General features: G+C 34.1%; 9 protein-coding genes and 2 long non-coding RNA genes across 11 annotated transcripts; 7 read left to right on the forward strand and 4 right to left on the reverse strand.

The window, feature by feature from the left end:
- Positions 1 to 14162: 14162 nt before the first annotated feature.
- On the reverse strand, positions 14163 to 20170 carry LOC133190035 (uncharacterized). Its single transcript, XM_061325506.1, has 3 exons — positions 19895 to 20170; positions 17361 to 17486; positions 14163 to 14341 (listed from the first exon to the last, which is right to left on the reverse strand). Exons 1-3 carry the CDS (start codon positions 19959 to 19961, stop codon positions 14190 to 14192), a joined length of 345 nt encoding a protein of 114 aa, XP_061181490.1. The 5' UTR covers positions 19962 to 20170; the 3' UTR covers positions 14163 to 14189.
- A 25471-nt stretch (positions 20171 to 45641) lies between these two features.
- LOC133189902 (uncharacterized) lies at positions 45642 to 48086 on the reverse strand. Its single transcript, XR_009721533.1, has 2 exons — positions 48034 to 48086; positions 45642 to 45867 (listed from the first exon to the last, which is right to left on the reverse strand). It is a non-coding gene; the product is annotated as an uncharacterized LOC133189902 (long non-coding RNA).
- A 17428-nt stretch (positions 48087 to 65514) lies between these two features.
- LOC133189817 (uncharacterized) lies at positions 65515 to 90561 on the reverse strand. The gene is made up of 4 exons (XM_061325209.1): positions 90132 to 90561; positions 89487 to 89807; positions 84282 to 84460; positions 65515 to 65742 (listed from the first exon to the last, which is right to left on the reverse strand). Exons 1-4 carry the CDS (start codon positions 90559 to 90561, stop codon positions 65515 to 65517), a joined length of 1158 nt encoding a protein of 385 aa, XP_061181193.1.
- A 30787-nt stretch (positions 90562 to 121348) lies between these two features.
- Positions 121349 to 123013, reverse strand: LOC133190036 (complement C1q-like protein 3). Its single transcript, XM_061325508.1, has 2 exons — positions 122872 to 123013; positions 121349 to 121792 (listed from the first exon to the last, which is right to left on the reverse strand). Exons 1-2 carry the CDS (start codon positions 123011 to 123013, stop codon positions 121377 to 121379), a joined length of 558 nt encoding a protein of 185 aa, XP_061181492.1. The 3' UTR covers positions 121349 to 121376.
- Positions 123014 to 126000: 2987 nt separating this feature from the next.
- Positions 126001 to 127498, forward strand: LOC133190037 (uncharacterized). Its single transcript, XR_009721556.1, has 3 exons — positions 126001 to 126064; positions 127180 to 127233; positions 127426 to 127498. It is a non-coding gene; the product is annotated as an uncharacterized LOC133190037 (long non-coding RNA).
- Positions 127499 to 130162: 2664 nt separating this feature from the next.
- Positions 130163 to 131421, forward strand: LOC133189818 (uncharacterized). Its single transcript, XM_061325210.1, has 2 exons — positions 130163 to 130485; positions 130647 to 131421. Exons 1-2 carry the CDS (start codon positions 130163 to 130165, stop codon positions 131419 to 131421), a joined length of 1098 nt encoding a protein of 365 aa, XP_061181194.1.
- A 5743-nt stretch (positions 131422 to 137164) lies between these two features.
- Positions 137165 to 147007, forward strand: LOC133189878 (peroxisomal acyl-coenzyme A oxidase 1-like). Its single transcript, XM_061325280.1, has 14 exons — positions 137165 to 137363; positions 138180 to 138342; positions 138595 to 138755; positions 139040 to 139147; positions 139346 to 139465; positions 139545 to 139660; positions 140515 to 140684; positions 141801 to 141963; positions 142775 to 142965; positions 143270 to 143422; positions 143816 to 143921; positions 144047 to 144193; positions 145925 to 146131; positions 146749 to 147007. Exons 1-14 carry the CDS (start codon positions 137240 to 137242, stop codon positions 146824 to 146826), a joined length of 2007 nt encoding a protein of 668 aa, XP_061181264.1. The 5' UTR covers positions 137165 to 137239; the 3' UTR covers positions 146827 to 147007.
- A 3195-nt stretch (positions 147008 to 150202) lies between these two features.
- Positions 150203 to 157984, forward strand: LOC133189819 (peroxisomal acyl-coenzyme A oxidase 1-like). Its single transcript, XM_061325211.1, has 14 exons — positions 150203 to 150330; positions 150578 to 150740; positions 150933 to 151093; positions 153037 to 153144; positions 153238 to 153357; positions 153525 to 153640; positions 153954 to 154123; positions 154317 to 154479; positions 155225 to 155415; positions 155722 to 155874; positions 156234 to 156339; positions 156652 to 156798; positions 157238 to 157444; positions 157913 to 157984. The coding sequence occupies exons 1-14, from the start codon at positions 150207 to 150209 to the stop codon at positions 157982 to 157984; spliced, it is 2001 nt and encodes a 666-aa protein (XP_061181195.1). The 5' UTR covers positions 150203 to 150206.
- Positions 157985 to 167443: 9459 nt separating this feature from the next.
- LOC133189879 (uncharacterized) lies at positions 167444 to 207000 on the forward strand. The gene is made up of 13 exons (XM_061325281.1): positions 167444 to 167888; positions 168460 to 168644; positions 171100 to 172064; positions 172460 to 172713; positions 174758 to 175550; positions 178671 to 179017; positions 186455 to 186695; positions 196713 to 196717; positions 199146 to 199294; positions 201542 to 201780; positions 203385 to 203442; positions 203551 to 203733; positions 204554 to 207000. Exons 2-13 carry the CDS (start codon positions 168519 to 168521, stop codon positions 204683 to 204685), a joined length of 3492 nt encoding a protein of 1163 aa, XP_061181265.1. The 5' UTR covers positions 167444 to 167888; positions 168460 to 168518; the 3' UTR covers positions 204686 to 207000.
- A 6055-nt stretch (positions 207001 to 213055) lies between these two features.
- LOC133189896 (glutathione S-transferase omega-1-like) lies at positions 213056 to 219198 on the forward strand. Its single transcript, XM_061325310.1, has 6 exons — positions 213056 to 213072; positions 216380 to 216417; positions 216716 to 216821; positions 217188 to 217407; positions 218472 to 218598; positions 218844 to 219198. Exons 2-6 carry the CDS (start codon positions 216390 to 216392, stop codon positions 219086 to 219088), a joined length of 726 nt encoding a protein of 241 aa, XP_061181294.1. The 5' UTR covers positions 213056 to 213072; positions 216380 to 216389; the 3' UTR covers positions 219089 to 219198.
- Positions 219199 to 227187: 7989 nt separating this feature from the next.
- LOC133189897 (pyrimidodiazepine synthase-like) lies at positions 227188 to 232343 on the forward strand. The gene is made up of 5 exons (XM_061325311.1): positions 227188 to 227272; positions 228801 to 228906; positions 229907 to 230126; positions 230933 to 231059; positions 231938 to 232343. The coding sequence occupies exons 1-5, from the start codon at positions 227245 to 227247 to the stop codon at positions 232180 to 232182; spliced, it is 726 nt and encodes a 241-aa protein (XP_061181295.1). The 5' UTR covers positions 227188 to 227244; the 3' UTR covers positions 232183 to 232343.
- The last annotated feature ends 56015 nt before the right edge of the window (positions 232344 to 288358 follow it).

Genomic DNA, 288358 nt, shown 5'->3' on the forward strand with positions numbered 1-288358 from the left:
AGTTTGCGGGCAAGTATGCAGCAAGCTTGCAGCAAACATTTTACCATGCAAATGAAGTTTGCTGCAAGTCAGCAGTAAACACTGGGTTTTCCAAATATGGAAACCTTGCTGCAAGCTTGCTGCAAACATTGCTGCAAGCTTGCGGCAAACATTGCTGCAAGCTTGCGGCAAACATTGCTGCAAACTTGCGGCAAACATTGCTACAAGCTTGCGGCAAACATTGCTGCAAGCTTGCGGCAAACATTGCTGCTAACTAGCGGCAAGCAATATAATTAATGTTTTGGCACATTCCTGCATACAAGCAGCAAGTTCGCAAAAAGCCTTTGTCCTGACCTTAATCTGTTAATTATAGAGAAAATCCACCACATGCGTCTGAAATGATGCAAGCTAGTTTCTGAAGTGTTGATAGTCTCTCTTTATGTTCCTAGACAATTTTCACAATCTATTCTTCATAAAAATATTTTTTTTTGACATGTACAGAAAATTAAAAACCTTTGCACATTATTTAACAATAAAACTGTATGGTTAATACCAATTTATTTGAAAACATTTATAATAATTGATTTGGAACCTTAAATACATTTAAAGAAACATACAAATGTAATATTAAAATATTTAAGATTATATTAAAATAAAGATTAAAGTTCATAAATAGATTAAGATTTGACCTAGCAAGCTTTAAAGAGATAATTGTTTCATATTAAAATAAACAAAATCAGATCTTACCAATTAGATTTGTGTATGCCAATGTACACCTACATCCAGAATTATGCTTTTGTAATCATTCAACATGTTCAAAATGGTAAATATTCCTAACAAAATACTGAAACATCTACACTTCAATTCAAACATTTCAAAATCGCGAATTCTGTGTTGACCCCAGTACAATCTGCATTTCATTGGCTGATTTGACTTGTTTACTGTTCTTGCGAACTTCCTGCAAACATTCAATTTGTTAAATGTTTCCTGCAAACTTGCTGCGAACAACAGATTGGCGTGTATGTTTCTTGCAATGTTCCTGCAAACATGTTGAGTTCCTGCGAATTTGCTGCAAGCTTACAGCAATTGCTGCAATGTTTGCCGCAAGATCGCAGCTAGCGGCAATCATCTGTGAACAAGAAAATTTTCTTCCTGCGAACAATTTTGTTTGCTGCAAACTTGCAGCAGACTTGTTGCAGGTCTGCATTAAACATAACAGTTTTGGTAAGGGAGCTGTGATTTAGTGGTTATAGCATTTCAAACTTCACGCAAACTAGTACAGAGATTTGAAGATGCTGTTTATTCAATACCTTTATAACCATTTGTTTGACAGTCATCAAACCTAATATCATGGTACCCCATGAAGAATAAATGACTCCTATTGATAATAAGGTCAAAGGTCAAGTGTCAAATTGGACATAAGGTTGATACTGGACGCGCAATAGCTTGAGAACACTCTGCTAAACAGACATCAAACTTGGTACACTGGTTTCTTTAAAGGAAAAGATTATCCCTATTGCTTATCAAATCACAAAGTCGAAGGATAAGGATCAAACTAGACAAATGGAAGATTTTGACCACTCAATATCATGACACATTTTGCTTAACAGACACCAAATTCAGTGCACTGGTTCGCTTTAACAAGTAGATCAGATTCCCATTGAGTTTAAGGTTCAAAATCGAAAGTCAAGGGTCAATTTGAAAATAGAAATGTATTGACCACATCAATATCTTGAGTACACTGTGATCCCCTTAAGAAATAAATTACTCCAATTTATATTAAGGTCTGTTACAGATAAAACATACTACAGTGTTTTTCCCTGACTTGTGTATAGTAGATGATCAATTATATGCATTGCAATTATTCTAAATATAAACTTGTCTCCTCCTTGATATTGCGAGAAGGGGGGGCATATATGTTCCTCATACATTTCTTGTTTGCTGTGGCTTTTTGTCATATTATGGTGTTTGTTAACACATACAGTTTCTACCATGAAGTTGTGTGTGCATGTGTAAGAGAATTTAAAACTTATGCCAGTGAGGTGACATGTTTATGAGCTGAAATTTTCTTGGATGCTAAAACGGTGTATGCATATTATTTTGTGGATTTAATAGTGTTCTTGAAAATTTTGAGTTAGCATAAATGAGTTGCCTTTCTGACATAGGTTAATTCCAGATCTCCATTTCTAGAATATTGCTTGATGCACCCCTAAAGTAGATCACTATGATTTATTTCTGAGTTGACCTGTCTTGCATTTTGCTTCTCCTATTTAATATATCAATTGTCATATAAAATGTGAAGTTAATTAGCATATGAGACCTTGTGAGTCTAGGCATCTTGGGGGGACTAGACAGACTTGACTTGCCTTATTTTTTAGTTGACTTACTATTCTTGATTCATAGTGTCTTATCCTTTAAACCATGAAGCCTAGGATATGAGACCTTGTGACTTGATGCAACTTCGGGCACCATGTGATCTACAGCCATTCATGCATATTCATGCAAAAGGTCACAGTGACCTCCAGATTTGTATCTTGAATATATGCCCTATTTGCATATTCATTCTTGAAGGATATCTCTTTTAATTTGATTTGAAAGACATGATTTGATTTCTTACAATCATGGTTTTCTCCAATTATGCAATATAATTTGAAAAGTGATCTGGAGAAAATAAAATGGAACACGGTTGCCGGATTCCTCTAGATGAAAAGATTCAAACTTTTATCGAAAATGCATATTCACTCACCTCATACACACTTGTCAACCCCCCCCAACCCCCCCAACTCCCCCCCCCCCCCCCCCCCAAAAAAAGGGGTTATCGACTGGCATGGCTTTATGGTTTCAAGAATTTGTTGAAAGTGATGCTATCTAGAGATCTGCTTAGGTAATGAATGATAATAGGAATATGATTGGTCATTTAATTTGTTATTTTTTTAAATAATGCATAGATCAATACTGATTGGATGATAATTACGCATATAGAGGGTGCCCTCAATAGCCCCTAGGGGGATCCCAATTGGAGCTCAGAGGGTCTTGACTAAAGTGGACAATTAATTGGCTCAAATCTGATAGGTTAAAAATAATAATGAGGACACCGCAAAGCGGGGCATTCCCTTTTAAAAGAGCATATCCATAAAGGCAAGGTAGCATTCGACATCAATTCTGATGCAAATTACATGTACGTCACTTCCATTATGCACACATGCAGAAACTAACCCCCACCCCCCATCCACACACCCTAGCGTGTTGCTATATTCCCTCCAACTCCGTTGCGAGGGGATAATAAACAACAGGGATTATGGCAAAATACAAGATGGCCACAATCATGAATTAATAACGATTATTTTACATTTAATATTACTTTAATTTAAACTTTGGGGTATGTGTTGTCATTCTTAATCTGAACATGTATATGCTTCTTAGTTAATGGTAATTCATCTGAGGACTGTTGTGGGAAAATGAATGTTTCTTGCTTAGCTCACATGCAGTTACCTTAATTACCTTTATTATGCCCCTGCCATAAAATGGCATATAGTATTACCCTGTTCCGTCATTCCATCATCATTAGGTCTTTCCACCTTTCTGTGGAAAGACCTCTTGAAATGCTTATGTTTATTATTATTATTATTATTATTAGGTCTTTCCACCTTTCTGTGGAAAGACCTCTTGAAATGCTTCTGTTTATTATTATTATTATTATTATTATTATTATTTTTCCGCTACGGCCTTTTGAACCGAAAGACTTATCGAAAAACTTTATAGTTCATGATACTTGACATCAAAAGTTATTTTGAAAAACTACCCAACGAGTATGACCTATGACCCCTTTCGGAGTTCTTGCCCCTTGTACGAAAAACCTTGTTATCGCTACTCCTTCGAAACCGTAAACCGTAGAGGTACAAAGCCTTCACCAATGTCTTCGACTAATTGAGTGGACTTTTCAATCTTTTCATTGCGAAAGTATTCATGGACCCCTTTTATGAGTTATTGCCCCTGAAAGTTTTTGATGTTTACAAATAATTAAAAATTTTCAAAACGATAAGTCGTAGAGACATGGGACCAACTGCATAAGATTCATTGACCTTTGACCTTAAAATATATCAAAGGTCAAAGGTCAAGGTCATTCCAAAAATGAGAAATTAAGCTCTTTTTATATCTTTTTTTTCTTTCAACATATACTACATATCTTTGCATCTTTAATATGTCCTCTTAAAACTATTTCAAATATTTCATACTTGTCCCCAAAGTTTGACCCCTTTAAAAGTTATTGCCCTTTTCATTAAAAACCTTGTTATCGCTACTCCTCCGAAACCGTTGACCGTAAAGACATCAAACCTTCACTAATGTCTTCAGGGTCTTTAGACACAACTTCAATCTATTCAGTGCGAAAGGGTCCGATGACCCCTTATATGAGTTATTGCCCTTTAATGTCTTGCGCTTACTATTAAATCTTATAACTTTAAAACCAAAAAATGTAGAAGTATGGGGTCAAGTGCAATGTGACCCTTGACCTTTGACCTTTAATATTTGTTTAAGGTCAAAGGTCAAGGTCATTTTGAAATTTTTAAAATTGTCATTTTTTCCATTTTTCAAGCAAATTCTGGTTTCTCCTGTAAAAAAATAAACAGTAGAGAGTTAAATATGAAGAATATATGAAATCTAAAGAAGGTGGAAAGACCTCTAATTGTTCGTGAACAATTAGTCTCCTAGTTATTATTATTTTTCTTCCCGGACTTTTGAAACCACAAGACTTATCGAAAAACTTTATAGTTCATGATACTGGATATCAAAAGTTATTCCGAAAAACGACCCCCCGTGTTTGACCTATGACCTCTTACGAAGTTATTGCCCCTATTGCAAGAATAGCTTGTTATCGCTACTCCTTTGAAACCGTAAACCGTAGAGGTATGGAACCTTCACCAATGTCTTCCACTAATTGAGGGGACTCTTCATTCTTTTCATTGCGAAAGTATTTGTCAACCCCTTTTATGAGTTATTGCCCCTGAAAGTTTTTGATGTTTACGAATAATTAAAAATTTTCAAAACGATAAGTCGTAGAGACATAGGACCAACTGCATAAGATTCATTGACCTTTGACCTTAAAATATATGCAAAGGTCAAAGGTCAAGGTCATTCAAAATGTGTGAAATTCAGCTCTTTTTATATCTCTTTTGTCTTTCAACATATACTAAATATCTTTGCATCATTAATATGTCCTCTTAAAACTATTTCAAAGATTTCATACTTGTCCCCTAAGATTTACCCCTTTAAAAGTTATTGCCCCTTTTACTGAAAACCTTGTTATCGCTACTCCTCCGAAACCGTAAACCGTAGAGGCACAAAACCTTCACTAATGTCTTCAGGGTCTTTAGACACAACTTCAATCTATTCAGTGCGAAAGTATCCAATGACCCCTTATATGAGTTATCGCCCTTTAACGTCGTTACACTTACTATTAAACCTTATAACTTTAAAACAAAAGGTCGTAGAAGCATGGGGTCAAGTGCAATGTGACCCTTGACCTTTGACCTTGAATATTTGTTCAAGGTCAAAGGTCAAGGTCATTTCAAAAATTTTTAATTTTTCATTTTTTCTATCTTTCAAGCCATTTATGGATTCTTTTTGTATAAAAATTAACTTTAGAGAGTAAAATATGAAAAATATATGAAATTTAAAGAAGGTGGAAAGACCTCTAATTGTTCGAGAACAATTAGTCTACTAGTTGACTTTCTGTTCATTATCTCGGCAACAGTTCACACATTCAACTCAAATTTGACGTATGGATATGTCATAGGAATACGAATGTCAAGTTCAAATTTGGTCGTGGGCTGTTGATTTTTGACTGAGTTATTCCTCTTGAACTTGGAAAAAAATAAATTTTCAGTTTCTGCGGTCACTCCAACTTTTGTTGGGATGTATGTATAAGGTTGAAATTGCATATGCAGGTATATTACCAGAAACTACAGGTCAGTATTAAGTATGAATTTGGTCCTGATATGATAGTTTTTGACAGTTATACATCTTGAACTTGGAAAAGATTAAAATTCACTATAATCATTATCATGGCTAAAAAAATACCCAATTTTTACAATTTGCAATTTGAAAGTTTGGCTGCCGGTGGGGGCATCATGGCATTACAACACATCTAGTTTTAGGATATATACTAGTAACCTTGCTTTTTGCTTTCCTTGTTCAGTGCATCTTTTTTTCATATATGAGTTAGTGTGTGTATATATATATTATACATAGGAACATATGCTGCATCAGTGATGAAATTCTTGATTTTATTTCAAATATATATTATTTAACAATGCTATTTTATTTTCCAAGGGATGGTATAATAATTAGAATATGAAAGGGCTAGCATGGTATTCTTTTGTATATTTTTTCTAAATATTTCAGGTACTTTGACTGTTTGTTCTTTTTATTTATCTTTTATTGGAAAAAAAATTGTATTTCAAGACTAACTGAAGCTCAGACTAATTTAATTTTTTTTTTTAATTTCAAATATGTATTTTAAGGGTTAGCAATTGCTAGTTGACAAATACCTCAACACATTTATGAGGACTGATTTAGAAACCAGTTAATCATATCAAAATGAGCATTTCTTTCTGTATTGATTAAATATATAAATATATATATAAGCTTTTATTTTATAAAGTAAGCTCTATTTTTTTTTGTCAAAATATTAAGTTCATGTTTAATCAGAACAATGGTATGATGAAAATCCAGAGAAATACCTGAGATATCGGAAAATAATAATTGCTCACACCAGGTGTTTTAAATTTAAATGTCGTCATGAAAACTAAATCTATATTAAATTATATTTTAATTTAATAATAATGTAATGTTAATGATTTAAATATTAAATAATAATATTTAACATTTTTTGTTTCAAGAATATGATTTGAATCAATAGAAAATAATTAATTACAGGTGACAGACATGTAAGATAATATGTTGAAGGCAGTTAAACATTTTCAGCATTCAAATATGAGTATTTTAATATCATTTGCACATGATTAAAAATATATTGGACAATAATGCGGCATTTAATATCTGAAAATTACCTGAGCAAACAATCTAGAGAGCCAAATAGCTATAATTTTTCTCAACATGCAGTTATTTAATATGTGAAAATTATATCACACATTCGAGTTTATTAAGATTTTCAAGATTGAATTATTTGCTCAATTAAACCAAAATATTGGTAGAGGTGCAGTATATGTACTTTATGCATTAGTTTACAAACAAGTTTAAGATACTTGTACATATACAATATAACAGAAACATCCCTGATTACAGTATTAGATGAATAGAAAAAAAAAGTCCAGAAAACATCATGAATTTTCAGAATAAACAAGAGGTATTTTTAATTTATCATCTGCATGCTTTTGCTTGACATTCATGAACTTGAAATAAATTGATCTGAAAGAAAAAATCTTAAAGAAAATTACAATCAGATAAAGAGGTGTAAAATAGTTTCAAATACTATAAACATTGCATTTAGCTGTGTATTCTATTTGGTGTCTTTTGTGGAAAGCAGTTTCTGCTAAATATAGAGTACATTGCTAAATGTTGTGTTTATATACATGTACATACATGTACATATATCGCACATTCAGATGGTGCTAAATCAAATGTACGTTAGTTGATGAAAGTCTGAGCTAATTTCCACCATATACACTGGAAATTTAAATACATTTTCGAATAATTGATAACAGATTTTCCCAGAATTACCAACGTTCTGACATTTAGTTACCGATTGCCATCCCGATTATTAGTGTGTATACTGTATGTAAAACTGTTTCTTTTATAATTGTTTTTATGCATAATATTTGTAAATTTTTTAATGTAGGAAAATGGGATTTTTTATGCACTGTTTAATTTTTTTCTACATTTCTTATTTAATTACAATTGTTCAAGTTATATTTTTCATGTCTGATTATTTTGCCTATTTGATTATTTGAATTTTGTTTGTTATACTTTCATGTTTGATAGTTAAATTGGTTTAAAAACATTTGTTAAAAGTACTGTTACCATGTGTGTAAAACACCGCCCTCCAAGTAACATTACATAGCAATGGTTAACAATGCATGACGACGGGTAACAGTATGAAAATTATTAACTGTATTTCTGCGTGTATGGTACACTGTGGCTTTTTCTTTTATTTAAATGTGTAAAAAAAATAGTACATGTTTATTTAGGGTAACATGAAATTGTCATCCCTTGAAAACCATTGCTGACCTCGGCTTCCCCTCGGTCAGCAATTGTTTTCGCAGAATAAAATTTCACGTTACCCTAAAAAACATAATATTTTTATAATGTCAACTTGTAGTAAGCCTTTGGGGCTAATAAGTAAGAAATGTCATTTTTTCTAATCCCTATTTTCCATATGTGTAATATTTCTTTAGATTGATGTTTGTAAACTTGTGCTACATTTGAGAGGGAGGATAATTCAATCTGTCCTATAAATGGCTATTTCCCCAGCTTCCCCCAATTTCTAAACTAGACTTGGTCTAAAAATATGTGTCTTTGGGTGTTTCCGGTAGTTTAAGACATGATTTCCTTGCTGCGTCTTATTGTAGGTTATTTTTTTTAATTGTAGTTGAGGACAGAGTTTTTTTCTACATCATCAAATGCATTATCTTTACTGAACTTATGGTTCATTTATGGTCAATACAATGACCCTGTCAGCAAGTATAATCTATCAATAGGGGATGCTTACTCCTCCATGGCACCTGATCTCATCTCTGATGCTTTTAGAGGTCCCTGTTTGTTCTGCTCTTTTGTATTGTTTTGATGGACTTTTGAGCTTGACTACTGCTCGTTATCTCCATATTTTTCATGCATAGTCCACTGCATACTTTTTATGCTGCAGACCTTATTATACCTTGTACACTAATGTACATTGGTCAATCTGTGGGTCAATTCAACTCTGTCATAATAAGTTTCAATTTGCTTTATATCAATTTATAAAGAGAATGAATTTGAAATATTGAGCCATTTTTAAGCAGAGTTTCAGATAGGATGAATCAACACTACATCCCTTATGATAGCAACATCTGCAATGAAGGTTTCAGTTCTGTATGAAAAAAGGCATCAAAATTATTCTTTCTTTATTTTACTCTTAGATTGGAAGGAAGAAACAATATGCATTTCTTTTCATTTTGCAATAAAAGTTTACCCTGAATGGGTCATTCATGGTAAGACAGTGGGGATAGGGTATATGTTTGGATCCTGATAATTTGGGGTTTGGATATTTATTCTCTAGAGGGTTGCCAAAAGTAAATAATTTATTTTCAATATAGGTTTATAAGAATGAGGGTTCATTGTTTTTGTTGTTTACCCTGCATTTGCCAATTGGACACAGAGTCCTCAATAGTGTTTGCACCAAATATGTGATTTCTGTAGCTTTTCCTTGGTGGCAAGGGAAGCTAATAAAGGGATAATTTTGTGAATTTGTACAAAACTTTGTGTTTTTTTGCATATAATTGATGTAAGATATGATTGTAGAATTAGTTTATTTACAAGAATATTAAAGCTTAGTGTGTTGATGTTGCAATTCAAATTATAATACAATTAATAATTGTGTTAGATGTGTAAAGAAAATGATAGAGTGCTGTTTATAGTTTTGCCTGATATCTTTAAAACTGAACTTGCACATATTTTACATAGATCTATGAATGCATGCAGTCTCATACATGCAATGATCTGACTTGCAGCACACATTATATGCTGTAGTGACTCCCTCATCCAGATATATGAGAAACAAGACCAGATGCAGGTTTCCAGTAACGGTAGTCAATTGAACTGTATTACATCAAGAGGCAAGCTAAACCTGCACTTACAAGTATTCACCTTTAGATATTTAGGTGCTTGAATGCTCCATACCTGTTTGTTTTAATATCTGATCAAGGACAGTGTTTAGGAATGTTTTCATCTTATTACAAGTAGTATCAAAACCAATCTTGCATTTATGTACCACTGGGGGCTTGGTCAAATACATGATTTGGATGCTGTTTGTACATCTTTGGATGTCATGTCTGATGTTTGGATTCATCTTTCCTGAATTTCATGATTTAATGAATGGTAAACACAATTACACCAACCAGACTTGCAAATCTGGAGCATTTTAAGAGGATTTACTTTAGTGCAGCAGTTCAAATGTGAACAATAAAGGGACTACAAGAACAGCATAAAGCTGCATGAGTTTGTTTTGTGTTGATTTACGGTTGCTGTACAAATTATAAGTTGCAAATTTATATAACTCAGATGTGCAATTTAATAAATCTTGCATGCAATTTGAATCAGTGTTGTGTTAATTACTGACATATGATGAAGCATAAGGCCATCTTTAAACAAGAGTAGATATGGGTTACCCCATATCCAAGATATTCGACTTTAAATTTACTTCAGTTTTTACTGCTCAGCTGATCTCTATGGGAAAAAAACTGCACTTGTTATGAAACTGGTGTATAGTTCATGTCCGTAGGAAATACTGTCACCAGTCTTTCATCACTAGCAAACGGTGCATACCTGTGCTTGCAACACCAAATAGCCTAGGTCTATACACTTGTGTAATCAGAAATCTGTGCAGGTGTTGTGTACATGTAACCACTCCGTCATTAAACAAAAACAAAACAAACATACACACAACTAATGATTAACATTCTCTTTCAAAATAATTGTATAATTATTAATGAACAATAATCATGAAAGTTATGTAATTGTTGAAAAATTGTCAATCAAAGATTGACCTATATTTTTGTGAAACGACTGAGGAGGCAGCTAGCGTAGGAATATGAATACTTCTTATTTACATTTCTTGGGAAAAGGTGATTTTCTTAAAATTATTTTATGATAATTTTGTTTTCTTCCACGTATTACATATACATCAATATTCTAAACATTTGTTGTAATGTATCTTCTGATCATGAATGGAACTATATTTTTTCAGTGCAATTGTGTACGTGGAGTACCTGACTTTAGTAATATATCTTGAATAGATAGTATGCACTGATCAAATATATTAAAAATTGTATGTTTGCCCTCTTCTGACTGACACTAAAACTCAGTCCTTTTTATTAGCTCACCTGAGCTGAAAGCTCAAGTGAGCTTTTCTGATCACCCGTTATCCGTCTGTTCATCTGTAAACTTTTCACATTTTCAACTTCTCAAGAACCACTGGGCCAATTTTAACCAAACTTGGTACAAAGTATTCTTGGGTGAAGGGGAGTTTAAATTGTTAAAATAAAGGGCCAAGTCCCCTTACAAGGGGAGATAATCAAGAAAAGACAAAAATAGGGTGGGGTCATTAAAAAATCTTCTTCTCAAGAACCACTGGGCCAAAAAAGCTGAAACTTATGTGGAAGCATCCTGAGATGGTGTAGATTCTAAATTGTTCAAATCAGGACCCCCGGGGGTAGGGCGGGGCCACAATACGGAATCCAAGTTTTACATTGAAATATATAAGAAAAATCTTTAAAAATCTTCTCAAGAATCACTGGACCAGAAAAGCTGAAACTTAAGTGGAAGCATCCATGGGGGAAGTGTAGATTCTAAATTGTTAAAATCATGACCCCTGGGGGTAGGGCGGAGCCACAATAGGGAATCCAAGATTCACATTGAAATATATAAGAAAATCTTTAAAAATCTTCCCAAGAACCACTGGGCCAGAAAAGCTGAAACTTATGTGGAAGCATCCTTGAGTAGTGTAGATTCTAAATTGTTCAAATCAGGACCCCTGGGGGTAGGGCAGAGCCACAATAGGGAATCCAAGTTTTACATTGAAATATATAGGAAAAATCTTTAAAAATCTTCTTCTCAAGAACCACTGGGCCAGAAAAGCTGAATCTTATGTGGAAGCATCCTCAAGTAGTGTAGATTCTAAATTGTCATGACCCCAGGGGGTAGGGCGGGGCCACAATAGGGAATCCAAGTTTTACATTGAAATAAATAGGAAAAATCTTTAAAAATCTTCTTCTCAAGAACCACTGGACCAGAAAAGCTGAAACTTATGTGGAAGCATCCTGGAGTAGTGTAGATTCTAAATTGTTCAAATCATGACCCCTGGGGGTAGGGCGGGGCCACAATAGGTATTACAAGGGGGGAAATCGTGATATAGAACTGCATGGCCAAAGTTACTCAGGTGAGCGATGTGGCCCATGGGCCTCTTGTTTTCTTTTTATTTTTCATTAATAACTACAAAACTTACATAGAAATGATAGGAATAAATCTTTAAAAATCTTTATCTCAAGATCAGCAAAGCCATTAGTCATATAGATGTGGAAGCATCCCCAGGTAGTATAGATTTAAGTATGTTCAAATCATATTCCCTGGGGGTAAGATTGGGCCACAGTGGGGGTGGGGGCAAAGTTGTACATAGAAATATATAGGGAAAAATCTTTTAAAATCTTAATCTCAAGAACAGTAAAGCCATGATTAGTCATATTGATATGGAAGCATCCCCAGGTTATTGTGGATTCAAGTATGTTCAAATTAAAATTTCTTCCCATTGCACATGGCATACTGTAAATCTTGTACAAGAATTTTTAGCTCACCTGAGCCGAAGGCTCAAGCGAGTTTTTCTGATCGTTGTTGTCGTAAACTTTTCACATTTTCAGCTTTTCAAGAACCACTGGATCAATTTCAACCAAACTTGCCGCAAAGTATCCTTGGGTAAAGGGGATTCAAGTTTGTTCTGATGAAGTGCCACGCTTCTTCCAAGGGGAGATAATTATGATTTCGTGAAAAATTAATGGCATCATTTAAAAATCTTATTCTCAAGAACCACTGTGCTTGAAAACATGAAACATTGTGAGGTAGTGTAGATTCAAATTTGTTCAAATCATGACCCCCGGTGGTAGGGTGGGGCCACAATGGGGGATCGAAGTTTTACATAGGAATACATAAGAAAAATCTTTAATAATCTTCTCAAGAACAGCAAAGCCATGATTGGTCATATTTATATGGAAGCATCCTCAGGTAGTTCAGGTTTGTTCAAATCATGACCCCTGAGGTAGGATGGGGCCACATTGGGGGATCGAAGTTTTACATACGAATATATAGGGAAAAAAACTTTTAAAATCTTCTCAAGAACAGCAAAGTCATGATTAGTCATATTGTATATGTAAGCATCCTCAGGTAATGTAGATTTAAATTTGTTCAAATCATGACCCTCAGGAGGAAATAGGGGCCATAACAGGGGATCATAGTTATACAAAGGAACATAAAGGATGTATCAATATATTTATTTTCATCTTAAGAACAGCAAATTAAGCCATTATATATCATATTAATTCAAAAGCATCTTTGGGAAGTGTAGATTCAAATTTGTTCAAATCATAACCCCCACCCCAACCCGAACCACTTTTATATTTAAACTTTTCAATACTGAACTGATTTCTGCTTTTTCCTAGCCCAAGTGCTCAGGTGAGCGATGTGGCCCCTGGGCGTCTTGTTTTATTTTGCATTGGAAGTTTACATGTAGCTAACTTGGCTTGCTGTATTCGAACAAAGAATCCAATCAATACAGCGAGTAAACCAGGGGCTGATGTGGGAAAGCGAAGGTTTTAAACTCTACATTCAGCAAACCTCGGTAGATTTCGGTACCCTACATCTAACATACATTTAGATGGAATAAGCCGAGGTGATTCGAGTGATAAGATAATCCGGGTTTGGTGAAAATCATTTTTGCTTGAGTTAATAAGAAAATCCGAGTGTTTAGGCGAAACGTGGACTTGGAGGGATTGAATGCTTCAAGTCAGTCTTCTTGCGTTCAAGTAGAGCCAAATGGACGGCTTCAGTTGATAAAAATGCCGTTTTGAAATTTAAAAAAACCAAAAATTAATTGTTGTAAGGTCCACAGAGATTCGTCATAAGCCTCGACCAATGCCTGTTTCAATTGATCTCTAACCATGCTAACACTTTACTTTGAAATAAAAGGAAAACACTGAAAGACTATTACTTACGGCAGATATATAGTTGCATTATCAGAAAAACACACACATGATCAGCAAAGCATGATAGATGAAAAGCTCAAATTAGGAATATCCTCCTAAACAATACGAATAGGACATCTAAACGTTAATGGATGGACATTAAAGAATCTTGAGCTAAGATCACAAACTGCAATATATACAGATTGTGACATTGTATCTATCAACGAAACACATCTAGGATAAGAATCCTCGGATTCTAATTAGAGCTTACTGACAGGCCATCATGCAACCTCTAAAACACACTCTGCCTCTTGTCTCTTCCGTTATTTTTTTAACATAGCAGAAGGGATCGGAATTGACACATTTCTCGATATCGAACCTTGTCAAAACTGGACATGTCCTTTCGCAAAATATAGAATCTGAAAAAAAAACAAAAACAAAATATAAAACATGTTTAAAACAAATCCATAAAATCACCCTGTGTTCATTTTGTCCTTTACAGACATTTTAATGTTATGTATACTTACAGTATATTTCAAAAAAGAAATTATATTTTTAAGCCAAATTTAAAACCTCGGTTAATAAACATGATAAACTTTGACAAGCCAAAAAACAAAAAGGAGGGTGTAGGCTATTTCACACATTTCAAATTCTTTTATTTATAATTACTTGAGGACGCTTAATTTTCGCAGAAAACATTTTCGATACAATAATTTGAGAGTGTTCAAACATACAACAGAAAGTGGGGAACCCGACAGACTAATCTTAAAAATTTCTGTTGATAATTATTGGCAAAAGACTCATTTCAAATTAAATTGCGATGAAAAGGAAGGGGTACCACGGGTCTGATGAGAGCAATCCTACAGAAATTCTCTCAGTTTTTATTTAAAACAAATATACGATTTAATCATCCAATTATTTTCCCCTAGCTGGACACTCAGAGTCAATAATAAATACAATGTATTTATGAAATCTTCATTTCAAAACACATTAACTGATCTTATTGAATTAATTGAACTTAAAAGAATGAATCCTCATAACACTGCTTTCTCGCCCCTTTTTAAATGCAGAATTTTACCTTTTCAAATCAGAACATTGTTATATTATAGCTAAAGTCTTCAAGCACAGTCTGTATAGATACTCATAAAAGATTTTTTGGGGGAAAGAGACTTTCAATATATACATTATATCGATTAAATAAAATCGCATACTTCACTGTAAAATCCCGGTTTCGCCATTATAGCTATGCAGGTCATTGTATTATTTGAATGAGAAGGCGGAGCGTCTATCAAGCGTGCGATTAGTATGAATACATTAGCGTGTGTTCGATGTGTACTAAGTTTTATGATTAACTGACACCTAAAAAGCCTTTTTTCATGCTTGAGACCGACAAAATATAAGCATACATTTTTAATTTGGCTGGCTTAACTTTGATTTCTTTTCTGCTTAACTTACGAGTCGTTAAGAAATGATTTACTAGAAATTCATTAAATTATTTATACATTAAATTCATAATGGAATTTGGAAACAGAACGTAAAACGAAGGATACACTAGTTTTCATACTTTAAAGAAACCTTTTTTTAAGCCTATTACATAATTAGAAATTTTTTCAGACATATATATAATTTTGCAAAATCCGAGTGCTACAACAAATACACGTAGGCGGTTGAATTATGATATAAAACTACACTCGGTGTATAAAAAATAGATAGTTAAGAAAGTGAAAATTTAAACGTCAGTTTAATTTCAGTATCATTGCTGGTGGATTAAGAAACAGTGTCAGTGTACTTTGTACAGTCCAAATTGCATTGTTTCAAAAAATCCTGTTTATTCATGCCAGACAAGTTAATATGATCTTCCTCATTTAGGAATTCATTAATTGTCGAAATCTACTCCTGTACTTTTTGATTTTAACAAACTCTCTCTCTCTCTTTAGTAAGATAAATAATAAATCACTCCGAGGTATTTTTAACGCCCATTTTCATTCGGCTGATTTTTTTTTACTTATATCTACGTTGATCGGACATGTGAAAGGGTCATACAAATGCATGTTCTTGCTTTTAAACATTATGCTTTAAAAATACCTGCGAACATGGACTTTTTTTTACATGATCTGCAAAAAAAAAAAAAAAAAAAAAAAAAAAAAAAATGTGAAATTTTGTGCCGATGTAAAAAGTTAAATAGCATTTGCTTCAGAAGAAACATGAGGCTTCCTTCTATTCAAATTAGGGGTGCTTTTTGTGCAAATGTATTCATCCAGTGACTTTTCATCCGATACACAGGTTTTTTGAGCGCTCCGTACTTCAATTTCTTTCCATGAAGGTTTCTTCTATGGGAAGTATGCATTTGTGCACTTGTAACAAACAATTTATTTTTCTAAAGATATGATGAATTGGTGTTTTTCAAATAAAGGACTATAAAATTAATGACAGTTTTAACTGAAAAAAATCTTTCATATCTTCCAAGTCAATGAACGGAGCACTGATGTATATTTAGGAACAAGGGCAAATGTATAATATGTACCCACAGTAATTTAAATTTTAGAATTCTGTATTTATGAGACACAAACAGTATAAGTGCAAGCTATATGCTAAGGCCTTCAATACAAATTGATAGATACCGGGAAAAAAATCAAACAAATCGACTGAAAATCTTAACACATCTTAATCATAAAAAATTTTCTCCCAGAATTTTAATTACCTATTTGAAAAATGATTTGACCATCGATGGCTCGCAGACACTAGACACAATGTCGCATAGGTGTGCTCAAAGCGTGGAAGTGAATAGATTTGAGTCACGTGTTCAGTGCCTTGTTATTCATGAGGTCAAAGACGGGTTGAAATTTGTAAACAAAGTGCCTTTACTATGGAGACAAGCACCCGTGATTTTGCACCTTTTTGGAAAATAACAAATGAGCGCAAGACTGTTTCAATTTCTTTCATGAAAGTAAATGACTAGTATAACTCTTTACATTGACCGTATTTACGACAACTTGAAACATCCATGCGCTCATATAAAAAATGGGCTTGCAAAATGGGGGTGTGGCCTAAAGTCTATGAGAAATCGATGTAAACAACATACCCCTGCTATATTAATCACATAAATACCTAATTACAGCGTAAGGAGGTAAAAATTGAAATTGAAATTGATAAACTACAATGTTTGATGGAAAGATTAAGGCAAATATATGTAGAAAATCTTTAATTTAATTTTTTGTAAATTATCGGGGGGCCAGATTTGGACGTTTAAACGATTCATCCTTTAAGTTCATGATGAAGGTTTGATTTTGTAGCTGTTTGTGCATATGTGATGTGTTTAGCATAACAGAAAGTTTTGGCAGTAATTTTGTCACGTCATAATTTAAGCATTTTATTGTTTTAACAAATATAAGCATTTTATTGTTTAAATAGATATAATGTAAAGGAAAAAAGTCTTACTATGACATGCCACCTGACAGCCTTGAAAGCAGCCATTTACAAACACCGGGGACACAATACAGCACGGATCAGTGTTCAGGCAAGCTCCCATTCTATAGCGAGCAGGTGGAAGACAATTCAATCTTCCTGGAAAAAAGAGATTTTTGAAATTTATTATATCACCCGCAAACGAAGTTGGGGGGGGGGGGGTTTACATAGGAATCACCTTGTCCGTCTGTCTGTCTGTACAAACGCGTCCGGTCAATATCTTTCTTACAGAGGAACATTAGAATCTACTACTTCAGACAAAGATTGTTCATGACCTGAGGGTGTACGTGACATAACTTTTACCAAGGACATTTGGGCAAGTTCAAGGTCACTGAAAGAAAAAATTCATAATTCGTGTCCAGTCCATATCTTTCTTAAGGATAAACTTGGTGAGTTCCTATTTTATATAAAGATTGCTTATGACCTGAGGTGTGTCGTGACCTTAACCCAAGGTCGTATGGACAGTTCAAGGTCACTGAAAGAAAAAGTTCATAATTTGTGTACGTTTCATATCTTCTTATGGTAAAACTTGGCGAGTTCCCATTTTACACAAAGATTGTTCATGACCTGAGGATGTGTCACGACTTTGACTTAAGGTCATTTAGGCAAGTTCAAGGTCACTGAAAGAAAAAGTTCATAATTTGTGTCCGGTCCATATCTTTCTTATGGATAAACTTGGTGAGTTTCCATTTAACACAAACATTGCTTATGACCTGAGGATGTGTCATGACCTTGACCCATTTATGTTAACTTGTCAGATAATTATGCCGACTTGTCAAAAATCATTACAACTAAGAACTCGTTATCTTGTTCTTACAGCGTATTAAAGCCACTAACTGACATCTACTTGTCATTATCACCGTCTTCCTTGGAAGACGGTATACAGAGTTGAAGTATTTTACAATCTTCGGACTATGAACTTCCTCTCTTTTGTGATTGGTAGAAATTGCATGATGAGAAAATTTTCAATTATTTCATTTGTTGAAATGCTGTTCAAGGCAAGGGAGATAATTTTCTGATGATCTAATTAAGGACCCTCTCTACACCATTGCAAAATGCTTTTTGGACATTAAGAAAATTATATTGAATAAAGGTGTAAATTTTGATCTTATCTTTTTAATTTTCAATATGGTACGTGGCATTTACCCACAGGAAAAATGTTAAAACACAACACAGTACCAGAGAACAGAAATCACTGTTGTTTTCTTCCATGGAGAAAATACATGTAAATAACATGTTCAGTTAATTTATCTTGGTCTTTTGAAATGTTAAGAATACTTGAATTGATTACAGATTGAGTAATATACTGTAAATTTCCATTTATTGGAATTTAGATCTAAGGGCAGATCACTCTAACTGCATAAAAATACAATAGAATCAGAACTCTTTAGTGTGCAGTGTAGAGAGGGTTCTTAACAATTTTTCAAGATTTTCAATCGTAAAAAAATATTACATGATGAACAGTGGAAATTAGCAGTAATTAATTCGAAATAACATGCTTTTTTATAGCAATTACCAAAAAAAAAAGTTTCTATATTTTCATTGTTAACAGAATTGATCTTTATTGCATGCAAGCTTTACAGCTTGTATGTATTCTTTTTCCCATTGTTTTGCAGCTTGTATGTATTCTTTTTCCCATTGTTTTGCACTGTCTTTCTAATCTCGGCAACACCTCGGCCGATTCCTACCTCATCTACATATCACAAAGGTATCGGAATCAGCCGAGGTTTGCCGAATGATCTCGGCAGCAGAGTCGAAGTTTACGGAGACAGCCGAGCATCTGTTCACTTTTCACTTGGTAGGGCTTATGTCAGAAAAAACTAATGAAGAAATACAAAGCCAAGAAATTTTCAAGAATTATACGGCCTGATAGGTTTAGGTCAGTTTACTGTTTAAGGCTGTTGCTAAAGACGGTAAACTTTTTGAAAAAGCTCTACTTGTAATATCTGACAAGTCGACATAATTATCTGACAGCTGGGGATGGAGCGAAATATGCCACCATAAAATATAGAACGAAAATTAGCGGATATTGTTCAAAAAGATTTAGGCATGTCAATTTTGTACTGTAGTTCATACAGAATCTATAAAAGTAAGAATTCCTGACTATTTTTGATTGCCACTTGTAAATTAAGAGCTCGAGGATAATTAAAAAAAACAACAATTCCTCAGTACTGATTAATGACTAATAATTTAGTTCACAGATTCAAAATGAAGTAATTAACGTGATGTATTCTATCTACATGTATCTTAAAAATGTTCTCGGTGTAAATTTGAACTTAACGTGGGAAGAATGAATGAAAAGTTCAATTAATTTTCCAGTGTGAACCTTATGTGAAACATCATTAAAACAAAAACAACAAGTGTAATGCATTTTACAAGGTTCTACATGTTGTGTCTGTGTACCTAAATTGTACATGTATCCTCATTTTAAGAACAGCTTTTTTATGCATGGAACAAAATTAGCATGTATTAAAATGTTAAATAAATGAAATATGAAGAAAACTTACCAGGTTCGAAAACCGATGCACAGCTTCCAATGCAGATCGCAAATATCAAAAGAGCGTACATCTTCATGACAGTTTATTTTCTATCAACTATGTTTAAGCAGGAAATCTATAGTCTCATATCAGTGTTGTTCACGTTTAATATATACATTTCTATAATCCAGTACACGAGCAATTTAACAATGCAACAGCTGATCGTGAGAACAGTCATTTATATAAACGTCCAAATGATCGTTAGCTTCATTACCACAGCAATTAACCTTCAGTTTCATTAGGTAACAAATTGTGAGCTAATCGTTTTACACTTAAAAATTGTAACTCTTAGACTTTTTCATATTTGGAAGGCTGATTATATTTATTACCATGATTGCATAGATCTGGTACTTTACCAGATGTAATCATGGTAATAAATATAATCAGCCTTCCAAATGTACGATAAAATCGTCAACAACCTTTAAATTTGGATAACAGTATAATGTTGACTCTAATGATAATTCATCCAGAAACAATGTCTATATATAGTAAGTAACTTTTTATCCTAGATCTTTACAAATATAAATCCATGATATACGTGTTTTAATTACTCAGGAAGCAATGATTAGTAAACATTGTAAAGTCTAGAGAGACAATTACGAACAGGCCTTTATGCAACCACTGAAGCATTCTTTGCCATTTTTCGGTTGAATTATTTTTTCAACAAAGCAGTAAGGATCTGTGTTGACACAATCTTGTACGTCAGACTTTTCTAAAACAGGACAAGCCCTCTTGCAGAAAATAGAATCTGAAAATGAAGACAGAGATACAAGTGAGCTCAGAAAACTAAGTTCTAAGTTAAAAAGGCTTCAGAAGATAATGTCAGCAACAACGAGGGCAATTTATCCATTACGGTCCAGGGTAACACAAAATAAAAAAATAACACCAACATATAAACTATATAAGTAATAATTGTCGTATTGGAAGAACATGACTGGTATTTCAAAAGGTTCTCAGAGACTGACATCCTTTAAACATTTTCACTTAAAATATAAAAGATTCCCCCCCTCTCCCCCCCCCCCTAAAAAAAAAAGTGGATCTACATGAATTTGGGGGAAAACCACTAAAGAAACATGTATGAAGCACGTTGAATTTAGATTTTTTTTTTTTTAGAAATACTAATAAATGAGTATCAATTGTAAAAGGATGAGCTGTTCTCTACATTTTTAGATGAGTTTTATCATTGTTTATTTACAACTTATGTTAACCTTAAATATTTAGAATGTTTATCTTATTCTGTACAACCAATCAATACTTCTGTGTCTGATATCTTTTATTATAAAGAAGTTAGTAATAGATCAGTTTAAATACGCAGTACAGTTAAGGCTACACATGAAGATAATATGGTAATGAGGTCATAATGAGGTTTGACGTCATGACAGTTGCTCCGCCCAGATAGATCTATATAAGGAAATAGAGCTCAAAAAAGCTATTTAATGATGATTGCGAGAATCTGTAATGAATGTCTGTATTTTCATGTTTAAATAAATGAACACTAGTGATTTTCTCTTATATGGTAGCAACACGTCTTCGAAATAATTCTCTTTTTATTGTGTCGTTTGGCTGCATTCGGCGTCAGCCAAGCGCTTGCACTCGGTGACACGGAATGTTGTTTACATCTAAAAACGTGGCGACAGCAGCTGAGATATGCAGTGGATAAATGCAACAGTCAGGCAATCTTTAAGGAAAATAGGGATAAAATAAGAGACCTAACGTTAGGCATTATTTATCTTTTTGATGAGAAGATGACGTTATTTCGGAAAATCATGGAAAACTGAGACGATCCACACTACATGTACCTCCCTAGGTCCCTTCTGTTCATTAAGGTGTGTATGCGCATATGTATCAACATGTACACATACTATTCTGTACATCGATGTAAAATAACCGTGAGCATGTAAAATAAGATGTATTATTACAGTCCGTCACAAACTGTAATGCAGTGCCTTGTGTGTACCCCCCCCCCCCCCCCAACACACACACAAAAATTATGAAAGTTGCACACTTTTAAACATGCAATGATGTTGTCCTTTGGCATACATGTACAAACATGTTACATAATATAAGCACAGCATGTCATGATATCAAATTATAATTTAGATGCAGTCACACTTACAATGTACATGTATTTGTGAAGTCAAAGTGCACAGTGTACAATGTATGTGCACTGTACATACAAGAGTATAAGACCCTATGAATTTTAATTTATACCTCTGGCAATCAAAAATATATGAACTTTAAGATTTCAGTTTTTACCAGTGATTCATATTTTAAATTTATCAGTAGAACATTTATCTATCTGTATCACTAGGTTGTAAATTTGTAGAATTTCTACATTAATGAAGATAAAATATTTGAATTTTCATTCGTCTGACTACATGTACATTAAGTCAGTCTTATTTGTATATACATGTATTTATAAACTGTTTATATGAATAATTCTTTTATCATTGTAGCTGTCACAGAACTGGTTAAAACTGGCATTTACATCAAACAGAACTACCAAAATAGATGCATCAATTTCTCCACTGGTTATGATCACTACTAAAGCATTTCACATTAATTTTATAGTATGCCAGTGTTATTTTTTTTTAATTTTTGTATTATAGGTGAAAGGCTTAAATGTTATCCTAAGTATATTGCTTTTATTTTTTTTTTTTTTTTTACTTTTAGCAACCAATGAATTCTAGTTTTGCAAATACCATAGGTTTCAATTTCCCAGAAAAGTTTCACATCAAAAGTTTGTTTTCATTTATTTTATGAATTTCAGAAAAAATAGTATAGCATACATGTAGTTTGTTTTGCACAATGCAATGTTATTTCATTCTACAATAGTAATCATTATGTATTTCATTCATTACATATATATTGTGTTGTAGCTACCCCCAAACAATTTGAACAGGCAGCAAGTGTTTGCACCAATAAAATAAAAAGGTATGCTCCATATTAGCTATATACCATACATATCAAGATTATTGAAATGTTTTGATAATAAAAACAGTAGAGTTACAAATATTATATACATGTATATGTTTTCCATGTTAATCAATGCATTATTTTGAGTATCACTTTTTCAAAACAATGAACTTTCCATAGTGGCATTTCATTTTGTTTTCAGAATTGATTTCATCTAGAAGAACTGTTTGAACTGTGGACTGTTTGAAATATTTTGCATCTGCTCAGAAATCCCTTCACAGCCTGCCTTTGAATTTGAAAAGCTGTTCTTAATTAAATAAATTTTCTAGATAAATAATACTTTGAATTTTCAACAGTACAATGGTGTGAAAGTTTGAAGGCTGTTAAGATTTGAATATCTTTACTTGCATGTATTCTGACAGGCCCGTAGCTGCCTATACGCAAATACGCAGGTGCGTACACATCGTTCTCAAATAAAAAAAAAAGGGGGGGGGGGGAGAGATTTATTAGAAGAGAAAAAATATCAATATCACCCAGCAAATATTTGTGTTTCAAATTATTTTATCTCATACTGTTTCGATTCAAAGTCAAATTTTATATTACCAATTCTTTATAACAAAATTGTAATGTTTTATTAAATCATTGCCAAAACCAAATAAAACATTCATTAATTTGTAATTCTTCTACAACACATTGATAATTTTTAAAGATCTTTGAGAAAATATCAACCGTTGAATGCTGTGATTCACTAGAATATGATTTGATATATAACATTATTTTTGTTAAGAATTGAAATTAATTATATTTGTTGCTGAAAGTTAAAAAAGAGTAGATGATACCAATATATCTTTTTAAAAAATATTCAGCCTTTACATGTACAATAAATTTGCATGGAAGTATTTAACTTTGTGTTAAAAACAATATTACTATGTCTTGTACGTTCTAAAGAAAATCGAAATGGCATGATTTTGAATGAAATATTTGGTAAAACCCATGAGCTTCCAGGGACTTCGCCTCTGGGCCCTCATCAGGGCTTCGCCCTCGACCCACTGGGAGCCTCAAAGCGGACGCCAGCCGTTCTCTGTGTACATTAATTTTACTTCCATTCTGGCTACGTGCCTGTCTGTGTTTTTGGGCATCAACAGGATCTAAATTTCAGCATGTATATTGTGTTCACCTGTTCTTTAACAGAGTATCTGTTTCTTGGTTACAAAGGTTTTACTATGATTATCTTGTTTGCGCATGGATTGATAATAACTCAAAAAAATGAGACTAAAGCCCCCACCCCCACCCCCACCCTCTCCTCCAAGTGTGATTTGTGCTACAATACCCAAATAATTTATTGTTAACATGTAAGTAAGGTATATGGTATCAAAGGAGCCAGAGGCAAACTAGTGATGGGGGGGGGGGGGGGTTACATCTGTAGAAAGGAAAACAGGTTATTTAATACAGGAGCAAGCACCCCAATCCCTTCCTACTGTTCTTAAAACTTTTAACGTAGTCTAGAATCCCTAAACAGTTGAAGGTTTGATAACTAAAAGAATCACATATGTATTAAAAAAAAACAAAAAAAACTAAGTATTGTTGGAGATAATTTTTCTGTGTGTCTACTGGGGGAGCATAAATATTTTATCTTTGATAGGGGCTGTCTGTTGTTTATTACAGATGACTGAAGCTTTCAATATTTTTAACCATGGGAATTTTCAATTGATTTACATGATTGATGTTGCGGCAAATTTTAGACCTATTGTTGACGAACGGAGGAAATGCGGTAGGTGTCAAATACGTCTTGTGTAGCATATAAAAGAACGAAGATATACAAAACAAAGTAAAGTCGCGGATTTTTTTTTTATGCATACCGTTTTGATTTAGTGAAATAAAGCCCAGCACAGCCCGTAGGTATTATTTGTTTAAAATTTGCGAGGTACACAAACTCTATTAAGTACCACAGAGTTATCTCCCATGCCGGGTCAATGATGCGTTTGAAAACTATATTTAGAATGAATGTGTTAAGATTTCAATTTTTAATCAAAAAGGGCAAGGCAACAACCCAAGAGGTAGGTTTTTATTTTAAATTCTTTATTTTACTGTATAGTTTTTAAAAAGTGATGCTCATTTCTTTGTAATTCATTAGGCAATTTAAAATTTCCGATTAAATGATGAAAAATACCCTATTTTTGAATACTGGTGTTTGTTTTCAATGAATAACTTAAATATCTCAGAAATCTGACTGAATGAGCATTAGTTTTTCGATAGGATAGATACCAAGGGACACAATGAAACATTGTACAGTTCAAATATTGTTTGCCTTGCCCTTGCACTTTTTGGTAAAATTTGACATTTCATATTTTGACCTAAAATCGGAGCTCACGTGACTGTAGAGGGTCACATGATGACAAAAAATACCGATGTGAAAAGCGATGGACAAACTCTTCATAAAGCCATTAAGATATTTCAGATAGAGTTTCATGCTAAAAAATAAGACGGTTGAACTCTAAGTGTCTCGTTTTTGGTGCCTTTTTATAGAAAATGTTGCCTTAACTGTACTGCGTAATATTTTTTTTCTAAACCAATATCAGAATAATAAATAACTAACGACAATGACAACGAGCTTTATTCTCATAACTGAAACAAGAGGCCCATGGGCCACATAGCTCATCTCAGTAACTATGTTCTTACCGTTCATCATCAGTATTTTTCTCTACACGGTATTCCAGTGTAAAACTTTGGTCTCATATTGTGGCCCCATACTACCCCGGGGGTCAAGATTTGAACAAAATTGAACATACAGCATCTGATATGTTTCAAAATAGATATGACGAATAAAGCTGTGCTGTTCTTAAGAAGACTTTTTTCGATACATTCCTTTGTAAAACTTTGATTGTTCTTTTATGACCCAACCCTATCCCTGAAACTTTGAACAAACTTGAATTCTCAATATGTAATGAAGCTTTCACCCAAGTTTCACATTTTCTGGCCTAGAGGCTCTTGAAAAAAAATGCCATTAAATTTTCACTATAGTTCTTAATTATCTCCCTTGAAAAAGATTGCGGCCCATCAATTGAAGAAACTTGAATAATCGTCACTCAGTGATGCTTTCCAACAAGTTTGGTTGAAACTGGTTCTTGATAAGGGTGAAAAGTTTACAGACGAAAGCAAACGCCCGACAAAATTCAATGAGAAAAGCTCACTTGGACCTTCGGCTAAAATGTGAAGAAAAAATACATATATACAAGGTAAAAATAATATAATACAAGTAAATAAAAAATATTGTGGGAAGAATTAAGTCATAATATTTTATTGTCATGCTGTAAACTTTGAATTAAAAATCTCCATTACAACTCGTCATGTTGCTTATTTTGTATTTACTTAATGCAATATCCGTATATTCAAGATTTACAACATGACAATAAATTAAATAAAACCAAGAGAGCTAAATCTCTCAATTATAGTATCAAAATTTACTTTTAATAAGTTGATTCTTATTTGTTACATTGAAAAATGTTTCAAATTTCAAATCATATGGATTAACAATGGTTCACGACGTGTTAGCACACTAACGTACTCTTAAAAAGACAGCTATTGCTTGAGATATGAATGCAGCATTCCTAAGTAATTTAATTCAATTTTAAGCTGGCATTAATTGAGAAAACCTATTATTTTATTTGGCTGGAATTTCAATGCTATTGACGAAAAAAGACCAAAAAATTGCTTTATAATATGTATTGAAGAAGGGAGTTCTGAATGTTAAAAAGTTTTACTCCGACAATCCAGCTGACAACCATTAAAACAATCCTTTTCAAACTCGGGAAGAACCGAGCAACACGGGTCCTTGTTCAGGCAGGCTTTCATTCTATACTGACTCGGAAGAGCGCAATCTAATTTATCTGAAAGGAATTTAAAATAATCCTTATAAAACAATATAGATTTATGTTTGTCCTTTCATGATTTTTTTTTCTGAGAACTTTTCCGTATTTCCTGGTGAATTACAAATGTGCATGTGTTTTACATCTACATGATTAAATGTTACATGTAAGTCTTTTACCATTGACTCATTCTCTGTAAATCCAGTAAAGTAAAACAAACAAGGATATTTATTTGATATCGTAACTACATGTAAATCAATGTTACAAATCTATTTATTGCCTCAAATTTAAAAACGTATTTCGTTACTCGTACACTATACAATGTAGTATTTGAGGTAGATAATAACCCCTATTCATGAATATATGAAAATAACAGCAGGACATATGTTTGAAATTGTAATCGGGGAAAAAATACTCATTTAAAGTCACGAGATTTCCTTTAAATGAATTTACATGAAATTAGAAATCATATGAATTTCAAGCTATTTTTCAAGAAAATTTACTGACGGGAAAAATAAAATTCTTTTCAAGTCAAATTCAAGTGAAACCCTCTTTTGTTTTTAGATCAACGCTGATAGAAGCCTCCATAAGAATATCACTGTTCATAAATTGTACAGTTGTTTATAGTGTTGTGTGTTTTATAAAGTAACTTACCGCGCATTATGAACGATACACAGCCTCCAAAACAGAACACAATTATCACTAAAAAGCGCATGTTCACAATTCTGAGATAGTATAAAAGACAAAACCAGATAATATAACTATACATGTACGTACTGCAGTATGTTTATTATATATGAGTCGGATGAAAAAAAACATGCGTTAAAAACGCAACAGCTGGCTTTGTGACAGCCATTATCATTCAAATATTTCCAAAGATTCATATTGTAGGTCGGATTACATGAGCCATGGATATATCAATTTAATTGATGACTTGTTTACAAGTTAAAATATACATGTATTTACTTTTCGATTTGTTTTTTAAAATAACACCTTTTCCAAAAAAAAAAATAATAATAATAATAAAAAAATGGCCCTTTCAAAAAATTAATCTAATCCCCTGTTCACCAATATACATGTATTTTTCAACTTTATCACATGAATTCGTGCCCAGTCATACATTGTAGGCAGTAACTCCGTACTCTGGTCACATGAATTCATGCCTAGTCATAGGCAGTAACTTGAGCATATTTAATTTGAATTTTACACTATGTATGAGAATACTTGTGTATTGCATAAAATTATGAGAGAAAAAAATCTACACAAAGAGGACAGTAAACGATTACACGATAACTTCCTACATGCTAATAAATACAGGTACGGGGCAAGATTCCGCAACGACAAGCACACTAATCATATTTGTAAAACACCCCTTTTCTTCATCATTTCTCTTTTATTCTTATTAGAATGGTAGAAAAGTGAAAGTACATATTGTCGTCGGCGACAATATGTGCCTACCTTCATTGCACATATTGTCGCTCCATAGATATTTGTTATGAGGCGCCGTTTTGGTATTTACTGCCAAAAAGTGATATCACCTATTCGAATAAGTGATATCACCTATTCGAATAAGTGATATCACTCATTCAAATTGAATAGGTGATATCACCTATTCGAATAGGTGATATCACTTATTCGAATAGGTGATATCACCTATTGGAAATGAATAGGTGATATCACCTATTCGTGCTCAATAGGTGATATCACCTATTCGAATAAGTGATATCACCTATTCAGAAGCTGAATAGGTGATATCACCAATTGAATAGGTGATATCACCTATTCGAATAGGTGATATCACTTTTTGGCAGTAAATACCAAAACGGCGCCTCATAATTTGTTGTGATTTTGTGAAATGTAACTGGTGTGTAAATCACACTACGTGAATGCTATTTCTTGCGCGATTGTGACAGTACGTATTGTCATCGGTACCTGTCGCATGCCACCTGACAATGCTTCCATATAAATACAACTAACCATTGCTTTGCTGCTCTCGAGAAGAAGATTTTTAAAGAATTTTCCTATATATTCCTATGTAAAAGTTTGAACACCCATTATAGCCCCACCCTAAGCCCGGGGGTCCTTATTTGAACAAACTTGAATTAATCTACACTACCTGAAGATGCTTGATACTTTGATGACTAAGCATAGGATTGCTTTTCTTGAGAAGATTTTTAAAGATTTTCTGTATATATCCTTATGAAAAACTTTGTTCTCCCATTGTGGCCACCCTACATGTACCCTTTGGAGCTCATACTTTGAACAAACTTGAATGAACGCTATATGTAATGAAGCTTTCACATAAGTATCAATAGCTGCAATAATGTAGCCCTCTCCGATTTTTTTTAATCTGATATTTTCAGGAGAGGGCTACAATTCCACTGCATCTCCGTAATGGTGCAAATATTTTTTTTAGATACGGGCGACTGCAGGCAAAATAAATTGTTTTTGCATTCAACTTACTTGCAATAAGACGGAAATTTTATTCACTATCAACATCATACCCCTTTATACGCGAAAAACCAAGTAAAATAAATCTCCGTGTTTTCCAGTCGTTCTCCTCAGCAGCCATGACAGTTCTCGCGTGATGTAATGAGACTTGCGCTTGAAATTTAGAATCACTTGATAATGTAAATGTCGGTGTTGATAAATGTTTGTGTTGTACGATATCACTAAACATCGATAAATAAAAGCATTCCATGTGATATTTTTTTCATATACAGTGATATTTATGCTTATAATAAGGGAAATCCATACAGATCCGCTCCCCTAGATCCCAAATTCTCATTGGTTGTCCCAAAATAAAATCGATCAAGGTCAGTAAACATGGCGGATAAATTCAAGTTGTGATGTTGACATGCACGAAAAATAACCGATATACGGATTGTTCTGTATATTTTTGGATCAATTCATGTCCTGCATAACTACATTTTATGAGTTGAGGTAAGATATGTTAATAAAATACCCACTTACTGATAATTTGAGCCGAAATCTGTGCGGTAGTGAATCACTCCCGCACTTGTACCATTACGGAGATCCTAAGGAGTTGTAGCCCTCTCCCAAACAAAAAAAAAAAAAAAAAAAAAAAATGGAGAGGGCTACATTATTGCAGCTAAAGTATCAACACTTCTGTCTCAGTAGTTCTTGAGAAGAATATTTCGAATGATTTTTTCTATATATTCCTATGACGTCGTGAACGGTGTTGGTGTCAATTTCGGTAATGTCAAAATGACGTTAGATTATGTGAAAATTAATTTGACGTTACTTTCTTGACTTTCATTTTTGATGAAAGAGAAAATATAAACCTAGAATATTGTCAAATAATTTAATTTTGTTTGTATTCTAGCCTCTGATTGGTTAATATCTGTTGTGGAATCAAATGAAAGACGTCTTGATCGTATAGTGGTTTATTTGAGACTTGTTATTATCTATAGAAACGTAACGTAAAGTATTATGACGTCACAACAAAGTTAACCTTACATAAACTCGCGGATAATCCATGACACTCCGGGCACCAAAATGAATAGTAAAATTTTAAAAAGCTCATATTAAATTAACAGTTCCAGTGAAATAAAAAGCAAGTTCATAATCACTAAATAAGAGGTCCATTCATGGATTCTTTCTTTGGCTTTTGGTTTTGATACTCGATCATCTTCTCTTCAGACACTTTATATCTCAGGTTTTGTATCAGAGTCTCAGTTTTCGAGTGTTTGTGACGTAGTTCTGTGTTAGCTTTCTCCAGCTTCATGTTCCGAATCTGCTGGTTGTCATTTTGTTTCTGTATCTCTGTCATGTCCCTGAGATTCTTTTTCTGTGACTTATCTTTTTCCTTCTCCTTGACCACTTTAAGTTTTTTTTATCAACTGAGTTTTCTCCTTTAGTACCTCATCACGAGTCTTTACGGCGAACCTATAATCTCTCTCCCTGCTATCTACGGAGCCCTGTAAAGTTTGCAGCTGATTTTCCAATCTCTGTACGTTGATCTTTAGATCACTTATTTCCCTTCGAGTGTAATCACATCGTGACTGAAGACTGTTGTCTTTAGTCTTGAGATGCTCCGAGTCAGAGGTGGCGGTTTTGAGTATGTCAACTTGGCCCCTTAATTCCTGAATCTCCTTATGCAGACGTCCGTTTTCGTACGCCAGTTTATTTTTCTGTTCCATCATTTCCTTCATCACATTCTCTACACGAGTCTGAAAATCCTTTTGTTGGTCGAATTGTGACACTCTCTCTAACAGGGTGGCATTCTCATGCTCAATCGCGTTCCTCCTTTGTGTCTGTGTCTTCAGCTCTGTTACGCTCTTCTTGCATGGAGTCCACGTTCCGACTTATCGGAGAGATAGGCCTAGCTGTATTCAGTAAAACACTTGTAGGTCGATGTTCAACGTTCAGTACTGTGGTTTCTGACTTCTTGCTCGTTTCTACAATGTTGACACTTGTTGATTTGGTGGGCTCGTCTCTGTCCCTCGTTAGTTTCATGTTGCATATACTTGTGTGGTGTTTTCTCTGACACTTTTTACACCTGTTGCGGGATTTACAATCTGAGGCGCGGTGGTTTCCCAAGCAGTTGAAACATAATTTCTTCCGTTTTAAGATGTCGAATCTTGCACTTACGTCTGTAACTTTCTTACAATCCCCTGGAAAATGATTCTCTGTGCAACAATAAATGCATGGGCGGCTCTTCATCTCTGTTTTTTCAACATGAGGAGTTGATTCTCTCGTTTTCTGGTTATGTGAATAACGAACGTTGTGTTGTTTCTGTGAAGCACTGGTAAAAAACACTGTTGTCGCGTGAAATCCATCGCTGTTTTCAATCTGGCCTGATTCAAAGATTTTCGCTGATAGCTTTACGAAGATTTTGTAGTGAAATGTTGTCACCATCGTACTCATGTGCAATGTTTTTCCTAATTTCAGTTGGTAGCTTGTTGATTATGACTGGAATAAGTAATGCTCCAAACATCTCTTGTCTTTGCCCTAGAAACTCTAAACTCCTGACATGAGATTCCAAGAAATCTCCATAATTTCTTAAACTAATGGCATCATTTCTGGGGGCAGGAAGTTCGATGAGTGCTCTCATATGAGCGTTAATAATTTTCTGTGGCTGACCAAATCGTTCTTTGAGCAAGTCTATTGCCGTTTCGTAATTAGCATTTGTAAGCGGAAATCCTGCTATTGTTTGTGCTGCTGTGTCGCGTAATTGAGCTTTGAGATAGCTAAACTTTTGAATTGGCGTCAAAGTCTGATTGCAATGAATTGTTGATTCGTAAGAATCCCAAAATGTATTCCGTTCTAATACATCTCCGTAAAAATGCGGAAGATCTAACTTTGGTAATCGGTGATTATTCGTGGCGTGTTGGGATGTTAATGACAAAACATTTTCCTGGCTACTTTGTGCATTGACATCAGAGGCAGGATAATTGTTCAAAATATTCTCACAAGCCGTTTCACTTGAGTTAATTGTAGCTGACGTGTTAACGTTATTATCATAAATTTCTGTGGCGGGTATGAAACACTCAGCATTGGCGTTCAAAGTTTTACATGGAATTTTTTCTGTAAATTTTTCAGTTTGCCTAATTTTACAGTCTAATTAATACATGTACTCATCTGTATTTGTGATTTCTGTTTCGATGTCCTCTTCAGATAGGGTATCCAATATGCGGTCGTTCAATTCTTGTAGGATCTGCCTTTTCAGCGCGAGAGACTTTTTAATTATGTTGATTTCCTCGGTAATTTCTTCACTGGCTGGATTTTCCTTCAAGTCTAAAAACCGTCCAAATAGCTTTGTAACTGCTGATCTGTTGCCGGCTCGTATAGCTTTTAGTCTTCCTTCCATTGTATGTTATGGCACGCCGACTGCGTCAAAATTATTTTCTGCACAAATTATGATTTTATACACGAGCTTGATGAAAAATGTACACGAGTAAAATAAAAATGCACGTATCGGTAAAAATTGCACATAGTTTGAAAGATTTTTACACAAACATAACGTAAGATACACGAATCCGAAATTTTTTACACGATTAAGGGGTATAAAATGCATAAACGTAAAATCAAAAACTGCACGAGCAGAGGAAACTAAAAATTACACAAACAATTTTACTGCGCATACAGCTGCGCATATCATTATTGTGCACATAGAATATTCATTGTGTTCTTGGTTTTCTGTACTCTTTATCTCTTCATGATTGCTGGATGTAATCGAGTGAAAAAATGGCGTTGACGATGATATGCATGTTTGTTTGCTTCTTTATTTCTTTGCTAAAACTCGGTCTGATTTCTAACTAATGCCAATCGAACGAATGAAGTGTTTTCTTGTGAACTGTGTGAGAAAAAATTAAAAGTTGTTCGGAGATATCATATTTTTCTTATATTGACCGAGATCCTAGCCAAAATATGGAGGTATTATATGATGCCGGTTTCTGCGACACCGGACATAAATTGTGGCAAGAAAGGAATCGCTTGTTTGTGTTAATGCGGGGAAAAAAGTACCATTGCATATGATGCACTCGACTCCGAACTAAAATTAATACACAGCAGACTCTAAATTCTTAACGATAAACATATCTTTCTTCTTTAAAAAATGATAGAATTATTTAGTGGGTTTTTTTTCAAACATACGCACTATGGCCTTTTAAAAATCTCTAACTGATAGATACAACTTTATCGGAAAGTACTTGTATAAAATAGAATTAATACATGCATAATAAAACGATTAATAAAGTGGATTCTTCATGAAAATGATGGCAGAATTATTTCTGATTATAATTTATTTTGGTACTTCTCATTTGTACTAATTATGAATTCATTTGGGCAGATTTTTTTTTCACTTAGGAATAGGAAATTATTCACTATTTTTTTTTTATTTTCAAAAAGATTAAAAAGTGGGGATTACCTGAACATAAAATATATTTTATTTCTAATTATACATGTATTTTTACTTATAAAGTATGAGGATATCAGTCTACACTGTTATGAATTCCTTCCGTGATATCGCATATTTTCAGTCATAAACTACTCAATAAAAAACAAGACATTCCTAAGGGTAAGCGTAACCCTCATGGCGAATACTTGATAAATGTTTTCACTTTTAATAAAAAGGACCAGATAAAGGGAAAATATATATACTCTATGTGCTTTAGTACATGCGGTTTTGATACTTAAAAGTAACAAAACTCTACTCAAATGATCCTGGCACTGGTAAAACATATCATCAGTGGCGGGCCTTCTTCGTGGATTGATTGAGTCGCAACATCTGAGTCTATGTATTTATTAAAGTTTCAAATCGTTGGACCATAATGACACATCAGAAATTTTAAAAACATAGTGAATTACTAAATACATCTACGTACAGTGTTACAAATAAGAAAATGGGAATGGATATTATAATAAATAGAAAGAACATAGAATGTGTTTTATCACTCTTAAATAATGTAAATAAATCATGTTCTTTATGGAGCTCGAGGTTTGACAAATATTTTCCAAGATAACAATTCCTCTTTACATTTCGAATTCGTACACATAAAATTATAATTATTTTCCGAACACAAAGTTTTTGTAATAACACTTTTTTACCCATATCTATAGTCATTATAAAAAGAACATGACTGTATAATTATAAAATGAAAATAATCTTCAATAACATTCAAGGAACATATTTAATACAAGATCCACTTTTAAAAAGATCATTCATGTGCATATCTAACGTTTTTGAAAATTCAGATTATGAATTAAAAAGCCTAATCTATGCAATTTGTATTTTGTACGTATACAAGTAATTAAAAAGTTTGCGTTATAACAATATTGTACATGTGTATCAATGGCATCAACCAGGTCTTGTTTTACATCGAGCATGACTACGAATAAATATAAGAAAACATGTGATGAATATAAACCTCAAGAAATCTTTGTTTTATTACCGTGTGCAAATTTATTATTGTCAAAATCTGCATTGAAAATAAAAATGCATGTGTAGCCAAGTCCCAGCTAATTAAGTTCATCTTGTATGTCTTCTTAATTTTGGTCGTACAATATCGTTACAGTTCAGTTGATTTTCAATCCTGATTTCCGTAGACTATATTATATGTACCCTTAAATTCTTAGAAAATATTTCAGACACGTAGCATCAGTAGGGGCTTGCCCCCCCCCCACTTTTTTCCAAACAAAACCTACTTCTTTTGTAAATGTCCACTGAAAAGCTGGTCCCCCCTTTGTTGTAGGATAGTTTAATTCAAAGTAATTTGGTATTATAATGTATTTCGAAAAGAAAGTGGAAGGTGCCCCCACCCCCACGAAATAGGATTTTTGAGTTTGGCAGGTAGGTTGTCAAAAAAAAAAAATTCTGTCTGCCCCCCACCACTTTCAAAAATGATCGTACTTGCCTGTATTTTATAATTTTAAATTTTCTTAACTCCTTTATATGCATTTTAACTATTCAAAATAGACTACCGCCGGTACATTAAAAACAACATAAATTAAGCTTTAAAGTAAAACGACTGTGTAATTTTTCTACATTTTCGTGGAGTTTTATGAAATCACCACACGTTGCTCAAAAGTTAAGACTCTATGTACTACATGTACTTTATTACATACATATATCAGAAAGTGAGATATACATTTCAATATTAAAATTTAAGTTGCACAATTATGTGCTCGAGTTTCTTTACTGTTGACTCCCAGAAAGTTTTCGGTCAAATTCCACAACCCAGATGATCGCAACATTGCTTCAAAATCTTTGTATGAATTGCTAGTAATATAATCTTTAATCAAAAGGTATTATTGGTGTGTCAAATAGCTATAAATCGATTAGCGTACAGGTGTCTTTCGTTCCAGAACCAGCAGGGAGGGATCTCTGTATGAAAAGGTCACGCATGTACATCCTTGATAATTACCAAAAGTACACTCAGTGGGTGGTGGAGGAGAGAAGAGTTTGATTTGTTGTTAACTCTCCTGTATTATATCACATGTTGTTTTTATTTATTTTTATTTAGGCCTATATGTCATTGTTTTAAACTTTCAAAAGAAATTGCTATACAGAGGAATGACATACTTTACAAATCCAACAATTAAACACACAACTGGTAATATGCAACCCCCCTTTTTATGTTATCTATACATGTATTCTATGTAGAATGTTTTTTATTCGGGGGTGTTCATATACAAGTACTACAAGTTTAAGATTGTGTGCCAGTCAATTTATCTACATAAAATACGTTGTACATATTCTTGCATGAGAGTCTAGCGGAATTTTAAAAGAATCTTTTTTAAAAAAAGATTACTAACAAGTTAGTACTCCTCCTTTTGTATTTATAATATGTTTCAAGCATCCAAGCCACATTGAGCTGTTCTCTAATGAATATTAATGAAATGTGCGCAATGAGGATGCGTAGCATATTATGTCGATGTTGTATTCTCACTCGTGCAGTTTTCGTTTTTACGTTTGTGTAATTTCCTCACTATATCGTGTAAATATTTTGTTGATTGTGCAGTTTTTCTATAGTTTGTGTAAATTTCAATAACTTCGTGTATATTTTCCTCACTTTGTTTAAGTTTTTACTTACTCGTGTAATTTTTGTTTAAGGTCGTGCAGAAAATAATTTTGAAGCAATCGGCGTGCCATAGTATGTACTACGTAGAATTCCGTCGGTAACGGCACCAAAATGTTGTGGAATCAAATGAAAGACGTCTTGATCGTATAGTGGTTTATTTGAGACTTGTTATTATCTATAGAAACGTAACGTAAAGTATTATGACGTCACAAAAAAGTTGACCTTACATAAACTCGCGGATAATCCATGACAATATCCAAAAAGGAACACAAATTATTTCTGTATAACCTGGTTTGGTATGGGGACACACCCCAACCAGGTTATACTCGAATAATTTGGCCAAGAATTACAGTCATTCCTAAAATATACAATGCAGTTCATTGAATATAATTAAATTCTCTGCCATTTTGCATGCATATTGCGGACGGAAATATGTGCATAATTTGCCTCATTCAATACAAAGCTCGGCAGAAATTACAAAATTTATTTACATATTTCAAATTTACCTGCTTTTTATTTCATTGAGATGCATTCAAAAGAATTCCATGTCATATCAGCAGGCCCTAGTGCCAGCCCTCTGTTTTCAGTATAGTATAGATATGCTGCTGATTTAGCATTGAATTTAATTTTTTTTTCATTCAAAGCCCCTATCCCCATCCCACCTTTAACCTCCACCCTCGCATAGACACTTACATACTGAGCACTCCTTTTTGTTATAGTACGAGGGTTGTCCATAAAATATTCGTGGACAAATGCTATGCTTTTCTTAATAATTAAAAGCCGTACTGGCAAACGTGTAAAATAATATTTTAAAAGAGATCATGATTTAATAAAAATTAAAACAATACACATTATTTTACGAACGTTAAACAGTTAAAGGTGTAAATACCTTGTACGTACAAGCCGCACGGCCCAGTCTGACGTAAAGCTAAATTCATGATAACGTCAAAAATATGGATTTTGAATTTTTATCATTATCGTTTTACTAACAGCGTGGCGCAGTGGTTAGAGCGTCTGCTCTAGAGCCGTGGAGTATAAGAAATTGATCCGTACGTCGCGGGTTCGAATCCCACTGTGGGGCGTGGAGACCGGTCCTTCGAATGAGACCGTATAAGTATAGGTCAAAATTTGCAGCTCTCCACCGGCAAGTGATGGCGTCTCCATATGAGTGAAAAATTCTCGAGAAGGACGTTAAACAACAAACAAACAAACAAAAAACTAACAGCGTGACAGTTTGCTTGATGGGGTGTGCTAAAATTTTGTATGCTGATTATTATATTACTCATCGATTGGATGTTTGATTTCAATGAAATCAATAGGCCTACTAATTTGCATATGAAACTCAGAATACAACAATACTCTTATAACTGGCCAATCACATTGAATGATTGTTTACCAGTATGGCATTGGTAGTCAGCAGCAACACGTGGTCAGTCAAAGCCCGTTTTCTGTCCTTAAGAATTTGTTTTGATGTGACCGGATGGAGTTTTAAATGCGCATAAGAAAATTAAAGAATGGAATTATTAAGGCTACTCTACTACTGTTGTACTACATGTATATAGTTATCGATGCTATCATTATAGGAAGTAAAACTTGATTTGTCTGTCCACATGTAATTGTTGTTTACTGCATACTAGTGAACAATCATTCAATACGATCGGTCAGTATTGTCAGTGGTATTGCTGGGTTCATAAAAATTAAATGGAAATATGAAAAGGAAGAAGAAAGTGTAACAAATTTATTGACGTATGCATATTCCATGTGTTCTTATGCTTTAGATAAATAATCAGGCGAAGTTTAAGCGAGGTGAGGCAGACGAGGAGAAAAGAGTTGCAAGCCTTCTCTCTTTTTATGTATCAGTCGAAAACGATATATTTAAAAACAGCTTATAGAAACAAAAGAGTTACATTATTGATAACATATAGTGCATATTAAAATACAAAAATAGGAAAAAGGTGACTCGAACCCAGATTTAAAAAGAAAAAAAAATGGAAAGGGGGGGGGGGGTGTCCATACCCCAAGTGCCTGTGGAATTTAGTACTAACAGAGTTACCCGAGGTAAGAAATCACGTGATGAATTACAATATTCAACATGCCACAACCCTTGCCTACAACAGAGAGAGCGAATGTAAGAAGAAGCAGTTTTTTCTCTTATAAACCATGTGCGCATGTTTGTCTTTTAATCTCCTTTTGACGTCACACTATTTATGCAAATATATAACTACTGTTAAACGGAGAACAATAGACAAACATGCGCTGACTATGTATAAAGTCAGTGAAAAAGTGGGCGTCCTTATCATCGTACGGAGATTCAAGAAATTGTGATTACCCCCGCCTTTGAAAAAGCTTCGTACTTCGTAAATATTAGTACCTACTTTTACCGTATTTAATGTAATTACGTAAGGTTGTAGATTAGACGTTGACCATTCCTGCAATTAAAAGAAAATGCTTGTTTTGAAAGTTTATTTTGTCGCAATTTTCGCAAGTCCTTAAGTGCAGTCATCCTTAACTAACACCTTAACTTTACGTTAAACGTAACTCAACTTTTATATCTACCATTCATTTATGTCTCCAAGTTGATTCGATACGCAAGAGCATGTCCTGAGTGTCAAAAATTTCTAAAGTTTCGAGGAGGCTATTGACAAATAAGTTGATGATGCAAAAATATCAACAATCTCGTTTAAACATAGCAATTTGCTAATTCTGAGCCCGATGTAATGATCTTGTTTGCAAATACAATCTCTCTTTAGGTCTAATGTTGACTATCTTCCTTTATACAAATTGTTATGCCATTATTTTCAAACTGAATTGCCTTTTTTTAACCGATCATGACAAGGTGCTCACGGCGGATGTGATGGTTGACAGAGGATGCTTACTCCTACGTTGCACCTGATCCTGCCTGTTTTCAGAGGTCTGTGTTGGCTCTGCTGAGTTTGTATTGTTTATATGGATTTTTTTTCTACATGATCACTGTTCATTATCTTCACATTTCATATTATGTTACATACTTTCACATCATTAAGAATATAATATACAAAGAAATCTTGCTGCTACGGCCGTAAGCACTATGTACATGTATATGTCAAAATTAGCGGCACTTCACCTACAGCAGAAAGCGCTTCTTATCTTTATTATTGAAAAATTCTCGAATGGGACGTTAAACAATATACAATCAATATTGTTCTTTTTATTGAAAGCAATTAAAACCATCTTAGGTGTTCCATTACATGTTACCGGTCACGGTAGCCTAGTGGTAGGGCGCTCGCTTCGTGATTGCGATTCTCGTTTGCGGCGCCGCGTCAAACCTAAGACGTAAACATAGGTAGTGACTGTTCCTTCGCCAAGCGTCCGGCATTAGAAGTGAAAGTCACGGGTCTTTCGGATGAGACTTTTAAAAAAACCGAGGTCTCGTGTCACGGTAGGCGTTGGCACGATAAAGATCCTTCACTGCTCAATGGCCCTGAGTGCCGAGTAAAGGTCTAAAATTGAAGCCCTTCACCGGCATACGGTGAAAAATTCTCGAATGGGACGTTCAACAGACAATCAATCCATCAATCCATAACATGTTAGTCTGTCCAAAATTAATTCTACGTTTAACGTCACATGCACGTGTAGGTTTCGGAGAAATTGGAACTTTCAAACAAGAGGCCCATGGGCCACATCGCTCACCTGAGTAACTTTGGCCATGCTGTTCTTTATCAGATTTCCCCCCTTTGAATATACCTATCGTGGCTCCGCCCTACCCTCGGGGGTCATGATTTGAACAATTTAGAATCTACACTACTTCAGGATGCTTCCAAATATGTCTCAGCTTTATTGGTCCAGTGGTTCTTGAAAAGAAGATTTTTAAAGATTTTTCTTATATATTTCAATGTAAAACTTGGATTCCCTATTGTGGCCCGCCCTACCCCCGGGGGTCAAGATTTGAACAATTTATAATCTACACTACCCCAGGATGCTTCCATATAAGTTTCAGTATTTCTGGCCCTGTGGTTCTTGAGAAGAAGATTTTTCAAGATTTTTCTTATGTATTTCAATGTAAAACTTGGATTCCCTATGTGGCCCCACCCTACCCCCAGGGGTCATGATTTGAACAATTTAGAATCTACACTACCCCAGGATGCTTCCATATAAGTTTCAGTATTTCTGGCCCAGTGGTTCTTGAGAAGAAGATTTTTTAAGATTTTTCCTATATATTTCAATGTAAAACTTGGATTCCCTATTGTGGCCCCGCCCTACCCCCGGGGCTCATGATTTTAACAATTTAGATTCTACACTACCCCAGGATGCTTCAATATAAGTTTCAGCTTTTCTGGTCCAGTGGTTCTTGAGAAGAAGATTTTTCAAGATTTTTCTTATGTATTTCAATGTAAAACTTGGATTCCCTATTGTGGCCCCGCCCTACCCCCGGGGGTCATGATTTTAACAATTTAGAATCTACACTACCCCAGGATGCTTCCAAATAAGTTTCAGCTTTTCTGGCCCTGTGGTTCTTGAGAAGAAGATTTTTTAAGATTTTTCCTAAATATTTCTATGTAAAACTTGGATTCCCTATTGTGGCCCCGCCCTACCCTCCGGGGTCATGATTTGAACAATTTAGAATCTACACTACCCCAGGATGCTTCCATATAAGTTTCAGCTTTTCTAGCCCAGTGGTTCTTGAGAAGAAGATTTTTCAAAATTTTTCTTATGTATTTCAATGTAAAACTTGGATTCCCTATTGTGGCCCCGCCCTACCCCCGGGGGTCATGATTTTAACAATTTAGAATCTACACTATCCCAGGATGCTTCCACATAAGTTTTAGCTTTATGGCCCAGTGGTTCTTGAGAAGATTTTTTAATGACCCCACCCTATTTTTGTCTTTTCTTGATTATCTCCCCTTGTAAGGGGACTTGGCCCTTTATTTTAACAATTTACACTTCTCTTTACCCAAGGATACTTTGTACCAAGTTTGGTTAAAATTGGCCCAGTGGTTCTTGAGAAGAAGTTGAAAATGTGAAAAGTTTACAGACGGACGGACAGACGGACGGACGACGGACAACGGGTGATCAGAAAAGTTCACTTGAGCTTTCAGCTCAGGTGAGCTAAAATAAACAAATCAATAAATTTTCCAGTTTGTATTACGGTTTGCTTTTACCTTTAGCAACTAAAAAATGCTTTCCATTGGAAGAGACAAAATTTGGGTCCTGTATGAGGTATATTTGATGTGTCCATCATTTATACCGACAGATTTACTTAAAATGACCATTAAACAATACGCCTACATGATGCACAAATATTTACAGTATTTTGATTCATGTAAATGAGAAAACACGGAGTGTTTTGACTGATTTAATGATTTAAACATATTTTATTGAAACATAATCAATAGGATTGGACACAAGTTTTACCATCCTAGATTGTCCTCCCCAACACAAACAAAATGACATATACATATAGACGTGATGTACAATATTTTGATTCATGTAAATGAGTAAATACAGAGTTGTTCAAATATTTGTTTTCTCTTCCAACAGTTTCAATTGTTTTTCCATACTAACAACCAAAGAAAGCATTCTATTGTTTAAATGAACATCTTCATTACATGTATTTGAAATTTTCCAAAATTCTCAATGAACAAATTCCTTTTGAAAACATTTTATCAATCATGAGTCAATAACACACACACAAAATCATTGAAAAACTTAGGTACCTGACTAGAAAGTCATACTTTTAAGTACATTTTGAAAAAATGCTAGAATACATTATTATTCTATCCATAAGTGAAATGCACAGTATATTAAAATACATGTACATATTGATCACTACCGTAATATTAATACATATAAAGCTATGTGTTGAGATTCCAAGAAATGACAAATATTAATCTCAAAATCTGCTACTGCAGTCCCATTATTTATCAGTGAACATAAGTTTTTTGAGTAAGTCCAAACATTCGTATCACGGGTAAAAAACTTGTAAAGGAGTATAACTCTTTTGTCATCAAATCTTTACAATATTCACCAATGTGGTCCTTTTGATATCAACATAAATACATGGAACTCACAGCAAAATGTAAAATTTTTGTCAACTTTGAATCTCACATGAGCTTTATTAAGCAGTTTTACAACCCTAGGGTATATGTATTATATATATATATATATAGGGTTATATATATTAACCAGACTGGATACATACATTCATGACATAATTTTTCTCAGTCTACAATTTATATAATGTTAAATTCTCACTTTTGCTGTCATGTGAGTGGGGGAGTCATGGTTAATTCCAGAGATTATCCAAGTGTGATATATAATTCGATTCCAAATATTTACTTACATCATTTCCTCATTAAACACTGATGGCAAGAAACAGAAAATCGTGAATAATGATGGATCCCTCTCTGAAGTGGCAGCCATTTTTCGTAATTATAGATCCCCATAGACTGAGAACTTGATGATTTGTCAATATACTAGTTCATACTGTGGGACAGACAATACAACAGCAACTGACCACTTGTTATTGTCCAAAAATAATATCTGCAAAAGTGGTACCTAGGTGGTGAAGACAGCCTTGCCCTAAATAAAAACTGTCCAATAAGTGAAGCATCAAGTTTACTGCATAGCTTTTGAACACCTTTATAAAACAGCTAGGACATAAACTGGGTCTTATTTTACAGAACTTACAAATGAGACCAAAAACTTGAGTTGATTGTAAAATCTTGCAAAATAAATGATTCTGTTAAAAAATGCTAGCATAAAAATATCATTCTAAATTGATCTTAGTCATAATTTTTTTGTAAAACGGGGCCTTGCATGGTTACTAAAAACATCCCTCAGAAATTGAAACATCTGATTGGACAATACACCTATGCATATTTATGTTACTTCTAAAGTTAATGAAAATAAATACAAAGATAGATAAGGAAGTTACAGCAAACAACAACGTAATACAAGAAGTAGACAACTTTATATATCTTGGCAGGAAGATCACAACCAATGGAGATTCCACCAAGGACATTGAAAATGGAATAGCAAAAGCCTGTGCCACCTTTGCAAACCTACAGAACATCTGGAAATCTTCAATTATCAGAACAAAAACCAAAATAAGGATATTCAAAACAAATGTTATTGGAGTCCTCCTCTATGGATCCGAGTCCTTGAAGGATACAAACAACATTGCTCAAAAACTAGACATTAAATCCTTGCAAGAGCCTCCTTAGAATACTTAAGATATTCTGGCCAAACAAGATCAGCAATGAGGAGCTGTATGAAAGAACACAAACAGCTGCCATATCCGACCAGATCAAAGAAAAACGATGGAAATGGATTGGCCATGTCCTGAGAATGGAAACATCATATATACCTAGGGTAGCCTGAAGATGGACTCCACCAGGAAAATGAAACAAGAGAGTGACCAAAGGAGACATGGCGACATTCAGTAGAAAAAGAGATGAAAGATAAGGGATGGACTTGGGGTATATGGTACAGCAAATGTTAGTGGACAGACAAAGATGGAGGTCCTCAATGCAGGCCTTATGTGCTCAAAGCACGAAGAGGACTAAATAAGTAAGTAAGTAAAATGCTTTATCATGAGCTTTAAGTACTCAAAAAAACATTCTATAAAAGATATTCATTAGTAATGGACATAAGCAAAGCATTCTAAAATGTATCATTACAAATATCATAACATTGCTTACCGTATATACTCGCCTATAAGTCGGTCCGCCTATATCTCGCGTATAAGTCGGATAAAGAGTTTTGGACCACAGTTTAACTCCCAAAAAACCGACTTATAGGCGAGTATATATGGTATCTAAAAAAAAAAAAAAACATTAAAAAAACAATGGATTTAATGAACAATTAATAAAGCTACAAGTATGATTCTATATTTTAGAAAACATCAGAATTACTCTAAATTGATTTTCCAATCATCAAATAATCTGATCTAACAAAATATCAGTACGAAAATACATATCTTTTGGTAAATACTTCTGTATTCATGGATGAACTGTGTAAAAAAAATTAACATGGATGACACAGTTGACCTAAAATTTCAACTTTAACAAAACAGGAATTAATTCACTGTCAAATATAAATATATTAACTCTGTTCTGAAAATAAAACATTGCACTCTTTGCCTTTCATGAAGTAAATAATCAATTCATTGAACACATCTATTGTAATCATAGACTTCAAGTTATAATTACAGCTAGCATAAACATAATAAGCAAGCATGAACAACATTTATGATTCCACCATACCACTTCCAATGTACTGTTAATACAAGAAAATGGCTACCATTGACAAATAGGGTTGGTGGTTTTAATAAAGCATTGATTTACATGTAATGTAAATTTTGGATGTTCAACATGTCATGTCATGGACAGCTGTGCTGAAAAATTAAGCATGAATATTGATTTTTTTGCCTATGACATTGCACTTACATGGTGTTGAATGTTTGTGATGTCAAAATAAAAATCATAAATTAACCTTTTGACCTCACCGTCCATGTCATGGTGTTTTGATTCCCAAAGCTTTCTGCACACTTTATAAGGAAAATATATGTGGAGTGTAAATAATGATGATCATATATGTCTTAACATAAACATGTACTAGTGAAGAGAGCTAAAGGAAAAATATCAAACATTATAATATTGAGAATTTTTGTTTTTGTCTACAATATGGATATTTTACAATTTGATCATAAACAAACTTATAATTAAACAGGTTTTACAGAAGAACAATTATTTATATATTTTAAAAAATTTTCAACAAGGTTTTCATCATTTATCTTCATAAAATACATGTATACAGGAAACCATTCAGTTGGAATACTCAACATTAAAATAGCCTAGGAATGCTCAGTATTAAAAGAAAAAAAAAACAATACACTTGTACAAATGAGAATGTGAATCATGTAAACATATAATTTGCCTTAAAGAATTCTTTAAAAAAAAAATGCCATGTTAAAAAATCAACACTGACACTTTGGATATGCTTTTGTGTTAGTTTAAAGCAAAGTAAAAGTAGAAATTAATAGTATATTTGAAATTTAAAAGACATTTATACAGTCATACACAGTGGCAAGCTTAGAAGGGAAGATTCTCACACCCCCAAAACAAAACATTTTTGTGGGCCTTGAAAATTACACAGCTTTTCTACCAGACATAACTAACCCTACATACTGCTAAAATACAAAATAATACTACCCAACGCCTGTAACTTAAAATCCCAAGACCCCAAAACAAACTGCTCTTTAATAGCACATTGCTTAGAAATTGCTAACAACCAAGTCTGCTTAGAATGCTTTAACTTTTATGAGATAAAATAAGAAGCCAAGCAAGGTTTACCACCTCCAGGGAATTCCTTACAATCATCAAATTTGGCTGAAAACTTGTCATGTTCATCCACATTATTGTCATCATAGAATGCCATTCCATGAGGTCTGGACACCCATGCAGTAAAGTGCTGGTTGGCATGTAAATATATAGAACCCAATATGTATCTGTTGCCTAGCACGTGGATCACTTTAGGTAAATGCTCCATTCTTAAGTTCAAGTGCCATAGTTTCAGGAAAAGGCATGGCGGAGGTTCAGGAAGTGTCCAAATGATCTGGCCCTTGCATACACTGCATCTAATTAAGAGTAAAAAAAAACATTAAACAAAACTTAACATGAAGTTCAGGGGCCCGTTTTACAAAAGAACTTACGACTAAGACCCAAAACTTTAGTTGATTATAAAATTTTGCAAAATTTTTGATTCTGATTACAATTGCTAGCGTAAAAGTATCTTTCTACATACTTGTTATAAAGATTAAAACCATTTTCTATTCATTTATGTAAATTAGAAAGTTATTAGCAGAATTAAATTTTGGTCTAAGTCTTAAGTTCTTTTGTAAAACGGGCCCCAGAGTAGAAATACAAGAGGCCCATGGGGCCACAATGCTTACCTGATACCTTAACCCTGCTACTCTTCAGATTTTCAAAAGTTTCCTTTCCCCTTCATTCCCATGAAAAAATGTGAGTTATGTGACCCCGTATTGTGCCCCACCCTAGTTCCAAGCGGTCTCTGAATCTACAGAACATGGGTATTGACATCACATGGCCTTGTTATTATGAAGAAGAATTTTTCGCAGTATACATGCATTGTGTTATATTTTATCCCAATTTTTTAAAATAATAATTTAAGCCCAAGCTAAACAAGGTCCAAAGAATAAAAACAAATAGAATCCACAGAAATCTGAAATATCGTATAAGCAGAATTTTTAGCGCGGATTTAATTTTGGCATTATTTGCGAGGGTGTTGAGGTCGCTTAATTTGAATACCGCTAACAATTAATTGAATATTGGTTTAATAACTTCCATTTGTTGGCATTACAAAATTGCTAAAATTACTTCTCGCTAAAAATACATACCAATTTTTCAGGTTTTGAATATTAATTATTCTATTGATATTCTTCATATTTTTAAAGATGTCGTATACATTCCCATTTAAAATATGTTATCAGCTATTAAGCCCCAGCTAAGCCTCCTAGAATTCATTCAGTTTTGAATCTGCACTATATGAGGATGCTTGCATATCAATAACACTTATCATGGCTTTGCTGTAGGTTTTTCCAATTTATTTCTGTGTAAAACTTTTTCAAATCTATTTCTGTGTAAAACTTTTATCCCCTCTTATATGGCTCAACTCTACATCCAGGGGCCATGATTTGAACAATTTAGAAGCTGCACTATGTCAGGGAGCTTACAAATAAGTTTCAATCTTTGCTGGCTGAGTGGTTCTTGTGGTGAAGACTTTTAAATTTTTTTTCCCTATAATTTTGATCCCCTTTTTGAACAATTTAGAATCTTAAGTATATGAGAAGGCTTACAAATGTCAGTTTAATCTCCTCTGGCCCATAAGTTCTTGAGAAGATTTTTAAAGATTGTTTCCTATATATTCCCATATAAGCTTTGACCCCACCTTAACCTAGGAGGCCATGATTTGACCAATTTAAAGCCACACCATCTCAGAAAGCTGTCACCTAAGTTTCATCGTTCCTGATCCTGACCGGTAGTTCATAAGATTTCTTCTTATATGTATATTGTATGGAAAATTTAACTAAATTGACCTCATCCTGTAGCGTGAATCACTGACCCATGGAACATGAAATTTAAAGATGGTAAAGGGCTAGTTGATCACTATAACTATGCAAAGGAGGAAGATGAATAAAGATAGTATGAATTTTCATGATTTTGGTCCCACTTCTCAGACCCCAAATTAAAGGTCGAGGACTATGAAGTTCATGTTTGTTGAAATACACAAAATATTGTACAAGATTTCAAAAAAGGTAATACTGTAAACCAACTATTTTTCGTGTCATCTTTTATTCATGATTTGTCAGTTTGAAATCAATCTGCGACTGTCACAATTAATTTTCTTGACTGAGTGAACATTCTCTATAAATACAAAACAATATAAATGGTTCGCAGTTATTAATATTTGCGAGTTAAAGTACGTTGCGAAACTCGCGGATATTTCTTGCATTCAAAGAAAACTTGGTTTACAGTATGTGGACACTTTTAATATTTTCCATCAACACTTCTGAAAAAAAAATGGCATTTGAAAATTGGTCAATGCAACTCTAGCACTGCCCAAAAAAACTGCAACAGACAGAATGGACAAATTGTCTTTCATATGCAGTTCCAAGGCCTTATTAAAGAAGACATACATGCATTGGCATGGCTTTTAGCTTACCTTTTAACTACAGAATGATAATAAAAAAAACTTGCTAAAATTTAGATGAAACATGCAATACCTGGAATTGAATCGACGATCAATCCAATCTTGAAAAAAGTGCATGCCATGAGCAAACTCCCTGCAGTTTTTTGATTCACATTCACTGCATTCACAATCACTGCAAAATAATTATACAACATCAACCATACTAAACATCACAATATCAACATAGCAAATGAAATACAGTTGAACTTTGGTATCTCAAACACTGATATCTGGAATATCAAGGATAAGTCGAAGTGATTTGGAAGTCCCAACCCCTTATTCTTTAAATATTTTACCCTGGATATCTCGAATCCTCAGATATCTCGAAGTATTTTCTTGGTCCCAGCAAGTTCGAGATAATGAGGTTTGACTGTATTCTAGCAAGGTCATTCTGGTTACTGTCATCACACATACACTTTCCTAGCCAAACATTCAGGAATAAATAGACTTTCAAGGGTATATTAAAGTATAATAAAACTTCACTAAATGACAAATTAGCCCTACCCTGAGGCCTGAATCGTAGACCCAGTGGAACTTATGAATTTCACAGCTTTGGAAAGATAACTGCTCTTTATAGCCAGAAAAGCATTTTGCCTGCTAGAGTTCCAAAAGTAAAAGAAGATTCTCAAATATATATTGTATTGAAAATATACATTGTATAATATATAAAACTAGTAATATGTCCATATGACATAAATGCCTTGCCCAGAGTTTATTGTTTCAATATGAAAATTTGTATTAGTGTATTAAGTTTGATGAAAATATCTTGAAAAGTTTTTTTAAAGTGAGTTTCATGCACAATAAATAGTTATGTCAAAGGTCATTGGGAATGTCCAGGTAAAAAACAAGAGGCCCACGGGCCTTATAGGTCACCTGAGTATCATGCAACAACTTCGCCACAATGGATTCATGTTTTAAACCAGAGGCCATGAAATTCCCAATTTCAAAAGAGGCACACTTGCTCATCATAATTTTACATTTAGTAAGCTTACTTAATACCCAGAAAGAGAGCAGAGGATTATCAAAGAATTAATGCATTTTCACTATGTAATCATTAGAGCCCCACCCTAACACCAGAACCCCTAACACAGGGGCCATGAAATTCATAATTTTGGAAGAGGCACCTTTACTCATTATAACTATGCATCAGTTTGTTTGTTAAATACCCAGGATCAAAGAAAAAGATTTTTAAAGAAATAATGCATTATCACTATATATTCAACATAGCCCCACCCTAACACCAGAACCCCTGACCTAGGGGCCATGAATTTCACAATTTTGGAACAGGCACCCTTACATATTATAACTATACTCTTAGTTCATCGGCTTATTACCCAGGAGAAAAGGAGAAGATTGTCAAAGAATTATTGCATTTTTACTATGTAATCATTAGAGCCCCGCCCTAAAACCAGAGCCCCTGACCAGGGGGCCATGTAATTCACAATATAGGAATAGGCACCCTTATTCATCATAACTATGCCTTCAGCTTGTTTTCCCTGGATCAGAGAAGATTTTTAAAAGAAATAATGCATTTTCACTATACATGTATATTCAACAGAACGCTGCCCTAACACCAGAACCCCTGACCCTGGGGCCATGAAATTCACAATTTTGGAAGAGGCACCTTTCATCGTCATAACTATATATTTATTTTGTTTTCATAATATCCAAGAGCACAGAAGAAGCTTTTTTAAGAAATAATGCATTATCACTATATATTCAACAGAGCCCCACCCTAACACCAGAACCCCTGACCCTTGGGCCATGAAATTCACAATTTTGGAAGAGGCACTCTTTCTCATCATAACTATGTATTTAGTTCATCGGCTTAATACCCAGGAGCAGAGGAGAAGATTTTTGAATAATTAATGCATTTTCACTATATAATCATTAGATACCCACCCTAACACCAGAACCCCTGACCCAGGGGCCATGAAATTCACAATTTTAGAAGAGACACCTTTCCTCATCATAACTATGCATATTGTTTGTTTCCTAAATACCCAAGAGCAGAGGAGAAGATTTTTTAAGAATAATGCTTTTCACTACATATTCAACAGAGCCCCACCCTAGCACCAGAACCCCTGACCCTGGGGCCATAAATTTCACAATTTAGGTAGAGGGCTCAATGCTTATTACATTCATGCCAACAGTTTGCCTGCTTGATGCCCAGGAGTAAAGAAGAAGATTTTTAAAGATTGCATTAATTCTGATGGTTTTAACCCCACCCCTCAGGCCCCAAGGGGCTAGGGGTCATGAATTTCACAATTTTTACTCCCCTTCACATATAGATGCTATGGGCCAAATTTGGTTGAAATTGGTTCAGTGGTTCCAGAGAAGAAGCTGAAAATGTTCAAATGTTAACGGACGACGCACACCGACGGACGAAAACAGATAGCAATAGGTCACCTGAGTAAACTCAGGTGACCTAAAAATGGACATAGTTGATGAATTCTCACCAAATTATGTATCAGCGCATAAGCTTTCATAAAAATATCTTAAATAGTTTATTTGAAACTAAGCTAAATGCAAATTTAAACAAGAGACCCATTGGCTCCCCTAAGTAACCTTGGACCTCCTGTTCTTCACCAGATTTTCCCCTTGTTATTACTTATTGTGGCTCCATCCTATGCCTGGGGGTTTGAACAATTTAGAATCTACATTAACCCAGGATCCTTCCAGATATTTTTAAGCTTTTCTGGCCCAGTGGTTCTGCAGAAGATTTTTAAAGATTTTTCCATTAAATTTCAATGTAATACTTTGATTCCATAATGTTGCCCCACCATACCACTGGGGGGGGGGGGGGGGATGTCGTGATTTAAACAATTTAAAATTTACACTACCCCAAGATGCTTTTCTGGCCCTGTGATTCTTGAGAAGATTTTTTGAAGGAACCCACCCTATTTTTGTCTTTTCTTGATTATCTCCCCTTGTAAGGGGGTTTGATCATTCATTTTAACAATTAAACTCCCCTTCACCCAAGGATGCTTGTACCATCTTTGGTTAAAATTAGCCCAGTGGTTCTTGAGAAGAAGTTGAAAATGTGAAAAGTCTACAGATGGATGGACAGCTAGATGGACGAAAGACAGACAACAGGTGATTTCAGGCTAAGGTGAACTAAAAAGAGTGAGGTCAAGGTCAAAGGAAAGGTCAAGGACAAACAAGAGGCCCATGGGCCACATCGCTCACCTGAGTAACTTTGGCCATGCTGTTCTTTACCCAATTTCCCCTCTTGTAATACCTATTGTGGCCCCGCCCTACCCCAGGGGTCATGATTTGTACAATTTAAAATCTACACTACCGCAGGATGCTTCCAAATAAGTTTCAGCTTTTCTGGCCCAGTTGTTCTTGAGAAGAAGATTTTTTAAGATTTTTCCTATATATTTCAATGTAAAAGTTGGATTCCCTTTTGTGTTCCGCCCTATCCCCGGGGGTCATGATTTCAACAATGGATGCTTCAATAATAAGTTTCAGTTTTTCTGGCCCAGTGGTTCTTGAGAAGATTTTAAAAGATTTTTCCTATATATTTCAACGTAAAACTTGGATTCCCTATTGTGGCCCCGCCCAACCCCCAGGGGTCATGATTTGAACAATTTAAATTCTACACTACCCCATGATGCTTCCACATAAGTTTCAGTTTTTCTGGAGCAGTTGTTCTTGAGAAGAAGATTTTTTAAGATTTTCCTATATATTTCAATGTAAAACTTGGATTCCCTATTGTGGCCCCGCCCTACCCCCGGGGGTCATGATTTGAACAATTTAGATTCTACACTACCCCAGGATGCTTCCATATAAGTTTCAGTTTTTCTGGCCCAGTGGTTCTTGAGAAGAAGATTTTTTAAGATTTTTCCTATATATTTCAACGTAAAACTTTGATTCCCTATTGTGGCCCCGCCCTACCCCCGGGGGTCATGATTTGAACAATTTAGATTCTTCACTACCCCAGGATGCTTCCACATAAGTTTCAGTTTTTCTGGCCCAGTGGTTCTTGAGAAGAAGATTTATTAAGATTTTTCCTATATATTTCAACGTAAAACTTGGATTCCCTATGGTGGCCCCGCCCTACCCCCGGGGGTCATGATTTGAACAATTTAGATTCTAAACTACCCCAGGATGCTTCCATATAAGTTTCAGCTTATCTGGCCCAGTGGTTCTTGAGAAGAAGATTTTTAAAGATTTTTCTTATATATCTCAATGTAAAACTTGGATTCCCTATTGTGGCCCCGCCCTACCCCCGGGGGTCATGATTTGAACAATTTAAATTCTACACTACCCCATGATGCTTCCACATAAGTTTCAGTTTTTCTGGAGCAGTTGTTCTTGAGAAGAAGATTTTTTAAGATTTTCCTATATATTTCAATGTAAAACTTGGATTCCCTATTGTGGCCCCGCCCTACCCCCGGGGGTCATGATTTGAACAATTTAGATTCTACACTACCCCAGGATGCTTCCATATACGTTTCAGTTTTTCTGGCCCAGTGGTTCTTGAGAAGAAGATTTTTAAAGATTTTTCCTATATATTTCAACGTAAAACTTTGATTCCCTATTGTGGCCCCGCCCTACCCCCGGGGGTCATGATTTGAACAATTTAGATTCTACACTACCCCAGGATGCTTCCATATAAGTTTCAGCTTATCTGGCCCAGTGGTTCTTGAGAAGAAGATTTTTAAAGATTTTTCTTATATATCTCAATGTAAAACTTGGATTCCCTATTGTGGCCCCGCCCTACCCCCTTGGGTCATGATTTTAACAATTTAGAATCTACACTATCCCAGGATGCTTCCACATAAGTTTCAGCTTTTCTGGCCCAGTGGTTCTTGAGAAGAAGATTTTTTAATGACCCCACCATATTTTTGTCTTTTCTTGATTATCTCCCCTTGTAAGGGGACATGGCCCTTTATTTTATCAATTTACACTCCCATTCACCCGAGGATACTTTGTACCAAGTTTGGTTAAAATTGGCCCAGTGGTTCTTGAGAAGAAGTTGAAAATGTGAAAAGTTTACAGACGGACGGACAGACGGACGGACGACGGACAACGGGTGATCAGAAAAGCTTACTTGAGCTTTCAGCTCAGGTGAGCTAAAAAAAATTGATAACACTCACCAAAATATATCCGCAAATGAAGTTTGATAAAAATATCTTGATTTGTTTCTTAACAAAATGAGCTACAGTACAGGCAACGCGGATCCCGTATTAGACCGCGTCCCCTCGGTGGTCTGTTAATCCTTTCCGCGTTAAACCGTCGCGGGTTTCGATCGCGGTACTACCTGCGACCTTGTTTACACCGCGGCGGGGCCAGGTACCGTTTTTCTTCCAGTTGTTACCTGTAAAGTGTTTTCGATTTTTAATTACGACGGAAAAGGGGGGGGCGTAATTTATTAAAGATCATGGCCTACATTATATCGCTCCATGTCATTAAATGATTTTTAGATTTAATTTTAAGTGTTATCAAATTGTATAATAATTATTTATTTCCTCTGCTTTTTATCCATAGTCACTCAGAATTAGTTATTTCTCAAATAATTAAAAAAAAACATATATAGCTAGTACGTGAGGTAAAATTTGATGGAATATCGTCAGCTCATTTACCTTATATATTTATCTAAAATCAATAATTCCAACAAAAATTATCTTGAAATTGCTAAATAATCCATCTTATAACAGTAGCGTTAGATTTTTTAAATGCCATCGTTTCTTAATGCATTAAAATGCAGTGTCCACGATTAGCCCGTGCAGTTGCGTTCTCAGTTACATGTAGCTAATGCTTTTTTTCTGCGAGATTAGATAACAGTCTTTGGTTTCTTAAAAAAAAACATGCCTTTGTATATTTAAATATTAGAATGAAAAACGATGATAGAGATGGAAACAGTATTATAATTATATAATAGTGTAGCAGTGTGTTTTAACTGTATATAATGTATATCACATAATATTTGAATAAATATTATGGATATAAATGAAATTAAATAAGATTTTATGATTTAATACAAAACCCAGATCCACCCCTTTATTTACTTGGTGAGCGATAGAGTTCAAAGGTTATGACATTAGGGTTCTGTAATTTTATTGGTTTTAAGTTTTGGTGGTTCTGAGTTGTTCTCAGATGGACTACTCAGAGAATTTGGTCAGGATAGTTGTGGTTTTTGTAACAAGAGAATTTTTAGACAAAGACAAAGACTTTGAGACCTTTAAGACCAGACCTGACAGTAAGTATAAAGTTTAACATTCTATATCTTTATAATATGTCTATTTAGCTAATATCACTGTTTGAAAGAAGAGTGAAAGTTTAAATATGAATAAAACTAAATTTAAGGCATTTTACCTCAGAGTATAAATTTATTTGAATTAAGAGTATTATAGTATGTATAGTATAGTGTACAGTATTTGTTATTAGATATGTAGACCTGTATGACGCATCCAGGCTATTTACTATGTTTTATGGAATGGGCCTTGTCCCATAGAGAGGTAATTTGAATATATGTTACCTTCTGTATATTTTAAGTTATAATTACATATTGTTACATTTATTGAAATGTGGCAGTAAATTATTTGTGTAAAGAATATTTGTACAGTGATTTATGTATATGCTAAATATTCAAAGTAAAGGAAGATAACTCTTAACAGTTAAGTCTATTTATTGTACATCAGTAAGAATAAGTAATATATATTATATACATTTGTTATCTCATGTGATATTCATTGTTATTATTTTATTTTATAGGGCCATTTTGTTTATATAAATACTTTCCATGAACATCAGTAATAAACATAATGATGAACCCTTAGCCAGGAGTTGAGCTATTTACATTTAGTATAAACCACCCCTGCAACAATAGTGTTATTATTTGGATGTACTATGCCTAAATAGTAGTCAGGGTTTGACACATGGTGCACGAGCCGGAGGCGAGTGCACTATGTGTCAAACCCTGACTACTATTTAGGCATAGTGCATGCAAAGTACAACACTATTGTAATTATTATGCTGACTGTTGTATAAAAACGACAATATTTTCTCCCTTTCCAATGTTTCATCACCTCTTACATTCATGTTAGTACACCCCTATTATGACGTCACATTGTGCTACATGTACGTCATGATCTTTTGTCTTTAATATTTTGAATGTTCCATGTACAGATAGTTGAGAAATTTAGTTGTGTGAAGGGTAAAAAATTGCAAGATACTATTTTATAAAAATTATTTTGTTTATTTTTTTTTCTTTTAGTGTAAAATCTTTGAAACTAAGTTTATATATATTATAATAGAGTGTTATAGATAACGGCGTCTGTAGCGTAATCGGTAGCGCGTCGGAATGATAATCTTGGGGTCGTGAGTTCGATCCCCGGCGTGGGCGCTGTCGGATTTTCTTCACAAAAAGAAGAAATAGTTGGGTATTGCATGACTATGTGGAGACAAGCTGACAGGAAGCATAATAATTACATTTAGGAATATGTTGCACCATTAACTGCAAATAGTATGCGCTAAACATGTAAGACTGTATAAGTAATATCAACATGATCTTCTTTTTTTTTTTCATTATTGTTAATAAAATCATTACATCCTATATATTCAGGATAATTTCATAGCTAGTTTTTCCATTTTCTTTCTTTTTGAAATTAAATATCATCATGCTTATCAGTATTTTTATTTACACGCATCGTCAAATCGGAAAAACCCCTCTTTTATCAGCTGATTTTGGGCCTTAAAATAATTTGAACATACAACACACACAAACACAAAAAAATTCTTAAATTCAGACAAAATGTGTTGGAGCGATAGACTGCGAGTCTTCAGGTGTCTGTGTAACTGGCCAATACTCCAACGAGATACCTGCAATACCTTCAGATTGCGTAATCTTACATCGTGAAGCAATATGGGCTATCTAATAAATACATGCCCTGGAAGCAGTTTAGTAAGTAAAATAGTGTCTGTGGCTGTTACTGTTTCCGTGTTTTTCAGAAAATCGATCGTAGAATTCTACAAAGTTCACAACTGATCAATTAATTGATAAATCGGCAACAGTATAATATTATCTATTCACAGAAACGACTATTTTGAAACTGGAAACGACTATTTTGAAACTGAAAAAAAAAAAATCCAGAAGCAATTCATTTCATTGAAATTTTATCATGAATATTTTGTTTTAATCGATGGACTCGATAAATCAGTAAACTGATTGAAGGAAAAACGATGCACGTGCCGTAACATTCTGTACGTTTTTTTTTTAATTCTACTTACATAATACATGCACACGTACATGTATAAACAGAGACATAAATATCAAGCCTGTCGGCATTTACTGAAAATAATAAAAAAAAAAAAATTATTTTTTATTTGATTCAAACTCTATTAATTTGTTTTTAAAAGTAAGTTGATCTTCTTCCTTTTATTATACACTCAGAGTTAAAAAAAAAAGAAAGAAGAAAATAGCAAGAATATATATCGACTCGCGTAAATTTCATGGTTGTTATTTCATTTGAAAATGACAAAAATGATGAAACATTGAAGGGACTGGTGTGTTGTATGGCTAGACAATGCCTTGCACATTCATAGAAATTTACCCCAGGTACTCTAGGACAGGTGTGAACCCCCTAGGGCATGCCGTTTCCTGCTCTTGGTCTGCTAATCCCTATACACAGGAAATGATCACGACTAATACTTAATACACAAAGAAACAGAATATATTCAAGTAAACTTGGCATTTGATTTTTTTGTTGAGTATTATTGAGAACAATAAGTTTTCGCTTTATATTTAGTTATAACCCCCCCCCCCCCTTTCATTTTAATTGTATTGTGAAGTTCATCACCATGCACATCCTATCTTCTGTAATTGGAGAAATAATTACATTTAAAAAAAACAATGTATACCAAAGAAGTAAATATCTAGGAAAAGAAAAATTATGTTATATTTTATTGATATCTTGTGTAACGTTCACGCACCCACTCACCAGCTCACTGCAAACTCTCACCATCGAATATTAAGCTTTCCGGTCATTCGAAATTTCTGAGAAATGCTTGCACATTTATACAATAAAGTGAAATTAATTAAATGAATTATAGAATTTGGTAAAAATACCAAAACATAAACAGTATACAGATGTATTTTTTTTTCCTCATAAGAATGCTGAAAACTGTTAATCGGAACTCGCACTGACTATTGTTTAGCACGGGTATGTAACATTATTGCAGTTTGCATATAATTTGAAAAGAGTTTTTAGAACTAACGTCTTATATTTCCGACATTGAAATTTATCATGTTAAATTCTCAAATGACACAGCTTATACATAGTTTTCTTGATGCTATTTAAAACAAACGATGTCGCTTAAGTATTGATATATAATAATAAAAAAAAATAATAATTAAAAAAAAAAAGAAACGTTTAAAGTATCTTCTGCTTTACAAATTCTTTTTTTTTTTTTTTTTTGGAGTATTTTCACTATTTTCATCTCACTGCTGCAAAATAAAAAAAAACTTTCATAAATATACATACACTGCAGATCTTTAATCTTTTTTTTTTTTAAAGAGGGAATTTCGCAAAATTCCTGTTCGGGGAGATAACTCGCGTTTGTTTACGATACTAATTGATCGATGATTTAACCGCGGCGGGGACAGGTAGGTGATGAATTTCCCGCGGAGGGAACGCGGTTTACCTGTCTCACCTGGCCAAATCCCGCGTTGTGTTTATACCGCGACGGGGCGCGGGAAATACGGGATCCGCGTTGCCTGTACTGTAAGCACAAATTTGAGAAAAAGTGAAGTCAAGGTCAAAAGAAAGGGGGTGCATCAAAAAAAGGTAAGGGTCAAATATGTTGATGTAAAATGTTGATGCAATTGAATAGCTTCATCAATATGTAATAGCAAATGAAGTTTGATAAAAATATCTTGAGAAGTTTCTCTGAAACTTAGCTAAATGCAAATTAAAGAAAAGTTAGGTCAAAGGAAAGTTCAAAGTTCAAGGTCCAAAAATGTTGATGAAGTTGTAAATGAATAGCTCTCATCAGCAAACAAGGTTCAAATTGATAAAATTACCTTAAATAGTTTCTTTGAAACTTAGCTTAGTGAGGTCAAAGGAAAAGGCCAAAAAATTTATAAAGTTGAATAGCTCTCATCAATATGTATCAGCATATAAAGTTTGATAAATCTATCTAAAATAGTTTCTTGGAAACTTAGCTAAACACAATTTTTTGAAAAGTTAGTTCAGGGTTAAACCCTGAACTAACTTTTCAAAAAATGTTGATGAAATTGAATGGCTCTCATCAATATGTATCAGGCATAAATATCTTGCATAGTTTCTTTGAAACAATTAAAGAAAAGTAAGGTCAAGGTAAAAAAAAAAAGTTGACGCAGTTGAATAGTTCTTATCAGCATATGAACTTTGATAAAAATATCTTGAATAATTTCTTGAAACTGACATAAAAGCAAAGTTTGATGGAAGGACGGAAGATGGACATGACAAACACTTAATGCCCAGGCCATATTCATGACGGGGCATAAAATAACCTATCCATGTCCTGAATCATGGATATAATAATTTCAATTTTTTTTGGTAGAGGGCCATCTTGCTGGAAACAGTTAGCCTGCAAGATCTTCATAAATTAAAATGTATAAGGTGTAACGTATTTGCAATATAAGACCAATTCAGCCCCATCTTGGCCCTGAACTCTGGACCCACAGGCCATGAATTTCACAAATTTTGGTAGCTGGATAGCTGCTCATTATCATTGCAAAGTTTGCCTGTAATAGATTTTTTGGGGATTGCATGAATTTTGTTGGTTTTGGACCCACTCTTCTGGCCCAAGAAGTGCTTGGACCAAATTGGACTACAAAGGATGATGTGCCATATATGGCCCCTCGGTAAATTGACACAAAAATAAATATTCGAATCTTACACTTATTTTTGCATATACATGTACTTAATCTTTGACACATCTACCCTTATTGTGAACTCAATTGACTTTTCATAACCTTACTCACCTGTCCTGATGAATACACTTAATTTTTTTTGTACATGTTACATGGTTTACATTCTTCTCTTTTGCTCTGATACATGTGGTTAACACTACTTGTCAGCTCATATCATAGCAATTTAAGCTTTGTTTATATAAGTAGATAATATTTTTATAGCTTTGTTAATTTTTGTGGTTAAGTACGAACTTCTTAACACCAAAATTAGATGGGCAGTTGAATAAGCAAATGGTAGATCAAAAAGATTCTAAGCAAATATAGTTTCAAATACACAAATTATGTTTATTGGAGATTATATACATATTGTGGGATCTTTGATATTGTTATCATAATCTAAACAAGAGGCCCATGGGCCACATCGCTCACCTGAGCACACTGGCTAGGGGAAAAAAAAGCAAAAATCAGTTCAGTATTGAAAGTTAACGGGGGAGAGGGGGGGGGGGGATGGGGGATTTTAAACTACCAATGCTTTCATATCAATATAACAAACAACTTTGCTGTTCTTGAGCAGAAGATTTTTTCCCATATATTCATTTGTAAAAATTTGATCCCCCATTGTGGCCCCACCCTACCCCCGGGGGTGCTCATATGCACAAATTTCATTTTATACTACCCAACAATGCTTCCATATCAATTTGACTAATCATGGCTTTTCTGTTCTTGAGAGAAAGATTTTTTCCTATATATTCCTCTGTAAACTTTGATCACCCATTGTGGCCCCACCCTACCTCCGGGGGTCATGATTTGAACAAACTTGAATCTACACTACCTGAGGATGCTTCCATATAAATATGATCAATCATGTCTTTGCTTATCTTGAGAAGAAGATTTTTAAAGTTTTTTTCTATATACTCTTACGAAAAACTTTGACCCCCTCCCCCATTGTGGCCCCACCCTACCCCCAGGGGTCATGATTTGAACAAACTTGAATCTACACTACCTGAGGATGCTTCCATATAAATATAACCAATCATGGCTTTGCTGTTCTTAAGAAGAAGATTTTTAAAGATATTTTCCTATATATTTCTATGTAAAACTTTGATCCCCCATTGTGGCCTCACCCTACCCCCGGGGGTCATGATTTGAACAAACTTGAATCTACACTACCTGAGGATGCTTTCATATAAATATGACCAATCATGGCTTTGGTGTTCTTAAGAAGAAGATTTTTAAAGATATTTTCCTATATATTTCTATGTAAAACTTTGATCCCCCATTGTGGCCCCATCCTACCCCTGGGGGTCATGATTTGAACAAACTTGAATCTACACTACCTGAGGATGCTTCCATATAAATATGACCAATCATGACTTTGCTGTTCATAAGAAGAAGATTTTTAAAGATATATTCCTATATATTTCTATGTAAAACTTTGATCCCTAATTGTGGCCCCACCTTACCCCCGGGGGTCAAGATTTGAACAAACTTGAATCTACACTACCTGAGGATGCTTCCATATAAATATGACCAATCATGGCTTTGCTGTTCTTAAGAAGAAGATTTTTAAAGATATTTTCCTATATATTTCTATGTAAAACTTTGATCCCCCATTGTGGCCCCATCCTACCCCTGGGGGTCATGATTTGAACAAACTTGAATCTACACTACCTGAGGATGCTTCCATATAAATATGACCAATCATGGCTTTGCTGTTCATAAGAAGAAAATTTTTAAAGATATTTTCCTATATATTTCTATGTAAAACTTTGATCCCCCATTGTGGCCCCACCCTACCCCTGGGGGTCATGATTTGAACAAAATTGAATCTACACTACCTGAGGATGCTTCCATATAAATATGACCAATCATGACTTTGCTGTTCTTAAGAAGAAGATTTTTAAAGATATATTCCTATATATTTCTATGTAAAACTTTGATCCCTAATTGTGGCCCCACCTTACCCCCGGGGGTCAAGATTTGAACAAACTTGAATCTACACTACCTGAGGATGCTTCCATATAAATATGACCAATCATGGCTTTGCTGTTCTTAAGAAGAAGATTTTTAAAGATATATTCCTATACATTTCTAAGTAAAACTTTGATCCCCCATTGTGGCCCCACCCTACCCCCGGGGGTCATGATTTGAACAAACTTGAATCTACACTACCTGAGGATGTTTCCACATAAGTTTCATCTTTCCTGGCCCAGTGGTTCTTGAGAAGAAGATTTTTAAATGATGCCATTATTTTTTCACTAATTCCTAATTATCTCCCCTTGAAAGAGGGCGTGGCCCTTCATTTGAACAAACTTGAATTCCCTTCACCCAAGGATACCTTGTGGCAAGTTTGGTTGAATTTGGCCCAGTGGTTCTTGAGGAGAAGATGAAAATGTGAAAAGTTTACAACAACAACAACAACAACGCCAATGCCAACAACGACAACAGACAACGGACAAATTTTGATCAGAAAAGCTCACTTGAGCCTTTGGCTCAGGTGAGCTAAAAACAATTCATCAGAATTTTTTCAAATTGTTATCACATAAAAATGACTTTTTTGTTCTGTTATATATCACTTGTAATTGTTCAGTGGCAAGTCTTGTTTCTTCTTTCAATATATGGTATAGGGGAGTTCTTAAAAGTTAAACATGTACTTAATATTTAATCTTCATAGGCTGTGAGGCAAATACAGTGACAGTGTTATTTTAAAACTATTTTGTATTTACCAGTTTACATATACATGTATCTGATAAATCCAGACATGCACCAATAAAATTTTAACCAGAGAAACTTTCACTTTCATCCCATAAATATGTAGAAAATTTATTTAGATAAAATGATAATTACATGTATGTAATCTACAAGTTCTTTATTTTTTTATTTTTTCCTGTAAACCACGATCAATTGATTTATTTTGTTCAATTTGTAACACCCTGCAATCAGAGGAATCAAACGATAATGATGAGTTTCATGACTGAATTCTACAGTGCAATTACCGGTATTAAGATTTTTCAACCCAAAGATCAGCATAATTATTGAAAAAATACTTTGAGAGAGGGACTTATGAAAGAATGCTTGCATTATATTTTGAAGGGATTTGATATACAATGTAGTATAAACCCAATAACCTTTGACTCTCCCCCCTTCACTCAAACACACTAATTTATAATAACTCGTGCTCAGCAGAAAATAAGATTTTCTCCGCAAAGATTACCGCGATGTATAAAGTCATTATTAAAATTGCGGAATAAAGATTTAAGTCAATCTGTTTAAACTGAAATTAAACAGTATCTTGTGCTTTGTTGAAATAAAATTATTTCTGCAAAGATTAAGACAACGTATATTGTTCAAGATTGCCGTACGTTAGCTAAAAAGGAAAAAAAAAATGCAGTAATATCTCGTGCTTTGTTGAATAAAATCATTACCTATATGTTTGATTTCAAAATTGTCGTAGGCTTAAAGAAATTATTTAGCCTGTTAATCTTACAATATCTAATAAGATTATACCGCGATTTTAAAAACCAACAATGCCGTTAGCTTAAAAATATTAAGTATAATGCAAAAACGTTTCATACTTTTAGAAATTAAAATTTTCTGTGAAGATTACCACCTTGCATAAAATCAGGACTACCGCAAGCTAAAAAAAATACAAACAAACAAAACAAAATCTGCGTACGAAAAATTATCGTGCTTAAATTTTAGATACATTATTTCCACAAAGATTTTAAGTAAAAATTGCCGCGATATAAAAAAGACAAGATTACCGCTAGATCAATTTTTGGACTGCGTATAATACAACCGAACTGCGTTTTTTCCCAAATTTTCAGGCTCCGAAAGGGGGTGCTTATTTTACACCAATGCGTATTATATTTGGCCAAATACGGTACCATAAGTTTATTCAGTATACTTTGATTCTCGACTGGAAAACATTGTCTACATGATATGTAGAGTCTTGAGCCAAATCTATTCAATGTCTTGACAGGCATATCCCTTTTTGTACATAGAAAGGCCCACGCAATATTTTCATCTTTATTCATAAACAACAAATGGTCACAAACCATGACGATTTTGGCTGCTATAGGGTCTAAAAAATCAACGATAATGCAGTTATCCTCATAATTTTGCGTCAGAACTACTGAAACTTTTCAAAAGCGCAGCACAGTTAAGGCTGCAGTAAGGAGGCGGGGCCTAATTTTTACGGGAAATGCTTACTATGACATCACAAAAAAACATAAGTTCTTCAAATTACCACAAAATGAAATGATTTGCTATTTTAAACTGTTGAATAGCTTTAAACTTTATCAATACTAACTAGTGCATGCATTATTGTTGTTGGTTAAATCCCACACAGCAATATATAAACAATTCATTGATCACAATGCACTTGTCAATGTGACGTCATAATGTAAAATTTGACGCAGTTTGTATGCAGTGAGAGGCGGATCAAGTTATATTTATACAATGAAAAATGTATTTTGTAATTAAATAAAATATAAATTGTAGATCTATAAGAGGCCATTAACTTGGATGCGATGTCTATTTTATGATTTTATTCATATACTTCCCGTACATTCTCTAGACAAGCGATACTGTCGTATATTTGTATGCAGATTCATTGAAGGGTAACAGAAGGGTCGTAATAAATACCCTATAACGGGTATTTTCTGCGGTTGGAAATTTTTGCGATTTAACCCCTAAAAGATAGCAAATTAATTTCTGCGTTTTCAATTTCTGCGGTTGCATTATACCGCAAAAAAATTAGTTACTGGGTATGATCAACAATCTCTAAGAATTATCAGATAGCTGCCATCTTTACGTTTTATAAATTCATTGAGACATATTGATCAAAGTTGCATGAGAACTGGTATTAAGCTATTAAGCTTAATTAAACTACTATCTTTCAGTTAGTCTTTGTAAAATTATGTCGAGTCCCAATTGAAATGAATTTTTGATGTATCGGTCCACCCAAACAACAATAAAAAATCTTTATTCTACATTATAACAAACGTTTTATGCGATCTATTAAAATATTTTAATATATAGATAATTAATGCATCCAAGCCATATTCTAAAAAATACACTTATAGTTAATTGCCATCAAAATTAATCTGGTGTTTATATTTTAGGCTCAAACAAACAGTTACATAATCAAGTAACCTAAAGTTGACCGTGTACAATCACAGGTGCCATGTGCATTGAGGCGTAACTAATCCTGTCAGTCGTCTGCATTGTGTGAAATTCACGAGACAATCAAGCCACTTTGTGTATACTATACAAGCAGTAATTATGGTCTCCAGATAAAACACAAGATTGAAAAAAGTGTTAAAGAAAGAAAGAAAAGCTACTATGTGTTGTTTGCAGCTATCGGAGTTTGGACTATTAATTGCGAAATCTCTTTTAGTCATTTACATGTACATGTATATCCGTATAAAATAAAGAAGTAGGTACAAGAAAAGATGTTTTTGTATAAACTTATTTACAGCAACGTTTTATTCAATATGTTTTGGAAAAATCCTGATATCTAAAATCTTGGAATTTCGATGACATCCGAATTTTCTCGCTAACGAGGACTTACGCACCACTTATCATACTTGCATGTATAAAATATATATCTGAAGAAATATTGAAAAATATTTTGCGATTGTAATTTTTGCGGATTTGTCCTATCCGCAAACTTCTGCAAAAATTGGACAACCGCAGAAAATACCCGTTATACGGTAGATATATTGCAAGGGCATGCCCTCAATGAATTATGACAAGCTTTTACACATAAACTCAAGAAGCATAAAGATATTTGAAAAGTGATGCGAACCTGTTGAAATCTTGCAAATGAATTAATTATACCTATATTTAATGTACTTGACCAGCAAAATATTCAACATACGGTCTAACAAATGTAATTTTAGCAATTAGATAGTAGAATCTATATAGGTTTGCAGCACTTTTCACAAACTACAAAGAGTGTTGAAAATAATTATATGTTAAACTTAGATTTTTAACTTGGTTATGCCCTTGCAATATTAGAATTTATAGATTACCTCAATACTTCAGGTATATTTGCTAAAATCACGTGACTGCCACATCACGTGACAAGTCTAAATAAGAAATCTAATTATCCTCAACATGTAGTTTTCAATCACATTGCATTTGTCCGATAATAGTAAAGTCCTAGAAAGAAATGCCCATCCTTGTATAAAGAATGTATTTTCTATCTAAAAAATTCGCCGATATTTCCATTTGGCACCTTAACTGTACTGCGAGGCGTTGTATTAATCATTTACTCTTGTTTGAAAACTACCAAAATTGTTGTAGAATAAATATAATTCGTTGTAGAAAAAATGGGCTCCTGACAGCATATATCCTTTATGCAAACTTCCTTGTCATTCATAGATTTATGCTACATACTTAAATTGGTTAAAATTAGTTCAGTCAGTCTAAGAAGAAGCTGAAAGTGTTCAAAAGTTTACAAACTACAAACTAGAAAACACATTGGAACCTATGGCAACAGGTCAAAATTTTTAGTTCACTTGCCATTAATTATCTTTTCTATGTTTAACTGATTTATTCAAACTAAAATGAACTTAAAATCCTTTCATTTCTATAAAATGTGTCTTACCTAATAAAAATCTGTTCTTCTTTGTTCACTATTTCATTTGGACATCCACATTTTCCTTTGACTATTATCTTTCCCTTCATCAGTTCACATACAAATCTTATCAATTCAAAATGAATCTGATTGATGGTTGTTTCACTTGGTTTTATCAGTTTTGTCTGCAAAAGAATCTCCCTCATTCCTCTGGCAGAGTTTCTCTCTCCTTTCCTCAACATAGTTAGTATGACCTAAAAATGTAATACATTTCACTAAATAGAGAAACATAAAGTGTTTTACATTAATAGTCAAATAATCTAAAACTTGTGTAAAAAGAAATAATAATCTAAAACTTGTGTAAAAAGAAATTCATGAGAATTCACATGAATTGCAAATAATTAAATCCAAGGGAATTTTTATTTGAATCTAAACTGTAATTTTGTTCTTCTTACATGAAATAAACATTAAAAAAAAAAAACACATGAAATTCACAAAGCACATTTGCTTATGTATGTTATTTGAGTTACAAACATTTATTATCAGAATAAATTGTTCATGAAGGTCAGGTGAGCTAAAAAGCTCTAGCACCAACAATTCAAAAGTTATGGGCAAGATTGTTTTTGTGGACAAGGGCACAGCTGGAGACAGACTGACCAAAAAACTATATGATCCCCATCTCTGACTATGGGGGCATAGAAATAAAGAAACCATAGTATGCAGCATACTTTCAAATCACTAAATTTTTTCATGGGTTCAAATTTTCATGGTTTGAGGTTTGAAAAATTGGTTCATGGGGTTTAACATTTAATTTTATGGTTGAAGAAGAAACATGCTCTTGTTGTTTGAAATTTCAACATTTTGTACAGGAAATAATTTTGTTAATCTTTTTATATAACAAAAATAATGAAAACTAAATCCCATGAAAATTTTGTGATTTCAGAGGATTTACCACCTGGTTGCAAAGAGCTAGGTTCACTTTATCAATAAAATGGCCCTACTCATATACCAATTAACTGACCTATCTGCAGAACTTTGTTCTCTGATTGAGAAAGTTCAGACAGATAAACCACAGAGCTACAAATCCAAGCATTGTAAAATCCTTTGATTTATGGCAATGCTTCAACTAAGACAAGAGGCCCATGGGCCACATCGCTCACCTGAGCACATTGGCTAGGCAAAAGCACAAATCAGTTAAGTATTGAAAAGATTACCGGGGGAGGGGCTTGAATTTTAAACTTCCTGATGAATGCTTCCATGTCAGTATAACAAATGGCTTTGTTGTACTTGAGAAGATTTTTAAAAAATTTTCCCATATATTCCTTTGTAAAAATTTGATCCCCCATTGTGGCTCCTCCCTATCCCAGGTGTCATCATTTGAACAAACTTGAATCTACACTACCTGAGGATGTTTCCATAACAATATGACCAAACATGATTTTCAGTTATTGAGAAGAAGATATGTTCCTTTGTAAAATTTTCGATCCCCTATTGTGGCCAGACCCTATCCCCGGGGGTCATCATTTTAACAAACTTGAATCTACACTACCTCAGGATGCTTCCATATCAAAATGACTAATCATGGCTTTGCAGTTCTTCTGAAGAAAATATTTTCCTATATATTTCAATTTAAGACTTTGATCCTCCATTGTGGCCCCACCCTACCCCCAGGGGTCATGATTTGTACAAAATAGAATCTACACTACCTGAGGATGCTTCCAAATAAATATGATCAATCAAGGCTTTGCTGTTCCTGAGAAGAAGATTTTTAAAGATTTTAACTATATATTTCTAAGTGAAAACTTTGATCCTCCATAGTGGCCCCACCCTAACCCGTGGGGTCATGATTTGAACAAATTTGAATCTACACTACCTGAGGATGCTTCCATATAAATATGACTCATCATGGCTTTGCTGTTCTTGAGAAGAAGATTTTTAAAGATTTTTCCTTTATATTTCTAAATAAAACTTTGATCCTCCATTGTGGCCCCGCCCTAACCCCAGGGGTCATGATTTGAACAAATTTGAATCTACACTACCTGAGGATGCTTCCACATAAATATGACTCATTATGGCTTTGCTGTTCTTGAGAAGAAGATTTTTAAAGATTTTAACTATATATTTCTATGTAAAACTTTGATCCTCCATTGTGGCCCCACCTTACCCCCGGGGGTCATGATTTGAACAAACTTGAATCTACACTACCTGAGAATGCTTCCATATAAATATGACTTATCATGGCTTTGCTGTTCTTGAAAATAAGATTTATAAAGGTTTTTCCTATATATTTCTATGTAAAACTTGGATCCTCCATTACGGCCCCGCCCTACCCCCAGGGGGTCATGATTTGAACAAACTTGAATCTACACTACCTCAGGATGCTTCCACATGAGTTTCATCTTTCCTGGCCCTGTGGTTCTTGAGCAGAAGAGTTCTAAAAGATGCTATTAATTTTTCACTAATTCTTTATTATCTCCCCTTGAAAGTCAGGGTGTGGTCCTTCATTTGAACAAATTTGAATCCCCTTCACCCAAAGATACTTCGTGGCAAGTTTGGTTGAAATTGGCCCAGTGGTTCTTGAGAAGAAGTTGAAAATGTTAAAAGTTTACAGACAGCTAGACAGACAGATGGACGGACAGACAGACGCCGGACAAAAAGTGATAAGAAAAGCTCACTTGAGCACTTCAGCCCATCCCTCCATCCAAAAAATAAGTAATGTTTTATAATCTTCAAAGGAATTTTTTCATTATATAATTGCAGATTTTAGATTGGAGGTTGGACTCTATGCAAAATATTGAAAAACACTATGAACTTTTGGCCATTTTTGAAGAAATTTTCAGGATTTGAGGATATTATAATGCACTTCATAATAATACACATACTAGCAAGAAAATTATGACACTTTCGATAGATATGCAGTTACCAAGGATCACAGAGAAATTTAATGTATTGTCAACTTAATCTAAGTAGTTTTGATTTTTCAGAAATTCAATGGTCAAAAAAGCCCAAGTGAACCTTGTTCTTTCATCAATGATTAGAAACCAGATACAATGGAAATGACAGAAAATTGATTATCCAGTCTAAACTAGAACTGTCCAAAAGGGACAAATACCCCCCGCTGGGTTTTTCAGAGAAGGTATCAAATCACTAATGTTTTCTAGATGTGAGAGGTGTTCACAATTTGCTTAAAGTGCGGGTCTGGGGTATAAATAGCAGCCAATGAGAAAAATGGAGGAAATTTCAACTTTCTTGCCACTCTTCACTTCGCAGGAGATTTTTTTGAAATTATATCTATACCGTCAATAAACATCTTCCGAAAGTTGTTGAGCAATCTAACTAAGCTATCAAGTGTGTTTGGGTGTTTACAATACAGAGTAAAAAATATATATACAGCCTATAATATTCATTTTAAATTCTGAGGCGATCGAAATTTCAAACTTCTTTGGAGTTTGATGGACAGCTTTAGAATGTTTACATTTATACCGGAAATGCCCGTCGCTATTGACGCATGCTAATGGCTGCCATATTCTCACCTCAAAAGAAAAGACGAAAATACTCCGAAAATAATCCTCAATACTTTTTATTATCCTTTCATCAAGTTGTAAATTAGAAACAAAGCCCATGCTTAGAACACAGAGAGTGTAAACAATTATCACTGTGGGTCAGTCATGCTGTTTTAGTCACTGTAGTGAAGCATCACATCGGCGAGATAACAAAGATTATCAGCGTGACACGTGTCTGTGGCTGTCAGCAGGGTTAGACCCAGAAAACAATCAAGTGGAAATGAAAACAAAAAAATCATAATTATAAAGTCACACTATTAAAAAAGAAATCTTCAAAATATTTTTTAGTTCCAACGATGTCCCATGTATGGCTTATTTTTTGGATTCAGAAACCAATACCTAACAAGTTCTAAAACGCATTCTGGTAAAATATCCCTACGATGGCACACAACGTTTCGTAATCTTGGATCATTGAGTAAAGCAGTTCTTTTCCTCGCTATATATCTCTCATCCAAAAACACACCTCTATGAAAAAGCATAGTCCAAAAGAATTTGTACCTTTCTTTTCTAAGAGAACTGTTCCGTGTGTTTGGTGGCACAGGCTCCGATGCCCACCACATTTGTTTATTGCGTTCGTCAGTTATGCAAGGTTTACATAAACAATTCTGACATTCCTCACAGTTTTCATTTTGCGGGATAAGGTATGTCCTTTCAAAATTCATGCCTTCCTCTTCATTTCTATCATTTTCAATTGTATCTTCATTCATCTCTTCTAAATCCCAGTTATTAAAATTAAAGAATTGTATAATAGCTTCTCTTTGTTCGGAATTAACTCTCAATGAAATAACACTTTTCTCTTCTTGTTCCTCCATTTTGCTACAATGAGACCGCGTTTTGTTTTGGAGGGAAGTTTTTCAGGGGAGAGGTATATTAAGGGACTCAGGATTTCATTTAGTTTACTATAAACTCTATTTATTGATAAAACTGGAAATTATAAAAGTAGATGACTGGTTTTAAGAAATATATATGTATATATTTTGGATACTGCTTGTATTTCTTTGATGCACATATATTATGGATGTTCCCCACTGAGCCCTCTTATCCTTCTCTGTATCACAGCTAGGCTGATTTATTGACATTTGGCGGGAGGTCCCTCCATGTGCCTGTGGAAGTTGGTCAATTCCATCTGAAACCTAAACAGGGGTAGTGGGGGCAACCATGTGTCAATTTCTATCATAATATGAATATAATTCTTCCCCATAAAATTATTAAAATCATTTTATCAAATAAAAGTTAGAAGTGCTATTAAATTTATAACAATATTATTCACAAAAAGGTAATTGTTGATTGTCATTTTTTTTTAATAACAACTTATCAAAAATGGTACAGTCCACTGAAATATGATCCCTGTTGTATAGATAGTTTAGATATATTATATAAGATACAACCAGGAGTAAATTCAAAGAATAATCGTCATTAACTAAGCTTTATTAATTATTACTAAGAAATTATATCATGGCTGAAAACAAACGAAAGCGTCCTCCAACTTTTAAGTTAGAAATACCAGCTAACGAAGACAAGAAAATTAACATCTTGCAAAATCTTCAGGAAGTCAGGGAAATATTAGTCAAACAACTAGGTAGACCTGTTAACAATGCCGACATCATGGAAAATTTGCTTTCTACCTGGAAGAAGTCAGTGGCTGAAGATGATCATCCAAAAACACCTGGAACGTATATTAATGTTAAGAGAAGTCAGGTTAACCAGGACTTCTTTGTGACATCGTTGCCTTCCGTGAAAAAACTCATGGAAGTTGCTGCTGTACATGGAAAACATTGTGGAGGAAAATTGGAGGTAAAAAAAGCAACAAAAACGGGGACATGTCACCTCTTTGAAACTGTGTTGTTCAAGAACTGATCGGCCTAAACACAGGTATATTTGGGCATCTTCACCCTACCTTCCGAATGGGAAATATCTCATCATTGAAAAAATTAATCATGCTTTCTTGTGTAGTGGTATGCTACCATCCTGTTATTCTAGATTTTGCAGAGAAGCAGGATTCGGTGTACTTTCTGTAGAAAAACGGAATTCGTTTTTTAAAATGTACAAGACATTTGTCCACCAAGAGTACGAAGATTCTATTAACACTGCTTTACTAGAGGAAGTTGGACTATATGACAATCTAGATGGAATTGATATCATAACTGACGCATGGCATGGTTGGCGGAAAAATGCCCAGGACACCAGTGTGGTGGCAATAGGTGAAAAAATGCACAAAGTTCTCAACTGTGTGCACATTGCAACCACTGACGATCCAGTTACCCAGAGACATGAAAAAATTGGAACTGAAAAAATTTACGAGGATCTTGACAACAAACAAGTTTCTGTCAACGTCCACACACATGACAGAAATATGTCAATTAACAAACTAGTCAGGGAACGTGAAAATGGATTTACCTGCAACCAAAACGACATTTGGCATGGCATAAAAAATATTAAGAAGGCCATGTCTGTCATTTCAAGTGGACCACGGTACAGAGAAGGTAAAACGTGGTCCGAGGAGCTGTACGATAAACCGGAGGCCGTGTCTACACATTTCTATTGGGCCATCAAGCACTGCGGTGGAGACATAAGTACGCTCAGAGAGATGTTGGAAAATATTGTAGACCACTATAAAAACAATCATGAAAGATGCCATCCTTCCTCAAGATGTAAAGTGGATCCAAACTACGAATCTTCCCGAGTGGTGATTCAAAACCCTGTCGCAGAAAAACTATTAAACGGTGTGATAATTAATTCGGTGATTTATAAAAATCCGGATGATTTTCGATTAGGACGTGATACTTATTTTGTTGAGAGTTTTAATAACACTTTAAATATATATGAGGATAAAAGAATCGCTTTTGGCAGTGAACAGTATAAAGTGCGAGCATTCCTGGGAACGTGTCACTGGAATGAAAATGTGGGTAGAGACATTACTTCCATTACCTATACACGTAACCCCAAAACCCCACGAAAGCAACTTGGGAAAAAGAATTATAAAAAACAAAAATTTCAGTTCAGGAATAACATTTGGAGGCGTTACATAAAACATGTCTTTTCTAAACGTAAAAATAATTAAAACATTTATGTATTTGCACAGTCTTTGTTGTCTTAGTTTTAGCACGTGTTAGTGGTATGCTGCTGTCTATTAATAGCATTACACTGCAGTCTTATCAGTGGGGAGGTGTGACCTGCTCCCTAATATGCTTAATTGCTGTCCGTGTGGATATTTATCTAGGTCAGATCCGGCCTTTAAACATTTAGAGTGAAAATAAATTTAATTTGGGTCTTCCATCTCAAACGGAAGACCCTTCTATTATTGTATTTTTCTTTTTCACTTCTATTATTATTCCACTTTTTCTTTACAAATTTTGTGCAGAAGATATCTTCCAAACGGTTCAATCGATTTTCATGAAATTTTCAGGGGTAATGTGTTCTGATCTGAAGATGATCCTTTTTTGTTCAAATCCTCAAAATTCACTTCCTGTCAGAAGTTATCGCCCTTTAATCGATTTTCAGATGACCATTTTGTCGGCACAAAAACGTAAAAACGGCAAAAGCTAGAGCACTGAAATTTTCAGCAATTATAGAAAACATGTTGAAGTTTTGCACCTGGGTTTTCAATTTTTCTGAAAGTGCCTAGTATGGAAGCTCGGTAGAGGTCAAAATTTAGGACATGAATCAGAAGTGAATTTTTGAGACATTTTTTATCATATCTCAAAAATATGAATATTTCCTTAAAATATATTGAATAGAAATTGATCTTTTATATGATGTCAAGAAAAAAGGGCTGACTCATCATATTAGGGGCCAAGAGGGGCCAAAAGTCTTTAATCAGTAACTCTTTAACGATCAATATTTTGTTATACATTACTGAAGCAAAAACATTTATCATAGCAATCTACAACTATACATTATGATATTTATGTCATATTTTACATAATTAGGGGCCATAAGGGGCCAGAATTCTAAATCTTTGACGCTTTGTATCTCGAAAGTGGGAAATATTTTGATAAGCAATATTGAACAGAAGATGTTCAAAATAATTTTCTGAACAATATGCAACCTTTCAAGTTTTATTAAACGTCCCAATTAAGGAGTTGAAGGGCCGGACCCTAAATTCTTCTTTTGCAAATATCTCGGAAACGAAAAAGAATTTCTGAATAGTTGTCAAACAAAAAGTGTTCAAAATCATGAGAGCTTTAGAGTGGTATAAAGAAAAAGGGGCTGGACCCTCAAAATAGGGGCTGAGAGGGGCCGAAAGTCTTTGATCAATAACTCTTTAACGGTCAATATTTTGTAATGCATTACTGAAGCAAAAATGTTTATCTCAACAATTTACAACTATATATTATGATATTCACATCATATGTTACATAATTAGGGGCCATAAGGGGCCAGAATATTAAATCTTTGATGCTTTATATCTCAAAAGTGGGAAATATTTTGATAAGCAATATTGAACAAAAGATGTTTAAAAATATGCAACTTTTTGATTTTTGTTGAAAGTCCCCATTAAGGAGTTTAAGGGCCAACCCCTAAATATATCTTTCGCATATATCTCGGAAATGAAAAAGAATTTTTGAATAGTTGTTGAACAAAAAGTGTTCAAAATCATGAGAGCTTTAAGGTGATATCAAAGAAAAGGGTCTGACCCCTTAAATTTGGGGCCAAGAGGGGCACAAAGTATACAATCAATAACTCTTTAATGATCAATATTTTGTATTATTATACTTTCATGTTAAATACTAAAATCTGATTGGTTTAGACGCATTTAGCAATCCGTAATGTTACCCTCAGCGTTAGCAACACACTTGACAACGGGTAACATTACGAAAATATCACATGCGTTCAAATCATGCGCGTACGGTTCACCGTAGAATTCTCAAAACGTCGGTTGTGCGTTTGAAAGAAGCCGAATTAACGACGTCAATAAAAGCTTGCGTCCGATGTAGCTTACTTGAAAACAACAAACGACAGACGAAACATCCTTGCGAGTGCAAACTTTAGATGATAAAGGACTTTTTGAGTAGCAAACAAACAATAGAGAGGTTGGTAAATCTTTTCCGAAGCTTTCTTATTGAGAAAAATAGAAGCGGGGAGTTTGAAAGCTTTCTAAGCGTGAACTTAACGACGATCTCCGAATTTTTTTTTATGACATCCGAAATCAATAAGAGATTCAGTATAATAAAATAAATAGTGCACGTTTTTGAGGGTAACAGTTGAAATTGACACCCCTCGGAAAACCATTGTCAACCTCCGCTGACGCGTCGGTTGACAATGGTTTTCCTTGGGGTGTCAATTTCAACTGTTACCCTCAAAAACGTGCACTATTTATATAATATATTACTGAAGCAAAATAGTTCATCTTCACACTCTTTATCTAAATAACATGATGTTGACATCATATGTTACACAATAAGGAGTCATTAGGGGCCAGATTGCATAATCTTTGGCGCAATATATCTCGAAAAGGAAGAATATTTTGATAAACAGTATTGAACAAAACACGTTCAAAATAATATTCTGAACAATATGCACTCTTTCAATTTTTGCTAGACGTCCTCATTTAGGACTTGAAGGGCTGGCCCTTAATATTTCTTTTGCATTATTCCGAAAACAAAAAAGAATTTCTGAATAGTTGTTGAACAAAAAGTGTTCAAAATCATGAGAGCTTTAAGATCATACCAAGAAAAAGGGGCTGACCTCTCACATTAGGGGCCAAGAAGGGCCGAAAGTCTTTAATCTATAACCCTTTAATGATCAATATTTTGTTAAACATTACTGAAGCAAAATTGTTCATCTTAACAATTTATTTATTTATATCATTATATTTGAATGAAAATCTCAGTCAAATTCTTATCTCATCTTATCAAAAATCGGACGGAAGACCCACTCGTTGCTCGCAACGAGATCAGATCTAGTTACTCATTATATATTTTTTAAGGAATGAAATTAAGGTGCAGCCTAATAAAACATCAATACTAATAATTACAGTGTTTTTCTTATTACACTGAAAGAATAGTTTGCAACTATCTGTCATCTTTGTGAGACATGACACTCTGCAAATTGATTGTTGAAAAAAAAAAAAAACATAGGTAATCAAAGATTACGAAGCTCACCTCGACGAATGTTATCTGCATGCAAGGCAAATTTCACATATTTTTATTCTAGTTAGGGTACATCCCAAGATCAATATCCATGCAAGTTTGATTTAATTATAGACCTGCTCAAAAAACTTTTGACCTGTTTAGTAATCAAGAAAATTTTGGTCAGTTCCAACATCCAAAGCAAGTCTGGAAGTTTTCATCCTTAGATGCACCATCTATGCAACTTTAATCATAACAGGCCATAATATTATATAGCTACTCCAAAAAAATTACCCTGGTCACTCATCTGGAAAATGTACGTCAGATTCAGAATCCAAGGCAAGTCTGGAAGTGTTCATCCCTAGATACATCATCCATGCTAATTTGGTTAAAATATGGCTAAAATTCACTCATGTGGAAAATCTAGGTCAGATCCAGCATTCGAAGCAGGTTGGTTAGTGTACATCCCTAGATGCATCATCCATGAAAGTTTGGTCCAGGTAGGGCTTATAGTTACTTGGGAACGAGACTACTCCTAAATCTAAACCTGGTCTCACATGTGGAAAATCTGGGTCAGATCCAGCATCCGAAGCAAGTGTGGTAGTGTCCATCACTGGATGCATCATCCATGCAAGTTTGGTCCAGGTAGGGTTTATAGTTACTTGGGAATGGACCTGCTCCTCAAACTTTAACCTGGTCACTCATCTGGAAAATCTAGGTCAGATCCAGCATCTGAAGCAAGCGTGGTAGTGTCCATCCCTAGATGCATCATCCATGCAAGTTTGGTCCAGGTAGGGCTTATAGTTACTTAGGAATGGACCTGCTCCTAAAACTTTAACCTGGCCACTCATCCGGAAAATCTAGGTCAGATCCAGCATCCGAAGTAAGTGTGGTAGTGTCCATCCCTAGATGCATCATCCATGCAAGTTTGGTCAAGGTAGGGCCCATAGTTACTTGGGAATGGACCTGCTCCTCAAACTTAAACCTGGTCACTCATCCGGAAAATCTAGGTCAGATCCAGCATCTGAAGCAAATGTGGTAGTGTCCATCCTTAGATGCATCATCCATGCAAGTTTGGTCAAGATAGGGCTTATAGTTTCTTGGGAATGGACCTGCTCCTAAAAGTTTAACCTGGCCACTCATCTGTAAAATCTAGGTCAGATCCAGCATCCGAAGCAAGCGTGGTAGTGTCCATCCCTAGATGCATCATCCATGCAAGTTTGGTCAAGGTAGGGCTTACAGTTACTTGGGAATGGACCTGCTCCTAAAACTTTAACCTGGTCACTCATCTGGAAAATCTAGGTCAGATCCAGCATCCGAAGCAAGTTTGGTAGTGTCCATCCCTAGATGCATCATCCATGCAAGTTTGGTCCAGGTAGGGCTTATAGTTACTTGGGAATGGGACTTGCTCCTAAAACTTTAACCTGGGACGCCGACGCCGACGCCGGGGGTATAGCATAAGCTCATCTCGACTTCGTCGAGGTGAGCTTAAAATCATAATTAATTATACAAAATCAAATTGATCTTAATACCTTTATATCAAACTCAATAGCCAGCTTTTGTTACGGTGTTCAACTGGAAATGCTGCTTCCTCACCGCCAAATCAATTTTACGAGTAAGAATATAATCCGTATGTTCAACCACCTTTGAGGCAACACTAAATTAAAAAAAAGTTAGGTAAACTAACTAAAGACATTCGATATAGAGAAAAAAAAATTAATGGTAATATACTTTCTCTCCTCTTCTTCGATTTATTATTTGTTTAAAAGTATGCGAAAAGTTTTCATAAGGTCCCCCTGTCTGCATCACGTTCTATAAATAAAGGTTGTGTTAATGCGGGGATCACGGAAAATCTAGGTCAGATCCAGCATCCGAAGCAAGTGTGGTAGTGTCCATCCCTAGATGCATCATCCATGCAAGTTTGATCCAGGTAGGACCCATAGTTACTTAGGAATGGACCTGCTCCTAAAACTTTAACCTGGTCACTCATCTGGAAAATCTAGGTCAGATCCAGCATCCGAAGCAAGTTTGGTAGTGTCCATCCCTAGATGCATCATCCATGCAAGTTTGGTCCAGGTAGGGCTTATAGTTACTTGGGAATGGGACTTGCTCCTAAAACTTTAACCTGGGACACCGACGCTAACGCCGACACCGACGCCGACGCCAGGGGTATAGCATAAGCTCATCTCCACTTCATCGAGGTGAGCTAAAAATCATAATTAATTATACAAAATCAAATTGATCTTAATACCTTTATATCAAACTCATTTTAAAAATAAAAGGCTGGTTCCAGTAACTATGTATTTTGACAGACATAAATTACAATTAAGAGACTCAGACAACAGAGATTTTTATTTCTTTCTGCCCAATTCCCAGGAGATATAGATAAGACCTGCTTGGTCAGAGATGCCCTAACAGCTTCCCACACTGAACTCATTAATTAATCTTTAACTGGATGCATGTCCACTCATTACTCCCAAGGGACAAATGGATTTACACTATCTGCTGTGTAATGTAAAAAATGTTTTTAATACTTTGTGATTTTTAGCCGGGCTCATTGCTCGTAGAGCAATAGCCAGCTTTTGTTACGGTGTTCAACTGGAAATGCTGCTTCCTCACCGCCAAATCAGTTTTACGAGTAAGAATATAATCCGTATGTTCAACCACCTTTGAGGCAACACTAAATTAAAAAAAAAGTTAGGTAAACTAACTAAAGACATTCGATATAGAGAAAAAAAAATTAATGGTAATATACTTTCTCTCCTCTTCTTCGATTTATTATTTGTTTAAAAGTATGCGAAAAGTTTTCATAAGGTCCCCCTGTCTGCATCACGTTCTATAAATAAAGGTTGTGTTAATGCGGGGATCACGTGACTTGTACACCTTGATACAAAACCGCCAGCTGAGGACTTAAACATAAACGTTTGACCTTGCTGCATCACTGTTATCTTACTATATTACAATATATGTTTCATGTAAAACGATCTTTGTTCACTACTCTGTAAATGAGCCCGGCTCTCTGTACTTCTGAGTACTTTGATTTTTAGCTCTAATGAGTAGTTTTAAGCTATAGTTCACATTTTTGTACAGATGTTCTAGATTCTATGTCTCAAACCTTAGACATAAACCCAAAATGACTAAGTCAATAAAAATGAAAAAAAAAAACACCTGTAAAATGCAGAAAAATTATCAAATAATGTTGAAAATACCAGGTGCACATCTTCATATATGGTAAATAATAAAAGTACAAATTTTCATACAAATCTATGCAATAGTCTCTGGGAACAGATCCGGACAAAACCACATAATAACAAGAGGCCCAAGGGCCTTAACGGTCACCTGAGTATAATACAACAATTTAGAGGATCCATTGTTATATTGGCCTCTCTTGGTCTTTGATGAACATTTAATAAGACAAGTTATTTTTGTCTCATTTTTATTTATCTATTACTTACAAGTCTACCTGATCATTAAAACTATGAAAGTACTTTTTGTATTATACAATAAAAATTTTTCAATAATTCTCTTATTCTATTAACCTTTCAAGTACATTATTTACAGTGATTAATTATCACACGTAAATAGCAAAGGGGAATAACTCCTCTCAGTAGAATACAAATTAATAGAGCCCTGGCCTGGACCAGAACACTTGACCAAATGGTCCTGATCATGTTCAAAAATCTGGTAAAATACCCTTCCTTATTGAAATTTTTACTCTTTTTGCCTCTGATATGCCCAGGTGCAGAGAAGATTTTTAAAGCATTTTCACTATATAATAGATAGAGCCCCGCCCTAACATCAGAACCTCTGATCCAGGGGTCATGAAATTCACAATTTTGGTAGAGTCACCCTTGCTTATCATAATCATATATTTGTTTAAATAATAACCAGGAGTAGAGAAGAAGATTTTCAAAGAAATAATGCACTTTCACTATATGATCTATATAGCCCCACCCTAGCACAAGAACCCCTGACCATGGGGGTCATGAATTTCACAATTTTGGTAGAGTCACCCTTGCTTATCATAACTATGTATTTAATTTGTTTCAATAATACCCAGGAGTAGAGAAGAAGATTTTCAAAGAAATAATGCTCTTTCACTATATGATCTATATAGCCCAGCCCTAGCACCAGAACCCCTGACCCAGTGGGGCTATGAATTTCACAATTTTGGTAGAGTCACTCTTACTAGGTAACTAGGTATTCAACTTGTTTCAATAATACCCAGGAGTAAAGAAAAAGATTTTCAAAGAAATAATGCTCTTTCACTATATGATCTATATAGCCCCGCCCTAGCACCAGAACCCCTGACCCAGTGGGGCTATGAATTTCACAATTTTGGTAGAGTCACTCTTGCTAGGTAACTAGGTATTCAATTTGTTTCAATAATACCCAGGAGTAGAGAAAAAGATTTTCAAAGAAATAATGCACTTTCAGTATATGATCTATATAGCCCCGCCCTAGCACCAGAATCCCTAACCCCGAGGTCATGAATTTCACAATTTTGGTAGAGTCACTCTTGCTTATCATAACTATGTATTCAACTTGTTTCAATAATACCCAGGAGTAGAGAAGAAGATTTCAAAGAAATAATGCACTTTCAGTATATGATCTATATAGTCCCGCCCTAGCACCAGAACCCCTGACCATGGGGTCATGAAATTCACAATTTTGGTAGAGTCACCCTTGCTTATCATAACTATGTATTTAATTTGTTTCAATAATACCCAGGAGTAGAGAAGAAGATTTTCAAAGAAATAATGCACTTTCACTATATCATCTGATATAGCCCCACCCTAACACCAGAACCCCTGACCCTGGGGCTATGAATTTCAAAATTTTGGTAGAGTCACTCTTGCTTATCATGACTATGTACAGTGGCCTCTCGTTTATCCGGACGCCTCTGTCCCCAACGAAATTGTCCGGATAAATGAATCGTCCGGATAATTGAATCACGTCTCAAAAAATACTCCCCAAGCATGTATATATGCACATTCTTGTATCAAATGTGTCGGAAAAGAAAAGAAACTTTAATATTTTGGTTTATTGTTTTAACTTTATAGTTTTAAAAGAAGTAATTAATTTAAGAAAAAAATATAAATTATACAATAAACATAGGTAATCAGAGATTACAGAGCTCACCTCAACGAATGTTGTCTTTAAGTAAGGCAAAGTCCCACACTAAACTAATAATCTAGGAGTGTGCAACCCTAGATGCAACATTTATGCAATTTTGGTCTGATAGGGCTTGCAGTTACTTGGGAGTGGACTTATCTGAAAACTTAAAACTAGTCACTCATTCAGAAAATGTAAGTCAAATCCAGCATCCGAAGTTTTGAGATTGTTCGTCCCTTGATGCATCATCCATGCAAGTTTGGTTCAGATAGGCCTTATAGTTACTTGGAAATGAGATCTGCTCCAAAAACTTTAATCTGGTCACTCATCCGGAAAATATTGGTCATATCCAGCATCTGAAGCAAGTCCAGTTGTGTGAATCCTAAGATGTATCATCCATGCAAGTTTGGTCAATATAGGGTTTATAGTTACATGGAAATGACATCTGCTCCAAAAACTTTAACCTGGTCACTCATCTGGAAAATATAGGTCAGATTCAGCATCTGAAGCAAGTTCAGTAGTGTGCATCCTTAAATGTATCATCCATGCAAGTTTGGTCAATATAGGGCTTTTAGTTACTTGGAAATGGGATCTGCTCCAAAAACTTTAACCTGGTCACTCATCCGGAAAATATAGGTCAGATCCAGCATCCGAAGCAAGTCCAGTAGTGTGCATCCTTAAATGTATCATCCATGCAAGTTTGGTCAATATAGGGCTTTTAGTGACTTGGAAATGAGATCTGCTCCAAAAACTTTAACCTGGTCACTCATCCGGAAGATATAGGTCAGATCCAGCATCCGAAGCAAGTCAAGTAGTGTGCATCCTTAGATGTATCATCCATGCAAGTTTGGTCAATATAGGGCTTATAGTTACTTGGAAATGAGATCTACTCCAAAAACCTTAACCTAGTCACTCATCCGGAAAATGTAGGTCAGATCCAGCATCCGAAGCAAGTTCAGTAGTGTGCATCCTTAGATGTATCATCCATGCAAGTTTGGTCAATTTAGGGCTTATAGTTACTTGGAAATGAGACCTGCTCCAAAAACTTTAACCTGCTCCAAAAACTTTAACCTGCTCCAAAAACATTAACCTGGTCATTCTTTAGCTGAAATTGCAGCATCTGAAACCTTGACTGGTACAATGAAACACACTAGAAGCATCCTCCATGCATCTCTGACTAATATAGGCCATAGAAGTACTTGAAAAGAAAACTGCTCCAAAAACTTTAACCTGGGACGCCGACACCGACGCCGACGCCGAGGGTATTACATAAGCTCCCCCAACTTCGTTGAGGTGAGCTAAAAAATGGATAGGCAATTTTATGCTGAGACCTCCTTTTTAAACACAGTGAATTTTATTCGCCTTCTCTTGGGCATTGGAATTGACATGAGCTGAGCAAATTTAGATACATACATGTACTGTTGTTTTATTTTGCCATATTTTATATTTTTTGAAGCTCATATGATATGACAGAGCTGTTCAGCATCATCATTGAAAATGTTCAAATATAAACTAACCCTGTATATTCCCCGTATATCTATTAACTCAAACAATCAATGACAGTATTAAAAACATTCAACATAAACACAAGCTATCTTCATGATTATCAATATTCTTTCTACAGACTCTAAGTTTGAATTTCAATCATTAAACAATACCTTGAAAAATGCAATCAACTTCTATACGTAACGCCAGTTTTATATTTCTTTTCTAAAATATTGTACATTTGCAGACAGTAGTACATTAAAGATAAAGATATTTCTTCATTTATGTACCTTTCTAAACTATCCTGTGGGTAAAAAAGCTTTTCAAATACATTTACGTTTTAAGAAATGGAAAATCGTATTTTAAACATGATAAATAGCAGTACGAAATCGCTCGCAATTTATTGTTCATTTTATTTACAATTCTCCAAAATTGTCATGAATTTACCAATGTATATACGATTAGCAATATTATTTTGAACGGGTTATTATTTAATTAATGCACAGTGTAAGCTAAAATCTTCGGGCTTCATAATAAACGTGTGATTTAATTGGGGTAAACAAACGTTAATTATAGATGCTATTGTTTGTAGGTCACAGGTAACCGCCTTCAAACTGACTGCATGGCCAATGTTTTTACAACAATTAGCACTACTGCAAGATAAGTGTGAAAAAGTCGTTTCTTGAAAAATTACCGTCCGGATAAATGAGTCATTTTTCAATGAACTACTACGTTTTGTAGTAGAAATCGACCGTCCAGATACGGAACGCGAATATCCAGATTAATGAGTCAAAATAACGTTGAAAAATCAGTTCCCAAAAAATATCTTACAGATGGTGAAGCGTCCGGATAAATGGCGTCCGGATAAACACGGCACCACTGTATTCAATTTGTTTCAATAATACCCAGGAGTATAGAAGATTTTCAAAGAAATAATGCACTTTCACTATATGATCTATATAGCCCCGCCCTAACACCTGGCCCCAGGATCATGAAACAGACTTAGACTTAAGTCAAATTTTCAATTGCCTATAAAATATTTATTAATTAATGATTCAATTTTCCTTATTTTCATCACTTTGAACTTATGTATTTCTACGGAGAATTTTTTCTGTTCATTTTCTGATGAATGTAATGTCATTTATAGTAAGCAAACTACTTTTCATTATTCATTTTGATACAATTATTGTCAGTGTTTGTCATTCCAGTAAACTGGGGGAGGCGACTGTGTTACATGTATAAACTAATATTCTCTAAAACGTATGGCAATGTTCTTTTCATGATTTAAATTCAGCTTCTGTAAATCTTTTGTTTCTCTCCGTGTGCTTTAAAGGAAATATTTTAATTCATATATTTCTATTTTTAAATTATACAATAAAAATTCTTGTTGAGTAGAAAAAAGAAAAATATTCAAATAAATTATTAAGCGAGTTAATTGTTGTCAATAGGTAATGCCGGGATGACAAGGGATATAACTCTGTAAAGAAGCACGTGTTTTGCATTTTTTATTTGTAAAGAAAGAATTTACATTGAATTTAGTACAAATTGAAAACCAAACTAGAAAAAAAAATTGTTATGTAGGTTAGAAGGACCTTAGACTAAGTTTTCTTGATGTGAGTGTTATTATCACATTCTCACGTATTTCGTCTGCACATCAACTTTATACAGGGTATTAACCATGTTAATTGTCAATCAAGTTATACATGTATTAAGGTGTATCGACAAGCAAATTTATTTCTAGATATTTTTTAACCTGAAGATATCTCTTTCTAATATTCCATTGCACTCTCTCAACGTGTTACCGTTGACCGTTTGCTTACTGACAACAAAGCAAGTTTCTGTCTGCTTTATGTGTAATCGCTTTTAAAAATTGCACGTGCAGATTTTCATAACTTACGTAATCGATAACTTAGTAAATCATTATAAAGACAATAAAACATAACGGGGAATTCTTTATTTTTTGTAATATTTAAAAGAAAATTATACCCGCCTTGTGAACTACAGGCTTTTAGATCCGCTCCCAAGAATCATGTAATTTTCCAATCGATATATTTCTACACAGCTGTTGGCATGTAAATTTTGTGCACCTTTTTTTTGAGTTAGCTAAATAATGAGTATGAACATGAAAAGAAACATGTTTTTCCCTGAAATTGAATTATAAGCATTGACTATATAAATTATTTTGTTCATCGAGAAATGAATCTAAAAAACGAATTGCACACTTTTTTATGAAAGCCTTCGACGGACAAAAAGAGATAGCAATAGGTCACCTGAGTGACTCAGGTGACCTAAAAATGAAAAAAAAAAAAACACCTGTAAAATGCAAAAAAATTATCCAATCATGATGAAAATACCAGGTGCATACTTTCATATGGTAAATAATAAGTGTACAAATTTTCAGACAAATCCTTGCAACAGTTTCCAAGAAATGGTCCAGACAAAATCTCATCTACAGACAGACGAACATGCTGATTCCAATATACCCCCCCTAAACTTCATTTGCGGGGGGTATAAAAATCAGAACTTCATCTTAAGAGATATATAACTAAGATATTTTACTTGGAATGGATTAATGGAGCCATCTCCTGAATTGTAGTTTTCATATTTATCAATGAGCACAGGGAATTCTTTCAGCATATTTCCTTGATCCACAAAAAATGTGTTCAAGCCACATAATTCAAGGCAGGTGATAATCCTCCCTTCATCCTTAAATTTTCTTTTGTTGCAGGATGGTAAACCTACTTTTTAAAAAAAAAAAACATTAAAAATTTGCATTAAAATAAACTGATGAGTGATTTGTATTCTAAAGCTTATCAGGTCTTTCCACATATCTGTGGAAAGACTTATTGAAACAGTGTTCTGTTTGCTATTATTATTTTTCTAATGTTTCTGAGTTTAAAGATTTATCGGAAAAACTTACAGTGTAGGAGAATGTACTCCTTGATACATTTTTGTAGTTGACCCAACATATTTGAACATTGACCCTTCAAGGAGTTATTACCCCTTTCGCAAAAAGAAGCTTGAAATCAATACTCCAACAAAATCTTTAATCATAGAAATTCCAAACCCTTCACCAATGTCTTGGACTAATTATGTAGACTTTCTGATCTATTTAGTGCCAAAGATTTCAAATTTTACATAATTTTTTTTAAAAATGGTCAACTGTAGAGACATAGGACCAACTGGGATTCAAGTCTTTAACCTTTGAACATGAAATTTATGTCAAGATCAAAGGTCAAGGTCATTCAAATATGAGAAATTTAGCTCTTTTAAAAGCTCTTTTGTCTTTCAATATATTTTACATATCATTGCATATTTAGTATGTCCTTGTGAAACCAATTTAAAATTTCCTTTCTTGAACCCTAAGCCTGAATATTTTAAAAGTTATTTCCCCTTCATCATAAACCCTTTTATTACTACTCCGACAAAACTGTAAACTGTAGAGACCCAAATGTCTTCAGTTTTTCAAGACATAACTTCATTCTATTCAATCAAAAGGATCTGATGACCTCCAATCACATCTTCTTGAGCCTTTCCAGCAAGCTCAGAAAAACAACCTCAAATGTATTTAGATCAACGGATGTTAAAATTTTACCCAAGGTGAAGTTGCTTCCTATTTATTAAATTACTGGATAAACAGAGTTGAAAGTCCCTACTATAGTATATTTTACATAATATCTATACATTCAATGAAGTTTATTCTACACCCCACATTTATTTCAAAGTAATGAAAAGGGGGGTTGTTGTGGACACCTATGTAACACATACGAGGTTGTTTTTCCAAGCTTGCCGGAAAGGCCCTTTGATCTTGAATATTTTGGTCAAGATCAAAGGTCAATGTCATTTACCGGTAGTAATTTTTTAAATGTTATATTTTTTTAATTTTAAAGCCAATTTTTGCATTCTTTTCCAAAAATCTATATGTTTAAAGACAAATACATAAAAATATGTTAAAACCCTAAAGGAGGTGGAAAGACCCCCAATTAGTCTACAACAAATGAAGTTTTTTTTTTCTTTTTCTTACTGAAATATTGTCTCCAATTTTAAATGTTAGGATTGCTACACTTTCCTTCATACCTATATTTTAAATGAATGATGGATTCTAAAATGGTGCATCACATGCATTTCTTGTCCAAAAATTAATAGCATCATAGATTTTATTTCTGTTTCTAAGCATTAATCTCCAGATTGTTATACATACTATGGACAGCTGTCCTAACAAACATTATATTACATAAAATAAATATACAAAAATATTTCCATTTACCAATTTTGTTACAAGTTGCCTGTTCAAAATATTGCTTCTTTGAATAAATTATATAAATTATGCCTTAATCAGGCACGTAGCCAAAATGGAAGTGAAGTGTATGCAGGAGGGGGTGGGGGAGGGGGGGTTCCAATTTTACAAATCAAAATTTTATAAATACATTACCAAATTACCATGATTTAACTATGCTACAACAAAAAGTAAAAAGTATGGTTTTGAATAAGTGGGGGACACCCCCCCCCCTTAGATACTATTGGCCTGCTGGTGAGGACCCAGAATATAACATTCATTTTCTTGCAAAGTGAAAATTAGCCTTTTAGCTTTTATTTAGAAAAAAAACCCCATAAATATTCATTGTCTTAACGCAAAGTTCATACTTCCATGGAAGCTTATTGGACATGCAGTTTTAAGGCTATATATTTAACTGATATATTGGTATCAAATACTCTTTTGCAAATTGCAATGGTAAAAAAAGTATCCTAAATGTTAATAAATTAATAACAAGAATTATCGTATTTTAAATCATATACATGTACTAGTAGATCATACTATTCAACAATGTGTTTGATATTTAATTTCTCAAAGATCTTTCTAAAAAAAATTCTCAGTGTTTTAAAAGAACAATTACAAATTAATGAATGGTTTATTTGGATTTGGCAATGATTTAATGAAGGATTTCAAATTTTATTTTACAGTCATTATAATGTAAAATTCAAATAGAAACAGCATGACACAAAATAATTTGAAACACGAATATTTGTTGGATGGTACTGAGATTTCTTCGAACACGCTCTCTCATCGCTTTTTTTCTTTGGAAAATGATGTGTACACACTTTCTTATTTGCATATAGGCAGCTACGCGCCTGTTAATAATACACATTGTATATGTATGGCTAAATTGAGGGAGCAAGAGTTACGGTGCAATGCAAACTGTAAATTTTGTTCCCTGCTTTCACTGAAAGTGGGGGATATTAATTTCAGTCTGTCTGTCCGTCTATCCATCTGTCTGTATTTCTGTCTGTCTGTAACACTTTCATTTCTGCCTGATATCTCGTGAAACCTTTGAGCTTTTGCAATGAAATTTTACAAAACAATTTCCTGTGGCCTAAGGAAGACCCCTATCGATTTTGAGGTCAAAAGGTCAAAGGTCAAAGTCATAAATTCATTGTTTTAACACTTTCATTTCCACACGATATCTCAAGAAGCCTTTGAGCTTTTCAATGAAATTTTACTTAACAACTCCCTGTGGCCTAAAGAAGCCCCCTATTGATTTTGAGGTCAAAGGTAAAGGTTGTAAATTTATACATTCTGTCTGTGTTTAACACTTTCGTTTCTGGGCAATATCTCAAGAAGCTTTTGCAATGAAATTTTATACCATAACTCCCTATGGCCTCTCTCGCCCCTCTCAAAGTGTCCCGCCCCGTTTTTTTTTTATTGTATTAAAAGTCGCATGGCACTATTTTTAGCAAAGGAGCATGTGGAGAGTTATTACATATAATACAGGTTGTTGACGAACAGATCTATTAGAACTGTTTAGTAAAAGCTAAATTAGACACCATGTGTTGTGTAAAATTTTGACAATATCGAACGTGAATATAAACATGTATATGAGACCTAATGTATGCATTTAATTTGCATTAAAAGCAAGTGCCTCGTTGGTCTAGGGGTATGATTCATGCTTAATAAAGATAAAAAAAAAAGATTCATGCTTAGCATCTGAGAGGTCCCGGGTTCAAATCTCGGATGATCCCGTATTTTTGTTGTTTTTTTTTTTTTAATTTTTTTTTTTTGATTTACTAAATGATAGTATTCAACATATGAAATGAAGAATTTATGACGTCTTGCATTTACAAACTTCTCATAAAATCATTATTACAGTGTGATAAATATTTTATATAAAAAGAATCTTCTGCACATATATTAAAGAATAAGTAAACAAATCTATATAAGTATCCATATTGGCATTTTTTATTTGCTTCAGTATACAGTCAATTCTCGAATTATCGCCATTCGATTCATTGCCATTCTCGCAATACCGCCATGATTTTTCAAGAACGTTTTTCCTGCTATATAAAATTCTCTTCATAATGCCAAATTTGCATACCGCCATCCACCACCCTGTTTTCATAACAAACGTCCATTTCAAAGTGTCAATTATCTCGATATACCGCCACAGGTGCATGTGGTCAGTGAAGCGGCTAATATGTTCTATTTCCACTATGGAAGAGTTATACTTCTTAGTGCGCTCTTTTGTGAAAAAGTCGGAAAATGTACAAATCTCGCTGGATTTCAGGGACAAACGTAACATAAACATGTAAACAATATGTTGAATGTCGATGAACAAATCCTAAGAAAATGCAAATGAAATATTTTATTGTTGTGGACTTTATATACATCAAGAGTAGGAATGACAACGATATCAATTTATATCTATTGTTCATCGTATGTATCTATTTATCGTATGGTACATCTAAATACAATACACATGCCTCGGAAATGTCGTATTTTTTATTAATGGATGATAAATTTAGTGTTCTCGCTCTCTTACATATGTCTTTTAGTTTTTCTATTCTTTAATTGGAATGACAAATACATTTAACATTAAAAATTGGATTGAGATTGGCATGTTTTGTATTACCCACAACGCCATGCTGTCCCTGTCAGACGACCAAATGCGCCTCTAATTTTGAAGAGTTCACTAATGGAAATGGAATATATTGGTTGTCACTATCCAGATCATCGTAAGGTACACGTAATTAAAGAATTAAATATTAAACAATAATTTTAACATCAACTGTAATTATAATTTTCTTTTCTGTTTATTAAAATGATTTAATCACGGCTTTGCCTCCAACATGTCGAAAGCGGTTGTTTTTAAACTTGAGCCGACAACAATATTAGTTACAGCATGTTTTTTTTTTAATATCAGACGTTCAGATTTACATGCCTGTACCTGTGTTCATGTATTTATTTTATAAATATGTATTTTGTTTTAAAACGAAATTAGTGTACGTAAAAAACTATTTGAAGCATTTTCAAATTTTGGAAAATGTTTTTTTTTTAATATAATACTAAGAATATAAATGCTAAATGTTTTATTTCCAAGAACAGTAACTCTATTTCTTATATCCCCAAAGATGAGAAATTCTATTCATCACCAAATTCGTTATATCGCCATGATTTCTAAATTACAAAAGGCGGCGGTTTATCGAGAATTAACTGTACATGTATATACATGTATACCCCCCCCCCCCCCCCGATCTGTGCATGCTCTTCTTTTTTCCTTTAGAAGCAGGGGACACAAATTTTCTGAATTAGCTTGTTGACTTTGTCTTTTAGTATTACACCATGATTATGACATATGTCAAAATAAAGTTATTACTTTAACCTTCTGAAATCTTTATCTGTGTTGTGGTATTATATTAGCTGCAGGGCTTCCAACACACTTACCCAGAAAAATATATATGAAATGCATTATAACAGAAATAAGGTCAAACCTTCAGAAATTCCTAGACTATTGACTGGAGATGGGTGTATTGGGACATTGCCATCAGCAATCAGGCACCAGTCCTCATGCAGGGATGTCTTCAACTTGACATTGCAGTCCTCTGTATTTTCAAGCTCCTCCCACTTGTAACTTTTATCACAAGCGAAACACTGAATTTTGCCTTTATCTTTATCAAAATAAAAGCCATGTTTAGCTAACAAAAAATTTGATATCTTCTGAGAGGAGAAGGTCGCAAAAGAATAGACTCGCAGCCATTCAATCCTCATATTCTCAGGCAGTTCATGCATATACATCCAAGGTAACGGATATGCTATCAAGAATTTTGTACACAATATTCTATTCAAATCTAGGATTCCTGATTTCATTACTGGAATAAGAAGCTTCTTACTTCTATTGTAATTTTGATTTCCCTTTTGTTTAAAATACCTTCTTAATTCCTTATTTAGAATTTTAAACAAAGAATAGTTCTGAGTTCTACTGATGACTTTCCTCAATACTGGCTTCAAAATTTGAATGATTTTTTTACCAACATCTTTTTTCAGTTTTTTGCTTTTTCTTTCTTTGTTTTGCTTTCTTTCTGTGTTTTTTTCGCACATGTCCTCTACGGTTTCATTCATAAGAATTTCATTTTTACATGTTCTTCGGAAAGTATGGCTGCTATTTTTATTGTCACCAGTGTAAGATGAAAGTTGCTCTTCATTGTTTAATGACTTATCCAGGGAATTCGCTGCAGAACAGTATCCTGAGTCTGTAGGCAAGGATACATTTTCAGGCAGCCTGTCTAGTTTTACTGTGGGCTCTTTAAATTCTTCGACATTTTGTGATATAGGAAATTCACTCTTTATTTCCTCCTTGTTAAGGTGAGGAGCATCCTTTATAGAGATTGGCTGATCAGTCTCCTTGTCTTCTACATTCTCTTGCCTCTCTGATCTCTTTGCATTTCTTTCGAGTTGACAGGAATATGTGAATTCTTTGTCTTCATCCTCAAAAACAGATGATGCCCAATCAACGACACCTTTTACAGTCAACTCGCCAGAATTTACTGAAGCACTTGATTCTGTCATTTTTTCTAGATACATATAATAGCCAGTCACATTAATATTTCATATGTACATGTACAACTGGATGTCTTTTCAATTTGTCTCCAACAGAAAATAACACTATGTATCTTCCTAATTAGATCATTTGAGTTGAATAGTGATTTTGACTTCAGTAAAGGTTACAAACTCTACATCACTATCTAATTTCATGTAGATAACCCGCAGTTGGAAACCATTATTTTAAGTATATAATCACCAACCAGCACACACAAAAGTGAAAATCAAATCTTTTTTAACAACAAAGACAGCATTTCTGACTTTTCAGCAGGAGTATCACATACTCCCTTCATTGACCATTCTATGATGAAGTAAGCATAATGATATCGTTGGTTACTGTTTTTTAAGATGGTTTTTAAAATGCTTTCATGAGATTTTCAGTCTTCATCTACAAAAATAAAAAGTAAAAAAATATTTTATAATTCCATGATTAACATGATTAAAGATAAATGACACAATCTAAATCCACATAAAATAAAATATTCATATTCACAGTTAACAAGAGGCCCAAGGGCCTTAACAGTCACCTGAGTACAATACAACAATTTAGAGGATCCAGAAACTGATAAATGAAGCTTTGTTGCCCAAAAGCAAGAAAAATAGTATGATTAGCATCAACAAAATAATTGGTCTAGTATCTATCTGCCCCCCCCCCCCCCCATTTATCACTTAATTCCCATGCAGACTATTAACAAAATGTCTATTATTTAACCCCATATTATTACTTCTCACAATGGTCTCTCTTGGCCTTCGAAGAACATTTAAAAAGATAAGTTATTTTTGTCTCATTTTTATTCATCTATTATTTCCAAGTCATTAAAACTATGAAAGTACTTTTTTTTTATTATACAATAAATTTTCTTGCATAATTCTCTTATTCTATTAAGCTTTCAAATACATTATTTACATTGATTAATTATCAAAGGTGAATGGCAAAGGGGAATAACTTTGCTCAGCAGAATACAAGTTAATAGATCCCTGGACAGGACCAGAACACTTGACTAAATGGTCCAGGTGTTCAAAATTCTAGTAAAACTACCCTTGCATATTAAAACTTTTACTCTGTTTGCCTTGAACATCCCCAGAAGCATAGAATATTTTCAAAGAAATGCATTTTCACCATATTATTAAATAAATAAAGCCCCATCCTTACACCAGAACATCTGACCCATTGGCCACGAACTCACAATTCTGGAAGAAGCACCCTTTCTCATCATAACTATACACTTGTTTCTTTACTTTATAACCAGTAGTAGAAAAAATATTTTGAAAGAAATTATGCATTTTCACTATATAATCAAAAGAGCTCCCCCCCCCCCTCACTAGAACCCCTGACCCAGGGGCCATGAATTTCATAATTTTGGAAAAGGCATTCTTCCTTATCATAACCATGCACTTCCTTTGTTTGAAAAATACACAGGAGCAGAGAAGTAGATTTTGAAAGGATTCATGCCTTTTCCCTATATAATCAATAGAGCCCAGCCCTAATACCAGGACCCCTGACCCAAGGGCCATAATATTCAAAATTTCTGAAAAGGCAGCCATGCTCACCATAACTATGTTCTTAGTTAGTTTATTTAATATCCAGGAGCAGAGAAAAAGATTTTCAAAGAATTAATGCATTTTCACTACATAATCAATAGAGCCCCACCCTAACACCAGAACCCCTGACCCTGGGGCCATGAAATTCACAATTTTTGAAGAGGCACTCTTGCTCATCATAACTATGTACTAAGTTAGTTTATTTAATACCCAGGAGCAGAGAAGAAGATTTTCAAAGAAATAATGCATTTTCACTATATGATCTATATAGCCCCACCCTAGCACCAGAACCCCTGACCCTGGGGCCATGAATTTCACAATTTTTGAAGAGGCACTCTTGCTCATCATAACTATGTACTTAGTTAGTTTATTTAATACCCAGGAGCAGAGAAGAAGATTTTCAAAAAAATAATGCACTTTTACTATATGATCTATATAGCCCCACCCTAGCACCAGAACCCCTGACCCTGGGGCCATGAATTTCACAATTTTGGTAGGGGGCTCAATGCTTATTACAATGATGCCAACAGTTTGACTGCTTGATGTCCAGGAGTAAAGAAGAAGATTTTTAAAGATTGCATCAATTTTGGTGGTTTTAGCCCCACCCCTCAGGCCCAGGGGGGCAGGAACCATGAAATTCACAATTTTCGTTCTCCTTCACCCATAGATGCTATATGCCAAATTTGGTTGAAATTGGTTAAGCGGTTTCAGAGAAGAAACTAAAAATGTTCAAATGTTAACGCACGACGCACACCGCACGACACACGCCGAAGGACGAGAACGGATAGCAATACGTCACCTGAGTGACTCAGGTGACCTAATAAAAGACCCAAGGTCTTGAAAATGCTAATCTAGTCAATTGCATAAAAAATGAAAAAAAATTCCCTTGAACAAAAATGATAATATCCAATACCTAGTGCCTTTAATGTGAGTCCAATCAGTCCATGTACATTTACATGGCTTTGTTTATTTTTCATTCAACAAATACATCAGTATCTGTATCATCATCGGGTATGGCTTTAATGTGATTGGGGGGGGGGGGGCATTTAGTCATGATGATTGAGTAACACTGTATAGAAAGTGTTACTAGGGGTACTCACTAAAAAGTATGGGGGAGATGTTTTCAGCTTTTTTTTTTTTTACATCTTTTTTTCATATTTGTTAAAAGTATTCACAAAAATAGACAGAACATGGAAGACAGCAATAGTTCAGCTTTGTCTTGGTCATTGGTACAGCTACACATGTACCATATACATCTAGTATTCTGAGGCAGACAAACACTTCAAAACTATTTGATATACAATTTAAATTTTTATTTCAAATTTAAAGTTGCTTAGACACAGATTTGAAGTTAATATTTACTCAAATTTTCTGTATAATTTCATGACTCATATGTTGCTATAGCATTTCATACGAAAATTTGATAAAAATCTTATTTTATCTGGAAGTTATTGAAACTTCAAATTTCTGGACGCGTTTGATAGACACATCCTTGCAGTTTCACAAATTTTAACTTTATCCTTATTACTTTAGAAAAGTAGCAATTTTGTTGTTTACTAATGAAAAATATTAAAAGTATAAATGCAGAAATTTCAGAGTAGAAATGTAGAAAGCAAAATTCTCTCACCAGTATTGTCAGTCTGTGCTCAGTGGTGTGTGCAGAGTTTAACAATTGAACACACCCGGTGAAACCTAAACATTAACTACAACAGAGCTCGTGCCCTGTTTACAAAAACAGTTTACGTTTCACGGGTGTATTCAATTTGTTAAACTCTGTACACAACTACACAATACTGAACACGGGGTGACAATACTTAAGTGAGTGGGTTTTGCTTTCGCACATTTTACTCTGAATTTTCTGGATTATAGATGTGATATTATTCATTAATACACAACAAAATTGCTAATTTTCTTTTAAGTATTAAGGATAAAGTTAAAAATTGTGAAAGTGCAAGGATGTGTTAATCAAACGCCTCACGAAATTCGTAGTTTCAATAATTTCCAGATTAAATAAGTTTTTAATTTTATATTCGTGTGAAATTCTATAGCAACATATAAGTTGTGATATTATATAGAAAATTTGAGAAAATGTAAACTTCAAATCTGTGTCTATGCACCTTTAAGGCAATCAAGGGGAAAAAACATGAATGACTTGCATCGGGGCTCAGGCAGTATAATTAGCAATTAACTGAAAATGTTTATCATTTAAATTGCAGCAATTAAAACTTTACCACTCTTTGGAAAATTAACAAGAGGCCCAAGGGCCTTAATGGTCACCTGAGTATAATACAACACTGAAAAGGATCCATAGAAGTATAAAACAAAATTAACTGATAGATGAAGCAATGTTGCTGAGAATTTGAAAAAGCTGGTAAAAATACCATTGCTTATTGTAATTTGGGAGACTCAAGTGAATCTCCTTGGTTTTTCCAAGTCTTACACGGATGATAATGAATACAAAATATACAAATACAATAGACACCTGCCTAGTGTGTAAGGTATTCAATATATACAAAGATGTCTTTGTCACTTGTCAAGTGCTACAATTAATTAAGTACCAGTACACAAAGAGAGACTTAGCTACACAACATACTGTAGTAGTACTTTTTTCCGCATGGTATTAATTTATTTTATGTACGTGGTCACACATTTTCCACGGAAATTTGTCCCATTGTCCTTAATATACATGTAAGGCATATAATGAGAGTCTACGAAATCCGCATAATTTTCTACCTGCAGATTAAATTGAAATAGAAATTCTGCGGAATTATGACCCCATGGAAAAAAGTATGTCTACAGTAGCTATTTTCCACTTGTCACTAATTACAACAGGTCCCCTAGTCACTCTAACAAATTGAACACACCCGTGAAACATAAACTGTTTTTGTAACAAGAGGCCCATGGGCCACAGCGCTCGCCTGAGTACCTTTGGACTTGCTGTTTTTCACCTGATTTCTCCTCCCCCCGTAGTACTTATTATGGCCCCGCCCTACCCCCAGGGGTCATGACTTGAATGATTTAGAATCTACACTACCCCAGGATGCTTCCACATAAGTTTCAGCTTTTCTGGCCCAGTGGTGCCTGAGAAGATTTTTAAAGATTTTTCCTATATATTTCAATGTAAAACTTGGATTCCCTATTGTGGCCCCGCCCTACCCTGGGGGTCATGATTGAAACAATTTAGAATCTACACTACCCCAGGATGCTTCCACGAAAGTTTCAGCTTTTCTGGCCCAGTGGTTCTTGAGAAGAAGATTTTTTAATGACCCCACCCAATTTTTGTATTTTCTTGATTATCTCCCCTTTGAAGGGGACTTGGCCCTTCATTTTAACAATTTAAACTCCCCTTCACCCAAGGATGCTTTGTACTAAGTTCGGTTAATTGGCCCAGTGGTTCTTGAGAAGAAGTCGAAAATGTGAAAAGTTTACAGACGGACCAACAGACGGACGGACGGACGACGGACAATGGGTGATCAGAAAAGCTCATTTGAGCTTTCAGCTCAGGTGAGCTAAAAAGGGCACGAGCTCTGTTATTATTAATGCTTATATTTCACGGGGTGTGTTCAATTTGTTAAACTCTGCACACATCAATAAGCATGGACTGACAATACTGGTGAGTTGATTTTGCTTTCTCACATTTCTACTCTGAATTTTCTGGATTATAGTTTTGATATTTTTCATTAATACACAACAAAATTTTAACTTTTCTTAATTAGTATTATGGATAAAGTTTACTTTAAGAAAGTGCAAGAATGTGTAGTGTTAAATCCAGACCCTAAAAAGGGCATGGTAATCCAATGATCAAAAGGGCACTTTATGCCGCGACAAGTTTTCATGAGGGCACTTTTTAACGTCTTTGAAATTACAAATATATTCTTTATCATGTTTATGTACTTAAATTATTATTTAATACTGAAATCTTTAGTTATACAAGTATCTATAAGAAAAATATATAAATCTGTCAGCTTAATTAATTTAATACACACTGACAGGGCAATTATTGCCAAAATTTAAATTCAAATTTTTTAATCAAGAAATTAGTATGGTTATCAAGGTTATGCTTAAAAAAGTAATAGGTGTGAATCTTTTTGTCACTTGCTCAAGAATTATTTTAGTTTGGAGTATGAATTTTTTTCCCTTGCTTTAATATTGTTATTTGTGTATGAGGTAAATAACAGAACAAAATTGCAATGGGGGGGGGGGGGGCTACTTGAATAGTAAATGTAGAGGGCATTCTCTTCATTTTGAAAATAATCTACCAACAAAATCAAGTGAACACTGATCATACCAAAAAATTAAACTTGAAATGATATATAAATTGGTTAAAACTTTTTTCTGGCTTAGAAACATTAAGCCTCTGGGTGTCAATTCAAAAAGTTGGAACACAGAATCATTGAACATGAAAGAAACTAACTTCATACTTTGTTGTTTCCTAGCCCATTTCACACATAATGTTTTTTTTTTTTTTTTTTTTTTTTACTGTACATTGTAAGTTGACTTAATTCATCAGCAGATTTATTTTTCACATTTCTTCATCTACTCTGTTTTTTCTACTTTCAAATTAAAAAAAAACGATCCTGATTTAAAATGTGTAACATTTTAATTTACAAATTAATCTATCTGTGACATTGGGCTAATTCTTGCATAATCAATGCAATCAAATGATATTTTCTCGTGTTATCTCTTATACCCTGACAGCCTGAGGCATGTTACCTGGCCAGGTGGCTGTGTGCGTTCAAGCGAGAAGTGATTTCCTGTCCTGAATTCACACTTTGCGTGCATTAAATAAACAAAGGGGCTAATCAGCATGCACTGAATAAACAAAGCCGCTAGTCCATCTTGCCTCTGCTGGGCATATTTATTTATTTTTGCAAGGAAAAAAAGGCATGGCGCTGGAAAAAAGGGCATGGCGCCGAGGGAAAAGGGCATGGCGCCGCGCCATGCTAGTTTGCTTTAGATTTAACACTAAATGTGTCAATCAAATTTGTCCCAAAATTCGTAGCTTCAATAATTTCCAGATAAAATAAGTTTTTCATTATATTTCCATGTGAAATGCTTAAGCAACATTAAGTCATGATATTATAAAGAAAATTTTAGAAAATATTAACTTTAAATCTGTGTCTAAGCCCCTTTAATATCCATGAGCAGAAGAGAAAATTTTCAAAGAATTAATGGGTTTTTTTTTTTTACTGTATTATCATTAGAGCCCTGCTCTAACACTAGAACCCCTGACCCAGGGGCCATGAAATTCACAATTTTGAAATAGACTTCCTTGCTCATTATAACTATGCATTTAGTTTGTTTGCTTAATAAACAGGAACAGAGGAGAAGAATTTTTAAGAAATAATGAATTTTAACTACAGGTAACTCTCGATACCTCGAAGTCCACGGGACCAAGGAAAAACTTCGAGAGATCAAGAGTTCGAGTTTTCAAGAGTGCAGAATTTTCTGGGTTTGTTGACAGGTTTTAAAATTAGTCTAACCGGATGTAATGATTTTCATGCAGTGCTAACCTTTTACATGTGGTTTTTATAAAACAACGATATTTTTTTTCCTAATTTAGATGAATATTTCATTAAACTGAGTAGAGCAAATGAATATCGTCATTTCATGTATATTTATTTATTCTTTGTAATACGGACATCATACCACGCATTCTTTACATGAAAACAACATTTTAAGCGTCATACTTAGCATTGACTACAGTGAGGTTGCCAGAATAATGTATTCCAAACATGATCGCTCAGATGACCTAAAAGGAGCCTATTCTCTTCGGATAGAAACTGAAAATCTAAAGTATATATATAGTGTACTTGTTTACTAAGTCTTATTGAAATGGGACCAAAACCATAGTGTTTTGAAGTAATTACAAACAAATGTATATTTTTAGTAACCATGGCAACAGTTTTCAAAAATCTTAAACCGATAAAAAGAATTATGTATCTTAGTAAAGTGTACTTTTGTAATGATTATAATTGAAATTGGACCAAACAGTTGTTGGAGTAGCATTGAGAAAAATTGTTTATGGACTGACAGCTAGTGTAATCACCTACTTTTCAAAAATTTTAATCTTGGTAAATGGTCATAATTTTTGTACCTGAAGAGACCAGGCTGTCATATTTTTCACAAGTGCATTACTAGTGATAAGACATTCAGGAATGTACAATGATTTTTGACCTCATGACTTAAAGCAGTTTGACTTTCAAGAACTTTAATAGTGGCCATTACTTTACACCAGAATCTATTGCTTCCATAATATAACACATTTTTAGCACGATAAATAACCAAACAAGAACTGGCAAGGCAGTAGCTGCAGATCCAATGAAATCTGTAGCTCGATGGTCTTTAAAAAAATTGGGATGCCATCATGGATGACCAGAAAGCCACAGTGCCACCCACTGAAATGAAAGAAAAAGTGAGCAATCTCACATACCCCATGCTCCCCCAAAACTTGACAATGCAACACATAATGAATGGCATGGTCACTTTAAATACATTATAGTATAATTCAACAAGAGGCCCAGGGGCCACATCGCTCACCTGAGCACTCTGGCTAGGAAAAAGCAGAAATCAGTTCAGTCTTGAAAAGTTTAAATATAAAATTGACAAATAATGGCTTTGCTGTTCTTTTAAAAAGAAAATTTTGATTGATATATCCTTTGTATTCCTTTGTATGATCCCCTATTATGGCCCCTCTATTCTCCAGGGAATCATGATTTGTACAAATTTGAATCTACATTACCTGATGATGCTTCCATTTAAATATGACTAATCATAGCTTTGCTGTTCTTGAGAAGAAGATTTTTAAAGATGTTCCCTATATATTCCTAATATGTAAAACTTTGATCACCCATTGTGGCCCCACTCTACCCCTGGGGGTCATGATTTGAACAAACTTGAATCTACACTACCTGAGGATGCTTCAATATAAGTTTCATATTTTCAAGCACAGTGGTTTTTGAGAAGAAGATTTATAAATGATGCCTTTAATCTTTCACAAATTCATAATTATCTCCCCTTGGAAGAAGGTGTGGCCCTTCATTTGAACAAACTTGATTCCCCTTTACCCAAGGATACTTTGTGGCAAGTTTGGTTGAAATTGGCCCAGTGGTTCTTGAGAAGAAGATAAAAATGTGAAAAGTTTACGACAACGACGACAACACAACAACTATGACAACGACGACAGACAACGGACAAATTTCAATCAGAAAAGCTCACTTGAGCCTTCGGCTCAGGTGAGCTAAAAAGGGGCATTACTTGCAAAAAATCATCACATCAAAACTTCTTGCATATAAGGACATTCAAATCTTTGTATTTTACAAATTTAATTGGGCAGATGTTTCTAGATAAATAATGGATTCAAAATTTCTTGGTAATATACAAATCTACACAATATGTCTGAAATACCTACAAAGTTTCAGGAAAACAGCAATGTTCAGTGCAGGAGTTATGCTGACAAACTGTTATTTAAATTCTTCAGTGATTTTGATTTGTTAATACATGTAAGTGTAAGTCCATGTCCAACATATGACAATTTACACATTTAAATAATTGCAGGAAACAAAATTATGATGTAGCCATATATCCAAGATTTTGTGTGTGGGTGTGTGATAGGGTGTGTGTGTGTGTGTGTTAGAGAGGGTGTGTGTGTGTGTGTGTGTTGTTGAATCATTAATATTTTGATCTCAAAATCAATAGGGGTCTTTTAAGGTCATAAAATATTTCACATAAAATTTCATTACAAAAGCTAATTCCAGTGGATTTCCTTATTACATAGCTGGAAAGTCTCTTCAATAATAGCAAAAATTCTAAGGGCAAAAATAATGGAATTGGAATTTCCTGGCAATATGCACATCTACACAATGTGTCCTAAATATCTGCAAAGTTTGACAAAATTCTGTGCAGCGGTTTAAGAGGAGTTGTGCTGAAAAACTGTTCATCTCTATATTCAAGATATGATGGCCAAAAATCTAATTTGAAAAGTGCCAAAATTTCCAGAAAAATAATGGAATCACAATTTCCTGATAATATGCACTTCTACACACTGTGTCCTAAATATATGCAAAGTTTGACAAATTCTGTGCAGTGGTTTAAGAGGAGTTGTGCTGACAAACTGTTCATCTCTATATTCAAGATATGGCTAAATTCTAGGTTGAAAAGTGCCGAAATTCCCAGAATAATAATGGAATCGGAATTTCCTGGCAATATGCACATCTACACACTGTGTACTAAAGTTTGAAGAAATTATGTGCAGCAGTTTAAGTGCCCAGGAGCCACACTGACAAAAAAACAGGGCTGACCGACTGACTGACTGATGGACGGGTCAAAAACATATCCCCCACAACTTGTTGCGTGGGGTATAAAAAGTGTATATCTATTGTGCACAAAAAAGTGTGCTGTTTCTCAATTTTTTTCACCATATATTTCAAAATATTACTAACTGTGTGTTTGTAACATATTCTTTTAGTACTTCCACAACAAAACTGAATGTCCTTGTAAGTCATGCATGAAGCGCATTTGACCGAATTATCTTGCCAACTAATATGGCAGTATAAATGCAAGGTAAAATTTTCAATGGTCTAAATTTAAGACCCAAGAGGGCTATAAACAATGGATAAGGGAAATGTTTTGTTGTGGAAGTAGTAAAAGAATATGCTAGGAACACAGTAAAATTTTGGAGATGGAGCATAAATAAACGGAGAAATAAATCAAGAAATGGCACACATTTATGTGTGCAATATAACACTTTTTTAAAGCTATATATAGTGTATCTGAACTAAAAAACAAATACGAGATTGAGTGTAGATAAACATAATATATATTATTTACGTTCAAATTAAAATTTTCACAGATTCTGAACTAGAATAACCTCATGTTTCCATAGTTAAATTTAGTTTAAACTGTGTCTGTTAATCAAATGCCGAGTCGGCAAATAAATTGGCTATTGTTTTAGAATTCTAATATCTTTGAACAAAATAATTAGTCTAGTGTTCATTAACAGTTCATTAATTAGGTTCTAATCTGTTCCCCATTAATCACTATCACCATACAGTATATTAACAAATTATCAGTGATTCTGTACTATTTTAATTCCTTGATGAAATTTCTTACATTGGACTCTCTTGGTCTTTGATGAACACTGAATAAGACAAGTTATTTTTGTCTCATTTTTATTTATCTATTACTTACAAGTCTACCTGATCATTTAAACTATAAAAATACTTTTTGTATTAAACAATAAACTAGAAATATGTCCATAGGACATGAATGCCCAGCCGAGGGTATATTAGTAATGCAACATTTCAACACAAATTGAGAAAAGTGAGGTCAAGGTCAAAGGAAAGGTAAAGGTGAAAAAATATTGATGCAGTTGAATAGCTAACATCAGTATGTATCAGCATATGAAGTTTGACACTAATTTAAGAAAAGTGAAGTCAAGGTCAAAGGAAAGGTCAAGGTCTCAAATTGTTGATGCAGTTGAAAAGGTAACATCAGTATGTATTAGCATATGAAGTTTGATAAAAATATTATGAATGGTTTCTTTGAAACTGAGCTAAACACTAATTTAAGAAAAGTGAGGTCAAGGTCAAAGGAAAGGTCAAGGTCAAAATATATTGATGCAGTTGAATAGCTCTCATCAGTATGTATCAGCATATGAAGTTTGACACTAATTTAAGAAAAGTGAGGTCAAGGTCAAAGGAAAGGTCAAGGTCAAAAAATGTTGATGCAGTTGAATAGCTTACATCAGTATGTATCAACATATGAAGTTTATTAAAAATATCTTGAATGGTATCTTTAAAACTGAGCTAAACACTAATTTAACAAAAGTGAGGTCAAGGTCAAAAGAAAGGTCAAGGTCAAAAAATGTTGATGCAGTTGAATAGCTTTCATCAGTATGTGTCAACATATGAAGTTTGATTACACTATCTTGAATGGTATCTTTAAAACTGAGCTAAACACTAATTTAAGAAAAGTGAGGTCAAGGTCAAAGGAAAGGACAAGGTCAAAAAATGTTGATGCAGTTGCATAGCTCTCATCAATATCTATCAGCATATGAAGTTTGATAAAAATATCTTGGATAGTTTCTTTGAAACTGAGCTTTGAACAGAGCTTAACACAAAGTGTAACGGAAGGACAGAAGGAAGGACAGAAGGACGGAAGACGGACATGACAAACACTATATGCCCTGGCCATATTCATGCTGGGGCATAAAAATCTTGCATAATTCTCCTATTCTATTAACCTTTCAAGTACATTATTTACAGTGATTAATTATCAAAAGTAAATGGCAAAGGGGAATACATGTAACTCCTCTCAGTTGAATACAAATTAATTGAGCCCTGGCCAGGACCAGAATACTTGACCAAATGGTCCAGATGTTCAAAAATCTTCATTAAAACTTTTACTCTTTTTGCCTCTGATATGCCCAGGTGCAGAGAAGATTTTCGAAAAAAAATAATGCATTTTTAATACAGATTCACTATATCATCAATAGAGCCCCCCCCCCCCCCCCAGCACCAGAACCCCTGACCTTGGGGCCATGAATTTCACAATTTTGGTAGAGTCACCCTTGCTTATCATAATTATGTGTTCAAATTGTTTCAATAATACCCAGGAGTAGAGAAAAATATTTTCAAAGAAATAATGCACTTTCACTATACGATCTATATAGCCCTGCCCTAGCACCAGAACCCCTGACCCTGGGGCCATGAATTTCACAATTTAGGTAGAAGGCCCAATGCTTATTACAATCATGTCAACAGTGTGACTGCTTGATGTCCAGGAGTAAAAAAGAAGATTTTTAAAGATTGCATCAATTTTGGTGGTTTTAGCCCCACCCCTGGGGCCACAGGAGGGCTGGGACCATGAAATTCATAATTTTTGTTCCCCTTCACCCAAAGCTGCTATACGCCAAAATTGGTTGAAATTGGTTGAGCGGTTCTAGAGAAGAAGTTGAAAATGTTCAAAAGTTAACGCATGATGCACGATGACGGACAAAAACGGATAGCATTAGGTCACCTGAGTGACTCAGGTGACCTAAAAATATGCCATATATGACTTTTATGGGTGGAACATACTGTAGCTCTCTGGTCATCCATCCCCAATTTTTTTCAGACCATCCAGATATGGATCTGCAGCTAGCAAGGCAGTTACAAAATGTTACAATATGCCATAGAAGACTGCATCACAACTTACAAGACCCCAAAAGCGGAGGACCATAATATTGATCAATTCTCTGAATTTACTTGTTTTCTAATGTATTACACATAACAGTGATCTGGTGTCTTATAATGCGATATACCCAATAGTGCGACTTCCCAAGGAAGACTACAGGTAGCTATTATGTCTACTAAGCACTGTGATATCCATGTATAAGTTAACTATGGACATGCATAATAATGTTATAATAAATACTGAATACAACTCTTTAACTTACAGTATTTTCATTAAGAGCCGGCAACCGGCAAAATTAACCGCCTGTACGAGAAATTTTGCCGGCTATAAAATTTCCGTAATTGGGATTTTGTCGGGGTTGGTACGTGAAATCCGTAGATTTTATGGTGGCTATCTACATGATCTAGAGTTTGTTTGTTTGTTTATTGTTTAACTTCTCTCTCGAGAATTCCACTTGCTGACATGTGGAGAGCTACAGATTTTGACCTATACTCGGGACTCGGGGCCATTGAGCAGTGAGGGATCTTTTTCGTGCCAGCACCTACTGCGACACGGGACCTTGGTTTATACGGTCTCATCTGAAAGACCGGTCTCCATGTCCCACAGTGGGATTCGAACCCGTGAGGTAAGGATCAACTCCTTACTCCGCGACTCTAGAGGGAACACTCTAACCACTGCGCCATGCAGGTGATCTATAGCAACTTCCCTTGAGTGTGCTCTTTTTCATGGAAGTTTGATTTGATCCATTAAGTACTACAACTACTGAACAAGGCTACAACGTGCGAGAGTAACGTTTAAAGAATAAATTTTTAATGAATAATTCTAACCTCATATAAAATTTACAACTCAACGATCGCGATTTAACTTTAGCTTTACAGGATATGATCAATATTGAGAATTTGGGGCTTCATTGACAGAAGTGTCAGGTATCTATAGCCAACAAGAGGCCCACGGGCCTTATAGGTCACCTGAGTATTGTGTAACAACTTTCCAACAATTGAATTTGGTTCATATTTTAAACCAGAGGCCATGTAATTCACAATTTTGAAAGAGGCACTATTGCTCATCATAACTATACGGTTAGCATGCTTACTTTGATTACTTAATACCCAGAGGCAGAGCAGAGGAACAAAAACAAGAGAAGTAGGAAGATCAGGATCAACAAAATAATTAGTCTACTATTCACTATCAACTCAGAAATTGAGTTCTAATCTGTCCCCCACTTAACACTAATCACCATGCAGCCTATTAACAAACTATTAGTGCTTCTGTACTATTTATAAACCCATATTAAGACCTCTAGCATTGACCTCTCTTATGGTCTTTGAAGAACTTTTAATAAGATAAGTTATTTTTGTCTCATTTTTATTTATCTATTACTTACAGGTCTACCTGATTATTAAAACTAAGAAAGTACTTTTTTAATTATACGATAAACATTCTTGCATAATTATCTTATTCTATTAACCTTTCAAATACATTATTTACAGTGATTAATTATCAAAGGTGAATGGAAAAGGGGAATAACTTCTCTCAGTAGAATACAAATTAATAGAGCCCTGCCCAGGACCAGAATGCTTAGACAAATGGTTCAGATGTTTAAAAATCTGGTAGAAATACGCTTACTCATATCATTTAAACTTTTACTCAGTTTGCTTCCGATATGCCAAGAAGCAGAGAAGAATTTCACAGGTACAATGCATTTTCACTACAGATTCAACAAAGCCTTACCCTAACACCAGAACCCAAGACCAAGGGTCAAGAAATTTACAAATTGGGAAGAGTTATCCTCATCATCATTACTATGGACTTCAAAGAATTAACACTTTTCCACTATATTATCAAAAGCCCCCCCCTCGTTATGCCAGAACCCCTGACCACAAGATTTAAAAATTCTGTTCGAAGGTCCCATTTTTATCATAGCTAAGCAATTTATTTATCAGCTCAACACTAAGGAGCCGACAGGATTAATTAATGATTAATTAATAGAATTAATGCTTTTTCACTATATAATCAATAGAGCCCCCCCCTCTCCTCAAGAACCCCCAAAACTGAGGCCATATATTTAAAAATTTTGGAAGAGGCATCCTTGTCTATCATAATCATGCACTTAGTTTGTTAAAATAATCTCCAGTAGCAGAGAAGAAGATTTTCAAAGAATCAATGCATTTTCACTATATAATCAAAAGAGCCCCGCCCTAACACCAGAACCCCTGACCCTGGGACCATGAAATTCACAATTTTGGAAAAGGCATCCTTATGCATCATAACCATGCACTTAGTTTGTTTAAATAATACCCAGGAGCAGAGAAGAAGATTTTCAAAGAATTAAAGCATTTTCACTATATAATCAATAGAGCCCCGCCCTAACACCAGAACCCCTGACCCAGGGGCCATGGCTTTCACAATTCTGGAAGAGGCCCACCTCCTCATCATAACTATGTACTTAGTTTATCACCTTAATTCCGGGGAGCAGAGGAGAAATTTTCAAAAAATTAATGCATTTTCACTATATAGTCGATAGAGCCCCGCCCTAACACCAGAACCCCTGACCCTGGGACCATGAAATTCACAATTTTGGAAGAGGCACTCTTGCTCATCATAACTATGTACTTAGTTACTTTATTAAATATCCAGAAGCAGAGAAGAAGATTTTCAAAGAATTAATGCATTTTCACTATATAATCAATAGAGCCCCGCCCTAACACCAGAACCCCTGACCCTGGGGCCATGAAATTCACAATTTTTAAAAAGGCACTTTAGCTCATCATAACTATGTACTTAGTTCCTTTATTTAATACACAGGAGCAAAGAAGAAGGTTTTCAAAGAATTAATGCTTTTTCACTATATAATCTATAGAGCCCCGCCCTAACACCAGAACCCCTGACCCTAGGGCCATGAATTTCACAATTTTGAAAGAGGCACTCTTGCTTATCATAACTATGTACTTAGTTCCTTTATTTGATACCCAGGAGCAGAGAAGAAGATTTTCAAAGAATTAATGCATTTTCACTATATAATCAATAGAGCCCCGCCCTAACACCAGAACCCCTGACCCTGGGGCCATAAATTTCACAATTTTGGAAGAGGCATTCTTGCTCATCATAACTATGTACTTAGAAACTTTATTTTATACCCAGGAGCAGAGAAGAAGATTTTCAAAGAAATAACACACTTTCACTATATGATCTATATAGCCCCACCCTGGGGCCAGAACCCCTGACCCTGGGACCATGAATTTCACAATTTTGGTAGAGGGCTCAATGCTTATTACAATGATGCCAACAGTTTGACTGCTTGATGTCCAGGAGTAAAGAAGAAGATTTTTAAAGATTGCATTATTTTTGGTGGTTTTAGCCCCACCCCTCAGGCCCCAGGGGGGCAGGGACCATGAAATTCACAATTTTTGTTCCCCTTCACCCATAAATGCTGTATACCAAATTTGGATGTAATTGGTTCAGTGGTTCCAGAGAAGAAGCTAAAAATGTTCAAAAGTTTACGACCGACATACGACGACAGACGAAAACGGATAGCAATAGGTCACCTGAGTTTACTCAGGTGACCTAAAAATGTTGAACAGGAAAACAAATGTTTTTTTTCAACATTCACTGTCACTCCACAAGCTAGGTCAAGATTATTACAACAGCAAATATTTATATCTACTAGTAGACCGATATGATTGTAAGACCTTACAAATAAAAGTCTTAATTTTTAATTATGACTGAGATGTTGGACATAGGAATTCTTGCAGAATTTCCTCAAACTGAAAATGTAAAATTTGTATTCTTGTTTATTTGTGTTAGCTCTCTTGAATTTATACAGGAACAGTGTAACTTTTCAAAAGTAAGAAGGTTTTTATGTACTAGTAATTTGTATTTGTATTTATTTTCTTAATTATTTCGTTTTGACAATCTGTACAGAATAGTAATAAATTTAAAGATTTATGATATTTTAGTCTAAGATTGCAGAATATTTCAATTTTTGGGGGTATTGTATGTCACTACATGTTAAAAAGTTCTTAAATTAAAAAAAAAAATTATTTCCTTAATTTTGAATAATTTTCCTGACCAGTTAATGTGAAAGGGACTAATAATGTAACATTTTCAGTATGAAATTCTATCACAAACAATTGCTTGTGCTAGAATTTCATACTTAAGTTGTCTTAATGTTTTTACAGACACCCAGCTTTCAGGAAAAACAACTCAGTCTGTCAAAAGTCCATATAACAAATCAGTGAAAGGGTACATGGCTTTAATAGGTAAAATTTGGTAATTGACAGTGACAGAAATGTAAACAATTTATTGGTCTGAGAGGTAAGAAAAATGAGTCAAAAATGCAAATTTACTTTTCGGCAGGGGGACTTTGCCCCTCTGGGCCCCCTACCAGTGCTCTGCCCTGGACCTGCTAGGGCTTGAGGCAGCCCATATACCCCTCACCGAGATTGTTTTCCTGCTGTTCGAAATATATTTCCTTCTATTGAAAATCTTATTGAAAACACTGACTTACACATTCAGTGTTTGATGTGTATACCTTGAAGTCAGTAGGACATTAAGACTATACAACAGATGTAAAGTAGTCAGTAGTGTACTTTCTATTGGTAAAGGGTTGAAGTAAAATGGATGGAGTTCATAATCCCAAATTAGTTCACAGGAGAAAAATGAAAGTAGAAATACATTGTATTAGAAAGACATTAAAAAGATTAAGAATTCACAAATGTTTACAGATTCAGGTTCACATACCTTCAAGAAATAAGTGCCTTTCTCTAAGATGATGTGATTGATCAATACATGACAACTTGATATTCACCGACATGTTTGGATCTAGAGAGAGTGCAACAGCATGTGTTTCTGCTTGGGATTGAACCCGGGACCTCTGGCATGCTAGTACAGTACTCTACTGATTGAGCTAAAGGGTTAATTTACTAGCCCAAGCTAGTAGGAAGCCATGCATCACACACTACCACATTGTCCCCCTTCAGAGAATGAGATATCCTCATTTCTTTTGGAGTACCTGTGGGGTGAAGTTCTGAAGGCAATTACTTTAACAAGACAGAGAATACCTAAGTCCCAACGTGGGCGCCTACAACAAAACAATTATAATTAAAGGTTGGAGTGAGTGGGGCTAGCTCAGCATGAACTTGTCATGGGGGAGTAACAAATAACAATGTATTATTCATGACAGAACTTTAAACTGATAAATTGGGCCTGTTTGTCAAATTTAGATTTCAAATGAATATTACTGAAAGATAGTTCCCGATAAAATCTGTAATTTAATAAATGCTTTTCAATCTGCAATGCGGTGCTAGATACTAAATGATCTGCTGAATGAAATCAAAAATCAGCTGATTGAAATCAAAGGCTGAAATGAAGAAGATTTGATTTAAAATAATACCGCATATTTGAGCTCGTCTCACAATATGCGTCGTTATCAAAGCTCTACCCTGTTATTAATGTCATCATTCGCCTCTTATTTTGCGAGAAACTGATGATTTAGTAAAGTCGGAATTTTGTTATCCACCCATACAGTGTCGGTACTTAGTCACTATGTTTCCGGGTTATCTCCCCTTTTCTATGCATCAATGAAAGTGAAAGGTGGGTGATGAAAGTATCTGATTTAATTTTTGTATTTTGAAATAGTCTGTCACAATTTCTGTTTTTTAAAGTTAATTTTCAGTCAAAATAAGTAGCATTAATTATTTTATTGACATTTATATCTCTCGATGGCGAATATTTGATTGGATGGAAACAGATCGATTTCCCACACCGTCCTTCCGTTGTACTGGCACATGTTACAAGGGATAACAATGGCAATAACCAATTTCACCAACAGATTTTGAATAAGAAAATGTTATTTAGTTGAATAATCGTAAAAAGAGAGCCAGCGTGAAAATGATTATTATTAAACTTCAAATTTATTTGGTACCATTCTTCAAGGTCAAAAACGTATCTAAATTTCCTGACCTTTTACAATTTTACGCGAGTAACTTAGGTTTGACAAATGAATAGATTATAGGGTTCCTAAATTGTCAATGCAGGCATATTGGGACAGGGCTGTGGATGTGAATGTGAATCTTTTGTTTTTTGGTTGGGAAGGAGCATTGATCAATGGTCAAGCAGTTAGGGAGGGAAAAGGCTATAATAAAACATCATGTAAAATTGGGGCCTAATTTTTGGTCATTGATGGTTTCTGTTGTGTCTCAAAGTGGGAAAATAAAAAGATTTGTAATTTAACTCAGGAAAAAATTGCTTTAGTTCAAATTTTAATTCATGGTTCTTAAACTCACAAAAGGTGATATGTTTGGGAAACTGATTTTATTCATCATGAAATATAAAACATAAAAAACAGCATAAGACAAGATTTACTATTAATCTGCTATGCAAGCAGATGCAAATTCTTGGGGTTGAAGGGGGAGGGGGGTTAGACATATATTGTTCCATAGACCTGAATTGAATAGAATCTGATCCTTTTCCTGCAATGTTTTGTATGTTGTTCTCAGAAATGAGGCTACTGTTTTGTTAAAGACAGCAATTCTACAAAAACTGCTGACACATATCATGTATATATCTAGTGGGCATTTCTCCATTGAAAAATGTCAGTTCAAACTCAATTGCCAATTACATACATGTCATTGGTGTACACCCCTCAACTAAGCAATTAGCATGCATGTACTTTTATAATTATGTTTATATATTAATGTCAGAGGTGATTCAGATGCACCATCAATGCATATTAAATTAATATAGTTTACATCTATGTATCAGCTGGTGGGTACAAATGCAAATCTGAAGGAGTTAAAGATTCAATTTAAAAAAACTTCCCCAGCATTTTAGGGTATTAAATAAAGGATAGGTTGCCATTGCCTTAGCTCATACTTGGACAATAATTTGTATGCTGGCCTTCATATAATTATGCATATTTACAACTTTAAAACAGATTTGAAGTCCATATATTTTTTTTCCTATCCTAGTCTTAACCATATTTTTTGCCTTGGGGTGAGGGATGGGGGTAGCCCATTCTGAATTAATGTTACAGTTTCAATATTCCTGAAGTAAGAGTTCAAGGTGACAAGTTGCAGATTTTGAGAGCTAGAGCATCAGCTGGGCAAGGGTCTGGAATATAGAATTTAGTCATATAGGTACTTCATATCTGGTGCAGTATATATACGTCTACAAATACTTTGGAAACATTTCATGGTCTGCCATTGTGTCTCTTGGGTTGGAAGGTAATTAGTATATGTTTTAATCAATTTTAAATGGAGGGGCTTTGGCAGAGCTTGGTTTCAAAATAAGTGGTATGACCTCATTCCTTTAGAACCAGAGCAGCTTCTGTTGAGCAAAAATGGTTTTCCAGATTAGGTAATAAAGATAGCAGGGAGATAGGTATCTCTTAATCTGTTCTCTAATTTACAAAGCGGGAATGTGATAACACTTAAATTTTTGTCATTGCAACATTGTCAACAATGCAAGAACTGCAGCCATATGCAGATGTGAAAAGGGGGGAGGGGGGGTTAAAGAGGATTTGTGTTTGTTTATTACTTGTTTGCAATCTCAGCTGGAAAGTAGTTTAGAACTTTTCAAATTACTTAAAAAAAAAATAATAAATAAATAAATAAATTAAATAAATAAATACATGTAAATAAATTAATAAACAAATAAATAAAAATACAAGAATAGGGTAAGTGGGGATTAGAGATTGATATTATTTACATATTTTCTTACACCAGACTAGTTTAGTTCTTATCCATGCCTCAGAAAAAATAACCTGTTGTTACTAAAAATATCAGGGTAATAAAAAGACCCAAAGCAGAATAAACAAAAACTTGTACTAGATTCCAGTGAGGGGTGGGGTGTTTTCAGGCACACTTTATTTGTAGGGAAACCAGATCATTTATCTTAATACAGCAGGGATGGCTGATAAAGAATTGATTTAATCTTGTATCGAAGATGCAGTGAGTAGTGCAGACAGTGAGAAATTGGTATTCACAGTGGGTGGGGTGCTGAGGGTTTTGAGTAGGCTAGGGGTCCATGGTGGGTGGTTAAATTGAAGCTGCCTACCCCCACCAGGTGGCGGTGGGCACCTGTGGTGCCCATGTGGCGAAATCGTCACCTTCAATTTAACCATTGAACTATTTATATTCTTGACTTGTTGTGCTTGATGTTGATATATGTGATGGTTGATGTTGATATATGTGATGTTGACTTTGAAAATTATATCTCATATAGAGTAAATCTAAAGCAAAATTATGTAATATAATTGATATAATTAATTATAATTAATATAATTAAAGATAATTTGTGTTGAAATGTGTCCATAGCACGATTGAGGTCAACCCAGCGTGCTACTTTTCCCGTCAGGGAGGGCACAACTTAATTGTTGATGTTGGGGGATGTGCCAGTTTGCCGGCTGCCCCCCTGTTGTGTAGACCACTGTGGACAATACCTGCCAACTCGAATAAAACATATAAAATAAATAAGGCATTTGTTTTTAATATAATAAGGTCTTTGATAATACCGCATATTTGAGCTTGTCTCACAATATGCGTTGTTATCAAAGCTCTACCCTGTTATTAATGTCATCATTCGCCTCTTATTTTGCGAGAAACTGATGATTTAGTAAAGTCGGAATTTTGTTATCCACCCATACAGTGTCGATACTTAGTCACTATGTTTCCGGGTTAACTCCCCTTTTCTATGCATCAATGAAAGTGAAAGGTGGGTGATGAAAGTATCTGATTTAATTTTTGTATTTTGAAATACCCTCCCACCTCAACCCTTGAGCTAGATGTTTAAGTATGCTCTTTCTCCTTTCGTACATCTACATAGTTTTACTTAATTGGGCTATACCTATATTTATTGACAGTTATGGAAATGTTATTGAGATTCTTTTCTGCTTTGGGTTTTTTGTTTTTGTCTTTTCAGAAATTAGCGGTGCCGTTGAAGGAGACCAACGATGTTGATCAGGATTGCCTGTTATGTCCGTTTAAGACCTTTTGAATGATTTTGGGCCAAATACAGTATCCTTCCGAGGAGTTCGGGGAAAAACCATACTTCACAGTGGTCAGATTGGCAAAATCGTCACCTTCAATTTAACCATTGAACTATTTATATTCTTGACTTGTTGTGCTTGATGTTGATATATGTGATGGTTGATGTTGATATATGTGATGTTGACTTTGAAAATTATATCTCATATAGAGTAAATCTAAAGCAAAATTATGTAATATAATTGATATAATTAATTATAATTAATATAATTAAAGATAATTTGTGTTGAAATGTGTCCGTAGCACGATTGAGGTCAACCCAGCGTGCTACTTTTCCCGTCAGGGAGGGCACAACTTAATTGTTGATGTTGGGGGATGTGCCAGTTTGCCGGCTGCCCCCCTGTTGTGTAGACCACTGTGGACAATACCTGCCAACTCGAATAAAACATATAAAATAAATAAGGCATTTGTTTTAAATATAATAAGGTCTTTGATAATTACCTGAAAGAGATATTAACCTTCGACACTTTTGTTGCTATACCTCGAATGTCACTCAAATAGTATTGAACGACAAACACTGGAAAAATAATGCAAATTCAAGATTCGTAATTTTGTTCACAAAATGATCATGCCACTTCCGGACTAAACGTTGAAAGATAGGTCGGACTATAACAATGTCGGATCATGGCATTGTCGGACCATAACAGGGTCGGACTATAAAAAAAGTCGGACTACCTTGTTTTAAAAGACCAGGGGCCCGTTTTACAAAACAAATTACGACTAAGCTTAAGACCAAAATTTAAGATAACTTTCTATTTTACATTGATCTGAAAATGATCTGAATCTTTTTGAAAACAAATTATGAATACATTTTTTCTGCTAGCAATTCTAAAAAGCTTTCACAACCAATGTAAGTTTTTAGTCTTAGTCGTAAGTTCTTTTGTAAAACGGGCTCTGGATATGTTCTTATAACATAGTTTTAAAGAAATAAAACATATTCCAATGTTTATGAGACGAAACAGGTATTTAATTACCACTACTGGTATTTCCCGGCCAACCCTTTGCAGATTTATTTAATGTACATAGTCAAGTAAGAAAAAAATGACCCTGGACCTATTAGAAAACCCGTAACCCTGATGAGTTGGTAGGAAGAGTTTTGGGTTTTTTGTTTTTTTTTGATATGATTTTTGGACTGGGGTGTGGACCCCCATGGAAAAAAAATCCTGGATCCGCGCCTGACTGACATCAGTGATTTCTAGGACCCTTACAGCAATGGGACACTAAACTTTCTACAAAGATTGATTATGATGGGGTACACAGAATTAGAAAAGATCTAGGGTTTGATCGACTGTGCCAGCGAATATTCGAGCATCGTCGGATACCCACGGGTGATCTCTTCTGTAACTCATCACGTGATGAGTTAAAAACGAAATCACCCGTGCATGGGTATACGACGATGATATTCGAGAAAACAGTATGATTTTTAAAAACAAGTGTCCTTATATTGGAGATTCGGGTTCATATACATGTGTGGTTTTTTGGTCTGTCCATCTAGCTGTTTGTTTGTTAATCTGTTTGTCCGCAGAAAGTTCAAATTTAACCTTGGCCCCGTTTTACAAAAGACCTTACGACTAAGACCAAAATGTAATTTCGCGAATAACTTTCTGTCTTACATAAAACAGGTCGAGGAAACTATTTTCTGTGACGTCAGAATAAAATTACATGCTAAATGAGGCACTAACGTGACTGACAAACCGACCAATCAGCTAAATGAGTTGCATTATGGGTTACTACAAAAAATACTACATGTGCTTTTCGAAAAGGCCAATTTGTCAAATCGCTCTCGGAAAGACATGATGCATTTTTCCAAGCATTTTACACTCTTAATACAATATGTACAACATTATCTACTAATTCCATGCTCACATTTACATACAAATATTTTACAACGGTAAAATATGGGTTTCCTACACTCCATTGTACAAGTCCGTTAGTTGACAATTGTCTGGCAGCTTTTCCCGTGCTGTACTATCAGTGGCGGATTTAAGGGGGGGCGCACCCGGCGCCCCCCCCCCTAAAACTGTCCAAGTTAGCGTAAATCATAGTTTCGTCAAGAAAATGTAAAAATGTCTACTTGGTAGACCTCATTTTTACCCTACAGAACGTCTAGAATCCAGGAGCTTCAGGGGGGTTCGCCCCATGGGCCCCCACCAGGGCTTCGCCCTGGACCCACTGGGGACCTCAAGGCGGACCCCAGACCCCCTGCCTACTTTCTGCGCCCCCCTAACTTCAATTCCTTTGATCCGCGCCTGACTATATCAGTGAATATGAATTTCACGTGACTAATCCCTGGTCCAAAACAATCGACTCTGAGGTGTACTCACGTATTGTCATTGTTTACTATGTATACATCTTCGAAATATATGCTACTCAATATATGTTCTATGATTCATGTACATGAAATTTAATACTGTGTAAAAGAAATGCCGTACACATGGTACAGAAATAAATTTAAGTTTGTTTTTTTTTTTTATAAATGCATTAACTTTTAATTTCTAGTGAACAAATAACAACAAAACAACAACGAATAACACCAGTAGCATGGCAAATTTACGAATATCAAGCTATAAAAACTGGGTTCTTATTTACTTGTGAAGACTGTGGCCGGTATTTCAACGTACTATTTAACACGGAAAATTGACTTTGTTTGTTAATGTGAGCGTGGGAAATCTTAATTAGTACCTATTCTTCATATTTTTCACCAAAACATTAAAAATTATTATTAGTTTGACTTTCCTGCAGTCATTTGAAATCGCGTCCTAAATTTGCCTGACCCATATGTTTGCAGTAAAATATAAATATGTAGTAGACCATCATGCTTTTCGGCTCATTCATTGGGTTGGACCATTGTTCGCTGTAAACACTGCTGTGCGCAATTACAACAATATCCATATAAGGTAGTTTCCTCGACCTGTTAAATTTAAAATGGATTCATTTTTTTAAAAAAAAGAATTTAGAAAAATATATTTATGCTTATAATTTTTAACAGAATTACTAATTTTGCAAGATTTTACAAGCAACTAAGGTTTCATAAGTTCTTTTGTAAAAAGGGCCATAAGTTTTGACCGATTGGTGCTACATGTAGGACATGGATGAATTCAAAAATGACCAGCATTTTTTTTTTAAATTCAACTTAACATAGCATATTTTTTCAATTATAACATCATATTGTATATATGAAAGTGACAATAGAATAGACAAGTGCATTAAAAAATTCAAAGTTTTTCTTAGCAGAACTTCATTTGAAAAAAAGAAAATATTACTACATCTTAATTATATAAATGATTAGGTCTAAGTTTTGTTTGAGTTTCTTCTCTTGAATATGTGAAAAAAGAATGGTTTTTTGATTATTTTACATTTATTGTCTCAATTCTGGTTTGAAAAGTTTATATGAGGTAAACATGATACAATAAATTCCCCAAAAATTACTTCTTTTTTTTTTGTCCATTTAGTCATTTTTTTCAAATGTAAACATTATAAAAAATGAATTTTTATATATAATTTTTCCGATAAAAATACTAGATTTTAAAGTGATACTATTTTACTTTATTTTGTTGCACTCCTGAAATCTGATATGTTTCTTATTGGTATTAATTGGTATTAAACATCTTTATAAAATTATAACACACAATTACTCGTTCAAAGTTTGTAGAGAAGTTGTCGTTTTGATATTTCTTATCAATTTCAGCAAGTTTTTCACATTTTCTTGACTTCGAAATATGAGTATTTGCTTATGTAATATATTTAAAAATAGAAATGTATTTTAGATAGCCCCCCCCCCCCCGGGTTCCGACGCCTATATTAATTTGTTGGTAGACATAAAGAATTCAACTACAAATAGTATCAAACATTTCCTGCAATTTATTTTTTTAGCAAAGAGAGATGAAGTTCGTTGATAATTATAAAACAGTTTTGTTGCTCTCCTGTCCGTAATAAAATTTTTAAAAATCATAGAACACGAAAATTCATATAGTTTTGTCGACATCAAGTTGTAACGAAATTGTGCGATATTCATAGTCCCAATACTTTATGGTAAAAATGCATAAAAATGTATGAATATCTTGAATTTTTCATTATTAATGTCACAAAACTAACTAAATATATATTTAGAAGATAGAAGTATATTTTATAAGACATTTTACTTCATGTGACAAATACTGTAAGCAACTGATGTCAACCAGAAACATTTTACATATCAATTTTTTCTTATATTTATTCATATTTGATCATCGATAATTCAAGCTTATTTGTTGCACTCTTGACCAAGAGAAGAGAATTGTGAAGCATACATTACACCAGAACATGTTCTGTTGTGAAGTTGTGGTGGAATTACTAAAGTTTTATGACAATTTTTCTGTGTGTGTGTGTGTGTGTGTGTGTGTGTGTGTTAATTTCATTAAAAAAAAAAAAAGAAAAGATAAAAAAAAAAAAAAAAAACCCACTGGATTGATAAAATTGAAAAGAAGCCTTTTAGTAATAAAAATGTACATAATTTAGTACTAAATTATTCAAATAGATCCTTATTGATCAAAGAATACTTATTACCGGTCTTGTAGAGTAGGTTCTCCCCTCTAACACCCCCCCCCCCCGAAAACTGGCTCTAGAGTAGGATTTTCTCCCGGAAAATAGGCTCTAGAGTAGAATTTCCCCCTTGGAAAAATGACTCTAGAGTAGGATTTCCCCTACGGAAATCCCACACCAGATTCAATTTTCCGGGGGGAAATCCTACTCTGTGTAGTAGTTATAGAGTGCAATTTCCCCCAGAGCCAATCCCCCCCCCCCAATAAAATATAATGGCTGTACTTATGTTATGAGGGGGAAAGGGGGGCACACATTGTTACAAGTGTCCCTTCTTCAAAATGGTGATCATATGAATTAAAACATGCGAAGAATGAAAAATGAAAATTTTAAATCTCATTTTTTTCTCAGCAACCGTCCAATCAATTTTTTTTTTTGAAGCATTAATTTTTTTTCTTTTCATCTGGTCTCTGAGTAAAGAATGTCAGAATTGGAAATAAAGGGAGTCGAGTTGATGAAATGTGCGTGTACAGTGTTTATAATCAAAAGGTTAAGGAATAGAAGCATACTAGGTCTAAAGTCCAAGAAAAATATCTCTTTGTTCACGATTTTTTTCCCATCATTGGTGATGTTATGCAGCTAATGCTTTAATGTGTTCTCCTTGATTGCTTTACTTAGCTTAACAAAATATGATTATTGACAGCAAGACAGCTAAAGACTTTATCATAATTAAACCCAAGCGCAAAATAAAATTTGAGCCATTTATCAATTGTTCGAATGATAATTATTCACCCAAAATCGAATTAAAAATTATGTAATTTTCATTCCATAGTTTCTCGTACAAATGCTACAAACAAGAAAATTATTTTGTTTTAACGAGATAACAAACTCGTTATAATATAAATACTCCATGATGTGCAAATTTTTCACCCATCGAAAACCATTGTCAATCTCGGCTGCGCCTCAGTTAAAATGGTTTTCGAGGGGTGAAAATTTTCAATGTTACACTCAACTACATGCAATATTTATTATATTATACTGAATGTTTTATACAAATGCATATTACAGTGAACCTTGCGCGCATGAATACTGCGCAGTCAATAGTTTTTGGAATATCACCCGTCGACAAGCAGTGTTCACTGTTGCTACGCTGGAGGGCGTGGCTTCATTATTCAGCAGGTAATAGTGTTTTTTAACAAATATTTCTCGTCAGATCAGATTCAACTTATTTACATGAAAGTATAATATAACGAGATAACGACCCATTAATACTATATACATGTAATTATATCCTTTTAACGAGATAACCATCTAATTATAAGGAGATAACTAACTCGTTATGAAATAATTAATTCGTTTTAACGAGATACTAACTCAAACAATTCTTTCGTTCAATGGATTCAAGTAACATACAAGAAGTAAATTCTTTGAAAAACAAATTGAATATTTAAACTTTAGATGGCCTTGATATACTGCACATTAAATAAAAGTGACTCTATAACGAGGGGGGTGGGATGGGGTTTCTACTTTGAGAAAGAAAGATGGGGAAATTTGGCTCTGGTGTGAGATTTCCCCTCGGGGGAAAATCCTACTCTAGAGTACACTTTCCGGAGGGAAAACTGGCTATATGGGGAATCCTACTCTACAACACCGGTATTATGAATTTCATCATTGAACTTGGATCTTTAAAAAAGTGATGCACTCTTGACCATAGAAATATGGATCTGAAACACAGTCATATCCTGTAATTGATAGATTTATTTGGTTAAAATGTTCTTTGTGTCTTTATTTTCCAAGATAGAAAGCAAAGAAATGTATGTATTACATGTGCTGATAAAAGTTTTTTTCCATGTTGAGGAGCAAATGATCAAATGTTGCACTCCCAAAATAAATGGGTATGCACAGATACTTGACTCTCACTTATGCTGCTTGTGATTCATATAACATTTATAACTTTTATCAGTTATTGTTTTACACTTTGAAAATCCTTTTTTTAAATTTAATGTCATACAGATCTTTAAAAATCAATGTTTTTTGGCAACATTATATTTTTTTTCTGTTGCACTCCTGACATGGTTTGACAATTTGTTCAAAGCAGCCATGGCTATAACTTGGTCAAACACAAGTTACTAGTCTAAATTTAAAGCTAAAAACATTGAATTTCATCACGAAAGTCATTATTTCTAACATATTATTTATTTCATAGACCCTCAATAAATATTAAATTTTGAAAATGTCAGAAAAAGGTGTTGCATTCCTGACATTTTTTGCATATATTTTTGGCATAACTTTTTTGTAACTTAAGATATCAATGAGATATTTGGCAGGTATTTAGCCAATATCAAATGACATATGTTGAGTCATAATTTTTTTTCACATTGCCTGTATTTTGTTGCAAGACTTTTCCTTTGTGTACCAACATTTGAGACATGGTTGATCCTGGAAGTGAACTACTTAAAATAAACTTTAACCTTAGCCATTACTTCTGAACAGTTGGTTCTAGATTTTAGATCTTTCTCATTTCACATTGTATCCCTCGTGAAGAGATCTTTCTTTAGGTACCAACATTTTCACCTCATGGCCTTGACCTTGGGCTTTGACTTACTTTTGAGAGACTTTAACCTTGGCCATAAGCTGCATCAGTTTTTCACAAATACATCTTGTTTTATATTTTCAAAAATACATTTGTATATCCTGTTTTAGAACAAGCAAGAAAGATCATAAGCGTGCTAAGAGTGCTAAGATGGTGCCTATATGTTCATAAGAATCTGCTTCCGTTTCTACAACAGTGCAGATCAAACGTGTCAAAAGAAACCATGGTGGATCAGCAGAAAGCCGAACGATCGTAATCCAAATCTTATGTATCATCCACAACCAGACATATTGATCTTAAGGATGACATTTACTCAGACGGCAAATAATTCACTTATAATATTCGATGAAAATCAATATATTGTACTTTGTAGACCTATAATTGTGGTGTTATTATTTTTTTTTTACTTTCAATTAAGTAGGTTAATGACTTTTTTATGCTAGTGACCTCTGAGTATTTCTCGAAAAAAAAAATATTAACATGAAATGTGAAGATAATGAACAGTGATCAAGGTCAAAAGTCAAGTTGAACGATACAAGTTATGAGCAGAGCCAACACGGACCTCTGAGAAAAGAGGGGGGATCAGATGCCATGGATAATAAAATTTAATTTTTATTATTAGTTTGCCATCAATGTTTTAGTAGAGCATCTAAATATGAAACTCTGTGGTGTCTTTTTATTTCGAGTTCAAAAGAATATATCGAATCAAAGTAAGAATGAAAAATATTGTTAATTGATAACGAAGAAGAAAACGAACACTCTGCTAATAACGGGGCATAATTGGACCTATTGGAATTCCAAGAGAGTGTTGAAAGAGCTGTATGATCTCCGAAAACTACATAGATATTGTCAATCAGAAATTCAAGCATCTTTTCAGATCAATACCGGAGTAACTGCGTTTAGAATCAGAATGTTTTTTCAACAAAATAAGTTTGCACATGACAAATAACAAGATGTGCAAATTTATGAGTTACATTTTTATTGAATAAGTTGTCTATGATGATCGATGGTCTTTGGGGGAATGGTTTAAAGTGTTGAAAATATCGTACGTTTTGGCCACTGATTTTGGTTGAATTTTGTGATTTCAATTTTTTCCTAAAGTTCCTTGGAGATTGAAGTATTCACGTCTGATTCACACCACTTCTCGAATATGTTAACGTTGCTGTACAGTATTTAATCCTGAAGTTTCTCCTTCATAGCTGTTAATATTTCGTGAGAAGTAAAGAAAGAAGCTTGGTAGATCATTAACTAGAACCAGCTATATGTATCTTTGTGAGAATTTTTATGAAGTATAGGCATACATAGGCATGGTAAATAATTCAACTTCATATTTGTTGTTGGGAATATTTAAAACATGCTAAAAATTTTGCATTATGACCAAGATTTTTTTCTTACAGTAATAGTGGTAGTTATGAAATATAATGAAAAAAAGGATAGTGTTGCTAAAAGAATTAACGAATTATGCTGTCTTTTGGCTTTTATTCATATTTCATATTTACTGCTTTGCATGAGCTTTAACAAATATAGTCTTTTCAAGACAATACCTAAAAACTTAATTTTTAGGATAACAACCTTAGAAAAAAAATTACGAGACTGAACCATAGAATTCATATCAAAGTACGATGTAGTTCATATAAGCAACATCGTTATTTGTTGAATTAAAAACAACCTTTTCATTTTACCAAGTCAGTGTAGTTGATACACAGATTTTCATATTGATATTCATAAACGTGCATTTCATTCCACTGCTACTAATAATATCAATATACCATAGGATAATTACAATGATTATAATATGAATATAATATGGAGTCAATCCTCACTACAGAAGCACATATATTCATATTCTAATTTTAAAATGTGCGTTCTACACCCTATTGGTTTATTCATATCTTCCCCTTATTATTCAATTAAACTATTCTGAATCCAGAAAAACTTAGTCTCGTGTACTGGTTGCTCTCCAGAATGTCACCAGCGAAGGCTGTGCCAACACGAACTTTTACAATGTCTCCCTCCTTTACATTCAGAATGGTAAAGGTGGAAGAGGACGCTCTGTCATTGTGGTTCATTGCATCCGCCCATCCGATGTCCTTCACGATATCATTTTTGACGAGTTGCACTGAACAATGAGATTTGTCTTTAGCAACAGTTGTGATGTGGAATGCATAGACGCCATTTTCAGGTACAACAAAGTTTCCGCTTGTCACGTCATATCCATTTCCGATATTGGTTTCCACTCTGTCGTACACGAGTGTTTTGTTGACACGGAGAGAACTAATTTGCACACTACTTGACATGTAGGTATGAAAAGCAACTTGCATTTTCCCTAAAAATGGATATAAAATACACAATTATGTATTTTGGGGTGACTGTCTTTCAATTAAAAACACCAAAACATGTTTCATATCATTTGATAGCCACTGATTTTTAAACAAGAGCATTTTTCTTTGCGTGATCGCCAAAAAACATTAATTCAAATAACTGAACATACATGTATCTTAAATGATTAAAAATATCATCAATTCAATCGATACGCAACGCAATTTTACATGTAAGTAAACAAATTTTGCTATCGCTCAAATAATCATTGAAAACAGTCTACTATCTATAAGACCTAGCTGCAGAACTGTAGCGTTATAGTTTTATAGTTTAGTCTTTGACCATAACAGGTAAGGCAGGTAAAATATTTGAATATTGAAGATCTACAAGTTCTTGGCAATTTTGACCCACGCTCACCCCAGAGGACACGTATTTGGAAAAGCTGTTTGCTTATTATACATGTAATTGTATGAAAATTCGTCTGCTAGATGCGCAGGAGAATTTTTAAATAAAACAAAATACATATTTGTTTTAAATTGGTGCTTTAGTTTCAGAGAAGTTATAAAATATTTAAGGATTTACTAATGGAAACTGTCAAAAATAGATACAGGGTAGCATAGTATTGTGTTCAGATAACTTATCTGAGTAACTCAGGTGATCAAAAATGTTTAATAATTGCAACCAAAAAAAAACAACAACAACAACAACAAACAAACCAAAAAAAAAAAATCAGAAGTAGGAGTGGAAACGACATTCAACTCTCTTTGAAAAAAAAAAACGAAAAAAAAAGAAAAACAGAAGCAGGAGTGAGTGGAAACGTCATTCAACTCTCTCTAAAATTCTGGCAATTTTGATAGCATTGAAATAACTTTAATGTTTTGGGAAAAAAATATTGCCTTTATATGACTCAGTATTTAAAAAAAATAATACTAGTGTATAGTATAATTGATAGTAAAGTGTTTTATTTTTTACTTAAAAGGCCCCTAATTGCATGTACTTGGAATATTAATCAGAATGAGCAGATAATTTAAAAATTATATCAAAATGTTTGACAAAAGGAATATATACTATTCAAAAGATATTCACCTAACTGACTAAGTCTGCTCCCACTCCGCTGTGCGCACAGACTACAAATCGTGTCCTCCATTTCTTCTCTGTCACACGATTCCTCGGCCATAGAGGAAGCCAAAAACAGGAATAAACCAAGCAACAAACATTGCAACTTCATCGTTAAAAGCAAGACAGAAATCTTGGTATAGTATTCAATTGGGCTTATTTTGCCGAAATGCGAAGTTAGAAAGAGACCCATTGAGTTTTATACTGCATTCGTCGTCTTCATCCAGAAAATAAAAAAAAAGTTCAGGATTTTTTTCTCTCTCTATCAGTTGTTTTGGGGGATGAAGGGGCATAACGTGATAAACAAAAATCTGAACAGTTAAAACAACCAAAGACAAGTTCAGTTCATGATGGCATCTGCATGGGATGATTTTCTTTGATAAAGATGTTATATACCGGTAAACATGTTTATAAGTACAGCTATTTATAAGAACCAGGCAGAAGTAAAAATAAATGATTCATGATAGTAATAGTTTTTTTTTTTTAATTAACACAATTTTATTAAAAAACATCAAAATAAATGTTTTAATACAAATATAAATGGGTTTTTTGCATAGATAATTAAAAATTGAATTTTATAAATGCCCTACTGTGCTGAAACAATCAGTAGTATCCTTTAGAGGGTGCTTATATGTGCTGGCGATTTTTTTTTTAAAAAATCCTACATGTTTAATGAATTTGAATTATAAGCCTTTGAAGAGCTTCTATAACAGAATATAAATCAATCGAAAAACCCATGGGTTATTTTAATTATGAATAAATATTATGATAATAAAACATGAAACTTCATGAAATTTTAGTTATCTCCCTTGACACTCTTCTGTGAAGGAGTCGAAAAGGCTGCATTTCACTCTTCTGTTAAGAAGGTGAGGATTTATGAAAAATGAATTGTTGCAGTCCATTTTTGAAGTTTTGTTGATTCTCATATATACTTAGGACAGGTAAAGCAAAATATTCCAACAAAAATAGGACTTTTATATGGAAAACCACCTTTCCTGCAGTTTTTCTTCTTTTTTGTCTGAGAAAAACAAGTGTGGAGCTTCACCTTATTACCCAAATGAAGACAGTTTGATTCTCATAAAAAACTGTAATAAAGACATTAAAAACTACCTAAAATCATTGAACATCGGAGATATACCTTCTGAGGGGCACTTAATATGCCTTCGAGCTGGTATTTTTACACTAGCAGGGGATTATTCTATCTGTCCCTTCCACCGATACTCCCTTGGTGTAAGATGGAAGAAGAAAACATCCTGCTCACACCCAAGTCACACTCACCATTCAACAGGTCTGGGCGGCCTCCGTTTTTGGAGGATAGCTAAATTCAATATGGCGGCCAAAATTTTTACCATATATGGAAACCGCGTTGCATTGTGGGATAGTTTATCCTCCGATTTAAGAGGATAACACAGGTAATTTTCAAACACCCCGTACCTACCTTTAATCAAAAAGTGCAAGCACCAGAGTACATGCAAATAAAAGTTCAAACATTAAACTATCGATTGTATGTGGCGATTTGAGATTCTATGTCTAGATATTTTGCAATTTGTTTTCAAAGTTAGCACTTTTTGCGCTCCATTATTACTGAATATTTCTTGTTATTTTGTTTTATTTTTTATGATTTTTCCCTATTTAGACAATTAAAAGTCTTTAATATTTCTTTTATTTTTTTCTTTTAATTCAAAAAAAAGGAAACACAAAAGGAAATGCATTTTAAGCGTATTTAAAACGCAGAATATACTCTGCCTTATAATTTAAGCAAATAAAAGTACAAATGGATTGAATGAATAATTATAAAAAATAAATAAATAATTTGAATAGCATAAGTAAATAAAATAAATAATTTGACATGTTTACTAAGAAATTAACATATATTCATACAGCCATGTATATACACAAACAAATAAAATATTACAAAGTGATGTGCTTATTAATAAGAATTATTAAATGAAAGAAATGATAAATTATTGAACTTAATTTTTCAAAAAAAAATTGTTTATCAAAATTTCTTAACTGCTTATCACATAATTACGGTACTGGAAAATCAGCGTGGTTATAATTAACCTCAGTCACAGGCAGGTAAGTGCAATATTTGTTTTCCAAGCTGTATTCCGAATAACTGATTGACGGCAATTAAAAAATATAGTTATAGTAATTTAATATCTGGAATTATCCATCATCATATAAAATTGTACCTTTTATTTGTTTTGATTTCGAAATCAGCGTACGGTTCATAAATGCAAGAGTTGCTGTTATTTGTTTGGTTAAGAGTTAACTGCCCTTAGTTTTGAAAATTCCGGTAGGTGGCAAGACCGCTATCCTCTGTTTTCAGAGGATAAAATCTATCCTCCAAAAACAGAGGCCGCCTAGACCTGTTCAAAGGCCAAAGCAGAGGTTGGGAGGAGCATCATGCTATCTATGTCACGGCACCTCCATACAGTGTATGGAAGTGTTGTTCCTGTCGGCTCAGGTATTACATTTAGAATTGCATCCCTTGTAGACTAAACCTTTAAGAACAGTACCTGTGATCATACACCTATTCAATAGGCTATTGTTTGTTCACATTCTCTGTCATCGTCGGAACCACAGGTTTTCTCTCCGTTACACTACATTCAATATGTAGTGTAACGGAGAGAAAACCCGTGGGTTCCGATGATGATTCTCTGTAAAAATTATTGTGTTTAATTTTAAAATACTGGTATTTGATATATAATAAAGCTAGTCTTTGATAATTCTAGTAGCTTCATGCTGTACACGTGGTATATAACTTATACATGTATGTACTACATGTACATACGACAAAACAAAACATACCCTTTTTCATGCCACACCGTGTATCAGATCTCATTGACAACCATTATCAGCATAGGGTCATACTGTTGTCTCAGGCTGATACAAGGTGCGATATGAAATATATCAAATATAATTCATAAAACAATGAATTATTTTTTTATATAATTAATTATAAATGTATGAACTTTTTTACCCCCCCCCCCTCGAAATTTTATGATTATTTTACGTTTTTTGTTTATTGACTGGGTAATTTTTATTTTCAGCAGATATATATTTTACATGTAACTCTAGATGTCTGTTACATTTCATTTAAATAGGTTTATGCAGTAAATGCAGAAAAAGTATCAGTGATGAAATGAAATCATGTGAGGTAAGATTTACACAAGGCATCTTTTTCAAGGCGTTCTCCATTTAAGTACTAAATAAAGTCTGCAGGGTAAAAAATATCTGAGTTTAAATAATTTAAACTCCCTTGGTTCATATGGAGGGTGATCATGTTTAAAAATCTATACACGTATAAATTCACAATTTGTTAGATGGAAAATTTGTGTATCAATCCATTTTTCTACATATGAAATTAATTGATCTGAAACTTTTATCTCAAACACTGTACATTGCAATTCTTAATGTTTCCCTTTTTACATGTCATATGTTGTTTCTTAAATTCTGAACTGTCAAATTTTTAGTAAGTTATCATTCATGAAAATTCAATCATCAATCACTGTATTTTATACACATTCATACTATAAAATTGTATCTGATGATAAACAAATTAAATTTACAAGTGTCAGTACGTCAACTACCCCTGCACGTTCATCTATGCCAAGCCTTGAATTCAGCACATTGGAATATAACAGATGTCTAATACATGTAAATGGTACATCTACTAGTTATAAATATTGTGCCTCCCAAGTACACTGCTTAGTTTTAAGCATTCACTTAAAATTTACTTAATAATCACATTGCAGTAACATTCATAGATTTGAAGTCATATATTCAACAATTTTCAAAATAAGCATAGAATGTGGAGATATCATGCTGTGTTTGTTTCTATCATTGTTTATTTTTATTATAAGATGGAGTGTGTCAAAGAGAAAATTCATATGAGAGTGGATGTACAATGTATACCATTAATCTGACCCTACCCATATACATACAGATCATCCTCATCATCATACAAAACATAAATCTATTAATCTTGATTACCAATGATGTCCATTTTATCTGTTTATGTAACTGCATGATACTTGAAGGAAATATAATGGAATGAGAATTACTTATCTGAATCAGTTGGGGAGAGGATTATCTAAGTATTTGGAACTTCTGTCTAATACCTTTGACATGAACTGTCAATGAAATATGTTTCATTATTCAAATATTTAATTTATTTAGGATATATTTATCAGTTTAAAAGCATTAAGTCATTTAACTATGTACCATTCTTTCGTAAAATGACATAAACATAGTATAATGATATATTTTCAGTGTTGTCAAAAAGTACCTTCTAACTGCAAAATGACCCTGAATGACACAGCGGAGGTAATGTTAATTAAAATACAGGATTTTTTACAAAGTAAAATATTTATCAATTTACTCTCAATTTACATCTCAATATTCAAACATTAATGCATATGTACTTTATATTTCCATGTAAAATGCTGATGACTTGGCATTCATTTGAAATGGTTCTAATATCTTTATTATCTATCATCATAATAAACGTTTTTTCAGCAATTCAGGAGCCTCCGGCCAAGGGCAGAGAATTATGATGAAAATTGCCATTCAGAGACTTTGTCACAGGTATTTATTTTGAAGATTGATTCTCTGCAAAAGGGGCTGCTGGTCTCTATTTTTTTTTTGAGGATAATTTTTTGATGTAGTTTAACTATGTAAATTTTCATTTGGAAGCTGCCCCCCCCCCCCCATTTCTGTATGTTACAGTGGATCGCTGGCAAATTCCAGCATTTAAAAAAAATGTAAGGAATAGAAAAAGGTACAACAACCCTCCTCTCCCTCCTCTCCACCCAATAGAATTTTTAGCTCTACTGGTCAGAGACCAGAAGAGCCTATGCGATAGTAAGGTGTCCGTCGTCTGTCTGTCTATATGTAAACAATTTTTCAAAACGCTACTCCTCGTACAGTTTTGGTCTGATTTAAAACTTGGCACACAAGTAGACTACACAAAGATACATAATTCAATGCATCATTTTTTGATTTCGATGAACGGTGTTTCCGTGGTTACTAAAAATAGAAATATCTGTGAAATTCCTTAAAACGCAATTACTCCTACAGTTTTAGTCTGATTTAAATATAACTTGGCATACAAGTAGACTACACTAAGATACATAATTTGATGAATTGGTTTTTGATTTTGATGAATGGTTTTGCCATGGTTACTTAACATAGAAATTTTTTGTAAAACTCTTTTTAAACATTACTCCGGCTACAGTTTTGGTCTGATTTCAATCAAATCTGGCACACAATTAGACTACACTATGATACATGATAGTTTATATCAGATTTTGATTTTAGTAAATGGTGTTTCCATGGTTACTAAAAATAGAAATTTCTGTGAAATACTTTCAAAACACTACTCCTCCTACAGTTTTTCCTTGATTTCAATATAACTTGGCACACAAGTAGACTACATTAAGATACATAATTCTATTTATTACTGCTTGTTGTAAAGTTTCAAATCCAAGTGCTACTTTTCCTTTGTTATATGTACAGACCAGTAGAGCTACAGTCTCATACCAGACCTCTGGTTTATTTTAAACAGTAGTGTATTTTTTAAAATTTAATTCTATTTAATAAGTATTATTTTACTTTTCATTTTTTTAGACCCCCCTCCCCCCTCCGTCTTTGAATTGAAACATTGTTACGGGCTTGCACCCGTCCATCAGTCTGTCAGATCATCTGCTTTTTTCAGTGCAACTCCTATGAAACTACTTACTCAAAAGAATTTCATAAAACTTTGTATTAATTATATAAGGACATTATGTGTAGACATCTGAGAAGATGTGAATATTCTGATTCATTTTTTTTAAGCTCACCTGGCTGAGCTGAAGGCTCAAGTGAGCTTTCTGATTAAAATTTGTCCATTGCCTGTCATCGTCATCATTGTCATCAACTTTTTACAATTTCGTCTTCATCTCCAGAACCACTGGGCCAATTTCAACCAAACATGGCACACAGTGTCCTTGATTAAAGGGAATTCACTCTTGTTCAAATGAAGGGCCACACCCTCTTTCAAGGGGAGAAAATAAAGAAAAGTAAAAATTGTGTGGGATCATTTAAAAATCTTCTTCTCTTCAAGAACCACTGGGCCAGTAAGGATAAAAATTATGTGAAAGCTTTCTGACATAGTGTAAATTCAGTTTTTTTCACATCATGCACCCGGTGGTAGGGTGTGGCCACAATGGGCAATCAAAGTTTTATATAGAAATTCATGGAAAATTATCTTTAAAAATCTTTTCTCAGGAAGTCATGATTAGTCATATTCATAAAAAATCATCCACAGATAGTGTAGATTCAAGTTTGTTTGAATCATTACCTTTGGGACTCGCCAGAGACTACAATGGGTGATGTGAAACAAGCTTTACCACCCAAGAGACCATAAAAAAGTAACACATATGTTCTTCATGAAACAATGAAAAACACTAATTGTTTTGAAAAAAGAATAGGATTTATTTTCCATGAATGATTTCAAATTTTAAATTTTGTATTTCTAGACAGACGAATCAACCACCTGCAGTTTGTCACGGGAATCAAATTGGAGCACCACTTTAGAGGGTCATATACATCTAACTGATGGAATAGATAACCTCAACAAAGCTCTTACATCTCTAAGTGGTGGCCAAATGAGTCCAATTAAGTATCAGCTGCAAACACCCTTGAATGAAGTACAAGCCAGCACAAGGAGATATTTGAAAAGGAAGGCTACAGATGCAGTGCACACGATTCTAGATCAGATGGCCCCTGGACAATCGAGAGAACTACTTGGATTACTCCTAGAAAAAAACCATCCGGAGGAGAATGAACAAAATACTAAAACGGAACTTGAAATAACAGATTCAATTCTACAACTCTACTGTGAGGCTGAAAATAATGCCCTTAAGCGTCAACTCCTGTCTCTCTTATCTTTACCAAATGCACACAGTAAATCTGAACTCCAGAAACTTATTCCTGGACTAACAAAGTGGGAAATTGATCAAAGTCGATTGCATGCAGCATCTCATGGAGCAGGCACCTTACCAGTCAGTGTGGGACCAGCTATTAGACACCGCATGAATAGAGAAAAACTGGAACATGCATTGTCATTTTTTTAGATCCCAAATTCTTTCAAATTTGTTCATATGGAACAAGAGATCTGCATTGTGACAATGGAAAGACAATCACAATACCACAGGTAGTGAGAACAACCTGTCATTCTTCTTTACTAAGTATGTATAAATCATACTGCTCTGAAATGGATTTTGTTCCATTATCTGATTCCACATTGTACAAAATTATGTCTACCTGCTCTGCTAGTAAAAGAACGAGCTTATGTGGTCTTGATAACATTGCCACTGATGGTGCAGCAGCCATTGATGACCTAATACACATGTGTGAGCATTTAAAAGAATTAGGATCTGAAATAAACACAGTTACCAGTTTAACCTCTGATTTAAAAAATCTAAAGATGTACTTGAAATCAGAGTATAAATTTAGTGTGGGACTGTCCCGTGGATGCCAAGATCACTGTATCAAATTCGCTCTTAGCCATCCAAGCAATGTCTTGCTGCAAGAAGAGTGTGATCATTTACATGAGGAACACTGTAGAAAATGCGACATCCTTGAAGAAATAAGCAGTGCCTTTTTTGACGAACTCCAGAAAGTCAGATGTAAGTTTTTAATAGAAAATTTCTGTAAAACTGTTTATCTTTGCATGGGTTTCTATAAATTTTAAACAGTTTCAATGTGAGCATTGGTATGAAGATAAAGAGAAAAGATGTCTTGAAATCTGAACAACTTGACACAGGACTCATCATACTGTCAGACTTTGAAGAGCCACCAACCAAGTATGGTATGATCTCCTCTCAGAGAAAAGAAAACTGTTCAGATCCACACAGACCCGAAACCAGGATTTTCCACTGTTCCGAATTAGGCTGTAATCAGCAGTTCTCCTCTTATGAGCTTCTGAAAGAACATATGGATCTAGATCGACATGTGCAAGAAAAAACCTCTACATTCGATGAAATTCGACATCTTTGGTCAGAGACATGTCATTCAAATTTGTTCAAGTCTAAACAGTTGCATCAAATAGGTGCAGAGTACCACTCCTTGGAAGATTCCAATTTATCAGGAAAAAAGCTTCCACAAGGATGGGCACTAAAAATAGCAAGAAAATTTGCTCGCTTCTCTACCAGAGTAAAAGAATTTCTCCAAAGAGTGTATCATGAAGGTGAAGAATCTGGAAGGAAAGCAATTCCGATTGAAGTAGCTCAGCGTATGAGATCTCTGAGAGATAGCAATGGTGAGAAGTTTTTCAGTTCTGAGGAATGGCTGCAGCCTTCTCAAATTAACTCTTATTTTGGTAGACTTTCTCTGAATGGAAAGGCCAGTGGTTTCAAGGAGGAACTAGAGAATGATGAACACCTGAGAGAAATCTTGCAGTCAATAGAAGAGGAAGAAGAAAGAGAAAACATAAGAAATACACTTTTGTTTGAGAATAGCAGCACTGTGTGATGTGAATGATATAACTGCATACAGGTAAAGAGAGAAATCTTGCAGTCAATAGAAGAGGAAGAAGAAAGAGAAAACATAAGAAATACACTTTTGTTTGAGAATAGCAGCACTGTGTGATGTGAATGATATAACTGCATACAGGTAAAGACGTCTGTATATTGATATTGTTAGCATTTTAGGGAATATACATGTATATTATGTGTCTGTGCATGTGCAAAAAATATTCATAAATTTTATGATGTTTAAACTTTTTGTACCAATCAAATAATTTATTGTTTGAAGGTTTTTTTCAAGTTTGTCATGGTAACAATTTGTGATGCTGCATAAGGTCATTCCAAGTTTTTTCTCTGTTTAGCATCCACCCATCTTTCAAAAACTTACCTACCTATTTACAAAAAAATGCGGTCTAAAATTAACCACAAATTTTAAAGTTGGAAAAATGATGCATTTAAAGGATATGATATATTAATCTATTTTTCTCATTGAATTATTCTGTAGGAAAATCAATGTTTTAAATGATTATTATATACCTAATTTGACAGATTATAGAAAATATATAAAGAAATTGACAGAATTCAAAGGTTTGTACCAAAAGAATCAATTTCAGGACTCCTGCTTTTGTTTTTTTTTTCTGATCTTCATTTTTGAAACCAAAGCACATGAGGATGCTAAACATATAAAAAACTTTGGATGGCCTAAAACTTTGAAAAACAAATTTTGTAAAGCTTGAATTCAGAAGAAAAAGGCAATTTTTTGTACAAAGTTTGATTTTAGGGAAACATAATTGTTTAAGCATGTAGCTTTGTTTGATTTTGGAAGGGGAAAAAAATTATGTCCAAATAAATAAAAGACTCAATGAATTTTTTGTTTTAAAAACAATGTTATAGCATAAATTTATTAAGTTTATTGCAATGAATAGATATTAACAACTACTATGATAACAAAAATATTTGTTTAAAAAAGTAGTTCTGGTACAGAAAAAAGATGATGTGTTCTTTTATTTAAAAAAAAAAAGATTCATCAAAAATCATGTTTGTTATATATGGTTATCAAACATTGCTTTATATATATTTAAAAGTAAATTATAGTCCATTGTCATGGTAACCAAAGATTGTTTTTGACATATATAATGATTATTTAAGATGAATTTTTAATTATGCTTATTTAAATGTGCTAGGTGACATATACAGCAGTTATTCTTTTTTCTGGCATTGTATGGATATATCTTTGTTATTTTCAATAAAAATGCATTTTAGACATATTCCGTTGCCATGGTAGCAAATTATCTATAAAACTAATTGGTTTAACTTAATTTTGCAATATATAAGATGTGTACTCCCTATTTTATATTCCCAAAATTCTTGCATAAGTGGTATATCTTCATTAACATACAACAAAAATGAGATGGTTTATGCTTTTTTTGTCAAAAAATGATTTTTTTCGGGAGATTTTGTTGCCATGGTAACAAAATATATTAAGAAAACCCATGGGTTTTATTTAATTTTTTAATTGTTCATAATGTGCACTTTCTAACATATATAATCAGAATTTCTGAATTTGTGGGATTTTTTCATAATATTCTGTTAAAATGTGCAAGATTTTAAGAAAAAATGTAAAAGGTGAATTTCATGAAACACAGCAAAATGAACTCAAATTTAACACTTTTTAGAAATGATGAACAATTTTAACAATATGGTAATAATTGAATATTTTTTATGTTACTTCCTGGGAAAAAAGATTCATTTGTGTTATTTTCATCGAAGAAGCACTGTTCCTTCATTAAATTATAGCTAAATTGACCAGTTTTGCTATTTGTTGCTTGCTAGCCTTTTACTATAACATGGCGTCTGGTTTCCATGGCAACAAAGGTTGGCCAATAAAATCATAGCATCCAATGACGTTCCATTGGTCCATAAAGCAACATATCCAAATTTCCAAAAAATCTGAGATGGTCATGAATCACCCCCTGCCTGGTTCTTACAAATAGCTGTACTTAAAGATAAAGTAAAGACATGGGAATTGATTTCCAGAATAACAGATGAGAAAATATTCAGATATAGGCTTTTCTGTGTGATTTCCAGTGTTTTATTTTTCTTAAAACAAATTTCATTATTGCATTTCATTTAAATCGTGGCATTCTTTTCCGTTAAGATATGTTTTTTCAAAGCTAGTACACAAAGTGATCAAAATATTTGAAACAACATGATAAATTTTCCTGACGCCTGTTGATATTGTTAATACTCTTGTATTATCAACTGATTTGTCAATATCCTGTATCGTTTTAAAAGTGTTCGCACGAAAAGCATTCTCTAGCGTAAACTCAATATGCAGGTGATAATTGTATATTGAAGCATAAATAAGGGAAGTTGATGACAGGAAATTCATAACGTTTATCTAAAAATTAATCTGTCTGTTTGCCATCAATATTTTCTCTAGTAGAACATTTAAATATAAAGCTGATATGACTCTCCAGTATAGGCATGAGAATTCAAATTCAATTTGGTTGTTGGGAACATTAAAATATTTGAAATTGGCATATGTTTTTGAAGAATTCCTTCCTTAAAAAGGGACAGTTGGGTGTACGTTGGATTACCACTTGTAGAATAAATTCAGGTTCCTCTGAATACTTAGCAATCAGCCCTACAAACAAAGAATATGTTGTTACCTGCTTTGTCAGCTGGAACCAGTACATATTGATCATGTAATCTATCTACTTCTTTTTCATTTCTGAATTATTGAATAAAAGAAGAATAAATGGTTTTTAATTTGCCCCTCAACCGTTTAACACAATATTTGAACATACATCTTATACTTTTAATTTATTCTGACCAAGTTTTACGGGATGAACTGTCCGTCAAATTCTAATTCTGGGCCAACCGTGAGTTGTCCTCTTATTGTTGAACCCAGATTCATAAAACCTCCAATAAGCCAACACGCGTTATAGTTTTAGTACTTTTATATAGAATCAGCATGGAATATACTTTTACATGAGCTTGGGATGTATCAGCACCGAAGGTCTGATTCCAACTGACTAAAAATTTTAACAACAAAACATACATACTGAACAAAGATAGGACAAAATAAAAGGATTAACAAAAAGTATAAAGAAATCAATTATCAAACAATTATTGAGCGACTGGTGACATTTTAGCGGCATGTATATAATAGAATTAAAGTAGATGAAAGATTCAGTGACAATAAATATAAACAGAAGTCAATTAGGAGATTAACTGTCCATGTCAGACTGCCTCAGGTAGGATTAAAGCTGTGCGGAATTTATAGAATTTATCACATTTGCCAAAATATACGAAAAGTTTTTATAACAATTTACACATAGTACGAAAAGTTAATTTACACAGTAATTTATAATTAGTCCGAAAAGTCGTATTTTACACCGTAACACATGCTCCGCCTTCGCGTAAAACACGTCCTCGTGTTTTGAATGTTCTTTCAATGAAACTGGTCTCTTCTTGGTCTTCCTTGACGTCTCCGTGGTTGATATCGTTGTTTATTTTCCACAAACAAGGCGAGCAAATGATCCTTTTCATCTTCCAATATTCGGATGGTCTGTAGCAGGGCGTTGTTTTCTTCCCTTAACTGTTTGGTTGTTTTCTCAGCTTCTGCCTGAATTTGCATTACATACTGATTATGTTCCTTTCCGATCTCGTTCAATTTCCTCTGCATCAAGTCCATAATCACTCTGTCACCGTGCGCGCCGTCTTCCAGTTTGCGAATTTTCTCACGATAGATGTTATCATTAGAATTGTTAGATTGTTCTTGCATCTTCTTTTTCATAACCATATTTTGATTTTGAAGCTTTTTGATTTCAGATTCGGCTTTTGTTAATTCGGCCGTCAAACTCCTTTTCTCTTTATTTGCATTGCATATTTGAATTTTTAGATTTTTCAGCTCAGTTCGTAGAACACACGAATTATCACATATTGAACGAAACTGACTGTCCCGAAGAGAACTGAATGGCAATTCTCGCAGAATTCGTTTATTTTCGAGATACTTGCACAGTCGTTTCATGTCTCGAGCGTTTTTCCTGCTAACAACCGGTCCCTTGTCTTCACTTTTTGGCTTTGTTTCTTTAATCCGTGTGAAGCACATCCTAGAATAATGTCCAATTCTTTGACATCTGTAGCACTTTTGGTTAAACGCGAAACATAAAACGTTAGGATGCACGTTTCCACACCTTCCGCACACTGGGTGCTGACATGAAGGGAAGTTGAACTTCTTCTGTCTCCACTGCGGTCGGAAAGAATATTCCATTGCTGGTCCTAACACGTGTACGTCTGCTTCATGTGTATCAGCACTGTCAAAACCGGGGGAAACTCGCTGTTTAGCTATTGTAGAGGTCCAGGATCTGACTACTACAAAATATATGTAGCAGCCCCGGGTGTCGTTACCCTTAGGTTTCTCACACCAAGTTTTACGGGATGAACTGTCCGTCAAATTCTAATTCTGGGCCAACCGTGAGTTGTCCTCTTATTGTTGAACCCAGATTCATAAAACCTCCAATAAGCCAACACGCGTTATAGTTTTAGTACTTTTATATAGAATCAGCATGGAATATACTTTTACATGAGCTTGGGATGTATCAGCACCGAAGGTCTGATTCCAACTGACTAAAAATTTTAACAACAAAACATACATACTGAACAAAGATAGGACAAAATAAAAGGATTAACAAAAAGTATAAAGAAATCAATTATCAAACAATTATTGAGCGACTGGTGACATTTTAGCGGCATGTATATAATAGAATTAAAGTAGATGAAAGATTCAGTGACAATAAATATAAACAGAAGTCAATTAGGAGATTAACTGTCCATGTCAGACTGCCTCAGGTAGGATTAAAGCTGTGCGGAATTTATAGAATTTATCACATTTGCCAAAATATACGAAAAGTTTTTATAACAATTTACACATAGTACGAAAAGTTAATTTACACAGTAATTTATAATTAGTCCGAAAAGTCGTATTTTACACCGTAACACAAGTATCAAGGTCTTCTGCCTTATATCTTACCCATTGTCTTGCATATTCGTCGACATAATTGATAATATTTATGAATTTTGTCGCCAGATGAAAAATCAGGGTTCCTTAAATTCTGGTCCTGATTTAAGGTCCTTATTGCAGTACTACTGCAGTACTAGTATTCAAAATTAATATTCCGCATTTGCAGGTCCCTAAGTATTTTGCTTCTAGTAATATGGGAATTTGCTATTGTCTGGAATCTTTCTCCGAACAGGCTTGAAAGAGTCACCAAGCGAGTGGCCAATTACTCAAATACCTTCATTTATGTCATGCATTGAAACGGGTTTTTTTTCTCTATAAACGCATTGTAAATATTTTAGAAAACCGTATCAAATACGTACATCTAAAAAAAAAAAATAATAACTCAATTCATTTACGCGTAAATGCTTTTTTCAATTGAACTATTTTGGCGTTATAGAGCATGTCAAGATATTTGAGTTTTTAGTGCCTAAACAATGAAGTCAATCTCAAAATTTTGAGCGCCACCTCTTCGTTCTTATCTTATTTCTACACAGGGTACCATCACCACTTGCAAAAGAAACCTTTCTTAGTACCAAATTTCTGTATCAATTAATTACTTTTTCGTTGCAAAAAGAATTAAAACAATATCATTTTTTTATTTTAAAAATACAAAAAAGTTTAACTCTGAAATTGGCCTACATGACCTAGGTGACGCTTTTTAAGATATGTTATCATAAATAGGAAAGTCCTAATTTCTAACCTACCTGCATGTTTATCTACCTAAGGACACCCGGGTCAGATAATCCTATCCCCCAACATGTCCTCGTCAACAATAAACCCAGACCTAGCCCGGGAGAGGGCTGGAGCCACATTTGACTGTGAAGAGGTGACCAACTTTTTATACCGTGGACCCGATAATGTACGCAAACGTCGTTATTTACGTAAGTCCCAGGAAAATTTTGTATAGAAAATCGTGAATTTGATGTATTAGTGTATGTTTCTGCATGTGAAATGAAACAAAAAAATGCAACAAATGTAATGCAATATACAGAATCGCTACGAATGTATCCATAGCATTCAGTTAAGCACTTTGTACTTGACTTTGTTACAAAATCTGAATTTACAATTTCTATTCCATTAATACGTGCTGGTGCATTTGAATTTGATTCACTTAGCTGATTTGCATAAAAATGGGCAAAGGCGGATCCAGGAAAGGAGGGGAACTATAACTCCATAACTGGTTAAAGAAAATTTTCACACACACACACACACACACACACACCCTCACACACACATCCTTGTGACTTTACTTGGGATTGGGTCCAAAGCTACTGCATTATACAAATCTAATAACTTTAAAAATCTACCGATGACCTTGATCTACTTCAAATTTGGCACATTTTGTGAAAAAAATTATATAGCACAATTATAAACTTGGTTAATTTTCCACCTACGTGTCTATGTCCAAAACGTTGAATTTTTTAATAGCAGTTCCTCAACCGACTAGTCAGAAGATATGGTCTTACATTGCTCATCAGTTTCATTATATAAAAGATGAAGTTACAGTCACATGTTTCTGTTTAATATGTATGTACATAATATGTACATACATATATCACAGAATCATGCTTCTTATTAACGTAAAAGATCAATAACATGATTATATTTTTGTTTCGAAAATATTGTATGACAAAAAATTTCATTTTACCTCATGTGTGTTGTGTTAAACTACGAGTGTTCTTCTTATCATACAACAGACAATGCAGCCATTCAAGACCCAGTACTTAGTGGAGCCAAACCCTGGGCTTTCCAAGACAGGAATGAACAATACGAGACAGCTTTGTGGAAACATATTTACATATTGAAAAAATTAGAAGAAATGGGCGTCACCGATCCTGCAGAGAGATTTTACTTCACAGAGTATGTGAAAATATATTTAATACAAATTGTTTCACAACAAGTCAAACTATTTACACCAAAAAAACCTGTATTTATTTTGAAATAATTAATAATCATGTTTTTATAAATTGTGAATTTTGTTCTTATCAAAACAAAACAATAGCTAGAAAGAGTATTCAATATGCAAATATTACGAAAACAACAAAAATATTGGATTAAATTATTCTATTTTTGTCTGCACAAAAAGCCAAAGAAAGATTCCTTGATTTTAAGGGCTGGAGCTCCCCAGGAGTATAGTCCCCTTTCATTGCATACGGGCATGTTTATACCATCCATTGAGAAACAAGGGACAAAAGAACAAATAGAGAAATGGCTCCCTCTCGCAAGAAGTCTTCAACTGATTGGAACCTACGCTCAAACAGAAATGGGTCATGGTATTGAAAAAAACAACTCTCAATGCAATCAAGAATCGTTGTACATTAATGTTGAAGATCTTCATTATCATTATTAGTTAACTTTACTATAATAAATTGATCATGCAGAAAATAAACTTAATTTCGAAAACATTCTAAGTAGAAAATATGCACATAAATGCACATCTAAATTATATACATGTATTACAGAATATGTCATATTGACCAAACGCGCAAATCGAATCGAAAAAGGGTAAAAATAATGTTTGCTTAAAATAAATTAATAACTTTATAGTAAATTTTAGGTACCTTTATTAGAGGACTTGAAACAACAGCTACGTATGATCCTTCTAAACAAGAGTTTGTGCTGAACTCTCCAACTGTGACGTCCATGAAGTATTGGCCAGGAGGATGTAAGGTTCTACAGTATTATATTACAGGGGTCTGACATGCGATATACCCCTCTACATCCATGCTTTTAAAGTATCAGATGTAAATAAGTATGCCTATATTGTGTAGTGCGACGGGTGTTTATGAATGAAAGTGTTTGAAAACCTGCTAATTTTGCCTCTCAGTACTAGTCATATGTGGTATTTTTCATGATCATTCAGTGGGGAAAACGTCCAATTGCTGCCTGGTAATGGCCCAACTGATTACCAAGGGGAAAAGGGAAGGCATTCATCTGTTTTTTGTTCAGCTTAGAGATATGAAAACACACCAACTTTTACCAGGTAACATATATTACACCAGCACTTAAAAATTAATCTTTACATGACGTTTAACTAAAATTTTCTGAACTTGTATTTGTAGGGGTAGAATCGGGGGACATTGGAACAAAATTTGGATTTGGAACAAACGACAATGGGTACCTAAAGCTGACCAATGTCAGAATTCCCAGAGATAACATGCTAATGCGATATGCTAAGGTTAACACTTGCTAAGCATCATGTAACTTGTAGAAAAAACATGTCTGTATTTCGCTTAAGCTTCTACTGAATATCCAAAAAATCAACGTTTTACACCTAAGATTGAACTGTATGGACGGAACAGAAACTGGCTTCGGGGCCATAAAACTTAGAAGAGCTCAATTTTGATCTAAGGATCACTTTTCCTCTGTAATTTCCTTTGGCAAAAGTGAGACTGAGATTGAAAGTGGGCTCGTCTAAATTGTATGGCCCCAGAGCCAGAATGGTATTGAAAACTTTGAACCAATTTACCAAATATTAATTTTTCGAAGTGTTAACCCTACTGAGCAACTTCTAAGGATTTAATTCAAAGGGAAACCCAGAAAAAGGGAACATTCAAATATCCTTTGACCACAGTTTAAGCATTAAAAAAAACTCATCACAAACAAAGGGAATCAACTATCACTCGGTAACAACATAACCATTCCCGCTTCAAATAGATCACATGATGATTTTCAGGCTACATAAAATGTAATTTGATTCAAGAAACGAAGTCTTCCGTTGATATACATAGAATTCAATTTTCCTTATTTTCATTACTTTGATTCCATAGATAGCTTTTGTCGTTGTGTTTTATTCATTTGCCGATATATACTACAGCTTATTTGCTGAACTGCGTACTTTCTACAGTAGTCTTCACTATAGTAAACGTCACTGTTTTCAGTCTTAACAATATAACGTAAAGAGAATGACATTATATGCGAACACTCTCTCAAAAGAGCAGTTATGTGTTTTTCAAGATTGAAATCCAAACTTCGATAATTTTTTATTTGTTTTTCCTACTTAATATAGGACTAGTTTTTCTATCTATGCAGGTTCTTGAGGATGGAACGTTTAAGCAACCAGCCAATCAGAGAATAGGATACGGGACGATGGTTTATGTCCGGGCTCGGATTGTTACTAACAGTGCCCGTGGGTTAGCCCAGGCATGTGTGATTGCAATTCGTTACAGCGCTGTGCGTCGCCAAACTGAAGTTTCTCCAGGGTAAATTAATTTTGGTTTCAGTATTATATTCTCCTCAATTTTGTTGCTACGTAATATGCTTGTCCTCCCATATGTATAATTACTATATCTGTTTGTTGGTCACAAAATCAAACGTGGGCCATAACTTTGAAACCTTGACGGGAAACATTTTTACTTAAGTGTGTTGTTAATTCACTAACAGAGAGGTGTATCATTTTCTACACAAGGTCAAATCTCAAAAGTAAAGTCAATGTGAGCAATGAGATGTTGAAAGGTATTCGGGCCATAACTTTTGAACCATGACTGGGTTGGACTTTTAGAATGCTTTTTACCCGTGACCTAAAGATAATCTATCTTAATACTTTATATCACAAAGGTCAAGTTCACTGAACAATTTGATCTGGAAATCATCTTGCGTAATTATGGAGACATTAATCTAATCAATTGATATTTGAAATTATAGAGCTGATGTAATATTTCACGCCATCCTCGCTTTATAGGTCTGTAAATCACTGGTCAAAAAGAAATTAGGATATACGGACTAAATGGCTACAGATCCACCTACTGAAAAAAAATGGGTCGAGATTTATGTCTCTGAACTTAAGCTGTAATCTAAAAATGTTACTGACGTCTCTATATGAGTGAAAAATTCTCGAACGGGATGTAAAACAACATACAATAAATCACAATAAATCAATCAATCAAAATGTTACTAACCGTGTATTCCTATTATTCTCCATATTTTTTTAAGATCATATACAACAAACATTCCCCAAAAACGTTGTTTAAAGCCCTCCTGTGCATGAAATTGAGATCATGAAAAATTTCTACTATTTTGGGTGGGATTACAATTCTCTCCATTTTCATATACTACTGTGATATTACAGTATGAGTCCAACGTTTTAAGAAAGATCATATTTATGTAAACTTTTTCGGAACAAGAAGGCATTATTTTGTATATTAAATTATCTTTTTATACTGTGAATTGCTTTTGGTGGTATCATATCACCCAATGTCTGGTGAATTAATGTCCTATAACTTCTTGTTAAATGATTGAATGTTAATAATTTGAATTGTGTAACTGATTAATTTTGGTAATTTTGATAATTCTAACAGAATCTGATTAAATTTTTACAGAGGAAGTGAAGCACAGATTATCGATTACCAAACTCAGCAGTACAAATTATTCCCTCTTGTTTCCACTGCTTATGCTATGTATTTAACTGGTAAATATGCTGAAGATTACTACGAGGAAATAGCATCGGAAATAGAAGCTGGAAACCTAGATTCCTTAAATCAGGTATGCATGTATCATTGTGACATTTTCACGATGATACCATCTTCATATCCCTCCATCTTACACCCCAGTCACTAGCAACTTTAGGATTTGTTTTGTTGTAATGAATTTTCGGATTGGACCTAACATGTCACATGCCAAGCAATTTTTTGTACATCAGCATCCGCTTAAACTTGGACATACATCGTCCTTCGCTTGACCAGCGTCCGTTATGAGTAACAAGACTGATTGATTGTTTTGTTCGGCAGATCACTGGTTTCTAAACATCGGCCGGCGTATACAAATTGGATTGGAGTCTCCTGAAAGTGTTGACATGGTCACCTTGAAAACGGGTCTTAAGGTGGCCCAAACTGCAACCCATTGATAGGTTATATTTGCCAACAAGGTCATTATAAAAGCCATAGAACCTACATGTGTACGAAATGCTGCCTTTAAATGAGGTTGTTGAATTCCCTGTAATATCAATTTATCTGTCAGTAGCCTGCCTCGATTTAAAAATTGATCGTATTCAGAGCATGAGTATGGAATAAGTATGGAAACCATATGCGTTTTTATAGCGAAATATTACTACATAAATAAGAAAAATCGACGGTGGAAAAGCTGAAATCATCTCATAAGATAACAATCAACAAAACTCTATATCTGTTAATGGAAAGAAAATGACGGACTATCGTAGCTACCATACACTTAATGTACATGTTCTTTACAACAATGGGAAATGGTGCATCGAATCACTGTAACTTTTATTTTTGGAATTCTATTACTCTTCCTCAATTCAAGATTTAAAAGAAATTTTAAATTGTTTATTGTCTAGCTGCATGCTGTGTGCGCGGGCTTGAAGGCGTTCAGCACGTGGAACTGCACAGCAGGAATAGAAACGTGTCGTTTATGTTGCGGGGGACATGGGTATTCCCACGCCAGCGGTCTGCCAAAGCTGTACGTCTTTTATACGCCCGGTTGTACATACGAAGGAGAGAATAATGTTATGATGCTTCAAGTTGCAAGGTGTGTTTTCAAAAATAATTATAGATACTACATAGTTTATCACAGAATCTGCAATGTACCCTTACATCATGTAGTGTAGTGTATCCAGAGAGTGATATATCATATGAATTTAGGTTTCATTTTATCCATTTGATAAACTTAACAAATGTATAGATGACTCCCAGTTATCCCTTGGTATGCAAAACATCGCATTCTTTATCATTTCTTTTAATTTTTTTGTCACTTGACTTCGCACTGGAAAAAGTCTCCATCATGTTTCGGATATTTCTGAATATATAATCATGATATCTTCATGATATTTCAGATTCTTGATGAAAATCTACCCTGATATAAAGAAAGGAGTACCTGTTCATAAATTTGTAGAGTATTTAGGAGCTGATCTTAATCAGAAATCTTGCATGACGAAGGAGGTGGCCCTCAACTGTCTCGTTAAAGCTTACGAGCATCGGGCAGCTAGGTGAGTTAAATTTCTGTCCTGTGAAAAAAAAGACGTCTGAAAAAAATCTAAATTATGCTTACTCAGGTCGTGTAATATTTATCAATAAATATGCATGTATAACTATGTGCATTGGAGGGACATTTTATTTCTTATAGATTTCAGTGTTTTAACGATAGCATAGTAGAGCAGCATGTGAAGAATAAATGACCCGCCCCTTTCAACACATACACAAGATAACTAATTAATGTAAAGCAAAAATATCAACTTTACATATTTATACCAGGTTTCCTTACAAAACTCCATTCCTATATTTTCATTTACACCATCCAAAAAAGTTATACGAGCTATTTTGTGTATACTTAGTAGTTCAGTATCTGTCAGTATTTATCTCATTTAAATGTCTTCTTGTAGATTGGTTTCAGAGGCTGCTCTTTACATTGAGAAGTTTGAAAGATCGGGGATATCTCGTCAGGAAGCGTGGAATGCATCGACTGTTGTTCTTACATGGGCTGCAAAGGTTCTAATACTAACAGTCTATAAATAGTTAATTATTAAACAATGATGTTTGTTGAGCAATTGCAATGGATAAATACAATTTATCGAGTGACTGAGCTTATTTTCATTCCGAGTTTCATTTTCTAGGCTTACTGTCATACTTTTGTCGTCCAAACGTTTTCTCACATTGTAAGTAATGCTAATGTAGACAAGACGACAAAAGATGTCCTGATGGCTCTCTGTAGGCTTTATGCGGTTCATGGAGTCGTCGAGAATCTTGGAGAATTTATTCAGGTAAAATGTACATGTATACCGGAACATAACAAAATTTGTCACTTTCATCATATTACTCAAAATCACCATTTTGCAAATTCGGTGAGCAATATATAGACACTGTTTGCAAATACAATCCAATCTTTCGTTAGGTCCAATGTTATTTGTTTTTAAAAGACAAATTGTTAGGCTACACCCGCGCAGTGAGTTTTTTTTATATTGATCGGATACACAGAGTAGTCCGTAGACTATTTGATATAAAAGTATTGACCACTATTTTTATACTGAATTTTCAACAGATTACTCTGCTTACATGATCAAAACTAAAGTCTCAACGCAGATGTCACAGATCGACAGGGGTACTTACTTCTCCATAGCACCTGATCCCAAATCCGATGTTTTCAGAGGCCCGTGTTTGCTCTGCTCTCGATTTGTACTTTTAAATTGGACACTTAAGCGCATGATTACTGTTGTAATCTCGTCTAAATTTCTTCCAAGAAACTGATGAAAAAACTGATTTAAAGTACCATGTCTGGTCATTGTTAAGAAGTACATGTAGTCAAACTGAAAAGGTAAAAATAACGTACAGTCATCCATATCATAAATCATATAAGAAATACGAATCATGAACAGGGTAAACACATGGTTACCTGGTAACATCAGAAGTGGGATCTGGTGCCTAAAAGGAGTACGCATTCCTTATCGACCGTTCCTGAGCTCGTTGTATTGCTCAGTTAAACGTAGTAATCAAAATCGTATAAAAACAATGGCGTAATAACTGGTAGGTATCATTTCAGTCAAAATACGACCTAAGTATAGGTTGCAAACAAGTTTATTATAATGACAATAGAATTTGTGAAGTGTTGGTTTTAATGAGATTGTTGAAAGTCCTTTAACAGCAACTTATTTGTCTGAAGCCAATCTCGGTTTAAAAATTGATCGTTGTCAGAATATAAGAGTATAAAAACAGGTCAGCTAGTAAAGGCACCCGATAAGGACAATCGAAATTTCAGCAGATTGTTGGAAGACCTGGCATCCAAAGACTATATAGATATTGTGAAAGAGGAACTCCAGTATCTTCAGAGGGAGAAAGACAAGAACTCTTATCGGAGGACTTTGTTTTAGATGGTCAATATCTAGGCACATAGCGTTTGTTTATAGGATGCAACAGTTGGGGAATATCTGTAGGGACTTATAGTATAGTGGAATTAATGCAAGACTGACCTTTTTATGATTAGAATGTTACTAATGTGTACAGCATCTATATCTTTGTTGAGAAGTTTATGCTTAAGGAGCCCACTTATTTATTTACTATATCTTCCTTAGCACGTGGCACTTTGGAGAGCTGTAATGGGCAACATCTATCTTCACAAACACTAGCCTGTATTCCATGATGAAGAATTCAAGTATGGGCTTTAGCTTCTTCGAATAGTCCATTAAATAATGTAGCATCTAAGTCAAAAGGTTTAATAACTTATTCTACCCTCAAAAACCAAAGTCAATACCAAGTGCAGCCGGGTTGGCAATGGTTTTCGAGGGGTGAAAAATATTCATATCATATTTGAATATTTTGGACCAAATTTGTCAGGAAAGAATTCAAACTTTGGAATATGGCTGTTCATAGCCATGTCCTGGTCTTGGGGTTAACATGTACTATCACCAAGTCACTGTGTCATGTTTAAGCGTTAAATTAGGTGGTGTGGACAAAGTTCTGTTTATGCTCCAAAACATCTATTTTCATTTTCTTTGCAGGATGGATATTTTGGCCCTCTGCAAGTCTCCATTCTTCAGAACAAACTTGCAGACCTTTTGGCTGAGATCAGACCCAATGCCGTTGCCCTAGTGGACGCATTTGATTATCCCGACAAAATTTTGGATAGCTGTTTAGGCCGGTATGATGGCCAAGTGTACCGGGCTTTATACGAATACGCCAAAAGTTCCCCTCTCAATAACAAAGAGGTACTCATTTTGATGTCATATGAATATAAGATCTCTCATGGTTTGTGGTTGGATATGTTTTTGTGTTTTCTATCCCCGAGCATTGGCCAGGGGATAGAAAACATACAACGAGTTGAATGAAAAAAAATCAGATCCTAGCACAAGCCATGGGAGACTCTTTTTATCGCGTTTTACACACAGTTTTTACATGTTTTACCATGTTCTTCAGAGATGAACTCACTTTATTTGACTTCACCACTTTCACGCAAAACGATTGTAATATCACATCTGTTGATTTGAAAACGATATCATATGACCGTATCAACTGTACATAAAGGAGTAAACATGCGATAAATAACAATGTACGTTTGAAGTTAGAAATTTCAGTTTGACACACGTGATGGACATCATGTTATCCGGGCCTTTTGACCTGTAAAATACATGTATTAATAATTAATAATTATAAATAACATCATCATTATTTATGTCTTTGGTTTGGCGGAGAGAGAAAAAAGACGAAATTCAATTATTTTGCAAGATGGTAAATCATATATATATATATATCAATTCGTGCATATTATATTGTTACCCTTGAGTACATTTTTTCCTTTAAATTTTAGACAAATGTACTTTAACAGGTTTTGGATTCTTATCACAATTACATCAAACCCGCACAAACTGGACGAAGTGAACGACATCCAATGGCTAGACTATAAGTTCAAGCAGAGATCCAAAAGTGATAAAATCTGTTCTCATTCCTAATAAAAATAATTCACTCCATTAAGGAATTATCGAAATGTCACCGATGTTTCTGACTATTAAATTATTCATATGACAGTTTATTCAGAGCAATATTTATGAATATATAAAAAATGGAAATGTAACAATAAATGTTTTGTTTTTTAAATGTTCTCGTTGCTTGTATGTTTGAATATATGAATACAATAATGTAATAATATTTTTAGATAATAAAATTATTAAGTAACTTTGAATTTGAAAATCTCTCTTTTTTGTGTGATGAAATATCTATTTTTTAACTTAATAATGCATGTATTAAAGTAAATGTAGATGCATAAGAATCCAAAGAAAACAGTTTATATTTTGCTATGGGAAATTGGAACCCCCAAATTTCTTTCCGAACAGAACAGAAAGTAGAAGGTGCACAATGACACAATGTAATAAATATTGTGTGCAAGTCTCGTTAATTTCTATTCTGTCGTATAGGAAGAGTTGCAAATAAGAAATGGGAACCCCAACTATGATGGAAAGAATGACAGTGCCCATGTTTTGTTATCGGAAACCCCAAATGCGTGTCCGATCGAAACGTAAAATAGAAGATGCACAATGCCGCTATGTAATAAAGATTTGGTGAAAGTTTCATTAAATTGCATTTAGTGGTGTATAAGAGGAATTGCAGATAAGGGATGGCTCCCCCAAAATGTTACAGACTAAAGGACGTGCGGACGGTCACCCCCAATTACAACATACCCACCACTTTTTCAAGTGGGGGAGGGGATTTAAAAATCGTTTTAAAATATCACAGACAACTTTTTATTGTTATGTTGTTTGTTTATCAGAATGTTGAAATTTCAAGCTTTTTTCAATGTCATTAATTATTGGTACCACTAAGTCTTTCATGACATAGATTTTCCTTTGCATATTTTTTGCCTTTAGACTAACAAAGATGAATCCTAATTTTTATCAGTAAAAAGCATTCGTTAATTTACTTTCTTTGGTAAATTCTATTAAATGTTCGGATTAACATTGATGTCAATGGTGTGGCCATTTTCGTGACTTTTTTCCTAAATCAAAAATTTGTCTTTTCACGTGCAACGCGTGACATATGCAGAGGTAGTCTTACAATTAATTATGCAGATATTCCAGTGAAATATACGTTTAAAAGTTTTGATTTTTATTTTTAATAAGAAAGTTAACATTGCTTTTGAAAAGTACTGGTATGATGTAAATACCGTCGCAACAAACTCGAATATAGACAGAAAAATTGTTATTTACCAGCACTATTTGAACTAAAGAACACCAATAAGGAAATCTACTCAGCAAGAGATGTATTGAAACATTACACTTCAGAGATTGCGAGATCAGAATTAATATACATTCTCTACATATTATCAATATATTCGAGAAGTGGTGTAAATCAGATGTGGATTCTTAAAAATTCCAAGGAAATTTTAGAAAGTTTGAAATCACAAAATATTACCAAAATCAATAACATCAAATCTTACGACCTTTCAACTATATGTACAACCATCCCCCACGATAAATCAAAGGCCAGACCTTTTGACATAGTAGACAGCTGCTATTTCAATAAAAATGGAACTCGTAAATTAACTTATCTCGTCATTTTCAAAATTATTTTGTTAAAAAACATTCTGATTGTACACACAAGTACTCTGAAGTTTGATATTAAAAAGATGCTTGAATTTCTGATTGACAATATCTATGTGGTTTTTGGAGACAAGGTCTTCCAACAATCAGTTGGAATTATCACGAGTACTTATTGCGCCCCGTTATTAGCAGACCTATTTTTGTATTCATATGAACCATAATTTATTCAAAATCTTATATATGTGGAGAAGAAAACACATGATGTGGCTCCAACTCGACATTTAGATATATCGACGACGTATTATCATTTAACAATGGTTATTTCCATTCATATGTGGACACGATATATCCCAGTGAGTTTGAAATAAAAGATACCACAGAGTCTGACACATCTGTTTCATATTTGGATATTTTATTAAAAAAAGATGTTATAATGGTAACCTAACAACTAAGCTTTATGATAAACGTGATGACTTTAACTTTTCAGTCGTCAACTTCCCTTACTTATGCAGTAATATACCATTATCACCGGCATACGGGGTTTATATCTCTCAGTTGATTCGATACGCAAGAGCATGCTCTACGTATGAACAAAACGAGGTAAATTACTGACAAACAAGTTAATGAAACAAGAATATCAGTCTCGTTTAAAGTCATCATTTTGTAAGTTCTATGGTCGATACAATGACCTTGTCAGCAAAAACAATCTATCATTAAGTCAATTACTGACTGACGTTTTTCATGCAGAGTGTTCGGCCAAAATTTACACACTGAATTGTCTACGGATTTTTCCTTTTTTCCCAATCATGCCAAGGAGGACACGATGGGTGTGACCGGTCAGCAGGGGATGCTCACTCCTCCATGGCACCTGATCCAACATTGATGTTTTAGAGGTTCATGTTTGCTCTGCTCCTGATTTGTATTTTTTAAATAGACTTTTGAGCTTGAATACTGTTCGTTATCTCCATAGATTTCATTTCTTTAATGGGGTATGGACACGGGGTTTTTTTTTTATTATATTCTTATTAAAATCTTCGGTAGAATTTCATTACTTCCGTTGTCACAGCATTTCAGACAAATATACATGCATACGAATTTTAGTGTGTGGAAAAACTTCTTTTATCTAAAATTATTCATTAATAGGTAACTTTGGGAGTGTTTTGATTGACTTTCAAGTATATCAAAATTATATTGATGCCAGAAAAGAGTTTTTTGCAATTTGCTAAAATTAACATTTTAGATACACGTTTTATTGTGGGGAATAGATTAACTAAGTGCTGCAGAGAATGAACATCTTTTCTCTTCTGTCAAAAATTATTATAAAGTATTCTGGTAAATTTTATATATATATATATATATATATATATATATATATATATATATATATATATATATATATATATATATATATATATATATATATATTGATTTCTTGGGAGATCGTAATAAGATTTTGGAACTTGTTTCCAATCCATTAATTTTTTTTTATTTATGGATTACAGTAAAATGTTATTATCTTCAAACCAATAACTATAGATCTAACATTTGCAGGAACCTGAACCACAGCTTTATTAGAAATACATTATGTATTTACTTGCATTAAATTCTGACTTAGCGATAACGACAAGATAAGTTTTGCAAAAAATGATCTGAGTGTTTACACATACTTTAATCATCGTTACACAAATTGACCCAGGTAGAAATATATAGGTTGCGTCTCGTAGTCTGCCATTATTAATATTCTGCTACTATGTCGTCTGCCACCGTCAATCCTGATCTGGCTAGAGAGAGGAGAGGGGCGACATTTGATGTGGAAAAGTTGACAAACACAATATATGGAGGATCAGAAAATGTCAGAAGACGTCGATATTTACGTGAGGAGATTTTATTATTTTTTTTTCTGCTTGTTTCGTTCTTTTTAGTTTTGTTGTTCAAAAGGTCGCGAGAATGAACATGTTGAATGAATTGAAACAGCAACTAGTACGTTTCACCTCATTTCCCTTCTTTAGGCAATGTCTATCAATGTTTACGAACTATCAATTGCAAACTTGCAAAATAAAAATTTCCAGAAAGTATGGCCGACCATTTATGTTTAATTTAAATTTTCCTTCTGATTTGAAGATAATTTGGCTATTCAAGACCCAAAGCTTTCTCATTCAAAACCCTGGGCATTTCGATCACGAGAGGAAGAGTACGAAACATCGCTTTGGCAAAACCTTTACCTTTTGAAAAAAATGGAGGAAATGGGACTTAAAAATGAATTGGAGAGAATGTACTATTTAGAGTAAGTCCATTAGCAGAATAAGCAAGAGTTGATTGACAAATTAAGAATTTCATTTATTTGCGAATATTTAAGTTATAAAACGTCGAAATTATTTGCCGTTCAATAAGGATTGATGACGTTTTGTTACAGGATTTATATTTTGTTTTAGTTCCATCAAGACGAACCATACTTACTTATCCTTAATACTTGTAGGGCTGCTACCCCGTCTCAGGCAAATGCTGTCGGTGTACACTACGGTATGTTTATCCCTGCCATTGAAAAACAGGGAACGGAGGAACAAAAGGCAAAATGGCTTCCGCTAGCAAAAAGTTTGAAGATCATTGGGACATACGCTCAAACGGAACTTGGTCACGGTAATTTTGTAAGATTAATACGCATGTCACATCGGGGTTAATTAAAAGTTGTCTGAAAACATAAAAAACAATCTGCAATAAAAACACAGGCCGTGTGAATTAATTTTTATGTCTCACCATTGGTTAATATCTTGCCAAATCTCATAATGATATCTTGAGTGACGAAATAGTTATTCCTCAAAATGATGCTAAAAATGTCAGGGGTGCAACATCTTTCTGTGGCATTTTGAAAAATTCCTATTTTGTGAAGATCTGACAAAATAATAATAGTAATGATAATTATAATAATATAAATCATTCATGTTAAAAATAAGGACTTTTCTGATAAAATTCGATATTTGTATACTGAGTTTCAAATTTAGACTGAGTAACTTTGTTTTATTAACATAGTAATGGTCAAAGCTGGTGCTGAAAAAATGTTATACCATCTCAGGAGTGCAATAGAAAAAATGTAATGGCACCAATAACATTGATTTTAAAGAGCGTTAAAGAACAATGAAGTCATTTTTTTCCAAAATGTTGAACAGTGGATGATATAGGCCTATCATTTGAAAGCTTTGAATGTTTGATGAATTACAAGCAGCATTTCATAAAGACAAGTATCTATGTATACCTATTTATTTCAGGAGTGCAACAATTGGCGGTTTGCTCCCCAGCTTGTAAAATCTTTCATCAGTGCATAATTAATTCGGAAAACAAAGACCCAAATAACATTTTTTATCCATAAATCTATCAAATACAAAATCTGTCTGTTTTTCAGATCCATATTCCAACTGTCAGGAGTGCAACACCCTTTTTTTTTTATTAAAAAAAAGAAAAAGATGGATTGTTGCAAGTGTTATTTTTATCAACTGTCTTTTCTTCAATTCTATCAATCCAGATGTATTTATATCCTTTTTTTTAGTTTTTATTCAATGAAACTTAAAAACAAAAAAAACGAAAAATTGTTACAATTTAAGGTAATTCCACAACAACTTCGCAAATTGTACTGCAGTCAGGAGGGCAACAAAATTGTCTATATATTATCAATGACTTTCATATCTCTTTACAACAAGATAAGTTGCAAGGCCTGCCTGATACTACTTGTAGTTGCTATCAGTCTTTGTTTGTTGTAAAAATACCAATATTTTGAACATTTTACAGCCAATTTACAAAAGTTTTCATCACTTTACATGTTTTTTTTAAAAATAATATATAATAATAATATTCTTTAGTCAAAATAATATCAAAAACTTGCCATTAATGTTTCACAATTTTAAAACAATGAATTTCTCTACAAAATTTGAATGAGTTATTGTGTGTTATGAGTTTAAGATTATTTTTGTTTAAAAAATAACAAATCAGAAGTGAGGAGTGCAACAAAATGAGGCAAAATAGGATCACTCTTTAAAATTACAATATAAAAATTTCTTTGCTCTATTTTTTCAGCAAAGACTAAATTGATGAAAAAAAAAGTAATTTGTTGGGAAATATTTATAACACAGGTTTTCCTTTTCCTTTTTAAAACTTTTCAAACCAATATTGAGAAAAATAATGAAAAATATTAATAAAAAATTCCAATTCTTTCACAAGTACAAGAGGAAAAATTCATTTAAGGTTTAGATTTTAATCATTTACATGTATATCCCTCAAATTAGATTTTTTTTTCAGAAAGTCTTGAAAGATGTATTAATATTTTCATTTTCAAATAAAAGTTATGTTAATAAATAATTCTGAAACTTTTTTTTCACGCATTTGTCTTTTCTATTGCCATTTTGGATTTTTTTTAACTAGTATATATATACAATATGATGTTATAACTGAAAAAAATGTTCGGGCAAATTGAATTTGTTAAAAAAAAAATTCGATTGGCCGGTCATTATTTTTTAATTCACCCATAGATACAGTGGGGCATGTTATTGGTCATGTCAGAATAATTCTAAATTTTGATGAATTATTTTCAGGGACATTTATACGAGGACTAGAGACCAATGCTACATACGATCCCAAAACAAAAGAGTTCATATTGAATTCTCCAACAGTTACTTCAATAAAGTACTGGCCCGGAAATTGTAAGAAAACCGTTAGTTTGTCTTTGTGAATGGCTAAATTTGTCCTAGAATACTGAGAACATTTCTTACTTTTGATACCTTCTTGAATTTAAGTGGGAAAAACTTCAAACGTTTGTTTGGTAATGGCTCAGTTAGAGACGCAAGGGAGACGGCACGGAATTCATTTGTTTCTGGTGCAGCTTAGGGATCTTAACACACACAAGTTATTGCCAGGTATAATTCTGGTTTCGTACATTTTCAGATAACGTGATGCTGATAAATATGCACATGTTTGGTCTGTTATATTATTATTCTGGAGATTTGCTTCTTTAATGTAATAAGGATCCAGTAGAATAATGATTTTCTCTGCTTTAACTTATTTCTCTCCTTGATAATTAAAGGCGTGGAGGCAGGAGATATTGGTCCCAAGTTTGGTTTTAATGGTAATGACAATGGCTTTTTAAGATTAGAAAATGTCCGAATACCACGAGAAAACATGCTGATGAGATATTCAAAGGTACACAACTCTATAAGGCAAAAAAAAAAAAAAATGGTATAATCACTCTTTTCAGCTTGAACGAAATAACGATAAACCAGATGTTTTAGATATCTGAAAGAGATAAATTAAAACTGCATACTAAGTACAACAAAAGATTTGTGCCTTTTTTAAAATCTATTTTCAAAAGTTTCCTTCCTAAAATTATTCGTTTGTCAACATTTCCCACTTCAAAGGAATATTATATCTAAATATGACATTTTGTTTTTTAAATTGTCTTTTATGGTTGCTGTGTACAATGCTTAAAAGAAATTTTGTCCACTTTTTTTGATAGGTACTAGAGGATGGTACATATATAAAACCTCCGGACCAGAGAATAGGATATGGCACCATGGTTTTAATTCGAGCCAAAATTGTTGGTACGTTTTCAAAAGTTTTGGCAATGGCGTGTGTTATAGCAGTACGATACAGTGCAGTTCGACGTCAAACGGAAGTCTCCCCAGGGTAAATTTAATATACCGAAAAATAGGATGTAGATTGTACAAAGTATTAAAGGATAAACAAGAACACAATTAAGGACTTTAAATTTGTCGTCGATCAAAGTATTAAAGTCAGAAGAAAAAAAATCTATTTGAATAATTTTAAGTCATGATAAGTCATGATCAGATAATGGAACTGATTGCCTGATTGATTTCAGTGGAATAGAGGCACAAGTAATAGACTACCAAACTCAGCAATACAAGTTATTTCCATTAGTGGCAACAGCTTACGCAATGCATTTCACTGGGAGATTCATCATGGGTTACTATGCAAAAGTTTCTTCTGAAATCGACGCTGGTAATCTGGAGTCGATGAATGTAGTAAGTTTATCATAATTAATAAATTATCGTTTAAATCCATTTTTTTTTTTTGTAAATGTGTAAAAGATGTACCTGAGTGCTTCCTGAGATAAAAGCCAGGCTAAATTCTCTATCAGGAAAGCCAAAATTTTGTTTTGTTGGGAGAAAGAACAATACAGTTACTGGTATATACCAATCATCAAACATAAAAATGGGGAAGGAGGGTCTTTAATTTTCCCATATTGTGTTGATCATGCACGTTTTGTCTCAATTTTTTACATATACCCCTCGCGTGCATGTACATGATTTGCACTCGTAAATTTACATTTCCAACTGTTTTCTCTGTGATAACTCTTTGAAAGTTTAGTGTGTTCATTTCTCGATATTTACAACTATATGTAAATTTCGTCAAGTTAAAGGTCAAGTGCCTAATATTCCACGTTTCCAACTGTCGTTAATGTCCTGGCATACCCAACAAACTAGACGGTTATTCCTTAAATTTATAGACATTTTATGTCATAATTACAAAATACTGTGGTCGACATGAGCCATTGGTTTCTTTATATGTATTTTTATATACCAACCTTTGCATTTAAAGCTCATTCTTTTCTCATTATCAGTGAAATTTCATAAGCTTTTTTAGATGGAACTTGCATGGTTCTTGGTTATAAATTTCTTTGGATGTAAATTAATCCAGTAATTTATTCAATTTTCTTGTATAGATATTTCTAATTACATTGTACTTCTATTTAGTATTTATTTACAGCTCCATGCTGTGCTGTGTGGCCTAAAGGCATTCAGCACATGGTCGTGTACGTCGGGGATAGAAACATGCCGTTTGTGTTGTGGGGGACACGGATACTCCCATGCCAGCGGCTTGCCCAAACTTTACACGTTTTACACACCAGGATGTACATATGAGGGTGAAAATAACGTCATGATGCTACAATTAGCCAGGTACCTCATATTTAAATATATTTATTGGGGGAGGGAGAACAGCATTGAATTGAAAAATATACAGCGCTATAAAATCATGTATATTTTGAACGTCCAACTAAATATGTCTTTCGTCTTGCACTTGGAAAAGGAGAAAATTTGCGAGTCCAAAGTCTATCACAATTACTAATGGAATTTAAGAAATCTTATTTCACAAAGGAAAGTTCGAAATCAGTCTTGTTGAACTGAGAATTAAAGAAACAAGGTTTAGTAAGACTTGTCAACAACCTAAATTAATGAAGATGTTTTATTTCCCTCACTTAACAGGTTTCTGATTAAGGTGTATCCCACTGTAAAGAGAGGGGCACCAGTCAGTCAATTTCTGCGGTGTTTTACGGTGGATGTTTCTACCAAATCCTGCATGACAGAAGAAGTGGCGTTAGGTTGTCTTGTTAAAGCTTATGAACATAGATCAGCTAGGTAAGCGCAAAGGAAATAGTTTAAAAAAAATAAAATAATTTGTTAAAGAAAGATTAAGTTATGGCCGCTGTCAGTATGATTAATTGTAGCAGCATTATAAGGGTTACTAAGTATTTAACTACATAAACATTAGTGAGTACTACAAAAGTCAATTTCCACAAATTTAACATATTTTTACGTTGTAAGTTGAATTCATGAATTTTCATATTATTAGATTTGGATTTTATATTTAAATGACAAAAAGAAAAAAAAATTGAGAAACAGATCGATTTTGAATGCCGAAAACTTTTTTATGGGGACTGGCTGTGTTTGATCAAAACAGATGACTTAGAATGTCCTTAAGACTTTTTGTTTCTCAGATTACTCGAAGATGCTGCCACAAATATAGAGAGACTTGTTCGCTCGGGAAAGTCCAGACAAGAGGCATGGGATGCGTCCACTGTCTCCCTCACATGGGCGGCAACGGTAGTTATTGAAGCATTGAATGTTAATTTTTGCATTTCTCTTCTCATAAATTATACAAGATGAAGAACTTGAGTAGCAAAAATTGTTGTGAAAAACTGTAATCAAACTTTTGTGTTAAATTGATGACTGGCACCGTGCAATTACATGTGCTTGGTTGTAGCCCATGTTTAAATATCATCACTTTAAAATACTAATTTCAAACATTTTCATTTATGTGAAATTTCTGTTTAATTAATTAAACAAGCAATCATTAAGTATTTCACAAAGTTAGCATTTAAAATTATTGCATATTAAAATCTTCCTTTTTACTAGGCATTTTCTCATCTGTTTGTCGTCAATGCGTTTGTTGAGCACTTGAACAATAATAAGACTGAAAAGGAAACAGAGGACGCATTGATCACGCTTTGTAAACTTTATGCAGTTCATGGGATCGTAGAAAGACTGGGGGAATTCATTCAGGTAAAACAAATAAATAAAACTGATCATTGAAATGACATAAAAATTGTAAACAAGGCCAGAGAAAAAGACGGAAAATTTGATTAATTTCAAACCATAACGATAAGACTCATCTTTTTGTGGTCAAACACACTAAATACACAACAAAAACAACTTGGAAACAAACAAACAAAAACAAATCAGAACAAGAAAGTTTAGTATTAGAATTCAGCAAGAAACCATTTGAGTAGATGTTTACATATTGACAAAATGTATGTTAGAAGGATCATAAATCATGTTTTTTTTTCAAAATGATCAAAACATAATAAGGTATTAAAAGAAACAGTGTGAGAAGAATGATACCAAGTTGTTTCTTTATATTTAGTTAACATAAATTGTTGACATATACTAGAATGAGGTATATAATAAATGGTAACATTTCTTTTCTTTTTGTGAAAAAAAGGATGGTTTCTTTAGCCCTGTACAAGTCACTTACCTTCACAACAAACTGACAGAGCTGTTAGCAGGGGTGAGACCTAATGCAGTGGCCTTAGTGGACGCGTTTGATTACCCTGATCAGGTGGTGGACAGCTGTCTAGGGCGTTATGATGGACAGGTGTACCAGGCTCTGTACGAATATGCCAAAAATTCACCTCTCAACGAGAAAGAGGCAAGTTACTTTCCTTTCTTTATTTTACCTTGTATGGGAGATAAGTAACTTTTTCTAATTAATTAGTTCTTTAAACTTTTCATTTTTTAAATGTCTTATAAATAATGATCTTCATTCACATTTTTTTTCCAAAATACATGTAAAGTAAAACACGCTTATAATAAAATGATGCTTGCAGCGAAGTGATTTGACGTTGAACATGTAAACTTAACGGATATACATGTAACTAATTACGCTTATAAAGAAACAAAATCGTCCGTCCCTCGCACTTCATTACAAGCGTGTTTTACAGTAACAAAGTAAATAGTTAAAGTGTTCAAATTAGAAGTTAAAATAAACATTTTTCTTTAAAAATTTCAGTAGCTTCCCTATATTTAATATGTTTTAAACCTTTAAAGCCATTTGAAAATCTTGGTTATATTTATTATCCTATAATCTGTTTTTCTAAATACGTTATCTTTTGTACAGGTTTTGGATTCCTACTTTAAATATATAAAACCTGCTCAAGGGGGAGGAAATCCTACAATGTCTAGACTGTGATGGCTGACAAATTGTCAGAAAAAAAAATCTTTTTGTGGATATATTTTATTTTGATTGGCAATAGAATAAAAACCAAAGAGTATTCAACGGTCCTGATTTCAGTGATGTGAGAGAGAACCATTTTGCTGATTCATGAAATAATAGATTCAGTACATGTTCTATACTTTTTCTAAATATTGCAAGAAGTTGTACCCAATGGTTAATAGTAAGAAAACCAAAGTTGTAATATTTGGTAGAGGTAAAAATAATAGCACTTTTTTATTAGAAGGTCCACAGCTTGATATAGCCGATAACTTTAAATATTTAGGTGTTACATTTTGTAAAAGCAATTCTTTTAATTTGAATACCAAAGAACTAAATGACAAAGTTACCAAAGATATGTATTGTGTTATTGGTAGATGTAGAAAGCATAATTTAGGTATTGATTGTAGATTAGATATGTTTGACAAATTTATCAAATCAATACTCCTATATGGATGTGAAGTGTGGCGTTATCACATATTAAACTAATTGAAAAGTTGTACCTAAAATTCTGTAAATATATTTTGAGCTTGAAAACCTCAACACCAAACCTTATGGTGTATGGGGAACTTGGCAGGTACCCGGTATTTTAATGCTCAGAGTTCTAAATTGTCTGCAAAATTTTATGTGCTCTAAAAGTTGTAGGAATCCATGGTGTGATTTTGTTTAGAATTTTTTTAATGAATGTGGATTGGCCTATGTGTGGTATGAAAATTCAATTTATATATATATTGGTTAAAAAATTACTCTTGGATCAGTTTAAGCACTCATGGTTTAGTGAAGTATTGAATTAGAGAATTTAAAAAAAATCATTAATCTTTTCAATAATATTTGTTGAATCTGCCTCTTTAAATATCCAAGAAATATTTTGTATGCAGAACTGGGAATACAAAACTACATACAGAGACTAGTAGATGGTTTAACATACCAAGAGAGAATAGAATTTGTAAATTATGTAACTGAAATGATATTGGGGATGAATTTTATTATTTATTTAAGTGTACTGCATCAATGAAGAACTCGAGAGTTATGTATTTACCAAAATATTTTCAATCGAATTCATATGTTTTGAAATGCTTTTTAATGTAACAAATATTAATCAACTTAGTAAAATTGTAAATTGTTAGATAATACAACTGAGAGTGTTGGCTCTCTTGGTTAATTACACTCTATTTTCCCTTTATTTGATATTTTCTAGTTATTATATTGTTTGTACATATTGTATCTTCTCTACACTGTTTTTAAATTATGGAAATAAAGCTCATTGTCATGACACAGGAGAAAACATCTGTTTTTCCAGGAATTTTAAGCTGATTTTAAAGTCTGATGACACGTTCCTCAAATATCTGTTTTGTATCTCTTCATAATGTTGTATATATAAAAATATTCATAATTATCATTATCTTTTGATTTCGATGCTATTTTTAAAATGCCTTTAAAATAAATACACCAAAAGTTGTAAAAGTGATAACTCAAGAGATTTCCATTAGGAGTATATAGGAAACACCATCCCCTATGTCTTGCACAAATGCCTGGTAATTAAGGTACCTCAATTTTTGTGGTGAAACTTGTTGAAGTAGCAATACTTCAATGACAATTATTGGGAGAAATTACATATTATTGAGGAACTTGTCATCTGACCTTAAAAATACTTGAAATGAATATTGTTGTTTTGTGAAAACGTACAGTTGGGCTTTATTTAAAAGGATGTCAACTTTTTTATGTTTTCCGTCAAAAGCAACATCTTTTCTGATGTTTTTTTTTTTCAGTTTCATTACGTAATTGTCTTCACTGCAATGATTATTCTCTGAACTGTAAACCTATAGGGCATAGAACGAATATTTCAATTGAACATTTCAAATTTTGAATATATATTCATATCGTAATCATTTAGCTATTAATCGGTAACTTATTAGCGCCAGTAAAATAAAATAAAAGTTTATTAAATCAAGATGGACATTAATGGTCTACTAATTACAAAGACTGGATAAATAGCAAAGAAATTTTAATTTCATGAACTACTTGTATTATGATTATCTTAATAGAATAGATTGGATTTTGATGTTGGTACAATGAACTATAATCTTGTAAATGGTTTTTGTTAATAACTTTAAATATTTAGGTGTTACACTTTGTAAAAGCAATTCTTTTAATTTGAATACCAAAGAACTATATGATAAAGCTACCAAAACCATGTATAGTAGATGCAGAAAACATAATTAAGGTATTGATTGTAGATTAGAGATGTTTGACAAAATTATTACTGGTGCACTGGATAATAGAATTGAGAGAATTGGCTCTCTTGGTTAATTACACTTTTAACCCTTCTTCAAACATATATTTTATTTGATTTTTTGTATTTTTTCTTCTCTCTCTCTCTCTCTCTCTCTCTCTTTTAAATATATTGTTTATACACTAGACAAAATTGCTAACGCACCACTTTTTACGAGGGCTGTTCGGAAAGTTCGTGAACTACCGTCATAACTTTTTTACTTAACGTCATAATATCCAAATTTGGAAGAAATATTTTCAACAGTAAATTCAAATGATGTGTATTAAAAACTTTTTAAATATTGTGGTTTATTTCAAACTTATTTAGACTTAAAAATGCGAAAATCGGATCACGGAGCAGGTGAAAATTTTAAATTTGTAAATTACAATCAAGACACTAAATAATGTCTGAAGTCATATCTTCTGTAAAATGACGCAAAAACGGAAAAATTCTACACGTTCAAATTAAAAATTGTTTCCTCATTTTTTATTCCAAATTATGACTTAATATTTTGCTTCGTTAAAAAGAAATCAGTTTAAGAAGATAAGTAAAGATAAGAAGATAGGTGAAAAAGTCAAAAAAGTTGACGTCGTAGGACGTCGCGGAGCAGCAGTTAACCATACAATTTTGTGTTGTACTCTGGAAAACTCCAGAAAAAAAAACTGCCGGAGGAAGTACGAAATAATAGTCAAAAGCGAGCCATGCATGTGTGTGTGTACATGGTAAAAGCGGTATTTGAATGATAGACTACTCTGCTTAGACGATGGTGATCTGTGAGAAAACGGATTATCTGTAAAAATCTTATCAAAAACATTGAAAAGTTAGTAACGTCATGCTAAGAGTTTGGCGTTTCGATCACAGATGCTGATCTTGTGAAAGCACGCTTATGCAGTTAAAAAAAATATAATATTGACAAACAAATTATGCTACTGGAACAATTGTAAGCAAAATAGATTTCAAGTGATAGAGAAACGTTTTTAATGAGTACACAGCTGGTATTGGGAAATACTGTGTGAAATGTATAGGGATAGTATTTTTGAGAACCTAATGTTGGTATGTTTTTGACGTTACAGTGTTGTTGAGTTTGCTTCGTGGTTACAGAACGTGTTGATTTTTAAATTAAATAATATGAATTCTATTAAATCACATGGAATGAAACTTCACACTTAAACAAAAAAAATATTTTTACATATGATATATGTTCATTTTAAATTTCTTGAAGATAGTATAACGAAGATTGGCATAGTCCACGAACTTTCCGAACAACCCTCGTACGTAGATGAAACCTGAAATAGTACACTCAGAAAGAAAACGTTTCATACATATATATTGTGATAAGTTTACTGGGATTGATGTCGATGAAAAATCTCAAAAAAAAAATTCCAAATTTTAAATAACAAAGTAAAAATTAACGTCACTATTCATACCAGATCACATATAAAATTTCAACTGAACAAAGATGAGACGAATAATGTCTCGTGGTAAAAAATATCAAGTGATTTTTTTTAAGGCTTTTACTTTCAATCAGAAAGTTTTGAACTACAAGAAAAATATACTGGGTTTCCCTTTCTGAAAGATTTTGTGAATCTGGCATATATTTTTAAATAAGTTTACAGGAAAGCAGCTCAGTTTTCAAAGGACCGGGGGGGGGGGGGGCAAAAAAAAATGTCCAAGAACATTTCATATGTCAAACGAGACACCATATACTACATCACAACAAAATCTCCCCCTGTCAGCCACCCTAAAAGCGTTACCAGACTGTATGATATACATGTATCATATAGTTACATTGTTATAACTACAGTTTTTCTCTGACCATTATTAGGAAAATAAAATTAATACAATTGAAAGTTATAAATGAGTTTATTTTTATCAATGATTGAAAGAATGACTCAAAACCTTTATGATAGATTATATTTAAAACATATACATTTTTTTTTTTTAGAAAATTACGAAAAAATGTGAATTTACAAAGTAGATGATAGTGAAGTATTATGGTTGAAAAAATGAACGATTTTACAAAGAAAATGTTACTTAAACCCACCTTTAAAAAGAAACAAGAAAGGGTGATGATGATGATGGTGATGATGATGGTAGTGGTGGTGAGGTATGGGTGGTCATGATGAAATGTGACTGAACAAATTAAGTTTGGTCTTCTAAACAGAACATTTTCAGGTCCTCCATTTTTGTCTGGAGATGATAATTGTTGTCTTTTGCCAAGAATTCGAAGTCTGTGGTTTTAAGAACTTGACGACGAAATTTATTTATCTGTAACAACGAAAATAAATGGTTTACAAGTACTGTAGAGAATGTTTTATAGGTTAAAGAATATCAATGACAAACACAAAAATTTAAGATACACGGCGTCTAATTACAAGCAGGATAGAGAAGTCCCCCCAGAGATTAGTATCTACATTGAATAAAGTTTCTGCACTGTCTTCCAAAATTCCTTGGTATTTTTTAGCTACTTTCTGTTTTCCTGTAAAAAAAAAAAAGGATTGGGACTGATGAATTTGCTGAATTCTGAACGGGTTTTGAAAGATATAATTCATTAATGCACTAATGACGGGGATCAAAACCTACCTGATTCTGTCAAACCAAAGAAAAATATTTGGTTTTAATAGTAAACATGTAATTAACTATACATGTACTTACCACAGTCGACCAGATTCAGCTCATGTTGGGTCCACATTCCGTTTTGTGTGGTGATGTCTTTCTCCGTAATTCTGCTCTTCTTCAAGGCCTCGGTGAAGAGATACGAAAATATAATGAATCTCTTCTGTTGCACTAATGATGTACGTGCATGATACATTGTGAACGGTACTTTTTGCACACTGAAAAATCTCCGTAATGTATATATTTGATCGTCTTACCAGCAAAGTCTTTTTGTCAGAATACGTAAACCCAACATGCTCGTCAGCTGTCTCCTTTCCATATAGAAAAATCAAAATTTGCAAAATGTTCCGTGTCTAGAAAATAAATGGAAACGAAGGAACATTCGTGATTATTAGTCCCCTACCGGTGAAACCGGAGGGGACTATAGGTTTCCTCTGAGTCTGTCCGTCCGTCTGTCTGTCTGTCCCTCTGTCTGTCTGTCTGTCAGTCTGTCCCACTTGGTTTTCCGCACTTTTTTTCCTAAACGCTTGCAGATATTGAGCTGATTTTTGGTATGTGAGCGTATCTTGATGAGTTACAGATCAAATTTGCATTTCGTTTTTGACGGAATTACGGCCTTTTCAATTTTTAAGGGTTTTCCGCAATTTTCTTCTAAACGCTTTCAGATATTGAGCTGATTTTTGGTATGTGACTTTACCTTGATTAGTTATAGTTCAAGTTTGCATTTCGTCCCGCTTCATTGATTTTTGACGGAATTATGGCATTTTCAATTCTTAACGGGAACCAGATTACACTTGCCGGTAGGGGACTAGTATTGCTAATGCAATACTCTCAGAATGCTTGTTTTTGTAGATTTCTAACATCCGTGTAATCAGCCGCTGCATTCTGTAAAATAGTTCTCCAATGTGCTTTATTAATTTCTTAATAATACATGTAATCAAATAGTTCATGTTGAAGCTTACAACTGGCATCATTGTCCGGATATTCGTCTTTGACAAATACTGTAATAGACTTGATTAAAGACACTCTTCCATGGTTTTGTTTCCAAATCTCTCAGACGATATCTGTTTTATATACTATCAACGTAAATTCCAAATATTTGCTGAACGACTGAAATGGCTCGCAACCTTTGTGACGTTAGTGAATTATGTTGCGTTCTTATTATGACGTCATCATAGAAGTGGCCCAATCTAACCCGATTTTACAAAAGCAAAAAATTATGAATGAATAAATAAATTAAACATGATTTCAACAAATCTGATTCTAATTTGAATAACAAGTAGATGATAATTTATATTATTATGACATAACTTCTGTTGTTTATATCCATTCTGAATGAGAAACTCAATCATTATGCAAATACTGTCCACCTTATTTTAAAAAATCAAGCTGGTTTTAGAAAAAACTATTCTACTCTGGACCACATCTTTACTTTGTATGCATTGATTGAAATATCAAAATATCATAGGAAAGGGTTGTATTGTGCTTTTATTGATTTTGAGAAACTTTTGATTCTGTTTGGCGTGTAGGACTTTGGAACAAAATACTATTAAATAATATAGATGGTAAATGCTTCAATGTTATTACACAGATGTATAAAAGCATTAAATCTAGAGTTGTCTCAAACGGTCTGTATTCTGAACCTTTTCCTTGCACTGTAGGTGTGAGACAAGGGGAAAATCTATCCCCATTTCTGTTTGCAATATATCTAAATGATCTTGAAGACTTCATGTACTCAAATAATGTAAAAGGTTTATCATTTATATCTGCCAAATTAGAAAAAGAGTTTGATTTGTATCTTAGATTGTTTGTTTTGTTATATGCTGATGACACAATTCTTCTCTCAGAAACACCAGAAGATCTTCAACACCAACTGAATATTTTTAACAATTATTGTAAAAAATGGCATCTGAAAGTTAACACTAATAAAACTAAGGTTGTTATCTTTGGAAAAGGCAATCCAAGAATTGAAAAACCATTTACATTAAATGGTAATATATTAGAAATTATTGATAATTTTAAATATTTAGGTGTAAATTTTTGTAAAAATGGTTCATTTAATACAAATATTAAGGAATTATTTCAAAAAGCAACAAAAGCTATGTATGGTGTTATAGGAAAATGTAGAAAACACAACCTTACTGTAGAATGTACATTAGATACATGTATGTTTGACAAAATTGTAAAGCCTGTATTTTTATATGGGTGTGAAGTATGGGGTTATAATCAGTCACCATTAGTTGAAAAGTTGCATTTAAAATTTTGTAAACATATCTTACATGTAAAATCATCTACACCAAATTTTATGGTATACGGTGAATTAGGTAGATACCCTATTTCAATTAATATTAAGGTAAGAATGATAAGTTTTTGGTGTAAATTATCTCTTTTACAAGGTGATAAATTATCATCAAATCTGTTAATTGTTTTGAAGAACTACAATAATCCATGGTGTAACTTTATCAAATCTATACTGAATGAATGTGGGCTTTCTTATATCTGGCAAACTTGCCAACCAGTGCATGTATCTTGGCTGAAGAAAGTAGTTTTTAACACTCTGTATGATCAGTTTAAACAGTCATGGTACAGTGAAATGTTTAATTCACCTAAAGGTCTTAATTACAGAATATATAAAACTTCATTTTGTTTAGAAAAGTAATTAGTGTCTTTGCCTTGTAAGTACTGGAAATTATTATGTAGGTTTAGAACTTGTAATAATAAATTGCCGATTGAAGTTGGGAGATGGCAAAATGTACCAAGAGAGAATAGAATTTGTAAGTTATGTTCAAAAAATGAAATTGGTGATGAATATCATTACTTATTCAATTGTAATGATCCATTTATTCTGAAATCAAGATTATCACTAATATCAAAGTATTACTATTTATATCCAAATGTGTATAAGTTTGATCAACTTTTTAATACAAAAATACAGTTAAATTGATAAAACTGTGTAAATTTATAAAAATTATCTGTGAGAGAGTTGGCTCTCCTGGTTAGGTCATTATTATTTTTTGGACTTTGTACTTTTTCTGTTTCACGCATGCACATATGTTTAACTATATTTGTAATCTGTCTCTACACTGTACTTAATGTCAGTTTATGAGAATAAATTCATTGTCATTGTCATTGGTGGCCCTGTTGTTCTTGACGAGAAAATTAAGTTTTAAAAAGAAATTTCTATATATTACAATATATATGTGGAGTCTGAAGTTTTTATCGTTAAAAAAAATCACCTATATGGTATTTATACATGGAATTCCATAACCCTCCACAAAAGAAGTCTTAAGTTTTTATCGTAAAAAAGAAGATGAATAAGAAAATACGGGACCCTAACCCCCCCCCCCCCAAAAAAAAAAAACAACAAACAAACAAACAAAAAAATTTCTGTGAGGGTGATATGGAATATCGTTTATATTGACTACTTTATCTTCGCACATGCACAGAACCCATCATTAAGATGAGAGAAAGCAGAAAGCAGTTGGCAGTAAACAGGTTTTTGTTGTTGTTTTTGTTCTGTTTTGTTTTTTTGTTTTGTTTTGTTTTTTTTTTTTTTTTTGGTTGTTTGTTTTTTGTTGTTGTTGATGGTTTTTTTGTTTTTTTTGTTGTTTTTTTTTTTTGTCAAGAAATTTCTGGATTGCATGGGAATTTTTAATTTTGACTGGGGTGGAACCCCCCCCCCCCTTGGGAAAATTTCCTGGATCTGCGCCTGGAGGAATATTTCGCATCAGCATCCAATGCGAGACGGAGCTTCAGTTTTGTATGGTTTAGTCAGAAGAACCTGTCTCCAAGTCCTGCAGAAGAATATTCATTGAAATCTTTATTACAGTTATTTGGGGGAGATACCGGTATAAATTTATATTTTATAACAATGTTATTTATGTCTCTGCTTAGGATGGTATTTCCCTAGAGGAAACAGCAAACATGTACTTTTTGGGGTTATGAATAATGCTGCAATGTAAGCTGGTAAGTGAATAACAGTGATTCCTATTCACTTATATTCCATAAATTATCCTGCTGAAATATGGCAGGTACTCTTTGTTGAAAATGAACTAGGATAACTCAATATGTACACCTTTATGGTGCAATTTTTAGAAAGTCACCCCCCCCCCCAAAAAAAAAAAACCAACTTACACATATAATTAACAAATAACCAGGACTCAGTCAACCAAATAAAGGAGAGGGGATTGTGGGTTTATACATAGAAATGATTATTTTTAAAACAAAAGCAAAAAAAAAAAATGTATGATCAACCAACCAATATTCAAGTCAAGTAAATTTTATTTATAGTCGACATGTATATAAACATGTAAATAAAGAAATGAACAAACAAATTGAATTGTATATACAGTATAACAGATTAACATGAGCTGTGATATTAACCAACCCGGTCCTTTACTAAAAGTACAAAGGTACATATTCAAAACAAAAATACGAACACCCCTGGATTTCCACAGTCTTCAACTATTTCGGATTAGCGGATTGGTTTTCACATTTATCCATACCGGATGTTGGATAAGAGGCTGGGGAAAGAAAATATTCGGATTCGTGTGAGTGCGTGTATTTGTTTAGAGATACAACTTATAAGTGAAAAAATAGTGTGTATCATTTCAGCAGAAACATTTCATCAGTATTTAGTCTCCCAAAACGCCAAGGGCTTCAACTGTTGACTGCGCAGGCACGGAAATCGTCAGAGACTGGAGGCATCCCGAGGTCGGCTTCTTTGTTTTCCTTTTTTGGTCCGCGCGGTCCAGTCCGCATAAATTACAGTGATATCAAATATCAGGGCTGGGGTCTTATCAGAACGTGGAATGTGAAGTTTAAAAGATACTCTGCTACTTTTACTTCTTTGTAACAGTGTATAACAGGAATAAAACAATAATAAAAAGGTATTCGTTAAGAAGGACCTAATTTTACTCAGAGGCTTGACTGCAGACACTGCTATGTGGTGAGCCAATGTTTATCAGAAAACTGAGTGGCGGATCATACTGCAATGTAAGTTTTTCTTCTTGATTGTAAAATGTTTTCATTCTATTTGAAAAAAAAATGTGTATATATTTTAATGGAGAAAATGTGCTATACAAAGTTAATAATTTTGAACTATCATAAGGTGTCTTTGATGACAAGATGAGAGGATTTAGAAATGTTACTCCTGTTTAATATTCAGACATACAGTCAGTGTATGGAATGCATGTATCTACTACCACTCATCACTTCACAGTTTCATATTATTTTTAAATTCAAGATTTATATAAACATATTTTAGAAATTTTTTGAGTAATGGAGCCTACATATGTATGTAAGTTTCACAACTGTTTGATAATAAAAACTGAATTACAAGTGTATAACTAGTTTGTCTGCAAGCACTAAATCTTGCCTTATGTTTTACAAGTGCATGTGAATTTCAGTGTCTATGCCATCTGACCATATTACAATTTACAAGTTATCAGTCCACATTAGTAAAATAATTTCAGCCATTGTCCATTTTTTAAAGATGTAAATGTGTAACATATATACTAGGTAAGTGCGTAAATGACTAAATGTGATTATCTTTCTTTTGAAACAGGTTCCTTAGAATTGGAGCTTGAAGAATATTATTGAACACATACTAAAAAAAATATTAAAATGACACAGCACAAGGTTTATATGAATCAAATCCACTGCAGTTCCCTGCTGTGTGAGCTGGCCCAGATGTGGAGGAACCAAGCCCTCTGTGATGCCATTATTAAAGCAGGATCCATCACAGCTAAGGTACACACATGTTTTCTCTTGGAGGGGCCACTCTGGTCATGTGTTAGACTTGTGTTATCAGGACTGGTCTGACTTAATTCTCAACAGATGTTAGGACTGTGTAGCTCTTGTTCAGTTAGCCACATGTGCTATGTTTGTGATACCGAATTATAAAAGATGAGATGCATATTGAGTGTTTTCTTAGCAGGTTAATGTTCTATGGTAATGTTTCATAGATACACTGTAGTTCTATATTAATTTGGATTGGTGATAATTAGAGAAAATTAAAATGATTACAAATTAATTTTGATTCATGTAAAACATAATTTATTTTGATGAAAGATATTCTCAAAGTCCTTGATCATGCCTTTATGATCAGGAATAGTTCTTGAATATATGCAGTTTTAGATTTAACAAACATAATGCATTAAATTCAAAAAAGTCATCAGACTTGCAGTTTCAGCTGACAAGAGTAGGACAAGTATGGTAGTTAATAAGTTACAAGTAATTAGTGATAATCCATTACTTTCTCTACATGTATTTACCAGTAATGTATCATTTTGTTACTGGAGAGATGGCATGTTAACTTGTAATGGGGGTTGTCCCTATTTACTTTACAATATTCACACTTCACAGCCAGAGAAAATTGATTAACAGAATTATAATGCTGACATAAAAATGAAATGCTTATTAAGTTATTAAGAAATGTGGGAGGATAATTATCTAAACAAATAGGAATTTCTGTTGAAAAATAAATGTAACAGTGCTCCAAGTCACACTTACTATCAGGTAGCTAAATGGCGACCCCAATTTTTTTTTTGGTCGCCATTTCAGAATTTCTGGTCACCATCAACAGATATTTCACTTGCCATGGTGAAAACGTTTTGTGAATAACACATTTATTATATAATAAAAGGAAAGAACAAATACTCATATATGTACATATATAATGTCTTTTTTAAATCAAAGATTACTTAATTATCACTGTGACTAAACAATTTGCTAGGCTGAAGGAACCACTTATGAAATATCGTTATTACAAAGAACCACCTGTATGGTTGTACACAGAAGAACACAAGTCATTTCATTCTAGAATTAAAGTTAAATCCCCAAAAATTGCTACAAGTTTGACTGATGTGTACATCAGGTGGAAACTTTGAGATTGGACTTTGTCAGCTGTTTGTCATGTTTACTTTATTACTACGTACCAAACCTATTAAACAGTTGCTTTTAATATTGCCAAAAGATGAGGATGTGCAAGCAATAGTAACCAAATGCTCCATTAGCAAGGTCGGGTTTTAAAAAGTCTACAACATTTGGCAACTATTCTATACAGCATGCTGTCATATCATTACATAATCTCAGTCTTTGCAAAGTTTTAGGAATGTCTTCAAACATATTCTTGATAAAGGATCTTGGGAAAATTAATCTTGACCCTGATCATAAACATGGACAATCACTGGCCCAATTTTCTCATTCGCAAAAATGCAAGTTGGTTTTAATTTCTAGTCGCAAAACTATTTTTTTGGTCGCAAATGCGACTATTTTAGTCGCAACTTGGAGCACTGTGTATGCATATACATTAACAAATATTATGATTGTAATAACTTTACCCACAAGTAGTTATTATTTATTATAATATTGTATTGTACATTTGTCTAGTATGCTCATATTAGCTGTAATTCATATTAGCTTCAACTCTGTTGCCAGGGAATAATAAAACTCTTTCATGATTTGAAATGCTTTTTCTAGTACAGTTAAAATTCGGTATCTCGAACTCAATACTTACTTACTTTCTTAGTCCTCTTTGTGCTTTGAGCACTTAAGGCCTGCACCAAGGACCTCCATCTCTGTCTGTCCACTGACATATATTGCTGTACCATGCCCCAAGTCCATCCCTGATCTTTCATCTCCTTTTCTACTGAACGTCGCCATGTCTCCTTTGGTCACCCTCTTTTTCACTTTCCTGGTGAAGTCCATCTTAAGGCTACCCTTGGTTTATCTGATGTTTCCATTCTCAGCACATGGCCAATCCATTTCCATCGTTTCTCTTTAATCTGGTCGGATATGACAGCTGTTTGTGTTCTTTCATACAGCTCCTCATTGCTGATCTTGATCTCGAACTCAATGGGACCAAGAAAAAACTTTGAGATATCCAAGGATTCAAGATATTGAGGGTAAAATACTCGAAGAATACTTGGTTGGGACTTCAAAATTACTTCGACATATCCATGATATTTGAGATATCTGTGTTTGAGATACCTAAGTTCAACTGTATTTGTAAAATTATACCTTCATGTTATCTCTGTAGTTACTGTAAAAAATGTGAAAAGTCTGAAGAGAAAAATACTCGTGTATCTGACACAGTTCAAATCTTAACAGAATTATCATTCATTTTACGGATGGTAACTTATTGACACAATAGGATATATAGTGAATAACATTCTCCTCACTAAGATACATTTGACATTTACAGGCCCATCGCTTGGTTCTTGTGGCAGCCTGTCCTATGCTTAAGTCCATGGAGAGTGCTTCAGTTGGATCTCACCTGGAAATTAGACTTGCATCTGACATAAAAGAGGAATCCATCAACACATTTCTTCAGTATTTATATGAGGGATGTATGGTTTTAACTGAAGATAACTATAAAGACATTGAAAAAATTGGACGAATTCTTCAAGTGGACAGTGTCATTAAATGCTGCTCAGATTTTTACAAATGTCTCAATTCGTCCTCCCAGTACAAATATGACTATTATGACCATGTTGAATTCAAGCATGTTAGACAGACTGATATGTTGAAATTTAGTGAGAAATCCAACAAAAGATCAATGGACTCCAAAAACACAAGCCAGGGAGGGAAAAGGCAGAAAGTACTCAACTCAGACTCCCCCTCATTTGGTGCTAACCCCAAAACTGATGATCTGCCTGGTCCTCCAAATTTTAACAGTCCTAAAGATCACAACCGTCCATTTAAAATTGGTCCAGCTAGCATGTCCAGAAGGCCTAATGGTGGTGTGGATGTGGTGGAAGATGGAGTGCAAATCCACCATGTGGATAAGGATACCTCTCCTGGGTCATCACATGTGGTGGACACATCATCAGCTATGTCAGTCTCAGTAGCCAGTCAGATACAGCCGGATATAAATGTTCAAGTGGTAAATATTGGCAACACACATCATACCTCATCTCCATCTGTGATCTCAAGGATACCCAACAAACCTCCTCTCTCAGGGCCATTTCCCACTGAAACAGTTGACAACAGGTCAGACTCTCCCATTTTCGTAGCAGGAGTGGGAGTCAGGGGTTATGGAGCCACCATGGTACCACCATCAAAATCCTTTGCCATGGGCAGCCCAACCATGGTGCCTGTTGGTCCTGCACAGTTTCCAACGTTTGTGAAAGACACCATATCAACCTCTAATACTGAGGAGGAAGTAGGGTTAGTGAAAAATGTGATTTTCCTTAGATGTTTTAGCCATCTATCAAAATAAGCATCAACTTTTAACACAAATTGCTTCAACATTTAAATGTAACATTTCTACCAATTTTGATGAAATTACTGTAATTTAGATGTAGAATAAAGTCTAAATTTCATTCAAGAGTTGCAGAAAAAAGGATTTGAAGTCTCTTCATATATACAGTTTGTGAAATTTGCTATACTGAAACACAGGAACATGAAAAAACAAAATGTAAAAAAAAGAGTAGTTTATGTTGTCACAATCAGATCACTCATAGCACTAAAGTTTTAACTCTTAAAAAAAGTGGTTAGCAATTGATATCTTTTTTAAAATTTGATAACATGTTTAGTGTACATTTGTTTGTGTACAATTGTAGTATGAAGAGTCGATCAGAATCTCAGTCAAGTCTTACTACTAGTCCAGACCTCTCCATCGTGAAGAAAGAGCCAGGAATCAGCACACCATTTGTGGAGGTCCAGGAGCAGGGGATGATGATGATCCGTCGAACAGACACGGACAGCGAACAGCAGGAGGAAGTGTCCAGTGACCTGGAGATAGAGGAACCTCCCCCTGATGACAGTTTTACGGGTGACCCTGGGAGTGAGGCCTCATGGATTGGGGGACAGGCTGGTGAGTTTTATGTTTATAAAACATATAGCTGTAAAGGATGACTCTTATACATATAATTAGACAGAGAAAGAGATCAGCATAGAGAGAATTTGAAAGGGAAACATTTTGTATAGTGTGAAAAGCAGGGACCAGCTTAGACCCTGAATTTAGGGAGAATTCACTTCTCCCTCATATTCAGTGGGGGAGAAGTTTTAAAAATTAGGGAGATCTGGAACACTTAATACTACCATCTTTTCATAGAGGAAATTTTTAATTGTACCCTTACATGGGTAATCAAGGATCTTGATATATATTAAGACCGTAAAAGACCTCCACTTGTATATATGTTAAGGCCATAAAAGACCTCCACTTTGTTTCAATATGATATTCATGAAGACCCTCTTGATCTCTTTTCTCTGAATTTTTACCTAAACTTTCCACTCTTTTCTCTTTTTTTTTATTTGTATACCTGTTTATGTATGTTTTAAATGATAATTGTGATCTCATAATTTACATTTCACAAACATGTAACAGCATGGGCATGTATGTTTTTCTTCATTTCAATCAGGGATGTGTCAAAAGTTAAAAACTAGCTGTTACAGAGAGTGATTGATTGATCAGCTCAATAAGATATACATGTACAGTACAACTCAGTTATAAGGAAGTCATAGGGACCCCTATGACTGAGATTTTTATATGCATATAAGGAACAAAGTGAAAAGTCTTAGCATTATTCCTAAAAGTTTGCTTATTATAATAATGGAGTTTTCCTTATAAGCGAGTTCTTTATAATCGAGTGTTACTGTAATTATATTAATTTTCAGTTTATATGCTCAGTTCATATCCACAAATTACCCTTTCATTCTTTATTTCCACTTTAAAAGAAAGCTATTGAATTTTCTTGTTGTTTAAATTTTGCCATATTGAGTTATAAATGACTCAATAATCATTTGAGACTTGTATCTTCTTATTAAAAAGTTGCTTTAATTTGAATTTTGACTAGCAAATTTAATTCAATTTGCTTTCATATGCTGTAAATGACATTAATAGATGGAGTTAGAACTCAAATATTGATTCCCCTGAGTACAGTTTTGTGAAAGATATCTATCAAGGTTTAGGACATTTTCTTGACTGTCAGAACTTTTAGATTATACAAAAATTAGAATAACATTAAATCATCTAGAGTTTGATTGCAGGAAGAGCTCTTTATATCAATAAATTTGTTGATGTTCCTGACTTTTTTCAGTGAGACCATGTTTAAACATACATTTAGATTTAAAAATACAGTTTGAGCTGGTTGCTGTTATGCATGTTTAAATGTTACCTTACAGAAGTCCACACCATAAACAAAATTGTTCTCTATATTCAGAATACAGAGAATTAAATTCTGGATAATCAGTATGAGTGAAACATCTATGGGATGAAAAGGTGCTCTGAATGTATGAATTTGTGCAATGGGGAAAGTTTTTGAGCATAAATGAAGTATTTACGTGTTCAAGCATGTTATTGAGATGAAAATGCTTCTCTTCTGAAGTTATACTTTTGAGAAATCGTGCATTAAGCAACTGGATGTGACTGCATATTGGATTGGACATGTGCCAGAGAGAGGCTGGTTTTTCAGTGCATGAAAATATACCAAGCAGCATTCTGATGTGTGTGTCTCAAAGAGTACTAACTCCGCATGAACTGAATTCTCTCCCTTTATCACTTGAACAAAATCAGGCAAGTTTATATTAATATACCCTGTATCTGTCTTTCATAACGCTTCAGAATTCTTACAATTCATCTTCTTCTTAAAAATATCTTTATAAATGAATACAGAGTTATAAACTTTTTTGAGTTCAAAATTTAAAAATACCTCCAGATTATTTTCATACATCAGAAAGTTCTTAACAAGAAATATAACAGCTAATGTAAATTTTTTTTTTTTTTGGAAATGAATATATATAGCATTGCTTTTTCAGTAATTTACTGATGCCAATATTTGTAAGGTTTCATTAGAACTTTTTTAAATTACACATGTTTAAATATTTTATTTCCAATGAAAAAGTCTCCTGTTTTGCAGGTGAGAATGAGAGCAGTACGGAGAAGGGCTCCTGGCACAGTGTTGAAACTAGAGGTCCATATGCCGTGAATGAGGAACAAGGAGGTGAGGTCAAATTTGACCGCAATGAAATGAAATTTGATGGCACAGATTTAAAATTTTATGATGAAGTGTTACCAGGGCATAGGCTGATAAGGATTGAAGGTAGTAAGAAAGCATGTGCTTACTGTGACATTCAACGTTTGAAAACAAAATCGGGGTGGCAGATCAAATCCTATTTCAAGTGTCTTGCTTGTGATATACCACTATGCAAATCTGACAAGGAGTGCTTTCTTAGATACCATGAGCTGAGGTTGGAGCAACCAAACGTTCCACCCAAGGAGCTTCATAAAAGATTGAAAACAAAGAACAAGCCTCTTCTACTACATAATGTGACACCTTCACAGATGAAGTCCTCCAACACATCTTCACCCTCGCCGAATATATCCATTGAAGAGTCTGTCACAACAGCAGACATCATTAGGGCTCACCTATCCCCCTCCGACTTTTCTGAGCAGAACCCTGCCCCTCCTCTCCTTACTCCCTACCTATACAACACCTCCAATGTCCCTCCCCTAGATATTGATTCCCCGGAGCACAGCAACAGCGGGACACCTGAGAAACTGGACACACTACCACAGGTCAACAAAAAGGAAGAGAAGCAGACACCAAAAGCAGGCATCACCCGGAAGTCAAGGAAATCAGTGAAAACAAAGCCAATGAAAATTGTTTTCAATGAGGAAGAAAATGACGCGCTTGGTAGCGATGATTCCGATGATTCCAACATGGAGGAGGATTACACTATCAAGGAAAGGGTATCACTGGACAAGGCAAAAAATGGGGCTGTGTCAGCAGTGGGAACCAGAAAAGAGAGAGGTCAATCTCACATAGTTATACAGTAGCTTTAGAGATAGAACATTGAATAGATATGGGATACAAACATTTAAATACAGTATTGAGAAAGAGTTGTCATCAACAGATGTTTTGTACAATATTATTTGTCATCATTTGTATTGTACATGTATCATGAGCACAAAATTGAAAAGATTTCAACAGCAAAGCCATGCAGTAAACTATTTTTTCTTTCAATCTCTCCTCAGAAAGGTTATGTTCCTGTGTTGGAACTTTTTCTTGGAAAATAAGTTTTAAAGAGAGATAACTCTTTCTGTCCCTTGTTCTCAAAGAAACATTTTTTTTCACATTAATTTCTTGTTACCTAATACAAGTACTTGTGTTTTTAATTTAACTTGGATACTGCATTATTTCACAGATATTTAGCAAAAATTTAAGTGAAATTTTTGAACTCATGAAAATTTCTTTGTTTAGATAAATTCTTTTAATCTGTAAATGTGAATGATTAAATGAAGTTTTACCTAAATATTATTCAAGTCATATGTCATGTAAAATAAATACAGAACAAAATCAATTGTTTTCTATAATCTCATGGTATTTGCACATTCTTCATTGATGTAGTTATTCTAGTCATAGTCTAGTTCTTTAGTCAAGTGACATACAGAAAAGTGCCACTACCCAGGACTAGAATTTATAATTACAAAAGTGCCAAGGAAAGATTTTGCACTCAGGTTTTATGGTGCTAATTCACAGACATTGCTGATTTATGTATTAAGTATAATGTTTTCTGAAGATTGAAGGAGACTTGTGTAGTTTAACTTTGAAGATGTTTAAAAAAATTAATTTTTGATGTTTATATTTTTTTGATGTACATCTGTATATTTGTGTGGATATATAAGTAGTTTCTTATTTGATCCATTGTAAATCCCATTACTTTAGAAGTGTGCCACCTAGTAGTTCTTCTTTATAATATTTTCCTAGTCATAAACTATATATATCTCATTCTTGTGCCATGAATAGGACCATTTTATTATACCAAACAAATATCATTAAGTGACAGAGTTAGGCTCTTCAATTAAGACATGCTTTACAAAGTGAGATTTTTACAAACTTTGTACAGGTATCTTTGGTGCTTCCTAACTGAAACAGTAATTCTTAAAAGAACTTATTTTGAAAAAAAGTTTTTTTTTTATTTGTGCCTATTCAGTTTAACCATGTTTTATTGTATAGTTATGACTATGTATTTTAAATATACATGTATATGTATAATATATTCTTTCATCAGCTTTCACATGTATGTGATGGACTTATTTTGAATCTCAAATTAAGTTGTGAAAATTATTTCAGTGTATTATATTTTAAGAAAGCTTTTACAAGGAGTAGCAATTTTAAAAAAAAAAGGTTTTAAAAGGAGTAACGATTTTAAAACCAGCCATGATTAAAACTATAGCAATGATAAAAAAAAACATACACGGTGCATTTGAATGGCATCTTACAGGTTTAGTAAAAGTATTACGTGTCCTATTTCACTGTGTTCTAAATTTTAGGTGTGCCTTTTTAAACATGTCAATCATATATAATCACTAACAGTGCCAAATGTATGCCAGGCACTCTACTAATAGTGCATGTGAATCCAGACAATGTGAATTATTTTGCATGATATGTAAAGTGATTTTCTATATAATGTTTTATGTGTGAAGTAAATACAGTTTTAAATAAAGCTTTCTTATGCAAAATATATCATTACTGGTTATAATTGTGATGTGATTCTTGTGTTATTTTTCCAAATTCATCCTGTTGTTTATCCGATGAAAGAAAAATCTGGACTCCGTTTTATTAAAGAACTTATGACTAAGCTAGATCTAAATATAGTTTTATGAATAACTTCTTTTTACTTTAATTTGAAAATGAATTTCATCTCCTTTAAAAAGATCTTAAAACAATATTTTATACAAGTAATTTTCGACAGATTCATTAATTTTGCAAGATTTTACGATCAACTTAAGTTTAAGTCGATGAATCCTTTTGTAAAACAGGCCCCTGATGTTAAAACCAACTGTTCACACTTTTAGGACCAGCATGTTTGGAACCCACATGTATCTCTCCTTTACACTACATTCAACAATGTAGTGTAACAGAGAGAAATCCCATAGTTTCTGATGATGAACAGTGTAGTAATGGAAAGAAATCCCATGAGTTCTGATGATAAACAGTGTAGTGTAATGGAAAGAAATCCCATGAGTTCTGATGATAAACAGTGTAGTAATGGAAAGAAATCCCATGAGTTCTGATGATAAACAGTGTAGTGTAATGGAAAGAAATCCCATCGGTTCTCATGATGAAAAGTGTAGTGTAACAGAGAGAAATCCCATGGGTTAAGTTGATGAACAGTGTAGTGGAACAGAGAAATCCCGTGGGTTCTGATGATGAATTGTATAATGTAATGGAGAGAAATCCCATGGGTTCTGATGATGAACAGTGTATCGTAACGGAGAGAAATCCTGTGGGTTCTGTTAATTTTGATCATAGAAGACTGAGACTTGTGATCTTGTGAGTCGGATCTCAAAAGGAGAACTTTTGATATAAACTTAATAGAACATAGTGCCAAATTTTTGGTTGGTTAATTACATTTTTTATGTCAGCTTTTTAAGTATTTGTGTTATGTTCTTTATTATGGGGTAGATAAGGCATCTTTACAAGCCAGGAGGGTATGGTTCACTCAACTCCTGTAGGGAGTAGAGGGGATTGTAAATCCTCTGCTTGTTAAGATTCCTTACCTACCCCAGGAAAGGAGGGAAGAGTTTTGGAACAAGAAATAAAAAGCACTGAGACACCTAAAACTAAAGCTTTTATGAACATTTGTTAGAGTAAAGAGGATGTAATTTCTGCTAATGCAAACAGGGGTAACTGAAAGTTTAGTATTGTAAATTAAGGGAATCATTACAAAAGTAATTTTCAAGTTATGTGTACCTGTTAAAAGTATATTGTTTTATGGATAGGAACCCTTTTACTGTGTAACTGGGTCTTCCTTTATCCTTTCAGGGTTCAGGAAGACTCAGAGGCCTGGACTGCTAAAGAAAGAAAAGAGTTCTCCAATATCCCTTCCATTCACTGAACAGAATATTGTAGAATCTCATTTTACTATTACACTGAACAACGAAAACTCTCCAGGAATAACAGGCACATCAGAAAACCAGCCAAATTTAGAACCAGTCCCAAGTGATAATGTCAGCAATGTTGATACAAAGGATATGTGTATGAAAGATGATGAGGGACAAATACATAGATTAGTGAGCAACCCAGGACACAAAGCCCTCACGTGTGTCTATTGTAAAATGACAGGAAACAAAACAGCCTGTGGGTGGCACATCAAATGTTACTATAGATGTAGTGTGTGTGATGTGCCTCTTTGTAATATTAAACGTAACTGCTTTATTCAATATCATGATAAACTTAAGGAGGGACTCTTAGGTTTCTGATGAATTAAATATTCAAAGTATATGTTCATACCTGTAAATTTCTTTTCTGTTGAGATGTAAGGAATGTAAAAGATATTTTTCTTTCTTTCTTACATTTGTGCTACTTATCTTGGAATAGGTTAACTGGTTTTAAATTTAGCAGGGTATATATTTTTGGTGGCAGAAAATATATCAATGTTCATTTTTACTGCTAATAGAATAACAAATTATCAAATGATTCAAGAATCAAGTCTTATAGTATTTTATGAAATAATTAGAATTTTTAGCTCACCTGAGCCAAAGGCTCAATTGAGCTTTTCTGATCAAAATTTGTCCATTGTCTGTCGTGGTCATTGTTGTTGTCATAAACTTTTCACATTTTCATCTTCTTCTCAAGAACCACTAGGCCAATTTCAACCAAACTTGCAACAAAGTTTCCTTGGGTGAAGGGGATTCAAATTTATTCAAATGAAAGGCCATGCCTTCTTCCAAGGGGAGATAATTATGAATTCTTGAAAAATTAATGGTATCATTTAAAAATCTTCTCGCAAACCACTGTGCTTGAAAACATGAAACTTACGTGAAATTATTGTGAGGTAGTGTAGAATCAAATTTTTTCAAATCATGACCTCCGGGGGTAGGGTGGGGCCACAATGGGCGATCAAAGTTTTACATAGGAATACATAGGAAAAATCTTTCAAAATCATCTCAAGAACAGCAAAGCCATGATTGGTCATAATTATATGGAAGTATCCTCAGGTAGTGTAGAATCAAATTTATTCAAATCATGAGATCATGACCCCGGGGGAAGGGTGGGATCACAATGGGTGATCAAAGTTCTTCATAGGAATACATAGGAAATTTTTTTTTAAAAAAATCTCCTCAAGAACAGCAAAGCCATGATTGGTCATATTTATATGGAAGCATCCTCAGGTGGTGTAGATTCAAGTTTTTTTTTCAAATCATGACCTCCAGGGGTAGGGTGGGGTCACAATGAGCGATCAAAGTTTTACATAGGAATACATAGGAAAAAATCTTTCAAAATCTTCTTCTCAAGAAAAGCAAAGCCATGATTGGTCATAATGATATAAAACCATTTTCAGGTAATTTAGATTCAAATTTGTTCAAATCATGACACCCCCCCCCCCCCCCCAAGGAGAATAGAGGGGCCATAACAAGGGATCATAGTTATACAAAGGAATATAAAGGATATTTGTGTCATATTAATTCAAAAGCATCCTTAGGAATTGAGATTCAAGTTAGTTCAAATAATACCAGCCCCCCTCCCCCCTTTTTTATAAACTCTTCAAGACTGAACAGATTTCTGCTTTTTCCTAGCCAAAGTGCTCAGGTGAGCAATGTGGCCCCAGGGCCTCTTGTTAAATTAGAGGCTTAAATTATAGAATATTTAAATAAGATATGATTTCTCTTCCAAACTACAATCATGTTCACTGTTGTAAACTATCAAGCTGAAAAAAAGATTTGAGGGAAACATAGGTAAAACTGTTCTAATGGTTGATATGGATTGTTTAGTTTTGTTTTTGTTTGTTGTTTTTTTTTTTGTTTTTGGTATCATTCTGTATCTCTATATGATTTCTTTACTATACATGGATTGAAAATTAGAAGATTTAAGGATAATATGTTTATAGAGCTTAGAAAAAAATGAAGAAAATTGATATTACAAGAAATTCAAGTTATTCAAGTGAAATTATTCAGGAGCATGGCTAAGGAATGCTTAATGTGAGAGTATATTTAAGCGAAGGTTTATAGTAGCCACCATGAGGTCCCAATATGTTGACTAGATATATCCCAGTGAATTCTAAATAAAAGATACTAGAGAGACTGCCACATTTGTTTCATATTTGGATTTTTTACTGACTATGGATGATAGTTAATGGCTGACTAATAACTAAACTGTATGACAAAGGGGATGACTTCAGCTTTTCCATCATCAACTTCCCTTATACAGGGATATCTCGAATACCATGGATATGTTGAAGTCATTTTGAAGTCCCAACTACTTATTCCTTAAGTATTTTACCCTGGATATCTTGAATCCTCGGTTATCTTGAAGTATTTTCTTGGCCCCTTCAAGTTTGAGATAATGAGGTCTAACTGTATATGTAGCAATATTCCAACATCTCCTGCATATGGTGCTTATGTCTCCTAACAGATTTGAAATGCAATAACATTCTCTAAATACAATCAATTTTTAAATGGAGGCAAGCTACTCACAAATAAGTTGATGTTACAAGGATTTCAACGTCCCCTTTTTAAGTCAGCTTTTCGCAAATTCTATGTTCTTGTCTGTAAATACAACCCATCATTGGAACATATTTTGTCTGACAATTTGTTTCATACCATTTGTTAGGGCATCAATGGGTGTGACCGGTTAATGGGAATTAGTTGTTTGACATGAGTGATTCCTTCTGAGAAATGTAAATAAGCACTCCTTAAAGGCTCTGAACAGTTGAGGGGTTTGGTTATCAGCAGTTCATGATTGCATGCTCAGGGATACTTGGAATATGTGAATCATCATTTACCTTTTAACCTTGGTTAAATGCAACCAAGCATATGGTAAAAGATCTAGACCTTTTAAGGAGTATATAGCAGTATACAAAGCTTCATGGAAATATCTTGAACAAAATGAAGGAAAAGTGAAGTCAAGGATATTATAAAGATCAAGGTACCGTTAAGTTGAAATGTTGTAATCAATATTTTTATATCCCGCCATGCTCGCTCCGTGATCGGGAGGTCGTGAGTTCGAATCTCGGCCGCGACTGACCTAAGTCGATAAAAAATGGGTAGCAACTGTTCCTTCGCCATGCGCTCGGCACTTTGAAGTGAAAGTTGCGGATCCTTCGGATGAGACCTTAAAAACCGAGGCCCCGTGTCACGGTAGGCGTTGGCACGATAAAGATCCCTCACTGCTCAATGGCCCTGAGTGCCGAGTAAAGGTCAAAATTTGAAGCCCTTCACCGGTATATGGTGACGTCTCTATATGAGTGAAAAATTCTCGAATGGGACGTTAAACAACATACAATCAATCAATCATATACCCCGCCATGAATATAGCCGGGGGCATATAATGGTGTCATGTCCGTTTTCTGTCCCTCTGTCCTTCCGTCTGTCCCACTGTCACACTTTGTGTTTAACTCAGTTTCAAAGAAACTATTATGGATATTTTTATCATACTTCATATGCTGATACATATTGATGACAGCTATTCAAGTGCATCAACATTTTTGACCTTGACCTTTCCTTTGACATTGACCTTACTTTTCTTAAATTTGTGTTTAGCTCAAATTCAAAGGAACTGTTTAAGATATTTTTATCAAACCTTATATCCTGATACATACTGATGAGAAATATTCAACTTCAACATTTTTTTACCTTGACCTTTCCTTTGACCTTGACTTCATTTTTCTTAAAATTTGTGTGTAGCTAAGTTTCAAAGAACTTTTCATGATGTTATTATCAAGCTTCATATGCTGATACATATTGATTATTCAACTGCATCAACATCTTTGACCCTGACCTTTTATTTGATCTTGACCTAACTTTCTTAAATTAGGGATTATCTCAATTTCAAAGAAACTTTATGTATTTTTATGAAATCTTATATGCTTATGCATATTGATCAGAGCTGTTCAACTGCATTTACATTTTTTAACCTTGGCCTTTCCTTTGACCTTGACCTCACTTATCTTAAAATGGTATTCAGCTCAGTTTCAAAGAAACTATTCAAGATATTTTTCTCAAACATAATATGCTGATACATATTGGTAAGAACTTTTCAACTGCATCAACATTTTAGCTCTACTGGCCAGATACCAGAAGAGCTTATGTCCTCTGTCCTCTGTCCATTTCTCTGCCTGTCTGTCCATCTATAAACTATTTTTCAAAATGCTACTCCTCCTACAGTTTTGGTCTGATTTCAATATAACTTGACACACAAGTAGACTACACTAAGATACATAATTCTATAAATATTGTTTTTTTTTTATTTATTTTGATGAACAGTGGTTGCCATGGTTACTAAAAATAGAAATATCTGTGAAATTCTTTCAAACTGCTACTCCTCCTACAGTTTTTGTCTGATTTCATTAAAATTTGACACACAAGTACACTACACTGAGATACATAATTTTATATATCAGTTTTTGATTTCAATGAACAGGGTTACTTAAAAGAGAAATATGTGAAATACTTTCAAAACACTACTCCTCCTACAGTTTTGGTTTAATTTCAATATAACTTTACACACAAGTATACTACACTAAGATACATAATTCTGTGTATTCATTTTTTGATTTTGATGAACAATGTTGCCATGGTTATTATAAATAGAAATTTCTGTGAAAAATTTTCAAAATGCTACTCCTACAGTTTTGGTCTGATTTCAGTATAAATTGGCACACAAGTAGACTACACAGAGATACTTTACTCTTTTTAAGGGTTTTTGATTTTGATAGATGGTGTTGCCATGGTTACTCAAAATAGAAATTTCTGTGAAATTCTTTTAAACTGCTTCTCCTCCTACAGTTTTGCTCTTATTTCAGTATTACTTGTCAGACAAGTAGACTACACTAAGATACATAATTCTGTTTATCAGTTTTTTTTTGATTTCGATGAATGATGTTCCCATGGTTACTAAAAATAGAAATATATGTGAAATTCTTTCAAACTGCTACTCCTCCTACAGTTTTTGTCTGATTTCATTAAAATTTGACACACAAGTACACTACACTGAGATACATAATTTTATATATCAGTTTTTGATTTCAATGAACAGGGTTACTTAAAAGAGAAATATGTGAAATACTTTCAAAACACTACTCCTCCTACAGTTTTGGTTTAATTTCAATATAACTTTACACACAAGTATACTACACTAAGATACATAATTCTGTGTATTCATTTTTTGATTTTGATGAACAATGTTGCCATGGTTATTATAAATAGAAATTTCTGTGAAAAATTTTCAAAATGCTACTCCTACAGTTTTGGTCTGATTTCAGTATAAATTGGCACACAAGTAGACTACACTTAAGATACATTATTTTGTATATTGCTTTTTAGCTCACCTCGACGAAGTCGAGATGAGCTTATGCTATACCCCCGGCGTCGGCGTCGGTGTCGGCGTCGGCGTTAGCGTCGGCGTCCCAGGTTAAAGTTTTAGGAGCAAGTCCTATTCCCAATTAACTATAAGCCCTACCTGGACCAAACTTGCATGGATGATGCATCTAGGGATGGACACTACCAAACTTGCTTCGGATGCTGGATCTGACCTAGATTTTCCAGATGAGTGACCAGGTTAAAATTTTAGGAGCAGGTCCATTCCTAAGTAACTATAAGCCCTACCTGGATTAAAATTGCATGGATGATGCATCTAGGGATGGACACTACCACACTTGCTTCGGATGCTGGATCTGACCTAGATTTTCCGGATGAGTGACTAGGTTAAAGTTTTAGGAGCAGGTCCATTCCCAAGTAACTATAAGCCCTACCTGGACCAAACTTGCATGGATGATGCATGTAGGGATGGACACTACTACACTTGCTTGGATGCTGGATCTGACCTAAATTTTCCAGATTAGTGACCAGGTTAAAGTTTTAGGAGCAGGTCCATTCCCAAGTAACTATAAGCCCTACCTGGACCAAACTTGCATGGATGATGCATCTAGGGATGGACACTACCGAACTTGCTTCGGATGCTGGATCTGACCTAGATTTTCCAGATGAGTGACCAAGTTAAAGTTTTAGGAGCAGGTCCATTCCTAAGTAACTATAAGCCCTACCTGGATTAAAATTGCATGGATGATGCATCTAGGGATGGACACTACCACACTTGCTTCGGATGCTGGATCTGACCTAGATTTTCCGGATGAGTGACCAGGTTAAAGTTTTAGGAGCAGGTCCATTCCCAAGTAACTATAAGCCCTACCTGGATTAAAATTGCATGGATCATGCATGTAGGGATGGACACTACTACACTTGCTTGGATGCTGGATCTGACCTAGATTTTCCAGATGAGTGACCAGGTTAAAGTTTTAGGAGCAGGTCCATTCCCAAGTAACTATAAGCCCTACCTGGACCAAACTTGCATGGATGATGCATCTAGGGATGGACACGACCAAACTTGCTTCGGATGCTGAATCAGACCTAGATTTTCCAGATGAGTGACCAAATTAAAGTTTTAGGAGCAGGTCCATTCCTAAGTAACTATAAGCCCTACCTTGATCAAACTTGCGTGGATGATGCATCTAGGGATGGACACTACCACACTTGCTTCGAATGCTGGATCTGACCTACATATCCACATGTGAGACCAGGTATAGATTTAGGAGTAGTCCCATTCCCAAGTAACTATAAGCCCTACCTCGACCAAACTTTCATGGATGATGCATCTAGGGATGTACACTAACCAACCTGCTTCGAATGCTGGATCTGACCTAGATTTTCCACATGAGTGAATTTTAGCCATATTTTAACCAAATTAGCATGGATGTTGTATCTAGGGATGGACACTTCCAGACTTGCTTTGGATTCTGAATCTGATGTACATTTTCCAGATGAGTGACCAGGGTAATTTTTTTTGAGTAGCTATATAATATTATGGCCTTTTATGATTAAACTTGCATAGATGGTGCATCTAAGGATGAAAACTTCCAGACTTGCTTTGGATGTTGGAACTGACCAAAATTTTCTTGATTACTAAACAGGTCAAAAGTTTTTTGAGCAGGTCTATAATTAAATCAAACTTGCATGGATATTGATCTTGGGATGTACCCTAACTAGATAAAAAATATGATGTGAAATTTGCTTTACATGTAGATAACATTCGTCGAGGTGAGCTTCGTAATCTTTGATTACCTATGTTTGATTTTGAGACTGAACCAAGGATCATTAATATTCTATTTGTTGCTGTTGCATAGTTTTAGGTCCAAGTGCTACTTTTCTCTTCATTTTCAGTGAAGACAAATACCTAAGAGAAACATATACATGTACATATACATTTTATAGACCAAAACTTAATATGTTCTGAATGTTAATTTCTTACATGTGAAAGTGCTTAGAAAATTGAAAGACATTAGTCTCCTAAGATGCAAATTAAATTTGAGGGCAAAGTTCAAATTCAGTAAATATTCTTAAAATAAACATTAGTTACTTTGCAGACAGCTTTCACCAACTTTCTTTGGAATATAGATAAAGTTATATGTATATTTAAACTAAATTTTAATTACTTGAGATTAAATTTAAATTAAAAATACTTATGAAAAAAACTAATTCATTGATACATTTATTTACACTAATCATGCTTAAATGGCAAGATTGTTATGTTATATATGTATCTTTTCCTTTGTAGATGATCTGTCTAATTACATGGAACTTGTGATGAGGAACCAAAGCAGGAAGGGAGGCAACTCAAGACTTAATCCCCGCCTACAGGAGGATGAGGGATTTACTCAGTATCTGTTAAGTGGAACTCTGGAAATCCCAGCTTCTGATTGGACAGTTGATCCCGCCCATAGACTGGTGTCCACTGATGAACGTAAATTAAGACCTTGTTATTATTGCTCCTTAACTAAAGTGAAAACAAAATCTGGGTGGAGGAAGTACACGAGACATAAGTGTGAGCTGTGCAATATTCCATTCTGTAAGAGACAGCAAGGGTGTTTCTATCTTTATCATAGAGCTTTAGAGGTGTTCAGTGAGGAGGAGGCTCATGTAGAACACTCTCAAAATAGAGAATTTTCTGACACCTAAGGAAATTAATATTTAGTGTTATTTTACAGTTGAACAAATTTATTTCTGTTGCTTCAAAACAGAGGATGGGTCCCATAATTTCTGTTTTCAGTCATGACCATCAGAAAATGGTTTTATTTAATAATTGTTACTATTGTTTTGATATTCTGTGAATGATTTATCATTGAATGAATCAAATGTATTTATATATGGACTGTATTCTCAATTTCTGATAACAATATTTTTTTGTCCTGCCATGAATATGGATGAGGCATATAGTGTTTGTCATGTCTGTCATCCATCCTTCCGTCTGTCTGTCCATCACTTTTCATTTAGCTCAGTTTCAAAGAAACTATTTAAGATATTTTTATCAAATCTTAAATGCTGATACATATTGATAAGAGCTATTCAACTGCATCAACATTTTTTGACCTTGACCTCACTTTTCTTTCATTTGTATGTAGCCAAGTTGTAAAGAAGATATTCAAGATTTTTTTTATCAAAATTCATAGACATTGATGAGAGCTATTCATTTGCATCCATATATTTGACCTTTTCCTTTGACCTTGACAACCTTTTCAAAAATTTGGGTTTAGGTTATCTTTAAAGAAACATATTTTTTATCAAACCATATATGCTAATACATTTTGGTGAGTACTATTGAACAGCATCAAAAATTTTTGACCTTGATCTTCCATTTGACATTGACTTCACATTTCTTAAATTTGCATATAGCTCAGTTTCAAAGAAACTATTCAAGATATTTTAATGTGAGTTTCTGCACATACATAATTGGCATCCTCTCTAGGCCAAGGGTTTCTGATCCGCTACTCTTCTCACAAACCCTTGGCATACGGTGCTATAAAAAGTTGGTTTTTTTTCTTGAGTTGTGATTGGAATTGATCGACATCATTCGACCAATCAGCAGTTGCTTTTGTAAATGATGATATTTGCCTTCGGGATATATCTTGATTCTTTAGTCTTGGGTATAAATAGATATGGTGTCATCCAATCTTAAGCTGATGTACGAATATTGTGATCAGGAATCTTGTTTTAGATGTAGATTTGCACGATTAATAACAAATAAACATTGCTCGATATCTTCTTGTTAATTATTCTTTAAAAACTTAAATTTTCAAATACGCTTTTTATTTTTGTCGATGACACAATTTGTGCTTATGTTGGAAGATTGGAGATCATGTGTCGTAAACAATCCCAACTTTTGACTGCACCGTATGCCAAGGGTGTGTGAGGAGAGTAGCTGATCAAAAACCCTTGGCTAGCGAAGATGCATAATTTGTTGAGAATTTATCAACTTTGTCCAATTTATTTTACCTTGACCTTCCAAATGACCTTTGACTTGACTATCTATTGTGTGTTAAACTCAGTTTTGAAGAAACTATTCAAGATATTCTCATTAAACTTCATTCACAAATACAAATTTTCATGTTGTGTTTCTAATGAGCCCTGGGCAGGGCATTCATGTCCTGTGGACATATTTCTAGTTATGTATATTGTTAACTCACTTAGCCAGAGGCTTAAGTGGGCATTTCTGATCAATGATTGTCTAGCATCTGTATGTCTTTTTGTTGTATGGATATGCTTTTGATTTTCCTTTCCAGAACCACAGCCAATTTCAACAATTCGTCATTGGAGATTAAATTTATTCAAAAGGAAAGTTATGCCCTTTTTCAAGATGAGATAGACATGATAAATAGAAATTGTAAAAAGATATTTGGTGCATGTAAATATCTTAAAGAATCAATGGGCTAGTAAAGATTAAATTTTTTTCAAAGCTTCCCAATTAAGTATACATTTATATTCAAATTTCATCAAATCATGACCCAGGACTAGAGTAGGGCTGCAAAGATTTACACTTGAACATGTTGAATATGTAGGAAAATATTTTTTTTAAAAATATTCCAACAAAAAACAACAGGGTCACAATAAGTTATATATATATTGATGTGCATGCATCCTCATGTTGTGTAGATTCAAGTTTAATCAATCAGGTCCTCAGGTGATATCAGCATTATGGCCCTAAAACCTATTGTTTCATGATGCAGTATTGTTGCAATTTTAAAATACAAATGTAATTAGTACTAGTATTTAAGTTTGATACATGTTTGAATTTTGAAAAATGAAATGTAATTTGCAAAGAAGAGTCGGAAGACAGAGATTAAACTTGTGAAATCCATCCATGGCAATTGATACTCAAAAATATTGAACAATAACCTAACTATTAGTGTATGGTTTACCCCCTTTCGCATATCTGTATTACTATAGTATATAATACAATCCACAACTGAAATGATAAATATGAACCATTATAAGAATGTAATTGTTATATTTCAGTGGCAATGCAATGATCGATCAACATTGAACAAGAATTTACATTAAAAAAAATACCTGTCCATGCTGTAAGGGATATTTTATTTTGTATTGTGAATTCATGAACAGGATAATGATGTTCAAATTTGACTCAATTTCAAACAAAATGAAGATTTTTCAAGAAAGGAATTTGTTGTCATTTGTACATTCTAGTTCAAGGTTGTCCATTGATTCTGGTGTACTCTTGATCAACAATTACCGTAATGTAGCATGATTCTTTGTCGTAGAAGATACTAGTATGATAAATGATCATATTACATAGGAGATATCACAAAATCTGTAATATGTTTTACCGTAATGTAGCATGCTTCTTTGTCGTAGAAGATACTAGTATGATAAATGATCATATTACGTAGGAGATATCACAGAATCTGTAATATGTTTTTAGCTCACCTCAACAAAGTTGGTGGAGCTTATTTAATACCCTCGGTGTCGGCGTCCCAGGTTAAAGTTTTTGGAGCAGATTTCTTTTAAGTACTTCTATGCCCTATATTAATCAGAGATGCATGGAGGATGCCTCTAGTGTGTTACATTGTACCAGTCAAGGTTTCAGATGCTGTACCAGTCAAGGTTTCAGATGCTGCAATTTCAGCTAAAGAATGACCAAGTAAATGTTTTTGGAGCAGGTTAAAGTTTTTAGAGCAGATCTCATTTCAAAGTAACTTTAAGTCCTATGTTGACAAAACTTGTATGGATGATACATCTAAGGATGCACACTACCAGGCTTGCTTCGGATGCTGGATCTGACCTAGATTTTCCAGATGAGTGACCAGGTTAAAGTTTTTGGAGGAGGTTAATTGCCAAGAAGCTATAATAAGGCCTATCTGAATCTAACTAATGCATGGATGATGCTTCAAGGGATGAACACTTTCAGATGCTGGATTTGACCTATATTTGGATGAGTGACTAGTTAAAGTTTTTAGGTAAGTCCATTCCTAAGTAACTGCAAGCCCTATCAGACCAAAATTGCTTAAATGTTGCATCTAGGGATGCACACTACTAGATTATTAGTTTAGTGTGGGACTTTGCCTTACATAAAAACAACATTGAGGTGATCTCTGTAATCTCTGATTACCTATGTTTAAATATTGTTTTTTCTTGTTGAAAATTTATCCAGTAATAGTTTTTGAGACCAAAAAAAGATGGTAGATATGCATGAGCATATATGTTGAGTCGCAGGCCTTTTGTTTAGAATGGATATTTTGGACAATGTTGAGTCGCAGGCCTTTAGATTGCTTTAATTCGACTGACAAAACGGGGGTGGGGTGGGGTGGGGGGGTATTGTCAGTTTAAGCGATTTAAAGGCCTGTGTATCGAGTAAGAAATTACTTAACACTTTGTGAAACATACTAAAACATTTTCTGCACATAGAACTCTATTAATCTGAAGAGGATTCGGCAAATTTCGGTCAATTCCGAAATTTGCATACATGCAGAGTCACCCGAGGTTTGGCGAGTGCATGTTGAGATAGCTGCAGATTTGTAGCTCACTGGTCTGAAAAAATTGAGATGGACGACAAAAGAGCTGCATGCTATCCCTTTGAAAAAAAAAGTGTTTATCGCGCACAAAAAACCCCATTCCCAATAACCGTTGTTTATAGCCCTCCTTGGTCTGAAATTGAGAGTATCGAAAAGTTCGCTTATATAAAATGCCGTTTTGGGAAGCAATACAATTTGCTCCAACGCGCCTTCCTGCAAATGTCAACTGCGAGAGTTGATAGAGATCTAAGGAATTTTTTGAAGTTGTGTTTTGGTGTAGTTGAGGTAAGAATTTGAATGAATCCAGAACCGAGCTCAATTTTTTGTGAGCAATAAATAAATCTCCAAGAAATTGCTCAACTCAGACGGAAACAAACCTACATGTCTGATGGTACCTGGCTCCGGGGCCATAAACTTAGAAGAGCTCACTTTTGATCTCAGTCTCATTTTTCCTCTATCTATTACTTTTGAAAAGTGAGACTGGGATCAAATGTGAGCTCATCTAAGTTTTATGGCCCTGGAGCCAGTATGTGTGTTTGTTGAACTAAGTTGTTTAGAATGGATTGTTTAACTAAAAAACTGGTATTCCAGGGCATCAACGATAGTTGGAAACGTGGGATAATTTGCATAACGGACGAAGCCCGTTTATAATGCATAAATTATCCCACGTTTTCAACTGTCGGTGATGTCACTGGCACACCCATCAAACTAGACAGTGATTCCTTATATTTACATTTATATATGAAATAAAATATAAATTAAAACATAAAACAAAGATTACGAAGCTCACCTCGATGAATGCTATCAATAAGTAAGGCAAATTTCACATCTGATTTTTTTCTAGTTAGTGTACATCCATGCAAGTTTGGATTAAGTAGGACTTGTAGTTACTTGGAAATAGACCTGCTCAAAAAAACTTTTAACCTATTTACTAATCAAGAAAATTTTGGCCAGTTCCAACATCCAAAGCAAGTCTGGAAGTTTTCATCCTTAGATGCACCATCTATGCAAGTTTATGCAAGTTTAATCATAACAGGCCATAATATTATATAGCAACTCTAAAAAAAAAATTACCCTGGTCACTCATCTGGAAAATGTAGGTCAGATTCAGAATCCAAAGCAAGTCTGGAAGTGTCCATCCCTAGATACATCATCCATGCTAATTTAGTTAAAATATGGCTAAAATTCACTCATGTGGAAAATCTAGCCTAAGGTCAGATCCAGCATCCGAAGCAGATTGGTCAGTATACATCCCTACATGCATCATCCATGAATTTTGCCCCAGGAAGGCCTTATAGTTACTTGGGAATGCACCTGCTCCAAAATCTAAACATGGTCACTCATCTGGAAAATCTACCTCCGATCCAGCATCCAAAGCAAGTGTGGTAGCTAGCGTTCATCCCTAGATACATCATCCATCCAAGTTTGGTCAAGGTAGGGCTTAAAGTTACCTGGGAATGGACCTGCTCAAAAAACTTTAACCTAGTCACTCATCTGGAAAATCTAGGTCAGATCCAGCATCCGAAGCAAGTGTGATAGTGCCCATCCCTAGATGCATCATACATGCAAGTTTGGTCCTGGAAGGGCTTATAGGTACATGGGAATGTACCTGCTCCAAAACTTTATCCTGGTCAATCATCTGGAAAATCTAGGTCATATCCAGCATCCGAAGCAAGTGTGGTAGTGTCCATCCCTAGATGCATCATCCGTGCAAGTTTGGTCCAGGTAGGGCTTATATTTACTTGGGAATGGACCTGCTCAAAAAACTTTAACCTGGTCACTCATCTGGAAAATCTAGGTCAGATCCAGCATCCGAAGCATGTGTGGTAGTGACCATCCCTAGGTAGGGCTTATAGTTTCTTGGGAATGGACCTGCTCAAAAAACTTTAACCTGGTCACTCATCTGGAAGATTTAGTTTAGATCCAGCATCCGAAGCAAGTGTGGTAGTGTCCATCCCTAGATGCATCATCCATGCAAGTTTGGTCCAGGTAGAGCATATAGTTATTTGGGAATGAACTTGCTCCTAAAACTTACGAGACCTATCAAGATGACGAGGCAGAAATTCTACCCTTTGGAATACCACTTGAACACCAATACAAAGTATACAGGAAAGATAGGAAAACTCTTATTGATAAAGGTGGAGGGGCCGTGATCATCATGGTAAAGCCAACTTACGATTGTGAAGACAGTCCAGATCTTGATACTGCATGCGAACTAAAGTGGATGAAGTTAACTACATGTGGGAAAGATGCAGTCCTAATTGGATCTTACTGCCAAGAACCAAAGTAATCGCTTGAAGCCTTGCAACAAATCGATTTATCATTGTCTAAAATATTCAAGTCAGCTAAATACAAGAACTGTAAAATATTCCTGGGAAGAGATTTCAACCTTGGGGATATCAACTAGACCATGGGTTGTAGCACTTAAGGAGCCAGAGATAAATCACACTGTGATAAACTTGTATCAATACTGAACTGTTATGGGCTGGACCAAGTCAACACATTACCAACACATCATGATATTTATAACATCACATCCAACCCTTACTGAAAAGGTCTATACGTGTCCACCAATCGGAATGAGTGACCACGACATCTTAGCTATTCGAACAACACTCAAACCAACAAAGTCTACCTAGATCAATCGAACAGTTTACAACTATAAGAAAGCTAACTGGGAGGAAGTAAAGAGTAACATGTCTGATTTGTGAAATAGATATAAATCAGAAGATAGGGCTAAACAATCTGTAGAGGAAAACTGGAACCAATTTAAGGATGTGGTTTTCAGAGTTATGGACACATGGATTCCCCGAAAGGCAGTGAAAAAAAAGGCTGGTGTGTCGTCACTGCCGTGGATGACAAGGGAGATAAAGCGAATGTTACAAAAGAAAAAGCCGATGTACAAACAAGCTTTGAAAAATGGGAAAATACAACAGGCAGTCAACAGCTTTTATAGAATACAGGAAGTTAGTAAGGAATATAAGATCCATTCATCATATCATTAATATCTGAAAAAGTTAGTAGACTCAGAAGAGTGCACAACATCTGAAAACTTCGGGAAATACATCAAAGTCCGGAAACAAGATACTATGGGGATTTTAACAAGCTAAAGGGAAGATAACAGAAACATCACTGGAAAAAGCAAACATATTAAACGAACAATTTACATCTGTGTTTACCAAGGAGGACAAAAACAACATCCCGGAAAGGGACCGTCACCATACACTCCAATAAGAAATATCACCATCTCCGACTCGCGTGTAAGAAAGAGCATTCAACGCCTAAACGAGAAGAAAGTAAGTGGACCAGAGAAGAGACCCATCACATTCTTAAAACAAACAGTCGACATCATAATACCAGTAATGTCATTTATATTTCAACAATCATTGGACCGAGGAGAAATACCAGCAGACTGGAAAAATGCGAACTTAGTGCCAATTTATGCCAACAACACCTAAAAACTTTAGACAAGTATCACTCACAGCTGTTATATCCAAAATGCTAGAGCACATAATAGTCTCTCAGATCATGGACCATCTAGACAAAGGAAACATCTTGCATGAAAATCAACATGGATTTCGAGCTAGACGATCATGCGAATCCCAGCTGCTGATGATAGCTGATGACATCGCCAAACACTTACTAGACCAATGAATGCAAATTGATATGAGAATACTGGACTTTTCAAAAGCGTTCGACAAAGTTCCACACATCCGACTGTCGAAGAAATTACAATATTACGGCATACAGGGAACAACACAGAGATGGATCAACAACTTCTTGAAAAACAGACAACAACAGGTAGTTATATATAGTAGATAACGCAACATCTAGCACAGCATCTGGGGTCCCACGAGGAACTGTGCTTGGGCCAACATTGTTTCCCATCTTTATTAACGACACTGCAGACAACATCACTTCAACTATTCGATTATTCGCAGATGACTGTGGTATCCAGAGACCATGAATAGCTACAGAGGGATTTGAATACACTAGTGAAATGGAGCGATATCTGGCAAATAGAATTTAACATCAAGAAGTGTGCTATCATGCAGTTTGGAACATCAACAAGAAAGAAAGCCTTCAACTACACCATGAAGGGGGGGGGGCACTCAAGATTGTAGATCACCATCCATACTTAGGCGTTGAACTCCGTGACAACTTGAAGTACAATTTACACATAGATAACATCTGCAAGAAAGCCTCTAATGTGGGATTTCTGAAGCGCAAACTTCGACATTGTCCACCAATGGTCAAGGAAAGAGCATACCAGAGCCTAGTCCAACCAAAGTTAGAGTATGCAACACCAATATGGAATCCGAAACAGAAACAGATAGAACAAGTACAACGTAATGCAGCGAGATTTGTTAACAACAAACATCTATGATGCAGGAACTCAAATGGAATACTCTAGAACAGAGGACTGATGTAACACTTATGTACAAAGTAGTCAACCAACTCATAGCAGTCCCAATATCATACAACAATACTGGAACACTCTACCAGAATCAGCCATACTTTCACCATCCTTGGAGCAGTTTAAAACAACTACTCAGAACCTCCAACCTTGGAACACTTACCCTGTATACTAAGATACCAACAGTGACCTGTACAGAGTATATACATGTACTAGTACATGTTAAGGAGTAACTTTCTTTTCTTTTCTTTTCTTTCTTTTTTTTTTTTTTTTTTTTTTTTTTACATTTGGACACTGCCATTCCACTGCACGCATGTACATTATAAGTTTCCTCGCCAATAAATGTCCACAATGGATTTTCGCGAGTATCCACATTGAAGTTGAAATACATATGATTAGTCCTCCAATGAAGATAAAAATGAAAATTCCGAGACCTTAATTATTGGCGGCTTTTATTGCACATCAAATGGACATCATCAATCATATTCCAAAATTTGATTTGGCTACAGTGTGAAATGTGAGAGGAGTTCTGGAAACCACGTTTTTAGTAGAAAAATGTCGTTTTCAGTTTTCCTTTGACTCCGAAACCTTACTGGAAATCTACAGGACACCATATCAAAAGATGGATTGGCTACTAATTAAAATGTAGGAGGAGGAGGAGTTTTGGGAATAAGATAGTGTGAGAGACGTATGGGGGGATCAGGATAACAACAATATACATGTACCCGAAATTTCTATAGAAAGAGCAGGCATAAGAAGGTGCCAATAGTAGAATGAACGTATCCAGAATAATGGCGTCCACTTTTAAAAAGTTACCGGAAATTGTGTGTTAATATGGAAAAAAACAGATGTTATGATTTTTTCAAGGAAAACGGTCGGTGACATCATTTAGATTTTATTACAATCACCAAATGATTAACATAACTAATGAATATAAATATTTGGGTTTTGTGTTCAGATCTGATAGAAAATTGAAATTTGCAGCTGAACAACTATCAGAACGTGAAACGTGTAGATACTGTAAACTCCCTACTCCTATCTAGAGAAAAACGAACTGAATTGAAAAATGAAAAAAGTTACACAGTTATGGTAGGAATATGTCAGAGAATTTAATTATTCTAACGGGAGATTCAATAACTATTTGTCTTGCACGTAAAAAATAAATTCTCTTTTTGATACCACGATCTCTGTTTTGAATAGTGCCGCTAACGCATCTCCGTAAGTTGTTGCTCTCGTGCTTCCATACAATAACTCCCGTGACTGCATTTGAAAGTACACGATATATGGGCATATCAGGTTTATTTGCACGGAAGACTTTTTACACTTTTTAAAAAAAATTAACCAAATTTCCGGACGTCCATATACTTTGATTTTTCGTTTTCTTACGATGAGGCCATCAATAATTTAAAGGGAGGTCACTCTAAATCAAAACAATACTTGGCTAACGGGTGGTGACATGGAGTGATTTTCTTTCATGGATTTCGGATGAAACACGGGTAGAATTTTATAATGGGTAACTTTGACTTTGCTAGAACTGTTGTTGAGGTTATCCTTCCATTCGTGGGTAAGTATGAAACAGCGATTTCTTTGAGTTGGTGTAAATTAAAGGGATTTATGAGTCCTGTTGAGTTTATTCTTTATGTCGTATCCTATTCCATTTGATATGTGTTTTTGCATGTGAAAGTAAATAAAATGAAGTAAAGATGTCAAGTTTCTTACACTGCAATCGTAAAGTTAATATATATTTTTTATTAACTAAGGCATCGTTTAATTGATGTATGTGGTTTGTCGCGAACGAGTCTGTTTTTCCTACCTGTCTACTCATGCATGTCTTTAAGCTGACCGAATAAATTGATTTTAGCAGGTGAAACAATTGTTACATATAAGTCTTTATTTACACTACCGATTGGTATAAAATGAAATTAATCCTCGGGCAAATCAAGACACATCCAGACAAAGGTAAACAAACTGCTTTGACTGAATGCCTTAAACGTTAAATGATAGAGAGAAAGGGGTAGGAGGGAGATAAAATTTCACAGATAATACACAGAGAACTTTATTTTTATCTTTCATCTTCATTTTCAGAGGGGAGATGTTTTAACGCTGATAATGTGTAGCCAATACTTGAAAAGATGACAGATTATTTACATTTTGAACTCTGTATCATTTAATCGATCATGAGTGTCGACCGAATTTTAGACTCGTATCTGTTAGGTTAACCCTCATCACATGAAGCTATCATCAGTCAAACAAAATTAGACCTATTAGTATATATATATGATATCTACTTTACGAGGTGTGTTATTTGTCAACTATTAATATTCTTAGTCAAAGTCCATGGTTAACTGTTCTAAAGTGTACGGTTTTATTTGATTTCAAGGATCGAGCGATGACCAGATTGATTAATTGTCGGGATCTGAAAGCCTAGCGTGAATTAATTTTTTGAAAGTGGACCTACTTGAATTTTAAAACACACGGAATTTTTTTTTCTTCAGACGTGCCATATATTAAACTATTTCCGCATTACATTAACACGTGATGTTTTGATATTAAATCTTTATATATATTCATATTCGAAGTTAAAGTATAAACAAAGGTCTTTATCATAGATATTTTTTGAAACAAATGTACAAGAAGGAAATTGTGGTAAATTATATATAAAGGACAAACACCAAGTTTTGCATCTTCAAGGTCATGGGTTTACTGTGCGGACGCACACGATCAGATAACGATCCCGGATCCTATTTAAAGTTTTTCATGTTCGTGCGTTCCGTGTGTGCAAATATTTGTATACATTGTGTTAGATCAGAATTTTAGGTATTCCAGAATTATGAATGGTGCTAGTAAAATATAACCTATTCAGGACCTTTTTTCAGTTTTGGTACCTTAATTAACTCTTTCTAAATCAAAGAGTTCATCAAGTGTCTTCTAAAAAAGCTGATTAGTGCGTATTGCTGCCTTCTAGGGCGGTAAAGGATGTATCTAACTTGCCGAAAAAGAATTGTCCAAAGTAAAATATGAAAAAAATACTCAAAACGCACTTAAAATTTGAATATTTCAAATCCACTTAAAATTTGAATGTTTTAAATGCACTTAAATAGATTTAGTTTATCTTGGGGAACAAATGGAATTGTGATATTTTTTGCTTCATTTACATTTAAAGGACCGTGTTAATTATTTTCAAAATGTACCTTACTTGACAAAAGATGAACTTATTGAAGACTAAGTCCATTCATGTGCATAGTTTTACTCATTTACATGTGTAAGATTAAATGGACCGTAGGGAAGAGACAAAATGTTCAATATGAGCTTTTATAATGTATGTACGTGGTCTATTAATGCTTATATTGATTTGTGTTGTTCTATTGAACTCTGAGATTGCATCAAATATTAATACCATATATTTTTTAATAATGAAAAAACAAATGTATAAAAATATTTACATCCACTGAATATTATTTCCATTATTTCTTATAAAAACCATTGCCGTTAATCAGTCGGTAAACAACAACTAGGCAAGCCACCTGCATAGATTTCTTAAGCAACGGCTGCTTCATCAATTATGCATACAATGACATACACATCTTTAAAACAAGAAAGCATTTTATTGTTTAAGTTAACAGAAATTTATAAATGCAACACAATGTACTTGCTTAGAAAAAATGAATGGTGATGCTTTTTGTAACACCTTAAATGTGAAATTTTACATCTATTGCTTTTTCTCGTTCATCAACATCATCTGCAAATTTTGTTTTCGTTCAAAAATACCTACATTATTAAAATAAATCTTAACGTGCAGAAATATATATATATATATATATATATATATATATATATATATATATATATATATATATATATATATATATATATATATATAAAATACACGGCAAAATAGGAATCTACATGTTGTTATCAATTTCAGCTATAAGTTCACAGATTTGATCATTTGAGGAATGGCTTATTTAAGTAATATACAAGTACATATGGATATAACATACATAAATGATTTTTCTACATTTCAGTTTTATACTTTGCATTGATTACGGAAGTAGTCGAGCCTTTAGCTGTTCGGGGATTTTTCTGCTCAGATAAATCTCTGAGCTTTCCATACAAAGAGGGTTCGGTCAGCAATAACGCTGTCTATGCCACAGGCGGACTGCCTCTTGTGTTCGTAAGTCTCAGAAAAGTGCTCCATGTTCTTCCGAATGCGGATGCCGAGTGAGGAATTGGATGAGCGACCCTGCTATGAAAATCAAATCATTTGTAAATTTGGCAATATGTTGATCTGCGACATCAGTAAAATTTCATTAACGACGGTACAACAACATTGCTCTGTCCCTTGCATTATCAGAGGCATTCAATTCTCACAAGGCTTTCGAAAGCAGAAGAACATGTTGAAGGTTCTTTGCACTATTTAAGCATGTCTTTTGTTTCAGTTCTCTATAAAGCTGTTGATCTGGAGGTAGCCGTGCCGTATGTTGTGAGGGGCTTTTTCTGTGAGGATCAGCGATTAAGCTTCCCTTACACTGAAAGTACTGTCCCCAATTCCCTTATTTATGGGACTGGTACATTTCCTTTGATATTTGTAAGTAGAGCCGTCAATTAGGAAGTGTGTATGGTTGAGGTTTTTGGCATTCTTGCTTAAAAAAATTTCTTTCTCTCGGACGTCCATGTGCTACAAAGTTTTTCTCCTAGAGGAAGAAATATAGAGGCACTACAAAATCTTTGTTTGCACAAAGTTTTAACATTAATCAAAACTTTTTTCTATCAAACTTACATCTAGCGAGGGCGTTTTCTGAGTCCCAGGATAAATGAAAATCGTTAATATATTATGTTTAATTTTATCGTGATTTCTATATAATCATTTGCAGTTTTATTTTCAAATTAGATGTTAACGGTTTTATTTAGAAAACTTTATATAAAATTACATTTTAAAAAGAACGTTTCCCTCTTGCTTTTGATAAAAGAGATTTAAGTGACGCTTATGGTCCGACCGACCCCCCCCCCCCTAAAAAAAAAATTAGTTGTCAAACTGGGCTTGTGTGAATTCGCCTTCGTTTTCTAGTGATTGAACTGTAGCAGCTTTAATCGTTAGTAGATTTTCTAGTATGGTGTGACTGTGATATTGTGTTGGCATTGTGCTGATATTTTGTGATTAGTGTGCATTAATAGTGCAGTATGAGCTAGTAATGTTTACATAGTAGAGTTACACATGACGGTTCATACACGTAGTGTATAGGTGTGTTTTCTACTTACTTTGCATTGCATGCATCAAGTGTTTCGGATATTTAATTTTTGCAGAGGTCACCCACTAGAGAACGGCTATTTAAAAAAAAACACACACACCCTATACTGATTTTAGTGCACATACAGTGACACGTTTTCTGAAGGCAATCTGTTTTACTTATTGCTTCTCATGTTAAGTGTACTTGTACAAGGTGACGTTCAAATGATCTTCAAATTACATTAGAGTATCACCAAAAGAAATGTGTTTTTATTCGGGTATAACTATAATAAACTGGAAGCCAAATTATTCTGAACGAGTTTCAAGTTTTTACGAGTAATCGATTGGCGTTATACATTTGTTGGTAGCTTTTAAAAAACTGTTCAAAGCATACACGTACCTATTCTGTATCTTTATTTTAAATGTAGGCTAGCTTATAGCTTCAATTTGCAAGGGCGGATCTAGAGGTGGTTGGGGGTCCGGAGGGTTCAGAGTTATTGAATTTCTATGAAAAATTAACGAAAAATTATTTTGGACCCCCCTTGGAAACATGGACCCCTCTGAAAATTGTAGGGAGAGTCATGAATCTGAAGAAATTGACGTAGGAAAATGACTTTTCCTAATCCCCACCCCGAAAAAAATTCCTGGATTCGCCCCAGATTTGTTAAAAATATCTAATACAATTCTCGACTACTGATAAACTGTGACGTTTTGAGCATTATGCCATACATTAATTCCAATATTAATCTTGTAAACGCCCTTTTCCCTGACCCTCTTAGTATTGTGATTTGAAAATTAAGAATCTTCCTAACCTGATTAGCAAAAAGAAAAAAAAAAAAAGAAAAGAAAAAAGAAAATTTTTCCCAAGGTATCCTCCAAGCTTACCAGTATATTGTATCCAGTGTATATCATGCCTGCTTCTCCCATTCACCTTATTATTTAGTATACTCAAAGCATTAACAAATCTTAACCTTCATTCGTGTTATAAATTGTTCTATCATGATCAAATTAAGTTTTTTTTCCCAAAAGATAATAAATTTATATAGTACTATTAACAAGAAGTTTGTTCGTCTTTTATATTAACAATAATGATTATACCAAGAATGAATTCAAAGATAATAAACACATATACATGTACAGGGAAACCAATATTGATGAAAAATATAGACATAAATTGCTTTTTTTCTTTTATAGGTTATTGTAACAGCGTATAATGTGATACCTCTTAAAAAGTTGTACCGGATATGGGTATCGTATGCATTCGGAATTTCCTCCATTTATTTCTTCATGAACGTCGTGAAATTATTTTATGGAGAACTGAGACCCAACTTCTTTGAAGCTTGTAAACCAGTGTGGCCGAATATGAATTGCAGTAGTTATGTAACAGATTTCAACTGTACAGGAAGTAATAGGAAGGCTGCTATAGAATCTATGTAAGTTTGTGTGTATTTTTAATGCCACAAATCTTGTTTTCCAAATTTGAAATATGCCCCTCTTTCTTGATTATCTCGGGAAGACTCCCCCCCCCCTCCCCCACACCTAGCAACTCTGTCATTGACAAAGGTGTGGAATATGTTACTCTATTGCTTATAACACCTGAATTAAAATAAATGTCATTTCTTTTCCAATTTTACGAACCTTGTAAGATTTTTCAGATACACAGTATTTCTTTAAAATGTTACTCTAAAATGATCTAATTTTTGATAGAATTTTTACTGATAGTGTATAATGTACATTGTATATCTGTAATCTATTTTTTTTTTTTGTTTGTTGTTTTTTTTTTTTTTAGCAATTAAAAAAAGAATTGGTGAATTTAAAATTCAATTGTGATTAAAAAAGAAATGGACATGCACTAAATGGATAGAATATAGAATTGCCTGCCGTAATTATCCAAAATTTAACAACTTTTCTCAGTCCTATACATTTTTCGGCAACTACATATACATTATGACATTTTACCGATAGTTTGGACTTTTGGGTGTTGTTGACAAACAACAAAATGTGATGGTTTTCCATCAAGGTGAATTAAGCAAGAGTTATTTCCCATGGCCGCCATATTGTAGGTCAACATCCCGATTTTCTCTGCTAACACTAGTTCAGAGGCCTGTTCAACAGCTGATGTGAAATAGTTTAATGTGTCGTAAATATAAGCAGTCACCGCCCACAGAAAGTCCAAGCTATCGATAGATTTGTTATTAAATTACATGTAAATGTCTGCATACGTTTTAACTGGCCAGTGCCTATAAAGGTGTACATGTAATTAATCGAAGAGCTATGTATAATATATGAACTTCCCTCATAAACTTATTTTGACCCGAGAGAAACACCCTGTGAAATATCCGAAGTGGAAAAATCAATGAATTCAATGTATTTTTAGGTATGTCTGGGAGAAAAAGTGCATTGTATATAATAAACTTTATATGTATATATCATTGTAGAAATATTTTGATTCAGTTTTGATTTGTGCAAATACTAAGTTTAAAGCAAATTAAAAAATTATTAAACAATTAAAAAAACATATTTATGTATTCCTTCATAATATTTATGCATAATGTTTGTGTCTGTGCTATGGTCAGGCCCGTAGCAACGGTTTCAAAAAGGGGGGGGGGGGTCGCAAAAAAGAAAAAAAAGAAAGAAAAGAAAAAAAACCTAAACCAACCAAAAAGTGAGGGGGCCAACTACGCAAAATTATCCGACATACAAAAAAAAATTAATTAACCGTTCATCCAAATCCTGGAATTTGCCACTGCTAGACCTTACTGCAACAAAAAGTGGGGGACCAGCATATAAAGGAAAATTCACTATAGCAAAATACTATAAAAACACTATACTCAGAAAAAGAGGGAGGCCGCCTCTCTCTCTCTCTCTCTCTCTCTCTCTCTCTCTCTCTCTCCCCAGCGTTCTACGGGCCTGGCAGTGGTTGCCTGCATGAAACATTAGGTCTTTGCCTGCATTTACAGGAATCAGGAAAGTAAATAATCTTATGTAGTCTTGTGCATTTGATACCAAAATAACTATTTAAAATTCACAATTTCAGGCGAAGCTTTCCGTCAAGTCATGCCGGTATCACCATTTTTGGAATGCTATATTTGATAGTGAGTATGATATTTCAAGAGGCGGGTTTCAGTCAGGAATAAACCACACATTAAAGAAACTATGATGTTTACACTTTATTAGAGGTATGTTTTTCTTAACTTTGGCAGATTTTTACACAAGAAGTTTTCATGAATAGAAGAAAACAGTATCATCTAGGATGGGCCATATTCCAGTGGGCAGGGTTTTTATGGGCAGTGTACGCGGGAATGTCACGCATCACTGACAATAAACACCACATCCAGGACGTGATAGGAGGATATATTATAGGTGGTGCAACGTCCTATTGGGTGGTAAGCTGTTTATTTTCTAATAGATTTAACTTTTGGGTATGGCTGACATTTCTTCAGTGCTATCACTTGCTCTGATGGAAAATTTTTAGTTTATTTTGGCATGTGTTTAAAATTTGATGGGACAAGATGTTAGGCCTACTTTCAATGAAATTGTAATGTATGTATATTATGTAAATAATAATGCACCTGACAGGCACGTAGTGAAAGGGGGGGGGGCAACCTACCTGAAAAAAAAAACTGAGGCAAGCGTAATAAAAAAAAAATTAAGAAGAATTGTCCAAACACGAAAATCCTATCTTCTTCTTCTTCTGTTAATTTGCCTGGTACCAATGTTAGGTATTATCGCACATGTGTGTGTGTGTGTGTGTGTGGGTGGGATGGGGGGGGGGGTAAGTTCCAACCATTACCAAATTATCATGATATGATTTAACTATGCTCAACGAAAAAAAGGGGGAACGTACCAAATTATCATGATATGATTTAACTATGCTACAACGAAAAAAGTGGGAACCAGCCTTTCAACATTTTCAATAGTAAGATGTTATGTCAGAAAAAAGTAAGAGGAGGGGAGAGCACCCCCCCCCCCCCCCCCAATACTACGTGCCTGCCTGAAACTTTTTATCCTAGTACGGTGTTCTCAGGTTTAACAGTTTAATATCATGGTAGAAAAATATTAATCTTTTGATTTTTTTTTGTTTTGTTTTTTTTTGTTTGTTTTTTTCGAAGTGAGGAAGGGGATATTGTTTTATATTGTAAGGATATTGTTTTGTAGACTTTCAAACTGACGTTTTTGTAGGGTTGTATCTTTTGAATCTTGTAGGCTTATTACTGGTCTGGACTTGGAGAAATTGGAAATCCAAGACCAGAGAAAGATGGAAAAGCTCAAAATCATTTGATTACACACTGCTCTTGTCAAAACGGTATAACAGTAGGAAAACCGAAGGAAAGTTAACGTAGAAAGACGCTAGATGTCGCCACTAGATTCACTTCCTGTGAATTTCAGCAAATATGTTTTATTTTGAAGTCTCATCAGCCCCTTTCCCGCACTTCCTATGTATGGAGTCAACAGAATTGATCAAGAGCACTATACCGAAACTTAGTGTTTGTGAGTCATCTATGACTGCTTTAGCATTTTTAAAATGATGAGTAACATTCTAAGAACAAAATATTCTATACCTTTAATAGTTGCATCCACACTTTTCAAAAATTATGTCCCTTGACCAACCATCTTTGGGGAAAAACCACAGACATTTGGATTGCTTAAATCTGACTTAAAAAAAATTTTTTGTATGTCGGATTAAAGCGATCTAAAGGCATGTGGGAAAAACCCATAGAATATTCACAGTAGCCTTTGTATTTTCTGGTTTGTAACTTTTCATTTGACCGGAAAAAATGTATGTATCTTGTATTATTTTGATTGCCCCAGGATGAGGGTATCCATACATCAAAAAAAATTCATTGTATTTATGGGAACATGCCCAAATGTTCGGTAGCACAGAGAGGAGAAATGTCATTTCTTTCCCTTTTGGTTGACCTGCAAAGGGACACAACTTTTGCAAAAGGTGGATTAGACTATTGCTCTGACTTTGTCTTCTTTCACCGAACAAATGAACAACTATTTGTGTACTTACAATGGAATGTTTAAAGATTTTTTAGTTAAGTACCTAGGACATAATCAAGTATCATTCACTGATTTTTTTTTTTGTTTTAGTATTATATGGATGCAGTTTTAAAGTTGAAATAAGATTTGTGCATGTATAAAATGAAAGTTTTTAATCATTTTGTGTTTGTGATTTCATTTTTCCCATTGTCATTTTTGCTGTTAAGCTTATGTCAGTGTCACTTGATGCCTTTAATATTGAAAGCTGCTATTTGTGATATTGAAATCCAGATTTTTGTGTATATTAGTATATGAGTGCCATTAACTATGAAGTCGTTACCGGTTCTATAATAAATATTGTTATTTTAACTTAACCTTTAGAATAATTGTCTTAAATGAAAACAAAAGAGGCTTCATATTTAACCCAGTTTTCTCTAAGTGTTTGAGATTTATGCCAAGTTTGTTTGTACATGCAAGTTTGTAATCTGAGTAAGAGATCAACCTAAGAAGTAAATTTTTTTACTGATATTTCTTAGGCTGAAATGATATTGTTGAAAGTTTATTTAGTAATTTGCTTTAGAAGATCCTTCATAAATGCAGTAAAACTTTTCAATATACGAAAAGGTAATATAGTTTATATTCTTGCTAACAGTCTCTTTTTCTTTAATATTTAACAGGTGATAACCAACCCTCATGTGTTATATATTTCTTGTATTTACAAAGAATACTGGAGCCTACAAAATACAGTCAATTATTAGCAACATAAAACTAGTATCTTAGATTTGATTTTTATACTAAGCATATTTTTTTTCTATTGTACTAGTGATGAGTAACTGAGAGATTAGGTTATATGTAGTAATTTCTTATGAAACCTCAGACAATCACTGTTAATCAGTATCTTTAATGATCAAGAATAATTTCTTTTTATGTAACATTGTAATTATTATGCAATGTCATTATTGATATTTCATATTCTATATACATTTACTAATGAATTCCAATAAGAGTATTCTTTTAGTAGTTCAGGAGCTTAGCTTATCAAAGAATTTGTGAATGCTTTAGAGTATTATTTGGAAGTTCATTTTCTTTTATTTCATTTTGTGCAATAAACAATGTAAAACAACAATCAGGTGGGATTTTTTTAGCAGTTGATTAGCAATATTTGCTAACGTAAGATTTGGGTTTTGAATAACACAAAGAAATTGGTTCCTTAAAAGTGATTTTGTTTCATACTGTTGGTACTTGCCGCTAGGTATCTGAAATTTGTTTGACATAAATCCAAAATGAAAACGAAATTGAACAATCTGTTGAAATAATAGTGCATCTGTTTCAAAATAGCGAGTATTATTATACCAGCCATATGTGCTTGTGTCATGTTTCAGGAGTATGTCTATATAATTATTCTCACATTGATGTAGTTTCTTTGATACAGAAGTTATTTTCTAAATGACTAATGGATACAAATATAATATCTTTAATTTGCCAAAGAATATGTTAAACTTAATTTTTTTCCCTATGTATGTGTTGTATGCTAGTTTTGTTTTCTGAAGTATAGGATACTGATGCTTTGAAGGAAAATTTTAAAGTTAACACTTTTATTGATTTCCAGTTTCAATTATTATATTTTTCTTTCCTTTGTTTGATATTAAAAGACAATATTGCCACAATTACAGTGTAATTTATGTGTTTGCCATATAAGCATGGTTAATCAAAGGAATTCTATAGAGCTTTCTTTAAAGATAGAAAATACATTACTTCAGTTTTGGATTTAAACTATTTGCATGACATATTACCAAGGGAATTCAGTATTGTACTGAAGGAAGAATCTGCACTGATTGAAATTTGACTCAACACAAACTTAACTCCTTTAAATGCTCAACATATCTATATATTTTTAGCTCACTTAAGCCAAAGGCACAAGTGAGCTTTTCTGATCAAAATTTATACGTTGCCATTGTCTTTGTCATAAACTTCTTACAATTTCATTTTCTTCTACAGAGCCACTGGGCCAACTTCAACCGAACATGGCACATGGTATCCTTGGGTAAAGGGCATTTAGGGTTATTCAAATTGAAGGGCCACACCCTCTTCCAAGGGGAGATAATAAAGGAATAGTTAAAATTGTGTGGGGTCATTTAAAATCTTCTTCTCAAGAACAACTGGGTCAGAAAAGATGAAACACGTGAAAGCTTTCTAACATAGTGTAGAGTCAAGTATATTCAAATCATGACATCCAGGGGATAGGGTGGGACCACAATTACAAGATACATATTACACTGTAGATATAATGAGAGGATTTTCTGATTTCTGTAAGTTTTTATTAAAATTATTCTTTTTCATCCAAGCCTTACTCCATGGCTTAAGTAAAATATTCTTTAAAAATTATCTTTATATCTGGATAAGTATTGTTAAAACATAACTAGATTAAGAGTGTCATCTTTCTGATTGTCATTAATATGTTATTATCAATTTTTTTTTTTACTGGATCATAGGATTATAAAACAGTGGAGAGTTTGCAGTAATACTGGAATCAGTACAATTTTTTTTTTGTCAATTCGACTCAAGGCTCGAATACATCAATTCAAAATACATTTTTAACCCTTTAAATCCGGGGGGGGGGGGGTCCGACCCCCCAACCCCATGATCTGCGCATGCTCTTCTTTTTTCCTTAAGCGGGGGACACAAGTTCTCTGAATTAGCTTGTATTTTTTAAATGATAAACAAACAGTTAAATTTAAAATAAAACAAGAGCTAATAAAATCTGCAAACTGTGTTCCTTTATTAGTCTTCCTGTTTTTATATTCATAAGAAGCAAAATTTATTCAAAAACATCTATACACGAGAAGACAAAACTCTTGCTGTGGCCTTCAACTCAATATTTAGATATATCGACGACGTTTTATCAATTAACAATAGTTACCTTGATTCTTATGTCGACTCGATATATCCTTGTGAACTCGAAATAAAAGACACCAATGAGTCTGCCACATCTGTTTTATATTTAGATGTTTTAGTGACCATAGACGATAGTGTACAACTAATAATACATGTAGTATGACAAACGGGATGACTTCAGTTTTTCCATGGTCAACTTCCCTTATTTATGTAGTGACATTCCAACATCACGTGCATATGGTATTGAATACGTCTCCCAACGGATTCGATATGCAAGAGCATGCTCTAAGTACGAGCAATTTTTAATCCGAAGCAAGTTACTGAAAATTAAGTTGATGTTACAAGGATTTCGACAACCTTCTTTAAAGCCAGCTTTTCACAAATTTTAGGTTGTTGTATTGACCTTGTTTGTAAATACATGTACAACCCATCGTTGGGTTGTATTTTTTCTGTGTTTCATACCATTTGTCAGGGCATAGCTTTTATATTTTTATGCCCCCATATCGAAGATTCGGGGGTATATAGTTTTCGCCTTGTCCGTCCGTCTGTCTGTTTGTCCGCAGAAACTTTAACCTTACCCATAACTTTTGATTGGTTAGAGCTATGGCTTTCATATTTCACATGTGTATTTCTTGTGACAAGACTTTTCTTTGAGTACCACCATATTTGACCTTGGAGTTTGACCCAGTTTTGAAAAATTTTACCGAACATTAACCTTGGCCATAACTTATGAACAATTGGTGCTAGGGCTTTCATACTTCACATGTGTAATCCCTGTGACAAGATCTTCCTTCGGATACCAACAACTTTGACCTTTTGACCTTGACGTAGGAGTTTGACCTAATTTTGAAAAACTTTAACCTTGGCCATAACTTATGAACGTTTGGTGCTAGGACTTTCGTACTTCACATATATAATCCTTATGATAAGACCTTTCTTTGGATACCAACAACTTTGACCCTTTGACCTTGACCTTGGAGTTTGACCTACTTTTCGAAAACTTTAACCTTGGCCATAACTTTTGAACCGTTGGTGCTAGGGCTTTCATACTTCACATATGTGGCTTTCATACTTCACATATGTAATTCTTGTGACGAGACCTTTCTTTGGATACCAACAACTTTGACCTTGACCTTGGAGTTTGGCCTACTTTGCGAAAACTTTAACCTTGGCCATTACTTTTGAACGGCCGGCTGTAGGGCTTTCATACTTCACATATGTAAACCTTGTGATCCTTTGGATACCATCAATTGTAATCCATTGACCTTGACCTTGGAGTTTGACCTACTTTTGAAAAACTTTAACCTTGGTCATAACTTTTGAACGATTGGTGCTTCGGCTTTCATATTTCACCTGTGTATCTCTTGTGAGAAGGCCTTTCCTTGGGCACCATTAATTTTGACCTTGACCTTGATGTTTGACATACTTTTGAAAAATCTTTAACCTTTTCCATATCTATTCAATGGTTGCTGCTAGGGCTTTCATATTTCACAGATATATTCCTCGAGACAAAACCTTACTCTGGGTACCAACATATTTGATTTGCATTTGAGAAAGTTTGACCTTTGCTATAAGTTGCCATACCGGGGCGTCAGTGTTACACAAACACATCTTTTTGATTACGGATTACTCCGTCTACCTGATCAATAAATAGGCTCACGGCGGGTGTGGATGCTTATTACTCCTCCTAGGCACCTGGTCCCATCTCTTGTTTTTCCAGGGGTCCGTGCTTTTGCCCTTTCGCGATTCTTTTTGTTTACTGGATTTATGAGATTGATCACTGCGTGGTCGTTATCTTCACCTTTTACAGCAAGGACCTTCTAAAACACGATAAAAACAGGTGACATTAAATCTCTCGTAACAAGCATTATTGTGAAAGAATTACCAGAAGAAAACAAAAAAGAAGCAGAAAAGAAATACCTTATATAGAAAAAAAACTGACTGACGGCATAAAAAAAACTAATGCTTGACAATGAAACGCTTAGGGGAATAAATGAGTCCATCCTTAAAAAGTTGTTTGTTTGGAATTGTCACCTGGGGGGGGGGGGGTTCAGACCCAGGAGGGAGGGAGGAAATTTTTTTTTTTCAAAATTAAAGTTAAATTAAAAACTGTTGACAAAAATCTTAAGAAGCAATGAACACATTGTTTTGCTGACTTTTTGTTAAAGGTATTACCTATCAATCAAGAACCCAGTTTTTGCCTAGACCCCATACTAATTAAGGAGGTTCGATCCTGAACTTTTGAACAGATTTTGGTCTAGACCTTTATTTCTAAAATTCTGCATCATTTATAAGTTCTATCATTAAATCTGGATTCTACAATGTAAATTAAACTATATCCAAAGAAAAAACCGCGTTTAAATTCCATTCAAATAGGATTAAGCCAGGAACTATATTTTGTGGCGGAAGGTTTTTTAGAAGAAAATGATCAATTTTTCCCTTTTGAAATATATACAGTACTGTTAAGTTTAGATTCCTATTTTTCCATGCTGGTTGTAAACAGAGCTGTTTTTTGCAGTGAAATGTTTTATGCTGGTTCTGAAATATCTATTAAATTATTTCTTATGAATTCTTTCATTATATTGTGACAAATATAGTAAATATATTCTGAAAGTCCAGGAAAAAATTGAGCCAATTTTAATGTAAAATTAACACTTTTTTAGTAATATCTAAAAATTTAGATCATAGACCCCCACTTTTGTTTTTCTTTTCTGAATATATAAGATAACTTTGATCAATCTGCTTAAATTCAGCAAAAGTTTAAGACTTTTAAATAATGTTCTTGCTGGTTAAATTTTTAATGCCAGAAAAATCACATTTTGTGAGAGCAGAAAAGTCAAATAATTGATTTTGCGAAGCAATTTGAAACTTTTTCTTAGTCACAACTTTAATGTGTCTTTTTTTAAATAGACTAATATTTTATTTTGTCCCATAATTTATTTGGATAAAAACTTTGGAGGGAAAATGTCGAAGATGTGATTTTTTGATTAAGACAAAAATTTCAGTGCAAAAAGGTCATATTAAATGTACTGTAGCGCCAAAAGAAGCATATTGACCCTCATTTTTTGTTTTGATTTTTAATTAAGCTATGTGTGTAGAAACTAAAAATATACTTCCCCAAAAAAGTTTAAGACTTTAAATATCAGGATCCAACCTCGTTAAGTATTTGGGTGACACATGTGATCAGGCCAAGAATTGGTTAAATTAAAAAAAAATATATCTTAGCTTTGGCCAATAATTTTTTTTTTCAGGAGGGGTCATTTCAATGAGGTGGGAGGCAATTCGAAACAAACAATAATTTTATTTTGGCCTGAGCGAAAAAAAAAACGGAAAAGCTATTGAGTTGGAAATTAAGGTAATACAGGCAGAAGAAGTGACCTCTCCTTCAACTGTAAAAGCAAATTACAATGAACAATACAGTCGTAAAACAGTATGAAAATCTGTGGAGTCAAAGAAAATAAAAACGAGACTACTTAGCAGATTGCAAAGGAAACATTTAAAATAAAAAAACAAGGGAAATGTGGACATCGACGAAAATGATATTATCGCATTCAAAGGAAAGAAAATGCTCCAATCTAGCTGACTATCTGAAAAAAAATTTAAAAGCACACATCATGCGCTAGGCCTGTAGGCAGCAATTTCAGTTGGGGGGGGGGGGCACAACCACACAGGAGGGGGTACTATGTACATGTACCAAGTAAGTTCCTTGACAAGCAAAAATAAAGGGGGGTCATCAGACGTTATTATTGAGGGGACACATAAAACAGCTGTTTTCTTTTACTACATGTATATATCGATCCCCCCCCCCTTTTCTACAGCCAAGTGCGCCACTGGCCGTCAAGGAGCCGGAGGGTTAGGGAACGATGTGAATGACTAAAGAAAATCGCAAACTGATCACAAAACTGATAGAACATCCAAAGTTTTTTTTTACTTTACTGTAGACATAGGCACTTGGGGGATGGACCCCCTCCCCCTTTTTCCATTTTTTTCTTTTTAAATCTTAAATCCGGAAGCTAAGGGTGTCCTATATTTTCTCGTAAAAACCAAAATGGCGCCGGTGTAGTTCTAACCCCACCGTAACTCAATATGTTCGAAAATTTTAAATCATGTAAAATAAATAAGATTGTACATGGCAATGAAACTCAGATTTATTTTTTGAGTCGAAAGTCAAAAGCAATGGTGAGTTTTGGATCGCCGAAGTTGAAATAATATGAAAAAAAATACGCACGGAAACAAGTCCGGGGGAAGACTTTTGTGCATCTTATTCGTAAACGGTAAGAGTCCTGATTCTCAAGATACATACATGTATTTGGAAAACTGCATTGTTACACTACAGTTTTATATAGAATATCTTTTATTTAATATAGTGGAGAGCTATATAAAAGACCGAAAATCCAGCTATATGATATAAATAAAAATCATTTATGAACGCCTAAGATAACATTACCGTGCTTATTAACCAAGCAAAAAAAAAATGAAATATGGAATTGCTGATTTACCGTATCATTCTTACAGTCTTACTCTACCTCCATGCAAATTTTCTTTGAAAGGAGTCTTTTCAAATGCCCCTCGTATGTTATCGATTATGTAATCCTTTTGTTTCAATATGCTGTTTTTAAATTTATCATTTTCGACTGATACATAAAAAGAGAGTCTCTTATAGTGCATATTAGAATACAAAAATCCATCCCCCCAGTGCCCGTAACTTATGAAGTCTGACAGTGAAATACCGGAATTCACACGACTAATCGTCATGGATTCTTCAATTATAACAATAGCCACGTTTCCGATTATCATTATCGAGAAAAGCAGTTACTCGACTCGAGACTACTTGACTTTCGAAAGTAACTTTTATTTGTACACAACTACTCTATTTCATTTTCTCACACATTCAATCATTAATTTCTCTTTTTCTTTGTCCCTTTTTCTTGAATATTCAAGCAATGCTGTCTGTTTCCTATTCTCTTTAGAGAAGTGGACAGGCTTTCGCCTACAGTGGAACCACTGGCCCAATTTCAACCAAACTTGCCACAAAGTATCCTTGGGTGAAGGGGATTTATGTTTGTTCAAATGAAGGGCCACGCCCTCTTTCAAGGGGAGATAATTAGGAATTAGTGAAAAAATAATGGCATCATTTAAAAATCTTCTCAAGAACCATAGGGCCAGGAAAGATGAAATTCATGTGAAAGCATCCTCAGGTAGTGTAGATTCAAATTTGTTCAAATCGCGACCACTGGGGGTAGGGCAGGGCCACAATGGAGGATCAAAGTTTTACATAGAAATATATAGGAAAAATCTTTAAAAATCTTCTCAAGAACAGCAAAGTGATGATGAGTCATATTTATATGGAAGCATCCTCAGGTAGTGCTGATTCAAATTTGTTCAAATCATAACCCCCGGGGGTAGGGTGGGGCCACAATGGAGGATCAAAGTTTTACATAGAAATATATAGGAAAAATCTTTTAAAATCTTCTTCTCAAGAACAGCAAAGCCATGATGAATCATATTTATATGGAAGCATCCTCAGGTAGTGTAGATTCAAGTTTGTTCAAATCATGACCCCCGGGGATAGGGCGCGTCCACAATGGACTATCAAAGTTTTACATAGAAATATATAGGAAAAATCTTCTTCTCAGGAACAGCAAACAGGGGTAGAGAAATAGAATTTTTCAGTACTTGCCCTCGGACAGGTTACCATCGTAAAATTACTTGTCCTACCAAAAAATATGCTTGTCCCACTTTTTCTTAATTAACATAAAATTAAAGCATTATCGTTAAACATTAAATTATTTCTCAACTGGTACACTACATGGGGACCAAACTAGACATAAAATCACTTAATTTTTTGCACGGAAAAATTTAGGGGTAAGTCTTGTTCCAGGGAGATTTCTTAGCTTGTGCAGTGCGCATAATTTAAACTTTTCTCTGTATTACTTTAACATCCCAAAAATACTGAAAGATAGAAAAAATTTTTTTTTTGAATATTATAAAGTATTTGATTATGAAAACCACCACTGCATGTCGATTGTGACTTTCAGTGATCGCCAATCAATAGCTCCAATTTTAATATCAGTATAACACGTTTGTACTCACGGCATGAATTTTTACATTATTTTTTACAATACCTAAAAAGGTCTAAAATCCTCTTCAACTTTTTTGACATGGAATCGATAGCTGCTATGTTTTACGTCCTGTGTGTATTTTAACTACACATAAATGGGTAAATTCTAGAGGAGTTCCGACCGAGTATTCGATGTAGTAATGAACAGCAGCGAAAAACATGTGCTCTACTGTGATTCATTACATTTCAACAGCGATAAAACAAACAACATTTGATTTTTTGTTAACTGGAGAAGCACTTGTCCGCGGGCAGGTACCACTTATCAAATAACTTGCCTGCCAAACAAAATTGGTTGTCCCGGGCGTCGGGCAATGCTATTTGTCTAGCCCTGAGCAAAGCTCAGATTGGTCATATTTATAATGAAGCATCCTCAGGTAGTGTAGATACAAATTTATTCAAATCATGACCCCCCTGGGGTAGGGTGGGGCCACAATGGAGGATCAAAGTTTTACATAGAAATGTATAGGACAAATTTTAAAAATCTTCTTCTCAGGAACAGCAAAGCCCTGATTGATCATATTTATGTGGAAGCATCCTCAGGTAGTGTAGATTCTATTTTGTTCAAATCATGACCCCCCATGGGTAGGGTGGGGCCACAATGGAGGATCAAAGTCTTAAATGGAAATTTATAGGAAAATATCTTCTGAAGAACTGCAAACCATGATTAGTCATTTTGATATGGAAGCATCCTCAGATAGTGTAGATTCAATTTTGTTCAAATGATGACCCCCAGGGGTAGGGTGGGGCCCAAAGGGGGATCAAAAGTTTTACATAAGAACATATAGAAAAAAAATTTCTTCTCTAGAACAGATAAGCTATGTTCAGTCATATTGATATGGAAGCATCCTCAGGTAGTGTAGATTCAAGTTTGTTCAAATGATGACCCCTGGGATGGGGAGGAGCCACAATTGGGGATCAAATTTTTACAAAGGAATATATGGGAATTTTTTTTTTAAATCTTCTCAAGTACAACAAAGCTATTTGTTATATTGACATGGAAGCATCATCAGGTAGTTTAGAATTCAACCCCCCCCCTCCCCCCCCCCTTCGTAATCTTTTCAATACTGAACTGATTTGTGCTTTTGCCTAGCCAATGTGCTCAGGTGAGCGATGTGGCCCATGGGCCTCTTTATATATATATATATATATATATATATATATATATATATATATATATATATATATACATATACATATATATATATATATATATATATATATATATATATATATATATATATATATATATCAGTTTGTCGATTTTCCAGTTTGTCAAACTCCTGAAGATTGAAAATGAAGCCGGTAGAGTTTTATTTTGGTGTTTTATATATAAATATATATATATAGAGAGAGAGAGAGGGGACACATGGCCGTAGGAACCGGGGGGGGGGGCACGGGGGGCCGTGCCCCCATACCCAATAATTTTGCCGATATATAGATTACTATAGAAAACATAGCTACTATATACTTGTGCCCCCTCAATAAAAACGTCTGATGCCCTTTTTTAATTTCTTTCTCTCTCTCTCTTTTTTTTTTTTTTTTTTGCTTGTCAAGGAATTTTTGGTAGTTGATAGTGCCCCCTCAACTGAAAATATGAAAATATATGGCTGTGCCCCCCCCCCCTCCCTCCCAACCGAAATTGCTTCCTACGGGCCTGGGACACTTTACATCAAAAAACAAGCACGCTTTGCATCAAATTACTCTGCTACTAGAAAGTTGTTATAATTGAAAAAAAATCCTGATAACAACGACACGAATTATGACCCAGGCTACCCCCAGGGGATTAGATATTATATCCTCAATTCATAATTAACACCCAGCTAGTATTTTACGCTGAATCTCTTCTTCTTTTTTGTTGGTTAATTTGTGGTGTCTTTATTCACTTTGATTAAAGTTTTTTGTTGTGACCTCACACGTGAGAGTCTGTGGCATTACGGGTGAAAATATAGGACATTGATAGCTATTGAGGACATCAGAATGTTATAAATACTAAAGCATCCTCTTGATTCATTACTTGATTGTTTTTAAAGGAATTTAACAATGCCGACGGAAAAGGCTTTCTCTGCAGGTGAGTAGGAAGAGAATGTTGAAAGGTTATTATGATGAGAAAACGAAGAGAGGACCGAGTGTAATATTTTGTAATCAAAACGGAGTGGTCTCCTTACTGTTGTCAATGTTTCGTAAACACATTTTTCTAATACCTTTCTGAATCACTTCTAGGGTGTTATTTGTTAATTTTTGTATCGAATTTAATGTCTGACGTTAAAAAAAAATCTAAAATCACGGAGCCATCCTTGATCATTAATTTTACGCCCCCGAAAATGGAATGTAAATTGTTGCATAATTGTTGCATATTATATTGACAGGATCTGACGTTCCTGAGCTGGAAATTGGGAAACTCCGAGTTTACAGCATGAGATTTTGTCCTTATGCAGAACGAACACTCTTGGTATTAACTCACAAAAACATTCCGTATGTTTTTATTTATTACATGTACATGTATATATGAAAACATTATAAAACCAAAATAATAAGAAACCATGAAAATATCCTGTAATTTGAATATCCTTCAAGTATTTATCTCGTATTATGTCTATGAAGACATCGCTGAACAAACAAGAAATCTCAAGCACTATATAGGAATCTCCCAATTAAAAAATGGAGGAGCTACATTACTGCAGCTAATCATTACCCAAGTCTTTTGTAAGAATTGTCTTTCTTATTCTGATTCATTACAAGGAACTCTTCATACACTTAATGAATTTTAATTTAAGGCAAATTTACATGCGACGTACATGCACTGTGTCTTGTAATTTTACCATTTTTTATCACTTTCAGACACGAGGTGGTCAACATAAACCTGAAAAGTAAACCAGATTGGTTTCTACAGAAGAATCCTATCGGCAAAGTGCCCGTTCTGGAACAAGATGACAAAATCGTGTACGAGTCCCTCATCTGTTGTGACTACCTTGACCAGGTGTATCCCCAAAACAAACTGACCCCTGAGGACCCTTACCGCCAGGCTCGCGATAAAATGCTCATAGAACATTTCAGCCAGGTAAATATAATTTTCCTCAAAGTGTAAAATATCTGTATGTTTCCACAGGTACTCATGAACAGGATTCCCCCCCCCCCCCAAAAAAAAAATTGCTTTCTCGATGTAATTTTCTTTTTAATCTCTGACAACTTCATCAATAACTTTAAAAAAAATCACAGAATCTTTATGATTCAGATGCAATTTCTCTTCACAGTTCTTTTGAATAGATGAAGTGCCCCTATGGAATGTTGTTAGATGATGTGTCCCTTTGTGGGATGTTGTTACATGAAGTGCCCCTGTATGGGATGTTGTTACATGAAGTGCCTCTGTATGGGATGTTGTTACATGAAGTGCCCCTGTATGGAATGTTGTTAGATGATGTGTCCCTTTGTGGGATGTTGTTAGATGAAGTGCCCTTGTATGGGATGTTGTTAGATGAAGTGCCCCTGTATGGGATGTTGTTAGATGAAATGCCCCTGAATGGGATGTTGTTACATGAAGTGCCCCGGTATGGGATGTTGTTAGATGATGTGTCCCTTTGTGGGATGTTGTTAGATGACGTGCCCCAGTATCGGATGTTGTGAGATGATGTGTCCCTTTGTGGGATGTTGTTAGATGAAGTGCTCCTGTATGGGATGTTAGATGAAGTGCCCCTTTATGGGATGTTGTTAGATAAAGTGCCCCTGTATGGGATGTTGTTAGATAAAGTGCCCCTTTATGGGATGTTGGTAGATAAAGTGTCCCTTTGTGGGATGTTGTTAGATGACGTGCCCCTGTATGGGATGTTGTTAGATAAAGTGCCCCTTTATGGGATGTTGTTAGATAAAGTGCCCCTTTATGGGATGTTGTTAGATAAAGTGCCCCTTTATGGGATGTTGGTAGATAAAGTGCCCTGTATGGGAAGTAATAAGTTAACATAAAAGTGATTGCTCTGACAATTAACAATCAAAAATAATTTTTAACTTTTTATTCAGTATTGGTTATTGTGTGTGGGCTTTTTTTCATCATTTAGATAATATTTCAGAGAAATAGTTACAGTGAATATAGAATGTAGTGTTTAATGTCCTGTATTTCTTTTTACACAGCTGACGACAGATTTCTATAAAACTCTACAAGCGCCTCCAGAAGAGAAACCGGCTGGACTGAAAAAGATTCTCGATCAGTTGTCAAGATTCGAAACTGAAATAGAGAAGAGAGGGGATTTCTTTGGAGGCGTGTTTTCCCTACATTTATTTAAATTCAGTTAAATAGATAAATAAAATAATAATGATAAATCATAGTATTGATAATTAATTCACATTTCATTACTTGACCAAAAATAGGACGAGGTATATCTGCGTTACACTGGTATCACGTTCTGCATGTAATACGACGGGCTGTATATTCGCCTGCTTATACAACTGTTCCTACCAACTGATAGTTTTATTTCATTTAGTGATGGTTTGTGTATTTTGTAGGTGAGCAAGTGATGATGATAGACTTTATGATTTGGCCCTGGTTTGAACGTTTCTTTATCTTGGAGAAAGTGCTTTCGCAAATGATTGTGACTGGAGAGTCTATGCCAAAATTATATGCATGGACACAGAGAATGTTGGGATGTTCAGCCGTACAGGAATGTCGTCACCCTGAGGAAAGACACTTGGCGTTTTTCCAAAGTTACAAAACTGGCGTTCCAAACTATGACGTAGGTTTGGAGGAATGACATCATTTGAACAAGACAGTAAATAAAAGTCTGATCAATTGAATGTTATGAGCAGAAAAACATGTACGCTATATAAACTTGTATGTTTTATATTATAATTCTTAACAAGCCATGATGTTACATTTGTAATTGCCATACACAAGTACTTGTGAAAATGCCGTTGTAAAAAAAAAAGTCAGATGAGTTTTTCATTAAATAAATGCATTTCTTCACGGAGGAAGATAACTGAGGCACTGTATATATATATATATATATATATATATATATATATATATATATATATATATATATATATATATATATAAAAGGAGAATGAAATCTATAGTTAACGCTGTCAAAGTGAGTGAAGAAAAGTTGTTTTCCTTCAGTGCTTTTAATCACAACGAGGGACAAGGGGTCTGTTCACCATGGGATACAATATATGTCCCTGCGTGTGTCCAAACCAATTCGCTGCACTCATTAGCAGGTCGGGTACACTTTTATGGAAGACATTTTTCGTCAGGTGACGATCTTTTCGTCAAACCCATTCTCCAATCAATGGAATGGGTCGCAATGCGCCTTTATTATTTAACAGCTACATACTTTCGTTATTGCCTGACGCCACGTGCGTCAGGCAGTATAAGGATTAATATTTCCAAGATCCGAAACTAAGCGATCATTCTTAATGAACTAGATTTTGTGCAAGCTGATTTACAACGGAATTTGTTACCTGTATTTAAAGAAAAACAGTTTGAGAAGAAGGAATCATATTACTGATGCAAATTAATGATGTGTTTAATTCCTTCAGTTTTTTGCATGCACATGTTTATTCTTTGCAATTCTTTGTATGGACATGTCCGTGTGACATTTTTTCTGCGTTTCTAAACTACTGGATCAGTCCATTTGCCTTCTACGAAAGGGGTGACACAATCATTTCGCGCCAAATGTCACATGTGAATAATCTTCGCGCCTTTTTCTTGGATTGTTCTATTGAATGGGTGTGATAACTTCTATGGAAATAAATAACGTTTATTCTTTTAACCCGATTCTTATGCTTCAGATTTTTTATTAACAGTAAATTTTATTTTATTTTTTAACAGAACACATTGTATATGGGCAGGCAACACAGAAGCAATGGATTTGCTGATTATTCTTACTATTTATCCTATAAATGGACTAGTCCAATCATAAACAAACTCCCTCCACCTAGTAAATGGGACATCCCTTCTTGATTCAGTCTCTTTCAAAATTACATTTATTAATAATGTGTGTTTCAAGGTTAGGCTTTTTAAAAAAAGCTTAGAAAGTCAGCCAGTAGCATATTATTTCATGCTTTGTAATGAACAAGGGTCTCCTTTTAATAAGAGAGTAGGTCGGTACCCGTACAGGAATGGGCTTCATTCCCGTAAGGTTCTAAGTAAAGAATCGGCAAAATGAAGAAGACATCATGATCTGTACTGGTTTTCATTTCATAAAAAGGCACGTTATTATAAATTATGAGAAAGGTCCTGAAATCGATTAAAAAGAAAAACTAAACAATTTTTAAAACTGTACATAAAGATGTATTTTAAAGTCATTTATAATACATGCATACGGTAAGCATGGTCAGACCATCATAAAGTGAGTTTTTTTCCGGAAGGGGGGGTATTTATTTAGTATCTTGTTTTGCTCTAGCTATAAACTGTACAGGCCATTTACTTTGAGTTCTAGAGCAGCATTGAAGCATTTTTGTCTCAAACACTTCAAGACAACTTTCACAGTTAAAAGTGTTCATAATTTACTTCGTCGTCGATCGAGAACGACGGAAAACTATCACTGACGAGAGTGTGCATAAAGAACCGCGCCCTCTGGTAAGAGAGTACATGTGATATGAATTTCTTTATAACGAATCATCTATTTTTCCCAGAATTATAATCTACGCTAGTGCACTTGCAGTTTCATCCCAACGTAACTAGACAGCCCGTGGGCTAACTAAAAAAGGACCAAATAGTGGCATGTCTTAGATATTCGTTAATCTGTAGTATTTGGTTATGACATTTGAGAAAGTCAATTCAGGCTCGTAGGAAGCAGTTTCACTTTGAGGGGACACAACCATACATTTTCAGTTGGGGGGGGGGGGACACTATGAACCTATGAACTACCAAAATTCCTTGACAAGCAAAAAAAAAGTCATCAGACATTATTATTGAAGGGGCACAAGCATATAGCAGCTATGCTTTCTATAGTATTCTATATATCGGCAAAATTATTGGGGGGGGGGGCGGCTCCCCCATGCCCCCTCCCCCGGTTCCTACGGCAATGCAATTGTACATCTTGTGTAATGAAGTATCGCAACTATGTCGCTCCTTGATGACGGAAACATTTAGCACCTCTCTCGCTTATACGTTCCATAGATAATGATTGATTAGTCAGGCAAGCTTTTTGAAAAGCTATTACTTGTAGTGCATATAATGTTTACTTGGTCACCGGGAAACTGTATAGCTTCTTTTTCACTTTATATGACTGAAATTGACAATGACTCATGTTCACATTAAATATTGGAGTTCTTTAAGTTTTAGATGATTAATAGTTGCGTCAAATACCGCCTAAGCATACATTAAATACATTTTGAAGATAATAAAGAGTAAAACAAAAATTGCACACTGGTGTACTGATGGTAAGATCAAAGAAAAATATCATATACAAGATATTAATTTTGACAAAAGCATGAAAAATATACATGTATGTAGATGCACAAATGCACTAAAAGACAGAAAAATACGCTTTTGTTGTTTGTCAACAAAAATCATCCAGATTTTTTCATTACTTCACGCCTAGTAGCTCATGGATTCTGGAGATTTTGTAGGGTAAGAATGAGGTCTACCGAGTAGACAGTTTACATTTTCTCGACGAAACCATGATTTACGCTAACTTTTACAGTTTGGGGGGGGGGGGTGCACCCCCCCCCCCTTAAATCTGCCACTGAATACTATTACTAAGAAAAAGGCTTCATATTCTAAGCACGCTGTAAACTGTAAAAATACATCAAGGCGCATTCTGTCAGTCGCGATGTTTTCTTTGCCACTTGAGAAAAACATACTCACTGCTTGTTCTACATAATAGCACCCACCTCTCTTTAAACAAATCGAATACTAATACTAAGTAGTTTATTTGAACAGGTTCATATAAGCTTGATAAAGCAAATTTTTGTAAATGAAAGATTATACACCATTTTCAACATCTATATGTATTTCATAAATGTCGAAAAAGAAATTAGTTTCCAAGAAACGATTAAAATTGCTGTTCATTTTGAATACTCGCAGAGAAATTTCTGTGTTGATACTAAAACTTGTAGAAGCCCATAATGCATTGGAACTCATTCGGCTAATAAACAGTTAGCTAATTTTACAAATAAATTTTAAAAATTTTGAATCTTCTTTAAATACACTTAAAAATTGTTAAAATAGAGATTCTGACACTTTCAGTCAAGAAAAACCACATTTAAAAAAAGACGTACAACACCTATATAGAATTTATGTATATAGGTGTGGTACGTCTTTTTTAAACTCTTTTTTAACAACTTTTAAGTGTATTTAAAGAAGATTCAAAATTTTTAAAATTTATTTTACATTTAACAATCCGGAAGACAAGCCCCTATGCTCTAGAGGAATACATCATGGCCCTGTGCCTATGGATTGCAGGGTCAAAGTTCAAAGGTATTCGATATTTACAGACTTCAAGCACCGCTACTTAATTCAACCATTATTCAGAAATGTCAGATGACAATATAAAATGACAAATATTAGGTAGAAGACCGTTATTACATGTATCTAGCGTAACTGATATGATCACCATTAGATCAATTCATAATGTGAAAAAAAAAACTGATTGTATGTTGTTTTTCGTCCATTTCGAGAATTTTTCACTCATATAGAGACGTCACCTTATAGCGATGATGGGCTATAATTTTAGACCAGAGCCATTAAGCAGTGAGGGACCGGTGTGACGGTAGGCGTTGGTATGATAAAGAACCCCCACTGTCCAAAGGTCGCGAGTTCCGAGTAGAGGTATATTGAATAGTCATAATTCTTCTGAGAGGTACAAGTTTACTCCAGAAAAGTTTAAGATACTCCTGATGAAGCCTGAAGGTCGCCGAAAATTCGGAGAGAATTAGTAAACCATATATACATGTATACGAGGAAAAACTTAATAATCAAAATAAATCTACGTTGCATGTTATACCTGGTGATGTTATTGTCAGGAAATAATGCTTTTAAGGATACATAACACAAACAGAAATTTGATGCACGGATTGATATATATATATATATATATATATATATATATATATATATATATATATATATATATATATATATATATATATATATATATATATTGACTGATTTTGATTAGAAATTACATAAATAATAAATCCCTAAAATATAAAGAAAGTAAGTTTTCCTTGGTGCTTAGATATGTGACTTTTTGTAGCTTTCTATATATTTCTATACAAAATTTTTCACAACTTTTTAACCTTATGACAAAATCTTACAAAATTTTTCCACTTTACCTGGCAAACATTATTCAGGTTACCAATTTAAATATAAATCTATGAGAAATATTGATGATTTCTGAAAAAAAAAAAGTTTGTGTTATTTATATCCTTAATGGAAATTGGGTGATGGGTCATGGGAAGGAGGACGGTAATTTTCAGGGAATTTTTTTTTTGACAAGAAAGCAGAATCTAACGCAAAGAAATCACATTAAGTTCTGAAAGAATATATTCGTGTGAAATTGAATTAAGAGAGAATATTCGTCAAAAGTGATAAAAACCTCTGCAGCATAACGGCTGACGAAACAACTATAAGAATGGAAAATTTCTCAGTTGTCAGTTGTTCGTTATTTGAACAGAGGAATGTTTCATAAATGAAACAGGGGATTTTCTTGGATGGATGGAGCTTGAGCATTCAAACGCAGGGACAATTTAACTGAAAAAATGACTCGAAAGTGAGGATTTGATTTTGAAAGTATGCGGGGACAAAATATTTCGTCAACAGAGATTAAGAGATGATTACCCCGATACAAAGTGTTTTGTACATTATACTTCCGACAGACTAAAACCTTTACATTGTAAACTGCTGCAATGTAGTACCAGTAGAGAGATATCAAATTGAAAACTTACCATGCAGGTTTCGTTGTGGCGTCGGCAAACCAAAACAATATAAAAAGAGAAATTATGAACGAATATGAAAATCTCGACTTTGATGATGCTTTGACGGAGATGCTTTGCTTGAATGCCAAAGACACGAAGTGGCGGATTTAAGGGGGGGGGGGGCGCCCCCTAAAATTGTCAAAGTTAGCATACATCATAGTTTCGTCGACAAAATGTAAAAATGTCTACTCGGTAGACCTCATTTTTACCCTACAAAATCTCTAGAATCCAGGAGCTTAAGGGGGCTTCGAGGCGGCACCCAGACCCCCTGCCTACTTTTGGCGCCCCCTCTGACTTCAATTCCTGGATCCGCGCCTGACACGAGCAATGTATTACAAAACTCGCCTGTCGTAACTTTTCCATCACTTCTGATCAGTAGTAATGCTTTGGAAAGTGAAAGTCGGAATCAAGTTGCCTGGCTGCATATGACTCTTCATCTCAAGAAAGCTCAATGCGATTTGAATTCAGCGTTTCATTTGATCTTCTTCAGTTCGTTCTTTGCAATATTAGGCCTCTAAATAAGACCTTGTTAAGGCACAAGAAGAGATGCAAAATTTGTAATTTGTAGGGGAAATGACAGGTTTCATGTTTTGTACGGAAGGCTTTTGACAATCGCTCAGAAAAATCAGGTTCCTGAATGTCTGCCAACACTCTCTACCATCGGCTCATACATTCACCTCTGTCGTTGGCTCGCGTATATCACAGTGATAAGCAGGAGAAATAGTGCGTTTCTTTTAATTCATTATGATTAAATGTTTGAGCTAATGATAGTCCTTTAAGATCATGGCCGTAGGAACCGGGGGGGGGGGGGGGGCGTGCCCCCCAATAATTTTGCCGATATATAGAGTACTATAGAAAACGTAGATATTATATGTTTGTGCCCCCTCAATAAAAACGTCTGATGCCTTTTTTTTTTGCTTGTCAAGGAATTTTTGGTAGTTGATAGTGCCCCCCCCCCCCCCAACTGAAGATAGATGTTTACTTGAAATAGATCTAATACTATCAGTTTAATTTGAAATAATCCTTGAAATGTTATGTTTTTTTCGTTATGTCAAAAATTTGACGCGAGCCCATTGCAGAGGTGTCTGAGTGATCGAGGAACGAACGACAACTCTGCATAGGAGATTGGTCTGCCAAGAGACATTGATGCAGCTGAAACTATCGAACAGAAGTTTTTAAGGTTGAGTGATTTTTTGCCATTCCTTGATTATGTTATTTCCCATCTGAGGTTCACTCTCAGTCATTGTTTTGGGGCTTCTACTTGGCCCCGTGTTTTCTAGAGAAATTTTACTGATTAAATTGTCGAATGAATCAAAACAGAAACTTGCTATTCCCTTAGACTTAGGAACAGACTAAGTCAAAATTTAAAATCGATATAACTCTCAAAATAATTATGATTATAAATTAAAATTTTCTTCACATGTTTGAATTGAATAGCTCTGCACAATTGCAAATTTTTAAGCTAATACGTTAAGATAGAAAGATGGGTCGTAAAGTGTAAGAGTGTTGGAACATTGGAATTTGAGTCGCTGGAAAGACCACTTTTGTTCTGTCATCATCTTTATCCAAATATCATAATATATTTACACTGTGTATCAATGTGATTCAATTCAGTTTTGCTCCTGCAAGCGATTATTTTAAGTGCTGTGAAGATTTATTAGGTCAACTACATGTACAGCTGTTTTCATCCGTCGTCATGCGATGTACGTTGTGCGTCGGTGGTAACATTTTGAACATTTTCAGCTTCGTCTCATGGGTAAAAGGGTACAAAAATTGTGAAGTGCAAAGCACGAGTGAAAATATCAAAAAATCCTGTCTCACGAGTGAAATAAATTCCATACCCAACTACAAAACATTGAATTTTCTGTTTATTACATTTTCGATCTTTGATTTTTCCCTTTGCCCCTGCCTTTTCTTACCACAGTGTCATAGGCTGTGACATTATAGTTGAGAAGTTGAGAGGTCATAGCTTAGCGGTTATGAGATTGAAAACATTGAAAACATTGTAACATGGATTTTAGCAACATATTTGGGAAGAAATTGGCAGTTTCAGTCTCTGTTTAGTTAGTATCTCTATCTTATTACAGGCCATAAATTATTTTTTACTTACTTTGATATCCTTTCACACTGTGACAGAATATCACTTTGGTATCCTTTCACCCTGTGAGAGAGTAACACTTTTATTCAATAAATAAATCACAGTATTTCACTGTTAAAAATGTAATAAATTTAGGTATGCGAGGTATGCAGAAAATAATCCCCATAAGACTTTAAAAAGTACAATACTGTCTTCAATTAATCATAAAAGTGAAGCAAAGAGAGCAATACTCAGCCGGAGGTCCAGGATTTTTTTCAAGGGGGGGGGGGGGGGGTCCACCCCAGTCAAACAAAATTCTAACCCAAAAATTTCTGGACAAGCAAATTAAAAAAAAATACAAAAAAACTAAATTCCCTTGGTGATGGTGAGGTCCACGTTTTCTAGGGGGTCCAAAGTCATTTTTTATTTGCTTCAGTATATACTTTTTATAACTCTGCACCCCCCCTCCGACCACCCCTCTAAATCCGCGCATGATACTGGAAAACTCGTCATCAACATTCACTTGGAAATGGAATATACCTTTTCTCCAATATTTATGTGTACGTGTATATTGACCATTTTAATCCCCTAGTTTCTCATAATTTGCAAACAAAATATTATTATCTTTCATCCTTATCTTCCTTGGGTATTTATTCATAACGTTCAAACCAATATTTCCATCTCAACTCTATTTCATACATCGTGCATTTCGTTCGATTAAATTTATTCACAAGTCAGAAACTATAACGGGGGAGAATTGTCACAGAGGTCAAAAACTATAACGATCTGTTGAGGGGAGAATAAGTCACAGAGGTCAGAAACTATAACGATCTGTTGAGGGGAAACACAGGACAGATCACATATAAAAGTCTACCTGCGCATCATCAGCTTCAATTAACTTCAGTCATGCCAAATCAAAAGGCTTTTTCCGCAGGTGAGTGAATATATTTAATACAATAGGTATGAAGAAGTTTTATCTATAATCAGTATTTGCTATACGACGGTGTATATTTGCCATTTTAATTTTGCGTTTAAACGCAAAAATTTTGCAATTTAACGCAATAATCCTTCCTTTTAAGGATTTGTTTTGAAACTTCAAAGAACCGTTTGGTTCTGTCTTTTTTGCAAAATTTTCCAGTTTTTGAAAATTGTAGTAAAATAATGGCATCCTAACAACCAGAATATCTGAAACGTATAAGAACCCAGCACTCTTAATGAAGCCTTTGATTAATTGCTTACGTATCACAATTAATTAAGAACGTTTCAGTGGTATTAATAAAAACTTGTCCATTTGATAGTACACATTTATTAATCTGTTTTCATTTGATTTTGATCTCAAATGATTCCATCACCTTTGTTCTTCTGTTTACTATATGCAACCATAGGAAAGGTTGTGATACTTTAAGTCCAAATACTCCTTCATGTTGTACGTAATTCCAACATTTCATTAGTCTTTTCCTGAATCCATTTATATATGGGTTAAACTTTGTGACCGCAACATGGGGTATAGTTTTTTAAAATCATTTTTCTTCTTTAGTCTTTTATTTAGAAGATCCATTCTAATTGTTTGCAGAAACTGTTTCAAAATAGAAAAAAAAATTGAAATAGAAAAGTGATTTGTGATTGTAAGCAACTGACCAAATATTCATTAAGAGTATAGCGATCTAATAAGTTAAAGACACGTCTCGTTCTTAGGTTGCCTTTTTTTTTAACAACCCGACATTTTTTCTCCTCTATAAATTCACATCAGTGATGTATCCTTTCAAAGAGCGTTTGCTCGGAGGAATCTGATTCTATAAAGCTAGACAGTGCACAATTTTCTAATAAGTAAAAAAATATATCAGTATGCGTGGGTCTGTTGTATTCTGCAAGGTTTGCGATTAAATGCAATCTTTTGCGTTTAAAAGGAATGAAAAATAAAAATAATAGATTTCTTTCTCTAAACTGGCCTCAACGGGCTATATATATATATATATATATATATATATATATATATATATATATATATATATATATATATATATATATATATATATATATATATATATATATATATATATTTATATATATATGATATCAGAAACTCTTCTACATGTAGTGTACAATGACAATAACCCTCACTTTTATTTATGTTACTGTCACTAATAAGTTCACTATTGATAACTAAATGATCATGATATGAATATAATCCAAGCTTAAAATGTCCGTTCTAAACCCTATAGGATTACACTATATTGTGAATTAGTGAATTGCATGCTATGTCAGATCCTACTTCCTTTAACGGCAGAGTAAAGGGTTGAGTGAAAAGGGACAGCCTAGCAACTCTATAGATCTTGTTTTATTATAATTTTTTCATTACACTTGTAACTCCTCCTTTTTATCTGAAAATAATCTATATTACTTCATAGAATTTGGGAATATTTTTTAATGGTTCTGAATTTTATCAATTCTTTTTTTACCAGGTTCCAAAGTCCCTACCTTAGAAAATGGCGTTCTTCGAGTGTACAGTATGAGGTTCTGTCCATATGCTCAACGAACACTCTTGGTGTTGGCTCACAAAAATATACCGTATGATTTCTTTTTTACAATGTGTATGCCTTTTTTGTAATATCTGTTTTTAAATTTCCTTACATTTTTATATGGAATAAGGTCGTGCAACACTCGACAATTCAATTTTCTAAACTAATCCAAGATTTAAGAATGTTCAAAATGAAAAAAAAAAAACCAGTTACTCTCTATATTTTGAAATTTTATGTAAAAGTCTGAAAACATTTAGAATTTGTAAATTTTAGATTTTTGTAACGCAAATTTTAAAAACATGTCGTGTGTTTTCGAATTTGATACATGGATTTAAATAAAAACATTCTATAACTCTTATTCATTGTAGAAATTATGCGATGATTTTGTTATATGATACATGTATATATCTTTTAGAACACAGAGTTGTCTTTCATACACCTGGTCGTGATGAATTTTTCAAATATTTATTAATGACAACAGATACATCTCGATTTAGAAAAACACTTGGAAACCAAATGTAAACGTACTTTATATACTTGGACATCATTTAGGCGATTAAAATAATAATTATAACATCATATTTCACCCCAAAAAATGTTGGCGACCTCGACACCAGTACAAACATAAGGAAGACGAGGACAATGCGTATGCATGCGCAGAAATTTACCCAAAAAATTTCGGAATAGAATTTAAAAAAGGTTTCATGTGACAAGTCGCTTAGCAGACTTGGGTTACACTGTCACGTGTGGCCTTTGGAGGGCTTTCAATCGTAAATATAATTATGAAATATTTGTTTGAACAACATGCTTGTGGACAGCATGTTATCTCAATGTACGTGTTGAAATTAAAGAAGGCTTTTTTTAAATGTAATAACAATATAATAAAAACAACCACAAAGTATTCTCTCACACAACATCCTCCTAAAATTCTATCTGCACCACTTCAAAAACTACTAATCAAAACATGCACGAAATCATAAATGTATCTAGTATTGCTGGTGAAAGTTCATTTGCATAATGATCACTATTGTAAATTTGATTGTCTCCAGGTACGAAGTAGTCAACATAAACCTGAAAAGTAAACCAGAATGGTTCCTACAGAAGAATCCTATCGGCAAAGTGCCCGTTCTGGAACAAGATGACAAAATCGTGTACGAGTCCCTCATCTGTTGTGACTACCTTGACCAGGTGTATCCCCAAAACAGACTGACTCCTGAGGACCCTTACCGCCAGGCTCAGGATAAAATGCTCATAGAACATTTTGCTCAGGTGACTCGAACAGTAAAATGTATACACACAGTGATCATTTGGTAAAACGCCTGTTAACCTCAATTTATTACGCTGCAATTTTTTAAGAAAATGGATTACATGCATAGAGTTTGTTACCATTCTAAAGTAATAATTTATGAGAACCCCCAAGACTTTTACTTTTTTTTAAGGCTTGGGTAGACTTTGAGTTTACCTCAGGACAAACACTTTTTTTGACTTTGGAAAACTTCCCTTCATTACTTATTTGTTTTATTCATAAAGGCTCTTGTCACATCAAGTTTGAGAAAGATCTCACTAATGAGCTCAAATATGCAGGGAGTTAAATGTTTTTACCTTTTCCTGACTGCAGGAGAAATTTTTAAATACAAATATATATATATATAAGAACTTAAGTTACCATATTTCATTATGCCTTAACCCATGCATTTCTTTGGGATTTCGAAGTCTCAAAGTATGGCCTGTCGCCCGCGTGGCGCAGTGGTTAGAGCGTCTGCTCTAGAGTCGCGAAGTAAGGAGTTGATCCTTACGTCGCGGGTTCGAATCCCACTGTGGGACGTGGAGACCGGTCCTTCGGATGAGACCGTATAAACCGAGGTCCCGTGTCGCAGTAGGTGCTGGCACGAAAAAGATCCCTCACTGCTCAATGGCCGTAAGTGCCGAGTATAGGACAAAATTTGCAGCTCTCCACCGGCAAGTGTTGGCGTCTCCATATGGGTGAAAAATGCTCGAGAGGGACGTTAAACATACAAACAAACAAACAAACAAAGTATGGCCTTGATTTTATATAACATTGTATTTTGAATTAGATGATGACGGAGTTCTATAAAGTCCGCCAAGGACCCCCTGCTGAGATACCTGCTGGCTTGGAAAAGTTTCGTAAACAAATGATCAGATTTGAAACAGAAATACAGAAGAGGGGAGATTACTTCGGAGGTGGATCCTTATTTTCTTAAGGAAGCTCTAAACACTGATACAGACTTTTTTATTTTGGACTTAGAGGAAATTGTATCAGACAAAGGAGTACATATTGAGTTTATTTACTTCATTTTCAACAAATGTACCTTCATTATATCTCCAGGAAAAAAAAATCAAAGACAGTTATGTGTTAGCGAATCACGGATGCATATTTACGTAGGGAAAATACCTGCAAATAATGTTTTCAATTACTTTTTCTTGGTCAAAAAAAAAATGTTAAAGATACTTTAAATTATTTCAATTTGTGTCATTTCCTGTAGATTTCCGTTCATTCTATTTTACACCAAAGAGCAGATCACCCTAACTGCATAAAACTACCATGGAATTTGAACTCTTCAGTGAGCAGTGTTTAGAGCTTTCTTAAGCAAATATAATTCTTTCTTGCGACAAATCATACCAATATCTACCATGCCTCATTGTTTGAGTTCGAAATCGTTGGTTGTTAAGGACATACGCAACGTAGTTTGAACTTTATTGTCTTTTTCCCTGGAGTTGAAGAGTTCCAATACTTAAAGGAATTATGTGCTACATTTTTATGTCTATATATGCTTTTCTACACTTCTTCTAAAACAAGTTTTGATAAACAAAACATGTAGAATATATGTTTCGTAATTTTTGTGTATTTTTCTTTGAATTATACAAGAATTTTCATCAATAGATATCTTTTCAAAACCCCATGTAATGCATGCTGATTTTTTGTCGACGAACATCTGATGGCACTATAATCTTAGATTAAGAATATCTTGAAAAATTATCAGTAGGTAAGGTACGTTGCGTATATCCTTAAAGTTACATAATCAACAATTTTTACTTTCTTTTTTAAATTCTTTTTATAGGTAACAAAATACAGATGATAGACTTTATGATTTGGCCCTGGTTTGAGAGGATCTTTATCATGGAGAAAATGCTTTCCCAAATAATCTTGTCGGATGAATCTTTGCCAAAATTATTACAATGGACGTTGAGGATGTCGGAATGTTTAGCCGTCAAGCAATGTCGTAGGCCTGTTGAACAACATATGGAATTTTTCAAAACTTCAAAAATGGGCGTTCCAAACTATGACGTAGGTTTGGAAGAGTAAAATCAGCTGGTTAAAATGAATTTTTAAAAATGCTGACATTATGAACTCTCTGATAGATTATCAAGTCATTATCCTATGTAATGTTAAAATGCTTTTTTTTCTCTTTGCTGTTTTTACTACATTGTAACAGGTATATATTTTATTGTTAAATAAAATTCGTTCTTTTTTTTCGGACAAATTTCGATTTTCAATGTCAGAGGCAGTGATAGGTTTTATAAACGATATGGATACGATTTGAAGCTTGCGAACTAACCTTTCAATTTCAAACTAGTCACAGAGATGAAAGATAAGCAGTGGGGAAAAGGCATCACCGATTAACTATAAGAAAAAAAAAACTCAAAGATCTAGATCTAGGTCAGGAGAAGATGCTAAGGAACTACCCGAAATTTTATGTCTCTTTTATAGACGCTCAGTAAGCTTTATTTGTAAAAAGATAAAAAAAAAAAACAAAACAAAACAAAAAAACAAGGATAAAAGCAGTGATGGATTTTGAAATTCCAGTGTATTGAAAAATTTTTGACTGCCATTCTTTATAATGACTTTTGGCCATGAAATCTGAAACGTGTCCATGTTGAATGTTAATAAGGAAAGTCCATATTCAATTTCAATAAAGCTCTATCCATGGTCAAGCTCCGTCCACTACACGTCATGGCACAATTATTCATGAGCAATTAGGATCGACTTTGTGGAAGGACAGTCTCTGTCAAAGGATTTTTTAAACCAATAAATCAACAGTAAACACCTATTTACCGGCTATGAATACAACAGCAAGTTTATTTTTCCCCAAGACAGCAACTATTATAATACATGTAATAGGTGTCTTATTATACCGAAGCAGAATTTACTTGTGTCAGGTCACGATCAGAAAACCAGAAGAGTTCCGAGAAATGAATAGTTCGATGAATTTCACCAATGGCAAATCGCGCAAAAAACTATAAATGCACGGTAGGAGCTGTGAGAAAAAAACCCAGGTTTATTCGTCATATATTTCTATAAAAAAAAATCCACAGAGGTATAATGATAAAAACTAATCACCGAAATGATACCGGAATATTTTCATTCGGTCAAATATTCGTTAAGCCATCTATGGACACATCTATATAGGCGCGCGTTTAGAAAATTGAAAAAAAAATGTTTTTATGTCAGGACTTCTTGAAAGTATAAAAAAATTTGAATATTTCCCCCCATGTTTCTATATTTTAAATCTTTATCTGATTGTAAATTATTTAAATTGAAGGGAAGATTTTATTCTGTCTCTGGACTGGCACGTCTGTTGTCTCTAAATACAGGATAATTGCAACATTCCAACAGAGGCCAACTCACTCATTTCCTTGACTTGTTCAATGTTTGTTAATCTTTGATCGATATCAAATTATATTTAATTTTCTCATGCATTAAAATTTAAAAGCTTGACCTTTTCTAAAAGTTCCTGCTCTACCAAATAAAAATACACAATTGAGAACTTGCGGAGATTTTGATGATTATTAAGACCAACATTTTTGTCCTATAAGGGGAATAAACCTTTTTTATTATTAAGAACTATCATAAAGAAAATACTATTAAATGTAAATATGAAAGTAACTGGATTTTACTGGTGTGGTTATTAAAATGACAGAACAGCAAATGAAATATCAATTAAGTTTTTATCCTTTATATGCCATAATAAAAGCTGGCATATTTAGCCCTGATTTGAACTTTTCTTATATTGGGATTCACCAATTATCATGTCTGACGGGTCAATACCCGCATTAGCGAGATTATGTAGTGTACCTCAAAGGAAGGGAATCAGCTGATCAGATCTTTGTGCTTTTGTTTTGAACATATTTTATTGACAATATGTCAAAGGGATTGGACGTAAGTTCAATGTTTGTGGTCTTTGCAAAATGAATTACACTTTAATTTGGATGAATTACACTTTAATTTGGAGTAAGTTTCGCTTGCGAAAATCACATTTAGCTTTAAAGATCTTACAATGCATTTTCTACATCCATTTTGTGTTAATTTCAATATTCTAGAACATGCATTGTTACTAATTATGGTAAATGTTACAAAGAGATATGGGTATCAACGTATATAATTATAACAATGTACTTTAATACACATCAGAATTACTACTTTTTATGTCCATCCAAAATCGTGGAGTTGAAAAAGGTCTATATCAGCATTTATTATACCATTTTTGGCAGGAAAATGTACAGCTACATATGTATAAATGTACATATTTGTTACATTTTAAAATTTTCTGTTTATCTGTTTGTCCGCAAAAAACTTTAACATTGCTCATAACTTTAGATTGGTTGGAGCTATAGCTTTCATATTTCAAACGTGAATTTCTTGTGACAAGATCTTTCTTTGGGTACCGTCGTATTTGACCTTGACCTTGGAGTTTGACCCAGTTTTACAAAATTTTACCCAACTATAACTTTGGCCTTAACTTTTGAATAGTTGGTGCTAGGGCTTTAATTCTTCACATGTGTAATCCTTGTGACTAGATCTTTCTTTGGATACCAACAAATGCGACCCTTTGACCTTGACCTTGGAGTTTGACCTACATTTTGAAAACTTTAACCTTGGACATAACTTTTGAACAGTTGGTGCTACGGCTTTCATACTTTACATGTGCAATCCTTATGACAAGACCTTCCTTTGCATATATACAACTTTGACCCTTTGACCATGACCTAGGAGTTTGACCTACTTTTGAAAAACTTTAACCTTGGCCATAACTTATGAACAGTTGGTGATAGGGTTTTCATACTTCATAAGTCTTCCTTTGGATACCAACAAATTTGGCCCTTTGACCTTGACCTTGGAGTTTGAACTACTTTTGAAAAACTTTAACTTTGGCCATAACTTTTGGACAGTTGGTGCTAGGGTTTTCATTTTTCACATGTGTATTACTTGTGACCAGACCTTCCTTTAGATGCCACCTATTGTAACCTATTGACCTTGGCCTTGGAGTTTGACCTACTTTTGGAAAACTTTAACCTTTGCCATATCTTTTGAACGGTTGGTGCTACGGCTTTCGTACTTTACATGCGTATATCTTGTGATAAGGTCTTTCCTTGGGTACCATTAATTTTAACCATTAGACCTTGACCTTGATGTTTGACTTTAAGTTACTTTTGAAAAACTTAAACCTTTTCCATATCTTTTCAATGGTTGCTGCTAGGACTTTCATATTTCACAGGTATATTCCTCTGGACAAGACCTTACTTTGGGTACCAACACATTTGATTTGAATTTGAGAAGTTTAATCTTCGCTATAAGTTGCCATACGGGGGCATCAGTGTTTCATGAACACATCTTGTTTATTTTATGGTTCATTGATACTCTAATAAGAGAGATAACTCTTAATGACATAAACGTCTATTATTCCCTTAAAGATTTGTCAAGTTGAAATTTCTTTTTTGTTTAATTTTGCCCATTATGATATACATGTAATTGGTTGTATTTTACTTATAAAATACATTTCTTTCGGAAAATCATAAAAGTTACAGCAGCATTTTATATGAGTGATCAGAGGGTTTATGAACCTTAAGCAAAACTTTATGACTGATAAAATTGATGAAATTGAAATTTAAATCTTGAAATCTCTTTCACTATTTTTAAGAAGATTACAGTATGTCAGACTTTTCATAAATGTTTCTAAAAAAGCAAGGGAAGATCTAGGGTTTACTTCCAAGAGTGGTTCCTGCATAAAAACAGATCTGGCTATTCAAGACAAACTTGGCAAACTGACAATGTCTAACACCAACCCTTTTCCTTAAATACATGACTTGTTTTAGGAGACTGCAAACTTGGTATCGCATAATTATGCAGCACTGGTCAATTCAATTCTTAATTTTCCTTAAGCCTTATGACAAATCAGATAATGGTCAGCTATAAAAAAAAAAAAAAAAAAAAAAAAAAAAAAAAAAAAACACTTTTTCCCAAGGCTAGTAATGTTTAAATGTATGTAGCTGGCGTCAAACTGAACTCTTAAATTGAGCAGCATACCGTTCAAAGGTGAATATTTACATTTGCTGTGTTTTTCTACTAAGCCAACTGTGAAATTGATTTGAAAGTCATTTTTGTGTATACTCACGCGTAGAAATATACACGGTGAAACTCGTGCTAAAGTGACGTCACAATGAGGCTACAGAGATGTAAATAAAAATGTAACGATATAGGACATCAAGAAATTTAAATATTGAGTATATTACTGGTGCTTTTAAATTTGTAAAATGTAAATATAAGGGATGTTTTTAAGTTTAGTGTGAATTATTGGTGTGTAAATCACACAGACTTGCACGTAGGCATATTTTTCATGAAGCGCTAGCGCGCTTCATGAAATATGCCTACGTGACAAGTCTGTGTGATTCACACACCAATAACTCACACAAAACTTAAAAAACATTCCTTAAATAAACTATAAGGAACGGTTTCCTCAATGTGTGATTGTCAAACAACACCTATTATATACACGTATAGATCTATGCGAGATTTGACATGATATAGTTATAACAGCATGGCTCCGATTAACGAAAGTACAATTACACCTATTTTCATTTAAAATCTGAGAAAAATTAAACACATTACAAAAACATTTATTTTGTCAAAATTTTTCATAATTACACAAAATCAGATTAAAACAGAATTTTCTAGAAAGGAACAAATAGTCAAATAGCACTTATTGTTCTGAGAAAAAATCGTATAACAATGATACATGCATATATATATATATATATATATATATATATATATATATATATATATATATATATATATATAAATATATATATAATGATACAAAATTAAACGGAGAGATAACCTTAAACAAAACACAACTAAGTCTTTAACCTTATACCAATGTCTACCACTTTACTTTGATGAAATAAAAAAAGATAAATGTGATAAGGTGCGATAAGTGATTGTACCCAAGGACTGGACATCATTACGAACTATAAATGGTTTTTATATGCACTCTTCTGTACATATAATTTATTTTGTTTTCAGTGATTTGTTATGGTACTTAGTGATGCTATTTAATGTGTCCCAGGTATATATCAGTAAGATACCCACTGAGATAAATTTTAATGCCCCCGTAATCAAAGATTCGGAAGCATATAGTTTTTGCCCTGTCCGTCTGTCTATCTGTCTGTCTGTTATCCGCAAAAACTTTAATCTTGACCATAACTTTTGATTAGTTGGAGCTATGGCTTTCATATTTCACACGTGTATTTCTTGTGACAAGACCTTTTTGGGGTAACTTAGAATATGACCTTGATCTTGGTGTTTGAGCCATTTTTGCTGAATTTTATCAGACTTTAACCTTGGCCAAAACTTTAGAATAGTTGGTGCTAGGGCTTTCACTCTTCACATTTGTATACCTTGTGACAAGACCTTCCTTCGGATAAAAACAACTTTGACCGTTTGACCTTGGAGTTTTACTTACTTTTAAACAACCCAATAGCCTTGGTCATAACTTTTGAACAGTTGGTGTTACGGCTTTCATACTTCACATGTGTATTTCTTGTGTCAAGAGACCTTCTTATGGATACCAAAAATTTTGACCCTTGACATAGGAGTTTGACCTACTTAAAAGACTTTAACCTTGGCCATAACTTTTGAACATTTAGTTCTAGGGCTTTCATATTTCACTGTGTATCACTTGTGACAAGACCTTCCCTTGGGCAACATTTGACTTTGACCTAGATGTTTTACTAACTTTTGAAAAACTTTAAACTTCAACATAACTTTTCAACGGTTGGTGTTAGGGTTTTCATATTTCACAGGCATATTCCTCGAGACAAAACCATTCTTTGGGTACCAACATTTTTTTTATCTTTTGACCTGGAGTTTGACTTGAATTTGAGAAACTGTAACCTTTGCCATAAACTGCCAATCGGGGGCATCAGGATTTCACAAACACATCTTGTTAAAATAATAATACCCCCGGTAAATCTAAAAACTTCCTTGATATAATCAATATCAGGAGGGACATACTGAAATAAACAGTTTATCAAATTGAAATATATGAAAATACTTATAAAAATAATTTTTACCATGAATTAAATAGATAAAAAAAAAGTTTTGTGATGGCTATTCAAACATACATGTAATCAGAAAGCTCAAATACGTCTCATATTCTAACGCAATCCCTTCAGGCTTTCAGTTGAATCCTCCAACCCACTCGACTCAGATACGTTTCCAGACGGTGTTTTTGGCCTCCTGAGTAAAGTTTCTAGCATGTTGCATGTTGATGTTACAGGTGACAAGCACTCCACGTTTGCAGAAATAACATTCTCTGCATTTGATGAGCAGTTGGTAGTATTGAGATTAGGTTCACCTCCATCCTGGTGGTTTTCAAGCAAATTCAGCAAAATGTTGCATTGCTCTGTTGACAATTCCATTATTTCTTCTCCTTCATTTAGAACCATTGGCTGAAAGGAAACAAAGGCATTTTGTGGATTGGCTTTTCCCGCTTGTTCATCGCAAACAAGATCCAGGGATGGTGAAAGTGGAATTTTAACTTCCTTTTGCTTTCTGTGAGGTTTTTCTGACGATGAACCAACATCGAACAGGTTGCCATCTCTAACATGTTCTTCTGTTGATATCTTCTTGTTGAGGTGTTCTCGTAAGCCTTCCTTTGCGTCAACTAGTCTTTGTTCGTTCTCGTTCCGTAAAACGTAGCTTTTGTTCTGTATGCGACGAGAAGACGCAGTTTCTTTCTTCTTGCTATAAAAAGATTCTGGCGTGCTTTGCTTGATAAAATCATCCACCATTGCATTTATATCGGATAATCTTTTCCTCGGCTTCTTCTTCTTCTTCTTCACTCTTAAGTTGCCCAAGTCTTCCGATAAACCATAAAATTTCATTTTTAATTCCAATTGCTGAAAGGACACGAAAGACTCATTAAAAGGGTTCAATTTTATAAATTATTATCTTTTCGAAAGCACAAAAGAATGTTGTACTTGTATATAATATTATATTGATCGCAGAGAGGCATGGCATTGCCAAAATTAGGACTATTTTTACGACCAACTTTGTTAAGTTTTGGATGTCGTTAAGGAAAAACGATTGCTTATGCTCTGTATCGTACTGACTGAAAATATAATGACGTAGGATAAAACATTTGAGCATAATTTGGACGCACGTTAAATTTAAACGCTAAGAGTCCTGTTACTAAAATTTCGTTTCAAGAGCACTGCATTGTTATAGAATAGTTCTACACTGAATACGTTTTGCACAATTTGGCTGAGCGCTTTATCATAGATTTTAGAGTTTGACCAACTTTTGGAAAACTTTTAACTTGGCCATAACTTCTGGACGGTTTGCGCGATGGCTTTCATGTTTCATATGTGTAATCCTTGTCACAAGACCTTTATTTTGGTATTTTTGACATCTTGTCTTTGACCTTGGAGTTTGATTTACATTAAATTTTCAAAAACTTTAACCTTGGTCATGAGTTGTCAAACGGGGCATGTTTTTCACAAATACATGTACATCTTGTTCCCTTATGTTTTCAATGATACTAAAATTACAACTTTCGTTAAATGCTAAAGGTAAATACTTCGTATCTAGAACTTTTCAAATGCTCTTCTTATAGCAGAAAAACTGACGATCATAAATTATCAAATTCTGTCAAATTTTACGGAAGTTCATGTTTTGAAGGACATATAAGAAATAACTTCATTTTTTTAGAAGATTATTTATATTAACTTCCACTCAGACGTAATGCACTAAGGCTGTGACGTGACATACACACATCAAATCGAAAGGATTTATCAATGAATACTAAATGAAGTGATACATACAGTGTATATCAAGCTTCGATTTGAATTCTCAAAAGCTACTAAAAGGTTTTTACATTATACACGATGAGCAAAAGTGGAAGAGTGAAGTTCAAGAATTTTCAAAAAGTTTAAATTATAGAATTTTTAAAACCAATTTTGGTTGCAAAAAATATTTAACACTGTTATTATGTAAATTTAGAAAAAAAAAATTGTTAAATTAAGAACCATAGACCACCACCTTCCAATTGAAACAGGTAGATGGAATGGTACTCAAGGAAAGGAAAGATTTTGTAGCTTACGCGGTAGTAATCAGATAGGAGATGGATATCACTATATTTAAGAATGTAGTGCTTTAAAGAACCAATTGAGGAAAGATTTTTTGAACCAAAGTTTGTTCTAACCTAAATACTATGAAGTTTTGTGAAGTCATGTGTCAAAAAGATGTTGTTTAGTTTAAACTTTATTTCATTTAAATAAGTCATCATATGTACACAAAAATAATGACATACAGGATTCGGAAACAAGTTGTTACAACTTATATTAATCCGTTTCCTTAAATTAACTCTCAATTATGTTAATTCTTTGAAATTTTTTTTTTTTACATTTATTACTAAAATTGATAGTATGATCTGTTCTCCTTAGCTAGCTTAATTACTAGTAATCTTACCTATTGCTTGACCCACTGTTTTATTCGTATATACGTTTTTATATGTTTTAAATGTACCCCATGTACCATTTACATGATTTTGAGAGAATAAATTGATCGATTGATTGGTATGAAAAGTAAGATTAATAAAAACCATGATAATATTATTCTGAAAAAAGGAAAAAGTAAATTCTTACAAAAATTCGGACAAGTAGTTTCTGATATTTAGAATTCATGGACTGTTGGTTTTCTTCCAGCTTTTGTAGAGTGTGCTTGTCTTTTATGAGTTCCTTCATATATTCTACAGAGGCCTTCAGAATGGATCCTTTGTTCTGTCTTAGGTCTCTATAAAATATTTTCATAATTTAGTAAACATCAACCATATGCACTTGTAATTGTGACAATAGTGTTGTTAATACAATTATAATTGATATTTTCTTTATACTTTTTTATGCCCCCGGAATAGAAGATTCGTGGTTATATCGTTTTTGGTTTGTCCGTCAGTCTGTCTTTTGTCTGTTTGTCCGCAAAAACCTTTAATCTTGCCATAACTTTTGAAAAATTGGTGCTAAGGCTTTTATATTTCTCATGTTTATTTCATGAGACCAGAACTCTCTTTGGATACCAAATTCTTTTTTACCTTTTGACCTTGATCTTGAAGTTTGACCTACATGTACATGCACTTTTTAAAAAGCTATAACCTTGGCCATAAGTTTTGAACGGTGGGTGCTAGAGCTTTCATCTATCACAGGCGTATTCCTTGTGACAAGACCTTTCATTGGGAAGCAACATTTTTGACATTGACCTTGGATTCTGACCTACATTTGAAAAAAAAACTATAACCAAAGTTTAACCTTGGCCGTGGTACGAGGGCTTTTATATTTCATATATTATGTGTTTCTTTTGACAGGACCTTTTCTTTAGAATTAATATTTTTGACCTCATGACCTTGTTCTTGGAGTGTGACCTAATTTTGAAAATCTTTATCCTTGGACATATTTTCTGAATGATTGGTGCTAGGAATTTCATATTTCGTTGTGACAAGACCTTTCTTTGCATACCAACATTTTTTAACTCTTGACCTTGACCTTCGAGTTGAAAAAACTTTTACCTTGCAGCCTTGAGCTGCCATACGGGGCCATCAGTGTTTTACAAACATGTCTTGTTCTTGCTTGGAGAGAAAACAGGTTGGCGTAGAACTATCAGTGACGAGATAATAATTAACTATGACTAAAGGGATGACTTCATTGCCATCTTACCGTTCACGGTAACTCCGTTGGTAGAGCGCTCGCTCCGTGATAGGGAGGTCGTGAGTTCGAATCTCGGCCGCGACTGATCTAAGTCGATAAAAAAATGGGTAGCAACTTTTCCTTCACCATGCGCTCGGCACTTTGAAGTGAAAGTTGCGGGTCCTTCGGATGAGACCTTAAAAACCGAGGCCCCATTCAAGGTGGGCGTTGGCACGATAAAGATCCCTCACTGCTCAATGGCCCTAAGTGCCGAGTAAAGGTAAAAAATTTGAAGCACTTCACCGGTATGTGGTGACGTCTCTATATGAGTAAAAAATTCTCAAATTGGACGTAAAACAACATACAATCAATTTTTTGCAGAATTAAAAAGTAATATTTCATTATCACCAACATATATGGTGTATATATGCTTCTCAACTGATTCGGCACACAAGAGCATGTTCTAAGAACGATCAACTTTTAAACCAAGGCAGTCTATTAGAAATAAGTTGATGTTAAGTTGATGTTAAAGGGCTTTCAACAGCCTTGTTTTATTCTACAGTCGTTACAATAAAAACAACTGTTTCGGTGTAAAATGCAACTTTTTAGGACCTATTAAAAGAACTGCGAACGATATAGTATTGTTCTCCCGCCTACCTCCAAGTTAATTTTTAAAAGTTAACACATTTGAATGATTTTTCATAATTATATTTATATGAATTTTCATAAGACATTAGTTCTTTGGGAAAAGAAAGAGAGATAACTCTATAATTTCGGTAAAACTTGTGTTTTTCACTATAGAAATCGACGGAAAACGGAAAATATTTTTAAAACATCTCCCCCCCCCCCCCCCCGTGAAACAAAAATTCCTTTTTACAGGTAATATGGACTGTCATTTCACAAATTCATACCAAAGCATTTTGTGTTTCACGGGGGGAGGGGGGGGGGATATGTCTACAGACAAAAAAGTACAAAAATGCTTATTTTTTTCACCAATTTCAAAGGAGTTTACAACTAAAACATTGTATTTCATTAATGATATGTGCTTAATTTCATATGCGTAAAACATAAGAAAAGATTTAAGGAACATTTATTCATATCCAAGGATATTTTAAAATGTGGTGATGCTTTAAAGCCCGATTTCAATGGAAAATATCGTCTACCCCCCTTATTTAAAGAGCTGGAATTAGGGGTAATTAACTATTTAACACTGGTATTAAAATTATCAGTCAATTGCCATTGAACTAGTCTTTGCATTCAACAAAGATTTTACGGCCAAATTGCCAATAGTATTGAATTAAAAGGGTTTAAAATGTAGGCGGGAGTCGAGAGTTAGCGAGAGTAATTCTTAATGTGTACATTAACTTTTCTACGGAAGCGCATTTAGGACCTTTGTCAATGTCAAATTCGTTATAACGAATTTAATTCGTTAATATCAATTTCTTTGAATTTGTTTGCTTCGCCTCGATCAATATTGATATTTTTCTGGTGAATAACAAACCATATTCACCACCGAAAGGGTCCATAATTGTTTTATTATATAGTCAGGCTTTGAATAAATAAGACATCGAAGTCTGCATAACGATACCATTTTCAATAACGAACCTCTGTCGTCGAAAAATTAAAAAAAATGTCCAGATTACAACTTAACACTTCGTGTTTTCCTTTTGTTGTGTGTAAGTCATCGAAATGTTTGGAAAATAATAGACTTGCCCAACATTTTTCCTGTTCAGATACACAGCTGGCTCCGGCCGTTGCAACCATTGAATTCAACGTTGTTTGAGGTATTGATTGTGACGTCACAATGCCGCTGCACGCGCACTCACCTTCCGGTGAATACGGCCTCAAATCCAGTGAATATGTAGTATTATGAACTGTTTGCGTTTGTATAGATTATATAGGGACTATTTATATACTATATAATAAAAGCTATTATAACATATTTATTGACTTCGTTTAAACAAATTCTGAAATTTGTTATAAATCTTTAATTTGTTGTAACGAATTAAATTCGTTTAAGCGAAAATTTGACAATTCGTTATATCGAATTCATATATACTTTTCTATAGGCCCTTATTGTTGAATTTGATTTAATGAATTTAATTCGTTATAGCAAATTTTAGAATTTGTTTAAACGAATTTAATTCGTTATAACAATTTCGACAATTCGTTATATCGAATTAAAAAAAATTCTTGATAGGTCCTACTTGGGCTTCCGTACTTATTTTTATAAATTTTGCAATACCTTAAAGGGTTTTTATCACGTTTCAAAATTTTTTGATATGACAAAGTTTACATGCTATTAAAATCATATATTTAAAAATCTTTGCTAGAAAATTAATATTTTTGATGTTTCAGCGATTCAAAGTTTGAATTTCTCAATATGCATATTTTGATCGCCGATGTTACGCGCCATTGCTCTGACGTCATAGGTGTCAATCCTGGTCAAGCGAAGTACTTATTGTGTATAGAAAAGGGCTCATTTGTTGTGTCTTTTAAACCTGTTAGAAAATAATTAAGTGATAATTGAATAATTGACAACTTGTAAGGTATTATTTATGGCTTTATGGTGCACAAATGTGCACAAGAAAGGTTTTGGGAAGAATTTTTTCCCCACATTTCCTGGACTTGATCGAGAGATAAAAGGGGGGCCTTTCTCTGCAAATGCGATGGTGTTTATGCCCGATCGATCACAATTTTTTTTCTTCTGTCCTATAAAATATTTTAAGGAAAGATACTTTAAAAAAAAAAAATGACAAACACGCATTTTTTAAAAGTAGCACAGAATCTAGTAGGAATGTTGTGAACTTCATATTAATGGCTTACGGCGCCATTGAAGAAGTGTCATTTCTAGTACATGATATGCACTGCTAGAACAGATAGACGATATACAGCATTTATTTATAATTAATCAAAATAATAATGAAGAGGAATTCAAAAATTTCAAAATTCCAAAAAAAAAGTTAAACTTTAGTAATTCGTTCTATTTAGTTGAAGTCCCGAGTTGTCAACGGCTTCGTCTTCGGTGACCTCTCTCCAATTGTTGGCATAATTTCGGGTTATTTCTCTCTGCTAGACGTTCATACCTAAAAGATTGACCGTCCATAACCAAAGGAATATAGTCTATGTCAAAATTTCAACCAACCATACTGTGTATTCTATTTATTTGGCGTAAAAATCTATTCAATATATTTTTTTCTTACGATAAGCTTTACGAGTTCTTTTGACCATTGACACCTATGACGTTTCAGTACCACGTGACCCCTATCTAATTAGTGGAGATTTTTACTTCGAGGACCCTATATTACGGGCGTTTTATCGTCTAATTACGGCCGTTTTCAACATTATTTCATAATTAAACGATAATAATATGTTTCAAGAATATAAAAGTGTTTCATTTTTAAGAAATTTAGATACGTGATAAAAACCCTTTAAAGGGGCTTAGACACAGATTTGAAGTTAATATTTTCTCAGTTTTTGTAAACTGTGCTCTGTTATTGTTAATGTTTACGTTTCACGGGGTGTGTTCAATTTGTTAAACTCTGCACACATCACTGAGTACGGACTGACAATACTGGTGAGTTGGTTTTGCTTTCTCACATTTCTACTCTGAATTTTCTGGATAATAGTTTTAATATTTTTCATTAATACATAGCAAAATTTCTACTTTTCTTAAGTATTAAGGATAAAGTTTACTTTGTGAAAGTGCAAGGATGTGTCAATCAAACGAGTCCCGAAATTCGTAGTTTCAATAATTTCCAGATAAAATAAGTTTTTTTTTATTATATTTCTGTGTGAAATGCTATAGCAACATATAAGTCATGATATTATACAGAAAATTTGAGAAAATATTAACTTCAAATCTGTGTCTAAGCCCTTTAATCCTACCTGAGGCACAGTCAGAGTTGGACAGTGAATATCTAAATTGTTTTCTGTTTATATTTATTGACTCTCAGTATCTTTGCATCTGTCAGTACATGGGTATTTGAGTTAATTTACTATCACTTTAGGATTAACTCTAAATAACAGATGCCAGAAAAAGTGAGAAACTCTTCGGCAAGTTGAATTAAACTCTGAGTAACAAGGGACGCTATACATGCGGCTAGGCTCCGTTGGAGATACGTATGCGTGAGCTGAATGAGAGTCATGATTTTTTGAGCTCTGAATTTAAACTTATCTTTTTGTTATAATACACAAACTTTTGGAGATTAAACTAACGATTTCAGCTGTGTGTTATTAGGTCTAAAACACCTGAAAATGGTTCCAGAGGTTCCAGTGGAAATAAATCAAAGAAAGGCAAGAAAAGAAAAGAAGGCCCAGATGTGAACAGTGAAGCGCAACAAAGAAAAGTAAGTGTTGTGAGTACGTCTCAAGACAATGTATACAATGTAGACACACGAAGAAAACTCTCACCCATTATTTTCAACCCCGGTGAACAATCAACAGAGTATGCAAAACAATCAAAATCATACATATCAAATTCCACAAATGCTTTTCATCTGTAGGACCTGTACCCCCTGTACAACAGGTACAACAGTATCAGGGCGGAATGCAGCCAATTGATTACGGTAGTAAAATAGATAATCTAGCCAAAACACTTGACAAAGTTTTTCAGAAACTAGATAGACTTGACCAAATTGAATCAAGAATCAGCAAATTTGAAACAACAATGAATACTGTCACAACAGATGTGTTCGAATTAAAAACAAAAATGTCAGAAATAGAAAAAATAGCATTACATTCACTAGTGGCAAATTAGATGAGAATGAAAAAACATCTAAAGAGATATAGTAGCAGAAATGATGATTTCCAAAAAATGCATGAAAATATAGAAAAGGAGAAATGAAAATATAGAAAAGGAGAATGTGGCACTTAAAGAACAAATGGCAACTATTACAAGCAAACTGACCAACCTAAAAGACCAGCAAAATGAATAACTGCAATTACGGTTATCACTGCCCTTCGGGATCAAAGCGGTCCGGGCGATCAAGGCGACCCAGAATTCAGTGTATTCGAACAATTTCCCAAGGAAATAAACGAAAATTGTAAACTACTATACCCGCACTACAAAGCAGCTAAACGACAGGTCAAGCAAGCGCAACTGATTATGGATAAACTTTATATTAACGGCGAACGATTTGTGCTGAAAGATTACGAACAGGAAAACCCAAACACCGCACCACACAATCTAGATCCGCGCCTATCTCCAGCGGCCCGTGAATTCCGACCATTCAACAGACGCGGCTCAGTAAGTCAAAGGTAGGATAGCCTAGAAGGAAATCTACCACGTGACAATTTAGACTTATCCAACCGACTCTCTCGATCCACCCACTTAACAATCTCGTTCGTTTATAAAAATTGTAATTGAGAGAGTCAAACCTCCTGGTTAATAACATTTATATATAGAGAATTATGATGTAATTATAAACACATTATATATATATGTTATATGTTCTGCTCACGTATGTAACAGTATGTTGTTATAATTGTAATATGTTGCCTTGATTTCTATGTTGTTAAATAACAACCAAAGAGATACTAATAAACTGGTAAACTGGTCAGAGATATCAATTTAATTCATGACAATGGTAATTAAATATAAGATAATTATCCCCCTTAAGTGACCTCTTTAAGGACAAGTTCGAGGTTAACTGTTTAAGGACATACGCAGCGTAGTTTGAACTTTATTGTCTTTTTCCCTGGAGTTGAAGAGATCCGATACTTAAAGGAACTGTGTGCTACATTTTAATGTCCATATATGCTGTTGTACACTTCTACTAAAACAAGTTTGGATGAATAAAACATTTAGAATATATGTTCAGTAATTTTTGTATATTTTTCTTTGAATTATACAAGAATTTTCATCAGTTGGTATCTTTTCAAAACCCCTGGTAATGCATGCTGATTTTTGTCTACGAACATCTGATGGCATTATAATCTTAAATTAAGAATATCTTGAAAAATAATAAACAGTGTTAAACCTCAATTTTGTCATATTTTAAGGGTCAAGAAGGAATAATCCAAGGGACCAAGGAGTGTTGCTGGGCGTAAGGCGCATTCAAGAGCTACATTGTATTCTCCAGGTGCAAGAAGCTTATCGTAATACAACCTTTCGTTACAACAATGTTCAGATAATATAAATCATACTGAGCAAAATCTTAATCATGATCTTAGAATACTAGATGAATGGACAAAGAAATGGTTATTGAATTTAACCCACAGAAAACCAAAGCTGTATTGTTCATTTTAAAAATGTGCAGCAGTTTCCTAAATTATTTCTTTGACAATTGCCAATTAGAGTATGTTACAGAACACAAACATCTTGGGATACTACTGTCTTCCAACTTAGGATGGTCTGATCATATTGATATCATTGTAAAGAAAGCTTACAAAAAACTGGGGTTACTTTAAATGCTAAAATTTACTGTGTCAAGAGATATTCTATCCCAGATGTATATATCTTTTATTAGGCCACAACTAGAATATGCTGTTGAAGTTTCGTTTGAATGCACAAAGACAGACATTGAAAATCTTGAAAAAGTTTAATTATTTGCTGCAAGAATAGTTACTGGGCTTACAAGCATTGCTTCAAGAAATTCATTATATTTGGAAACAGGTTGGGAACCTTTGGAGTACAGGAGAAACAGAGCAAAATAACAATGTATAAAATGCACAATAATTTAGTACCTACTTATATACAAAATTTAGTACCTGATACAAGAGGCAATATTTCAAGATACACTACTAGGAATTCTTTAAACTATTCTTTCCCAAAATACAGATTAGAATTATTTAACAAATCATTTATTCCTGATACTGTCAGAAAGTGGAATTCACTTAGTCTTAAAGCAAGGGAGGCAACTCTTATTAAAAATTTTAAGAACTGTCTGCACAACAATATTGTAAAACCTAAGAAATATTTTTTTCATATGGAAAAAGGTTATTGAACATAATTCATATAAGACACCTTCGATATAACGAATTGTCGAAATTGTTTCATAATATATGTCACACATCTAAATGGGCATAATCTGAATATCAAGCATGATACCAAATATATTAAAATACCATTGACAAACATATTGATGTGAAATTATGATATTGCAAAATATCGGGAAAATTATAATACCATGAAGTACACTGATGATGTAATCAGTGATGTCATAATTTCAGCTGTTCTCAAATGGAGTACAATTAATTAGCAACAAAAATTTGAATTTGTAAACTTTAATTATAAGCACGATATCCTAAATATTGTACAGGGTGTGACGAAGAAAAACATCCAGACTATAAAGCCCTGTCAAGTTTTCATTTATTAAGGTTAATTAAGAAGTTTAAATAAAACATAATGTAAATAAGATGAAAGACAGTTAAATCCTGAACCCAACCCCCCCCCCCCTCCCCTAAATGAGAACATTGTCAAAGCGAAGTCAATCATTGAGAAAACCTTAAGAAAGTCAGTTAGAAATGGATTGGGACAATGCAAGTGTATCAAGTGTATTTAGAAATTTTTGATTTGAATTGAGTGTGTCTGCATACAAGATTTCAGCATTGCAGCATTTAAAGCCAACTGACATTCAGAGTCAGTTAAGTTTGCAAAATTGATTGAAAGGAAGAGCTAAAGAAGTGGACGTCAGCACATACCGGTAGTTCTGAAATGACACATTTATTTAAATGCATCTTTAAATAAGAAAATAAATATGAACTTTGGGGGTTCTAAAATCTCGATATAAACAAGAAATCTGTCAAGTATATCATGTGAAACGTACAAAGCAGTGGTCAGAAATTTCTGAACATGAGTCTCTTAAGATATTTAGGACAATGGTAAGGAAAACATGTGCAGTATAACATTTTAGGAAATCGTTGCCATAGAAACTGAAATGGAGAATGTTGGATGCATCTGACTTAAAATAATAATTTTGAATATCTGCTGATTAAAATGATATATAAAATGTACGAGGGGTGATCAAAAAGTTCGAGAACTAATTGAATTACTTCCTTAAAAGAAATAAAATGAGGTTTTAGTGCTCATTATTTTTTAAAGTAGTCCTGTCTGATTATATTTTGCACATCTGTCATTGTTCTGCCCATGCGCGAATCACGTGATCAAGGCGGTCACGTGACATGCTCCGTGGCGTTCTGTTCACAGAAGCTAAAAAGATTTTTCCGAGTCTTATATTTCTTACCATGCAAGTTATTTTTTATCACAAGAACAGTCCATCTGTCAGAAATGGCCAAATCTCGGAAATAGGATGGGTTGATAAGGACACCCCTTCCCAGAATGAGCATGGTGATCATCAAAACCCGAATCCTCTGTCTCGGGAGCGTCGTTTATCCAATGTGAATGAAGTATGGACGACCTTTTTTTATATCATATCTCAAATGTTTAAAGTCTAAATTAAACGATATTTTAGGAATTTAATAATAATATTATTGATAAGATATTCAATTATTTTTCTAATTGTAACTTGGCGTTCTTTCATAACAAATTGCTCAACTAAGGACACATTTTTTCCCCGGCTTGCTTTTGCTGGGCAACGGAACATACATCATTTTTAACCATATCCCTGCCTACACTAAAACAATCAAACCAATTAATGACTGAACTTCTGGTAAGTATTTTGTCTTCATAAACCTGGTACAAATTATCATATTCTACTGCAAAGGAATTTCCAAGATATACGTTAAACTTTACAGCCGTTCGTTGGTCGAGTACGACTGAGTCCACCATTTTTTGTCACAAGTCACTTATACATATTGACGACATTTTCACATTGTGACGTCACAGACACGGAGCAAAACATTATATAACACCTGCTATTTATAGAGGATGTGTATGACTATATGTGTGCAAAATTTCATTCTGATCTGAATTGTGGTTTTGTAAATACAGAGATAGTTTGCGAACTTTTTGATCACCCCTCGTATATATAGCTTTTGTTGTAATGTTTCTTTCTGCCTTTAGATGTGTGACATATATTGCGAAACACCCTGTACCTGTCTATTGTATACATTGTAACTTTAAAGATATGCACGCTTTTTTGTGAAACAAAATGATTTTATGATTTGAGAAATATGATGTGTGATGAAAAAATAATACTTTCCACAAAATTTTACTAAATGAGTCGTTGTTATTACAATAAACAATTAAGCAAGATCTGCAATTAAGAATTCAGCGGAATATTGATGAAGGAAGTGCGTAGACAGTATATATAGACGCATGTCCGCGGGAAATCATAGACGACGAGATACGTTGCATTTTGACTACGATTATGAATAAAAGGTTAATATTTGTCATTACAGAGTAGATGGTTAATACTGGGGTTTTTTTAAATAATAAGTATATCCTTTAGCATTAGACGTGTGCCATCCATGTCAAAAGTTATACTGCATACCAAACGGCCTACCTCATTTTCTTGACACCATTTTTGTTTATCAGTCTAAAAGTAGCGACGATGTCACGTGATGCATAAATTTAAATAAAGGCATCCTTTCCTGGCAGGAAAATAAATAATTATAATTTGACATCTTTATAACGCGTTCATTTTCAATTGTGTAATTTACAGTATTTTCGTCACTTTATTTGGTAAACAAAATAAATAAATTTCCAACTTATTTTTAACTGACCCAAGTTATAGCGTGTATATCTTTAAACATCGGTATCATAAAAGTGTGTAGAGATGGGATTACTGCAAAAATCTTGATCCCATGAATTTCCATTGAAGATCAAATGAAATATCTGAAAAGTAGGTAAAAGATTGTTTCTAAACTCTCTCCCTCTCTCTTAACAATACATTATTTATATATATGCCGTCCAACATTCATCTGTGATTGACATTCAGCTAGGGGATGCTTCAAGAGTATTTCCTTCAAAAGACCAAATTATTAGCCCACGTGCCTCATATAATATTCATGTTGTCGGTGGTTGAAAACTTTTCAGCGGCGTATTTGGCGTGCTTGACATAAGTTGTCATTAATGCTTTGATTAAGTATCATATTAGATCAAGATGATCAAGAGATAACTATTACTTTTTGTGTTACAAAAACCTACTGATTTTTATTGCGTTTTTATATTTGTAGGACAAAGGAGAGTGTGGATTTTTCGAGGCGTTAATATTCTCTCTCTCTCCAAAAATACTTGTTTCTTCCTATCTTAAGATAAGGTTTGCTTTCACAGGGAGATAATTCGTACGAATCACTGAAGTGTTTGAAACCGGCGAAATCTAAACCAGCGATACTAAGCATTCAATCGCAAATGAATTTCCTCTATATGATTTTTGTTTTATAGGAACAAACAATGGACATTTTGATTTTGGTAGAAAATCGTATAGCAAGTCAAAGCGCAGGAATCTAAGAATTAAGCGGACATCTTCAAGATGATTACCATGGTGCACTATTGAGGACCCCATAATTTTAAGAGGAATAATTTATTTTCAAAACGAATCTGGGCAAGTTGCAGGGACGGTCGAGTCAGCAGCAAATTGAACTAAGAATCAGAAGCATTGTACATCATGCATTTTACCACTTTACCTAAACATATGAAATGACATCGAGAACGAAAGAAAGAATAGACTTGGTCCGATCATCCTGTTTAACTCGATGCGCCTGGATTGTACTTAAATCAGAGTTTCGAAATTATAAAGAAATCATTTCATTATAAGAACTCTTCTAAAAGATCTTACTGAGGCACGCTTGCTGGAAGTAGAGTGGCCAATTCCTTAATTCTGTCATTGATGTTATAACGGCGCCGTCTTTCAACTGAAATGTAAATTACGTAATGATAACATGCAGGTATACGTACATGAGATATTATTACTCTTGTGTCTTTTTGAAGCTCATTACAAATCTTCATTCAAATGTCAAAATTGTCTTTATAATTCACTGATAGAAGATCGAGAGGTCCAGTCCTCTAACAAGCTTATACATTATATGACAGTTGAAATACATGACCCTAATGCAGTAGGATCTACGTTATATCAGCCCAATCACAAATAAGTGAATGACATTCGTAAAAGGGAGGTAAAGCTGGCTGAATTGGTGTCTCATGTATTGGGAGGTATATGATCGTAAAATTCATGATTTTTTTTGTATATGTCCATTCCTTAGAAGACTTCATTTACAGGAACGAGTTTTACCATAAACGACTAAAATAATTCAACTAGGAAAATAGAGCAATTGTCACTTAGCACTTATTAATAATCACTACAATATAAACATTCTCACTTATTAATAATCACTACAATATAAACATCCTCACTTGATAATAATCACTAAAATATAAACATCCTCACTTGATAATAATCACTACAATATAAACATCCTCACTTATTAATAATCACTACAATATAAACATCCTCACTTATATTATGATTATCCTTCTTTTTTCTCTCCTTCATCCAATGCTCTACATTCCCTGGCATCGTTAATATCTCTTTTCCTTGTGAGGTAGCTACGGTGTCTTTAGTCTGTCTAAGAGCTTGGACATTTTCTGTGGACCCGGGCTGTTGGCAACAACAAAATATTATACAATTATGGACTCTTTCGGTGGTGAATATAGTTTGTTATTCACCAGAAAAATATCAATATTGACCGAGGCGAAGCCGAGGTCAATATTGATATTTTTCTGGTGAATAACAAACCATATTCACCACCGAGAGAGTCCATAGTTGTTTTATTATATACTCAGGATTTGTATAAATAAGACATTGAAGCATGCATGACTATACCGTTTTCATTAACGAACCTCTGTCGTAGAAAAATAAAAAAAAATGTCCAGATTACAACTTGTAACTTCCGTGTTTTCCTTTTGCTGTGTGTAGGACATCGACATGTTTAGAAAATAATCCTGCGATAGACTTGCCTAACATTTTTCCTGCTCAGACACACAGCTGGCTCCAGCCGTTGTAACCATATTGTTTTCAACGTTGGGGTATTGATTGTGACGTCACAATGCCGCTGCACGCGCACTGACCCTCCGGTGAATACGGCTTCAAATCCAGTGAATATGTAGTGTTATGAACCGTTTTTGTTTGTATACATTACATAGGGGCTATTTATAGACTATATAATAATATTTTATATCACTGTTGGGGGTTTGATTCACCCGAGGCCTATACGTATGGCGATGACATGATACATTGTACATGCAGAATCATCCTCATTTGTTGTGAAGTTTTTTCAATTGCCATAATGATGCAATGATTTGTTCAAGGTAGATGATAAAAATAAATTTTATTTCTCTGTGCAAGAATATACAAATATTTTTTCTCCTTATAAGCTCATCTGCCCGGGAGATTCATGCGAGCTGTGTCCGGCGTATATCTGTCTGTTACGTGCGTGTAAATATTTCACATTTTCATTTTTTTCAGAACCATCGAATAAATTTCAACCAAATTAGGCACAAAGGTCTTTGGTTAAAAGAAATAAAGGTTTATTCAAATTGAGGACCATGTCCTTTTTTAAAGGGAGATGATTAAGAAATACATGTAGTTAAGATGGTTTCATGTAAAGATTCATATATCGAAAAAAGACGAAACTATGATAATGTTTCCTTAATGAGTCTAATTTGAATCTTTTCAATTTTATTGTGTATAGGACAAGGGAGGAGCGGAAATAAGGGATCATAATTTTACATAGACATGTATAGCTGAAATAAAATCTTTTCAAGAACAACAGGGCCATAATAAGTCATCTGTTTATGTGGACTCATTTTTTTAAAATCATAATCCTTCTGGAATAATAGAGGGCAAAAGTTTTACATATACAGGTTAACTTCGGTATCTCGACATCGGCGGGACTATCGGAAATAGTCGAGATATCCGGGGTGTCGAGATATCAGAATTGAGACTTAAGATTTCACGGCATAGCAAAACAAAGGCCAGTACATGAATTCAACAGTTAGTAATTCATGCAGTGATGATAGACGGTCAAAGTTTCATTTAGTAATATGTTGGGGGGGGGAATCCTTTTCTCCCCCCCCCCAAAAAAAAACAGGAACACAGTCATATTATTAATTATTCATTTTTATCATATGGACATCTCCCTGTAAGTTAGAAGTTTGATCAAATCATGCCCCCATGGGGCTAAGGTGAAGCCACAATTGAGATTCAACATTTTTATAAGAGCGACCCCTCCTCCCAAAAAAAGTTCTCAGGAAGTGCTAAAACACAATTACGAGTAGTCATACTGATATGCAAGCTTCTTCGTGTTGTACATTCAAGTCTCTTGAAATCATGACCCCCTTGACTAAATTTGGGCCACAAGTTATAGAGTATAATAAATGTAAAAAGAGGCCCATGGGCCACAACGCTCACTTGAGTTACTTTATTCCTTCTGTTCTTCAGAAGACTTCAAAAAATTTTATATTTCCTTGAAAAATTTTGACCCAATATTTTGGCCCCACCCTAACTCTAAGGGGTCTCTTAATCCACATTCCATGGGGATGCTTCAATATCAATATGACTTACATGGCCTAGCAGTTAAGAGAAGAAAATTCTTTTCCTGTATACAAGCATTTTGTTAAATTTGATCCTGATTTTAGCCAACTCTATTCCTGGGTCTACAATTTAAAAAACAAAAAATAAAATTCCCACAACATGGGAATGCTTGCAAATTAATGGTTCTGCTGTTTTCTTTAGATTGAACTTTTTTTTTTTTTTTATATTTCCATGCGAAATTTTGATCCCCTTTTGTCGTCCCACGCTATCCCCGGGGGTCATGAGTTGAACAGTTTAAAATCTACACTATCTCATGCAGGAAGCTTTCACATAAGTTTCATCTTTTCTGGTCCAGTGCTTCTTGAGAAGAAGATTCAAGATTTTTGTTATATATTTCAATGTAAAAACTTAGTCACTTATTGTATCCCACCCAAACCCCTGGGTCATGATTTGAAAATTTAGAATAATTTACTTTATGTCTAGAAGCTTCCACGTAGGTTTCATGTTTTCAAGTCCAGTGGTTCTTGAAAAGAAAATTTTTAAAGATTTTTCTCATATATTTCAACTTTAATCCTTTTTGTGGCCCATCCTACCCCAGGGTCATGATTTGAACAATGTACAATCAACATTATGACTGAAAGATTTCATATAAGTTTTGTCTTTTCTATTCCAGTGGTTCTTGATGAGATGATTTTTAAAGATTTTCCTTATAGATCTCAATGTAAAATTTTGATCCCCTATTGTGGCCCCACATTACTCCCAGGGGTTATAATGTGGACAATTTAGAATCTATACTTCCTCAGGAAGCTTCCAAGTTTCACATTTTCTGGTCCAGTGGTTCTTGAGAAGAAAATTTTCAAAGATTTTTCTTATATATTTCAATGTAAAACGTTGATCCCTTATTGTAGCCCCACGTTACCCCCGGGGGTTTTGATTTGAGTAATTCAGAATCTACACTTCCTCAGGAAGCTTCAACATAAATTTAACCTTTTCTGGCCCAGTGGTTCTTGAGAAGAAGATTTTCAAATGATTTTCCTATATATTTCAATGCAAAACTTTGATCCCTTCTTGTGGCCCCGCCTACCCTATTGGGAAATGATTTCAACAATTATAATTTACACTTCCTCAAGAAGCTTCCACATAAGTTTCGCATTTTCTGGCCCAGTGGTTCTTGAGAAAATTTTAATGACCCCACACTATTTTTACCATTCCTTGATTTATCTCCCCTTAAAAGTGGGTTTGGCCCTTCATTTGAACTTTTTAGAATTCCCTTTATCCAAAGATGCTTTGGGCCAACTTTGGTTAAAATTAGCCCAGAAGCTGAAAATGTGAAAAATGTACGGAAATACAGACGGACGGACGGACAACGGGTGATCAGAAAAGCTGACTTCAGCTTTCAGCTCAGGCGAGCTTAAAAAAAAACTGTAGGTATAGTAAGATATAGAAATGGTCTTTATTAATCTCAAGAATATTTGGACTTCAATTAGTCAAATTAATATACCAACATTTCCACTTAGTGTATAATCAGTGCATAATCAGGTTTATAAAATGATTATACATAGGGCTAAGGTGTTGATCAAATTTTGAAAATAAAAATAAATGGGAAAAAGCTATAAAAAGCTTCTAATTAAAAACGGGGTCATAATTAGGCAAATGAATGGCAAAACATCTGTTGTTAAAAAAAATGGCTTCTGGAGCTAAGGTGGGGCAACATAAGAATCAATGATTTACATGGGAATATATTGGATATATCGTTCAAAATATCATTCTCATGAATTGCAGGGCAATTTAGTCCTAACAATATACAAGCATCCCCAAGTAATGCATATTCAACATCCCCAAGTAATGCATATTCAAGTGCTTCAGAGGACGAGGTTGGAGTCAATTTGTAAAGATACTATCAAGCTCAATTTACAGTAAATTATCAGCTGGAGTTGACTTAAAGAGATTTCATTCACTAGTATGTACGTATGTATAACGTCAGATGTCAGATAGAGATGTTTGCATGTATATTAAGAAATACTATAAAATTAGGTTCAAAAGTTGTTAAACTTCAATCAGATACTAGTATATTTCTCTAGCTTTTAACTCCACTATTCTCTATATATTATCATCTTTTTCCAAACAATAATTATCAGTTGAAGTGATATTTAACCGGTAATGTTTCTCATAATGTTTCACGTTATTCAGTTTTTCTCATCAGTAAACAATACCATTGTGTAACTGCATTTAGACATGTTTCGTTTCTTTTTTAATTTAGTTTTACGTTCATAGAATTGTGCATCTTAGTGAAATCTAAACTATTGTCAAGTTTTATTCAGATCATTCCAAAATTTTGAGAGAAGTAGTATTATTAAGGATTATTAAGAGATGGTTTTAATTTTGTAATTAATCATAATATTAAATAATTTAATTCTGGTTATAACGCGGTACATGTATTTGATTGGATAAAAAAATTACTTTATATCGTTTAAATTGGGTTGCCTACGCCACAATAACTTGCGTCAAAAACGTATCGATCCGCCTGACGTTACATTTAATTTTTTTTTACAAGTTGAAGTCATTTTCTAAAGGCAATCATCTTTTTTCTTACACTAAATGAATGAAAATTAAATTATAAGGAATGAAATTAATACCTACCCAATTTATACGGTATAAAGTGGGTTGCAACAGTTTAAGCTTTTTTATAAACCGCTTCGCGGTTTATAAAGCGTAAACTGCCCCTACCCAGTTTATACCGTATTAATTGGGTAGCTATTAAATTCATTCCTTAAATAAAACATGATAGAAAAATTTGATATAGAAAATATGTATCAAAATATAAGTATTCTATCTGTGAGACCCAAAACCATAGAAGGCGTAAAGAAGATAATTAGAATAGTCCGTTTTAACGTGGCAACACCTTCCAATGAAATAAAAAACGATGTAGTTTACTTAAATTTCATGTATTATTGAAATAAGACTTAAACTGCAACAGGGCTAGCTAGCATTGAAAATGAAATTCACAGATCGCTCTGTTTTCAGAAATCCTGGCAATACCGTTTTTCAATTAAATTTTAAAAATGCGTAAGAATCTTGATATATATCTACCTCATTACAGTAAAATATAGCCAAAACTATAGGAGGAGTAGCATTTATGAAAGAATTGACATATAAACACTGGAAAAATGTTCAACCAACTGTCGATAAAAACAGGATGCAGAAAATTATGATTATGGAATACTTGTATAATAGATTTCTTGAAACAGGATTATATTTATAGGAGGAGGCGCATTTTTAAGAATTTCACTGATTTTTTTTTTATCTTAGCGATCATGGCAACACCTTTCATCAAAATTAAAAAAAAAAAATACGGTATACCATCTTAATTATAAATTTTAGTTGAGTTACAATGTGTAATAAGTTTTGTTCAGATTGGACGGGACTAACATTTCGATGGATTTCACAGATAATTTTCTTCTTTATGGCCCCAACTTCAAAAAAAAAAACGATGCAAAGAATTCTGTGATAATATGCAGTCTACATTTTTACCAAGTTTTATTGATATTGAGCATATAGCATGGGGAGTAGCATTTTGAAAAAAAAAGTTTTTAAAGGCAAGCAGACAAACGGTAAACTACCAGTTTGCTGCTCAGGAAAAACCAGGTTACAAGATGGAACAAGTTTATATTTGTAATAAAGGAACAAAATGGAAATGATACTGTAAGGTGTAAAATTTACGTCCATTTCTGTTTTTAAATTTCAAGTTGTATAATAATTTCAGTTATTAGTATTTAAACCAGCATGGCTAATGTGTTTTTACATTATATATTGGAATTTATTTTACGTTCAGCAATTAGAAGTAGTTGTTATCCACAGGAAGAAATCAGCTTTATAACCTAGCTGCAGATCTGTAGCTCGCTGCTCTGAAAAAAAATAGGATGGAGACCAGAGAGCTACAGTGCCACCCATTGAAAAAGTGTATATTTATTGCAGACAAAAAGAAAGCTGTTTCTCGATTTTTTTCACCTATTTTTCAAAATATTACTGTATGTTTCTAACATATTCCTGTACTACTTCCACAACGAAACTACATGTACAAGTCATGCACGAAGCGCAGTGGACTGAATTATGCCACCACCTAATATGGCAGTATAAATATGCGAAAATTTCGATGGTCTGAATTTCAGGCCCAGGAGGGCTATAAACAGTTGTTTTGGGAAATGATTTGTTGTGAAAGTAGTAAAGGAATATGCTATAGTAAAATTTTGAAATGGCAGCATAAATAAACGGAGAAATAAATCTGACTAGAAAACAGCGCACTTTTTGTGCGCAACAAATAAACACTTGTTTCAATTGGTGGCACTGTAGCTCTCTGGTCGTCCATCCCAATTTTTTTCAGACCAGCAAGCTACAGATCAGCAGCTATAAATAACCTATAAAAATATTTTAATCGGGCATATGAACATTTTCGGAATTAGACACCCGACAACTGAATTCGGACTGTTCACTTAAAGTGACACTGTGACGGAAAAAGGGGAAAACTGACAAAAGTAGAATTTTTGGATGACACATGCAAATTTTGTTCAATTATTAAAGATATTAGGTTTCAGAAAATTACAGGTTTCAGAACCTAAAAAATCTACTTTTTTGGAGAAAAATAAAAGTAACAAGATGTGTTTGTGAAACACTATGCCCCCGTATGGCAGCTTATGTCGAAGGTTAAAGTTTCTCAAATGGAAGTCAAAATCCAGGCCAAAAGATAAAAAATGTTGATACCCAAAGAAAGATCTTGTCTCGAGGAAAACACCTGTGAAATTTGAAAGACCTAGATACAACTGTTCAAAAGTTATGGTGAAGGTTAAAGTTTTTTAAATAAAAGTCAAACGTCAAGGTCAAGATCAAAGTGGTTGGTATCCAAAGGACGATCTCGTCACAAGGATTACATATGTGAAGTATGAAAGCCCTAGCACCAACCATTCAAAACTTATGGCCAAGGTTAAAGTTTTTCAAAAGTAGGTCAAACTCCTAGGTCAAGGTCAAAAGGTCAAAGTCGTTGGTATTCAAAGGAAGGTCTTGTCACAAGGATTACATATGTGAAGTATGAAAGCCCTAGCTCCAACCATTCAAAAGTTATGGCCAAGGTTAAAGTTTTTTCAAAAGTAGGTCAAACTCCTAGGTCAAGGTCAAAAGGTCATAGTGGTTGATATCCAGAGGAAGTTCTTGTCACAAGGAATACACATGTGAAGTTTGAAACCCCAAGCTCCAACTGTTCAGAAGTTATGGCCAAGGTTAAAGTCTCATAAAATTTTCCAAAAGTGAGTCAAACTCTAAGGTCAAGGTCAAAAGGTCAAATATGATGGTACCCAAAGAAAGGTCTTGTCACAAGGAATACACATGTGAAATATGAAAGTCATAGCTCCAACCAATCAAAAGTTATGGGCAAGGTTAAAGTTGACAACAGACAGACAGACAAACAGACAAACAAACAGATAAACAGACAAACAGACAGACAGGACAAAAACAATATACCCCCGGGATCTTTCGATCCGGGGGCATAAAAATAATTTTTGTTTGCCCTCACACAAAAATATTGCTTTACTGCTTCCTTTTTATTGTGCGCATGCGCAGAAAAGTTGAAGAATTTACCATGGTGTGAATTCCATAGATATAGATCTCGGATGAACGAGGGCTTTGATACAATCTTCAATAAAGATGATCAGAACTTATTCCTCACATCTGTTTGCTCCAATTCAATGTTGTTCACAAGTTTCACGCTAGAAATAAAAGTCGCGTGACCTTGACATTGTTGACATTGACGATAACAACAAAGCAGTATAGATACAACCTTTGTTTTTCCGGCACTCACATTTTGCAGTTCTTTTCATGCTTTACAGTGCAGTTGAGTTGTCAAATTTTGCTTTAGTCATATTTCACATAAATCTTTTGTTTTATAATACAACAAATTGCTGTCCATTAAAAAAAGGACTGCAATACGTGGACCATATATGCATGTGTTTCTAAACGAAATTCAACGAAAAATTCTTTTAGTGATTATACACAGGCGTAATTAAATTTAATTTTTTTACATGTATCTTGTAATTTTCATCGTTATTTAAGTCTGCTTAATTAGGCTGTAATGATAAAAAAAAATCATGACCTTGAAATGATATGAATATGAAATGTTGATCTAGGTATCTATCACAATGGTAATGTAGCTTTAAACTTAACAACAAAATTAAGAGGCTTAAGAGTGCAGGTATCGTAATGGTTGAATTTTAACTACATTGGCGGATCCAGGGAGGGGGGAACGTTTCGGGCGTTGGAACCCCTCTTATTTTTGCCGAAAGAGGAAGAGAGAGAGATTGTTTTTTTTTCTGTAATATAGATATTTTTACGTCTAGTATTTTCAATAATATATGTACTTCAATTTCTACCCTTTCTGCTCTCTAGATAGAGTTTGCTTATTGTTTTTCTCCGTGTACCTTCACAACCCGGCCCCGGGCCTCGATCACCCACACGTAACATGAAATATTTCACTTCGACATCATCGGAAGATTCCGGCGAACGTATGGCTATGCCATTTTTGGACCATCTTCTGAAGTAACTAACTTTAAGAAGTATGCATAAATGTCATGAAAGGGAGTATGCATAAGAGAATAATTATTTCTCTCCTTATATTATGGGGATATTTTAATCAATGAAGAGAAAGGTTCAAAACGCCCCCGTAGTATGTCGGTGAAGGGGGCTCACTTTTTCTAAAAAAATTATTCTTTTGTTATAATTTTGATATATAAGTTTTGATTTGCATTGGAAGGTCCCCCGCACTTTTTGTTGCGGGAAGGTTCAAAATACGGAAAATCAAACATTTAAGGACTCTCTATACACCAGAGGAAAATATTTTTGGAAACACAGAGAAAATTATAGTGTGTTAAGGTTTAAATATTAAGCTTATCTATCACATTTTCAACATAGGGTACCTTGCATTTACCCCAGGAAAAATGTTCAAAGACAATGAAGTACTGATGAACTGCAGGAATCATTGTTGTTTACTTAAGTCGGCAAAATACCTGCAAATGAAGTGTTCAATCTATTCATCTTGGCCTATTAAAATGTTTTAAATGCTTGATTTGATCACAAATTAAGTAATAAACTACATTTCAATTTATTTTATTCTTAATCAAAGGGCAGATAACTCTATCTGCATATAATATTACCACAAAATCAGAACTCTTTAGTGTGCAGTGTGTAGAGGGCTCGTAAAAGAAATCAAAATGTACCGAAAAGTTAGACAAAGCCCCCCCCCCCCCCCCCCCCCCCCGAAATAGGATTTTACAGTGTGGTGCACAGGTTGTTATTTTTATTTTATTTATTTATTTATTTATTTATTTTTGCTTGTCAACTTTTTGGAGGTTGCCCCCTTTGAAAATCGTTGCTACGGGCTTGAATTTAAGTGCCTGCGGTGTGACCTAGAACCCCCCCCCCCTTTTCTAAAACTGCTGGATCCAACCGTTCTTGAGCACTAGAGGGTCTCGGGTTACATGTATCTAAAGATGCTAGGTTATCGATTAACTTGATCAATTTAAGACACACAAAAAATTAACTTTGTGTGTGTTTCTTTCTCTGTCTCTTTTTAAATAACGGAATGGTTAATATCAGCACCTGCAATCGTAACTTCTCGGCAAAACGCACGAGTGTAGACCTAGGCTACTTGGTCTTGCAAGCACAGGTGTGTGCACTGTTTGCAAGTGACGCTTAGACTGGTGACAGTATTTGCTACGGACATGAAGAACTATACACCAGTTTCATAACATGTGCAGTTTTTTTCTTTGAAATCATCTGAGGACAGTGAAAATTCGAGTAAATTAAAAGTCGAATATCTTGGAAATGGTGTAACCCATATCTATTCTTGTTAAACGACCGTCAATGCATCCATGGACGAGTTCATTGGTTACTCTGAAAGGTGACACAGGTTAACCTTTCGTTAAAATTTTATTTTCTACAATGATATGCCTACTTTGAGTGATAGAACTTTCGTAGCAAAATTGTTAAATTTTATCTATGATTAGCCTATAGATTTTTCATATAAAAAAAAATCGCGCTATTTCGATACATGTAACCCATAACGACTGGGACTTAACATCTGTACTAGATTTATACGGAAGATTCTATCATTGGAAAGATAGAGGGTACATGTGTAGCACAGATCTGTAGTACGCAATATATATATATATATATTTTTGATGTCTCTCTCTCTCTCCACCCTTTGGAAAAAACGTGGCTACAGGCCTGTATCAAGCTATATTTGGATTGCTGTCATCCTCACAATGTCAAGGTTTTGTGATTTCGGAACTCCACACAAACCCTTGACATATGTCGTTATTTAAAAGTTGGGCTAGAAAGCTACTGCTTCATTTGTTCCTGGTCTAGGACTGGAACCTATCAGAAAACAGTTTTTATTGTAGGAAAGTTTTGTAAACAAACATGACTGTCTTTAAAATGGAAACTGTCAATATTGTAGGATTTGTGACAAGTTACTTTAATTAAATGAAACATCGGGGATTAATTTTTTGAAGATCGTCATCCTTACAATCACAAAAGATTTGCTCTGGAGTTGGGCAATTTGTTAACGACGGATTTGAAAAAAATATTTTCATTGGTTAGTTTATAAATAACTATTACGTCATGTGTAACCACGAGCCCAACTTTTAAATAACGACTTATGTCAAGAGTTTGTGTGGAGTTCCGAAATCACAAAACCTTGACACTGTGAGGATGGATTGCTATCTATCAAATTATTTTGCGAACAAGCAATACCGGTAAACATGGTAAATACTATCGTTTAAAACCTAGTAGTTGAATTGTTTTTAATTCAACATTCAAGTTGTTAAGCTATCTATATGTAAGTTCTTCCTACGTATTTAAAATGCTGGTACCACAGAATTTAGTTTGTATAGAAGGATATATGAATAAAAGAGAAATTCGGATCTTGGTTACGCCAAAGAATACATCAATACGATGTGCAGATTTTAGAGCGAGGTTTGCCAGTGATTGGCATATTCTAATTCGAAAAGGGCGAATTGTTCTAAGGGCAAGTTGCTTAGAGGCGAACTCTCCAGCATTCTCGCGCATGCGTAGCCTGACGTAAGCCCATGGCATCCGGTTTAACCCCGCATATATATTTTCTGCGTGGACCTCAGGGTTCACGCAACAAAAAAGTAATTTGAATGATACGTATATATTTTATTGAACTCGATTATCAAATTTCGTTCTTATTTGTACCAGTTATCCATTGTCTACACAAACACATGGTGTGTGTGTGTGTGGGGGGGGGGGGGGGGTGACGGTACATATTGTCGTTTTGTACATATTGTCGTCGGCGACAATATGTACACACCCTCACTGCACATACTGTCGTCCATCGGTACATATTGTCGCCGGCTGAAAAGTTACACATGTACATATTGTCGCTGGCGACATTATGTGCCTCACCCTCACTGTACATATTGTCGCCCAACAAATATTGTTGCTTAAAGATTTATTTTGTTGTGTTTTGGTAGTTTTGTGAATGTAATTGGTGTGCTAATCACACTGACGTGTCTCGTATGCTATTTCAAACAGCGTGATTGTAACGGTACATTATGTCGTCCTGTTCATATGGCGACAATGTGTACCTACTCTTACTGCGCATATTGTCGTCCATCAGAATATGTCGCATGACAATGCACGGTAATGCCCCATATAAATATAGCCAGAGAAACCAAAAACTTCAAAAGTGGTCATATACATTTAATTTGATCGCTGAAATATTGCTGACTAGGCGTTAAACAATCATAATCAATCCATTTAAAGATGACTAATCGTTGATTTCATGTGTTTTTAGAAGATAATTTATAAAGAATTTTCCATATATTCACATGTAAAACTTTGATCGCCCATTGTGGCCTCACCCTAAGCCCGGTTTTACTTTGAAGAAAATTGAATCTGCGCTACCTGAGGATACTTCCATATTAACATCACTAATCACGGGCTTACTGCTGTTCTCAGTGGTGGATCCAGAAATTTTAGAACAGAAGGGGAGGGGGGCCGGGGGGGGGGGGGGCGGGCGGTTCAGATTTTTTTTTTTTTTTTTTTTTTGACTAGCAAAAAATTAAAAGTCATTTGTATGTAAAGGTGTGTTACTATATGTGTTAAGTAAATTATTTAATTATAAAATTTTACCTGTAGACTAAATTGAGAGTATATACAAATTAAGCAAACTTAATTTACCAAAGCAGAACAAAAAATTAAACAACCCGAAAGGGGGGGGGGGGGCGCCGGTGCTACATTTCTCTGGGTTTTTTTTTTTTTAGAAGATTTTTAAAGATTTTCTGTATATATTCATATGTGAAACTTTGATCACCCATTTTGGCCCCACCCTACCACTGGGGTCATGATTTGAAAAAAATTGGCTTTGTTTGTTTGTTGTTATAATGTCCATCTCGAGAATTTTCATCTCGAGAATTTTTCATTCGTATGTAAACGTCACCACTTGCCGTTGGAGGGCTGCAAATTTAGACCTATACTTGGCACTTAGGGTCATTGAGTAGTGAGGGATCTTTTTCGTGCCAGCACCTCAAAATTGAACGTACGCTATGTAACGTAGCTTTCACATAAGTTTTCTGACCAAGTACTTCTTGAAAAAGAAAAATTGAAAGAATTTTTTCTTAAATACTCTATGAAAAACTTTTATCACCTTTGAGGGACATGATCTGAATAAAACTGAATCTACACTTTATTATGAACCTTTCACATAAGTTTCCACTTTTCTGACACAGTGGTTCTTGAGAAGATTTTTAAAAATGTCATTTAATTTTTACTAATTCTTAACTACTTCCCTTGAAAGAGGGCATGGCCCTTCATTTGAACAAACTTCAATCCCCTTTATCCACGGATGCTTTGTGTCAAGTTTACAGACAGAGGGACGATCATACAAAATGTGATCAGAAAAGCTCACTCAAACTTCCAGTTCAGGTGATCTAAAAATGCCAACCCCAACACCAATTATATCGGCACATGATTGTACAGCGCTTTGACAAAAGTATTCGCGATTTTTCAAAATGGCGGACGTAAACACGACACGCTTCGTAAAAATAAACAATAAATTGTGAAATAATTAACGGACTTACCTTTATTAATACTTGGTGAGATGGCCCTTAGACTTGATTACAGCTAATAGTCGACGGGGAATGGATTCGTACAGGGATTTGATATAGTTTTCATCGAAGGAATTCCAGATGTGTAATATCGTATCAAACAATTCTTCAGGAGTCTTAATATTTGGAGCTCGATTTTGCAGAATTCTTTTGATTTTTAGCCATAAATTCTCTATAATATTAATGTCCGGTGATTGCGCTGGCCATACAATTGTAGGAATATTATTTTGTTGTTTGTAATCTTGAGTAATACGAGCTCTGGGGGCGTTGTCGTCTTGAAAACGATAGGTATTGTTGAGGAAATGTCGGACAATGACAGGCCAAAGTTGATCTTCTAAAATGGATATGTATTTGACTGCATTAATACTTCCATTAATCATGCAAAGTGTACCTACCCCGTGGTAGGTGATGCATCCCCACACCATAACCGAAAGCCTTCTCTGCCGAGGGGGGGGGGGACCTGCACTGTGGCAAGTAGGACTCTTTAGATGTTCTCCACACATACACTCTATGATTTTTTCCTAAAACTATCTGTCTTTCATCGGAAAATATTATAGTGTTCCAATAATTATTTACTGTGAGTTTTCTTTTTTCTAAACACCAGGCAACACGCCTTTTTCTGTTGATCTCGGAAACGACCATTTTTTTCTTACAACTCGTCGCGCTTAGAATCGTGATCACGCAAAAATCTTTGGACTGTCCGTGGGTGAACAGAGTCATTAGCATCCCTGCTTTCATTAAATTCATTAGTAATGTCCTTTAAAACCCGTCCTCTGTTAGTTTTAGTATGTCTAATTATCCAGTTTTGATCCCTTTTTGACAGCTTCCGAGGGCATCCTTTTCTTTTCAAAGTTCTGACTTCACCAGTAGACAAATATTTTTTCCAAATAAATCTGATGGTTGATTCAGGTATTTGTAATAAATTCACTATTACCGATGTTTTCTGCCCCTCCATTTTCATGTCTACGATTATTTTTTTTGACATCATTTGATATTTCTGTCGATTTCCTACCCATCGTTATCCCCGTTTGTTTACATGAAATTCCAGACAGCAGACGATAAAAAAAATTATATATAACGTCACTTCCGATGTGAAGACAACTCTGTAAAAATTTGGGATGTCAACACGGCATTTAATTAGAGTTATTGTCCATTCCCCGAGCGAAGCGCACAGCGAGAACGACGCCATTGCGTAAAAATTGCGAATACTTTTGTCGCTGTATATAAGAATAACGCAATAATTTACAAATAATCATTACTACTGAACAAAAAACTAGTACATGTATTCAATCGCCACGTATATATTAGAAGAAAAAATAATAAGCTGATTTATCAGATATCTCAAGAATTACGGTATATTGACAAATCATAAATAGTAATGTACATCCATACCGGACACAATTTTCTAACCAAAAAGTTTTCTCCCTACAGTATTGTGAGTAATATCTCCCTCCGTGCGTGTGTGTTTGTTTGTCAATCTCTCTTTCCTTTCTCAAGTAAAATTCGTCAAAGCAATATATCGACGACAATATATGCCGACCTTGACTGTACATATTGTCGCCGACGTCAATATGTGCTGGTGCTTGACTGTACATTTTGTCGTTCATTATGCAGGGGGAAAATAAGGCTCCTCGGTACAATTTGTCGCCGGCGACAATATGTACCGATGGACGACAATATGTGCAGTGAGGGTAGGTACATATTGTCGACGACGACAGTATGTACAAAACGACAATATGTACCGTCACAGGGTGTTCCCCAATTTTTTAGGTCACCTGAGTCACTCAGGTGACCGATTGCTATCTGTTTTTGTCTGTCGTCGTTCGTCGTTCGTCGTACGTCGTTCGTCGTCAATCGGTCGTAAACTTTTGAACATTTTTAGCTTCTTCTCTGGAACCACTGAACAAATTTCAACCAATTTTGGCATATAGCATCTATGGGTGAAGGGGAACAAAAATTGTGAATTTCATGGTCCCTGCCCCCCTGGGGCCTGAGGGGTGGGGCTAAAACCACCAAAAATAATGCAATCTTTAAAAATCTTCTTCTTTACTCCTGGACATCAAGCAGTCAAACTGTTGGCATCATTGTAATAAGCATGGAGCCCTCTATCAAAATTGTGAAATTCATGGCCCCAGGGTCAGGGGTTCTGGCCCCAGGGTGGGGCTATATAGATTATATAGTGAAAGTGCATTATTTCTTTGAAAATCTTCTTCTCTGCTCCTGGGTATTAAATAAAGTTACTAAGTACATAGTTATGATGAGCAAGAGTGCCTCTTCCAAAATTGTGAAATTCATGGCCCCAGGGTCAGGGGTTCTGGTGTTAGGGCGGGGCTCTATTGATTATATATAGTGAAAATGCATTATTTCTTTGAAAATCTTCTTCTCTGCTCCTGGGTATTAAATAAAGGAACTAAGTACATAGTTATGATGAGCAAGAGTACCTCTTCCATAATTGTGAAATTCATGGCCCCAGGGTCAGGGGTTCTGGTGTTAGGGCGGGGCTCTATAGATTTTATAGTGAAAAAGCATTAATTCTTTGAAAATCTTCTCTGCTACTGGATACTAAATAAAGTAACTAAGTACATAGTTATGATGAGCAAGAGTACCTCTTCCATAATTGTGAATTTCATGGCCCCAGGGTCAGGGGTTCTGGTGTTAGGGCGGGGCTCTATCGACTATATGGTGAAAATGCATTAATTCCTTGAAAATCTTCTCCTCTGCTCCTGCGCATTAAGGTGATAAACTAAGTACATAGTTATGATGAGGAGGTGGGCCTCTTCCAGAATTGTGAAAGCCATGGCCCCTGGGACAGGGGTTCTGGTGTTAGGGTGGGGCTCTATTGATTATATAATGAAAATGCTTTAATTCTTTGAAAATCTTCTTCTCTGCTCCTGGGTATTATTTAAACAAACTAAGTACATGGTTATGATGCATAAGGATGCCTTTTCAAAAATTGTGAATTTCTTGGCCCCTGGGTCAGGGGTTCTGGTGTTAGGACGGGGCTCTATTGATTATATAGTGAAAATGCATTGATTCTTTGAAAATCTTCTTCTCTGCTACTGGAGATTATTTAAACAAACTAAGTGCATGGTTATGATGCATAAGGATGCCTTTTCAAAAATTGTGAATTTCATGGCCCCAGGGTCAGGGGTTCTGGTGTTAGGGCCGGGCTCTATAGATTATATAGTGAAAATGCATTGATTCTTTGAAAATCTTCTTCTCTGCTACTGGAGATTATATAAACAAACTAAGTGCATGATTATGATAGGCAAGGATGCCTCTTCCAAAATTTTTAAATATATGGCCTCAGTTTTTGGGGTTCTTGAGGAGGGGGGGGGGGGCTCTATTGATTATATAGTGAAAAAGCATTAATTCTATTAATCATTAATTAATCCTGTCTGCTCCTTTGTGTTGAATTGATAAATAAATTGCTTAGCTATGATGAAAATGGGAGCTTCGAACAGAATTTTTAAATCTTGAGGTCCTAGGGTCAGGGGTTCTGGCATAACGAAGGGGGGGGGGGGCTTTTGATAATATAGTGGAAAAGTGTTAATTCTTTGAAGTCCATAGTTATGATGATGAGGGTAACTCTTCCAAATTTGTAAATTTCTTGACCCTTGGTCTTGGGTTCTGGTGTTAGGGTAAGGCTTTGTTGAATCTGTAGTGAAAATGCATTGTACCTGTGAAATTCTTCTCTGCTTCTGGACATATTGGAAGCAAACTGAGTAAAAGTTTAAATGATATGAGTAAGCGTATTTCTACCAGATTTTTAAACATCTGGACCATTGGTCTAAGCATTCTGGTCCTGGGCAGGGCTCTATTAATTTGTATTCTACTGAGAGAAGTTATTCCCCTTTTCCATTCACCTTTGATAATTAATCACTGTAAATAATGTATTTGAAAGGTTAATAGAATAAGATAATTATGCAAGAATGTTTATCGTATAATTAAAAAAGTACTTTCTTAGTTTTAATAAACAGGTAGACCTGTAAGTAATAGATAAATAAAAATGAGACAAAAATAACTTATCTTATTAAAAGTTCTTCAAAGACCATAAGAGAGGTCAATGCTACAGGTCTTAGTATGGGTTATAAATAGTACAGAAGCACTAATAGTTTGTTAATAGTCTGCATAGTGTTAAGTGGGGGACAGATAAGAACTTAATTTATGAGTTGATACTGAATACTAGACTAATTATTTTGTTGATCCTGATCTTCCTACTTCTCTTGCTTTAGGGCAACAAAGCTTCAACTATCAGTGTATTTAACTTCTAAATTGTTGTATTATACTCAGGTGACCGTTAAGGCCCTTGGGCCTCTTGTTTTTCTGAGAATACTTTTTTGCTCCCTTTCCCGATAGCTTGTATCATTTTATAATTTAATAACGCCAAATTTCCAACCAACGAAAAATAGAAAACAGGGATCTTCAAGAGCTAAGAAAAATTTATAAACTTTTATCTTTATATAGATACATGTATATTTCCGAGCGCACAATCTGTACATAAAAAAGGATCAAATTTTATCAGAGCGGTTTATGGCGTCACTCGAGAAAATAAAATTGTGTGATATTGTTTCAGGAATTGATTGTAGACATACAACCTTTGATTTAAAGATAAAAGTACCTTGTCGGAAAACTGAGTACATGCAACAACATTACCAGTGCTTAAACATGTGTACAACATACACAACTCTTTTCATACTCGACATATCAGGGGCGGAGAAGAAAATTAAATTAACAAACCTAGGCATAAGGCAGTGAAATGATACCCGATTTTACATGTCTCACGTTCCCTCCTAAATATAACATAATAACTTAATATCATATTCTCTTGGAATAGCCAGCCAAAGTGTAATCCAAATTATAGGGAGATCTGGTTTCCGGGGCCACTTTGAGGCTTCCAGCTGGCACAAAGAAAAGCCTTGGTGGGTTGAAGTTCTTGATGCTGGGAATTTGAGAGACAGACCTCTAATTACAAAACGCATTAATTTTAATATTGCATCGATGTATTGTAAAAAAGTTTTTGTATTTAGGCCATGGCCATGATAATAATTATCGAGGGAAATTACATGAACACTATTAATTCCATATGTATATGTATACGAGATCATGTTCAACAAAGAAATGGCTTAATTATGTTAAAAATTATTCAATATTTTGCACATACTTGTATTATCTGTCTCAATTATTTAATATCATCTTTAAAAGATGGAGGGGGAATCTTTAATAATTGTTTCTTTTCATTTTGAGCTAATTTAAAAAAAAAAACAATCTTCCAGTAGAATCAGCTTAAGCAATGTATGAGTACATTTGTATATTTTAAATCGGACTTTGCAAATTTTGATGTGTAGTTGTTGAGGAAGCCAAATATATAATATACCCTATATGAAAACTTTTTACCAATTTTTCGATATGTACTCGAGAGATATCGAAATTTTTGAACGACTTCATAATACTCTACAAGTTCGGATAATTCTTAGATACCATTTACGTGTACATGTATATGAATACACAACTCTATTTTTTCACCTCTTCTAACTTTTTACAATGCTTATCTAATTTTATATACATTTTATTTTTACCAAAATCAAATGGGGGTTGGGAGGTTGGAGGGTTATGCGACAACCCCGTACATCCCATTTTTGATCCCCAACTGAAATATCATGTATAGATACATATTAATTATTATCAATTCATGCGGCGATTTGTTTGTAAGATGCCCCAAAATCGATTTTTAAATTTTTTTATCTTGATAATTATGATGTCTTTTATTGCTGTCTTCATTCATTTCTAATAGATGTCAGAAATATCGAGAAAAAAATTTCAGTTCAGTTAACGTTATGTAAGTTTGAAAAATGTGTTTCTATACGTTCCCCGAATGTTGGCTTTTGTTTTGCAAGTCCGCCTGTCCGTAGTACGATGTCACGTGTCTGTGATTTTGAAGATGTTCTCAAAGATATTTTGAAGTACTAAAGAAGGAAGGATATTGGTATATCCTTCCATCTGACCAATGTAAGCACCCATTTGTCTGGGACACTTTGTCTTTGTTTATATTTACTTACAGATAAGACCGCTTGATCATCAGATTTAAGGCCTTCGTCAATGGACGCATCACATTGTACGGAATTCAGCATGTTTCCTAAGAGACTGTCAACCTAGATTTAAAAAGATAGAAACAAGGCCATGTTTGTCAAGTCAAATTGCTCTTCATTTGCTCCTTAAGTAATGACGGTCATTTTCAAGGTTTCTTACATAATTACACTTGCTGAGGTGAAAAGTTCAAGCCAAATGCGAGAACTTCCGCAGACAAAACTTTAGTGGAAAAATAACAATAACACTGCCCCCACCTCCTTTTATCTCACATAATTATGTTTCTCAAATTTTGCTTTCATTCTAATTCTTATTATTAAGATCTTTACTGCTTCTTATTATTACGTCACCCCAAAGGAATCCGGTGACATGTATATATAGCTATGATTTGTATATAGTGTTATGACGTGTTTATAGTCACTGTGAGTATATATACATGTCATATAGTGAAATGACATGTATTATACAATAATTGACTTTTGATGAGGTACATTCGTGACTATACTGACCTGATCAGGTATTGGTTGACCGAGGCCAAATTCAAGTCAATAACCGTTTAATTAAATAATGAGGAATTTTATAATATTTTTGACACTCTAGTTTTTGTCTCCAACAAATTTAAACACTATATAATTTAATGTGCAGTATAACAACACGTTATAATTTCAATATTTCAACAGTTTAATAACTGATATTATTTTTACTGTGTAATTTAATAAATCTGATTGCTTTGCTTGATATCAAATGCAGAATTACATTTTACGATAATGACTTAGGGAAAATGTTGGTGTATTTGTAATAGTGATAAGTCTTTAAAACTTACAAAATCTAATAATGAATTTGTTTGTTTCTTTTTTGTTCCAAAGAAAATAATACAACAAATGTAGCCCTTTGATTCAGTCAATCCATAGACATATCGTAACCCTATGATTCGGTCAATCCATAGATATATCGACTTCACAGAAAAGCATATCGACTTCGCACTTCGCGCTCAATCGATATACTGTTTTGTGAAGTCGATGTTTCTATGGATCGACCTCATAAAAGGGCTATATTTGTATATTTAAAAGTGGAAAACAGTATTATAAAACAATAAATACTCAACCATATACTACAAAAGGAGTTTAGTCTCTTCGGTACTGGCGTCTGCAACGTTTACATTCACAACGACACATGCTTTAAAAAGTACAATTTGGTTGGTCGAAAAATCGAAAAAAAAAAAAAAGTAAGGAAATATACGGTTGGTCAAAAGGGAAAACCCGACTAAACATCGGTTCATTTTTAGGTGAACTCACTCTGAGGTACTTCTCAGGAAAGGGAGTCTAGACCAGTCTGAGAGGATGAAATTTCCTGATCATTTAATAATTAGTGATAAACAGTGATAGGACATTTATAATGTTATGATACATGTATGTATGTATTGTTATGACATGTCTATATGTTATGACATGTATATACTTTTATGACAAGTGCAGTGATATGACATGTACTAGTATATAGTGTTATGACAATCATGTATTTTGTGTTATAGCATGCATATAGACTAGTGCTATGACATGATATGTACACTATATATAGTATAATGTTATGACATATATATAGTGTTATAACTTGTATACAGTGTTATGACATATAAACGTAAATAGTGTCATTGTTCCGTGTGTTTTTTTTTTTCATTTATCCACCTAACTTTGTCCACGGGAGTTCTTCATTTTTTTCACTAACTGCTAATTCAATTATTTTCTTTCTGGCGCTTGCAGCAAGTCAAACTAATTTTTGGGAAAAAGGAATCAGTTGGACAAACTTTAATCCTTTTACCATGGATTTAAAAAAAAAAACTTTTTCCTTCTAAGATTTTCAAACTACCTAATACTGATGTGAGTATCCTCACGTTTTTTTTTTCAAACTTTAGAATAAGGGCCTTACAGACATGTATATGGGAGACAGTAAAAACAACTGAAAAATCTGCTTTCAACTCGAATGTTACAGCGGGGTGACATACGATAGTGCATGTATATTTCGATAAGTTGAGTACTCGAATACTCGTTGACATCCCTTAATATAAGTTGTTCGAAATGATAATCAGAGACAATCGATATATCCCACTTGTCATAAAAGTCATATATACATGTATATCATACTGAAGGGGTCATTCCTTTTAACAGAATTTGTCTAATAAATCAAAGTATCTGAAGACAAATAAAAGAAAAGATGTTCAAATGATGAAGTTCTATTGATTGATAAAAAAGGGGGACTGGCTCTCTAATTATTTAAGGGGAAAACGTTTTTCCTTTTTAAACGCTGGAGATCTTGTACTAAATTACTGAAGCAAAGTTGTTAGTTTTGAAATTCCGAACCATTCAAACACAAACAATACTTGTAATAAATGTTTAGAATAATTAAGGAGTTTAAGGGTTAAAATTATCCCTAAATCTCTAGAAACAAAGAAAGATTTTAATTAGTAATGCAATATGGAATCACATTCATTCTGCACAATACAAGATCAATCAATAATCTATTTTTAGAAGATTTACGGATCTCCCAAACATCCAGCTACAGTGTATAACATTGTTAACGGCTGAAGATTCATCCATTAAAATATAGTTTGTCTTATATATAAACATTAATAATTGACGTTTGAATATCAACCCATATATCAACCCATAAAGTATTAGAAAAATTAGGGATTATGAGGTACCTGATCCCGATTTTTTTTTTTAATAAAAAAAAATAAACAGATAGCTCTCTTATAAGAAATAAATTGTGACAATTCTGATATGCAAATTCCGGATGACCAAATGCATATAATGCAGCAATGAATACAAGTACTACATGTAGTCTGGACTCATGTCCTTCCTTTTATCTATATGTCGACCATACAGTCAGCTTTATCTTTATTATATACTCGTGTTAATTACCATATTACTATAGCATAAGTTATTAATATTGATTTGTAGAGGACATTTTAAAAGTTGACTGTAAATAGGAACAACATAACCATATACGCATATATTCTTCACTTTATTAGTCGAGATCACATAATTCATTACCTCCCCTCATGCCCACCTCACCCAAACCGAACTTCCAAAATATGAAAATATAACGAGTGAACGAGTGTTTATTTTCTGATTTCTCCTGGTGCTGTAAATTTATATATATATATATATATATATATATATATATATATATATATATATATATATAAACAATTATAACAATAATATGTAAGATGTGAAAAAATAAACAGAAGGTAACGTCATCTTTACAAATTTCAGCCTATCCTTCGATGTGTATCATACTTGAACTTTTTACCCCTTTCACTGGTTTATATTTGAACGTGGGAAGATTTCAGAGGTATATTTAAAATGTTTGAATAACACCAGGCCTTGAAAGCTTAATTTACCCGTATTACTACCACCAAGAAACACAAGGGCCACGACGCACGCCTGAGTCAATTTGGCCCTGCTGTTCTTTAAATTTTTAAGAAGTATATAACTTACATCATCTAAGTCCTCCATATTAGATATGGCACAGCGAAGCTCCTCGGAGAGAGGAATTTCAACAATTTTACTAGTAGTGCTTTCCACCAAATTTCCTAGATCCGCTCCAAGATCTATGCTTTCTGGCACAGACAGCTCCTGGCTGTTCATTGTCGAATAATTCACGACCGAAAAACCCCCAGTCTCACAGACCTAAACATATAGGAAATAGTCGCAATCATACAGGATGCAAAAAAAACACACTTTGAGAATTGAAATAAGCGGAATGTTTGAAGTTGTTTTAATTTCACAGAACCTTTCTATTTACATACAACTGGTAAGAAGTAAAAGCAGATATTTTCTTGAGATTTTATAGCAATGGATTCCTCGTTTCTGTCTATTATTAAAAACTGTGTTTGTTTCCCCTTTAATTAAAAAAAAAGCTGGTGTCCTTAAACTTTCTGCAGTTACATACAAAGTTCGTAAAAATATCTATTTTCAAATTTGGCTGAAGCACACTACTCCAAAAATATTGCTAGCATATTTACATGTTCATTGTAAATGTTGGGTTGTTACTAAGGAAATAAGGGTATGTTAATTTCTTTTATTTTGTAAAAGAGTTTATATTGGAGAATTTAAATACATTTGCCTCATTTATATGCACTCACTGCCTGTAAATGACGTCAAAAATGATCCTATTTTGCAATCCAATCAAAATAAGACAAAAATGTGCCTTTTTCTTGATATTTTTCTTATGGGAAACAGAGCGCAGCTTTGAACAAGCAAAGTTTTTCTGTCAGTAATTAGTCTTGGATAGATACATCTTAAGTGAAAATATAAGGTTTGTTTAAGTCTGCGCTCAATATTTTCTGGTAGAAAATCTGCTTGAAAATAAGCAATTTTACACAAAATTTGCTAAAATGGCGTTAAAAGGTGAACTTCATGATGTCATATTTCTAAATTAATGGCATTTTGATCAAAATGAAAATCATATGGTGTTCTGTTGGGGCCACTCGCACCTTCGCACTTTCGCCTTTAGGGCGAAGCGAGAGGTCGAAGGCGAAGGAGCGAAAGTGCGAAGGTGTTAGGGCGAAGGTGCGATACTAGTATCGCTCCTTCGCCTTGGCATTCTCGCCTTCGCCTTTTTTTGTGGAGCTCTCTATCGTTTGAAGATAATTTTAGTATAAAAATTGCGTCTGCAGCGCATGCGTACAGTGTACCAATAACATCCGAGAGAAAAAAAAAATACTGGCGCAAAAAAAAAAAAAAAAAAAGCCGAAGGCGACAGTGCGGTAAATTATTGAATCTACACACAGTAACTCCAAAAATTCACTGAATATAGCAGACTAAAATTAACTTTTAACTATAAAGAGTTCCATAAAAGTAGAATGCGATGGCGAAGTTGCGAAGGTGAAAGTGCGATATTAGTATCGCTCCTTTTCTTTCGCATCTTCACACTTTCGCTCCTTCGCAATCGCAAGTTCACAGTTTCGCCTTCGCAACTTTGCACTCTCGCATTTTCGCCCTAAAAGCGGAACACCATAAAATCACGAACGTAATCACGTGTAAAGCTGTACAAATTAAACCTATATATAAAGTAAAATTAAGATGTTCATTTTTGAGACTATTTGAGGCACATCAAATAGATGGAATTAATCTTTTGATTGGTTGGAGCTATGGCTCTCATATTTCACATGTGTATTCCTTGTGACAAGGCCAACATATTTGACCTCTTGGCCTTAGAGTTTGACCCAATTATGCAAGAATTTACCCAACTTTAACCATGGCCATAACTTTTAAACAGATGGTGCTAGGGCTTTCATACTTCACATATGTATTTATGGTGATACCGGGTAACACCTTTCCAAGGATATAAATATATTTTGACCTTTTGACCCTGACCTTGGTGTTTGAAACACTTTAAAAAACTTCTACATTGTACATAAGTTTTGATCAGTTAGTACTATGGGCTTCATATCCATGTTACAAGGCCTTTCTTTGGATACCAACAATTTTTGACCTTTTGACCTTGAACTTGGAGTTTGACCTACCTTTGAAAAACTTTAACCTTGGCCATAACTTTTGAACAGTTGGTGCTAGGACTTTAATATTTCACATACATATGTATGTTTTTCTTATGACAAGGCCTGGGTACCTTTGATTTGACCCTTTGACCCTGACATTCAGTTTGACCCACATTTAAAAAACTTTAACCTTGGCCATAACTCTTTAATGTTTAGTGCTTGGGCTTTCATATTTCACAGGTATATTGAGAACAAGTCCTTTCTTTGGATAACAACATTTTTCATCCTTTGACCTTGGAGTTTGACTTGCATTAGAAAAACTTCAACAATCGTCAAAAGCTGTCATGCGGGGGCATCAGTGTTTCACAAACACATCTTGATTTATATACATGACTTTTCTTATCAACGTACAAGGGGTTCGTGTTCATACATTTTACATCTTTCACACACATACAAATAAGAATAAAAGACTCTTCTTACCAACTTAAGTGTACAGGGGATCTGGATTTTACACAAAACATGAAAATGACTCGTTTTACCAACTTACCAACTTACATGGGGTCTGTGTTTCATAAAAGGGGGGTGTGTCATTTTTTAAATTTATTATATAAATTGACAACTGAAAATCTCGGCGCATGTGTAATAACTATTTACAAAAAGTCACTAAATCGTGTTTTCAATGAATTGTATAATCCCCTCAATCTTAGTAGCCTACACAAATCCAAGTAAGGATGAATATACATTATCCAACAACAAATTACTACAACAGCCATCATTTTCATATCAATCATAAAGCTTAAGATGAGAAAAAATTCCCAGTGTCAGTATAATTTATGATACAGTGCGCCTTGCTCACAATATCTGAGTATGAATATTTATATAAGATGGCAAGCTTTTTTACCATTGTGACCTTGAAAGAACTTTCGCCTTTTGAAAAACAGTTTATTTGTCAAATCATATTTTGCTACAGCTATTGTGTACCAGAATTGTATTTTTATGCCCTCATAATCGAAGATTCGGGGGCATATAGGTTTTGATCTGTCCGTCCTTCTGTCTGTTTGGCCGCATAAACTTTAACCTTGCCCATAAGTTTTGAATGGTTGGGGCTTTGGCTTTCATATTTCACATGTGAATTCCTTGTGACAAGACCTTTCTTTGGGTACCAACATATTTGACATCTTGACCTTGACCTTGGAGTTTGACCCACTTTGGCAAAATTTACCAAACTTTAACCTTCGCCATAACTTTTGAACGGTTGGAGCTAGGGCTTTCATACTTAAAATGTGTATTCCTTGTGATTAGACCTTTCCTTGGGTACAAATATTTTTACCTAGACCTTGGAGTTTGAAAAACGGTTGAACGGTTAGTGCTAAGGCCTTTATATTTCACAGATGTATTTCTTATGACAATATCTTCATTTGGGTACCAACAATTTTGACCCTTTGACATTGATCTTGGAGTTTGACCTATTTTTGAAAAACTTTAACTTTGGCCGTAAGTTTTGAATGGTTGGAGCTACGGCTTTCATATTACACACGTGTATTATTTGTGACAAGACCTTCCAACGGGTACCATTAATTTTGACCCTTTGACCTTGAAATGGAGTTTAACCTACATTTGAAAAACTTTAACCTTGGTCATAACCTTTGAACGATTGGTGCTAGGGCTTTCATATTTCACAGGTGTATTCTTTGTGACGAGATCTTTCTTCGGATACCAGCATTTTTTATCTGTTGACTTTGCCCTTGGCTTGCATGTGAGAATAGGGTTGTGTCAATTTATCGATACGTATCGATATTCAAGAATGTATTGTAAATAACTTCCAATACGTATCGGGCAGGCAGTTTTTCTTATAATTTTGTGAAAAGGGTGGGGATTTCAATGACCAAAGATTATTTTTAACTGTTTTGAATTGAAATTGATCAATATAATGATATAAACATTAAGGAGATAGCTCATCTTAAATAACGATTACAAAATATATAGACAACTATATTTTTTTAACATGTTAGTTTTACAGTCGTTAAAAAGTTTGAATTTGAAGTGTATTTTGTAATGACAATGAAACAAGAACTTCGAATTAGGTTATAAAACACTCAGGTTTTATCAAAATTATGCATTAAATGATTTATAAGACTTTTTTGATAGACTTGATGATTGGTAACAGCCATTTTCCTGGTCTGGAATATATCAAAAAGTCATTACTAAGTTTTTGTTTCTTGAAAACAGATATGAATACCAAATGTTTCTATACAGTTTATAAGAAAATCTACTTAAAAAGTGTGTTTTTCTAATGTGAAAAATTATTCAAATACACATGCACAAGAAATTATCTTTATTATTTTCAAAATGATGAATTTTATTACAACGATGTCTTTTAAACTTGTTCAAATTAAAATATTCAATTGGTCTAAAAATGACTATTTTTCATAAAAATGTAACGTTTTCTAGGTCATAAAAACGGTTATCATGGTAACCACTGACCATAGCAACGATTTTTAATGACAAAAATACAACATAGTGTAGCGACATTGCCAATTTTAGCTATATATAATTATGTGAAGCAAGGGCAGAAGACCTACTGGGGAAAAATCGTATTCCAATTATTTGAAAATATTACCGATGTTTACAATAAATGCTCCAAACAATCGGGGGGGGGGGGGGGGGGAAATCGAATACCTAAGTACCGACGTTTGCAAAAAATGCTTCCAATTTCCTGTTTTTTCCCCCTTTTTTCACATGGTAAGTTTTGCAAATGAGCTTACAGCTACAGGTTATCTTTTAAATGTCTTCCTCGATAACTTTTTCTTTAGTCCACGGTCAGTTTTATAACTAAGGTCATTGACAAAATCATGTCACCCCGACAGATATTGACGTTTCCTATTCAAGTGCCCTCATACATGTCTAGATTAAGATTAGGTCAGTAATGATGTGTTATTGTCAGAAAGTCTCGACCAATTATGACTTATGACATCGGTATTAAGTGTTTTATATTGTTCCAGTTAATAAAACAAGGGGAGTTGACACAGTCTCTACTTTTAAGCAGGCATGAATATATTTTTTTCCTCCTATATTAATGACAGACTGAGTGACCAGGGTTCGACACTAATGATAGCCCTCTAGCCTGGGACAAATGAAAATTTAGATCGGGCTACTAAACATGTCTTCAAGCTTGTCCTGCAGGGCTACTGAAATTTTAAATACCAAACATTCACCTGGAGAAATTGTAAAGATTAAATTTAAAAAGTATAAGTTCCAATTTTGTTAGTGGGGTTTGAGAATTAACGTTTGAATCGTCAGACGGTCGACATTGCTATTGCCCGAAGTTGTTTTGGTCTGACCTATCAATAATCTTTATTATCTGTGTCTGAAGGTGTATTAGGTGTATTATTTGTTTTTTTTTCTAGGTGTGTCTGAATACTCTCATTAAAATAAAAATGATATTTTTAAAACGTGCTAATTTCAGCGATTTAATTTTTTCTTTTTTTTTAATGAGTGTATTCAAACACACCTAGAAAAACAAATAATACACAAAATACACCCTCCAGAAACCAATTAAGCGCCTATGGTTGCACATCATGTTTTTCCAGCAAGCACTCTGCTACACTGCAAATGTATCCCATAACTATTCTAATCATTTTTCTACACAAGCTCTAACACTGCACCACGTGGGAGATTCCTGACCAGATTTTAAAATAATATATAAGGAATAGGAATTTCTAAAGACCGGGCTTGGAAACATCTTAGTTTCCACTGATCGAGGGGCTGTATTTACACAGAATCAATTAAGGGATTCGCGATGTTCAAACTGGGGGTATTTTTTTTAATCGTATTTATTATAGAAATCAAAAAGAAACAAAATTAGTTGATTCCTTTTTGAAACATCACAAAAAAATATTTATACGGGATTATCGGGGAGTGAAAGTAAGTGCAATTAAAGATGTGTCGAATCATTCTTTCTATGAGCATTTACTAAAAAAAAAAGAATGAAATAGATCAAACCTCACTTAAAAACTAAATAGAATTAAACTGTAGAAAAATTAAACATTTTCAAAGTACGTTTTTTTTTTCATTCGAAACCTTTGAAAATGCTCAGATTTTTCTTTTGTAGATAAACTCACCCCTCCTGTCGAAACAGTCTTATTTCCATAACTACCACTAGATTCTGCAGAATAAGTGCCTTCATCGTCTTCTGTTGCATTTCTATACTCTTCATCCATTTGTTTCAATTGTCGGCGAATAGCCTGCAACTTTTTACTTGCCTGATACATTATCTCCTTATTTTCCCTGAAAAAAGATTTAATAAATATTTTTTTTTTTTTTTACTTTTATGCAGGAAGGAGTCAAGGAGATCAAATAACAAGGCTAAGTAGAAATAGTATGATTTTGAAAAAATAAATAAATAAAAAAAAAAAAAAAAAAAAAAAAAGATCTGGTCACGACAACACAAAAATCATGATTGGTACCTCAGAGATAAGTACGATAATACACGAATGACAGTTGTGTTTTCTCATTTTATAACTTGGACATGCCGATGATTTTACGGCATCCTTTTTTTGTATAACACAAGAGGTCCGTGGGCCTTGTCGGTCACCTGAATATCATAAAAGGCTATGACTTCTTTGGCCAAAAATGGAACGGACTTGGAATTGTAATGGCAAAAGTTTTACGGCTTGGTGAGTCAAGAAATGGCGAGGACTCTTAACTCACTTTCATGTTCATGCAGCTCGAGAATAAAAAAAGGTAACGTACACATAATAAATTTGAACATATTGCCAATTTTGATCCACCTTTTGGCCCGATCCCTGTCCTGGGGACATTAATTTTATCATTTTTGTAGAGGGCTAGCTGCTCATAATAATAATGCAAACAATTTGCTTACTACATGTCCATGAGAATGAAGAAGACTTTCATACCTGTATCAAAATAGGGATCCGGGAATTTTTCGAACTTAAAACACACATAAACATACACCTTCATACAAAAGCTATCCAAACATGAAAGCATATTTGGAGATGAGGAGACTGGACACTTTTCACGGACTTTTCTTCAGATATATAATCTTATCAACTTTTTAAGGAGTACTAGGGGGAGAGGGTCCAGGGTTATGGCTAATGGGAAGACACCGACAGGTCACCCCCCGTCCTTGTCATGATCGGGTAAACGGAAAAATCTGTAGACAATTCAGTGTGAACATAATGGCCTAACAATTTGTAGGAGGAACGTCAATCGCCATTCGACACAATGATAGATTGTAAATAAGAAGTAAATTATGTAAAAAAAAAAAAAATATTGTAACTACGGAGAAGAATATAAAATGTTTTACTTCAAATCAAAGGATACGTGTAATTATATGGTTTTTTCAGTTCAAGTGTTGATTAAAATTATCTTACTATTTTTAAAATGTTCCAAAAATTACGTTTACTTATGTAAACTATGTTAAGCTGTATTTGAAAATATTATCTATTAGAAAAAAAACATTATAAATTCTCAAAGTCATTGTATCTTTTTATTTTATTTATTTTTTTTTTTTGGGGGGGGGGGGTTAAGATAGGGCTTCAGTATATCTTTTATTATCCTTGCTATCCACTCGTAGAAGGGGGTTTAGAGGTTTTAGTTAGTGGCAAGATTGAAAAACAATGATCCTAGTACCTATGATCTCAAACTTTGCATCTTTCTTTCACATAGCAATCGCAACTTCTCCGGCCTTTCCGACAAGAGAAAAAAAAAATCGAATGTGTTACATAGGCATCCTTGACACACCCACTCCCCATTTTCACAAACATTTAAATAAATGCAGAACGGCCTTTCATCTGTAGAGTCTGGAACTTACCCTCATTGAATGTAAATATATTACTCAAATTATACTACAGAATGGATAATCAACTCTGTCTATCAAGTACTTTATTAAATAGAAAGCGACTCCATTCTGTTTAGCCTTTTACCATCCGGTGTTGTAAATATATTCGAGGTGTTTTTCGGAGTTCGGAAAGGTCCGATAAAATGCGATTGATTAAGAAAAGTTATACCCTTTTTTTTCTCAAGGTTAAAGGGGTGGGTCCAGTATTTTAACCAAGGGGGAGGGGTCTACATCCTGTAACAAATGTAAAACTAGTATTTTTTTTTTTTTGGCAAGCCAAAATAATAATAATAATAATAATAATAATATAAAAAATTAATTAAATTAAAAAGATCCTGCCCAAATCTAAAATTCCTATTCCGCTTGCGTGGGCACTTTCAAAAGTCAATTTTCTTCTGATAACACCCCTAACCGTTTTAAAAAAGGGCTCAGTATTTCCTTGGGGATGGGGGTGTCCAAGATTCCAAGGTCATTTTTTCGTTATTTTTACATAGAAATTTAATACCTATGAAAATTACAGGGTGGTCCAGACCCCCTCCTCTTCTAGAACCCCCTTGAGTTAATTATTCTTCAAGACATTGTTTAATTACGACTCAAATTTTATGTATTGAAATCTGTATAATGACGGTGTGCAGATTTGTGTGTTCATATTGAATGGTGTGCTAACTTTGTAAATTATATTGCTGTATTAACATAATAAATCTGATTTATTTTGTTTATACAGCAATATAATTCACAAATCTGTACTGGTCCCTGTGATTTTATTATGTTTATACTGGCTGCAATCGTATTTTATTGAATTTATGGAGTGTTTTTCAGTTTGACCCCATGTAAAAATTCGGACTTAAGTTGGTTCCCTTATCCTTTTTGTATATAAATGATCACGTAAAATCAAGTAAAATATCTTAAATGTACTGGCCCTGTGATTATTATTATTTTCAATAAAATACGATTGCAGCCAGTGGAATAACGACTGGAATCATTCAGCAAACATATTCTTTTAATTAGATATTATTATGATCATTTACAAAGCGTTTAAGTCGCCCGCGTGGCGCAGTGGTTAGAGCGTTTGCTATATTGGTGTAGTAAGGAGTTGATCCTTACGCGGGTTCGAATCCCACTCTGATGAGGCCGTACAAATCTAGGTCCCGTGTCGCAGTAGGTGCTGGCACGAAAAAGATCCCTCACTGTCAATGGCCCTGAGTACCATCGGCAAGTGGCGGCGTCTATATATGAGTGAAAGATTCTCGAAAAGGGACGTTAAACAAGCAAACAAACAAACGAAGCATTTAAGGCGAGTTTCACAAAGAATCATATTACTGGTGCAAAAAAATGATGTGTTTACTTCCTTTACTTTTTTTTTTTTTTGCATGCATCTGTTTATTCTTTGCGATTCCCTATACGTACATGTCCGTATAACTATTTTTTCTGCGTTTCCAAACTACAGGATTAGTCTGTCTTCTACGAAAGGGATAACACAATCAATCGCGCCAAATGTCACGAGTTTATCTTTGCGCCTTTTCTTGGATTTTTCTATTGAATGGGTGTGATAACTTATATGGAAAAGTTTGTTCTTTTAACCTCATTCGTAAGCTTCAGTCTAAGATTTTTTAATAACTACAAATTTTATCCCATTTTTTAAATAACATATTACATATGGGCAGGCAACGGATTGCTTGCTACAGGTAAGTATTCTTCCTATTTTGTTTCCCGGTTTATCCCATAAGTGGACTAATCCAATCATACCGCTCCCAGTAAGACTATGCCTTTAGTTCAGTTTCAAAGAAACTATTCAAGATATTTTTATCTAGACACATGCACTGATGCTATTCAGCTGTGTCCAAAGTCTTCAAAGAAACCACAGGTTCGTAGGAAGCAATTTCCGTGGGGGGGGGGGGGGCACAGACATATATTTTCAGTTGGGGGGGGGGCACTATCAAGCCAAAAAAAAAAAAGCAAGGTCATCAGTCGTTTTTATGAAGGGGCACAAGCATAAAGTAGCTATGTGTTTTGTATAGTAATCTATGTACTAGTATCTGCAAAATTATTGGGGAGGCACGCCCCTTCCGTGCCCCCCCCCCCCCCCCGGTTCTTACGGCCATGAACCAGATATTTTATGCAAGTTAATGTACTGGTGCATAATTTGCTGAAAATTTATCAACTATCCAATTTTTCTTACCTTCACCTTCTTAATGACTTCTGACTTCATTTTTTTATTGTATATAAAACATAGTTTTTAAGAAACTATTTCAGGTATTCTCATAAAACTTCATAGAATATCTTGCATTAATGATGAACCTATATGTGAGACATTCATGTTATGTGGACAGATTTTTACTTTTTTGTCTTATCAAGTAGATCACACAATGTATACAAGAGGTATAGATTATTTTGTTTTCTCACAACTTTCCTGCTTTGGCATGCACTATGGTTATTCATTAATTTACAATATTACATTTGTTATTTAGTCATAACTTTTCAGAAAGTGTACTGTAACCAAATCATTATCAAGGTTTACATCCATTTCATTTTATTCTGATGTATGGCCTTCTTTCAGTGTACAAGTTAGGTGTAGATTATTTTTCTTTCTCACAACTTATACATGTATACACCCATAACCAGTAGTATGACATTTGTTTTAGGTAATGATTTTTCAGAAACATTTTGCCATACACCTCATACACAATATTGTGATTTATACCTTTTCATTTCACTTTACCATGCACCTCCATATACATCCTAACTCCTTATATTCAGTTTTTCAAACATTGTTATTTCTCTTCAAATTTCTAAGAGTAAAATTTGTAAAACAATATTAATGTCATGTCATTGAAATGTTATCCACGTGCATGTACATTCAAAGCATCTCCCAGTTCTTAAATGATGAAAAAAAAAATAAACGTGTTCACATATTTTTTTTCCTCTTTTCATTCTTTTGATGAGTTCCAAACAAGTTAAAAAAATCATGGTGCCTTCTTATGTACAATGTCCTCAAAATGCACGGTAATGAAATATTTTGAACCTCAAAGAAATTGACGGAAACGTTTGGCACTTCTCTTGCTTATACGTTCAATAGATATTGATTGATAGTCAGACAAGCTTTTTTGGAAAGCTATTACTTGTTTATTAAAAGAATAATTATTGCTGAATGATATTCCAGTCGTGATACATGTACCACATGCTGCAATCGTATTTTATTGAAAATACGGAGTGTTTTTTACGAAATCCGGATAGGCTCATTTTTGACAAGACATAAAAAAATATTTATCTCGTTATAACGAGTTAGTTATCTCGTTATAACGAGATACTAACTCGTTATAACGAGATAACTAACTCGTTATAACGAGATAACTATCTCGTTATAATAACTCGTTATAACGAGATAACTATCTCGTTATAACGAGTTAATTTTTTTTAATCTTGTCAAAAATGAGCCTATCCGGCTTTCGTAGTTTTTCAGTTTGACCCCATATAAATTCTGGTTGAAGTCTGTTCCCTTTCCCTTTTTATATATACTTATGTAGTTACCACGTAAATCATGCAATATGTTACTTGCCCCCGTGTGAAAAAAGATATACATGTATTTTGTTAAAAGCAGAAGTTTTTGATTTCTTATTTGCACATGCTAAAGAGTTCACATTCATAATAAACAGTTGTAATCGACACAATTTAAGATATCAATCAATTACAATGTACTACTAAGTAATAAGTCGATGATAGACATGTATACTTGTCAAGACCGCGTGAATGCGCGAATCTAGTGACAAGGTGGACATGTACTCTTTTAATGGCTTTTGACTGAATTATACAATGAAATCTATTACTCAAAAGGTAACAGAGGTCAGTCAAAAGTTCACGAAATATGCGCCCCTCTGAGACTATCACAATGGTCGTATTTCAAAAAGAAATATTAAAGAAAACAAAACTCGTGTACGATTAAACACCTGTGTGCTAAAATTATTAACATTAATCAAGAGCATCGTCAAGAGGAGCATCACCTCCTGACAGCGAATACTCTCTGAAAATGATTTATATAGCAATCACTGCGAAATGTATCAAATTTCTGTTGTCTTCTTTTTAAATAAAATAAATAAGTATGAAAAAAGACAACCCAAACTTTTTCTTTGGGTATTTTGAACAAATACTGCTGGATTTGAGGTCAATACGATGATTTAGCTACTCGAAAAGTTCAATTCACACCGAGCCCGAAGAGCGAGGTGAATTTTGTACTTCGAGGGTGGGGGAATCAATGTATTGTCTAGTTTATTCAATGATTAAATGATTAACCAAACCCTGTCATCTTTCTTGCTTATATTTGCTGAAGTCCTAGCCAATCGCAATGAGAGAAGTGGGGCTAACCAGTTGTAATTTCTTAATTTATTTGATTGATTGTATGTTGTTTTACGTCCCATTCGAGAATTTTTCACTCATATAGAGACGCCAGCATATATACCGGTGAAGGG

This window comes from Saccostrea echinata, unplaced genomic scaffold (genome assembly GCF_033153115.1).
Source record: "Saccostrea echinata isolate AGI-Se365-2 ecotype Australia unplaced genomic scaffold, CSIRO_AGI_Sech_v1 ptg000020l, whole genome shotgun sequence".
In the NCBI taxonomy this organism is placed as follows: Eukaryota; Metazoa; Mollusca; class Bivalvia; order Ostreida; family Ostreidae; genus Saccostrea; species Saccostrea echinata.

What these genes read in the sequence shown, in the direction of transcription:
- LOC133190036 (XM_061325508.1), bottom strand. Translation starts at nt 123,013, where the DNA reads ATGAAGTTGCAATGTTTGTTGCTTGGTTTATTCCTGTTTTTGGCTTCC. An exon ending in GAGCAGACTTAGTCAGTTAG is followed by an intron (nt 121,793 to 122,871) that starts GTGAATATCTTT and finishes ATCCATTTTTAG; the next exon opens with GGAAAATGCAAGTTGCTTTT.
- LOC133189896 (XM_061325310.1), top strand. Translation starts at nt 216,390, where the DNA reads ATGCCGACGGAAAAGGCTTTCTCTGCAG. An exon ending in TCATAGAACATTTCAGCCAG is followed by an intron (nt 217,408 to 218,471) that starts GTAAATATAATT and finishes CTTTTTACACAG; the next exon opens with CTGACGACAGATTTCTATAA. An exon ending in GAGAGGGGATTTCTTTGGAG is followed by an intron (nt 218,599 to 218,843) that starts GCGTGTTTTCCC and finishes TGTATTTTGTAG; the next exon opens with GTGAGCAAGTGATGATGATA.
- LOC133189897 (XM_061325311.1), top strand. Translation starts at nt 227,245, where the DNA reads ATGCCAAATCAAAAGGCTTTTTCCGCAG. An exon ending in TCAAAAGGCTTTTTCCGCAG is followed by an intron (nt 227,273 to 228,800) that starts GTGAGTGAATAT and finishes TTTTTTTACCAG; the next exon opens with GTTCCAAAGTCCCTACCTTA. An exon ending in GAGGGGAGATTACTTCGGAG is followed by an intron (nt 231,060 to 231,937) that starts GTGGATCCTTAT and finishes TTCTTTTTATAG; the next exon opens with GTAACAAAATACAGATGATA.
- LOC133190035 (XM_061325506.1), bottom strand. Translation starts at nt 19,961, where the DNA reads ATGAAGATGTACGCTCTTTTGATATTTGCGATCTGCATTGGAAGCTGT. An exon ending in TGCATCGGTTTTCGAACCTG is followed by an intron (nt 17,487 to 19,894) that starts GTAAGTTTTCTT and finishes TCTTTTTTCCAG; the next exon opens with GAAGATTGAATTGTCTTCCA. An exon ending in CTGTCAGGTGGCATGTCATA is followed by an intron (nt 14,342 to 17,360) that starts GTAAGACTTTTT and finishes TTTTTTTTTCAG; the next exon opens with ATTCTATATTTTGCGAAAGG.
- LOC133189817 (XM_061325209.1), bottom strand. Translation starts at nt 90,561, where the DNA reads ATGACAGAATCAAGTGCTTCAGTAAATTCTGGCGAGTTGACTGTAAAA. An exon ending in CCATACTTTCCGAAGAACAT is followed by an intron (nt 89,808 to 90,131) that starts GTAAAAATGAAA and finishes AATTCTTGATAG; the next exon opens with CATATCCGTTACCTTGGATG. An exon ending in TAGTCTAGGAATTTCTGAAG is followed by an intron (nt 84,461 to 89,486) that starts GTTTGACCTTAT and finishes TTTAAAAAGTAG; the next exon opens with GTTTACCATCCTGCAACAAA.
- LOC133189878 (XM_061325280.1), top strand. Translation starts at nt 137,240, where the DNA reads ATGTCCTCGTCAACAATAAACCCAGACCTAGCCCGGGAGAGGGCTGGA. An exon ending in ACCTAGATTCCTTAAATCAG is followed by an intron (nt 141,964 to 142,774) that starts GTATGCATGTAT and finishes TTTATTGTCTAG; the next exon opens with CTGCATGCTGTGTGCGCGGG. An exon ending in TACGAGCATCGGGCAGCTAG is followed by an intron (nt 143,423 to 143,815) that starts GTGAGTTAAATT and finishes GTCTTCTTGTAG; the next exon opens with ATTGGTTTCAGAGGCTGCTC.
- LOC133189879 (XM_061325281.1), top strand. Translation starts at nt 168,519, where the DNA reads ATGACACAGCACAAGGTTTATATGAATCAAATCCACTGCAGTTCCCTG. An exon ending in CAGGATCCATCACAGCTAAG is followed by an intron (nt 168,645 to 171,099) that starts GTACACACATGT and finishes TGACATTTACAG; the next exon opens with GCCCATCGCTTGGTTCTTGT. An exon ending in CTTGGTAGCGATGATTCCGA is followed by an intron (nt 175,551 to 178,670) that starts TGATTCCAACAT and finishes TATCCTTTCAGG; the next exon opens with GTTCAGGAAGACTCAGAGGC.
- LOC133189818 (XM_061325210.1), top strand. Translation starts at nt 130,163, where the DNA reads ATGGATTTTGTTCCATTATCTGATTCCACATTGTACAAAATTATGTCT. An exon ending in AATGTCTTGCTGCAAGAAGA is followed by an intron (nt 130,486 to 130,646) that starts GTGTGATCATTT and finishes AATTTTAAACAG; the next exon opens with TTTCAATGTGAGCATTGGTA.
- LOC133189819 (XM_061325211.1), top strand. Translation starts at nt 150,207, where the DNA reads ATGTCGTCTGCCACCGTCAATCCTGATCTGGCTAGAGAGAGGAGAGGG. An exon ending in TCAAACGGAACTTGGTCACG is followed by an intron (nt 151,094 to 153,036) that starts GTAATTTTGTAA and finishes AATTATTTTCAG; the next exon opens with GGACATTTATACGAGGACTA. An exon ending in TGCTGATGAGATATTCAAAG is followed by an intron (nt 153,641 to 153,953) that starts GTACACAACTCT and finishes TTTTTTTGATAG; the next exon opens with GTACTAGAGGATGGTACATA.